This window comes from Perognathus longimembris, chromosome 17 (assembly GCF_023159225.1).
Source record: "Perognathus longimembris pacificus isolate PPM17 chromosome 17, ASM2315922v1, whole genome shotgun sequence".
Taxonomy (NCBI): domain Eukaryota; kingdom Metazoa; phylum Chordata; class Mammalia; order Rodentia; family Heteromyidae; genus Perognathus; species Perognathus longimembris.
The window spans coordinates 39,246,270-39,510,574 of NC_063177.1; the positions used below are offsets into that span (position 1 = coordinate 39,246,270).

Here is a 264,305-nt window from a genome sequence, read left to right on the forward strand (position 1 = left end):
TCTGACAAATAGGAAGTGTGAGGTGGTCTGGAGATGACCACCATTCAAATTCCCCCAAAGATCACTTGAGCAGGCAGGTAAGAGACACTGCTATCTGCCAACAAAGCCAGTGGATCACCCTTTAGGCAGCTGACAACCCAGCTAGTTCTCTTTTTCAAGGTCACAGTAATGGCTGGACCCTTGAGCCTCTTAAAGCCACTCTCCTCCCTGGACATGTGATAGACTGAAAGAAGAACAGGACTCAGTAGTGTTCCTCCAGAGGAAGCCTTTATTGTAACATAAAATACACAATTCTGTGACTGCCCCAAATTGTACACAATATTTTTTTTTGGTGGCTATCTACTCATCTGCCTTGACACTAAAATATGTATCTGAAATAATTTCACAAAGTTTGAAAAAGGAAAATTATAAAAACTACACTTCCATTGTAAGTGCTATCCAGTTTGGTGTCTCCTGCACACCCTCCTCCACCCCTCTCCCCCCAAAAGCCCTGCACATACCACCTGGAGCTGTGTGTGGCTAGGAGCTGAGGGGCAGGTGGGCCAGAGGCGAGGGGAGGGGGGAAGGGTGGGGTAGAGATGGGGCTGGCTCCTTCTTGTGGTTGGAGGAGCAGGGCCGAGGGAGAAAAGAGAAAACAGAAAGCAGATCAGAGAGCTAGCACACCTTCCAGTCCCATACCTCCATCTCTAGGCACAGGCTTAGGAGAAAACTGAGGGCAGCTCAGGCAACGGTGTGGATTCTTCCTCCCTAACCCCGCGGCAGCGGCAGCCTGTGACAGCCAGGCAGTTCCGCCCCTCCTGGGGGCCTTGGATCCGTGTCCATCAGCAATCAAAGTGTGTCCAGCCGCAGGCTCGGCTAGCGTAGCCTGGGACGAAGGTGCTGGCAAAGCATCTCTGGGTGTCAGGAGGGAAAGGGCTCTTTAAGCCTGGGCTCCCCCCTGTCTTTCGTTTCCCCTTTTCCCCAACGTGCCCACTGGCACAGTGGGAATTTGGATCAACGCTTCAGGGGAGGGGAGGGGCTGGCCTCCCCCATCCATGCCGGTACGGTATCCATGGAGGGGGTCGGTGTGTTCCTGAGGCAGACAGTCTACTGCCGAGCATAGAAAAATAAATCAGTGTATGAAACCAAGCCAAGGCAAACAGCAGCTTTTAAAAAGTCATCTTCCCATAAATAATTTACTACAGAGGAGTATTTTTCCTTTAACAGCAAAACACTGATAAATTCAGAAGTTACTTTTTTCTGTAAAAAAAACTATCTGTTTATTTACTCACATGTATAAAAATAAGTTTTAGGGCCATCCTATCCTGGGTGCGGTCCTGCCCTAGCTCTGGAGAAGGGGCTGGGAGGGGCCTCATGGGCCGTAACCATAAGCTCTTTGCTTCTCCTCTGCCCACCTGCCTGCTCAGCCCCCCCCATCCCCCGGCCTTCTTCTGCTGAAATGCTGCACAGGAAATGGTGGAAAGAAATCATGTCAAGGCTTTTTTGTTTCTCTGGCTTACCCAACTTCCCAGAAAACCTGGTGACTGCATTTCTCCATTTACCCACTCCCAACACCCAGCACTGGCGGGCGCCCGGCCTGCTGAACCAGCCCGCTCCACGTGCCAGCCGCAGCCCTGCCTCCTCCTCCTCACAGAACGTGACAAGGAAGGGAAACAAGGTGACCTGGGTACACGCAGCCTGGGACCCAATGCAGGAAGAGAGAAATTCCATGTGAAACTCAGGTGCAAAGGGGAAAACAAAAAGGACTCGATTTAGGAACTACCAGTCAATATTTTTTCGAAAGCCATTGGCTAAATATAATAAGCCTTTGGAAAGCCCCGGATCGGGCCTCTGGGGCACGGAGGAAGGCTGGGCAGCACAGAAGGGCAGCTGCTGGGCAACATGGCCACACTCAGCACCCTGGCCAAAACACAGAGGGCATCATACTGTGCTTCTGTGATCCTCTGTCCTTCCCTCAACTTTGCCAACTGTGTCTGCACAGGTGTACACACATAACTGATTGTCGAGAAAGAGAGGAGAGAGAGAGAGAGAGAGACGGGGAGGGGAGAAGAGGGAAGGAAAGGAGAAAAGGCTAGGATGGGTTAAGTGATGTAGAAAAAACTACCACCCATCCATCTAAAAACCCGTGGCTTCCCTTGTCCCAAAGATCTTTATTGTTTCTTTTCCTGTCCCTCTGTGTGTGCGTGTGCGCATGCACACACACACATACACACACGAAAGCTGAGGAGAGGAGACATGGGAGGACTGGCTCTGTCGAAAGGCAGTCATCCACATTTCAGAAGACAAGCAGAGACAATGACAGGTTGTACGGACTGCCTGGCAAAGTGACAAAAACTCCCCAGAGGTGCCTTTTCCTCTTTTTGTTCGTCTTTTACTTGCATTGCCACATGTCAAAGTTCAGCCACTCTTAAGACACATGGCCAAGTTCCAGGGTTCATGGAACTAACTGCCTTTGGCACAAGGCACAAACAAGCACAGCCTCTGTGTGAGGCCCTGGGGCTGTATCCAGACCCTGGGCAGCCAGGGGCGGGGACATCACCATGCACAAGCTCACACGCACACTCACACTCACTCTCTTCACTGGTGCCACCATGCACAGAAACACTAAAGTCACGACTAGTATTAACACTTCACATTATGAATATTGTTTCCAAAGAGAAGCGATTCATGGAATTAAAACATCCACAAGAGTAATTCCTCGGGTGAGGATGAAGAAGCTGAGGGTGGCGAGGCCGGGCGGGTCACGACTGTGCGTGAGGGATCCACTGACTGTCCATGGGCCGGCCTAGGAGCTCCTCCACACGCCGCGCCACGTCCATGGTGTCTTCCAGGTCGAAGTCCCCATCGGTGTCAAGAACCGAGTCAGGACTTGGGAGGGAAAAGCAAGAGATGGAGGGGAAGGGCCAAGGGTGACAGACCACCTCTAGCCCGACAGCCTACCAGGAAAGTGGTCAGGGCTGCCTGTCCCCTCGGTCCAGGCCCTTAAGGAAGGAGAAGCCTTTGCTGGCTCGCTCTACGGAGAGGCACAGATGCCAACATTCACATAGTTGCCCCAACCCTGACTGACCAGACCTATCCGCCCACCCGGTCCTTACACATGGCAAAAGAAATCTCCACTTACAGGGTAGCGGATGCCATTTTTCTGAGCCCACTCAAAACTACCAGTTTTTCTGGGTGAATCTCCCTCCCACAGGCCACAGCCCAGGTCTCCCTGAGTGGTCTCAGACCCCAGGACCTTTGATTCCTTTTGCCTACCAGCCCCTCACTTGGAGGACCAGTGGAGGCCAGGCTCCCAGTGGCCCCACACCCCCCATGGGCCCCCACAAGAACACGACTTACTTCTGTGGGTACATGTTGTAATGAGTCTGGGGGCACACTGCGGGGGAGGGCGCCTGGTCCATGTATGTGGGGCCGGCCCCGGCATCTGCAGACGCGTTTACAAACCTGCAGAAGGGGGCAGAAGGAGGCCAGGGGCGCTGACGTGGGGCGTCGTGACGTCATTTGCAGGGTGTGTAGAAGGACAAGGTGCCCCACGGAGCCCTGGGGATCTGGCTGTAGACACGGGGTCCTGGGTGCTGACTAACTATGGCTAAGTCTGGGGCTCCAGAAGGGCTGAGCAGGCTCCCAGGGGCTCAGCAGGGGAGGGTGGCCATGTTGGATGCTGGGAACAGAGAAGAGGGGGAGAAGGAGGCCCACAGTGGGCAGCACTTACTCGGGAACCACTTGCTTGATCTGCGGCTTCACGTATCCGTCAACTGCTTTAGCTGCCAAGGCGAGAACCGTGGTGAGAAGCAACATTCTCACATGGAATAAGATGCAATCTCTCTTAAGAATCACAAACTTTTCTCTGGAGAAGACACAGCCATCTAATTTTATCTTAGGACATGACATAAACACTTCAAATTTCCATCGGTTTGGTGATCTTGTAGAGAAGCTGAAAATCTAAGTTATCTTGCAGACTAGCCAGGATGATTAAAAAAAAAAATCCTTCAACTCACAGAAAATATATTGTTCTGTAACAACCTAAGTTAACTGTTAACTGAATGCAGTCATAAAAAGAAAATATCGAACTGGGTGCTGGTGGCTCCCACCTATATAATCCTAGCTACTCAGGAGGCTAATATCTAAGGATTGCAGTTGGAAGCCAACCTGGGTAGGAAAGTCTGTGAGCCTTATCTCCAATAAACTATTCAGAAAAAGCCAGAAGTGGTGCCATGGCTCAAGTGGTAGAGAGCTAGCCTTGAGCACAAATAGTCTCAGGGACAGCACCCAGACTGTGAGTTCAAGCCCCCGGACCAGCAAAAAAGAAAAAGAAAGAATACATCTTTTGGGGCTGGGGATATGGCCTAGTGGCAAGAGTGCCTGCCTCATATACATGAGGCCCTGGGTTCGATTCCCCAGCACCACATATACAGAAAACGGCCAGAAGTGGCGCTGTGGCTCAAGTGGCAGAGTGCTAGCCTTGAGCAAAAAAGAAGCCAGGGACAGTGCTCAGGCCCTGAGTCCAAGGCCCAGGACTGGCAAAAAAAAAAAAAAAAAAAAAGAATACATCTTTTTATTCTGTCTTGAAATGTAGTCCAAGCTGGCCTCAACTTGCAATCCTCCTGCCTTAGCCTCTTCAATGCTAGCATTGTAAGAGTCATCACCAGGCCCACCAGGGGAAAACCAATAACAACAACAACAAAACTCATACCTTGAGTCAAAGAAGAAATAGAGATTTTGCTCTCCAGATCCCGGGGCAGTATTAGGACTGGCAGAGGTTGTTAGAGGCCAAATTTTCAGTTACAGAAGTATTAGAGGAATCACTCCCCTCCTTACTGCAGGTGTTCTAGCAGAAAGGGTGTACCACTGGTCAGGGACCAGACAATAACTCCCAGCATTAGGGAGCAATGGATGTGACTTAAGGATCCTTGATCAAGTAATTCTACATCCTTCAACAGAAAGCATGCCTGTTGCTTCTGCATGTGGAAGGTAATTTGCTGACCACCGGTCTCAGTAAGGGTCAGTGCAGATGTTGGCTGAATGAAAAGCCTGTGGACTCTGTCCCTAACTCTCTGTACAAACCCCATGGAGAGAAAATGGTGGCCTGCATATGACCTGGCCAGCTTCAGTCACCTGTTCTAGAGGCTGCTTACGGAGATCCAGTTAGGTGGGTGGTAAGAACTGGAGAGTCTGCTCAGAATGAATGGAGTCTCGTCTCCTAGGCATGGAAATGTGGAAACAATACAACCTGAACTACGTTGGTACAGGGACTCACACTGTCAATAGAGCAGAGTTGTTAGCTAAACAGTCTAGGAAAGTGAAAGGTTATCCTAGCCTACATCGTCTCTGGAGAGTTGTTAGCTCAACAGCCCAAAGCTTCTTACCCTAGCCTACAGCTCTGCTAGCAGCTACCTTTCACAACAGCTCATGACCGCTTTATGCTCAACAGAGAATTTTATAGGTTGGCAAAAAGACAAAAACAACAAAACCAAAGAAAGGCTGTGGCTCACACCTGTAATCCCAGCTACTCAGGAGCTTGAGATCTTAGGATCAAGGTTTGAAGCCAGCCCAAGCAGGAACATTTGTGAGAATTTTATCTCCAATTAACCACCCAAAAGTCAGAAATAGAGCTGTGGCTCAAGAGGGAGAGTACTAGCCTTGAGCACAAAAGCTCAGGGGCAGTATCTAGGCCCTGAGTTCAAGCCTTGGGACTGAACACGTGCGTGCATGCATGCATCCCCCCTCACTGAGTGTGCACACGCACACACACACATACACACACACACACACACACACACAGAGAAAGGCTGCCAGAAATTAAAGCTTAAAAGTCCAGATTAGCTGTATTAAAAGACGTTGCAAAGCTGGGTGTGGTGGCCCAGGCTAGTAATCCCAGCTACTCAGAAGGCAGAAGTAGGAGGCTCACAGGGTGTGGCTCAAGTGGCAGAGCACGCTCCCAGCAAGTACAAAGCTGAATTCAATCTCCAGTACAAATGAAAAAACTTGTACAGAATGGGTTTCCTTAGAAATGACCAGTCTTTGCACTTCAGATATAACACAGAGAAAATATTTGTTCTATATGATAAAGGATTAATATATTGTCTATATTAAAAGAGCTTCAAAAGGAAGACAAACAGGGCTGGGGATATAGCCTAGTGGCAAGAGTGCCTGCCTCGGATACACGAGGCCCTAGGTTCGATTCCCCAGCACCACATATACAGAAAACGTTCAGAAGCGGCGCTGTGGCTCAAGTGTCAGAGTGCTAGCCTTGAGCGGGAAGAAGCCAGGGACAGTGCTCAGGCCCTGAGTCCAAGGCCCAGGACTGGCCCCCCCCCCAAAAAAAAGGAAGACAAACAAGAAAGATGAACATGCACCTCACAGAAAAAATACAAGTGGCCAATGATATGCTGTTAAAAAAATAGAGGTTCTGGCTGGGCATTGTTGGCACCTAGCTAGTCAGGAGGCTGAGATCTGAGGATCACGGTTCAAAGACAGGCGGGGCAGGCAAGTTCTAGAAAAAAAGCTGGACATAGAGATGTGGTTCATGTGACAGATGCCAGGCTTGAGTGTAAAAGCCAACCAAGAGTATTAAGCCCTAAGTTCAAGCCCTAGTACTGGCATAAATTAATATGAAAAAATATGTACACATATGTTCTGGAGTATACGGAAACCACATTCTAGTTTGGCTATTTTTCTAGCAGTGTCATCTTGGGTAAATTATTTTACCTCTCTGTTCTCAGTTCCCTTATCTGTAAAATGAGGATAATACTTGTTTTCTCTTTCACACAGCTGTGCTGAGGAGGAAACGAGATACTATAGGAAAAGTTCCTGACACATAGCAAACATTTAACAAGGATCAGCTTCTATACTTTATTATTCCACTTATTACCATCAGACAAAAAAAGTTTGAGGTTATCTGGAATCAAAGAAATGTTAAGTAAGGCCCTGAAGAAGCCATTATTTTAGCAATCAGACCAACAGGCATGAAATGATGTCTGGAGCATGGCTGGTAGGAGGATGGAGAAGCAGATGTCTGACAGACATCTGCGGGAGTGAAAATGCATTCTGCTTACTGAAGGGCAGTTCTGGAAGCTTAAAAAATATCACCCTTTGACATCAATCCTGCTTTAGGAATTTATCTTTAGTTAATAGCTGACCAAGATACATGTACAAGATTACCTTAACCATAACCAAAAAAAGAAAATCATAGGCATTAACCAACACGACTACAACATGGAATCATTATATAACGGAATCCTGTGAAATCATTAACATGTTGTTAGAAGACTGCATTATTGACTTGTAACTCTGATTAGGATTTATTTATTTATTTATTTATTTTTTTTTTTTTGGCCAGTCCTGGGCCTTGGACTCAGGGCCTGAGCACTGTCCCTGGCTTCTTCCCGCTCAAGGCTAGCACTCTGCCACTTGAGCCACAGCGCCACTTCTGGCCGTTTTCTGTATATGTGGTGCTGGGGAATCGAACCTAGGGCCTCGTGTATATGAGGCAGGCACTCTTGCCACTAGGCCATATCCCCAGCCCTGATTAGGATTTATTTTTAAGTGGGAGAAAAAAAATTAGGATACAAGATTCCATATGGGTTGACCCAAACCTTAGATCCTGGCCTCATGGCTAAAGTGCCTGGGCTCCAGTCTCCTGGCCTCCACAGCCCAGGTACCCAGGCTTCAGCCTCCTGGCTTCTATGGCTGAGGTGTCAGCCTCCTGGCCCCCGGGAGCCTTGTCAGAGGCGCTGCACTCATGCCCCACCAGAACTGCACCTGTCTCTAAGCCTTGCATGTGTTCTCTCCAGCTTCCACACTTTGTTCCAGCTATTCAAATGTCACTTCCTCAGAAACCTCCCTGGACCACTAAGAGAATGACACCCCTCCACTCATCCCCCATCCCTGTCACGTCTTCATCCCTACAGAATGTGGCTTACAAAGTTGTTGGAAGATTTATCATAAAGCTGCCTATAGTCATGAGCCTCTACTCTCCCTCCCTCCCATGAACTCCCCCCCACCCCCCCGCCATGCTGGTTCTGGGGACTGAACTCAGGCCTTGGGCCCTGTCTCTGAGCTTTTGTTGCTCAAGGTAACACTCTACCACTTGAGTTAAAGCTCCACTTTTGGCTTTTTGCTGGTTAACTAGAGATAAGAGTCTCGTGGACGTTCCTTCCTGAGCTGGCTTCAAACCATGATCCCCAGATCTCAGGCTCTTGAGTGGCTAGGATTACAGGCATGAGCCACTGGCACCCAGCTGCTCTCTCTCTTATGCCTTTATGTTTCTTCTGAAATTTTTACAGTACGTGTGGAACACTTTTAGACTCAGAAAACAATTCTTTTGTTGTTGCTTGTAAGTCTCTTGGCAGTACTGTGACCTGAACTGAGGGCCTGTGCTTGCCAGGCAGGCAGCTCTACCACACAAGCCATGCCCCTCAACCCCATCTCTGTTCTGAAAAATAAAATTAGAAGAACGTTGCTTAATCTAAGCTGTGTTAAAAGCAATTTGTTCACTGTGACTTGGTATTTGGGATTAGTGACTGATGTTTTTCCTGTGTGCTTTGAATATGGCATGGGGCTCACATCTGCCCTAGACACTGCTCCAAGAGCAGTGACTGAATGATTGTGTGGGTTTTCCTAACACACACACACACACACACACCCCAAATCATGACCAAATGAAATCAGAATGCGAACATTGTTACCCGTGGCAGGCTCGCATGGAACTGGTGTGTAGTACTTGGAGTACACTTCATCTTTTGGCCGATCAGGAAACACATATATAAGGTAATCCAAGTCCCCCAGGCGGTCGGCCAGTGACCGGATGGAGAAGTCTCTGGTTGTAAAAGGCATCAGATTCCAAAACATCCTCTCCTCTAGATCAGTAAACAGAATAATCACATTCTAATCATGATTTCTGAACATGGGGACCTCGACACCCAAATAATACTACAATTTTAAGCTCTCCATTGAAATTGTTCCAACACAAATCTCTCTTTTAAAATAACTACAGGCTGCAGGTAATGTTCTTTTAAAAACCCATCGGTAGATAAGCCCTAGAAATACAACAATCTCAGGTCAGTATAAGTTCAAGCAGCATTCTGTCCTTCGCTAGAAGAAACAGTTCTCATTGACTCCAATCCCCAATTCTCTGCACAGAGGTATTTAAGAGAGTTAGAACACATGCTCATGGCCAGAGAAAGCAATAATTAAAAACTATTAAGATCACTAAGACATGAAAAACAAACGAGCAAGCTACTCCATCTCATTGTGGAAGCCGGGGGAAAGAACCCACATTCTTGTGTGGTCAGAGGCTATACCTTATGTTAACTAGGAAAAGGGAGTGGTTAACAGAGTGTATTATTCTCAGGATGCCAAATCACCGAAGTAATTCTGTACTAAAATAAGCTTCAGGTTGGGCAATAATGAGGAAAACATTTCAAAAGGGAAGTGGCTGAGAGTTTGCAGACTGCAGTATTACATGGTTATACTTTTGCATTTCCCAAAATTAGTAATTGTGTTTCCCATAATAAGAGTGTTCACAGGCAGCCATTTGCGAGCAGCTGTGTCATGGTGATAGCAGCTTGTATTTCCTGTAATTAGTACTAGCCTCAACAAAAAATAAGTACTCAATAAATTGTTAAAAGTCATTTTATAACAAAGGCAGCTAACTTTGGAAAGAAAAAACAAGCCATGTCTTAGAGAAGGAGGAAACACTCACGAGAATCAAACTTCCAAGCAATGGTGATGCCACCTATTTCTGAGTCGCTGAATCTCAGCAGGAAGGTTCCATCTGGCTTGTTAATGAGGAGGTCATGGGCCTGTTGCTTGTTCACAAAACCCAAGATAGCCCTAGAAGCAGAGGGTGAGGTTAATGCCAGAAGGACGAACCTTTACATTCTATGATTGACTTTAAAAAATGATTCTAGCCAGTGTGTCGGGTAGTTCCAGCTACTCAGGAGGCTGAGGTAGGAGGGTCATGTGAGCCCAAGAGTTTGAGACCAGCCTGGGCAACAGAGACCCCCAACTCAAAAAAAAAAGAGAGAAAGGAAAAGAAAAAAAAAAAGATGATTCTCACCCATCATTCCAATGAGGCTTGAGATGTTTTTTTAACACTTCCATCACACCATCAAACCACTGCCAGAAAGTGTAATTCCGTCCTGGCAAATTCTCCTGGTTGGAGATACACAACAATGAACACAAGAAAGCAAGAGGGACAGTTGGACTGGTGCCTACAGTTACCTTAACTGGAAAAAACGAAATGGAAAACAGGCTCCTCTGTCAGAAGCAAATGAGTATCCCCTACTACCCTACCAAATGGTCCTACAACAGACATAGCCCAGGGAAAAGAAGGGAGCAAGGGGAAAGGCCAACCCCTGGAGGACCTCAGGCTGGCCAGTCCTGGCTGTTCTCAATGTGTGGCCTGAGAACAGCAGCATGAGTATCACCTGGGAGATTCTGAGAAATGCACGTTTTCCTGGCTCATCTCAGACATGCTGAATCATAGCCTGCATCTTAACAAGATGCTCCAGGGGTTGGGAGATTTGAGTGGGATTAAATCATGCTGTAAGGCCATAGAGATGGCGACATCACACAGATGCTCCCATGTTGTCTGCCAAATGCAGTCACCTGGTTCTACTGGAAGGCAGGGGATTTGCTGCAACAGCAAAGCCAAACCCTGAGGTCTCCTGCTTTCCCCATTACAGCCCTTCTACTAACAGCAAGGCTGCCAATAAGCTTGTTAACACAAACCATAGAGAAGCCTTGAAACACAAAGGACAGGGGTAGAAGAAACCAAGATGTGAGTGACATCTGAAGTTCATCCCCTTCTTTGGGTAGAGGGTCTCAGGGTATCCCAGCCTGGGCTTACACATCTATGAATGTTAGACAGAAAGTGGAGGGGACCAACGCCTTGGAATTCTCATCAATCTAAAGCTTTATTTCTCATGAGTTACGTTCACATTTGCTTTCCTTTCCTTTGAAATTCATAAACTTTGCACGAAGCTTGGCTTCCTTAAAATATGAAAAGATAGGATTTTCTACACAAGACCTGGGTAACTTTCAAGTTGTCTATTCAGATTGCCCTTGCCACTCCCCCCCCCTCCCCCGCCACCTCTCTGCTGGTCCTGGGGCTTGAACTCAGGACCTGGGCACTGTCCCTGAGCTTTTTTGCTCAAGGCTAGTGCTCTACCACTAGAACCACAGCTCTAATTCCAACTTTTCTGGTGATTAATTGAAGAGAAGAGTCTCACTTCTGGGCTGGCTTTGAACCATGATCCTCAGATCTCAGCTTCCTGTGTAGCTAGGATTACAGCTGTGAGCTACCAGTTCCCAGCTCAGAAGCTTCTCTTACTTTTAGTATATTTAATTAGCTATATGAAGAACAGGGGCCCAGGGCAGGGGGACTCCAGAGAGTGAATGTTTGGGAAGGATTGACCTATTAGCAGCTGGCGGCGGCTGGCTCACCCTGTTGAACTGGGACCAGGACACGGACATGCTGCTGTAGTCATCCAGGTGGGCGCTGCTGCTGTTGAACAGTTTCTGTGCCAGGAACACGAGGTTCTCCTTGGTCAGGCCCCGGTTGCTCTGCACTTCGGCCTTGAATTTCATGTTGAGCGCCTCGCACAGTTGCGGCCACAGCACTTTGTCGGGTACAGCAAATGGCACCCTGCCCTGAGAGGGCGGGAAGCCAGAATTAGATGAGAAAACAGCTGCATGATTGATTTCCTTAAGCCACAGAAGAAAAACAACGGTGGCTGGAAGTAGTTAGAAACATCGGTGGTGCCAAGCCGGAGGATATTCAGACTTCTTGGGGTTCAGCCTTTCTGAGAGATGCCTTCTTCCCACACCTCTGGAAGGGAGCCTGGGGGGAGGTGTGCCGCATTGTCAATGACCCGCCCGCCCTGCCATCCAGCTCTAGGTTCTAACACCATCAAGACAAAACCTCCCTCACCCCGGTCCAGTTCTTAAGCTATAAACTCAGGAACATGTAGAAATTGAAAAGACTCATTTTCTAGGTACAGAGAAAATGTGCATGAATGGGTACGTAAATAGCTGCCCTTGGCACCTTCGGCCAAGAACTCTAGCACCAAGTGAAGTAACTTGGCATGCAAGAGTGGAAATTTCAACTTGGCAACTTTATTGAGAAATAGTTTAGAATATGAACTGTAGGCCAAACACCAACAGTTCACACCTGTAATCCTAGCTGTTCAGGAGTCTGAGATCTGAGGCTCTTCATTCAAAGCCAGCTCAGGCAGAAAACTATGAGACTCTTCTCTCCAGTTAACTGTCAAAAAGCCAGAAATGGAGCTGTGGCTCAAGTAGCAATGTGTCAGCCTGGGACTAAGAAAGCTGAGGGACAGTGCCTAGACCTTGGGCACCTGTAATCCTAGCTACTCAGGAAGCTGAGATCTGAGGATTGTGGTTCAAAGCCAGTCTGGGCAGAAAAGTCCCCATGAGACTCATCTCCCATTAACCACCCAAAAACCCGAAGTGGCACTGTGGCTCAAGTAGTAGAGGCTAAGCTAACCTTGAGCACAAAAAGGCTCGGGGACACCACTGACGCCCTAAGTGCAAGCCCCACAACTGACCAAAAAAATTTTTTTAATCCATAATTTTCTTTTATGGCTGCCAAATCTTTTACAGTAGGGAAGAACAATAATATATTTTGCCAGAGTCCCAGAATTGGGTATCTCTATAACCATCTCTGATCTTTAACTATGAAAATACAATATTGCCAGGAATTTACATTAGTTATACCCAGGTTCAATTTCCCACAGGAATGTATTTATTTGAAAATAACAAACAACATATCCTAGCCATGAATGTAACTGGACATGTGAAAAATGCTTAGTATTTAAACAAAATCCTGTAGTAATTACACATTGCAGGACAAGTCAAGGTTAAATAGGGATCTGTGGGCAATATAGGGATGGAGATCAGAGAGGCGTGTGGCAATCTGACCCAGGAGGCTTATCAGGATAAGATGCAGGGAGAGTTCTGTATTTAAGGTCAAAACTCAGGGCCTGAAGCTCAAGCATGGTAGAGTCCCATAGGAATCTTGACTTTGTAATAAAATATTTCCTCTAAGCAGGACAGTGGGACTATATTGATGATCCCTTATTGCTATGGCCTGATTTCTATTGGAAACATGCAACCCACTGAGCTGTGCCTTTGGGAAAGTTTTGAAAATACTCACTGAGCTGTATCCTAGTGGTATTCAGGTAGTGTTTGAGGGCACTGAGCCTATAAAATTTACATCAATTCCTTTAGGCAAAGCACCTCAGTGCTCATGAGAGACCTGGGATCAGTCACAGAATCTGAAACTTGGAAAGGACATTGGATGTCATCTTCATTATACTGGGAGCAAGATGCTACAGGCCGATTTCTCAGCTACAGTAACCTCTAGAAGGAGACTCAGGAGTCTCACTCAGGGTACCACAAAGGCACCGCAAAGGGGAGTAATACATGGAGGAGATTTATGACAACAGTACCGAGATCTTGAGACCCACAGGCCCAAAGAATCCACTTACGGGCTCTGCAAAAGCATTGTCCCAGAGGACAGTAGCAGTGGCATTGTTGTCCTGGCTTCCATGAACAATCACCACCACCGGGAGTGACAGGGTCTGAAAGACATACAAGAAGAACTGAGTACCCAGAGTCAACTTCTCCCGAGTAATCCTAACACTCATCTGAACAGTCATCGGAACAATCTCATCCAAATAATCATAACACTTAGGATCAAGTTTTAGTAATGGCACCCTCAAACGTAGAATGGGAACAGCTCTAAGAATAACTAGACATTTCACTCTGGCATAATCTTAGGTATTTTATTATCACTTTATTTTATTTTATGGTGCTACTGCACTTGCAAGGCAGGCGCTCCACTACTTAAGCCAAAACTCCAACCCAATATTATTACCTTATTTTATTTGTACTTTTATGCTGGTCTTGAAGCTTGAATTCAGAAGCTAGGTGTTGCTTTTGTACTCAAGGTTAGTGCTCTACCACTTGAGCCACAGCTCCATTTCTGGCTTTTTGGTGGTTCATGGAGATAAAAGTCTCATGGATGTTCCTGCCTGGGCTGGCCTCAAACCCGGATCCTCAGATCTCAGGCTCTTGAGTAACTAGGAATACAGGCATTCAAACCACCAGCACCTGGCCTAATATTGTTACTTTTGAAGGACAGTCTTGCTAACTCAGGCTGGCCTCAAACTCTCATTCCTCATGCTTCAGCCTCCTGAACGCTGGAATTACAGGTGTGCATCACCATATCTGACTAAAGAAGCCTTAGATTTTTTTTTTTTTTTTTTTTTTTTGCCAGTCCTGGGCCTTGGACTCAGGGCCTGAGCACTGTCCCTGGCTTCTTTTCGCTCAAGGCTAGCACTCTGCCATTTGAGCCACAGCGCCACTTCTGGCCATTTTTCTATATATGTGGTGCTGGGGAATCGAACCCAGGGCTTCATGTATAGGAGGCAAGCGCTCTTACCACTAGGCCATATTCCCAGCCCCAGCCTTAGATATTTTACAGGCAATGTTGCTTAGTTATTCCTTGAGGACAGAGTAAGTTTCTCAAAGTTACAAAAGGTAAAAAGAAAAGAGAAACTAAGGACATAGAAATAATAGCAAGGGCCGGGCACTAGTGGCTCACACTACTCAGGAGGCTGAGATCTGAGGATCGCAGTTCAAAGCCAGCCTGAGCAGGTAAGTCTGTGAGACTCTTATCTCCAATTAACCACTAGAAAACTGGAAGCAGGGGCTGGAGATATGGCCTAGCGGCAAGAGTACTTGCCTTGTATACATGAGGCCCTGGGTTCGATTCCCAAGCACCACATATACAGAAAAAACGGCTAGAAGTGGCGCTGTGGCTCAAGTGGCAGAGTGCTAGCCTTGAGCAAACAGTGCTCAGGCCCTGAGTTCAAGGCCCAGGACTGGCCAAAAAGCAAAACAAAACAAAAAAACTGGAAGCAGTGCTGTGGCTCAAGTGGTAGAGCACCAGACTTGAGCTGAAGCACTCAGGGACAGTGCCCAGGTGAAGTTCAAGTCCCACAACTGACAAAAAATAAATAAATAAAAGAAATAATAGCAAGGAAGAAATGTTTAAAACATGAATACAATCTTTTCTCAAGGTTACGGTGAGTAACGTTTCCCATGGGGGCTGGGAATATGGCCTAGTGGTAAAGTGCTTGCCTTGTATACATGAAGCCTTGGGTTCGATTCCTCAGCACCACATATGTAGAAAAAGCTGGAAGCGGCACTGTGATTCAAGTGGTAGAGTGAGCAAAAAAGTGCTAGCCTTGAGCAAAAAGAAGCCAGGGACAATGCTCAGGCCCTGAGTTGAAGCCCCAGGACTGGCAAAAAAACAAAACAAAATGTTTCCCATGAATCAATTTTTTTCCCTATCTCTCCAGCTATTTGTTTATGTCTTTAAAAAATCTAGGGGGGCTGGGCTGGGGATATAGCCTAGTGGCAAGAGTGCCTGCCTCGGATACACGAGGCCCTAGGTTCGATTCCCCAGCACCACATATACAGAAAAAATGGCCAGAAGCGGCGCTGTGGCTCAAGAGGCAGAGTGCTAGCCTTGAGCGGGAAGAAGCCAGGGACAGTGCTCAGGCCCTGAGTCCAAGGCCCAGGACTGGCCAAAAAAACAAAAACAAAACAAAAAAAATCTAGGGGGGCTGGGAATATGGCCTAGTGGCAAGAGTGCTTGCCTCGTATACATGGAGCCCTGGGTTCGATTCCTCAGCACCACATATTTAGAAAATGGCCAGAAGTGGTGCTGTGGCTCAAGTGGCAGAGTGCTAGCCTTGAGCAAAAAAAAGAAGCCAGGAACAGCACGCAGGCCCCGAGCTTAAGGCCCAGGACTGGCAAATAAATAAAATTAAAATTAAAAATTTTAAAAAAGTTAAAAAAAAAGAAAATCTAGGGGATAATAGCTCTCAGGACAAGGTATCCCCACTTTCTGTCTATCAAAAAAAATTCTTTTAAAAGATGGTACGTGATCACAATACATCTTTTGTGACATCAACAGGAGACACACAAATACCAACACATACACTTAGACACAAAATTGCACACAAATACTGGTTGTGGGAGGGCTTTATTTACCTTGACTTGAAAAACCAGCTCATTTCCACCAACACTGAACTGTGATTCAAACAGGATTGTGAACTTCTCTTCTGTCACTGACTCTGCCCCGCGGCGGTCAGACCTCTTAATTCGTTTCAGGGACTGCAGAGGAGGGGGAGCATGAGAAGATGAAGCCCTCCAACACAGAGGGAGAACTCATACTTCCTCCTCTCCCATCCTCACCATGTTTCTGAAGTGGGCACTGAGGGTGCCGGTGGCCTGGTGGTATTCCATGACGCAGCAGTTGTTCAAAATCTCCCCACTGTAATCACTGCAAGCCAGAGAGAGACCAAACCCATGCAGGTCACAGTACACAGGGGCACAAAACATATCTGGGGTGAGGGGAAATAAAGAAGGCTGCTAAAGTAAGGTTGAAGTACGGTTAACCAAGTATAAATGAAGCACCAAGTCATTTTCTTGAGCACATCCCTAAGAAATGAAACTGGATTATCTTCATTATTGAAGCCCTTATGCTTATTCACAGGTGCAGAAGAAGCCAGCAGAAAGAACGGGAACTGAGAGAGGAGGCAGAATGACTCCTACATCACTGGGGAGAAGGACAGCCCCTCGGAGAGATAAGCTGCGCACTCACTTGCGCGTGTTCTCGTTCTTGAGCAGGGACTTGGCCTGCTGCTCGCTGATGATGGTGGCCTTCACCTGGGGCGGGTTCATGTGCACGTTCAGCTTCCCGCCCACCAGCAGGCGCACGGTGGCTGCGAACTTGGTCTGGGTTTTCAGGACCTGAGGGGGTTGCTTCTCGATGATGAATGTGCTGCAGGGGACACAAGCAGCAGGTGACCAGGGGTGGCTCAGGGGAAAGGGGGGGGCACGGGGAGAGGAGGGGCTCCCCACTGGCCTCGGCAGAGACACATGCAGCTGTGTCTGTTCCAGGGGAGCCCCCCTCCCCACGATGATCAGGCCAGAGGGTGGGAGGGTAGACCAAGTGCCAGGGCATCTCCCACACAGTCTCCAACAGACTGTGGGTGAGGGCATCCCCAAGCAGCCAGAGCTACTAGGGACACTCAGGGTGGGGAGTGGGGAGAGGGCGGGACTGAGGGAGGTCCCTGTCTGGACAGCACCTGGGCCCCACACGTCCACCCCACGCATGGACCCTGCTCCCCCCCGCCCCCAGGGCTGGCGGAGAGGCAGCAGTCACCTGGTCACCAGGGCTGAGATGATGTCTGTGATGGTGGCGTTGACCTCAGCCAGCATCTCCTCCACGGGCCCGGGGATGGGCAGCTGTTGGCAGAGGTGCTCGGCCCTGCGGATCTGCTGCCGGTTCTGCCAGATGATCTCAGCCAACTTCTCACACCTGCAGCACACCCAAGGCTCACAGGGGCTCAGCAATGGCTTCGTCTCCAAGACAGGCCAGGGGGGCAGGCAGACCCCAACACCGCTCCCCCCCTGAAGCTAGGCCCAGCCAGGAGGGCGCGCTCACGCCCCCCTCTCCCGTCAGCTGCTGGGAAGCAGAGCTCTGCCTTCTAGAAAGAGAGAGCTGCACAGGAGCGGCGGCCCCGGGTTTTCACTGCACCCCACGCCCTCCCCCACTCCCCAAGAGGGGCCTCATTCTTTAGGGGGAGGCGGCGCTGGACAGGCAACCAAAGTCTTTCAGGACCCACGATGCCTGTGTGGTGCGCTGTCATGGACGGTGGAGCCTGCTGCTCAGGAGGCAGAAGCGGCAGCTGGCACCCCTGCCCCCTGCCCCCCGATTCCTCCCCCAGCCTTACCAGGACTGCAGCACATCCAGGCTGCCCTCGGGGGGACCCCCATTCCCGGCCAGCTGCTGCCGCCGCTTCCACTGGATCAGCTCGTCGTCCAGGATGACCGTCTGCTGCTTCCTCAGCAGCTGCAGGGTCTTCTGGTGCTTCTCGGCCAGCTCCTGCGGGAGGGACAGCGGCCCTGCTGTTCTCCCGTGCACAGCCCTGCAGCCTCGCCCCCAGCCAGGCCCAGGAGGCTGCTTGCTCTCGGGGACGGCTCTGCCTCACAAGCACCCCCCACCCTGAAAAGACAGGCAGGCCTCCTGCTCGCTCGGGGCCTGCCCCCACCCCCTCTCTGGTCCCCGAGGACTCAGGTCACGGGGCTGCCTCCCGGGAGGCCAGGGCCCCAGGACCCACTCACCACGCGGTACTGCTGCAGGGTCTGCGCCTCGCGCTGCAGCCAGGCCTCCAGGGACACCTGCTTCTGCTGCAGCGCTGTCTCCCGGCTCAGGCGCTCCTGGGGGTTCAGTTGGGCCAGCTGGGCAAACTGAGCTACAGGGGGGACAGGACACCCAACACCATCATCTCCCCATGCCAGGCAGGGGGCCCCGAGGATGTCACCCCCAGGGGCAGGCCACCCACCCGTGGCAAGATGAAGGGGGTGCTGAGCCGGCAGCCTCGGGGCCCTGCCGCCGTCCCTGCTGCCCTGTGGGCAGTGGGCGCACACCTGCCCCACACAGACACAGCCTGGCCTCCTCACGGGGCCTCAGGCTTGAAGCCACATGGCCAAGGTACAAGGGTGCCTGCAAGCCCCTTTCTTTCCTGGGCCTCGGTGTCCCCCATGTATGAAGCTGGGGGATCCTGGCACCCCCTCAGTGGGCTGATGGGGAGAGGAGTGAAGTGATGACACAGGAGATGCTCGGGGATCTGCCTGGCCTGGGCACGGTCCCTGAGGTTCCTTCCCCACTGGTCAGCGGGTGGCAGGACAGGAGTGAAAGGGGGACAGAGACCAGGAGCCCCCCAGCCCTACCCTCCCAGGGAGTGTCCCCCAGGAGGCCCCTGCTCCACTGGCTTCGCTCCATGCCCTGGACTCGGCATCCCTCCTCAGGACCACAGTCCTGCTGGGGGCTGGATGCTGCCTTACACCACCAGCTCGGCTAAGCAGCCAGCGGGAGGGAGAGGAGACAGATGGAAGATGGAGACAGAGCCCCAGGGTCCCAGGGCCCCTGGGTGCACAACACAGCAAGCTTTCCCTTAGGCTGGGCAGAAAGAGGAAGCTTCCCTCCTCATCAGCGCTTAGGTGGAAAGAGGAAGGCAAGAACACCTAATCCTGCTTAGAAATCCAGTAATGCAGAGTCGAAGCCACCTGTCCACCCTCCTGCTTGAACCCCACCCCCAACCAGTGTCCACCCCACCCCCCAACCCGTGTCCTGAGTGCTGGGGCCATTGCTCCTCCCCACAGCCCTCCAGCACTGGCAGCCTCGTTCAGAGAATCAGGACCACGTGTGCCCGGACATGTCCTGCTGGATTCCCTGGCTGGTCTCTGGGTACCATGTCACACTGACCCAGTCCCTGCCCCAGGCATGGATGAAAGCAATGCTAGACAGCCAAGAAAAGCCCAGAACTGGGGCTCAGGAATGGCTGGAGTCTTATTCAGACTCAGAACATAGCAGAGAATGCTGACGGTTCCCTCTGCAGTCCTGCCCTTGTCCCCTCCTCAGGGAAGGAGTGGTGATCCCAACACCTGAGCCCAGCCTCCCATACAAATGGCCCTGGTAGGTCCCTGCTGGCCACGTGCAGGCAATCTGGGAAGGAGGCCAGGGCAGCTCGTGGTTACCACTGGTGGAGCTTGCCCTGCTCTTGTACAAACAGATCCATAGTCTGTGTTTTGTTTGCTTTGGTTTGCAGTGCTGGGGATGGACCCATGATTCTTGTGCATGACAGCCAAGTGCTCTGGCACTGGGCCACATCCCCAGCCCTGGTCTCTGTGTGTAATTGTGAGCTGGAGAGAGACAACCTGACAGCACATGCAACCAACCCCAACCAGAATCCAAAGCCAAACCCACACAGGCAGCAGAAAACCACATCCAAGATCATAAACCTTGTCCTAGTCAATGCTGAAACCTCCTGTTCCCAGTGAGGGAAGAAGCTGTCCTTTTCAGATGGAAGATGCTGGAACCATTTATCTACACTGAGTCAACATTTGCCTTGTGTCAGTCACTGTGCTCAGCCTCGGGGTACAGAGGTAAAAAATGACACAGTTCCCTCTCAAAGATTTCTCATCTGGGAAGGCCAGAGGTCAATAAATACTGTTGAGACAGCTCTGTGATGGAGCTCCCACAGGCTCCTGGACGACAGGTCCTATGCACATTCACCGCTGTGGGGAGGCTCCTCAGAGAATCTGAGCCTGGCACGTGAGCAGGGAGAGGACACTGAAAACCCAAACTGCCAGCCTTCTCCGGGGTCAAGAGGGGGCGCTGGTGGGGCTCAAGAGCCTCAGGATAGGTCCTGAAATTCTGTGTCCCATGAAGCAAGCAGTTGTATAAGAGGCTTGAGAACGTTGTCTACAATGACTGGCTGAGTGTACACATGAGTGTGCATGAGTGTACACAGTCAGAGATGATATCTCCAACAACTACACAGAACATTAAACAACAGTCACAGCAGACACAGCTTCTTGGCCTCTATAACACCCCTTTAAAAGTTTTAAAAGGAAAAACAAAAACAAAAAGATTGTTTTGCAGTGCTGGGAATCTAATCCAGGGCCTTTGGCATGCTAGCAAGTGTTTTGTTGTTGTTTGTTTTTTGTGCTGTTCCTGAGGCTTGAACTCAGGGCTTGGGCACTGTCCCAGAGCTCAAGACTAGTGCTCTACCACTTGAGCCCCAGCTACACTTCTAGCCTGTTTTGGAGCAGTTAATTAGAGATAAGGGTCTGATGGACTGGCTTTCAACCTTGATTCTCTGGTCTCAAACTCCCGAGTAGCTGAGATTATAGGCATGAGCCACTGGCACCAGGCTACATGTGATCTTTTATTTTTTTTTAATTTTTATTTCTACTAGCTAGGGCTTGAACTCAGGGCCTCATTCACAGGTGGTGCTCTACCACCTGAGCCATAAATGCCTCTATTGTTGACTTTTTCATGTTTAATTGAAAATACGAGTCTCTTGGATTTGTCTGCCTAGGGTGGGTGCAAACCTTGATCCTCAGATCTCAGCTGCTTTGTTTTTTTTGGCCAGTCCTGGGCCTTGGACTCAGGGCCTGAGCACTGTCCCTGGCTTCCTTTTGCTCAAGGCTAGCACTCTGCCAATTGAGCCACAGCAACACTTCTGGCCGTTTTTTTCTGTATATGTGGTGCTGGGGAATCGAACCCAGGGCCTCATATATATGAGGCAAGCTCTCTTGCCACTAGGCCATATCCCCAGCCCATCTCAGCTGCTTTGTGAGTAGCTAGGATTACAGGTGTGAGCCACTGTCAATGAACTAAATGTGTGATTTTTAGGGGGTTTGGGCTGGTCCTGGGCCTTGAACTCAGGGCCTGAGCTCTGTCCCTAAGCCTCTCTATGTTCAAGGCTAAAGCTCTACCACTTGAGCCACAGTACCACTTCAAGCTTTTTCTGTTTATGTGGTGCTGAGGAATCGAAACCAGGGCTTCAAGCATGCTAGGCAAGCACTCTACCACTAAGCCACATTCCCAGTCCCTAATGTGATTTTGCATTTTGTACTTAACAGTACCGTAAGGCTACATTTATAAAATGCTTACTGTATACAAATACTATGCCTTGTGCTGTTTAAGTTGTGAGCTTCTTCTCCCCAAAAGGAACTGTCTTCCCCAGCTAGCCCCTGTCCCAGCGCTGTCTTCAATGCCAATGATGGGAGCAGCCTCCTGGTCCTCCCTCCCACCCTCAGGACGCACAGGGCTCCCTCAACCCGCTGCCCGGCCTTACCCTGGATCCTCAGGCTCTCCTGGTACTGGATGATGAAGTACTCCTGGGTCTGCTGCAGCTTCTTCAGCTCGTTCTCTGTGTCCTGCGTGACCAGTCGCAGCTCCTCAAAGGTCTGGTTGATCTGAAGGTGCTTCTGGGACATGGCATCAGCCAGACTTCCAGCCGGAGAGTTGCCCTGGGGGAGGGGGGAGAAAGTCAGGGCAGCGGCTTGGGAGGGGCCTTTGGATGTAATGCCCAGAAAAAGGCAGTTCCAGTCCTATTTCAGGCTAAGATCCCAAAAGCTAAGTTTGGGGTCATTAAACACCACCTGTGAGAACCAGGGTGGGAAAGGGGAAGAGAAGCAGGAGACGCTACAGAACACAGCCCCTACGCAGTGGGAACTTCTGCTTCCAAACCAGAGTATTCCCAATGGGGTTCAGTTTCCTCAATGTGCCCCAGGTGTCTCCTGGTCCTCCTACCAATGTAGAAGAGCCACAGCCCACATCTGTTCACTGACCAAGAGCCATTCACTGTGCTCATGGTAGGGACACATAGGAAGCACACCATCTGTGTCCCTACTCCAGACCTTCTTGCAGTGGAAGAAGCCAGACTTCTCATGCGCACCCAGAGGCTGCAGGCATATACAAGGCCCACTTGGCTCCAGCCATTTATGTGACCTGGCTCAGAGAACATGAAGAACCCTCCCCTGCGCCATCATACCTGAATGGCATAATTTAAAACCAAATCTCTAAAGAAATACCTATAGGTACACCCGGAGTCATCTTGACAAGGTTGATCTAGAGCGATGAAGGGTAAGGAAGGGTCCTCTCCCCACAACTGGGGACACTCACGTTGTTGGCTTCTCGGACCAGCCTCTGTTCGTTGTACAGAATGTGCCGGATGCAGCGGACCAGCTCCATGGGGCAACGGACGTATGTGCTCTGAAAGAATGCAAGAGCAGAGCTCACTTCTTTCCACTCCAGGCCATGAGCACAGTCTTGCCTCGGGACAGGGAGTGCCCATGGAGCTGAGATGATAGACTCAGGGGCAGCACGCAGCTCCAACTCCAACAGGAACAGCAAAGTGTGATGTAGAAAAATCCAATTAAAGTACAGTTAGTTCTTGCACTTTAATGTGCCTCCAGTCTGCAACAGTGTTCTTAGAAATGAGGTAAATAAGTTTTTTAAAGGCTGCTCCAGATGAGAAACAGGAAATCAAACATTTTTGACTGGGCAATCAACATGACTGTCACCAAGAGAGGAGGACGGGTGCCATATATGCTTGACATGACACCCTGAAGGGACACAGTGTCACTTAGGTAGAATTCCACCTGGGATGGGCAATGTAAGAGATAGCACAATCCAAACCCCAAATGAGGAGCACTGTACCATTGAAAGGTAGGGGGTAGACTAAGAATGGTGGTATGTGCTTGGAGTGCCAGCTACTTGGGAGGCTAAGGCAGGAGTGCTTGAGCCCAGAAACGTGAGGCCAGCTTAGGCAACATAGAAACATTTCATCTTATAAAGAATACAAAGAAAAAGAAAGCTCAAAAGAGAAAGGAAAAGAGGATACAGAGAAGAAGAAGAAGAAGAAGAAGAAGAAGAAGAAGAAGAAGGAGAAGGAGAAGGAGAAGGAGAAGGAGAAGGAGAAGGAGAAGGAGAAGGAGAAGGAGAAGGAGAAGGAGAAGGAGAAGGAGAAGGAGAAGGAGAAGGAGAAGGAGAAGGAGAAGGGAGGGAGGGAGGGAGGGAGGGAGGGAAGGAGGGAGGGAGGGATGGAGGAAGGAAAGAAGGAAGGGAAGGAGGGAGGGAGGACGGACTTAAAGGGTAAGTGCATGATTTTTAAATGTCAATGTCAAAGACAAATCAAGGTTGCAAATGGATTCTGATTAAAGCAGATTGCAAAGATTCAATAACTAGATGCAATATGCAAATGTAGGAGTTATCTGTACCTTCTTTTTTCTTTTTGTTTCACAGTCTTGCTATGTAGTTCAGGTTGGCCTCAGATTTGTGATCTTCTTGCCTCAGCTTCCCACATGCGGGAATCACAGGCATGTACTACCACACCTGCTTGATATTCTTGGTAGTATTCTTTTTTTTTTTTTTTGCCAGTCCTGGGGCTTGAACTCAGGGCCTGAGCACTGTCCCTGGCTTCCTTTTGCTCAAGGCTAGCACTCTGCCACTTGAGCCACAGCGCCACTTCCGGCTTTTCTCTATATATGTGGTGCTGAGGAATCGAACCCAGGGCTTCATGTATACGAGGCGAGCACTTTACCACTAGGCCATATTCCTAGCCATTGGTATCATTCTTGCAACTTTCTTTAACTTTGAAAAAAGAGCTTTGAAAAAAACAAAAGCTGATACTGCAAAACCAAAACAACTGGAACCTGGCATGTGCATATAACTCAATACACAACATGTAACTCCACGATGCTGGGTTAAAGGAGAGAATGAAAGTCTCCACAGGAGTACTTTGTGAAGGAAGAAGCCTCCCAAGGAAGGAGGATGAAGTGTGGCCCAGCCTTCGCACCCACCTTCAGCTGCGTGGCATAGTGTCCCAGCTTGATCTTCAGCAAAAACCCATCTTCCCCCACCTGGTGCTCCGCCTTCTTCTGCAGCTCCTGCACCAGGCCCTCCAGGAGCTGGGTGGCCTTAATGTTCTCCTGTGGATTATCAAGATCTATTGAGTCCCTAGGGGAAAAAAATTACATAATCTGTACACATACATGCACATGAACCTGTACAAATGCAGCCTGTATCTCTTTCTCTCTTGGTGCTGGTGTTCAAACCCAAGCCACAGGCATGCTAGGCAAACAACACTTCAACTGAGCCGCATTCCCAGTCCAAAACTGTGTGTGTGTGTGTGTGCGTGTGTGTGTGTGTGTATGTGTGTGTTCCAGTACTGAGGCTTGAACCCAGAGCCCTGGGCACTGTCTCTTAGCTAGTGTTCTTTTGTGTTTATTTTTTTTTTTTTAGAAATAAGACCAGAACTTGAACTCAGTACCTGCTGACTTTGCTCACTGGCACGCTACCAACTGAGCCATGCCTCTAACCCCCCTTGGCTGGTCCTCTACCACCTGAGCCACAGTGCCAATGGTTCACTGAAGATAAAAGTCTCATTGAGGGGCTGGGAATATGGCCTAGGGGCAAGAGTGCTTGCCTCGTATACATGAAGCCCAATGTTTGATTTCTCAGCACCACATATATACAAAAAGGCCAGAAGTAGCGCCGTGGCTCAAGGGGCAGAATGCTAGCCTTGAGCAAAAAGAAACCAGGGACAGTGCTCAGGCCCTGAGTCCAAGCCCCAGCACTGGCAAAAAACAAAAAGTCTCATTGACTTTCCTTCCCATGGTCCGCTTCAAACTGAGATCTGAAGATCTGAGTAGTTAGTAAAATAGGCATGAGCCACTAGTACCCAGAAAGAGTGATTTTTTGTTTTCTTCCTGAGACATGGTCTGCCTATGTTGCCCAGGCTGGTCTCAAACTCAAAGATGCTCTTGCATCTTCCTCCTGAGTGTTAAGCAGAGCAAAGCACATGATTTCTCCTCATGCTCATTGCAAACATTTTGAGAGAGCTCAACACAGATTCACAAAATGTCTACATGATTCATAATCTCTTAATTTCCCTAGTTGGACTGTATAATATATTTTCATATCTTCCTTTTCTGATTTGTTTTGTTTTACGCTATGCACTCCCCTTTCTCTTTCCTGCTCCTGCTGGCTTGGAGCTAATGCTTCTAGAAGTGAAGGGAAAAGAACGTGCTTTGTGGACGCTCAAGGAAATAAGCTGATAATTTCCCATTTATAGTTATTTCTCAAGGGTGTGAAGGGGGCATAAGGTCAAGACTGTTCTACATGTCCTTTCCAGCCTCAAGCATGCTTTTGTTGCCAATCTCACAAGAAGTACTTTATAAGTAGAGACAGGTGAAGCAATAGTGACCTCTAAGCACTGAAAATGAGACATCAAGGCAGAAAGTGCCTGGTATGAGTATTGACACAGGTGAGGTGCTTATATCATTAGCTGCCAATCTGGGACTGGAGGCAATGTTAACTTTTCCAGTGAACAAGTGAAACCAGTCTAAGGACCTTATTAATTTAAAGACATTCAGCTGGTGACAGGATTCCCTATCTCCCTATCTTTCTTTCATCCTACAACTTAGGTAATACATTGCTACTGGGCAGCACTGAATTCCTTAGCACGCTGAAGAAACTAAACAGCTGTCAGACTGAAATAACATCCAATTACTGCCGACTGGGTCTGGAGCCAAACAAGAGATGTACTAGCTAAAAGGTTGTCATCTCCAAATCTCTGAAGTTAACAACTAATTTCAACCAGAGGCACCAACAGGTGCACTAACATACTGAGACTATATGTCATATGCATATCTGTGCTTGGATCACGTAGGGAAGAATGCCAAAATTTTAATATGCACATTCTGTATATTAAATAAAACAATACATATTAGACAAAAGCCTGTCTGTTCCTCGTCTGGGGAACTCATTCCTAAGAAGGCCCAGTCTCTAAGCAGAAGTCTCACTGAAGTCTGGTTCTTAACTTGGAAACCTAATTCCTGTCTAAGAAAGAGACTACATAAACAGCTTCAACAAGAAAATTCAAGATTTCTCATTAAGAAAAAAAAAACACTGCCTAAAGTGTAGATCTTCTGAATATCAACGTAAGTCTGTTTTAACATTCACTCAAATAAGAAATCGACATGGGAAAGTATATGCTAAATGAAGTCTGTTTGTTTTAGAGACAGGATCATTCTATGTTGCCCAGGATAATCTCAAATTTCTGGATCCAAGAGATCTTCCTGCCTCAGCCTCCTGATTAGCAAGGATTATAAGCATGTACCAGTGTGCCCAACTAAATAAGTATTTGTAGTTGTTCTTGTAGGGTATTTTTGTTTATTTGATGCTGAGGGATCAAAACCAGGTCCTTGCGTATGTTAAGCAAATGCTCAACTACTCTCCTTAAATGAAAATTTCAATCAACAGAAGCTTCCTACTAATATTTTCCTAATCCTCCAAACCAGTAAACTAAAAAAAAGAAAGAAAGAAAAGGGAACAGAAAAAAAGCACTAAAAAAGGTGTACTTGACATTCTCAACTTCCTTCCTTCCTTCCTTCCTTCCTTCCTTCCTTCCTTCCTTCCTTCCTTCCTTCCTTCCTTTCCTTTCCTTTCCTTTCCTTTCCTTCCCTCCCTCCCTCCCTTCCTTTCGTTTGTCAGTCATGGGGCTTGAACTCTGGGCCTAGGCGCTGTCCCTGAACTCTTCAGCTCAAGGCTAGCACGCTACCATTTGAGCCACAGTGCTACTTCCAGTTTTCTAGTGGTCAATTGGAGATAAGAGTCTCATAGACTTTAATGCCCAGGCTGGCTTTGAACTGCAATCCTCAGATCTCAAACTCCTGAATAGCGAGGATTATAGGTGTGAGCCACTGGTGCATGGCCAGAGCTTTCACTTTTGTCAACAACAAAAACGTTGTCTCTGCAATGCTTGCCTGGCATCTTGCAGGCATCCAAAACATAGCTGTGTGTTCCTGTTTAATACTTTAAACCAGCATTTACTATTAACAAAATCTGCTTTTAAAAATCCCAAGAGTTAAGGAGATGGCCCGTGGGATTAGCAGAGATGGGGCACAATGATGGAAGGGGTAGCACCCACCAAGATACATTGTTCTCATAAACTGATTATGTTGAATTGATTCTCCTTTCTCTAACGACTTAAATATAATAATACAAAGGAAAAGAAATCCCAAGAGTTAGCCTATCCCCTCTCAACGTATGACAGAGTTAAATACCTCTTCCTGGATCATACAAAACACACAGCTTTTCAAGTCTTCATCACGACATCTTTCTAATCAAGTTCATTATTCTTGTGCTTCACATAATAGGATATAAAAGCTGTGTTCACCTACCAAGCCTGGCTTTCAATCCACTGGGATAAATAATGCCGCACCTCGATGGGAAAGTGCTGGCCATACAAGGCCTGCATCTGATGCAGGGCATCTCCTTGCAGCTGCTGGGCTTGTATCCACATGGCCATCGTTCACAACCTGGTGGGTAAATAAACAACCATGGTTTGAATGTCTTTTCTTTTTATTGTATTTAAACTATCCCCCCCCCACCAAAAAAAAAAACCCATTGAAGTAAACATTCACAGTTTAAAAGTAAACGATAAGCTGGGCACTGGTGGCTCACATCTGTAATCCTAGCTATACAGGAGGCTGAGGTCTGAGGATCAAGGTTCCAAGCCAGCCTGGGCATGAAAGTCCATGAGACTCTTATCTCTAATTAACCACCAAAAAGCTGGAAGTGGCGCTCAAGTGGCAGAGCACTAGCCTTAAGTGAGAAAGCCAAGCAAGAATATGAAGTCCTGAGTTCAAGTCTCAGTACTGGCACATATGCGCGCACACACACACATAGTATATAAATGTTAGTCCTTTGGATAGACTGAAGATTAATAGTCTTGAGTTGAGCTTTAGCTTTAAAATGTTTTCAAAATATAGACAACTCAGTGGGGGTATGGGAAAGTACTCAATTGGGTCTGTGACTACAACTGAATGGAGGTCCAATAAGCAAAAGTTTGGGGAAAGAACTAAGCTCGTTGCAAAACTAGTTACTCTTTTGTAACCACCACTTCAACAGTCTACTAAATAATCCACGGAGAAAATTTTTTTTCTTTTTTGTTTGTTTTGTTTTTTTGGCCAGTCCTGGGGCTTGGACTCAGGGCCTGAGCACTGTCCCTGGCTTCTTCCCGCTCAAGGCTAGCACTCTACCACTTGAGCCACAGCGCCACCTCTGGCCTTTTCTATATATGTGGTGCTGAGGAATCGAACCCAGGGCTTCATGTATATGAGGCAAGCACTCTTGCCACTAGGCCATGTTCCCAGCCCCAATGGAGAAAATTTTTAAAGAATCATTCTCAAATTGATATTTTGATCAGAAGAATTGCAAGAGACATACTTCCAGTTGTTTGGGAAACAAAAACAAAACAACACAGTAAAAGAAAAGCGAAAATATCTGTAGCATGGACTAAACCCTGTGAATTACCATGTTACCTAAGTAGCAACACTTCCTCACAGAGAGCACAGACCTGTTAGGTAAAATAACCAAGGTTAAACCTCCAGAGGTTTTGTTAAATGTTTTGCTGAATTATAGCCTACAAAATTCTTTCAGACACAAACACAATACATTACAACTAATTTTTTAAAAACATTAACCATTGTACTCTAATAGTGAGTAAGTAGTTTTATTATTTTTTTAATATGCTCTTGATTTCAGAAAAATGGTTGTATTAAACCACCAAGATGCTTCCTCAGACTTACTGGAGACATTTTAACATGCCCAGCAGAGCCTCTGGGATTATCCAGACTGGAGTTAAGCAGTAGCAATATTACTTTATACAACAAAGGACATCAAACCCAAATCTTGCTCTATTTTCCATGAAAGTAGGGTTTTGGATAAGGTAGGGCTATCCTGAGTCCTATCCACAATGACGTAGCTACTGATCTGCACCATTCTCCTAAGAATGACATTACAGTTCCAGTCCAGTGGGTTGGACCTGGATTTTGTTCACTAGAGACCACACATACGCGTGTATGAGGAAATAAAAAAAATCCCTCCTCTGCTTAGTTGTGGCCATCTGATCATGTAACACTGAGCTATTTATGGGAGCAGTCAGTTAGCCAACAATGAGGTGTAGGGTGAATGCCAGTTACCTCTTTTAGACTTGTGTGATACTATAGAGCACTTGAACAGTGTCCGATTTTATTTAGGGCTTTTAGGCTTTAGGGCTGGGGTCACTGGGAGATCATGTGAAACATCAGGTTCAGTGCCTGTGAGTTCACCAGAAGAAACACTAGGACTAGAAAGCTCTCTCCAGAAGCAGGTCCACTTGATAATCATACACCCAGAAGACAGTCACACAAGAAACTGTCATTAATATAAGTCCAATTTCAAGACTCTGAAGAATATACACCAAATCATGCTTTATGAACAATGGAAGAAAGAAGGAAAGAAGGAGGAAAGGAGGGAAGGAAGGAAGGAGGAAAGGAGGGAGGGAAGAAAGGAGGGAGGGAAGGAAGGAGGGAGGGAGGGAGGGAGGGAGGGAGGGAGGGAGGGAAGGAAGGAAGGAAGGAAGGAAGGAAGGAAGGAAGGAAGGAAGGAAGGAAGGAAGGAAGGAAGGAAGGGCGGGCAGAGCTGAGGTAACAATAATCTTCCTTCATAAAGCATAAGGGAGCAGCAGGACCTCACCACAGCGCCCTTAATGAGCAAACATGTAAATGATACCAGAAGACATGAAGATCTCTTGTGTTTGAATTCATCAGCTGAACTGACCCAAAGCATGAAAAAAGGAAAGCAGTAGAAAAACGCAAGAGCTGATTCAACGCAAATAAAGTAGTTTGTTGGTTATTCTCTATCCTTTTCTCCTCACTGATGGCTTTCTGACATGAATCTACTTACTGACTTCACTGGAGTAAAGTCACCATGTGGACAGTGACTTTCTTCTGTTCTCTTGGGCAGAGAACAGTGCTGGACATACAAGAACTGTCTTTTAGTATAAATGTACTGCACATACTGCAGGTGATCTATCAGCTTTTTTTTTTTTGAAACACTGTTTTACTATGTAGCCCAGCAGGGCCTTGAACTCACCATCCCCTGCCTCAGTCGTCCAAGGGCTGGGGTTGCAATGTGAACCACCACTGCGCCTGATGTTCTTTTCCAAAAATTTCAAGATGTGATGGAATACAACACCAGTTTGAAATGCGAAGGCATGAAAATGATGGAGATCTCAATATAGCTGCTCAGTTACATTTTATAATTTGGATGAGTCTAGGTTGACAACGGTCTATTTGTTCCTTAGTAAGATATGCCACAATCTGTCATTTGTCCTTTTAGTTTTTTGCAATTGCACTTAAGTGGGCACATTTTTGTTGTTGATCATGGGGCTTGAACTTAGGGCCTGGGCACTGTCCCTTGAACTTTTTTTTTGTTCAAGATTAGCACTCTACCATGTTGACCCACCAACATCACTGGTAGTTTTCTGGTGGTTAACTGGAGATGCAAGTCTCATATTTTTTCCTGCCCAGGCTAGCTTCCAACGGCGATACTCAAATCTCAGTCTCCTCAGTAGCTAGGACTACAGGTGTGAGCCACTAGCACCCCCAAACAGGGCACATCTTATTCACTCCCGTGTCGCCAGTACCCAGTAGAAAATGGTCCCTAAATATTTGCTGAGCCAGTGGCTCACGCCTGTAATCCTAGATACTCAGGAGGCTCAGATCTGAGGATTGTGGTTCAAAGCCAGGCCAGGTAGGAAAATCAGTGAGATTCTTATCTCCAATTAACCACCAGAAAACCACAAATGGCACTGTGGCTCAAGTGGTAGGGTGTTAACCATGAGCTGAAGAACTCAGAGACAGTGCCCAGGCCCAGAGTTCAAGTGCCATGACCAACAGAAAAAAAAATATGTTAAGTGAATAAACACATAAATAAATATCTCCCATGTCCTGTTGGACAACGATATTACAAGAGTCTATTTCTGTTTTAAGAAAGAAATATCATAGTGATATGCCATGCATGTAAGGATACTAAACAAATTTAATACTTTTTTTGGTGCCATTACTAGAGATTAAACTCAGAGCGCAGGTGTTGTCCTCAAGCTTATTTAGTCGAAGCTGGTGCTCTACCACTTGAGCCACAGTTCCACTTTAAGCTTCTTGGTGGTTAATTGGGGCTAAGAATCTTATGGACTTTCTTGCCTGGGATGACTTTAAGCCAAGATCTTCAGGTTTCAGTTTCCTGATTATCTAGGATTACAGGCATGAATCACCAGCACTCATCTCTTTTATTATATTTTAAAAAATAAGGTCTCACTGTGTAGCTCAGTCTTTTCTAAAACTCATCATCATCCTGCCTCAGCTCCAGAAACCACTGAGATTACAGGCATGCCCCACCACTCCTGGCCTTTCACACCATTTAAGTTTTGTATTAGTAGTTAGCTTATACCCAAGAGTAGAATGCTGAGCCCTCACCAGTGGTCAGAATGTTTTTCTGATCCTAATTATAAAACGTGTCATAGTAGTTATTATCTAAAATTGTGTGCTATCTGCAGGATAATGGCTGATAAACATAAAGTGGCAAGAACTATCTTATTTTGATAAATGCAATATACCTTTCATACATAAAAATGTTTTGGTAAGAGCTAGAAAGTTGACTTTGCTTATGACTAGTCAAGCATGTGTAACAAATAGCTAATAAAAAGATTCTGACGAGGGGCTGGGGATATGGCCTAGTGGCAAGAGTGCCTGCCTCGGATACACGAGGCCCTAGGTTCGATTCCCCAGCACCACATATACAGAAAACCGCCAGAAGCGGTGCTGTGGCTCAAGCGGCAGAGTGCTAGCCTTGAGCGAGAAGAAGCCACGGACAGTGCTCAGGCCCTGAGTCCAAGGCCCAGGACTGGCAAAAAAAAAACAAACAAACAAACAAAAAGATTCTGACGAGTATGACAAGAAATGTACCCAATACCTTATGTATATAACTGCAACCCCTCTGTAGATCACCTTGACAATAAAATTAAATTTAAGAAAAGATTCTGAGTGTTCCTAACACAAAGAAGAGATTTGATGTTTAAAGTGATGGATATACCAATCACTCTGATCTGATCATGACATGTTGCACCGGTGTATGGAAATATCAGTTTCCCATATATACGTTCACCTTTGTAAATTAAATTTTACGATTTTAATGTGCAATAAAGGTACACTAAATGATACAGAATCACCTATTGGTTTGTTTTCTTTTGTGCCTGTCCCAGGGCTTGACCTTAGGCCTTGGGAGCTTGATGTCCTTGAGCTTTCTTTGCTGCAGGTTAGCATTCTATCACTGGAGCCACAGCTCCACTTCTATCTTTTTTGGCAATTAATGGGAGATAAGAGTCTCAAGGACTTTTCCAGCCCCGACTGGATTCCAATCTTGATTCTCAGATCTCAGCCTTCTGAGCAGCTAGGGATTTCAGCTGTTAGCCACTAGTACCCAGTGCATTTTACTTTTAAACTGAGATTTATATACCCATGGAATCTGAAATGACTTACTGAGATAATCATGAAATCATTTAAAATACTCACTTTAGAAAAAGAAAAAAAAAGCTCCCCCACTCTCCAGTTTATATGAATAAAACCTAGAATGTTTTTCTTCATACACGTCAGAATCTTCACCATCATTAATTAGGCTATGTCCATACAGGTATAAGCTGACCTCTGTCTCTTGTCCTACTACTTATCCATCCATCAAATGCTTCTCTCTCTCTCTCTCTCTCTCTCTCTCAACCTCCACTGTCCCACATACAGGCTCTCCTCTGCTTATTTACAGGCAGTTCCGTCTTCACTGCATGACGTGCTGACAAGGGAAGTGGTTTGTATCTTTGGTAAGTCATCTCGGGCTTCTCGAAAGACTGGGGAATGTATTCACTATTGTATCTTTAGACCAGAGATCAGAACCAATTGAGCTCTGCATCGTCAGGCTCCTGAGTATTCATAAACATTCCACAGGAAGCCCAAGCAGTCCTGGACACAGAGGGCTGGTGAGCGCCCAGGCACCCACCCTGACCTCATAGTTCTGAATATATCCAAGGGCAAGGAGACACCTGCTAATATAAAAGTCCCAATGTCTAACCAGTCGCAATGTGACAGGCTTACTGAAAACCATACAGGTGAATGCCTATTACAGTAAAAGATAGAAGAGGGTAGGACTTAGAGATAATCTTGTCTCAATCACACTTTTTTTGGGTCAGTCATTTCTCTTTATCTCTTTTACAAGTAAAATATAAACATTCACAAAGAATTACTCTGTCTCCTCCCTGAAGATTCCCAGAATTCCTGGGACCGGTCTCACTGACATTGTTGTGGGGTGCCCTGATGGTCAACTGCTCCCAATGAACACAGGGCAACTAACTACATAGGTGGACTCCATCTTAGCATAGGGGTCGGGGCTGAGATGTACAGGGAGAGGTTTTGTTTGCTGAACTCATACACATCATTCAAAGCATTTAGAATGTCTATTTCCCATCCCTTCATCCTTATCCACCACAACTCATTGCCATCTCTACACAGGGGTTCATGCTCAATGCACCTAAACACAGGCCTGCAAAGGTCTGACCTCTTAGGCGTCTCCATTTTTTTTCTTTTTTACTTGTAGTGGCAATAGTACTCTACAAGTCACTTGAGAGGTGTCAGCAAGAAGGAGTGGATTCTACAAACACTTAAAGCAGGGTGCCTGGGGGTGCTCATTGTGATCCTTTTACTTAATGTGTTCTAAAGAGGCTTCCTGGCTGGTCATTGGTGGCACACGCCTGCAATCCTAGCTACTCAGGAGGCTAAGATCTGAGGATCTTGGTTCAAAGCCAGCCCAGGCAGGGAAATCCATGAGACTCTTAATCTCCAATTAACCATCAAAAAGTAGAAGTGGGGGCTGGGAATATGGCCTAGTGGCAAAAGTGTTTGCCTCCTACACATGAAGCTCTCGGTTTGATTCCCCAGCACCACATATATGGAAAACAGCCAGAAGGGGCGCTGTGGCTCAAGTGGCAGAGTGCTAGCCTTGAGCAAAAAGAAGCCAGGGACAATGCTCAGGCCCTGAGTCCAAGGCCCAGGACTGGCCAAGAAAAAAAAAAAAATTAGAAGTGGAGCTGTGGCTCAAGTGGTGGAATGTTAGCTAGCCCTGAGCAGAAAAGGCTCAGGGACAGCATATATCCAGGCCCTGAGTTCCAGCCCCAAGACTGGCACCCACCCCCCCCAACAAAAAAGGCTTTCTTCCCCCAACACCTCCAATTTTCACTAAGCAAAATGAACTTTCTTTCCCAGATCAATCCTTTGATGAACAGCTCTTACCATCCTTGCCATCCTTGTCTTTAACCAATACCTTCAGGATGAATTTGAGCTCCTTTTTCATAGGTTATTTTTAATTTCTGAATTCATTTTTCTGAATTTAATTTCTGAATTAATTTATTGGCACAAGGACTTCTACAGACAAGAACCATGGGGAGGTAAAGAAAGGCACTGGGAGTTCTGTTCTCTGTCCTCCGAACAAGAGAAGTGAGAGTTGTAAAGGGTGAAGGGAGTGTACCAAGAACAAGGCTTTGCCACACATGTGCAAAACCCCAAAAGAAAGAGACCTCATGTGTTCAGGCCCTGGCAACAGCACATGTATGCGCGTGCGTGCGCACACACACACTAGCCAGAAGCTGGTAGTTCATGCTAGTAATCCTAGCTACTCAGGGGGCTGAGATCTGAGGATCATGGTCATGGTTCAAAGCCAGTGGGGGCAGGAAAGTCTGTGAGGCTCTTATGTCAAAGTAGCCAGCAGAAAGCTGGAAGTGGAGGTTATGGCTCAAGGGGTAGAGTGCCAACGTTTTTGCAAAATAAACAAGTGAGAGCATGAGGCCTTGAGTTTAAGCACAAGTGTGTGTGTGTGTGTGTGTGTGTGTAAGAGAGAGAACGCCCATTCAGGTGTGTTGTAGCAGCAGAGATCATGCTGCCAGAGAGCCAGGCCTTTACTCACTTTGCCCAAGGATGAGATCACATCTGCATCCTGCTACTCACAGTATCATGGACACACAGTGAGAGCTGAACCATTCATTTATTATACTCCTCTATGAATCATTAGCAACAAACATAAAAATAAGGTTGAGGGTTGAAGGCGTGGTTCAGTGGTACAGCACCTGTTTAACAAGTATGAAGCCCTGACTTCAAACACCAGTGTAACAAAAAACAAGTTAAGTCTTGGACTAGGGATGTAGCTCAGGAACAGAGAGTTTGTCTAGCATGTGCAAGGCCCTGAGTTCAATCCCTAGCACCATAAAGCAAAACAACAACCAAAAAGAGAAATGAAGTCCTGATATATGCTAAAAATATGGACAGACCTTGAAAACATTATAAAAAGTGGAGGAAAGCTGGGCACTGAAAGCTCATGCCTGTAATCCTAGATGCTGAGGAAGCTGAGATCTGAGGATTGAGGTTTGAAGCCTGCCAGGCAGGAAAAGTCCATGAGACTCTTATATCTAATAAACTACCAAAAAAGCCAGACGTGGAGCTATAACTCAAGTGGTAGAGCACTAACCTTGAGAAAAAGCAGCTCAGGGACAGCGCCCAGGCCCTGAGTTCAAACCCCAGCACGCACACACACACACACACACACACACAAAGACAGACACAAAAGGCCATATGTTTTGTGTTTCCATGTCATGAAATGTCTACAAGGCAAATGCAGAGAGACAGAAAATGGATTTGGTAGAGGAGGAAATGGGGAGTGACTGCTAACAGGTCAGAGTTTGGGGAGAATGATAAAAATGTTAATTAAGTTAATTAAATAGTGGTGATGGTTGTACAACTCTGAAAACATACTACAAACCACTCGGTTGTATGTGTATCAAAATGGTATATGATTTGGGAGGGTCACAGTTCCAGGTCAGCCTGGGTAAAAAGTTCTCAAGATACTCTCTCAACAGAAAAGGCTTGGCATGTTGGCACATATTTGTCATCCCAGTTACAGTGGGGTATATAAAATGGAGACTAGCTTGGGCAAAAAAGTAAGATCCTACCTCGAAAATAACCAGGGAAAATAGGTTGAAGCCATAGAGTTCCTACCTAGCAAGCACAAAGCCCTGAAGTCAAATCCCTGTGCCAAACATACAAACAAACATAAAAGCAAAAACAAGGTACGTGATATGCAATTCTAACCCAGTGAAGTTACTCCTGAAAGGAAAGGTGAGCAGTTGTCCCCAGTCCTATATACTAAGGCCCAGGTGGGGCTGACCTCACCCCAGAGCCTGCATCTGAACCCCCTGCACCACACCGCCTGGGTCCTGAGGATTTGTGGTGACCTGTCATATTATTTTCTGTACTTCTTCCATATTTCTGTTGCATTGTGTAATTTGAAGAACAACAATAAGAAATTTGAATAAGCGCGTTAATATTGCAAGGCTTTGATTCTGGCAAAGCTAGGGCTGGTTTGCAGATGAAATAGATGAACAAATGTTGCTTCTGGTCTGCAAAGCCCAAGGCAAGGAGCCAGCACCCAGCGCGGTTGCACATACTAGCACCCACGGATGACTGAAGGACTTGGAACAGAGCGCTGGGAGCCGGGTCCCTGGACATGCTGACTGTGTCACAGTAAGCTCCTATGTGGTGGTTGCCTTGAAGGCCAGAAGAATATTAAATTTCAATAATAAAGGATTATGACTTTACACATTCTAAACTTGGCCTGACATCAAAACTGAAGGTTAGAGTAAAATGACCACATCTAAAAGTAGGTCAACACCAGGAGCCATTTGTGCCTTAAAAAGAAGAAGAAGAAAGAAAAAGATCTAAACACTGCCTTATAAACAATCAGGAAGCCCATCTGCTTTAAAAAAAAAATAAAGAATCATATTATTAAACAGATGGGAAAGGAACAGAAAGAATAAAGTATTTGGCACACACACACAACAACAACAACAACAAACAAGGAAATTTGCCCAAGCAACTTAAAGATGAAAGCATTCTGTGAAGACAATCATAAATCTTCTCGTCACAGCCGAGTCATTGCACACTGCTTTGGGAAGGAGCGAAAGAGGAGGCAAGGGGGCCCAATGAGAGGGGAGAAAGAGAGCTTCTTGCTAAATATAAAAATCAGGCTTTCACCAGTGGGCTCTCACAATTCAATTCCCACCTAAAGATAAGGCCTTGGGGGAAAAAATGTACAATCTCAAAAACAGAGTGGAGCCACACAGGAATACATTATCGCTGCGAGGACCAAGCAGTGACTGACAGTTGTTGGGAACAGGATGTTCATATACTGGCAAAACTACCTCACACGTTCCTTAATGATTCACAAAAGGGAAAAGTGGATAAATGTGGGGAACAATATCCTAACCAAGTGATCAGACATTCCCAATCAAGACAAACGGACACCAGGTGACATGTGGAAAAGAATACAAAAACCAAATTATAAGCCAAGTGCCAGTGACTCAGGCTTAAAATCTTAGCTACACAGGAGACTGTGAGTTCAAGCCTCAGAACTGACACACACACACACACACACACACACACACCAAAAAAACAAATTATCGAGAAATATGAAGAAACAATTAACAATCAACTAAATACCAGAATCATCCAAATTATGGAACTCACATGAATGCCCAAAACAAACACAAAAAGCAGAAGTACTGTTGTAGTAAACAAGAGACTACAAAGCCTATAATCCTAGCTACTCATGAGAATGAGAAAAAAGTCCATTAGACTCCATCTCCAAAATCACTAAAAAAAAAAAAAGCTTGACGGGAGGCATGGCTCAAGTGGCAGTGGAAGTTGCACAAGGAAGTTGAGCAAGCAAGCTCAAGTTCGAGGCCTTAAGTCCAAGCCGCAGCGCAGAGAATGAATGAGCAAGAAAGAGACCACAGAGGCACAATAACTAGGGAAAGCATAAGTGGAGAACATTTAAATATGTCCTGTATCAGTGTTAATTTCTTGAGGGTGGTGAAGGCATTGAGATTGACTGGAGAGAGCTCTTGTGTCTGCATGGTTCCTTTAAAGGAGAAGGGAAGAACATGGTGGTGGTGGGGAGAGAGGCAAGGCAAATAAAACGGCTCACAGTTGGTCAATCAAGGCAAAATCTGAGTGCTGCTTGTTTTACTCTTTCAGCTTCCTATGACAGTAATTTTTTTTAAATCAAAATGAAGGGAAAAATTCCAACAAGAATTAAAAAAATAAATAAAAGCGGTGAGGCGGACTTGACTCTCATCTTGAAATGTTCCCTAGCAGCACATAAAATCTGGACCTGGACTAGGAATGTGGTTTAGTAGTAAGAGTGCTTGCCTACCATGCATCAAGCCCTGGGTTCAATTCCTCAGTATCACATAAACAGAAAATGCTCCAAGTGGCGCCGTGGCTGAGGTGGTAGAGCACTAGCCTTGTGCAAAAGAAGCTCAGAGACAGTGCCCAGGCCCTGAGTTCAAGCCCCAGGACTGGCAATAGACAAACAAACAAATAAATAAATCCAGACCTGTCAGCAGTGGGGTTGCAGCTGGGTGATGCCAGCATCCCTACACATACATTATAGTCCCTGCTTCCTATCCAACCAGCCACTTGAACAATCCATCAGTGAAGAAGTTGCAACAAGACCATTTTCCAGATGACTGAAAACATTTGCTGTAGCCCACAAATAATGACTATGTGCGTTATGGAAAAATAAACACATTCCCAATGTTTTCCTCATTAAAGTCCACAGCCTCCTTCTTACCACTGACAATTACAGCATTAAGTTTCCACTTAGCAAAGTTTGCTTTGAGCAATGTCTCACACCAGGTCAACTCCCAGGAACACTCACTAGTTAAATAGTATAACTACTTAAATTGTATCACTAATGACTTGAATAGCATAATATACAACTGAGAGATACTGGAAGCAATTTAAATATCCAAAACAGGGGAATGGTGAAATCATAATTGATTAGTATAAAGAAGTAATGTGTATGCACCTAAATGAAATATAGAAGCTGTGCTAAAATATAAAGGGCATGTAGACACATCTTTGTTTCCCTCCCTCCTTCCCCCACTCTCTCCTCTCTTTCTTTCTTCTTTCCCTCCCTCCCTTCTTCCCCCTTCCCTCTACCACCCTCCCTCCCTTCCATACTTCCTTTCTTTCCTTTTTTCCTTCCTTTCTTTTCCTTCCTTCCTATTTCCTGACCTTGAGCTCAATGTCTTGCACTTTTGCTCAGCTTGCTTGTGGCTGTCCCTCACTTAGGGCAAGTCTCCAACCCTAGACACATCTTCTTACAGTATCATTAGGAGCATGTTAAATAAAGAAATGTGTACAATATGCATATTAAAGAAAGGTATTAGAGAAATGTCTTCTTTTCTACTTAGGTGAGGGAGTTTGGGTATGCTTTTTTGGGTAAAGTTCTTTGATTTTCAATTTATTTGATTTCATTCAAAATGCAAAACATGAGAGCTGGAGATGTAGCTTAGGGATACAGTGTGTGTTCAACATGGGAAGGAGAAGTCGAGGTATTTTTTTTTTACATAACCATTAAATTTAAAAATGTATAATTTGCGGGGACCAATGGTTCTTGCCTATAATCCTAGCTACTGAGGAGGCTGAGATCTGAGGATTGTGTTTCAAAGCCTTGGCTGAAAAGTCCCTGTGAGATTCTTATCTCCAATTAACCACTCAAAAACCAGAAATGGGGGCTGGGGATATAGCCTAGTGGCAAGAGTGCTTGCCTCTTATACATGGAGCCCTGGGTTCAATTCCCCAGCACTACACATACAGAAAACGGTAAGAAGTAGCGCTGTGGCTCAAGTGGCAGAGTGCTAGCCTTGAGCAAAAGAAGCCAAGGACAGTGCTCAGGCCCTGAGTCCAAGCCCCAGGACTGGCAAAAAAAAACAAAAAAAACAAAAGAAACCCAGAAATGGCACTGTGGCTCAAAGTGGTAGAGTATTAGTCTTGATCAAAAGAAGCTCGGAGACTGAGAATGTGGCTTAGTGGTAGAGTGCTTGCCTAGCATGCAAAAAGTCCTGGGTTCATTTCCTCAGCACTACATAAGCAGAAAAAACTGGAAGTGGCACTATGGCTCAAGAGGTAGAGTGCTAGCCTTGAGCAAAAAGAAGCTCAGGGACAGTGCTCAGGCCCTGAGTGCAAGCCTCACAACTGGAAAAAAAAAAAAAAAAAAAAAGCTCAGGGACAGCACCCAGACCCTGGGTTCAAGCCTCACAACCAACAAAAAAATGTATAATTTGAAATATAAAATTAATTTTCATGGGGCTGGGAATATGGCCTACTGGCAAGTGTACTTGCCTTGTATACATGAAGCCCTAGGTTCAATTCCTCAGCACCACATATATAGAAAAGGCCAGAAGTGGCGCTGTGGCTCAAGTGGCAGAGTGCTACCCTTGAGCAAAAAAAGCCAGAGGCAGTGCTCAGGCCCTGAGTTCAAGGCCCAGGACTGGCAAAAAAAAATTAAATAGATAAATAATTAATTTTCACGACGATAGGTACTACTGAACCAGATTTAAAGGGGCATGCAAAAACATAGGAAGCAGTATTTCCCAGTTTATGAAACTGTCTTACAAACTACGTAGCCTTTAGAGCAGGACATGAAACAGTAAAAATATGCTATTATTTAAAAGAAATGATTTTCTAACACTTTCAAATACACCAATTAAACGTACTTTCTTGAAGTGACTGAAGACTCTTCATAGCTATGGTTAATTTGTAATTCTAACATCTATTTGTGGATCTCTTCTCATCTCTGGTGTAACTAAACTAACTATAAAAACAACAAAATACAAAGAAAACCACTTATAACAGTACAATAATTCCTTTAAAAGATAGATGGATGGATGGGTGGGTGGGTAGACAGATAGATAGACAGACAGATACAGACAGACAGATAGACAGACAGCTTCCTGCACCTGGAATGCCACCCCTGGATATGACAAGCCTGCATGAAGGCCCTGGAAAGTTCAAGCTCAACAATTCAAGGCCTCCAGAAAGCTGTTGGGACAAGAGGAAATCACAGAAACCCTAAGCTAGTTCCTAACCTAGCTCTTACTCAAAGGCCAAAGAACTGGCAGGAATTGTGCCAGCTTTACTTACTTATTTGGACAATCGAGGCAGAGGCTCCTTAGATTGTTCAGTCACAGGGAGGTTGGGCTAAGGAAGCCCTCGGATGACTTTCCTGCCATCTCATATGCTCAGCACTGCAAACCACTGCCCGGCAACCTCTGCCATTGACAGTAACTCCAGGAAAGAGACCAATAATAGAATGGAAAAGCACATTTAGCCACTGAGCCCAAACCAAATGCAGAATATGGCATTTCGCCCTCTTTTCTAACAGCCATGTTCTGTGCACTTACTCTGAATTATCTAACTTCATTTTTGCCTAAAGACAGTATGTAAGTAACTTGTAAGAATATAAAACCTTGCACCTAACAAGATTAAAAATTAGCCTAAATATATTTTGGTTAAAATAGCAAAATACTACAATATCTTCCTTGAAAAAGAAATGCTTCATGGGCTAATTCCTTTGCTTACTAGGAGGTATTCCACTTACGCAGCATGAATAAACCTTTCTTTCTTCTTCTATTTATTTATTTATTTATTTATTTATTTCCTTACTTGCAGTAGTGGGGTTTGAACTCAGTTCCTTTTGTTCAGGTGGTGCTCTGCCATCTGAGTCATGCTTTCTGTCCTGTGCTTTTTTTTTTTTTTTTTTTTTTGCCAGTCCTGGAGCTTGAACTCCGCCTGAGCACTGTCCCTGAGCTTCTTTTTTGCTCACAGCTAGCACTCTACCATTTGAGCCACAGCACCACTTCTGGCTTTTTCTGTGTATGTGGTGCTGAGGACTCGAACCCAGGGCTTCATGCATGGTAGTCAAGCACACTACCACTACGCCCACATTCCCAGCCCCATCCTGTCCTGCTTTTTTTTGCTGGATATTTTGGAGATGGGATTTGATAAACTTTTTGCCTTAGCTGGCTTCTAATTATGATTTTCTGGATCTCAGCCCCCTGAGTACGTAGTATTACATATGAGCCACCGGCTCCTAGCTCTGATTGAATACAGCATTCGGTACACAATCCCAGCACTATCAAGTAGTTCAGTAAAACAAGTCCTGTAGAAAAAGTAGACCCAACGAGTAGAGTAGAACACTTGCCTAGCATGCCTGAGGCATGCTATCTCCCTACCCACCCCACCCCCCAAAAAGAGAAAAACTAAAACAACAACAACTCATTCTAATTCTGGGACAAAATAACATTTGAATAAGAGCTTGTGTCTTAGAAATCTACAAGTTTATCCTGTCAGGGAAAACAAAAAGTTTATTTAGGTATATGAAACAATACAGTTATCAGGACATTTAGTGTTCCCATGAATTAAAAATTGTACCAACCAGGTGTCCTCATATACTGCACCATTAACACTAGGTCTTGACAATCAAAAGCAGCCACGTTTGCCAAAACTGACTATTCTGAAAAACATGTTTGCTCTTTCTACACTTGTACTAGGATATCTGAACACAACTTAGGTCCGTGAACCCGAGTGCCCGCTCCTTACTGCCCAGCACTCAAGCTCCCATGTCTTAACTAAACAGCTCGTGGCCCCGGCAGCAGCGGCCGAACCCTCTGTGCATGTGCGCGTTTACAGGCTGCACTGCTACAGGAAGAACCAAAGAGCAGCGATTTCCTTCCGAAAGGTCAGCTGCCTCCAACAGCCCAAACAGAAAGCAGTAAATTCTTGCCAACTTCCTCTCCTGCCTCTGCAGCTAGTACGCAACAGCATTTGGTTTCCAGTAAAGCTCCAAAGAAAAACAAAGCCAATGTGAGACTCAGAGCCCATGCTATCTAAGTATATATCACTAGCCTAAGTTAGAGGCGGCCACGATCACGTGAGCTACACAGTTGAAACGGCAGAAGAAGTGTGACAGATCGCCAGGCTAGCCTGAGCTTACATATGAGGGAAAAGAACAGGCCTCCCTAGATTCTCACGCAAATGTTCCACAAGCCTCCATCTAGAAGATAGTATCTTGATGATAATAAGTGCAACATATTAGGGCTCTAGTTGACTGGCATTTTAAAATACATTTTCAGCCATTCTTCTTCTCAAACGAAAAACAGCTGTCTCATATTTTAAGTCCTTCACGAGCCTCAGTGCTGACAACCAATGAATATATAGTATCCTAGGTCAAGGCATGGAGAAAAGACATATAAAACAAATAACCAAATGGGAAAAGGCCTTGGAAAGAAAACAAGATTTAAAATTCTTCTTTGGGTAGCAAACATGGAATAATATTGAAGACTCTACATCAGCCCCTGCCCCCTCCCAAAGGAACAACACTATATTCTTTCATGGACTTGCTAAAATCAAGAGAACGTTAAATGACAAGAAAGACTACAATTTTCCTAGAGGCGGCCACATTAGGTCCTTCTGAGTATCAAAGTGAAGGAAGGGAAAATGAAGGTTTAAAATTTTCTCAACCGGATCCATTCCTGCCTTAACTGTCTACATACAACTTGTACGAGGCTGTGATAGGTCCCTGCGCTGGGCCACCGCGGGCCATGGGGCTCAGTGTGGTTTCTATCACGTCACTGGCAGGTTGTGGTGGCAACAGAGACACCAGGCCTTTTGAGAGACAAGCCCTTGTTCTAAGCAGTCTGGGCTTTGATGGTGGAAAACGCTTCACTCCTGTCTGAAAACACTCTGAGTTTGACATGAAGAGAATTTAGGGTTCAAGGAAAAACTTCTGAGTGTATTGCTGAGGCCAAATCAAGCTGCGCATTAGAAACTGTTTCATGGTTGGACACAAATTAAATGACTTAAGTTTCCAAGTGTTTCCTGTGCTTAACTGCCAAACCTTACACAGTACCAAAGGGATTAGCAACAGAGATGAGAAGAAAGCTTTAGTACTGTGGGCAGAGGAACAGGAGTGAGAGTTCAGAAGGAAGGAGTTATTGTCATAGGTCATACATGGTTGTGTGCACTTTATAGATGTCCTTGCTGAGGCCTCTCAAGGCAATGCTAGTATCTTCCCTATGCTACAATGGGCCTCAAGTCCTGCAGCAGGGAAGTAAAGGGACTGGTGACTCACGGGGGGAGATCTACTTGCATCAGGCACATAGCTGTGTGTGTGTGTGCATGCGCGCGTGCGCGCATCCGCACACCAGACCTTGGGCTTGAACTCAGGGCCTAGGAATTGTCTCTCAGGTTTTTTGCTCAAAGCTAATGCTCTACTACTTGAGTCACAGCTCCACTTCTGGCTTTTTTTGGTGGTTAATTGGAGATTGAGTCTCACAGATTTTCCTGCCCAGGTTGACTTCAAACTCTGATCCTCAGATCTCAGCCTCCTGAGTAGCTAGGATTACAAGGATTATAAGCCGCTGGTGCCCAGTTTACAGCTTTACTTAGAAACCCTCACCTAGCCAAATGCCTTTTCCCTGACAGTGTACCTACAGCTGAAGACTATGACAAAAGCTACTAAGTGAAACATCACCAAGTACAACTCTCAAATACAAAAGCTTACCTTACAATCCAAAACAAAATATTTCACATGATATGCCCTCCCCAAAGTGTTGCAAGAACCAGGATGACAAGTCTTCCAACACAACCAATGGGAGCCATGGAGGGTTTGGTGATTTGCCTTCACTCTTCTACATCCATTAGAAGTTGGCTAAGGGGCTGGGAATGTGGCTTAGCGGTAGAGTGCTTGCCTAGGTTCAATTCCTCAGCACCACATAAACAGAAAAGGCCAGAAGTGGTGCTGTGGCTCAAGAGGTAGAGTGCTAGCCTTGAACAAAAAGAAGCCAGGGACAGTGCTCAGGTCCTGAGTCCAAGAGCCAAGACTGGCAAAAAAAAGAAGTTGGCTAAAAGTTTGAGATTATAAAGGGGGGGAGGGAGGAGGAGGAGGAGGAGAGAGGAGGAGGAGGAGGAGGAGGAGGAGGAGGAGGAGGAGGAGGAGGAGGAGGAGGAGGGAGAGAGGAGGAGGAGGAGGAGGAGGGGGAGGAAGGGGAGGAGGGGGAGGAGGGGGAGGAGGGGGAGGAGGAGGAGGAGGAGGAGGAGGAGGAGGAGGAGGAGGAGGAGGAGGAGGAGGAGGAGGAGGAGGAGGAGGAGGAGGAGGAGGAGGATCAGAACTGTCCCAGGGGTGGGTGATTTTTCCAATAAGGCCAAAAACCTAGAATCCTGGCCACGTGTGGTCAGAATGAGCAATGTGCTATTTCCTGTAAGCAGCAGGTAGGTGATACTTGTCACATTCCTTGTTGGGTTTTCAGTAGTTACATTATTATCTGTCTCCAATATTGATCATTCCTAAACTGTGGTTTTCTAATGGCAGAAAAACTCTCTCAGAAAGGGACAATATCATTCACATGATATGTGAAATATTCCAGGAGACAGTTATGATGGGATGGTGACAGTAATCCAGGCTCAATTTATCTAAGGCTGAAGCACACAGGAAGCGAAAGGGATGAACACCTTATCTGCAGGAGGTATGAACAATAAATCCCTGTGGACATTCACGAACATCAATATGAAAGTTGCAGAAGTGTCCATGTACTATAGTCAGTGTACACTAACTACCAATTGAGTGCTGGGCGACTCTGTGGGTTCTCCAAGCCAGGTGACAGAGATGCACACCCGGAAGACAGCTTCTGGAGGTTATAGCGTGTGTAGTGTGTGTGTCAAGGAGAAATCGGGATGAGGATACCAAAGCAATCATTTGATGCTCAACTAACAGACTGTATGCCATCCCACAGTGAGAACCACACTGCCTTCACTTTGATTTCACATTTGGTATATGGTAGGTATTCACTAATTGTTTGTTAAAGACAATTTTGATGGACTTGCATGTGACAAAAAAAAAAAAGAACCTAAATAGGGGGAACTAGATGGTAGGTCAATTATTTCCTTCCTTATGTTATTTTGAACACCATGGCGGTCATTAACTTGAATCTTTTTTACAGGAATAATGAGAGTGAATCACATTTGATCACAACTAATGGAGGTTTTGACTCATCATGGAGGTTAATCAAGGTAAGTCTATTCGCACATTGTACCATCCATAAACATCATGACAAGTTTGTGAAGTAGCGCTAGCACCTCGTTGCAGCAATTCCAAAGAGAAGAATTACATGAAATATGACGATGCAGATACAAGCTGAACTTCCAAAGAAAGCCTCGTCTCCAGGCAGACAAAACTGTTTCCTTTAATTATGTCTTCAGAAAGAAATGGAGTATAAATGGAAAGCACATCATTTATCAACAACCCGCTCCCTCGGTTACCATGTGTGCCACTAAATGCCACCCTGAAGGATTTATTATTGTGCCAAAACAAGATGATGAGGCTCTACCTCCAGAGTAGAACGTTAGAAGGATGACTCAGGACTGATACATACAAAAACTTGGTTTATTTTCTTTTCTATCTCCCAAGAGTTCTTCAACTGCAGGACAGAATGCCAACTCAAGATGGTATGTCGATAAATACAGCCACCTTTAGTTTCAGACTCTGTTTCATTCAAGATGTATTTTCAAATGTGGCAAAGTAAATTTAGAATGAAAATACCATCTTGACTTTCCATGGATGTCCCCCTATCCCTGCCAAAAATGACAAGCTGCTTACTCAAAAGCTGTCACTAATTAGCAGCTGCTTCTCTAAAGAAAACCAGAGTGAGTGCCAACAAAAGCATATTGAACTGCAAGAGGGTCCTGTGACAAGGGATAGGGAAATGCGAGGATCTATTTGTGATCAGTGAACTATGTAAGTACAGGCAATCTAAATTTGGGGAAAGTCAGGGCAGGGCAATACTGGCTATAGATGCCAACTCCTGTTTAAACAGGAAGAACTAGAAGATTCTCTCAGCATAGCATCCTGACAGGTATGGAAATGCCATGATACAGACATTACTGACTTCTACCTTTCTTTTTTTCTGTTGGCCAAGGGGCTTGAACTTGGGGCCTGGGCTCTGTTCTTGAACTCTTTTGCTCAAGACTAGCAGGGCTCTACCACTTTGAGCCACAGCACCACTTCTGGTTTTCTGGTGACTAATTGGAGTTAAGAGTCTTGAGTAGCCAGGATTACAGGTGAGAGCCACCTGTGCCTGTTTCTATTTTCTTTTCTTTTTTTCACCTACCCTCTGTCCCCTCAATTTCTATACCTCCCTTTACACTTCCAAAGACATAAAAACAAACATATAGAACAAAACAAAAACAGCAAAAAAAAAAAAAGAAATAAAAGAAAACCTCTTGTTTCCATTTCCTGGCATTCATTTTGGTAAATATTATTTTGTATGATCAGATGCACACAGGCATGCTGTCTTTCTGTTACTCTCCCAAGTGAATTCTACCTTTCCATGAGGAGTCAATGTGAGATTTTTTTTGTTTAGTTTTTGTTTTGTTTCATGCTGATCCTACAGCTTGAACTCAGGGCTTGGCCACTGTCCCTGAGCTTTTGTACTCAAGGCTAGAGCTCTGCTTGAGCCACAGCTCCACTTCTGGCTCTTTGGTAATTAAGTGGCGATAGGAATCTCATGGATTTTCCTATCTGGGCTGGCTTTGAACCACAAGAGGAGCCAATCTTGGTGTTGGATGGTTTTTCATTGTTAAAGCCTCTGACTCTGGGACTGAGGACATGACTCAAGTGATAAGAGTACTGGCTAGAGTACTGGTCTAACAAGTGCTCTAGATCCAATCCCCAGTATCATTGTGGAAGCTTATGCCTATAATCTCAGAAGCTTGGGAGGTAAAAATCGAGAGGATCATGGTTCAAGGCCAACTTGAGCAAAGTTAGTGAGAACTCCATCTCAACGAGGAAGGTAAGTGTTGGTGGCTCATGTCTGCCTTTCCAGCTACGTGGGAGGTGTAAATAAGAGTCTCAGTCCACACTGGCCTGGGCAAGAATGCAAGACTCAATGTAAAAAAATAGTCTAAAGCAAAAAGGACTGGAGACATGGTTCAAATGGTAGACTGCCTGTCTTGTAAGCATGAGGCTCTGACACATTAACATCTGCATTTTAACACTGGATTTTATAGTTACGGTACTCAGTAAACACTATGTTAAAAAATGAACTGTGCTGGGGCTGGGGATATAGCCTAGTGGCAAGAATGCCTGCCTCGGATACACGAGGCCCTAGGTTCGATTCCCCAGCACCACATATACAGAAAACGGCCAGAAGCGGCGCTGTGGCTCAAGTGGCAGAGTGCTAGCCTTGAGCGGGAAGAAGCCAGGGACAGTGCTCAGGCCCTGAGTCCAAGGCCCAGGACTGGCCAAAAAAAAAAAAAAAAAATGAACTGTGCAACTTGTAGGCAGGGAATCTTAATAATAACAAAAAAAATTTTTTTCAGAACTTGGATTAAAAAAAACTGGGAGGTGGGAGAGTTGCGAATATGGCCTAGTGGCAAGAGTGCCCTAGGTTCAATTCCTTAGCACCACATACACAGAAAAGGCCAGGAGCGGTGTTGTGGCTCAAGTTGGCAGAGTGCTAGCCTTGAGCAAAAAGAAGTCAGGGACAGTGCTCAGGCCCTGAGTTCAAGCACCAGGACTGGCAAAAAAAAAAAAAAGAAAAATTGTATTCTTATAGCTTTGACTCCAACTCTGACTGTTCTAAATCTAATTGCTGACCTTCTGTTTTACAGGTTGAAAAGCAAATGCAGTGAAGAAAAGTGTCATTTCACCTGCTGGATGTAAATGAGCAGGAGAATGAGAAAAGAATCACTAGCTCTATGTCTAATGTTCTGTTTAAGATCCCAGGATCCTGACTGCTACAGATTGCTTTTCAAGTCACTTTTCAAGGCTCTTCTTCTCTCTTCTAGTTTCTGCCAATCAGTTAAGCACATTTCTCTTCTTCAACAAGCTAGTTTCTGTCCTTCAAGAAAAATCTGTGAGCCAGACATCCGGTGGCTCATGCCTGTAATCCTAGCTACTGAAGAGGCTGCAATCTGAGGATGGCGGTTCAAATCCAGCCTGGGCAGGAAAGGCCATGAGATCCTTATCTCCAATGAAACACCAGGAAACCAGAAGTGGTGCTGTGGCTCAAGTGGTAGAGTGCTGCTAGCCTTGAGCTGAAGAGCACAGGGACAATGTCCGGGCCCAGAGTTCAAGTCCCACAACTGACACAAAGAAAAGAAAAATATGTGCAGTTACTTCTGCCTTAATTTTAGTGCTCTTAGTTCTGTTTTTCTCTGCCCTTCCAGGTGAACTGCTAGAAAGCTGTGATCATTTAACTTCTTATTTATTTGGTTGGTTGTAGATTTTGAACTCAGGGCCTGGGCACTGTCCCTGAGCCTCTTTGTGCTCCAGGCTAATGCTCTACCACTTTGAGCCACAGCATCACTTCCAGTTTTTTGAGTAGCAAATTGAAGATAAGAGTCTTGTACAAGGTCTTTTCTGCCCAGGCTGGCTCCAAACCATGACCCTCAGATCTCAGCCTCCTGAGTAAGATTACAGGCATGAGCCACTGGTGCCTGGCTCATTTAACTTCTATTTGGATTCAGGGATCAGGTTGTCTCTGTACCAATTACTCAGAAAAGAGAGAATGAAAAATAAAGCAAAAAAAGAAAGGAAAGAGAGGAAGAGGTTAGACAAGGGAGGGTAGGTAAAAGGAAAAGGAAAGGAGGAAGGGGGAAAGAAAGGGAAGAAGGAAAGGTAGTATAACAGGAATTGAGAAAAGAGAAAAAGGAGTATACGTATATAATTTTTTTTTCCAGTCCTGGGGCTTGAACTCAGAGCCCAGGCTCTGTTCCTGAGCCTCTCTGTGCTCAAGGCTAGTGCTCTTCTACGTGAGCCACAGCACCACTTCCAGCTTTTTCTGTTTATGTGGTACTGAGGAATCGAACCCAGAGTTACATGCATGCTAAGCAAGCACTCTACCACGAAGCCACATTCCCAGCCCCATATATAATTTCTTAAGAGAGCTGCAATCAAAATCTCTTTTGTAGCTGAGGTCCCCCATGTAGAAAATGTCTAAATATCTGTATAAACAATTACAGTGGTGTACTGGTAATTTCTCAGTTCTTAATCAGGCTATAAAGGAGGAGAACAATTTGGTTTAGGAAGCATGAAGAAAGACTAATCTCCATTATTACTATCAGCACAGGCTTGCCGGCAAGACTCGGAGTGGATAAGCCTGCAGACATACTGATGAGGAATCACATTTTCAGAGCTTTAATACCCCCCTAGTGGTATGCAGCACATTGTTGAATATTTTCTGTGTGTGTACCACTGGTGAGGAATAGCAATAGATAGGAACAAAGCAAAAACAAAGTAAACCAGAGGGGGGAAAATTGTCACGTCTCCAAGAAAAGGGTCATGTTAAAAAGGAAGGAAGGGGGGCTGGGGATATAGCCTAGTGACAAGAGTGTCTGCCTCGGATACACGAGGCCCTAGGTTCGATTCCCCAGCACCACATATACAGAAAACGGCCAGAAGCGGCGCTGTGGCTCAAGTGGCGGAGTGCTAGCCTTGAGCGGGAAGAAGTCAGGGACAGTGCTCAGTCCAAGGCCCAGGACCAAAAAAAAAAAGGAAGGAAGGCTGGGGATATGGCCTAGTGGCAAAAGTGCTTGCCTCATATACATAAGGCCCTGGGTTCAATTCCCCAGCACCACATACAGAAGTGACACTGTGGCTCAAGTGGCAGAGTGCTAGCCTTGAGCAAAAAGAAGCCAGGGACAGTGCTCAGGCCCTGAGTCCAAGCCCCAGGACTGGCCAAAAAAAAAAAGGAAGGAAGGGAGGGAGGGAGGGAGGGAGGAAGGGAGGGAGGGAGGAAGGGAGGGAAGGAGGGAGGAAGGGAGGGAAGGAGGGAGGGAGGGAGGGAGGGAGGGAGGGAGGAAGGAGCCAGACATAAAGGGGCATAAAGTATTCAGACACCACTTGCAACAGATATTTAGAGTAGCCAAAGTCATGGAGATGGAAAGTAGAATGCAGGTTGCCAGGGGATGAGGAAGAGGCAAATGAATCATGACTGTTTAATTCTGTTGTGGATGGTGGGCACAACACTGAACTATATCATTAACAATGGTTAAAATGGGGCACTTGCCCAGCATGCTCAAGGCCCTGATTCAATCCCCAGCACTGGGATGATGATGATGATGATGATGATGATGATGATGATGATGATGATGGTGGTGGTGGTGGTGGTGGTGGTGGTACATTTCATTGTATGTAACTTCACAATTTCAAAAATGAAGGGTCATTTCCCCCCCCTAGTATTTCTTCCATCTTTAACTGAAATCCCAAGGAAACAAAGAGCTATTGGCTTTCCATCTCTTCTCTTGTCCCCACAGTGACAGAAGAAATATATGGGACCAAGGAATGTTTGTTATCAGAGACAAATAGTTGCCTGCCACGAACAAGCGGGATCACATCAAGCCTCACACAGAGACAGTGTTTGCTGAGCACTTACTACATGCCAGGCTCTGTTCCGGGTATGGAGACTACAGCAATAACATGGCTGCAAGGAACTTAGATTGTAACATCTAATATTAAATATTTTGAGATTTACATAAACGCTTTGATTATAACTTCATTAAGTTCCTCTTTTTTATTTCTTCTCTTTATTTCTGCTGGCGGAAAGAGAATACTGTCTGACTTTCCACGTAAACATCCACCGTCTGTGCATTCAAACCAATATCTGAAGAGGAGTTTTAGAAGTACTTTGACAATGTCAGATTATTAATAGAGGGATTACTGGCTTTTGTGAAGCCTTGGCTATATGAAAGCCATTCTTGACAAAAATCAGGACATCTGTCCATTCCAGGTGAAAGCTGATCATCTTTAGGGAGCTAAAGCCCCATAAAACAAGGGTCAACCAAAGATCCCACAGGGTGGATTAGCCCAGCTTCTTTCCACGATGTTTTTAGACTCAGGGTAACTTTCCATAATCAAATCCAATCCTCTGCCTTTCAAAGATCATCTGCAGTTCAATGCACAAGGCACTAAGAAACAGAGCACAGAGTTAAAATTAAAATTCAAAATGGGATTGGAGCTCCTACCCCTAAATGAACAGCCATACTAGGTGACAGGCAGCTTGAGCAAATGTTTAATTTCTTCCATTTTCCCCCCCATAGAATAAAATATAGGTCAGATGCTACCAACATAACAAATACCATAGTGAAAGGCTAGGTGTAATGAAAATGTTCTGAAATACTAAAAATGACCACCCGGTTTCTCAATTCGATAACACTTTTATGGAGTCAGTAGCCCATCCTGGGGTTTTTGTTCAAGGCTAGCACTCTACCACTCCACTTCTGGCTCTCTGGTAGTTTATTGGAGGTAAGAGTCTCATGGACTTTCTTATCTGGCCTGGATTCCACTTGTGATCTTCAGCTCACAATCCCCTGAGTAGCTAGGATTACACACACACACCTGAGCCACCAGCACCAAGCTGCAAAACAACTTTTATATAAAGTTTCATCTTTAGGGAAATGTTTTAAATATTCTAAAATAAGTCATCACATTTGGAAGAGAAAGAATATTAGAAACTGTCCCTTTTTTTTTTTGGTCTATTGTGGGGCTTGAGCTCAGGGCCTGGATGCTGTCCCTAAGCTTCTGTGTGCTCAAGGCTAAGCGTTCTACCACTGGAACCACAGTGTCACTTCTGGCTTTTGAGGGTTAATTGGAGATAAGAGTCTCATAGGGGGCTGGGAATGTGGCCTAGTGGTAGAGTGCTTGCCTCATACACATGAAACCTTGGGTTCAATTCCCAGTACCACATATATAGAAAATGGCCAGAAGTGGCGCTGTGGCTCAAGTGGTAGAGTGCTAGCCTTGGGCAAACAGAAGCCAGGGACAGTGCTCAGGCCCGGAGTTCAAGCCCCAGGACTGGTTTAAAAAAAAAAGAGTATCACAGGGACTTTTCTGCTAGGGCTGGATTTTAACTTTGATCTTCAAACCTCAGGCTCTTGAGTAGCTAGGATTATAGGTATGAGCCACCAGCACCCAGCTCTATCCTTCATTTTTATGAACACATAACTTACACTATCTATCTTGTATCTAAATTAAATCTTATATAAACTGCATCAGGATGTTTAAAATGTTACAATGAGCCTGCTTTGCCCATTTTACTAAAATAAATAGAGCCTCTAAGGCTGACATTTATTTTATTAACATTTTAAAGGCCAACTAATCTGGTTTACATGTGAGACAAACAATACTGGAAGCAACACAGAAATCCTATTTCTTCAAAGGTTCCTTCACTCCTCTCCCTAAGACTAAAGCAACACCAGGTGGGAGAATCTCTTTTTTTTTTTTTTTTTTTTTTGGCCAGTCCTGGGCCTTGGACTCAGGGCCTGAGCACTGTCCCTGGCTTCTTCCCGTTCAAGGCTAGCACTCTGCCACTTGAGCCACAGCGCCGCTTCTGGCCGTTTTCTGTATATGTGGTGCTGGGGAATCGAACCTAGGGCCTCGTGTATCCGAGGCAGGCACTCTTGCCACTAGGCTATATCCCCAGCCCAAAGGAGAATCTCTTTTGAAAGGAAAAAATTTCATCTGCAACAACATCTCAAATTTCAAGCACCAACTTTATATATTACATAAGCATGAAGTAGCAGCTAAGATCAAAAAGATGAATTTGATTCTTTTTGTTTCCGAGCAAACTTGGCTTAAAAAAAAAACTAATCATAACAACCCAAAGAAAAACAATGTCAATATACATACATAATCTGAAAGAAAACAAAAGTAACAAAAAAAGTGATCACACACACGCACAAGGAGTGACAGGAGTATGTTCTTTTTTGTTTCTTTTACTTTTTGTAAGGGACTGAACCCAGTACCTTGCCTATGGTAGGCACATGATCTACCACTGAGCTATGTCTCCAGCTTATAAATGACCTGACTGCTAGTTATACCAGTATGAGCAAGGTCATGTAGGTAACAAGAGACTAGAGTTCAAACTGGTACACCAAGTCCAATATTCAGGCCCCACACCTTTCTGTAATTAAAACATCAGAAAATCCCTTTCCTCTTCCTTCACTCTGTCCTCAGTCTCCATACAAATGGAACCATACACTAAAATGCATTTGCACAGATATTGTTTGGATCACACATGGTTTGGAACAGCATCTTCCTACAGAAACACTATAAAGAGATGAAAAATTCCTAGGGGAGTCCTTGGTGAGCCCTGTTCACTCTACAATCTGACAAAACCTAATTACCCATTACAGTATTTATGAAGGAAAACATATCAGAACTTCTAGCCAGGGATACCAGAAATAACACATGAATCCCTCTCCCAGTTGTTCCCCAGGACCAATCCCCCTCCACCTGAAGATCAAGTTCTTCTGGGAAATGAGGGGGACCCCTGGTAGCTGGGTGCAATGGGGCAGTGGGTTCTAAACCAGAGCAGGCACCTGTGCATGACTGCTTTGGGACGGGGGTCTGAGGGGTGTCCTTCAGGTAAGAGTAGCTTCTGTTTATCTTTAGAGAACAGTGGCCTCAGGTCCCACAAAACAAAGAGACTCTACAGGTATTTTCCATCTATAAGGTAGATGTCATAAGGCAGGAGACAGACTGTGTGCCACTTCATGGTAGTCCCTTCCTATCTTCAGAAGATACATTCCAACACTGCCTGTGGATGTCTGAATCTCAGTGCTTTAACTCTGGAATGTATTACTCTGTTTTGTCCTGTATACATATGCCTATAATTAAGGTTAATTAACAAATTTGGTACAGCACATGATAACCAACAATAATTAACTAGAAAAATTAAAACAATACACAACTGTAAATGTTACATGAATATAGTATCCCACTCACTCTCTCTTAGTTGCTTATGGTACTGTACTCACCCTTCTTGGGATGAAATAAGAGAGGCAGATGTCTATGGGATGAGAGATGTGTGGTAAATGATGTAAGCAATATGATATAGTATTAAGTTGCTACTTAAAAATAGCTTTAAAAAAAGAAAAAGGAAAAGGAAAGAAAAAAAAAGAGCTAGCCAGGCACCAGTGGTTCACACCTGTAATCCTACCTTCTTAGGAGGCTGAGATCTGAGGATCACAGTTCAATCTCAGTCTGGACAGGAAAGTCTCTGAGACTCTTATCTCCACGGAACTACCAAAAAGCCAGAAGTAGAGCTGTGGCTCAAGTGAGAGTTCTAGCCTTGAAGGAGTGGGGAGGAAGAGCAAGGGAAGCTCAAGGACAGCTCCCAGGCCCAGCCCCAGCACTGGCACAAGGGGAAAAAAAAACAAAAACAAAAAACGGATAGCTAAAAAGAACTAGGCACTGGTGGCTCAGCCCTGTCATCCTAGCTACTCAGGAGGCTGAGATCTGAGGATCACAGTTCAAAACCAGCTTGAGCAGGAAGTCTGTGAGACTCTTATATACAATGAACCTCCAGGAAACTGGAAGTGGTGCTATGGCTCAAAGTGGTACAGTGTTAGCCTTGAGCTTTATAAAAGCTCAGGAACAGCACTCAGGCCCTGAGTGCTGGCACATAAAAAAATGGGGGGGGGGGGGGAGGGGGAGCCCTACTCAGCTTAAGTCTTCCCTCCCCAAAAATGTTATTTACAAAAGTGAAAAACTGGAAGCCATCTGAATAGCAATTGTTATATATTGATCATAATCTATCAATGGTGGGGCTATACAATGGAATACATCTCTTTTTTGGGGGGAGGGGCAGTCCTGGGGCTTGGGACTCAGGGCCTGAGCACTGTCCCTGGCTTCTTTTTGCTCAAGGCTAGCACTCTACCACTTGAGCCACAGTGCCACTTCTAACCTTTTCTATATATGTGGTGCTGAGGAATCGAACCCAAAGCTTCATGTATGCGAAGCAAGCACTCTGCCACTAGGCCATATTCCCAGCCCAGAATACAGATCTTTCAGTGCTAGAGATCAAACTCAAGGCTAATAGTTCTATCCTTAGGCCCAGGAATACTGATCTTTAAAATGTTGAAGGATATTGATATTTATTGATTTCCCAGATAACAAGACTAAATTTGAGGTTTGTTTTGAATTAATTTTTGGGGTGTGTGTGTGTGTGTGTGTGTGTGTGTGTGTGTGTGTGTGTACTTGCAAACTAGTACTGGGGACTTGAAGTCAGGCTGGCTGCTGTCCCTTAGCTTTTTTGCTCAGGATTGGCACTCTATCACTTGAGCCACATCTCCAGTTCCGGCTTTTTAGTGGTTAATTGAAGTAGCATTCCTAGTAATCTATTCTGCCTGGGATGGCTTTGAACTGTGATCCTCAGATCTCAGCTTCCTCAGTAACTAAGATTATAGCTACTGAGGCATGAGCCACTGTGCCTGGCAAATTTGGATTTATTATCACTTCTCCAAATCTCTCAGCTCTGTTACCTTTGTTAGTGGACAGCTAGCTGTTGCTGTTAGGGGCATTAACCTGAGTCCTTATAGTATATGAAAAAAATGTTTTTGTAAAGAAAAAAAATGTTTGTAGCAGTCCACACCCATAATCCTAGCTACTCAAAGAATCTGAGATTTGGGGATTATCACATGTTCAGGTGGTGGAGCAGGGAAGAAGTGACACACAAAAGTCAACAGAAGGGCTTATTTACATAGACGTACAGCTGCAGTTTTATCTTTAATACATAAAAATATTTATTTGTCCTTGTATATTTTAATTAACTACTTAAGGAGTTAGGTTTAAAAGGCACCTTGTGGAACTAATGGGATTTCTTTATGTTTTAGGTCTAAACTAGATTAAAATAAAATTCTAGTATTGAAAATTTCATTACAATAAATTATAAGGCATAACACAAGTTATGGTAGGCTTTTAATTATATTTTATACGCACTAAATTGATCTTCTGTGCTTAAAAGGTTGAAATTGTGTTTGCTTCCACCGTGATAAGACCTACTAAGGCTGTGCTCCAAAATTCTTCTACAACACCAACTTGTAATTTAGTCTCAAACCTTCTCTTTAAACTCCCTAAGATGTTCAAATGCTTTTCAACACTAATGCTAGTTACAAAAGAATGATTTAACTTAGATTTAATTAAAGCGGAAAACAATCTCTAGTGTTAGCAATGACACAGACCCAAGAGAAAGTATTTTGCAAGAGGGAGATTCCCAAGTGAGCCCCAAAATAAACACCTAGAGAAATCATTCGTCTGACTAATGGAATTACAAGAAAAAGCAGCCAGTAAGCTTGGCAGCTTTGATAGTGACAAACATGAAAGCTGTATAAAAACAAATATTAAAAAAAAAAAAGTATCCTAAGAATACAATGTTGAGGGTTGCAAAGAGGATACTCTTAGGAGAGAAACCCAAAGGCGCAATAACTAAGTCCCTCTTCCTATTTATATAAAATAATATACATACTGAGACGAACTCCAAGCTCTGGAAACAAGAGGTTTCTTTTTTTAGTTTTGGATGATTCTGTCTACTTTACCTTACGTATGGTGTATTCAAGTGTGTATCTTTTGGAGGTGGGAGGGCACAGAACTGAGAGAAAAGGGATGAAGAAGTGCAGCCGTGGAGCTCACTGGACATTGATGAAAGTGAACTATACAACTTGTGGGTGGATACGGGAGGGAGGGGCTGGGAGAGAGGGAGGGAATGGGTAACACCGTGTGAAAGGAAAAGTACTCATTACCTGACTCATGCAATTGTAATCCCTTGGTACATCACCTCTATAATAACAATATAGTAAATTAATTTTTTTACAGGAAATAAACTTTATTTATCTCTTCTTCCCAGATTACATTGCCAACAGTTACGGATTTGCATACAATATTTATTGACTATTTACAAGTAAATTAATTTTTAAAAAACAAAAATAAACTAGACCATTTTCATCAAGACTTAAAAAAACATAAATACTACATATATCTTCAATATGAAATGAATGGTAACACAGTAGAATATACACAGGTAAAATGATGTCTTTATTACATTTATTAAACAGTATGATTTATCAGTTCTATATAAAATATAGAGCATTCCAACAGGAATAGGAAATAACTCAGCGCTAAAGCTGTTGATTTGAACTCTGAAAATACTAAGTACACTTAGGATGTTTTAATGTAATTCTTTTTTTTTTTTTTTTTTTTTGGTTCTGAAGCTTGAACTCAGGGCCCTGGAGCTGCTCAAAGCTAATACTCTACCACTTGAGCCACAGCGCCACTTCCGGCTTTTTCTATATATGTGGTGCTGAGGAATCGAACCCAGGGCTTCATGTATATGAGGCAAGCACTTTACCACTAGGCCATATTCCCAGCCCAGCCTCAAACTTTTTGATCCTCAGATCTTAGCCTTTTGAGTAACTAGGATGACAGGCATGAGCTACCTGGGCCCAGCATACAGCTTTACTTCTTAGAAACCCTCATCTAGCACTAAAGGCAGAGGTGGCTCTATTAGTTGAGCTACAGCTTCACTTTTGGCTTTTCTTGTTTGCTTGCTTTTTTTTTTTCATTTCTTGATTTCAAGTATAATTGCACATCATTTTGCAAGATTATTGGTCATTTTCTTCTTTTGTTCATGTTCCTATTGTTGGAAACTTACTATTTCTGTAAATTATATTCATGTTAAAATGTAACTTCTTAAAATAACTTGTTAAAAATGAGGAAATATTTTTTCTTTGTCATTTACCTTTGGTGTCTGGCATTTTAGGCATATCTTTTCTTTTTTTCCCCTGGTTTGGTTATGGGGCTTGATCTCAGGACCTGAGCACTGTCCCTAGCTTCTTTTTGCTCAAGGCTAGCACTCTACCACTTGAGCCACAGCCTCACTTCCAATTTTTTCTTATTTATGTGTAACTGAGGAATCAAACCCAGGGCTTCATGCATGGTAGGCAAGCACTCTACCACTAAGGCCTATTCTCAGCACTCATGATTTGTTTTCACAAAAGCTACTTGTCCTGTTCAAATTTACCAACATAACTGGAACACAGAGCTAAGTGGTATCCAAACCAAAACCTCTTCATATTTGGGAAGAGAAATTCAAAACCACAAATTCTGAGGATGTCTTTTTTTTTTTTTTTTTTTTTTTTTTTTGCCAGTCCTAAGGCTTGGACTCAGGGCCTGAGCACTGTCCCTGGCTTCTTTTTACTCAAGGCTGGCTCTCTACCTCTTGAGCCACGGCGCCACTTTCAGCTTTTTCTGTATATGTGGTGCTGAGGAATTAAACCCAGGGCTTGATGCAAGCTAGGCAAGCACTCTACTGCTAAGCCACATTCCCAGCCCCGAATGTCATATTGTTAGGACAAAATTTAAGTGCATGCTTAGAGTAGTAGGCTCTTACTTCAGCATCAATGCCTTGAGAATTATGTGCTTTGCTCTGGTATTGCAAAATCAAGGGCTCGTGTGCATCACCAACTCAGCAATGTAAATTTAGTCATGTCATTCAGGAAGCCAATGTTTTCTATTTTGTTTTGATATTGTCAACAGTTAAGGGAGGAGGTCAATCTCTAAGCCCATTACAATCAAATTACTAGTTTTACTTGTTATTTAAATTCACTTTGAGATAAAGTCATCTTGAAGACAGAAGTACATTCAGAGTTTACAAGTTATAACTGAAACAATAACTAAACAATTTAAAAGGAGGGACTATTTGTGTTATATCCCACTATGTTGTTATATCCCTTTGGGATAAGATGCCCTGTGACCAGTTATCACCACAATTCCTCTTTGCTTTCTACTAGAAACAAAGTCCTAAAACACTAATTCACAGAAGGAACTGTTTCATTTAGTAAAGAGCTATATATTGCTACAGGAAAAAATAACAGTGGTTCACACTTGTAATCCTAGCTACTCAGGAGGCTGAGATCTGAGGATCAAGGTTCCAAGCCAGCCCAGACAGGAAAGTAAGTGAGACTCTTATTTCCAATTAACCAGCAAAAGGCTGAAAGTGGAGCTCAAGTGGTAGAGCACTAGCCGAGAGCAAAAAAGCTGACAGATTTGCCTAGGCTATTGGTTCAAGTCCCAGGACAGGCACACACCAACAAAAACTAAAAGACCACAAGGGCCTGGGAAGGGGTCAATAACAGATCCCTCCTGGCATATTCAAGACCTTGGGTTTAACACCCAGTAGCCCCCAACCCCCCCCCCTGCAAAAAAAAAGACTAAAAAAAAGTTGGGTGCTGGTGGCTCATGCCTATATACTAGCAACTCAGGAGGTTGAGATCTGAGAATCATAGCTTAAAGCAAGCATGGATGACAAACCCATGAGACTCTTAGGTTCAATTAACCAGAAAAAAAAATCCAGAAGTAGAAGCATGGCTTAAGTGGTAGAGCTGCCTGAGTGAAAAAGCGAAGCGAGAGCTCGAGGCTATAAGTTCAAGCCCCAGTACTGGCATAAAAATGCAAAAGACTTCAGAAACAATCAACAAAAGCAAGAAATAAAATTAGCATTACATTTTGGCTATCTAAAACTACAGATACCTAGTAAAATGGCACCTTATAAGGCCAATTATATCTAATGATCAGTACTTTAACACATTCAGTGCCTAAGTTTCTTTTTTACATGCTACCAGGACATTTGTGACCATAGCTTATTTCAAACACTTGACCCAGGAAGGACTTTAAAAATCTTACTCTTTTTCAAACTGCTATCCGCTACAGGCTCTGCATTTTAAACAGTGTAAGTAGTTTTTCACAAACTTTCTATTTTACCCTCACCTAAGGGGCTGGAAAACCCCACTGAGGGCTTCAAAATCTCATTAGACATAGGAAAAAACAAAAAACTGCTTTAGCTATAGGATCTCACTGACACAAACATAGGGAAATTCTGAGCTATAGATACCTCACATAAAGCTTTTTCCACTGACATTGTAACTTCTGTCAACATTCAGAGAAAATTCAACCCTGGTCAAAGGTGACAGTTAGACAATCCTGGAAGAGAACATCCTCTGTTTGTTTGAACAAGTGTTTATGTATGCTCTGTGTACAAGGAATTAATGTTTTTCTTGACCATGACTTCATCTCTCCAATGCCAATCACTACCCTTTAGTGTTGTGAATTTTGTCTTTAAGACTTAACTTCAAAATCGGCCCCTAGAGCAAAATGCTGAGAAAAGAATTATACATGCTAATAAATACCCTCTGAAACTAATTTCTAATAGTGTGGTGTGTGTGTGTGTGGTCATGGGGCATAAACTCAGGGCCTGGGCACTATCCCTAAGTTTTTTGCTCATGATTGGCTGTTGCTCTACCATGTCAGTCACAGCTCTACTTCCAGCTTTTTAGTAGCTGATTGGAGATAAGACTCTCACAGACTTTTCTGCACGGGCTGGCTTCAAACCATGAGCCTCAGATCTCAGCCTCCTGAGTAGCTAGGATTACAGGCGTAGCCACCATGTCCATCTAATAGCCTTTGCCTAGCTCTAGGCACAAAGTAATTCATTTGGCGGCCTTAAAATGTTGCCTAGATAAGCAAAATTCTGAAAATCAGAAATCCTAATAGCTCTTATAAAAGCTTCAGTCAAACAAGAATAGGGTCCTAAGTCTCTTCAAAATAAAGTCGTAAATACAATGCACTGGATACTTGAGTTCTCCACTGAGATGGGCCTGTCACATGAACTGAATCCATCATGAGCCCCAGTGGTCTTTCTGTTTGTATGTGGAGGTAAAGGAGACAGCCTTCAGCTCTTCTGTGGAATAGAAAAAACAGAAGCCTTAAGGAAAGCAACACAGCTCATTACAAGGCTACAGCTGCCCACGAGCTCTCCCAGGGCAGTGGTTAAGGGTACAGCCTCGCTCTGGGAAACGGCCCCACCAGGCTGTGAAGCCAGCCCTGCCATGGCCAGCAGCGTGACCTTGGACAAGTTACTTCACTTCTCTGTGGCCATTTCTTAATTTTTAACCAGGAATAATACCCACTCCTTGGAGGACCATAAAACAGGGCAAGAGGTGGGAACAGTGTCTGTTTGGCACACTGAAAGGAAACAGTATTAGGTATTGTTTTTATTATCTTTAGGCTAGCAGGCTTTGGGACATTTTCCCAAACTCTGGGTTTGGGCATAATTTGAGATAGTTTCTAATTAATTTTCCATTCACATCTTGAAAGATGCCAAAATAATTATATGTGTGTGTGTATATATATGTAATTATATATATTATACATTATATATAATGTATATACATTATATATATATATATAATTGGATTGTCTATCCAGATAAACCAGGCCCTAGGGCACCATGTTATAGCCTAAAATGATAATTATTTTTTGTGTTGGTACTAGAACTTGAACTTAGGGCCTAGGTGCTGTCCTTCAACATTTTCACTCAAGACTAGCGCTATGTCACTTGAGCCCCAGCGCCACATCTGGCTTTTTTATTGGTAAATGGGGATACAAGTCTCATAATCTTTTCTGCCTGGGTTGGCTTCAAACCACAATCGTCAGATCTCAGGCTCCTGTGTGGGTAGGATCAGCACCTGGCTTATAATCCCCACCCCCTTTTTTTTTGCCCTGGGACTTGAACTTAGGGCCCGGGCCTTTGTGTTCAAGGCTAGCATTCTGCTACTTGAGCCACAGCACCACTTTTTGGCTTTTTTTTTTGCCAGTCCTGGGGCTTGGACTCAGGTCTGAGCACTGTCCCTAGCTTCTTTTGGTTCAAAGTTAGCATTCTAGCACTTGAGCCACAGCGCCACTTCTGGCCATTTTCTATATATGTGGTGCTGGGGAATTGAACCCAGGGGCAAGCACTCCTGCCACTAGGCCACATTCCCAGGCCCACTTTTTGACATTTTTGAGTCGTTTATTAGAGATAAGAGTCTCATGGGGACTTTTCTGCCTGGGATGGTTTTGAACTGTGATCCTCAGATCTCAGCCTCCTGAGTATCTAGGATTATATGTGTAAGGCATCGATGCTCAGCTTAAGAATCATTTTTAATATAATCCTGGACATAACTGTTACTGGTAACTTTGGCTTGGTTTCCTGTATGCAAAGAAATCCCCTGCCAGGGAAAAACAGTATTAGAAAACCCTGGGGTTTGTCCTGTTATCACTGCAGTGTAAAATCAAATTCACAATTACTAGCCTGATGGGCATTGAAAATATTAGTCACCAAATTAATCCCAACAAACAATAATTGATTGGCTCATGGATGTATTTTCCCTTGTCTTCCCCAACCTTTACTCTAAACTCGTCAGAAAGGGAAGTTTTCACATTTTCTGAGAAATTCATTACTGCTCTCAAACCATGCTCTCTATCTTAGTATGATTTTTAAAATGAGTCAGTACAAGCACCTCAAAAAAAAGTAGTAGTTCATAGACTAGACAGCTATATTTCTTCATAATAGGCATGTGCAAAAATCTGAACAAGAGCTATTCAAGAGTGCCAGAAAAGGTAATGGAAGGGGGAAAGTGGAGAGTGAGGGTTGCGGTAGATTTCACAATCTAGGTTCCAAAAGCAGATAGAAAAAGACCTCTGTTCTTTATGACTCCATCCATATATTCTTCATCTTTAGGGCACAGTGCATGAAGAAATGGGCATCAAAGAAGAAGCCAGGCACTGGTGGCTGGCTCATACCTAGAATCCTAGCTACTCAGGAGGCTGAGATCTGAGGACTGCAGTTCAAAGACAGCCCAGGCAGGGAAATCCATAAGATTGTTATCTCCAATAAATGAGCAAAAAGCCAGAAGTAGAGCTTTGGTTCAAGTGACAAGAGTACCAGCCTTGAGTATAAAAGCTAAGAGAGTGGGCTGGGAATATGGCCTAGTGGCAAGAGTGCTCGCCTCGTATACATGAAGCCCTGAGTTCGATTCCTCAGCATCACATATATAGAAAACAGCCAGAAGTGGCGCTGTGGCTCAAGTGACAGAGTGCTAGCCTTGAGCAAAAAGAAGCCAGGGACAGTGCTCAGGCCCTGAGTCCAAGGCCCAGGACTGACCAAAAAAAAAAAAAAAGGGAGAGCACCCAGATCCTGAATTCAAGCCCTAATTGGGGGAGGGGAGGGCTCAAAGAAGAATATACCCTGTGTGAGACAAACTTAGTATCTTGCTTGAGTATTGAAGTAAAGAGAATGGATGGTCAAGATATTCCAAGTATTCTCTTCATTTACAAATTACACTGTGGGCAACTGTGCCCAATACTAATACACTATTGTTTTTAGGACAGTTATCTAAAAGAAAACTCAGAAGAGGCAAACTGTCTTGAAACTGCAAAATTATCTATCTGTCCATTCAGTTTGGAATCTCTTTATTAATTAAAGAGAATGAAGTTAGTTAAAGAGCAAGAAAAACACCACTTGCTTTAATCATAGAAACATACTATATACCTACTTCTCCCCCAAGGCTCCATGAAACTCTTCATTCTCCCAGTTTAGACTCAAAGTGACCTACCATTTAAAAATCACCCAGGAGGGTCAGAGAAGAGCTTTAAAGCTAGGGTGATTCCTCCTGAGTTCTACGACCTTCCCTAATTTTCTCCTTGTTCTTATTTAACTCCTCAGTGACACTATGGCTTTTAGATTCTGCATCTTTGGAGGCCCTGACAGATCCTATTTAAGGCGCCGACATTCAAAGCTCTGTGGAACCTGTTTCAAACCCTTAACTTAGCACCACTGCCATACCTGGAAGGAAAGACAGCAGCAGTGGCCCCATTTTTCTGTTGATTGTGCCTTCACTCCTGCTATTGTTTTAAGATTCCTTCCAAGACTGCTAAACTTTGGAGAGAAATAGGAAAAGATAAGAGAATGTATTGCCTCCCCAACTGGGTATTGGGGTTTTGCTTAGTGAAGTTATTTTGAAGCAGTACAATGGGCCAAAGAAAGGCAAAGCAAATGGCATCTGATGTTTATGGAAGTTTCAAATAAAAATGTGGCACTACCAGAAGGCTAACATGTGGACCTAATTTTGAAAATATAAACAGGAAGCACCCCTACCCCAATATTACCATTTTAAAATAAAAGGAAACCAAACCTCAAAGATACTTTCCAAGGAAGTCCTGGGTGTGACCAAAACGAACAGAAAGGTAATAAAATGTTATCTAAAACCCTGAAACTACCCAAAGTTAGGGTCTCACTGGAAAATCTGACATCTGCAAATTACTCCTTTTATTCAGTGAAAACAGGGTAGATTTCAGTATGCAAAAATTTCAAGCTGCTTAGGCTTTTTTTTTGTTGTTGTTGTTGTTGCTTTTGTTTGGTGGCAAAGGATCATCCTTAATAAAACATCCAATGTCAATACTTTGCTCAAATAAGGTTACTGTGATTCAGAGTAGTATAACTAAAGAAAAAACTGCTGTGACGCTTATGATTTAGGTGTACCCCCCAAAATCCTGTCTGATCAATAGAAACGAGATTGTTAAATTTGACTTTCTTATTCCTAGAAATTAAGCACAAAACTGTTGAGTTTACAATACTAGAGGGGTAAAAATACTTCTGGTTTCAGAATAGTTCTATTAATAAAACTCAGATTTTTAAGAAAATCCTTTGAACACTATGCATATTTGGAGACACTTTTGTGTTTTTTTTTTTTTCACTGTTGTTGGAGGGTTTTTTGGGTGGTGGTACTAGAGCTGGGATCCAGGGCCATGTACACGCTAAGCTAGCATTCTCCCTCTGACCTCTACCCCTAACCCTTTTTATTCTTAGACAAGGTCTCACGACGTAGCCTAGTGCAGATCTGAATTTGTGATCTTCCAGCCTGAACCTCCCACTTCAGCTTCCCAAGTAGTTGGAATGACACTCAACTTTAGAGCTAAATTTTAAACATCATTTTGGTGAAGCTCCCCTAAAACTGGGCGCTGGTGGCTCAGCCCTGTCATCCTAGCTACTCAGGAGGCTGAGATCTGAGGAACACAGTTTGAAGCCAGCTGGGCAGGAAGATCTGTGAGACTCTTTATCTGCAATGAAATCACGGAAAAAAGCTGGACGTGGGGCTGTGGTTCAAGTGGTAGAGTGCTAGCCTTAAGCAAAAGGAGCTCAGGGACAGCGCCCCAGACCCAGAGTTCAAGCCCCAGGACCAGCAAAAAAAGAAGTTCCCCCAAAGGTATTTGATACTTTATTGTATAATCAAAGGATTTTTTTTCTTTCTAAAGAACTCAATAGGTTAGAATTGTGTCAGGTAATTTTTTTTTCGAAGAATAAATTTCAAACGAAATGCCAACCAAACAATTTAAAAAAAACAGATTAAAAAAAAAAAGCTCTTATGCTTTCTTTTGTAGGGCCTATGATGGCAGTCTCCATTCTATCAGAAGAGGGAAAATGCATAACTGAGAGAACATCCATGAGTCTGTGGACATTGTACGAGATGCACACTCCTTGTAGGGTACTGGAACCATGAGGCGACCTGGGCTCTCACTTCCAACCAGCAGCTAACCTTGAACACATTATTGGCCTTTTACAGTAAGACCTCCTGTAGCACTGCCTGCCTAATAACAAGCCAAAGGAACCAAGACAAGTATATTCAGAAGCACCAGCCTAACATACATTACAAACAACCTAATTACTAAAAACATAATTTGAAGGGGGAAAAAATGAACTGAAATGAGCAGCCGAAAGGCAACGAGTGACACCTTGATGTGGCTTCTGCCTAAGTAAATAAAACAAAAACAAAATCGAGAAAATGGAGGTGAAATGAGAAGTGGAAGCCCAATAGGAAGTGTTGGCCAAAATATTTATGTTGTAACACTCCCAACAATGAGAGCACTTTTTTCCCCTATGGTCATACATATCACAAACTCTACACTTAAGAAACATATCCACATAAAATGGCTTAACACATCCACCTTTAAAAAATAGGTAAATTGAAAAGTGCTAGAATAGTGAGAAGGCAGGTAATATATTTAGTTGACTATAGAGCAAAGATTTTCATGGGTTTTAACTCCAAGTTATGCAATAACCAAACTACTTGGTGATAGAAATCAACTTTTTTTCTTTTGTTCTCTGATGGTTTGCTCTTAAAAGCGAAAACTCTTGATTCCTTCCCTGGTGCTTGAAATTTTCATCTTCCAGAGTCTACAGAAAACAGGTCATCTACCTACCAGATGACATCCACCAAGAGACCCATGGGGTTATCTTGAGCCAGTTAAGCATGAAAAATCATAAAATGCTATATGACAAACTTTTCTTACCATCAGTTGCCTCTTCTCTTTTAACATAAGCAGTTCTAACAACTGTGCTCCTCCACAACATTCAAACTGGTACGAAAACAAAATGTCCACAGTCTTAAAACAAAGTCAATTAATCTATCTCCCCCCACAGATTCACCTTTAAAATGATCAGAACCAATCCAATCTTTCTAGTTCTACAAAAAGAAAAACAAGAGAAACACAAAAGGCAAGCACACATTCTCTTCAAAGAACTATAGGAAAGGAATATGAAACAATGGAACACAAAAAGAACAATGGCAGAATGTGGAAGGAAAGAGGCAAAGATCTATTCTTTTAATGATATCAATCAATTGTCTTGAATGATAACTAAATTATTTGAGATAATACAACAAAAAGCAGCTGAAAGCTGATTACAGGCCAGGCAGCTATCCACCTACTTTGGAAAGGTAAGATTTGGACACATGATAAATGGCACTTGAAGACTGAAAATAGGAGACACTAGCCAGTGACATGCTAGTGCTTTTAGGGGCACTCCTCCTCCCCCCCCCCCCAGGGACATTCCAGAGATCACAAGTAGTATTGAATTTAGGCAAAGACCTATAGATTTTATTTCCCAGTGCTCTGGATAAAGCCCTATGCGACCCCTTGGATGGAAGTTTCAGTCTCTGAACTACTAAACAAAACAGCCCTGTGACCTGAAGCAGCAGGCCACTTGTTCCACACATCTGGACCTCAGTTTCCTCATTTGTACAATAAAAGAATGTCGCATGGGGGGGGGAGGAAGAGAAGATATCTATTTCTCTTTGCTCTTAAATTTGTGTGTGTGTGTGTGTGTGTGTGTGCTCGTGTGTTTTCATTAATCCTATCTCCCTAATGGCTGGCTCCTTTTTTTTTTTTTTTAATTGATTTCCTTACTGTTAAAGTGATGTATAGAGGGGTTTACAGTTTCATCGATAAGGCAGTGAGTACATTTCTCATCCCACTGTTACCTCCTCCCTCATTTTTCTCCCACCGTCCCCCTCCCCCTCCCCGGTTTGTTTTTTGGTTTGTTTTTCTCCTTTGCCTCTTCCATCACGGCTGGGCTACAAGTGTCTGCATACAACAAGTTCTTTCCTCTCCGATCACCCTGACCATCTTGCCAGATTCCTTGAGGCTCGGGCCAGTTGTTGTGATAAGAGGGCACCTCTTCCGACTCCCCCTATCTACCGCCGACACCAGGGGCTCTGTGTGTGTGTGTGTGTGTGTGTGTGTGTGTGTGTGTGTGTGTGTGTGTGTGTGTGTGTGTGTTTTACTCTTGATCCCTGGGCTACAGAAAATAAAAAGAACAACCCGCATCCCACGGCCACACGTACTGGCTCGGGCCTGGCGGGTCCCGAGGTGCGATCCCGCGGCCCAGAGCCTTATCAAAATGTTCGTATTTGTTGTCTTGGATTCCTTATAAGGCGCTATTTCTGGAAGCTTTGTTAATACCACCGGACTCCCCATCGAGCACCCCCCCCCCACCCCCACCCCCGGGCTCCAGTGTCTTCCCGAGAATCGCAGGCGCCTCTCCGGGAGGGAATTAATACAGGATAAAAGGAGGGAAAGCAAACAACAGCGGGGACGCGTGGGAATTGCATCCGGAAGGTGCGAAGCGGACGACGGCAGCCCCGTGGCTCCGGGGGGTCCCTCACCCACCCACCGGGCCACGAGCGCACGCGGGGCTCACACCGACACCCTCCTCCGCCCCGCCGCCGCGTCCGCACCACCCCGCTTTTGCACCCCATTGTCGCCCCCCCCCACACACACACACAACCGGGTCGGCTCTGCAGACGCCCGGGCTCCAGCGGCCTCCGCCCGCCCCCCGCGCGCCCCTCACCCAGCGCGCAGCCACCCCACGGCCGGGGAGCGATGGCGGCGGCGCGGCCCTGCCTGGGAGTCTCCGCGGCCGGAGCGCGGGGCCCCACCCGGGCCGGGCTCCCCGGCCTCGTTCCCTCGGTCTCCCCCCCCAGGGGCCCCGCGGGGCTCCCCGCTCAGCTCCTACCTCGTCGGCCCCTGGGGCGCCAGCGGCTGCTCCGGCCGGCTCGCTCGCCTGCTCGCTCCCTCCCTCGGCCGGACCGCCGCGCGCGTCGTCGCCCGGGCTCGGTCCTCGCGCGCCCGCCTCGCCTGCCCGCCCGCCTGCCTGCCCGCCTGGGGTGACGGCTCCGGCCGCCGACTCTCCCTCCGCCCGTCGGGGCCCGCGGGGGCGCGCGCGCCGCTCGCGCACGGAGGCCCGGGGACGCGCGCCGCCCGCAGCCCCGAGCGCGCCCGGCTTCCTGGTTCCGCCCGGCGCGCGCCCGCCCGAGCCCTGGGGTCTCCCGAGCCCCTTCCGCGGCTGCCCTGCGGGAACCCGGAACCCCTGGGGCGCGCCCTGCCGGGTGGGGGCGCGCTCGGCCCGGCCTGCGCCGCGTGCTCCCGTCCGCTCCCCGCAGCTCCGGCTGCCCAGCCGGGCCCGCAGAGAGCCAGCACAGGCAGCTTTGTTTGGGTCGGATCCGACCCCTCGCTAGCGGGGCTCGGGCGGGCCCGGTGGTCGTGGCGATGGCCCCTGCCCCCCGCGACCCGCCCACCTCCCTCCCGGCCGGCCGTGGCCCCTCGTGGCCGGTCCTTCCCCTCGCAGGCCGAGGTCAGAAGTCCACTGTAGCCCTGATCAATAATTATCCTGGGCTTGCTCCCTGGAGGGTAGCTGGGCACCAAGCCTGATGGGCACAGCTGGAGATTGCACCCGCCAGGGCCCCACTGGAAGCTGGCAGTGCCCGGGGGTGAATGGAGGAGGAACGGGGGAGACGGTTTCCCAGGGAGGGGAAATCGTGCTAGCTGGCACCAGGCTGGGCTGCCTGAGTGACGGTCGTATCCGGATGAGAAAAGCTTCAGGCTAGCCCCTTTGGGATCTCAGTGCCCAGGGGGCCTCCTGAGATCGCTTCCCCTGCGGTGGGGAGGGGCTGCGGTGTGAGAGAAGGCTGCCTGAACCACCCACTCTCCATCTCCCGAGCTGGGCAGTGGTTTCCCTGGCAACCTTCCAAGGGCCAGCAGGAAGCAAGGCATATCAGAGCTCCAGAAAACCAGCTGCCGGAGCAAAAGAGAAGGACCCCAATCCCAGCCCCACAGGGTCACACAAAATAACACCCTACAGTCTTCTATAGGTTGTTCAGCTGACAAAAAAAAATTCATAGCCTGAGATGACCAAGGGTTGCTGGCTCTACCATAATCCTCCTTTGGCACCTCTTCTCAGAAGCTGACCTTCACCTCTAGAATAATATCAGCCACAAGGGTCTTTGGCTCTATAGCTATTCACAAAACCTTTCTTCCTACACAGGCTACTACTCCTGACCCCAGCACTGGGCCCACACCTGACACAATGCTTTGCAGAGGAGCAGGAAGCTTAGAGGATGGAGCAGAAGCCTGGCTGGAAGCCACAGCCCTGCGCTTTCAGGCAAACCTCTCTGATAATCAGTGATCATGGTGTGTTGACACTTGGTCCCACATTTCTCCTTCTTGTAAGAATTCATACATACACACACACACACACACACACACACACACACACACACACCACTGACACCTCTGCATGGAATGTCCTCCTGGCCTCTCACTGCTTGCCTATTTGTGATATTGCCTCTAAGTAGCATGAATGTATACTCTGCCTATTCCCACCCCACATCATTTATCATTTGTCTTAATTACAATACCTCTTGTGTTCAAGAACATTTTTTTATTAACATGTGTCTACCTCCCACCCAGGGCAGATTGCAGATTCATTCATCTTAAAATTCCCCCACCCATACCCAGCCCTGGGTAGACCCCAATAAATTTGCTATGCTGAGGGAATGGAAAAGAAACATAAGGATTATGTTGGCATTAAGAGGGTAGGGTCTAGGAGCCAGGCCTAATGGCTCATGCTTGTAACCCTTGCTACTCAGAAGGCTGAGATGGGAGGGTCAAGGTTTGAAGCCAGCCTGGGCAGAAAAGACTGTAAGACTCTTATCTCCAGTTCACCACCAAATAGCTGGAAGTGGAACTATGGCTCAAATGGTAGAGCTTCCTTGAGCAAAAGAGCTAAGGAATAGTGCCCAGGCCCTGAGTTCAAGCCCCAAGACCAGCACCAAAAACAAAAACAAAAAAAAGTGTAGGATCTAAAACCAGACTACCAATTCTGTGAGCATCTGACTTTGATCTCCACATTGAAGTAGCAACAGCTAGCTCATACCATAATGAGAATCAAGTGGGTTAATATGCGTTGAGACACTTCAAACACTGTGAAGCACTCTATGTAGTTAAGTGTTATTGTTGTTGTTTTTAGTAACAGCTAAGGTTTCTACCTGTCTTTTTAAGACTGACAGGTATATTACTCAACCCAATTACCATGGCCACCTCCAAAATGATGCCAGTTTAAATCCCCAAGCAGGTGGAACACTTTATTCCTGAAAATCACAACCCATCTCTGACCGATCCATAGGCATCCAGCTAGTCCTGTGTGTACAGACATGAAGGGCAGAGTGTTCTGTGGCTACCTCAGCAAAACAGAAAGTTGTCATCCTGGGACAGGAAGAAAGGTCCAACACCCACCTCTTTCTGCTTGACAGTTCAAATAAGAGGCTCTTCAGGCCCTAGAGCCACAATCTTCTAAGATGTGGAGATACCAGACAGAAAGAGCGCTGGAAAGAAATTGGACAGGAAGCTCGTATCCAGAAAGATCCCGGGAGATGCAGAGATGACCACTGGGGGGGACACCTCTCAACCCCCCCCAGGCCTAACTAGGAGAGAAAGAGGCTTGAGGAAGAGCCTGGAAACCTAGTTCCTGGGCCTTGGCCATATGCCATCCCTTACTCCTAGTCAGGACTGACTGCAGCCTCCTCCCCTCATGCTCATGACCAACCATGTGGCTGCCACACGAACAACTCCTTCATTTCACATCCTCCCTCCTCCTGCCCAGCCACAGGACGCTCATGAGGCTATTCTCTGGAAACATAATTGAAACCACAGCCAGGATCCCCTCTAGCCAAAGACCCACACTCACGTGGCTTCCCTCTGTAGACCTCCCTGGATCCCAGGAATTGGACTGGCCTCCGGGGAACCACCTGTCACACATTAGGCAAGGAAGGGTGCTTGTGGGAACTTCCCTTCTTCTGTATGGGGATAAGTCTGTACAGGCTTCCCTGGAGCCATGGGGAGGAGACAAGATACACAACACACAAGCCAACAGAGACTCTAGGTCTCCCAGACACAGGATGGAGGTCCATGAAAGCCAGTGTTTGAGAGGGAGTTCTGTGAGTTGTTGAAGTATAGGTGATTTTTAAAAATGCTGGGCTGAAAATGTAGCTTAATGGTAGAGTGCTTGCCTAGCATGCATGAAGCCTTGGGTTCGATGCCTCAGTATCACATAAACAGAATAAGCTGGAAGTGGCACTGTGGCTCAAGTGGTAGAGAGCTAGCCTTGAGCATAAGAAGCTTGGGGACAGTGCTCAGGCCCTGAGTTCAAGCTCCAGGACTGGCAGGAAAAAAAAAAAAGCAAGCTGAGATTTACAGGTAGAGCTGGTTCTAAATGTCAGCTTACCAATTTACAGCTTTGTAACCTTGGCTGGTCAAAGGAATTAACATCTCTGAGAGCCTCAGTTTCCCTTCGCATGTTAGGAACTAGCAGAATCTTTCTGGGGGCATACACAGGATTCTAGTAACTGCTGTTCACAGGGTATGGGGGACAGAAAAAGAGAGAGTCTAACTTTTCACTGTCTTTCTTCTCCAATCTTTAGTATTTTGTACAATGCACATGTACCACCTATGAAAGCTTAGTAAAATGGCCATTTACAAAAGGAAATAGAGAATGCTTTTGAAGCCAACTAGACATTATACCTGGCTTGAGGAAGAATACAACAATGGAAGAACATTTTCCTCTTTCTTGCTCTCAACCGTGACCTGGGGAGTGTGCTGGGCCTGGAGGGAGCAGGCATTGTGTTGAGAGGAGGGGATAAGAAGGGACAGAAATGGAGCAAAGGATGTGCAGATCCTTTCAAGATTCCCCTGCTCTCTTGTCTGGTTCCTGGGTGCCTCACCTATCTGGGCTTCCTTCCAGCCACAGTTACGGGGTGGCTCTCTGGAAAGCTCAAGTCCTCCCCTCTCCTTCCTGGGGCAAGGTCACCTCGTCCTCTATACCCAGGGTCCTGCGGGGATGTTGCCTTGGTTATCCAAGGAGGGTGCGGCTGATACAGAGGGGAGAGCAGAGTGCCACCCCATCCAACCTTGCTGGCTTGCAGCACAGGTGAAGAACTCAAAAGTCAGCCCAGTACCAGGCAAAGATGGCACTCCTGCTGCTGCTGTTGCCATGAATGGAAAGCAGGTCAGTGGGACTGGAGCAGACAGGGACCAGGGGGAGGGTGGGCAGAACCTTCCAGGGCTGGCGGGTTGGAGAGAATGAACAGGAGGTCTTCCCTGAACTCTCAGAGCAACAAGACATGCTGTGTTTTGTTTTGTTTTGTTTTGTTGGCCAGTCCTGGGGCTGGGACTCAGGGCCTGAACACTGTCCCTGGCTTCTTTTTGCTCAAGGCTAGCACTCTGCCACAGAGCCACTTCCAGGTTTTTCTATGTATGTGATGCTGAGGAATTGAACCCAGGGCTTCATGCATGCTAGGCAAGCACTCTACCACTGAGCCACATTGCCAGCCCATTCTATACTCTTTTAACAAATACCTACAAAGCCTCTGTTATATGAAAACAGCCTATAGGCGGCTAATGTGAGCCTTAAGAGCCCATGATACACAAGGGAATGATGAATAGAGGAGACAATAGAAAGTCCCTAGCCCTCTGCTAGTATTACTATGTGCTGGGCATAGACTGAGTCTGAAAAGCCATCCTGCCAGGTGGGTTCTACTGTTGTCTTACGAATGAAAGAGGCAGATTCTGCCATGTTCAACTCAGAGAGGCCATCTCAGTTGCCCCAGGCCACACAGCAGAACCAGGATTTGCATTAGGGTCTTTAGGACCCCAAAGGCTTTGTGTTTTCCTCTAGGCCACAGTACCCTGTGGAAGATGAGGCCGCCTAGGTGGGCAAGGCAGCCATGGTGCTCCAGGTGAGTGGAGTGGAGGGCTGAGAGACGACCTAAGGGGAAACTGGATGTGTTGAGCCCTCTACGCAGAGCCAGTCATAGCAGTAAATGAAGCCCAGGCCAGTAGAGAGAGGAGGAGCCTGGGTACCAGCTCAGCCCTCATTTTGACTTTGTATTCTTCATTTGCTCCCGGAGCTGGGAAGCCCTGCGTTGAGGTTTTGAGCAGGGGAGCCACCAGGGACAATGTGGGTGGGTTGGAGACTTAAGAAACCAAGGAACAATGAGAAACAGACAGCAGGAAAGAAAACCCCTGGAGTCATCACAAAGGAGAGTGGATGGCTGGGAAGGCAACCGAGGCAGCCTGCTCCCACACACCCCAGAGGGCTTGAAGTTAGGGACTGGGCTGGCCAAGGTACAAAAGAGTTCTTGTTGGGCTGGCAGGAGGTGAAACTAGCTCAGCGGGAAGAGGGGCCTGATAGTTATCAGGGATGAGGTGGAGAAGCCAGGCAGATCCGTGCTGCTCAGGACAGGGGCCAAGCCCACTCAGCTTTCTCCCACGAGCTTCCTTGGCCAACCCTGCACTGAGCAAAACACATCAAGAGTGGGCTTCTCTCTGCTTACCTGGCCAGGTAGAAGGTGACGACCCAACACAGCCCTTGCCTGCGGGTCTCTATGTCCAGAGAGAACCTAGCTTGTCAGCCTCTCCCCCAGGCAGGTGGGCACACAGCTGGGCAAAAGGTTATTTTTCCCCACCCCACCCTACCCCCCCACTCCCTGTCTAGTCCAACACCCCTTCCTCCCCTCCCTCTATTCCCAGAAACAGGCAACAGTCACCATGCCTCAGGCAGGATGGCCTTGTGTTCTTTGGGTGACTTCACTGTAAACTGGCTTCTCTGAACGGTGGTGGTGGAGGGCAGCAGACAGAGGTGAGATCAGGATTCACTCCCACCCTGAAGCTCCTTCTCCTCCCCTCCCCCCTTGTATCCATACAGAATTACACACACACACACACACACACACACACACACACACACACACACCTTCACACACCTTGCCCTTCCCAGCTCCTGCTCTGTCTTCATGGACAAGAACAGAGTAGCATTTCTACAGGAGTTGGACACTGACTTCAGAGGCGGGGTGAGCACTGAGCATAGGGTTGTGGCCCTGCATTAGGAGGTTCAGGTGGAGCTGGAAGCAAGCAGTCCAAGCAGAGGCAAGGTGGGTGAAGCAGGATGTTTAAAAGCCCCAGGGTGTCAGCCACAGGGCACAGTGACATTTCCTGGGACACCTCCAGTTTTCTTGGGAACTCCCTCACTTCTGGCTCCAAGGCAACAGGAACTCCCCTTGAAGAAGGGAGTTGGGGCAGAAGAAACAAAGGTGACTCTGTACCACCTTGTACCACCTCCCTCCAGCAGGGACAGCCAGGGCGAGGTGACCTCTACCTGGCCTTCTGCTAGCCTGGTCTCTAAGGTCAGGGCAGAAAGTCTTGGGAATATTCTTCCATAACCTTGAACCCACCTTCATGTGACACATAGATTACACTGCCTCATGCAACTGAGGGAGCACTGTAACTGCTCACAGAAGCCCTGAAATTTGGCTTCTGGTGCTAGCTGTATACTCACAGGCTGCATAGCTTTTTGGGACAGGCCTTTTTCCTGAACGTGTGTGTGTGTGTGTGTGTGTGTGTGTGTGTGTGTGTGCAGGGCCTCATGTTCTCAGCCTTTTAACTAAAGGCTGATGCTCTATCACTGCAGCTACACCTCCACTTCAGCTTTTGCTCTTTCTTTTTTCTGGTTTATTAGAGAGAGAGTCTCTTGGACTTTCCTGCCTAGGCTGGTTTTTTGTTTTATTTGTTTTGTTTTTGCCAGTCCTGGGCCTTGGACTCAGGGCCTGAGCACTGTCCCTGGCTTCTTTTTGCTCAAGGCTAGCACTCTGCCACTTGAGTCACAGCGCCACTTCTGGCCATTTTCTGTATATGTGGTGCTGGGGAATCGAACCCAGGTCTTCATGTATATGAGGCAAGCGCTCTTGCCACTAGGCCATATCCCCAGTCCCGCCTAGGCTGGTTTTGAACTGCAATCCTTGGATCGCAACCTCCTGGGTAGCTAGGATTACCCACCAGCACCCAGCTTTTCTTTCTTTCTTTTTCCCTCTGGATTAATTGAGCAGGATGATTCTTGCCCTGCCTGCCTTCCAAGTTGTTTCTAGAATCAGTTGAGTCCCCATCACGCTAGTGATTTGATTCAAAACATACGTATTGTGTTCAGACCGCAGACTAGGCTGTAGGTTATTACTATTCCTGATAAAATACAACCAGTCTTCTTTGGGAAATGTATTCCTGTACTGATTTTTTTGAAAATACTTTCCCACTCCCCATCTAATGCTGCAAACTTGAATTGGGGGTTAAGGACAAGGTGGTCAAGCTCTAACCTCAGCTCAGTCCAGACCCAAGGAAGCTTTTACTTTTCCCAAAACCCATCCTTGAGTCCTCAAGTTTCTCTAGAGCCTAGTACCCTAAAATCACCAGTATGCTTTTTGTTTTGTGGTGGGATATAGCAGAGATCAAACCAGAGTACTGGAAGTAAAAAGGAAACCCCAAATTTGACATTTCCAGGCAGCAGGGTTATCTGGAATCATGATCATAATCACCTCTGCCCCCAACCCAATTTTGAATTTTGACACCCTTCCCTTCTCCATTCCCTCATGGGGGGAGGGAGGTTGCCCATCCTGGGAAAGCTACAAAGCTCCTCCCCTGCCCACTCCATCTCAGAGAGAGCACAGAGGCACAAAGAAAGGCAGAGAAACCCAGGTAGAATGAGAGTGCCAGGCTTAGAGAGACTCAAAGCAAGAAAAGGAAATAGCAGTGAGAGACAAAAGCTTTCAGAGCCTTGCAAAGACCCATGGGAGAGCCAGGCACAGTGGCTCACAACCTGTCATCCTAGCTACTCCAGAGGATGAGATCTGAGGATTGTGGTTCAAAGCCAGCCCAGGTAGGAAAATCCATGAAACTCTTATCTCCAATTGACCACCAGAAAATGGGAAATGGTGCTGTGGCTCAAGTGGTAGAGTGCCAGCCTAGAGCTGAAGAGCTCAGGGACAGCACCCAGACCCAGAGTTCAAGCCCCACAACTGACCAAAAAAGAAAAGAAAAAAAAAAGACCCCAATTGGAAGAGAAACAGAAGCCTACTGGGGAGTTGCTTCTGAGCAAGATGGGGCGGGAGACCCTTCTACTCCTTTTTAAGCCAGCTCTTCCAGTTCTGTACCCTGGCACCTCACACCCTCTATTCACCTACACACCCCCTAGGCAAGCCAAGCCCAACCTAGCCAGATGGGTGGGTGGGGCCGCCAGCTGGAGCAGCAGGCCTCTGCAGGCCCTGCAAGAGTGTAGAGGGGCAGTTGTCTGAAAGCAGGCAAGTAGGGCCCCTACTTATAGATGGGTACCCCCCCACACACACCATTGTCTTCCAGGGTCCCAGATGAAATGCATGACCGGGGTGGTCCTTTGTGTCCAGACTTGGCTCAGAGAAAGCAGAAATCCAAGAAATCCGTTTCCATGAACTGTTTTCCTTCAACTTTCTCCTGTTGGTAGTGAAACACCAGTGGGCACAAGTGCCAAGAGGGCTCCCCACAACTATGTGCCAGGAGGTTTTGCTCTGCTAATGACAGGCTGTACAGTGGGCATGTCATTTCCCCTGTCTGACCTTTGCTTTTCCCATTTGTTAAACCATCTTCATAGCTAGGCATTAGTGACTCATCCCTAATTACTCAGGAGGCTGAGATCTGAGGATCATAGTTCAAAGCCAGCCCTTGCAAGAAAGTCTACAAGAGACTCATCTCCAATTAATCACCAACAAGCCTGAAGTGGAGCTGTGGCTCATGTGGTATGGTGCTAGCCTTGAACAAAAAAGCTCAGGGACAGTGCCTAGGCCCTGAGTTCAAGCCCCAAGACTGTTGAGTGCACAAGCGCTTGTGTGTGTGCACATGCACGTGCACACACACACGGTCACTTCTAACTCTAATACATGGTTCTCACTCCAGATGACGCCTAGCTGGTGTGTGTCTGTCCCTCTCCCACTGAACACAGTGGGTGGGGGAATAAGAGAGAGCAGAAGACTCCAGCTTCCTCCTCCCAAGCCACTCCAACCTCAACATCTGGAGAGCAAGGTTTCCCCAAATTGTCCATGGTACCTCTTACAGTTTTCAATTCCTTTCCTCATGATCTTGCCAACTAAATCACTGTGACTACACACAGAAGGTGGGGAGAACCCAACTTCTGCAGAAAAACATTTTTTCCCTCCTCTGAAGTAAAAAGAATGAAACTAAGGGAGGTAGCAAAGGGCAGGACCAGGAGTAAAGAATGAGGAATGGAGAGAAAAGGGTAGATCCAAGAAGGAATTGGGGAGGGAGAAGACAAAGAAAATGACTCCCACAGGACACTGAGTCTTGGCCAGGCCGGACTGTGAGTGGGAAGCCAGGCTGGCCCCTCCGTTGGTACTGCCAATTCCAGCTGCCAGGCAGAGAGGAGGCCCAGAGGAGCGGGAAGTTGGGCAAAGGGGATGGCAGGCTTCCAGGCTGACCTTATCCAACCCTGGAGCCTTGCAAGGGAAATTTTAAGGATGGGGACTATGACCAGACAGGGTTCTAGAGAGGTTTTCTTGCTGTCAGGAGACCTATGGGCAAATGTGAGGTTACAGGGATCAAGATGGCCCCTCTACAGACCTTTCTTAAGGTAGGACCAGCTTCAGATGAGACTGGGTGGGTGAAAGGAAGGGCTGGATAGCTTGTAGATCATAGATAGTCTATGGAAGAGGACATATGCCAGCTATATGGCTCTGAAGCAAGCCAGTATCCTTCATGGACCAGTGGACTGATATTTCTTTTCTTTTGTTTGGGGTGGGGGTGGGGGTTGGTACTGGGACTTGAGCTTGGGGCCTCACAATATTCTTGTTTAGCTTTTACACTCAAGGCTGGTGCTCTGCCACTTGAGACACACCACCACTTCTGGCTTTCTGCTGGTTAACTGGAGATAAGAGTCTCATGGACGGACGGACGGGCGTCCTTGCCGGAGCCGGCTTCACACTGTGATCCTCAGAGCTAAGCCTCCTAAGTAGCTAGGGTTATAGTTGTGAACCGCTAGAAACCAGCTTGGACTGACATTTCTTACCTGAAAAGGTCAGAATGGGGGTTTTGGTAGTGGTGAAGGGTTGGAACATGTGACTGCCCAAGGTGTTTCCTGGTGCTCCTTCAATGGGAAAGTTCAGCTGGTAACAATTATGGAAAAAGAGAGGGAGGAAGGCAGGTGGTGGGGAGCTTGGCTTTGGTGGAATCCCCATGCCTTTCCCTATCTAAAATCTTGACTCTGAGGTCACCGCTGTGATCCCCACACTACACACACACACACACACACACACACACATACACACACACACACAGAGCATACTTTTAAAACTTAGAGACTCAAAAGCTGACACCCCCCCAGATCTAGGAGGTGTTCGCAACTAACCCACCTTCTTCTCTTGCTATTTATACTGATGACAAAAACAGAGGCTCTAGCCGGGCACCCATGGTTCATGTTCATACTCCTAATTATTCAGGAGGCTGAGACCTGGGCATCACAGTGGGGAGTCAACCCTGGGCAGGAAAGTCTATGAAACTCTTATCTCCAATTAACCAACAAAGGGCTGGGAATGTGGCTGAGTGGTAGAGTGCTTGCCTGGCATGAATGAAGTCCTGGCTTCGATTCCTCAGTACCACATAAACAGAAAAAGCCAGAAGTGGTGCTGTGGCCCGAGGTGGAGTGCCAGCCTTCAGCAAAAAGAAGCTCAAGGACAGTACCCAGGCCCTGAGTTCAAGTCCCAGGACTGGGAAAACAAACAAACAACCACCAAAAAATACAGATGTGGAGCTGTGGCTCAAGTGGTAGAGTGCCAGTCTTGAGAAAGAAAGAAGAAAGAAAGAAAGAAAGAAAGAAAGAAAGAAAGAAAGAAAGAAAGAAAGAAAGAAAGAAAGAAAGAAAAGAAAGAGAAGAAAGAAAGAAAGAAAGAAAGAAAGAAGGAAAAGTTCAGGAACAGCACCCAGGCCCTGAGTTCAAGCCCCAGGACTGGCACACACACATACACACAAAAAGGCCCAGCTGTGGGATTTCCAAGGCCTGGGATTTCCCAGTCCCCTCTGGCTGCTCGGGTGCCCCTGGTCACGCCGGCAGTCCCGGGACGCTCCCGAGGAGCCACCGGGGGAGATAAGGGGGACCCCACGATGGATCGGGGCACCACCCGGCCTGGCCCGCCTGACCAGCCCTCGCCGCCCGCCGGGGGAGCCAGCGGCTGGGGGCGGAGGCAGAGCGGGCGCGCCGGGGGCGGGGAGCTGGCGGGAGCTCGCGCGCTGTGTTTGGTCTGTCGGAGGCAGCTGACCTTTGAGGAGGAAATCGCTGCTCTCGGCTCCTTCCTGTAGTAACAGCCTCCGCCGCTGCCGCCGGAGCCGGGGCCGGGCCGGGAGCGCGAGCCGCGGGCGCACAGCCGGCCCGCCGCCGACGGCCGGGCCCCGCCAGGTGGGTGGCCCGGGGCGCGTGGCGCATGGCGGGTGGCGCGCGGGGAGAAGGGGGACATCGACCCCGACACCGCCCCGCACCCAGGTCCCCGGACCCCGACGGCCAGCCGGGTGCGGGGGAGGGGGGGGTGCGCTTGGGGGCCCGCAGCGGGCACGAGGGGCCGGGGACGGGGATGAGTGGGGAGTGGCCAAGGACAGGCACCCGTCCTAGCACCCAGTGGAAAGGGGGCACTGTCAGGCCGGGCCCGGCACGAGGGAAACCGCCTACCGAGGGGAGCATCTCTCTCCCCCACCCTCTCCCCTTGACAGCCCGTCCACGTGCCTGAGGGGACCAGGCCGTCCTCCTTCTCTCTCGGCGTAACTTTGGGTTAGAAAATACCCGCCTACTAAAACTTCCCATTCGGAGTCCCGGGTGTGGGGTGAAGGGGGTGCAGATTCTTGCAGCCCTCTCTGGAGTGGGCTTGTGGGCCTCTGGCATCAAGATTTCCTTTCAGTTTCTAGCACCCCTCCCCGCCCCAGCCCCACTTCTGGGGAAGCCCCAAAGGGGCAAAGGGAGAGGAAGAGGGGGAGGGCACCTGCCTCTCCAAACTGCTCCTCCAAACCTTGGCAGGTTGCTTGTTGGAGGGAAAAAGTGGCCTGCCTGCCCCTCCTCACCATCTTTCTTCCCGCACAAGAAAGTGTGTGTAGGGAAGATCCTGACCTATAACCATGGCCCGTGGGTTGGGCAAGGCAGGGTGGGCACCAGCCTCCAAAGAGAAGAGGCCTCATGGACCCTGTGCTCACCCTAGGTAAGCAGCCATGGCGGGCTGGATTCAGGCCCAGCAGCTGCAAGGAGATGCCCTTCGTCAGATGCAAGTGCTGTACGGACAGCACTTCCCCATCGAGGTGCGGCATTACCTGGCACAGTGGATTGAAAGCCAGCCATGGTAAGTGTCCCTTTTCCTAAGCCTTCTACTGTGGCTGGTTCCCCACCATCAAGATGTCCTCTTTGTGGTTTGAAGTGAGTCGGATCCTGACTGTCTTCTGTCCCTGGAGAGGAGAACAAGGAAGTGGGCCACTCCGAAGGGAGACAGGACTTTCCTACACTTCCATGCTTTATGGAAGCTGCCAGGGACAAGTCTTGTGGGCCCCTAGAGTGCCTTGTGTCACCCCGTTTGGCATTTCCCTGCCCGAGGAGCTGCCCCGGGACATTCTTTTCTCTCCTCTGCCCTATCTATCCTAAGGGATGCCATTGACCTGGACAATCCCCAGGACCGAGGCCAGGCCACCCAGCTCCTGGAGGGCCTGGTGCAGGAGCTGCAGAAGAAGGCGGAGCACCAGGTGGGGGAAGATGGGTTTTTGCGGAAGATCAAGCTGGGGCACTATGCCACGCAGCTGCAGGTGGGTGTGAACGAAGGCGGGGCCATCTGCAAGGTATCTGCCTTTTCTTCTAGCATCAGCACCCTTGGGATTTTTGCTGGCCTGGCCACTGACTCACCATATGACCATAGTATTCTGATAACTTTTCTTCAATTTCCCCCACCTCCTCCTTCTAAGTCAGACCTGTCAGATTCCGTTAACCTATTACAAAAGTAAATGGTAGGAGTGTGTGTGTGAGGTGTGTGTGTGGGGGGGGTTCTGTCCCCAACAGCAGCAGATAGATGGGTTAACTGGAAAAAGGGAGGGAGGTAGAAAGAGTCAAGATTGCTTTGGTAGCAGGAGAGACTGATAGGTTCAAGAAATGAGAGAAGGAAGCAACCAGATACCCCTACCTTCTTGGAGCCCTTTTAGAGGCAAGGGAGCTGCTGAAGAAAGTCAGAGTTGCCCTAAAGGCAAGAGCTAGATAAAATACTTTAAATTAGGGGATTAGAACTAAGATGTTGCCTTCTCCTTTATATAGGAGGGGGAGTTTTATGGCAACAGGAAAGGGGTGTGGGTGGTAATCATGGTCAAGAATTCATTGGAATTCCCTTGTATTTCTTAGAGAACTCCTCTTAAATCCAAGCGGCAAAATGCCAGGGAAATAAAAAGGCCATCCTAGAAGAGAGAGGAAACAGGAGAGACCTGAGGGGAAGCAAAATAGAAAACCAGAGGGAAGAGCCAGGTGGAAAGTACCTCAGATATTGGCATCAAATGTACTGAGTCTTGAGTCATCACTTTCCTACTTGTTACCTTCTCTGGGCATCCATTTTCTTGCCTGTGAAATGAAGGGAGTAGCCCAACACTTGTGGCTCATGCCTGTAATCTTAGCTACTCAGGAGGCTGAGAAACCAGCTTAAAGCCAGCCTTCCCAGGAAAGTCCATGAGACTGTTATCTCCAATCACTGCCCCCCCCCCCCAAAAAAAAGTCAGAAATGGAGCTGTGGCTCCAGTGGTAGAGTGCCAGCCTTGAGTAAAAAAGCTAAGAGACAGTGCCCAGGTCCCAAGTTCAAGCCTCTATTAAAAATAAAATGGGAAGAGTCATTTCTGCTTCCGTTGTAGGGTCTCCAATGCTATGAGTTAAAGCTGACAGTAAGTTTGGAAGTGTTTTGTAGCCTGTGGGTTTTCAGTCACTTCAAAGCAAGGAAGAAGATTTGAGAAACATACAGCAGAGGGCTGGGGATATGGCCTAGTGGCAAGAGTGCTTGCCTCCTATACATGAGGCCCTGGGTTCAATTCCCTAGCACCACATATATAGAAAATGGCCAGAAGTGGCGCTGTGGCTCAAGCGGCAGAGTGCTAGCCTTGATCAAAAAGAAGCCAGGGACAGTGCTCAGACCCTGAGTCCAAGCCCCAGGACTGGCCAAAAAAAAAAAAAAAAGAAACATACAGCAGAGAAGCAACAGAGCTGTTTGAGGCTTCCAAGGGGAAGCTGAGCAGAGGTTAAAGGAGAGGAGGGGGTGGCCCTGGCATGGGGACCAACATGGCTAGAACACAGAGTGGCCACCAGTGGCAGGCAGCTCTTGCATTCTTTTCAGAACACATACGTCCGCTGCCCTATGGAGCTGGTCCGCTGCATCCGGCACATTCTATACAACGAACAGAGGCTGGTCCGAGAAGCCAACAATGTGAGTGTCCCTGGTGTGCAGAGGGGCAGGGAAATCCTGCCATGTGCCTTGCTTTCTGGACACCACTGTGGTTATGTAACAATGGCACGAGGAGAGTACCAAGGAAGGGGCCTGGGCCATGTGAGCAACAGTATTGCATGCTGGTGTAATGTGACTCCTGGGTTCAGTCCCTAGCTTTCTTAGCTGTGTGACTTGGGGTTACTTAACGTCTCTGAGACTTCATTTCTTTTTTTCTTTCCCTTTCTTCCTCCTCTGCTGGGGCTGGTTTTCAACCAAGTTCCTTAGATCTCAGCTTCTTGAGTAGCAAGGATTACAGGCATGAGCCTCTGGAACACAGAGAAGGATGAGTTTTGTAGCTTCTATGTGGGGGACAGGAATCATGGCCTCCCATCCCCAAACCTGCAAGTCGTGGTCTAGCTGGGAAGCGGGAAGTCAGAGTAGATAAAGCTGGAGGGGACACAGAAGGTCTTCCAGCACCACCCCCATGTCTTTGGCTTCCTGCCATCACACAGCTACCTAGAAATGTGGCCTAATTGAGAAATGTGAGTCTGTGGCATGGCATTAAGAAGATTTGGTATCAGAATATTCCAAACTGATGGAACAGGAAAGACCCAGGTCCTGCAACAGGCTGTGTGTTCAAAGAGCAGAGACAGTGGGGGAGCTGGGGTGAAGGCCAGCAGAAGGCCTTGCTAAGCCAGCTGGGTGAAGGAGTTTAGATATTATTCCAAGAGCAGTTATTTGGAAAGTTCCCAAATACCTGGTTCTTCTCAGCTAGAAATGGAAGCAATGTTGAAATCTAAAGAAGCCTCCTTTATGCTTCATTTTGGGATCCCCAGAGGGTCCTCTCCCCAGTTCCTTAAGCTACAGGATGCTGGTGTCTCACGCCTATAATCCTAGCTACTCAGGAGGCTGAGATCTAAGGATCACAATTCAAAGCCAGCCAGACCAGGAAAGTCTGTGAGACTCTTATCTCCAATTAATCACCAAGAAACCCGAAAGTGGCTCAAAGTGGCAGAGCACTAGCCTTGAGCAAAAGAGCTCAGGGATAGCACCCAGGCCTTGAGTTCAAGCCTCAGGACTGACCAAAACAAGAAAAAGAAAGTCAAACCAAACCCAAGCCCCTACCCCCTTGCCCAGTAGAAATTCTTGCTATATCCGCCAGATTACCTGTTTCTCTTCTCTCTTTCTCTCCTTTGGGTTCTACTTCTAGAAAATGCCAGTCCTCTGACACAAAGAAGCCTTCTTTCCCACCCCAGAGTTGGAGTTTGGGGTCTGTAGGACTGGTGTCCCCCAAGGCCTGCTCCCCTCCCCTCTGCCCAGCACATTGCTCCTGTCACTTCCCCTCCTATCCCCAGTGCAGCTCACCGGCAGGTATCCTGGTGGACGCCATGTCCCAGAAGCACCTTCAGATCAACCAGACGTTTGAGGAGCTGCGACTGGTCACGCAGGACACAGAGAACGAGCTGAAGAAGCTGCAGCAGACCCAGGAGTACTTCATCATCCAGTACCAGGAGAGCCTGAGGATCCAAGGTGAGGCCAGGCAGCCAGGCGAGGGAGCCCTGTGCGTCCTGACCAGGGGGAGGGGGAGCAAGGAATATTCTTTTTTTTTTTTTTTTTTTTGGCCAGTCCTGGGCCTTGGACTCAGGGCCTGAGCACTGTCCCTGGCTTCTTCCCGCTCAAGGCTAGCACTCTGCCACTTGAGCCACAGCGCCTTCTGGCCGTTTTCTGTATATGTGGTGCTGGGGAATTGAACCTAGGGCCTCGTGTATCCGAGGCAGGCACTCTTGCCACTAGGCTATATCCCCAGCCCCGCAAGGAATATTCTATGACTCCTTAACAAGATCAACCAGGACAAGGTCAGTGCCCATCTCCTCAAAGCCAGGTAGGTGTCAGGGCCCTCAGTGTTGTTTTGTTTGTTACATTTCTTGTGGTGGTTTGAACTCGGGAGGGCCTCAAACTTCCTAGGCAGGTGTTCTACCACTTGAGCCAAACCTCCAGCTCACTTTCGTTGTAGCTATTTTTCAGGTAGAGTCTTGTGTTTTTGCCCCAGTCTCCGACTGGGATCCTCCTGATCTCTGCCTTCCAAGGAACTGGGATTAACAGAAATAAGCCACCTTGCCTGGCCCTGCCGCTGGCTATGGACTAAGCTCTACTAAACTCTTTGCATGTATAATTCAACTCAGTTCTACTAGCAAGCCTGTGGCCTAGATAGCTTGTTGTTCCTATTTGTCTGATGGCACCGGGGAGGTTTGGAGGAGCTCATGACTTGGCCTAGGTTGCCTACAAATCATAGAACCAGATCCCAAGTAGAGATTTGTCACGAAACCTCTGTATCTTACCAACCCATATTCTCTCCCAGGTAGCCATTGAAATCTGACAATGAAAGGAGATGGGCAAAGTGTTCCCTAGCCAGAGGGAAGGCTTGGAGTAGTAGACCCAGGTGAACCCAGACTGGGAGGCATGGAAGTCTAGGGGGCTTCTCCTTCAGGCTCCTAAGATAGCAATATGATGTATGCTTCCTGAATAGCTGGGGTGACAGGCACAGACAGCTTGCCTAGCTGTTTAATTGGTTGACATGAAGTATCTTGAAGTTTTTGCCCACATTCTGCCTCTTGAGTAGCTCGGATTACTGAAGTGAGCCAGTATGCAAGTATGCACAGCTTCTCATTTTTCTTGTGATTAATTCTTCCACCCGTATGTTGTTTATACATGTGTTGTTTAATTTCCACTTATTATTTCCTACATGCTGTACCGTCACCAATTTCAATGCTGTCTTCTTATTGAACTCCATTATGATTGGAGAAGTTGCTCTATGTGGTTTCAGCCCTTACAGTGTGTATGTGTGTGTGCACGCACATGCGTGTTCACGTGCGTGTGCCATTATTAGGACTTGACTGTAGGATTTCACATTCTTGCTTAGCTTTTTCACCTAAGGTTAGCACTCTACTATTTGAGCTATACCTCTACTTCAGGCTTTTTGCTGGTTAGTTGGAGATAAGAGTCTCTTGAAATTGTCTGCCCAGATAGGCTTTAAACCCTGATCCTCAGATCTCAGTCTCCTGAGTAACTAGAAATACAGACTTCAGCCTCTAGCGCCCAGCTTGAGACTATGACTAGCTCAGGATCTGCTTGCTTTGGTAATACATCTTATAATTGAAAAGAATATATGTTCTGTGGTTGTTTCATTCATAAATGTCAATAATAAGGTTAATACTGTTAATGGGAAATGTAAAATTCCAAGAAAAATTTAGTGAGTAGAATGAGCTGCCTTTCATTCAGTCATATGCTGTATGGCATCTTGGTCAGCAGTGGACCATATATATGACATTATATATCTTGTGGCCTAGGTGTGTAACAGGTTGTACTAGCTAGGTATATAAGTATACACCCAGCAATGGATGTACATACACACTCTCTAGTGTTTGCACAACGACAAAAATCACCTCATAACACACATCTCAGAATTATCCCCATCCTTCAGCAATGTGTGATTGTATTCTCAAATCTCTTTAGTATTAGGCTTAATAAAAGACAGCTGTGTCTTATTGTTAAAATGTTGTACTATCTTGTAGCCTGGAAAATTCCACTATATATTTGCTAGATATTAAGATGATTTTCTGGGCATGGTGGCAGCTGTAATCCCAATTCTCTAGAGGCCAAGGCAGAAGGATTAAGAGTTCAAGGCTAGTATGGATTATGTAGTGGGATCCTGCCTCAAAAATGCACACACACAAAAAGGTAAATGATGTCTTCAGAATTCTTGGGGAAAAAAATATTTTTGCTGTGTGGAACCTTTCAGGGATTCCCTGGACTATACTTTGAGAACCACAGATCTTGGCCTTTACTTAGTTTTTTTCCTAATTGTTTTGTCAGTTACTGAAAAGGGAAAACAATTCCTAGTATAATTACGGAACTGCCTACTTTCTTCTTTACATGGTTTGAACTGATATTAAATATAGACACATTTGTGCTTATGACCTTCTCATAGATTCATATAGTATTCTGAGATGTTTTTCTTAATATCTGGTAAATTTACTTCATTAGAAATTGGAGAACTATTCCAAGCTGGGTAGGTGGGCACCTGTTATCGTAACTACAGAACAAAGTAAAATACGTAGGGTGATGACTGTGGGGCACTGGAAGCATTACTCAGGAGAATGAGATCTGAGGATCCCAGTTCAAAGCCAGCCTGGGCAGAAAAGTCCATGAGACTCTTATCTCCAATAAACTAGTAAACTACTCAGAAAAAGTCGGAAATGGTGCTGTGGCTCTCAAGTGGTAGAGTGCTAGCCTTGAGCACAGATCGTCCCAGGGACAGAGCCCAAACCCTGAGATCAAGCCCTGGAACTGGCAAAAATAAATAAATAATCAGTACAAAAACAAAAGGGCTAGAAGTATGATTCGGTGGTAAAGCTTCTACCTAGCATGAGGCACACAATTCAAATTCCACTACAGACAACAACAAAGATATGTACATATCCTTGACTTTAGCTACAGCTCCACTTCTAGCTTTTTGGTGATTAATTGGACATAAGAGTCTCAGAGAAGCTGGTTACTGGTGGTTCACACCTCTAATCCTAGCTACTCAGGAGTCTGATATCTCAGGATCTGGGTTCAAAGCCAGCCAGGGGAGGAAAATCCATGAGACTGTTATCTTCAACTAACCACCAGAAAACCAGAAGTGGAGCTGTGACTCAAAGTGGTAGAACAATAGCCTTGAGTCTTGAGTGCAAAGAAGCTAAGGGACAGCACCCAGGCTCTCTGAGTTCAAGCCCCATGACTGGCACTGGCACACACACACACACACACACACACACACACACACAGTCTCAGAAACAATACTGCCCAGGCTGCCTTCGATCTCCTGCCATTTTATAGCATTTAAAATTTTATGTTATTTCCATTTTCAGTTTTTGTTCCTCTGCATGTATTTACTATTTTTTTCTAGAATTCCATTTTGATTTAATTTTTTTTTGGCAGTTCTATACTTTGAACTCAAGGTCTCATGCTTAAAGGAAGATGCCCTACCTACCATTGAGCCACACCCCCAGGTCTGAGTTTAGCGATTTAAGTTCTCTTTTTACTCTAATTAGTGCTTTTCTCTACCCCAAGGAAGCATAATGACTGACAGGAGGTAGATGTTGAGTCAGTGTTGACAGGAGGGTTCTAGAAGCTTCTGTCTGAAAATGATGGCCTCTTCCTGCACTGGGAACAGGAGATTTAAGCACTCTCACAGCATTTATGATCCTGTTTTTATTTATTTATTTTTTTGGCCAGTCCTGGGGCTTGGACTCAGGGCCTGAGCACTGTCCCTGGCTTCTTTTTGCTCAAGGCTAGCACTCTGCCACTTGAGCCACAGCGCCACTTCTGGCCATTTTCTGTATATGTGGTGCTGGGGAATCGAACCCAGGGCCTCATGTATATGAGGCAGGCACTCTTGCCACTAGGCCATATCCCCAGCCCCAGCATTTATGATCCTGGACCTCGGTTTCTATAGCCTGTGTGGGTTTGGCTTTGGATTCTGGTTGGGGTTGGTTGCATGTGCTGTCAGGTTGTCTCTATCAAGCTCACAATTACACACAGAGACCAGGGCTGGGGATGTGGCCCAGTGCTAGAGCACTTGGCTGTCATGCACAAGAATCATGGGTCCATCCCCAGCACTGCAAACCAAAGCAAACAAAACACAGACTATGGATCTGTTTGTACAAGGGCAGGGCAAGCTCCACCAGTGGTAACCACGAGCTGCCCTGGCCTCCTTCCCAGATTGCCTGCACGTGGCCAGCAGGGACCTACCAGGGCCATTTGTATGGTAGGCTGGGCTCAGGTGTTGGGATCACCACTCCTTCCCTGAGGAGGGGACAAGGGCAGGACTGCAGAGGGAACCGTCAGCATTCTCTGCTATGTTCTGAGTCTGAATAAGACTCCAGCCATTCCTGAGCCCCAGTTCTGGGCTTTTCTTGGCTGTCTAGCATTGCTTTCATCCATGCCTGGGGCAGGGACTGGGTCAGTGTGACATGGTACCCAGAGACCAGCCAGGGAATCCAGCAGGACATGTCCGGGCACACGTGGTCCTGATTCTCTGAACGAGGCTGCCAGTGCTGGAGGGCTGTGGGGAGGAGCAATGGCCCCAGCACTCAGGACACGGGTTGGGGGGTGGGGTGGACACTGGTTGGGGGTGGGGTTCAAGCAGGAGGGTGGACAGGTGGCTTCAACTCTGCATTACTGGATTTCTAAGCAGGGTTAGGTGTTCTTGCCTTCCTCTTTCCACCTAAGCGCTGATGAGGAGGGAAGCTTCCTCTTTCTGCCCAGCCTAAGGGAAAGCTTGCTGTGTTGTGCACCCAGGGGCCCTGGGACCCTGGGGCCCTGTCTCCATCTTCCATCTGTCTCCTCTCCCTCCCGCTGGCTGCTTAGCCGAGCTGGTGGTGTAAGGCAGCATCCAGCCCCCAGCAGGACTGTGGTCCTGAGGAGGGATGCCGAGTCCAGGGCATGGAGCGAAGCCAGTGGAGCAGGGGCCTCCTGGGGGACACTCCCTGGGAGGGTAGGGCTGGGGGGCTCCTGGTCTCTGTCCCCCTTTCACTCCTGTCCTGCCACCCGCTGACCAGTGGGGAAGGAACCTCAGGGACCGTGCCCAGGCCAGGCAGATCCCCGAGCATCTCCTGTGTCATCACTTCACTCCTCTCCCCATCAGCCCACTGAGGGGGTGCCAGGATCCCCCAGCTTCATACATGGGGGACACCGAGGCCCAGGAAAGAAAGGGGCTTGCAGGCACCCTTGTACCTTGGCCATGTGGCTTCAAGCCTGAGGCCCCGTGAGGAGGCCAGGCTGTGTCTGTGTGGGGCAGGTGTGCGCCCACTGCCCATAGGGCAGCAGGGACGGCGGCAGGGCCCCGAGGCTGCCGGCTCAGCACCCCCTTCATCTTGCCACGGGTGGGTGGCCTGCCCCTGGGGGTGACATCCTCGGGGCCCCCTGCCTGGCATGGGGAGATGATGGTGTTGGGTGTCCTGTCCCCCCTGTAGCTCAGTTTGCCCAGCTGGCCCAACTGAACCCCCAGGAGCGTCTGAGCCGGGAGACAGCGCTGCAGCAGAAGCAGGTGTCCCTGGAGGCCTGGCTGCAGCGCGAGGCGCAGACCCTGCAGCAGTACCGCGTGGTGAGTGGGTCCTGGGGCCCTGGCCTCCCGGGAGGCAGCCCCGTGACCTGAGTCCTCGGGGACCAGAGAAGGGGTGGGGGCAGGCCCCGAGCGAGCAGGAGGCCTGCCTGTCTTTTCAGGGTGGGGGGTGCTTGTGAGGCAGAGCCGTCCCCGAGAGCAAGCAGCCTCCTGGGCCTGGCTGGGGGCGAGGCTGCAGGGCTGTGCACGGGAGAACAGCAGGGCCGCTGTCCCTCCCGCAGGAGCTGGCCGAGAAGCACCAGAAGACCCTGCAGCTGCTGAGGAAGCAGCAGACGGTCATCCTGGACGACGAGCTGATCCAGTGGAAGCGGCGGCAGCAGCTGGCCGGGAATGGGGGTCCCCCCGAGGGCAGCCTGGATGTGCTGCAGTCCTGGTAAGGCTGGGGGAGGAATCGGGGGGCAGGGGGCAGGGGTGCCAGCTGCCGCTTCTGCCTCCTGAGCAGCAGGCTCCACCGTCCATGACAGCGCACCACACAGGCATCGTGGGTCCTGAAAGACTTTGGTTGCCTGTCCAGCACCGCCTCCCCCTAAAGAATGAGGCCCCTCTTGGGGAGTGGGGGAGGGCGTGGGGTGCAGTGAAAACCCGGGGCCGCCGCTCCTGTGCAGCTCTCTCTTTCTAGAAGGCAGAGCTCTGCTTCCCAGCAGCTGACGGGAGAGGGGGGCGTGAGCGCGCCCTCCTGGCTGGGCCTGGCTTCAGGGGGGGAGCGGTGTTGGGGTCTGCCTGCCCCTGGCCTGTCTTGGAGACGAAGCCATTGCCGAGCCCCTGTGGGCCTTGGGTGTGCTGCAGGTGTGAGAAGTTGGCTGAGATCATCTGGCAGAACCGGCAGCAGATCCGCAGGGCCGAGCACCTCTGCCAACAGCTGCCCATCCCCGGGCCCGTGGAGGAGATGCTGGCCGAGGTCAATGCCACCATCACAGACATCATCTCAGCCCTGGTGACCAGGTGACTGCTGCCTCTCCGCCAGCCTGGGGGGCGGGGGGGAGCAGGGTCCATGCATGGGGTGGACGTGTGGGGCCCAGGTGCTGTCCAGACAGGGACCTCCCTCAGTCCCACCCTCTCCCCACTCCCCACCCTGAGTGTCCCTAGTAGCTCTGGCTGCTTGGGGCTGCCCTCACCCACAGTCTGTTGGAGACTGTGTGGGAGATGCCCTGGAACTTGGTCTACCCTCCCACCCTCTGGCCTGATCATCGTGGGGAGGGGGGCTCCCCTGGAACAGACACAGCTGCATGTGTCTCTGCCGAGGCCAGTGGGGAGCCCCTCCTCTCCCCGTGCCCCCCCCCCCTTTCCCCTGAGCCACCCCTGGTCACCTGCTGCTTGTGTCCCCTGCAGCACATTCATCATCGAGAAGCAACCCCCTCAGGTCCTGAAAACCCAGACCAAGTTCGCAGCCACCGTGCGCCTGCTGGTGGGCGGGAAGCTGAACGTGCACATGAACCCGCCCCAGGTGAAGGCCACCATCATCAGCGAGCAGCAGGCCAAGTCCCTGCTCAAGAACGAGAACACGCGCAAGTGAGTGTGCTCACCCTACTTGCCTCTCCTGGTCTGGGATTGGGTACCGCTCTCTCCCTCCATTCTTGCTGGTCCCTCCACCTGGATGGTACCTCCAAGTCCCTCTGCCTAGTCCTCCTGCCCAGAAACCTTCCCCATTCCTGCCCATCCCCGGCACATAGTAGGCCAGCCAGTGTGGTGTCGTCAGGTGGTCGTCCGGTGGGGACAGGCTTTACCCATCTCCTCAGTCTACCTGCTTACTAGCCATGCAGGCCGCAGGCTGTGAGAAGTGATTACTGGAACAGCCGTGTGAGCAGAGACCTGAATCGGGGGGTCACACAGGGGGTCACATTCCAGGTGGTGGAAAACTAGTCATTGGTCTCAGGCGGCTGCTAGTGACAGGGGTTGTAGTGGGCAGAGAGCATGTGCTGTGTTCTGAAGGAAGAGTGTGGAGAAGGCATAGGGGGCCTGCAAGCGCAGCGTCAGAGCAGGCCGCCCACAGAGTGTGCGGCTGATCAAGGAGTGCCTGAGCTAGTGTGTACCCGAATACAAACTGTTTCCTGTGTGCCTTCCTTGGGGTGTGGGGCTAGCAGGAGGAAGGAGATGAAGGTGGTCCCCACTGTCCTGCAGCTCTCTGGGTAGCTAGGGAGTCTGAGTATAATAAATAGTTGGGTGTTTTGTTGTTGTTGTTCTTTTTTTTTTTTGGTGCCTGTATTGGGGCTTGAACCCAGGGCCTTGCACCTGTTACTTTTTTTTTTTTTTTTTTTTTGGCCAGTCCTGGGCCTTGGACTCAGGGCCTGAGCACTGTCCCTGGCTTCTTCCCGCTCAAGGCTAGCACTCTGCCACTTGAGCCACAGCGCCGCTTCTGGCCGTTTTCTGTATATGTGGTGCTGGGGAATCGAACCTAGGGCCTCGTGTATCCGAGGCAGGCACTCTTGCCACTAGGCTATATCCCCAGCCCACCTGTTACTTTTTTGACACCACCACTTCCAGATTTTTGCAGGTTAGTTAGAGATAAGAGAGTCTCTTAGATTTCTCAGCTAGGGCTAGCTTTGAACCAAGATCTTCAGATCTTAGCCTCCTGAGTTGCTGGCACCTCACTGAACAATATACTGAAAACAAACAAAAAAGACAGTCCCCAAAGTGATAGACTGTAGTGGGTATAGGAGGGTTGAGGCGGGAGCTAGCAACATCAGATAGGTGATTGAGGATGGCTTTTTTTTTTTTTTCTTTTTCGCCAATTCTGGGGCTTGTACTTGAACTTAGGGCCTGACACTGTCCCTGAGCTTCTTTTTGCTCAAGGCTAGCACTCTACCACTTGAGTCACAGCGCCACTTCTGGCTTTTTCTGTTGATGTGGTGCAAGGAACTGAACCCAGGGCTTCATGCATGCTTGGCAAGCACTCTACCACTAAGCCACATCCCCAGCCCTGAGGATGGCTATTCTAAGGAGACATTTGAGTATGAGATAAATCAAGGAGATAGTTGAGTATTTGCGGTAGCGCAAAGAGCATGTGCTGAAGTCCTAACATAGAAATCTAGTGTAGCATGTTGAGCATACAATCAAGACCATTGTTGCTTTTGAGTTCTGAGTTCTGGAAAGGGAACCAAATGAGACCAGAGAGCAAAGCAGCCTTGATCTGGAATACTTGTACATTTGTTTTTGGGTTTTTTGTTGTTGTTTTTTTGCACTAGGGCTTGAATTCTGGGCTTTATGTTCTCATTACGCTTGCTTTCTCATGGCTGGCATTTTGCCACTTGAGTCATACCCCCAGTCTAGCATTTTACTAGTCAAATGGAGGAAGACTTTTCTGCCTAGACTGACTTCAAATTGTAATCCTCCAGGTCTTAGCCCCCTGAGTAGCTAGGATCATAGGCATGGTCCACTGGGACATGGCTTAGGCCATTTTAAGTGCAGTGGACACTACCAGAGGCGCTTAAATCCCCGACTTGAACCTCAATGCCTAAGGAGTACCTAACCTACAGAGCTAGAGGGCTGGAGGTATGGCCCAGGTGGTAGAGTGCCAGCCAATGAGTAAAAGCAGGCATCGGACAGTGAGCTGAAGTCCTGGCCTTAGAAGGAAGAAAAAAAAAAAAAAAGGAAGGAGGGAGGGAGGGAGGGAGGAAGGAAGGGAGGGAAGGAGGGAAGGACTTATAGCTAGAGACCCAGACTTCATCCTCAGAGTCCTAGCCTTGGCACCTCCAGTTGATGGGAAAGCTAAAAACCCAGAGAGACCAAAGGATACTGGTAGGGACTGAGGGGCCTGGGCTGTCACAAGGCTGATCAGAGTGAGGGCCCCAGCCCAGGGACAGGACAGAACCAAGCTCCTCGCCTGGCTCCCCTGTGGAGCTGAACCTCCCCTCTCTTTTACAGTGAGTGTAGTGGCGAGATTTTGAACAACTGCTGCGTCATGGAATACCACCAGGCCACGGGTACCCTCAGCGCCCACTTCAGAAACATGGTGAGCCCAGGGCCCAGCCTCAGCTCACTGGGAAGGCCTGCCCAGAGCTGCGTCCTGGTCACTAGCTTCCATCTCCCTGTCCCCCTCCGGCCTCCTGCCCTATAGTCTCTCAAGAGAATCAAGCGTGCTGACCGGCGAGGGGCGGAGTCTGTGACAGAGGAGAAATTCACCGTCCTGTTTGAATCTCAGTTCAGTGTTGGCAGCAATGAGCTTGTGTTCCAGGTGAAGGTGAGGCCGCCAAGCCCTCCGTCCCCCAGGGTCAGCCAGTCTGAGACCCTCTGGCAGGTTTGGGAAAGCCGGCATGCTCTGATTCCACTATGCTGCCGGGAAACCTATTTTTAAGTCCACACCGCTTAGACACGTGGGCTGAGAAGAACTAGCATGTTCTTTGGCTGTGCTTGTACATTGGGTTCTTGGGCAGAGCTTGTGATTGGAATGGCAAGAGAACAGAATGAGGGTAAACTGCGGTTCACGCCTCACCAACCATCATTCCTTGGAATTCCATAGACGCTGTCCCTACCTGTGGTTGTGATTGTTCATGGCAGCCAAGACCACAACGCTACTGCCACGGTGCTGTGGGACAACGCCTTTGCAGAGCCCGTGAGTCCCCAGGGAATCTCCACCTCGTCTCCCCAGCCCCAGGCCTTAGGACATTCCCAAGGGTCCCAATTCCCTAGGGCCCTGCTGAATAGCCTTCTCAGACCCCAGGATTGGAGCAGGGCTGAGAGATGAGCTGCAAAGGGCAGCTGAGGATGACTCCCCCTGCCCCCAGGTCTGGCTAAGTTCCAGAGTTCTCAGCTGGGCTCTTTGAGGTGTAGGAGCCTGGTCCTTGGGGCTCTGGGCTTTTGTTCTATGCTCAGCTTTGTGGCTGATGTCGTTGAAGTCCTTGATCCCTGTGCAAGTGTCCTGGTCTAGGTCTTTATCCCTGTTGGTCCACACTTCCTCTTCCTATGTCCTCCTTTGTATCCTGTCTCTAGGTCTCTGAGTATCTCCCATGTCTTCCTGGGTGGGTGTGACATGGGTATAAACATTTCTCCCTCCACCTGTCGTCTCTTCCCCTATCTTCCCGCCCTCTCAGGGCAGGGTGCCATTTGCTGTACCCGACAAAGTGCTGTGGCCGCAACTGTGCGAGGCGCTCAACATGAAATTCAAGGCCGAAGTGCAGAGCAACCGGGGCCTGACCAAGGAGAACCTCGTGTTCCTGGCACAGAAACTGTTCAACAGCAGCAGCGCCCACCTGGACGACTACAGCAGCATGTCTGTATCCTGGTCCCAGTTCAACAGGGTGAGCCAGCAGCTGCCAGCTGCCTGCCGGTGTATCCCCAGAGTTCCATCAGGCGATCCTGACCTTGCAGACAAACCATGTCCACAGCTAGTATCCCAGCCTCCACCCCCAATCACGCTCTCCCAGAGTCAGGAGAGATGGGGGCTCAGACTCCAAAGACAAGAGCCAGTGGCCTGTAATTCTGGAAGGAGGCTGAGATTCAAAGCCAGCCTGGGGAAGAAAGTCCGTGAAACTCTTATCTTCAATTAACCATCAAAGAGCTAGAAGTGGAGGCATGGCTTAAGTAGCAGAGCACCAGGCTTCAGCAGAAAAGCTAAAGGATGAGCCCACGCCTTGAGTTCAAGCAATAGTATTGGCACATAAGAAGGAAGAAAGGCAGAAAGGAAGGAGGGAGGGAGGCAGGGAGGGAGGGAGGCAGGGAGGGAGGGAGGGAGGGAGGAAGGGAAGGAAGGAAGGAAGGAAAGAAAGAAGGGAAGAAGGAAGGGGAAGGAAAGGAGAGACAGAGAAAGAAAAAATATAAGGTTAGGATCATAAGGAATTGGTGTGAGCCATAGCAAAATGATGGAAGAAACCCAGAACTTCGGTCTAATCCTAGTCTAGGAACTCATTTGAAAGTCCCTTCAGTTTCCCCATCTGTCACTGAGGAGATGGTGCACCAATGGCTCTAAAAGGCCTATCCAGCCTGGGCAACTCTTTACAGCTCCCACCCAAGAGACTGTGGTACATTCCTGTGTTAGAACCATGGGGAGAGTTCACTCTGGCTCCCTAGAACACCAGTAGGGGCTGTGTCTATGTATGGATGGCTGGGGGCCGGCTAGAGGAACAGGGAGCTGGCCTGGTAAGGGCCAAAGGGCACCAACCTGTGGGCCTCTGTGACTCCTGATGCTGGGTTTCCTGGGGCTCTCAGGAGAACCTGCCTGGCTGGAACTACACCTTCTGGCAGTGGTTCGACGGGGTGATGGAGGTGTTAAAGAAGCATCACAAACCCCACTGGAATGATGGGTAAGGACTGGGGCACAGGCTCGGGAGGACAGGTATGTGTGTGGAGGGGGATGCCAGAGACAGTACCCTCTAGCCTAGCAGTGACACCAAATGCTCTGTGCACCCAGCGCCATCCTAGGTTTTGTGAATAAGCAACAGGCTCATGACTTGCTCATCAACAAGCCAGATGGGACCTTCCTGTTACGTTTCAGTGACTCAGAAATCGGGGGTATCACCATTGCCTGGAAGTTTGACTCACGTGAGTGCATGTTTTGCCCGTGGCTCACCCCAGGGGCCCTGTTTGCTGTTCCTACACTCCCACTACCCACCAGGTAGAAGGTGGGGGAAGGCAAGAGTGGAGCTTGGAGTGTGGGAAGAATGTTGCTTGAATACGCAGCCCCTTCCTGTCATTTCCCATGTCAGAGAATTTAAAATCACCAGACCCTCCCCTAAGACTGTAGAAATACTGGGCAAGTCCCTTGCAAGTTTCATGTTGTCTGCCCTCAGCCACGACAAGCCTGTTGGGGTGTCTACTCATCCTGTTGGCTGCGCAGAATATTCTAGGATCCACTCCTATGATCAGAAGAGCATGCAGGCTGGGCTTCCAGGGTCAACTAGAAAAAGCCCCGTTTTGCAGCAAGCCTTCCCTACACCTGTGATCTGGGTGGGGTCCCCCTCTCCCCCTGCCGTGGCTGGGCTTGTGGGAATGAGTTGTGCCTTCCATAGCGGACCGCAATCTGTGGAACCTGAAGCCATTCACCACGAGGGATTTCTCCATCCGCTCCCTGGCGGATCGGCTGGGGGACCTGAACTATCTCATCTATGTGTTTCCTGACCGCCCCAAGGATGAGGTCTTCTCTAAGTACTACACTCCTGTGCTCGGTGGGTCCTGGGCCTGGTTTCTTGTGAGTTCTAATGCCTGTGGTGGAGATGATGATGTCGGGGGCTCACACCTGAGCAGCGGGAAAGTGAAATCCACCCCAGCCTTCTCCTCTGCTCAGCCAAAAGCTGGGTTGTCACTCCTGGACCCTAGAGGAAGAGGGGGCAAAGTTGGGGGAGGAGCCTAGCTAATTCCCACCCACAGGCAATGCTCCACCCCCTCCTCGGCTTTGTCACTGAAGGCTAGTAGTGTTCTACCACTTGAGCCACACCTCTTCCACTTCCTGCTCTTTGCTACTAAACTGGAAATTAAGAGTCTCATAGGTTTTTGTGTGTTTTTTTTTCTGCTTGGTCTGGCTTCAAATCTCAGCCTCTTGAATTGGTAGAATTTAAGGTATGAATTAAGGTGCCTGGCTCTGCTCCTTCTTTTGTTTGTTTGTCGTTTCTTGTGCTGGTCCTGGGGCTGAGACTCAAGGCCTGGGCCCTGTCCCTCAAGGCTAGTGCTCTACCACTTGAGTCTCATAGATTTTCCTGCCTAGCCTGGCTTTGAACTATGATCCTCAGATCTCAGCCTCCTGAGTAGCTAGGATTACAGGTGTGAGCCCCCAGCACCTCTCTTCTGCTCCATCTTCATCAAGGGTTTTCACTGTTCCTCCTACTGCAGTGCAAAATGTCTTCTCCACCTGTCACAGTCCTCTAGGGACAGTGACATTGTTGCTTCTCATTCTTGTGCCGTTTCCTTGGCAGCGACGGGGGAAGGGAGAGAGGAAGTAAAGGAGAAGGGAGAGGGCTGAAGCCATCCTTGAGAGTTTGGGGGAAAGTTTATGCAGTTGTCAGGGTCATCTGTCCAGAGGCATGCAATGGTACTTTCTCTTCTACTTGCTTCTCACCATGGTTCTCTCCTTGGCAGCTAAAGCAGTTGACGGATACGTGAAGCCGCAGATCAAGCAAGTGGTTCCCGAGTAAGTGCTGCCCACTGCGGGCCTCCTTCTCCCCCTCTTCTCTGTCCCCAGCATCCAACATGGCCACCCTCCCCTGCTGAGCCCCTGGGAGCCTGCTCAGCCCTTCTGGAGCCCCAGACTTAGCCATAGTTAGTCAGCACCCAGGACCCCGTGTCTACAGCCAGATCCCCAGGGCTCCGTGGGGCACCTTGTCCTTCTACACACCCTGCAAATGACGTCACGACGCCCCAAGTCAGCGCCCCTGGCCTCCTTCTGCCCCCTTCTGCAGGTTTGTGAACGCGTCTGCAGATGCCGGGGCCGGCCCCACATACATGGACCAGGCGCCCTCCCCCGCAGTGTGCCCCCAGACTCATTACAACATGTACCCACAGAAGTAAGTCGTGTTCTTGTGGGGGCCCATGGGGGGTGGGGGGCCACTGGGAGCCTGGCCTCCACTGGTCCCCCAAGTGCGGGGCTGGTGGGCAAAAGGAATCAAAGGTCCTGGGGTCTGAGACCGCTCAGGGAGGCCCGGGTTGCGGTCCGGCTTAGGTACAGGTAGGGCAAGGTCAGTGGGAAAAAGCCGGGAGCACTTCGTTACTGGATATACTAGGGTTTCGTCCTCCCTCTGGTGCTGTGTGACCTTGAGAACATTACTGAGCTTCTCTGATTCTCTAGTATCTTTAGCCAAAAATTGGGGATGGTAGGCAGGAACACCCACCTCATAGAATTGGGACGAGGATTGAGATGGTGATCATAAAGCTTTGTTTTTTAACAGGTGAGGCTGTTGGAAGGACTTGGTATAGAGTAGCTATTAATAAGATTTTGGTTTGGGTTGGGTTGTTTTTTATGCCAGTACTAGAACATGAACTCAGGTCCTTCTGCTGCCTCTTGGCTTTTTAGCTCAAGGTTAGTACTTGAGCCACACCTCCCAGAGTAGCTAGTGATGGGTGATTGTAATGTAGAAGCAGCGTGAAGAATTACTTCTCTTCTGAGCTGTGAGTGGCCTGGACTAGACACTTTGGGGTCTGGGAGACAGCAGGGTATAGTGGGACCACAACAATGTGGGAGTCACAAAGGCCCAGATTCTAATCCTGACCGCAGGTGACTCAGAGCGAGTTTCCTGACAGGACTGGGCCTACGTTCCCTCCACTGTAAAAATCGATGTCTGCCTTCGGATGGCTAAAAGCTGTTCATTATGAATGCTCGGGGAACATGTGGTGCTGACATACAATCGAATAGCCCCGCACATGGGCGTTAGAGAATCCACGTGCGGGAAGCCAGAGGAGCAGCGATGAACTCTCGAGATTATCTTGTGAGACAGCTCAAGACGCAGATGGAAGTGGAGTGTCTCCCAGGGAGCCAGTGACTGTCGCTACCCAGCTGCGGGGGGGGGGGGGGGGCAGGGAGGGGCGAGCCAGGAGCTCTCCTGGCTCTGATTAGCCACTGGGCTGGGTGAGGGGGGCGGGCCAGAAGTCAATCTCACATCCTCTCTTTGTCAGCCCTGACCCTGTCCTGGACCAGGATGGAGAATTCGACCTGGATGAGACCATGGATGTGGCCCGGCATGTGGAAGAACTCCTACGGCGGCCCATGGACACTCTTGACCCCCACCCTTCCCCACCTGCCGGCCTCTTCACCCCTGCTAGAAGCTCCCTGTCCTGAATGCTTCTCTTAGGCGACTATTTTCAACACGAAGAGTCCTTATCAGTTATGCTTGTAGTATTGCCCTGCATACTTAGGCCTTTGCAGGCAGTACATTTTGTGTGTGTGTGCACGCTTGCTTGTGCACAAGGGGTGTCTGCCTCGCCTTTGCTCTCCTAGGTATGTGGTTGCAGCAGTGATGGCATTGTTTTGTTCTGATCAAGGTCTCCAACAACAGGGTCTCCCCTGGGTCTAAATGGCATTAGACACAGGGCTTCTGCCATTGTAAGCAAACCTGGTCCTCCCAAACCTACCCTTTATCTGCTCAGTGGCTATTTAAGTGAGATTATTCCAGAAAGAAGAGAGGGGGGAGGGAAAGGTTACTCCTGAGCTGGAAGCTCCTGTGTATGCATATATGTGTATGCATTGGGTGTGCATCTGTCCTCACACACATGTGGTGGTCTCGTGCTTTTCCTCTGCAGAAAGGACTCCCCTCCCCCTAGTGTGTCTAGGCTGTAACCATTCAAGTTGGGTTCATTTGAGTCAAGGCTGTCTGAGCTGCTCTGGTACAGAGTTGCTTGGTCTCATGTCCTTGAACCAGAGCATGGGCTTCAAATCTGAAATTCCCTTCCCATAGTCTCTCTCTCTCTCTCTCTCTCTCTCTCTCTCTCTCTCTCTCTCTCTCTCTCTCTCTCTCTCTTTCTCTCTTTCTCTCTTTCTCTCTCCCTCCCCAGTCCTGATGCTTGAACTCAGCACCTGGGCGCTGTCCCTGAGCTTTTGTGCTCATGGCTAGTGCTTTACTGCTTGAACCACAGCTCTACTTCTGGCTTTTTGGTGGTAAATTGGAGATGAGTCTCATGGACTTTCCTGCCTATGCTAGACTCATACCATGATTCTCACATCTTAAGCTTCTAGGTAGCTAGGGTTGTAGGTGTGAGCCACTTGTGCCCTGCTCATAGCCCACTCTCATAACCCTCTTCCTCTATGCCAGTTCTGGGCCTTGTGCTCATTCAGCTTGCTTGCTCATTCAAGCAGGTGTTCTACCGCTTGAACCATGCCTCCAATCTATCAATTCCTGCCAGTTGTCCTCCTTTCTTCCTCCTCCTCCTTCCCCTTTTCCTTGACATAACCTTCACTATATAGTCCTAGCTGGCCTCAAACTCACCGTCCTCCTACCTCAGCCTTCCAAGTGCTAGGATTACAGATGTGAGCCACCTAGCCTCAGCTGCAGCCTTCTGTCCTGTCTCTGTTTGCAACTTTGCTTTGCCAGAAAGGAGGGAAAGACTGGCCTGGGACACGGTGGATGAACAGGGGTCTGAGACTTGCAGGATGGATAATCTCCCTGCAGAGAGGTGGGGGTGGGGTGGGGTGGGGTGGGACCTGCCTCCAAACCAGCCTACCTGCTGCAGGCCGTGGAGTGGAAGCTGATCTCAGTCTCTCCTGCTGGGTGGTGGAACCTGGGGGAGGCGTCACACAGTTGCATAATAGGCTGTGGTCAGGGAAGGCCTCACTCTGACCTCACCGGCCCCTCCCTCTGAGCTATGTGATAGGGATAGGGGCAGCCCGTGGCAGAAAGTTGAGAGTCCCAGGTTTTAAAACTTCACAAGGGACCTGGGGATAAGAAGAGGGATTCTTTTGTACTTTGTATATATAGGCCACACATTTGAGTAAACTGGTTTTGAATAAAGTATTTTTTTTTTCATAAATTGCCTTCTGGTTTGCAGAGTGGATGGCCATCTTCCTGGGTGGCCAATCACGGAGGCTCTGTTTGTTTGGGTCCTGTGGGCCAGCTGTCTGTTTTAACAAGGAGCAAGGAGTTTTCCTTCTCTATGGTATGAGGGTGCTCACCACCTCTGGAATGCAGCCCATCGGTGCTTCTTAAAAGGCTAAAGAATGAGGCGTGGGGGCACATAGCCAGGAAAGCAAGGTCTTGTGGGAATGGTTGGGGAGGGACCCAGAGCCGGGCAGAGCTGTGGCCTAGGCCTCTACTGATTAGCTACTCGCAATCTTGTAGCCTGAAGCTGAGGGCCAGAGCCAAAGCAATAGCTGGCCCTCCTGGAGCCTCAGGGCAGCAGAGAACCTGGACAACAGTCTGTTTCCCTGGTCTTTTCCCAGACACCAGCAGGTGGCACCCTCCAACTGCGGCTTTGGCTTGACTGGGAGAGACTGACCAGGACAGAGAGGATCGGCTTTCCCTACGTGGACCCCTCAGGCCGGGCTGCAGCTACTCCCAGCCTGGAGATGGGACCTTGCGAGTCAGGAACCCAAGCTTGCTTAGGTTTTAGGGGGCAGTGTGGGGAGCAAGGAACCACAGGAAGGCAGGTTTTTGCCAGCACTCAAAGAACCAAAGACTGGCCCAGAGCAGCTGTGTGGGTGGGCAGGGTGAAAGTGGGCTGTTGCTGCTGCTCCTCCGCCACCCCTAATCTCACTTCCATCTCTCTGAGGCAGGGGAAGGGAAGCGCTGGTGTCGCTCATGCTGGCAGTCACCATGGCACAGGCCTGGGAGTGGAGGTGGGCGGGGAGAAGCTGAGATGGCTCTGCTGTCAGTGGCCTTTCTCTGAATTATCACCACTCACCACCTAGGGGCCTCTCAGCAACCAGCCAGTGACGTGTCTGCAAATTGCCCCCCACTCCCCTGGCCCCAGTGAACTGAAAAGAAAGTGATAATGACCCAAACTGTGGAAGGGAGGCCTGAGGGACAGGATCTACAGGCGAGCTCCCCCCCACCCCCTTAGTAGCTTATCTCCCCCAGACAGGATACAGCAGCACTGGAGGGAGGAAGCCACTTGGGACACCTTCCTGCCACGGACCCATGGTCCCCTTAGGCCCTCCATCTGGAGGCTGATGCCCGTGTCACCTCAGGCATGTGGCCTCAGCTCTGGAGTCTTCTACATTCCTCCGTGCTCCTAGCTGGTCTGTGTAAAAGGCCTTCTCAGAATGTAAGCAGAGCAAAGGGCACCTCCCCCCTCCCCCCAGCTACCACACTCTCAGACAGTTCCTATATAACTTTTATTTCTGGAAGTTAAAGTAGATACAGCAATGTACAAAAAAAAACACACAATAATATAAATTTTTTTACACTAGGAAGTATACATTGGAATTTGAGTGCAGTGGACAGGACGGCAGTTTACAAACCACTATAATGGGGGGGGGGGGTGGCACGCAATCTGCAGTAAACCCTGGGTTGGGCTGGGCTGGGGACAGGCGGTGAGCAGTGGGAGAGAAAGCACGCAGGTCCTGAGGACTCTGTCTTCAAAGAAGGAATTGGAACAAGTTTCCACTCCTTACAACCTTCCTACACTCAGTAAGCCAAGATATGCATGCTACCTAACTAAAGCCATGAGATTTACAAAACCTGTTCCACAGAAGCCCAACAAGACCTTTGCCCTAGGTGCCCTAGGGTTCAAATCCAATGGCAAGCCTGAGTCTCACCTATTCTTTCAGTTTATAAGTTCAGCTTATTTGTGTACTAAAAGTGTTGTGGAGAAGCGAGTTCTCCATACTACAAATGGACAGGGGGTGGCCAAGGCAAGTCCTGTTTGTCCTGGACAGAAGACTGTCACCCCAATGACCTTCAAACTCACTTATTTGCATCGAACAAACGGAGCTCCAAAGATACTTTAATCAACAGAGGCCTTTGGGCGAGAGGCGGCCCACCGGTTCACTCAGCGTTTCCTCTGAGCGCACTGCCGAGGGCTCAGGCAGTTGACTGGCCAAGGCAGCAGGTGGACATGAAGGCCACAGCAGGTGCCTCACAAGGGAAGGAAGACTGGGGAGGGGGCTGGGGAGCAGTCACCTGCCTCAGGGGACCCTGGGAGTATGTCCCTCACACAAGGGAAGCCCTTGGGTTCATCGGTCAGCTTTTGCCCCATGTTAACACATGAAGAAGAGTGACAGGTGCCTTTGGACATCACCAAGAACCTGGGATAAGAATTACGTTCCCTGAGCTCAACTAGATGCTTTGCTGGGACCCCAGCGCATGCGTTATATTCAACCTGGAACCCTCTCCCTCTCCTTCCACAAGGTCCTGAGGCCAGCATTTCTAAAGCAAACAGGACAGGGGGCCTTTGTGGACATGGGGAAGGAGACATTTTACTAGAAGGGTTAGGTAGGAAAGGAAGCCAGAATGACTATAGGCCTGATAAGGCACCTGCAGGAGCAAGCTCGCTCTGAAATGGGTCCAAGTCTAGGGAAAGGGAGCAAAGATTTGCAGTACCCTCTGCTCAGCCTTACCCACCAGTGAACAACACATCCCAGTGCAGTTAGTTTATAAAGAGTCTGGCATGTTTGGTTCCTCCTTAAACCATCTTATTTCAAAACTGAAAGCCAAGCCACAGTTTGAGATATCTTTTCTCTTCCTTCCCTCCCCCACCCCAGTCCTGAGGCTTGAACTCAAGGCCTGGGTGCTGTCCCTGAGCTTTTTTGTTCAAGGCTAGTTCTCTGCCACTTAAGCCACAGCTCTACTTCTGGCTTTTTGGTGTTTAGTTGGAGACAAGAGTCTCACAGACTTTCCTGCCACTGGTGTCTGGCTAGCCAGATAACTTTTTGTTTTTGTTTTGCCAGTCCTGGGGCTTGAACTTGGGGCCTGGGCACTGTTGCTCAAGGCTAGCGCTCTTGAGCCACCCCAGATGACTTTTAAGGGTTTGATCTGAAGCCCATTTCAAGGTTTATATAAATTATCAGCCTGAAGACAGCTGAATGCTTAAAGCACCAAAGAGGCTGTGTTAACTGAGTTTTCTTAAATACAGAAAGGGTATGCTGCTACAGTGTGTTTTTTGCCCTTTAATAATTATTATTACTATTAAATTTAAAAGGAAACAGAGAGCTTTTGATAGTCTTCTATTTGGACATTAGCAGGGTTAAAAGTGCAATGCCAGGGGTTCCCCCAGGTAGCCCGGCGCGGTAGCTTGCACAAATGGGCAGAAGGATGCCGCTGGCACCAGGAGGCACTTGTCTAACAATGAACAGCAAGCACTGAGAAAGAAGGGCAGGGGAGCACAAGAACGCAAGACACTTCCTTTCCCTCCCTTGCCCCCGCCACGTCCCTCACTTTCTTCTTGCATAAAAGCACATCACCCACATTCACTCATTTCTCTATTTTTAAAAGTGCCCAGATTGCTCAAAGATAGCAGAAGTAGGAGAGTTTAAAAAAAAAAAAAAAAAGAAAATCTGGAGCCACAAAGTTAAGAGTTTCAGATGATCTGGGGTTCGGCTGCTTAAGGGACGGTGGAACTCGGGGAAGGTGTCTCGGTCACATGTCTGCTGCTTCCGTTCTCAGCTCCTCACATGGGGGAGGTAGCACACTCCGAGGTCAACTCCATGTCAAAGGTGAGCGACTCTGCAGGGACAGACAGAGAATGCTACTTCAGCCACCTGACCCTGCAGCTGCCAGGGCACAGCCCCCCTCTGGATCAGGGGACCTTCGGGCCAAGGCGAGGTCTGAAAAGCCAGACTGCCCTCCCTCTCTACAGGGCCTTGCCCTGTACAAGGCACAGGGAGTCCCCCACCTCATTTATCCCCAGTTCATCGTGTTTCAATAACATCTAAGGCTGCCCTGTGTAACCTGGCCCCATGTGGCTACCGAATGCCTGAGACTAGTTCAAATCAAATGTGATATTCAAAGCCCACCATCATTCCAAGGACTTAGCATGAGAAAGAAAACCATTTTAAAATAGTACATTGATTTTTCTCTTCATACTGGAATGATGACATGTTGGACATTAATTAGCTTTGCTCAGGGACAGTGCCCAGACCCAGAGTTCAAGCCTAAATTCTGGCATGTGCATGTGCATACACACGTACACACACACACACACATACACACACACACACACATACACACACACACACACACACACACACACACACACCACAAACTGACTTTAATACTGGGTACCAGTGGCTCGTGCTTACAATCCTAGCTATTCAGGAGGCTAAGAGCTGAGGACTGCAGTTTGAAGCCAGCCCAAGTAGGAAAGGCCACAAGACACTTATCTCTAACCCCCCAAAAATCAAAACTAGAGCTGTGGCTCAAGTGGTAGAGTGTTAGCCTTAAGTAAAAAAACGCCAAAACACAACTCAGGGACAGTGGCCAGGCCTTGAGCTCAAGCCCCAGGATCAGCACAAATTTAATTGTCACTTTACCTGCTTCTTTTTTCTGCTGGAAAAGTTACACTCCCACACAGCAGTGCCTTCCATTTCTACAGTCTCCTCCTACTAACACGGCTCTATCTACAAGAGCATCACTCAAAGGGGACTAAGTTCTCTCTTGGGGACAAGAGAATCGGAGGACCAAATACTCACCAAATTGCCCTCCTGCGGAGGGCTCAGCACCTTCACCATTATTTCCAAACTGCATCAATGAATCTAAAGTGCGAGGGGACATCGGCAGGTCAATGGTATTGCTGCAGGTCGTTCTGTAGGAAATGGGGAGCAGCCGGAGGGGAAAGGGCCAGGTTGACAAGACACAATGGAGGGGGGTAAAAAAAAAAAAAAAAAAAAAAAAAAAGAACAAAACACACACACACAAACCATCAAACTCTGGTCTCCAACAGAAAAATAAAAGCTCAAGCTTTTTAAACACACAAGGTCACGCTGAGTACTAAACACAGCCCAGGAGCATCCAACCCCTGCAACAGGGCAACTCTCACCCCGTGTCCCCCCTGTTCCTGGGGCTTGGGGGTGGGGTGGGGACATTAGAAATGAATCAAAACTGGGAAGGGAAAGTACTTACGGTGTCACACAGATGAATTTGGTCTTCAGGTATGGGGCAGCACCTGGGAAGCAGAAAACAGGGCTTATTGGTTGAGTCTGCATGCAGCATAGGAAGGAACCAAGTCACCAGAACTCCCCGGAAACTCATTCCATCCTCATATAGATTGTCTGGAAGCCTTCATCTGCCTTTTGGAGTTGCCCTCCCTCAGCACAGGCTACCTGACACCCTCAACACTTGCAGTTTGAACTTCGATTCTCTCCTGAAACATTCCTGAGCTTTGAAGACTTTGAGCACACTGTAGCTCCCCCCGAGCCGGGGCCAATCTCGTAGTTCCTTCTTCCCTAGATGATGGAAATGTCTAGCTGGTGTCACGTGACCTGAGCCTTGTATCACTTCTCTGCATGCAGGGACCGAGCTGGGCCAGCCATGGTGAGCCGCCCACATTCCAAGTGGACTAAGAGACATGAAGGGAAGAGACATGAAGATGACCAGTGCTAAAGGTTCCAAAGCTACTGAGAGCATGGCTAACTTCCCAGTGGGATACATACATCAAACAAAAAGCTTTTATGTCCAGGAGAGATATCTCTGTCATACACCTATACCAACTAGACAACAGATATCCAGGCCCAGACACATTTTCAACAGCTCAGACACTGGGTAAAGCACACTCTCATGTGCAAAAGAAGAGGGGCAGAGAAGGAGGTGCTGCCATCAGAGGATCCCTTGCCACACTTACATGAGAGCTGGAGAATTCAGCTACTAAACAAATCACCTGGGAGGCATGGACAGCGTGAGCAGGCCAGGAGAGGTAAGGACATCACTGAGGGCTTAAAGAGAAACTATAAACTGGACGTCAGTGGCTTATGTCTGTAATCCTAGCTAAGATTTGTGGTTCAAAGCCAGCCCAGGCAGGGAAGTCTGTAAGAATCTTAGCACCAATTAATCACCAAAAAGCTGGAAGCAGAGGTGTGGCTCAAGTGGTAAAGCGAAGCACCAGCCTTAAATGAAAAAGTTAAGGGGGAAGTGTTGTGGCCCTGAGCTCAAGCCCTAATATTTGCATCTAAAAGAGTGAGAGGGCAAAGGCGGGGAGTGGGGGGGTGGGGGGGGTGGAGGAGCTGTAGGACCAGGATGTCTGACGTGGCAATAAATAGTCATCTGAGTTTACTTTTAGCTAAGAAACAGATTACTTCTGTACAGAATCCAAAGGAACTACTGAGGCAAGGTCCTGAGGTTTCTAAGTCCAACTTGTTTGGCCAAGACTTGAGAAGAGCTAACACTGTACACAGAGAAAGATTTAATTCTCTAGTGATCAAGGCAACAGAGAAAAATAGCCTTGGCCTAAGGTGGACATGGGAAAGCCAAGAAGAACTAAGACTGATCAAAGAAGAAACAGAAAATTCATGAGTGGCCCCATACAAGGTAATGGATGTGCTTTATTGAATTTGTAAATGGCTCAGAATCCCTCCTTCAACCCATCCAAAGATACTATGTAGGATTCTGGTAGAGAAGGAGGGAAAAGGCTCACTCTCTGCAGGATTTTCATGCTATAATACTCTATGAAGATAGGAAATGCTCCCAGGATTACTTGCCTGAAGAATATCATTTGAACCCTCAGACCTTCACACTGCCTGGTCACACTTACCCCAAGCCCGCAGTGCACACTCCTCACATGCCTCTCTACCACACCACCAAGCAGAAAAATCACTCAGGAGTTTGTGCTTTTCTTGTCTTTCCTTTCATGTTCTCTCTCATCTCTCTCAAATCATTCAGTACTCTCTCAGAACCATAGGCTGGTTCTAAAAGCTGAGTCTAGAAGAGAAGCGCTGGGTTTATAAGAACAGTGATATGGGTAGCTCTTTCCTTGATGAGCACCTTGCCCCTGAACAATGTCTCTGAGTAGTAGGCGAGGACCTGCCCACCCCACCCCCGCGTCCCCTGCCCATGAGAGGCATGGAGATGGAAGATGCACCCTTAGGCTGGGAGCCTGGATCTTGAGAGCAAAGTTAGTTGGAAGGACCAACACTTGCTTGCACCTCAACGTCCCCAACAGAAGGAACAAAGGGTGGTATGAAGAGGCTGATAAACAGATCTCCCAACTGAAGCACAAGGTGGAAAGAGAGATAAGGGCAGACAGGAAGTGAGGGCTAATCTCTTCCACTACGTGAACAGAGCTTAACACTGAAACAAAGGGAAAAGGAAAGGCAGTTGTCAACAAGCTCAAATAGCCTCCCTCAACCTCCCTCTACCTAGGAAGATAATTCCTATGAGAGTAGGAAGAAAGCTATGGCATTGTGTTGGGGTGCTCCTTGAGCAGAAGCAGTTTTTTGGGGTTGGTGTGTGTGTGTGTGTGTGTGTGTGTGTGTGTGTGTTTATGCCAGTCCTAGGGCTTGAACTCAGGGCTTGGACACTATCCCTGAGTTTTTGTGCTAAAGGCTAGTGCTCTACCACTTGAGCATCCTTGAAAATGTCCTAGGCTCTGTGTGTGTGTGTGTGTGTGTGTGTGTGTGTGTGTGTGTTTTACTATTTGAACCTTCTCATGACTCTCACCTCTAAAAGCACTCACTACAAAGTTCTTCCCCATAAGGAAGAATAAAGATACTCCCAGGGCTTGATGGTAGAGTGCTTGCCTAGCATGCATGAAACTCTGGGTTCTATTCCTCAGCACCACATACACAGAAAAAGCCCAAAGTGGCACTGTGGCCCAAGTGGTAGAGCACTAGCCTCGAGCAAAAGGAAGCTGGGGACAGTGCCCAGGCCCTGAGTCCAAGCCCCAGGACTGGTGAAGAAAAAAAAAAAAAGCTCCTCTGAGCTCTTCAGACCTTTCTGTCTATCTTCCAAAGAACCTGCAGCTTCCAATTTTCCCCCAAGAACAAAGGGCCAGGAACGTGGAAAATCAACAACTACCTGGGTCTGCTTCCGGATGCTCCTGGCTTTCTGGCCGACAATACTTTCCAAACGCCTCCTCCTTAGGAATGTCAGGGTAGAGATAGACCAGCGGAGATACCAGGATGTTGGTAGCGTCCATGATCTTATAGCCCATGATGATTTCAGCAAATGACATGTTGTTTAGCTGCTGCTTTGTGTATGGCTCCACCGACTGGATCTGGGTCTTGCCTGTCGTAAGATATGGGAAGGACTAAGAGTAGAACCTATAGCTGGGTAGTCTCCAAGAAACTGCCTGATTTGTCTTTCCTGGGAGAGGGGAGGCATATTCCAGCCTCGTGCCTGAGACCCAGCAGCATGACACTGTGGAAAGGTCCAGACTAGATTTTTATAAAGGCTCTCTAGCTGGGTCACTTGCAGCACACATGCATAAGATATCCATGGGGTAGGTATGAAAGGAGATGAGCCAGGCACTGGTAGCTCACGCCTGTAATCCTGCCTACTCAGGAGGATGAGATCTGAGGATCCAGATTCAAAGCCAGCCCAGGCAAGAAAGCCTGTGAGATTCTTATCTCAAATTAACTACCAAAAAGCCAGAAGCAGAGCTGTGGCTCAAGTGGTTGAGCTCAAACCTTGAGCAAAAAAGCTCAGGGACAGAACCCAGGCCCAGAGTTCAAGCCTTAGCATGGGCAAAACAAACAAACCAAAAAGGAAATAAAGAAAAAAAACTTAAATCGTAAATGATAGACAAATAACCACTGGGACAGGCTAAACAAACTGCCAGAGAAATCCCTCAGCTGGAAGGATTTAGAGAAAAGTCAATTGTTTACAAGTCTGAGGCTAGGGAGGCCTAGGCCCGCTCTGCCCTCTAGGGGGCAGTAGCTCCTAGTAGTAGCAGCGAGGAGGCAGTGATAGAAATGGCCACCAGGTGGAGTGAGCAGAAGTTATCTTACCACTGATGTCCTTTTCCACCCAAGTGAAGGTGACGCCTCCTTCCTTGCTGCTCTCACTGAACCTCAACAGGAAGGTGCCAGGAGGCTTGGTGCTCAGGATGGCCCGCTCCCGCTCCTTGCTGATGAAGCCCATGATGTACCTGGCACCAAAGAGGATCAACATTATTTGGGCTCACAGGATGTTCCCTCTGCCACAGTGACTTTGTCACACCTACCCTTCATTCCAAAGGGCCAAGATGTACTTTTTCACAAGATCAATGATATTGTCCAGCCAGACCCAGAAGGAGAAGCCCTTGCCAGCCATGTTTTCCTGGAGAAAAGATGAATGAGAAAGCCCAGTCCATCATCATCCTCCCAGCCTTTTTCTTCCTGGAACGCCATGTACTGTGACCGCCCCTGGGCTCATCAGCCCTCAGAAAGGTCCCGCTGGCTGCTGGATGGAGGGACCAAGGCCTCCAGGCCGCATCCTCTCCACAAGCACCTTGCAGGGGGGGTGCTCTATTCCCACTCTCAGACGTGACCAACCACAAGGACACAACAGTATCACTTACTTTGCAAAACTTAGCCCATGTGATCTGACACCCTGAATAGTTCACACCAGGTCCTGAAGGGGAAACAAAGAAAAAAAAATTCTTTTTAGTTTAAAATCAAATTTTATTTCCCCCAACAGAATGTCCACAATGGGAATGCTCAACTGTCCCACAACAGACTGTGAAACCATTGGCTTTAATGTTATCTGCAGGTTGCCACCACTGTGTGTGTAAACATGTGCACACATACACACACACACACACCAGCACTGAGACCCCCATCTTCTGAGCTGTTGTTTAGTTCAGCATCAAGTCCTGTGTTCTTTCTAGCTATGAGTAGTACTCAGGGGACCAGCACACATTAACTAACAAGCTAACAGGTGGGTTTAGGATATATTTGGTAGCAGCCTGGTACAATGCTCCTTTTAGTCCATGTAGCCAAAAAAAAAAAATCTACTTACTTTTTTGGTTTTTTCGCTTAATAATTTTTACATAAGGCCAGGTGCTGGTAGCTCACACCTGTGATCCTGTTACTTAGGAGGCTGAGATCTGGAGGATTGTGGTTTTGAAGCCTGCCCAGGCAGAAAAGTCCAAGAGATGCTTATCTCCAATTAATCAGCAAAATGCCAGACTGGAGGTAGGGCTCAAGTGGTAGATCACCAACTATGAGCAAAAAAGCTGAGCCAGAGGTCCTGAGTTCAAGCCTTGATACAAGCAAAATTAAAATATCTATGTAAGCCAGGCAAAGTGGCACATGCATGTAATCACAGCACTTGAGAGGTGAAGGCAGGAGGATCTCAAGTTCAAAGCTAGCCTGGGCCATGGGGCAACTTTGTTTCAAAGGCTAGGGATGTAGCTGAACAGTAGAACACTTGCCTAATATGTGCTTAGCCCTGGGCTCCAACCCCATATTGAAGAAATAGGCAGTAACAGGGAATGCCAAACCTCTCAGTTCCATCTTCTAAGGTTGGAAGGTGAGGGAGACAGCAACCAAGAAAAAAGAAGTCTCCCTCTAAGCTCACAGAAATGATTATCTACAGCCGGGTGTCTGTGGCTCACACCTGTAATCCTAGCTACTCAGGAGGCTGAGATCTGAGGAATGCAATTCAAAACCAGCCTGGGCAGGAAAGTCTATAAGACTCTTAAGCTACCAGAAGAGCCAGAAGTGGTGCTATGGCTCAAATGGTGGAGTGCTAGCCTTGAACAACAGAAGCTCAGGGACAGCACAGGCCCTGAATTCAAGCCCCAGGAGTGGCACAACAACAACAACAACAAAGATTTCTAGATTAGGAGCAAACTTGCCCTGTACCCTGACTCTCCAACCTCTCCAACTTGGCATGGTCACAGAGCCTCACTCCAGGCAGATGCTAGGGAATGGCCTGGACAAAGACTCCTTAGAATCCTTGTCTGAGAAGAGCAGGGAGAACAAGGGGTGAAATGCAGACCTAGGAGTTTCTCTGCCAGCGTAGTCAACTGCTCAATGCTCAGGCCCCGCTTTGTAGTGGAAGAGAACTGCCAGCTCAGCACCTCGGCCACTTGATCCCAGGTTCCGATTGGTGGCTTGGTGAAGAAGTTCACGTTCTGTGAGAACACATTAAGAACACATCGGCTCATTTAGATGAGGGATGGTGCTCACAGCCCCCACCAGATCTGACCAGGAAAGAGGTTGGGACACTAACCTTGGGGTTGTTGGTCAGCATGTTATACCACAGGATTGACGCCCAGGCATTTGGCATCTGACAGATGTTGGAGATCACCACAACTGGCAAGGAATGGGTCTGTGGAGAATGTTGAAAATGAGCCAGGGGGGCAGCACACTCTCACAGCCCCCCAAATCTATTCATCCGCACCTCACAGGGTTTGCAGTGGATGTGACTGCCCAGCTGCTGGGGAGACCAGACAGGTGGCCTTGAGTCAACCCAACACCCAGAAAAACAGGGACCTCTGAACTCAGGCTACTGACTGACAATGTGCAGCTTGTAAAATCTGCCTGTGAGTTGTGACCAACAGCCCCTTGTTCTCTATTCCTAAATCCTGAAGTGTAATCTCCAAAGATGAAGATTCTTGTTTTTGAAGGTTTAAAGATCAAGAAGGTTGGCAACAGAATGCAAATGCCATCATTTTCTACACACTGAAAGCTAAGATTCATCTGCTCATACTATTGTGTTGGCCTAATCAATTTGTGTGTGTATGCGCACACACACACGCACATGTGCTGCCACTGGGGCTTGAACTCATAGCTTCAAGCTCTTGGTCAGCTTTTTCACTCAAAGCTAGTGCTCTACCACGAGTCATAGCTCTACTTCAGGCTTTTTTTCTGGTTAACTGGAGATAGTCTCCCGGATTTGTTTGTCTGGGTTAACTTCAAACCTTGATCTTCAGATCTCAGGAAAAGTCCTACTGAGTGATTTCATCCTGAGTCCCTGTGCACAGGGCCACCCTGGTCTCTCTATCAACTCACTTCGAGGTCGATCTTGAGGCCTTGGTGGTAAACCTCCGTCTCGAAGGTGATCAGGTGCAGCTCCTCAGTCACAATCAGGGAGGCCTAGAGTGAGATAAGCAGGCCTCACACACAGCCTCATTACACCGAGTCGGCAAGCCACCAGGTGGCCACAGAGAGCCAGCCAAGCGGCAAGTCAAAGCATTCGCTCCCTTCAACATGAGGACTGCCAGGCCTTCATTCAGTTTTTATTATATTACGCAGACACAAGGGCTTATTTTTAAGACGTGTTAAGGCTGCGTCATCCTCCCCACCCAGTTGGTGGAAAAGCAGTTTTACACAGGCTGTCCTTGAGCTTTGATCCTCCCAATCTCTGCCTCCCAAGTAGCTGTTATGATCCACCAACTGGTGTGGAGGACGACTGAGGAGGAGGAGACTTTCCTGTTTCTCGTGAAGGAAGAGCTCACTCGCCAGACGCTCAGGGAAGTGCTCTGAGCCAGAGAACTCCATAGCACACATGACTTCTGATCATGTCCCATTGGCCAAAGGGACTTTTCTGAATGATGACAGCTGAAATAACAGGTCTCTAATTCTGGGCAGTAAGAGATCGCTTCCTCCCTCGCACAGAAAACCCTCCCAGTTGGCTTGTTGACTTTTACCCCAACAAAACTTACGTCACAATTGGCACGGCCTCCATTCCCACATCTTTGCTCCCTCAGGGTCTGTAAGAAAGGGGGGGTGGTGGTGAAATGCCATGTGTCTCTGCGGCTGTGTCCCATCCTCCCTCTCTGACAGATACACAGGGATGGGGGTGGGGGTGTCCTTACGGGGCTTCTCCCACCTACCAAGTGCTTGAACTCCGCAGAGAGGCTGCCGTTGTTCGATTCTTCCATGTTCATCACTTTTGTGTTAGTACCCAGAATATTAAATTTCCGGGATCTGAATCGCAGAAACAAAATCAACCGCATGGGTGACTGAGTGGCCAGAGGATAAAGTTACATGAACCAGAACAAAAGGAAGCCTCAAGGCTGAACTTACCCTCTGAGAGCCGCAACCTCCCCAGAGTCTCTGTTAAAAACATAGATCAAAGTTAATAAAACATGACCTTGCACCAGGCAGTGCTCCTGTGTGATTGTGATTCTCTTAACTATTCAGATACATCTTATTTGATGATGATGATGATGTGTGTGTGCGTGTGTGAGCACACATGCATGCTGGTTTCTGGGGCTTGAATTTAGGACATTGTTACTCGTGTTTTGTTTTGTTTTCCATTCACATCTGGTGCTCTACCATTTGAGCCATACCTCTACTTCCTCATTATATTTTAGATGCGCACCGTCAAACCCAGTACATGCTTCCCTAAGTCACAAAAGTCCCAGCTCATGACATTCATCAGAACAAAGCATGCCCACAGAGCGGGTCTAGGGGGAGAGGGCATCGCAGTACTGTCTCAATTGCCAAAAGGAGGGAATTCTATCCCAGCCTGCTCTTCCATTCGTCACTTCACCTAAACAGGGGTAAAAAAGCCTTAACCACTGCCAGCAACCTGGAGGGAACCTGGGCATGTGGTGATCCTCATGGTGGCAGAACTCCGAGGACACCCATGAGTCACTGATCTCAGCTCCAGGAACTTGCCCCAACTCTGCATTTCCAGTTATACTGGGTTGCAAATGTCCTCATTATTGAAGCCATGCGGGGTTTTCCCAAAGGTTTGCTCTTAGCTGCGATGCACACAACTCCTGGGTGCTGGCTGGAAATCCTGTCCCTGTGTGACCCACTCTATGAACTCTACGTGTTGCGATGTGTTATCTTCCAAGTGGTCACATTTCTCAGTTTCCATCTTTTATTACTTTGAAAGTTCTTCTCTAATTTTGAATATTCTCTAGACTTTTAGAAAATATAGCTACTATTAGTGTGTCCCAATCATTTTACAGAAGAAAACTGACCAATCAGAAATCATTTGTAAGACACGTTCTATACACCACATCTCAAACATAAGTTCTCCCCCCAGGCCTGTATGTGTGTACACACATACATGTATATGGTTTTTCATGGGCTTATACTCTGGACCTGGGCACTGTCCCTGAGCTTTTTTGCTCAAAGCTAGCGCTTGCTCTACCACTTTGAACCATGGCTCCACTTCTGGGTTTTGGGTGATTAACTGGAGATAAGAGTCACACAGACTTTCCTGCCCAGGTTGGCTTCGAACTGTGATCCTCAGATCTCAGCCTCCTGAGTAGCTAGGATTACAGGTATGAACCACCTGTAATAGGCCTGGCCTATATTTTTTGTATTGGTTTTGATATATAACTGACAACCAAGAGACTATATTATTTAAATTGTACAATTTGAAGAACCTGATGAATGGATATATTCTATACATACCTGTGAAACCAATACAACCAAGGAGCACATCCATTACTCGAAGTTTCCCTGTGATCATTTGTACCCTAACCATACTCTACCCCAACTCGGCCCCAGATGACTCCTGAACTGTTTTCTGTCACTGTAGATTTATTTGCATTTTTAAGGAATATATATATATATATATGCCATATATATATATATTCCATATATGCCATATATATATATATATATGGCATAAAATGATAGGGGAGGAATGGCTTGGTTTCTCTCAGTTTTATTCACGTGTCACTACTGTCAAAATTCATTGTTTTTTGAGTAATATGCTATGTGTGGAGTATGAAAAGATGTGATGTCCACCATTCACCTGAGAGGTCATTTGTGTGTATACACTTTCATTCCTCTTGGGATAATACCTAAGATAAATGACAGAGTCATAGGCCAGGTGAAGGCTTAGCAGTCTAGGAATCTGCCAGGCTTTCTTCTATTAGCCATTCACCACTATAGTGTATATATGCTCTGAAGATAGCCTGGTTAACACACAAATATACCTGGATTTTATTCTGGTGGACCACAGAAAGCCAAATTTAACCTCCCAACCCAATCTCCAATACCAAAGTATCCTCAGACCACTGAGATGTATTAGCTCACTAGTGTGAGAGACCATTTGAAACTTATCTTTATCCCATGTACCAATTTCAGGTCTATTTCTAGAAGTCATTTGGGGAGGAAAAAAAAAAAGAGCCAGGCTTAGGAATACTTACTTATCAATGCACACTTTAATTTTAAGCTGATAATTCAACTCAGGGAATTTGACCAGCAACCTAGTTTAAAAAAAAAAAAATCCAGTTTTAAAAAAGAGTCAAGAAGCTTTTCCCATAAGCTCTAGTTAAAAAACAAAAACAACGTAAAATTCACTGGACACTAGTGGTTCATGCCTGTAATTCTAGCTACTCAGGAGGCTGAGATCTGAGGATCGTGGTTTGAAGCCAGCCTGTGCAGGAAAGTAAGTCTGTGAAGCTCTTATCTCCAAGTAACTACCAAAAAAAAATGGAAATGGTGCTGTGGCTCAAAGTGGCAGAGTGCTAGCATTGAGCACAAAAACAAAACAACTACAACAACAACAACAAAATGCTCAAAGACAGTGTCCAGGCCCAGAGTTCAAGCCCTAGAACCAGCCAAAGAAGTAAAATTCAGCTGGAAGCATGGCTCAAGTAGTAAAAAGCCTGCTTCATTTTTTTTTTTTTAGCCTGCTTCATTTCTAAGAGCTGAATAAACCATAATCCCAAATACCTCCTAAATACCTCCTCCATCCAGCCCAAGTAAGCTCCTTCAGACAAAAAAAAAAAAAATTAAACAAAAAAAAGCCTACAAATGGAGCTATATGAAATTCACAAAAACAAAGCAAAAACTACCAAATAAAATATATAGCAATAACACACTCTGCAGCTGCTATTCTTTCTATTAAACGTGAAACTCAGCACCATACTAAGTTTCCAAGGAGGGAAATTTTACCCCACAAGGGGAAACCCTCTATACCTAGCCCATGGGCTAGCTAGGGCCTCATGGCTAGCCCATCACTAAACCTACTCTTCCCTTTAGATCCTCAAGGAAGAATTAGAACCAAAAGTGCACAGCATTATTTTGTCCCCTTTGGAAGCAAAGGAGAAACTATGGTTTACTGGTTTAGTCTGTCATCACAGGAATGTACCCCCAGCTTTTGTGTGGGTATGTGCCAGTACTAGGGCTTGAACTTGGGGCCTGGGCAGTGTCCTTTAGCTCTTTTATTCAAGGCTGGCATTCTACCACTTGAGCCACAACTTCACTTCTGGCTTTTTGGTGGTTTATTGGAGATAAAAGTCTCATGGACTTTGTTGACCAGACTGGCTTCAAACTGTGATCCTCAGATCTCAGCCTCCCGAATAGCTAGGGTTATAGGTTTGAGCCACCCAGCCCCTGTAATCAAAGAAAAACGAAAGACCTGACTGTACCCAGCTTTGTTTTTGACATGAGACTCAACAAGCCAGCTGATACCAAGAAGAACCCTGGAACCAGACATGGTAGAACATGCCTAGAGTTTCAGCTATACAAGAGAACTGAGAGATAGAAGGATCATTTGAGTTATGCGTTCAAGACCAGCCTGAACAACATAGCAAGACTCAGCCTAAAAGATAACACATACATGACAACAACAAAAGAACAACCTTGGTCACCGACTCTTCTCTGGATTTAAGAATGTTCCTAAAGAAAAGCTCCCTCCAAATGCAAGCACAGTGGCCCACCTGACTTTAGTGGTGAACTGGACCCCGGTTTTGATGACTAAGGGCCGGTCGGGATGCATGGGCATGCAGGGCTGCCGTTCAACTACAAAGGCACTGGAAGGGAGAAGAAGAACAGTGTCACATTGCTGCCATGGTGACTAGTCTTTGTCTTGTTCCCTTGAAGTCCACCAGTCTTTCGATTTAGGGCATGATTTTATTTATTTTTTTATTTCACCTTTTGGATGCGGAAAAGAAGATGAGAATTCTGAGTCACCTTTTCATTAAGTTTCGAAATAGCTCCACAATCCTCTCCTCCAGCATTGGCCGGTGCTGCACAATGGGGTCCCCTTTATAAGAGACCTTTTGCTGCAACTCCTCTAGCTTCTTAATTTGTTGGCGGGTCTGAAGTTGAGATTCAGCTAATGACGTTATCCTGCCAAGAAAAATCAGAAAGGTATCAGTTACTTGAGTGTACACAGGTGAAGTAGAGAAGAGGAAAGTATCAATACCACTAAGAAGTCCCCAGCCTGGGCACGGTGGCATATGCTTATAATCACAGCATTCAGGAGGCTGAGACAGGAAGATCACAAGTTCTAGACCAGCCTGGGCTACATGGTAAAACCCTGACTCAAAACAAAACAACAAAAACAAAAAAAAGGAAAAAAGAAGGAGAGAGAAGAAAGGAAAGAAGGAAGAAAGGAAGGGAGGGAGGGAGGGAGGGAGGGAGGGAAGGAGGGAAGGAAGGAGGGACCTTCTAAAGCTGGTGCTGGTGTCTCATACCTGTAACCCTAGCTACTCAGGAGGCTGAGATCTGAGGATCACAGTTTGAAGCCAGCCAGGCAGGAAGTCCATGGGACTCTTATTTCCAATAAACTACTCAAAAAGGCTGGAAGTGGCGCTTTGGCTCAAGTAGTAGAGTGCTTACCTTGAGCAAAAGAAGCTCAAAGCCAGCACAGGTGGCTCACACCTATAATCCTAGCTACTCTGGAGGCTGAGATCTGAGAACAGCAGTTAGAAGTCAGTGCAGGCAGAAAAGTCCCCATGAGATTCTTATCTCCAGTGAACTACTCACAAAAGAAAACCCAGAACTGGTGCTGTGGCTCAAGTGGCAGAGGGCTAGCCTTAAGTACAAAGAGGCTCAGGGAAAGTGATTAGGCTCTGAATTCAAGCCCCATAACTGACCAAAAAAAAAAAAAAAAAAAAGAAGCTTAGAGACAGTGTCTAGGCCCAAAGTTCACACCCCAGGACTGGCAAAAAAAAAAGTCAGGAGGCATGAATGGAGTTGTCACTGCCTGGAAAAGCCCTCAAGCACATATGGAGATGAAAGAGGCAATTTGTTTCCATTTTCCTCACCCTATCTTATCCATGTACCACATGTGATACTGGGAAACTCCAGGCTGGATGGCCTAAGCCCATGCTCATTACCTATGTAAGCCTCGCCCCTCCTCTTTACCGTGGTGGGCCTCAGTGTCTGTCCACCAGAAGAGAATGGGGTGAACCACATGATGGCTATGAACCCTTTTGATGTCAGCCTCACAGATTTGTCTGCCTAGTCTGGCTCTGAATTTCAATCCTTTGGTTTGAGTCTCCTGAGAAGCTAGGATTACAGGCATAAGTCACCAGCACCTGGCTAAATTAAAATATATTTAAAATACACTAACATAAGTACAGATGCACACACGCACGTGCACGCACACACACACACACACACATTTTGTGCCTGTACTGGGGCTTAAACACAAGGCCTGGGCATTATCCTTGAGCTTTTTGTGCTCAAGGTTAGTACTCTACGACATGAGCCACAGCTCTACCTCCAGCTTTTTTGATGATTAATTGAAGATAAGAATCTCACAGACATTCTTGCCCAGGCTGGCTTCAAACCATGATCCTCAGATCTCAGCCTCTTGAGTAGCTAGAATGACGGAAGGGAACCACTGGCACCTGGCCAAAGGTTGGTTTATTTGGGGGAGTAGGGGGTGGGAGAAGGGGGATGGGTCCAAGACCAGGACTCAAATTCAGTATCTGACAATTTTTACTTATTGGCTAGTAAGCTACGCCTCCAACCTAGTATATATATATATATATATATATATATTTTTTTTTTTTTTTTTGGCCAGTCCCGGGCCTTGGACTCAGGGCCTGAACACTGTCCCTGGCTTCTTCCCGCTCAAGGCTAGCACTCTGCCACTTGAGCCACAGTGCCGCTTCTGGCCGTTTTCTGTATATGTGGTGCTGGGGAATCGAACCTAGGGCCTCGTGTATCCAAGGCAGGCACTCTTGCCACTAGGCCATATCCCCAGCCCCAAACCTAGTATATTTTTATTTAAAAGTTGTCCAAATAAAGTAAAAACACTAACTTTTAGACTAAGTTTGAATATGTAAACACTCCCACTTTAAAGATATAGTACCAATTGGAACCAGGTTCAAGCTGGATATATAGCTGCATGGTAGAGCAAGCACTTTGCCTGGCATGCTGACGCCCAACCACCACCAAAATTTTTTAAAAACAGAGAAAGCAATGGTACCAGATTGATGACTACGACCATGATGACTGTCACAGCTCTCCAGAAGAAAAAGAAAGGTGTTCCTTCTGTGTCTTACCAGTTTTCAAGACGATCCAGGCAGATGTTGGGAGGGCCTCCAATGCATGCGATCTGCTGCCGCCGCTTCCAGTCAGCCAGCTCTTCATCAGTGAGAGTTTTCTGCACGTACTCCATGGCTGACAAAAGCCCTGCCAGCTCACTCACAATGCTCTGGTTGGAAACCAAAACAAAGTCAGAAAACATTTCCCCACGCAGTCTCTAACCACATTCCTTAGTCAGTTCCAGAGAAGGAACTTATTAGAAACCAGTCAAGTTGTGTCACGAGAGGTGCCTGATAGCAGGGGAAGCTGTCCAAGGCGCTTACTCTCCGCATCTGGTCCAGGGCCGTGAGCATCTGTTCCAGCTGCTGCATCTTCTGTCTCGTCACGGACTGGTTGTTTCCATTCAGGTCCTGCATGTCTGTGGAGGGAGGAAAGGCTCTTTGACCAGAGGGAATCCTCTCAGCCTTCTAAAGGCTTCAGGGGCCCACTGTAGTGAAGCATGCCTGTAACCCCAGTTATTTGAGAGGTTGAGGCAGGAGGATGGCAAGTTCAAGGCCTGCCTGGGTTACATAGTAAAGAAACCCATCTCAGAATTTTAAAAAGACAAGTTTCATTAACCATGAAGTTTCAGAAGCCCCTAAACTCCTGCCAACAAAGACTAAACACAGAGTTGAAAAGTCTTTAAAGTCAATAACACAAACTCACTTTCTATGGGAGATTTTAATGTATCTAATATTCACTTGCCTCCTTGACTCTTGAGGGTTTTATAGTTGAAATCAAAGTCATCCTGGAGATTCTCTACCACTTTCATTTTCTGTTCTAGATCCTGTTTAAAGCAAACCAACCAAAAACAGAAGTGAAAAGAGGTTTCCTTGGGGAGAGGGAAAGAGTTTATGAGAATGAAACGGTGCACTCAGGACTTGGGGCTGAGCTCGACTTTACCTGTACACGCTTCCGGACATCCTGCAGGTGCTGCTCCAGCATCTGCTGCTTCTCTGTCACCACAGCAGCCGTAGGGTGGTTAGGTTGGCCCCCTTGCTGTGAAAGACAAGATTAACACATACATGAATGGCAAGAGAGACCCTTGTACGGTATCCATCCCACCTTGCTTGGCTGGTGATGTCACTGCATTGGGAGGGGAGGAGAAACAGTGGTGCAGCAGGTGGTGTGTGATGCATGCAAACCCTCACATTGGCCAGGCGCTGGTGGCTCATGCCTGTAATTCTAGCTACTCAGGAGGCCGAGATCTGAGGACTGCAGTTCAAAGCCAGCCTGGGCAGAAAGTCCATGAAACTCTTATCTCCAATAAGCTACTCAGAAAATGGAAGTGGCAGTGTGGCTCAAGTGGTAGAATGCTAGCCTTGAGCCAAAGAAGCTCAGGGACAGCACCCAGGCCCTGAGTTCAAGGCCCATGACAGGTAATAAAAAAAGAAAAGAGAAGAAAACCCTCACATTGTTAAACCTGTGCCACTGGATTTTGACACACAGGTCCTAGAAACCCATTCTCTGTATTGAAGTAGGAATCCACATGTTAAGACATAGCTCCTGCCATCAAATAGCTCGTAGTAAGTATGTCAAAAAAAAATTTCCGAGCTGGGCACCAATGGCTCATGCCTGTAATCCTATTCAGGAGGCTAGAATATGAAAATCACAGTTCAAAGCCAGAGCTGCCAGCAAAGTCTGTAAGACTCCTCTCTCCAATTAACCAGCAAAAAGCTGGAAGTGGTTGCGGTGTTAGAATGTTAGACTTGAGTGAAAATGCTAGGGGACAGTGCCCAGACCCTGAGTTCAAGCCCCAGTTCTGGCACAAAAGAAAAAGTCAGAATCAGGACTGGAGTCATGGCTCAATGGTGCCTGCCCAGCAAGCATGAGGCTCTGGATTCAAACCTCAATACCACAAAAATAAACAAACCAACCAATAAATTCAGACAGGCGGGGAGTGTAACTCAGTGGTATAGTGTGTCCCTGATATCACAAAAAAGAAACAAATGCAGAACAACTGATGATAGCTGATACTAGTACCTATTTAACATGGTGTAAAATGTATTATCATGAAACAAAACAAAACAAAAATTCTTGCCCCAGGGATGAAATTCTATATCCACAGATACTCTCCCAGGGTAGGAGGAATAGTTAGCAGTTTGCAAAGACCAAGTAACCCATGTAACTAATCAAACAACTTGTGACAGAGGAGCCAAGTACAAGCTATAGAGAACAAGACAGCGTAGAGGGCTCCAGGACAAAGGGAGCAACTGATGGGGCAGAACTGAAAGCTAGGAAAGTTGTTATCAACTCAGTTGTCCAAGCTGGAAACCTCAGGCATCTGATTGCTCCCTTGATTTCACACTGAGTCACCAACCTTCCCAACCTCTACCTTGTAATCTCTCCAAAGATCTCCTGTCCTGGGCTCTCAGTTTAGGCCCCACCAAACCAATTTCTCAACTTCTCATCTATCTCTCTCATGTCCAGTCTATTCTATCTGCCACTACCAGAAGACTCCAAAATAGGTCTGAACTTGCCAGTGTTAGAAGAAACCATTCTTCTCATTACCCATGTTTATCCAACCATAGAATACGCACGTCTTAGAAATCTAGGAGTACCAGTCCCCCATCTTTACTTTCTCTCCCTGTGGTAGAAGTGACTCATTTCTTTGGCAAGAATGTGAAAAAGACTATGCAAAGACATCTGAAAAGAGCCCAGCCCTGAAGCTAGTGCTCTCCTTTCTTCTCTGTGGTCTTTCAGAGCATGTCTGGGACAGGAGCAATTCTAGAAACTTCCATCTTTGTACTGGCTGCAAAGAAGGAGCTGAGTACAACTCCATATGAAAGCACCATGGGTATGCCTGCAGAGGCAACCTCAACTCCTACCTCAGAAGACAGGCTCAAAAAGTACTGGTGCTGGGGCTGGGAATATGGCCTCGTGGCAAGAGTGCATGCCTCGTACACATGAAGCCCTGGGTTTGATTCCTCAGCACCACATATATATACACAAAAAGGCCAGAATTGGTGCTGTGGCTCAAGTGGCAGAGTGTTAGCCTTGAGCAAAAAAAAAAAAAAAAGCCAGGGACAGTGCTCAGGCCCTGGCGGAAGCCCCAGGACTGGCAAAAAAAAAAAAAAAAAAAAAAGGACCTATGCTTACAGCTCAAGCCATGCTTCCAGTCTAGTTCTACCAACCATACAGATGCTACCATCATCAGTTCTGGGCGCCCATCTCTATTTCTCAACTGGTACTGCACTTAAAAGGCGAAAATGAAGTGACTAACTTATCACCTACAGAAGCCTGACTCTAATATCTTTGTAAAGACTTCACTAGGGGAGTTGGGTGCTGGTGGCTCACACTTGTAATCCCAGCCACTCAGGAGACTGAACTCTAAGGGCTGAAGTTTTTTGTTTTTTTTTTGGCCAGTCCTGGGGCTTGGACTCAGGGCCTGAGCACTGTCCCTGGCTTCTTTTTGCTCAAGGCTAGCACTCTGCCACTTGAGCCACAGCGCCACTTCTGGCCGTTTTCTGTATATGTGGTGCTGGGGAATCGAACCCAGGGCCTCATGTATACGAGGCAAGCTCTCTCGCCACTAGGCCATATCCCCAGCCCAGGGCTGAGGTTTGAAGTCAGGCAGGCCAGAAAAGTCCCTGAGATTCATATCTCCATTTAACTAGCAAAAAGCCAGAAGTGGAGCTGTGGCTGAAGAGGTAGAATGCTAGATAAAGCTCAGGAATAGTGCTCAGGTCCTGAGTTCAAGCCCCAGAAATAGCACATACACACCTAAAAAGTAGTTTAAAAATGCTATATTTTAAGATATATATTTTATACCAAAATTTAAAAACAAGAAGAATCAGGCACTGGTGGCTCACACCTGTAGTCCTAGCTACCAAGATTTGAGGACTGTGGTTTGTAGCCAGCCCAGGCAGGAAAGGTCATGAAATTCCTATCTTACCAATAAGCTACTCAGAAAAAGCTGGAAGTGGTGCTGTGGCTCAAGTGGTGGAGTGCTAGCCTTGAGCACAAAGAGGCTAGGGACAGAGCCCAGGCCCTGAGTTAAAGCCCCACAACTACTTGCAAAACTGTCTGGTGTAAATGAACTGAACAACTAATGGGGGGGGGGGAGAAGGGGGAGGGGGGAGAAGGGGGAGGGGGAGGGGGGAATGAGGGAGGAGGTAACAAATAGTACAAGAAATGTATCCAATGCCTAACATATGAAACTGTAACCTCTCTGTACACCAGTTTGACAATAAATTTTTTTTTTAAAATAGGGCTGGGAATATGGCCTAGTGGCAAGAGCGCTTGGCCTCCTACACATGAAGCTCTCAGTTCGATTCCCCAGCACCACATATATGGAAAACGGCCAGAAGGGGCGCTGTGGCTCAGGTGGCAGAGTGCTAGCCTTGAGCTGGAAGAAGCCAGGGACAGTGCTCAGGCCCTGAGTCCAAGGCCCATGACTGGTCAAAAAAATAAATAAATAAATAAATAATAAAGCCCCACAACTGACAAGAAAAAATAATAATCAATTCCTATATTATATTATTGTACTACACAGTTGTTTGGCTTGCTTTTCTCCCAGTCTAGTACTTTGTTCTCAGGTCTCACCTGGGCTGCAGTTGCTGCTGTCTGGAGAAGGCGAGACTCTTCCCATAGACACCTGGCAACGATCCGGGCAATCTCCATTGGCTTTTCAAGGTACCTGCTCTGTAAGTTGGAGAGAAAATCAGTAAAAAGCTGCAGCAGACTGAGAAATGGAAGAAACATCACCAACTTAACACTAATTTCTGTGGAGCCTAGATAAAGCCTTACATACACTACACAAAACTACAGAGGCCTCAAAGCCTGGCTGAAACCAGGGGAGGAGGAAGAGGGAAGAAAAGAGAGGGGATTACAAGGAAGAGAAGAAGTACAGTTGGCTGAGGGTTGGGACAATGGATTATCCTAGTCTTACAGGGAGGAAGGTGGCTGACTTTGTTCAGGAGTATTCAATTTATGGTCAAATCTTTAGCATTTAAAACTCAGAGCTATCTTCCTGTGAGGAGTAGGTGTTAATGACATGCTAACACAAGATAATTAGCATTACAGCAGTCACTTTATTACTTTTTTAACTATGACATGAGAACTGAATTCTGATAACCATGCTCAAGGGCAAGTACCCATTATTTAGTCAAATGAGGAAATAAGTACTTCCAGGAAAGAAAGCTAACATTCTGCTCTGCAGGGCCAGGGGCTCCCACTCTGCTCTTCATCCCACCTGGAGAAACTGCTTGATTCTCCGCAGGTTGTGCTGGTAGAGAACATTGGACTCTTGAAGGAAGCGGCTATACTGCTGGTCTATCTCACCCAGGAGATTATGGAACACCAATGTGGCATGTGACTCTTTGCTGGCTGCATATGCCCTGTGAAAAGAAAATGCTTCTGAAACCTACATTCACATTCACACACACTACACACACACACACACACCCCACTATCAAGCTAGGCGCTAGTGGCTCACACTTATAATCCTAACAAATCAAGATGCTGATGTCTGAGGATCACAGTTTGAAGCCAGCCTGGGAAAGACATTTTTTTTTCCTTTTTTAAATTATTTTCATTAGCCCTGGCTGGTCTCGAACTCATGATCTTCCTGCCTCACTGATTGTTGGTGTACACCACCCCAGTGGCCACTGGCCACTGCTCAGCAACAATAAATGACATTGTCATAATCATTAACTAGAATTCCAGATATTAGTGGCCATTCTCATAGTCTATGTATACAAAATAGTTGAACAAAATAAGACTGACACTGTTTTGACTGACATTCTCTGCCAACTCTGTGGCCAGATTATTAGTACAAATAAATGCACATTAAGCAATCCTAGCCTGGGAGGCTATCTCCATCATCTCTGAATCACCTCCTTGGCTCTTCACCAAATCAGGGTGAAATCAAATCAGGAAAAACTAGGTCATATTAACATAGGCTTGAACTAAGCCTAAATTAATAGGTGGATCTGAATACATTCAAATGAAAGAAATAGTTTCCCCTACTTCCTCTATGAAAGGAATCTTTCTCTCACCTGCATCTCTTTCCCTTAATTAAAGGGGAACTATACATACAGACCAAAAAATTCTGAGATGGATTCGGCCGGTAAAAAGTATTTCCACCATATCTTTCGAGTGTCAGAATCCCCCAAGCATCAGAAGAGCTTCCCAAGTGAACCTTCAAAACATCTACCACCAAGGTTAGCCCTCAATCTTTTATCCCTTGATCTCTTTTTCCCATCTCTTATACTTCTTTTATGACATGGGTAGAAAAGCATGAAACCAGAACAGATTTTCTCTCTCTCTCTCTGTGTGTGTGTGTGTGTGTGTGTGTGTGTGTGTGTGTGTGTGTGTGTGTGTGTGTGTGTGTGTGTGTGTGTGCGCGCCTATACAGGGCTTGAACTCAGGGTCTGGCATGAGCCACCAGTACCTAGCTGATCGTGTCTCTTGATTCAAACCAAAGTTTAACATTATAGGGAATTTCCCGAGAAGGATTTACCAGTCTTGACTCTCAATCCAAGGTGCTAGAAACTGCCGCAGCTCCATGGGGAAGCTGTCACTGTACAGCTGATGAAGTTGCTCCAGGTACCGTGTATCGAGCTGCTGCAGCTGATTCCATTGGGCCATCCTGCTGGAATCAGGGAACCGAACTGTAAAACAACGTGTTGGTATGATTACAAGTCTAATAAGAGGCAAACAATCTGGAAACAGATGATCTACCCAACACAGATCCTTGAGAAGGATCCTGCATGTTCCCCGTTTCCCCCCCCCCACACCCCCGTTTTGAACAATATATACACATTGACAATCCCTGCCTCTGAAACATCATAGCTTTTTTGAAACTGGGGAGGCAAATAGGCATGATGCCCAGTTCTAGAAAACTAGAAAAATTCCTTAAGTTCCAGATTTTCATTTCCTCTATTGCTTAGTTAGCAGGGAGCCCTGAATTCAACTCCTAGTACTGAAAAAAAAAAAAGTCATAACTTCCACCACTCAGAACAACTGAAACGATATTTCTAATGGCCCCACTGAGCATACAGCACACAACAGAGGCTCAACAAATGTCAGTTCCTTTCTTTTCATTCCACGTGTGTGTGTGTGTGTGTGTGAACATAGAGCAATCACCCAGACAGGTACACCACCAATTAAGCCATGCCCCCAGCCCTTGTTTTTGTTTTCTGGAGTCAGGTATGGATATATAGTTACAACTGGACCCAAATCTACAATCTTCCTACCTTGACTTCTCAAGTGCTAGGAATACGGGTATGCATCATAATGTCTGACTTTTCAGGTGAACTGTAAACTATACTGAGACCAAAAATAGCTCCAGGTATACGAGTTGTCCCCAGGTTCATGTATATTCCAGGAAAATGGTCAACTATGAGAAACGGGTCTAGTCACTTTCAGTCCTCTTTCTGCATAGTCTGAGCCATGGAAATGCCTACATAAATCATCTTAAGATCTAAATATATCTACCAGTAAGAGCCAAAGACTAAGAAGTAGTAGGTGTATATGAAATGCTAGCTGAAATAAAACCAGAAACCAACAGCCAGTAGGTCTCTCCAGCAATAGTCACAGTATGGTAAAGTTAAAAATCTAGCTCATAAGACGGGCACCAGTGGTCTTGTCTGTAATCCTATCTATGCAGGAGGCTGAGATCAGAGGATCATGGTTCGAAGCCAGCCCAGGCAAACAAAGCCAAGAGACTCTTACTTTAAACCAATCAACAAAAAGCTAGAAGTAGTGGTATGGCTCAGATGGTAGAGTGCCATCCAGGAGCAAATCAGAGTGTGAAGCTCTGAGTTCAAGCCCTAGTACCAACACACACACCCCACACACAAAGAGGCTATTTAGTTGTATGTCTTGGATACAAATACAGACCATTCTACTCCCTGAAGGTCCAAGTTATAATCATAAAATGGCATTCTAGTACACCTGCTCAGTTGTAGGTGAACATTAAAATAGGACATGCACAATTCTCTTCAGATTTTGTGTGTGTGTGCCAGTCCTGGGGTTAGAACTCAGGGCCTGGATGCTGTCCCTGAGCCTTTTTTGTTCAAGGCTAGCATTCTACTACTTGAGCCACAGCTGCACTTCCAGTTTTTGGTGGTTAATTCTCTGAGACTCACAGCCTTTCCTTTCCCAGACTGACTTAAAACCACAATCCTCAGATCTCAGACTCCTGGAGTAGCTAGGATTAAGGGTGTGAGCCACTGCATATGGCAATATTTCTATTTTTAAACTAACATTACATTTTTTTAAATTAAGTCATCAAACCCTGATTTATTTCTAGTCCCTAACTTTGAGGAGGTTTGTTCTGTTGTTGCTATTTGAATATTTTAATTGGGAATGATGGATTGTTAGTAACATAAAAATTGCGCTTAGCTGGATGCTGGTGGCTCATACCTGTAATCCTAGCTACTCAGGAAGTTGAGATTTGAGGATCACAGTTAAAAGCCAGCCTGAGCAAGAAAGTCCATGACATTCTTATCTCTGATAAATTACCAAAAAAGCTGGAAATGGAGCTGTGGCCTTGAGCAAAAGCAGCTCAGGGACAGAGCACAGGTCCTGAATTGAAGTCTGAGGACAGAGGAAACAAAAAAGTATGCCATTTCTTAAGCTAGAGGCCAGCTCGTAGCTTTCCCCATAATTAAGGCACCAAGAATGACTGACCTTACATTTTATCTCTTAGTCTAACCATCATAATACTGTGACACAATCTTATATCAAGGTAAAATTATTCTCAATTAAAACCAAAGAAAGGGTGGTATTTCCAAGGAAGTCGTGGGCTTTTGGGTTACACAGACTAGAATGGCTGTGTCAAATAGTGTAGTGAGGGCGTTGTAGGCTGCTTAGTTACAAGTCATATTTAATTAACAACAGCCACAAAGCAATCAAACCAAACACCCTTCACAAGAATAGAATATGCTTAAGCGATGACAAGCTGTTTTACTGGAAAAAGTCTTAGAGAACCCAGTTATTTCACAACTTAAATTCTGTTTTGTTGTTTTGTTTTTCTTCTCAGAGCTGAGGACCAAACTCAGGGCCTTGCACTTGCCAGGCAAGTGCTCTTCCACTGAGCTAATCCACAACTCCAATAAAATTCTGGTTTTTGTGGGGGTTTGTTTCTTCAAATTATGAGTTAATGGAGGTGCCGTGGATACAGCTCAGTTGGTAGAGTGCTTGCTTAGCAACCACAACACCTGGGTTCAATCCCTAGCACTGCAAAAATAAAGAACAACAAAACTCCAACAAACTTCATGTAAAGAACACCTGATATTATTATTACTATCGTCATCATCACCATTGTTATTTTGGTGGTAGTATTAGGGCTTGAACTTGGGTTCACATTTGCTAGGCAAGCATTCTATCATTTGAGCCATGCCTCTAGTCTCTAAAGTATTTCTTATCTACCCAATAATTCTAACCTTGTGGTTAATAACCACTTCAATGAATCCCAGAACACCAGGGTGATTTGCATAACAATTTGAGTACCAAGTGCCAACCTGAGCGCCTAGGAGAAACCGGAAGCCCCTCCATACAGTGGCAGAAGGTACTTATTCCTCAAAATATTTACTAGACTTACCCTGGAATATCATTCACTCTAATGCATAAGGGGAAATAAAATGTGGTACTATTTTCTATAACTGGAGAGAAAAGGAAAAGGAAAAAGAAAAAGGAAAGTGACAGAGCACGTCACCAAGACCTTTCTTGGACCTTCCAAGACCTTTCAAACCAGGGATTTCACAGCCCCTTGGTGGGTAACCAATGCAGTCATAAGGCAAATAGCCATTGTCTGGTAAGGATCACTAAAAATGTGTGTTCAAGGTCACAGCTCTCATTTGTATATGTCATCTATCATCTAAAGAAACCAAGGGATATGCTGGGAAACACAGGGGCCACTTTCAAAAAGAATACATGACTTCACAGAACTTCTGATCTCACATGTATGCACCAGTGGATTTGCAACAGGATGGGGGGGAGGTGAAAAGAGGACACAAGCAGGTGTGCACAGCCATCCACAACAGAAAGTGATCTAAAAGTAATTCCGAAAGTGACACTGAGATCCTTTAGAAAGTGATCTAAAGAGCATTGCTGTTCCACCCTGCCGTGTACCACCAGCCTCTTTGGGATGCTATCCACACTTCATCTCAGAAAGGCCTGTATTTTAAATAGAGTGTACCGCTCCTCTTCGCTTTCAGAAAAGGCTCAAGAGACTAACGCAAAAGCATCAAGTGACAAATAACGTGCATTCATTTCTATAGAAACGAATCCCTTTTTGGGGGGTCATGGGGCTTGAACTTGGGGCCTGAGCACTGTCTCTGAGCTCTTTTGCTCAAGGTTATTAGCACTCTATTACTTTGAGCCACAGAGCCACTTTTTGTTTTCTGGTGATTAATTGGAGACAAGAGTGGGGAGGCGGTGGGGGAGCGGAGGGAGGAACAGGACTGGGAGACTGGGAAGGTGGGAGAAAAATGAGGGAGGGGGTAAAATGTATGACAAGAGAAATGTACTCACTGAACCTTACGTATGTAACTGTAACCCCTCTGTACATCCCCTTGACAATAAATAAATTTAAAAAAAAAGACTTTCCTGCCCATGTTGGCTTTGAATCACAATCCTCAGATCTCAGCCTCCTGAGTATCTAGGATTACACATATGAGCCACCAACACCTAGCGAATCTAGTCCTTAAAAAAGATATTTGTGAGCCTAGTACCGGCTCATGACTATATATAATCCTAGCCACTCAGGAGGCTGAGATCTGGGGATCACAGTTCAAAGCCAGCCCTGGCAGAAAAGTCTATGAGACACTTATTTCCAAGTACTACCAAAAAGCCAGAAGTGGAGGCGTGGCTCAAGTAGCAGAGTCCTAGCCTTGAGCAAAAACCAAAAATGCTCAGGAACAACACCCAGGCCCTGAGTTCAAGCCCCAGGACCAGCAGAGGAAAAAAAAAAAAGTATGGGCAGGAAAGAAACTACACTTACAGGATCACTAATTAATTGAGTTAAAGCATACACCGCTCTTAGGACACAGCCAGCACTCAATGTTTGTGTTGTTAACGTGACTGATCTCTTAGCTGGCCTTACTTCTCACTCTTAGCTGCCATCTGCTAAGCTCCTGGCAGCCATTCTGTTGGTCTTTCAGCTCCTCAAAGTCACCAAGCTCCTTCCTGCTGCAGGCCCTCAAGCAGGCCTTCCTTCTAACAGCACCACCTGTCTCCACCATGGGAATCACAAGCACTCTGCAGTCCCGGGAAATCCAGGAGGACTGAAGAGCCGGGCTCTAGCATGCCTCATCCTCTCCCCTCCACCAGCACAGCGCCTCTGACTTACCTCAGCCCGAGCACTGGCTATGCGAGTGAAGAAAACCCCAGTGATGCTTGCGCCTCCTGATGTTCATGTTTTCCCAGCCAAGGCCCCAGCTATCAGAGAGTAAAGAAAAGCCATCCTGCTGTGCCTACCTAAGTTCCTGCCCACAGAATCAGTAAGTATAATAAGATGCTTACCCTACATTTAAGGTTGACTTAAACTTTTTTTCCTTTAGGTGCCATCCTGGGGCTTGAACTCAAGGCCTGGGCAACTATTCCTGAGGATTGTCTCCCACTGCCCCCCCTCTTTCCTTTCAAGGCTAGTGCTCTACCACTTGAGCCACAGCTCCACTTCTGGCCTTTGGCTGGCTAATTAAAGATAGGAGTCTCATGGACTTTCCTGCCTGGGCTGGCTTCACACTGCAATCTTCAGATCTCAGAATCCTGAACAGCTAAGATTACAAGTATGAGCAGCCGGCACGTGGTAATTTACATTTTTCTCCCCAACTTAATGATGATGGAATGTAGTTTTAGATTTGACTTCCATGGAAAAGTGAGGCATAATTTTAAAGAAAAAGAGTCTGCTAATAAAACTATTTTAATAGTAAACCTCCTCTTTTCACTACATACTTTCTAAATGATTCATCCAATCTTGCTCTTTCAAATGTTATCTATGGCTGAGCATGGTGGCTAACGCCTGTAATCCTAGCTGTACAGGAAGCAGAGATCATGAGGACAGAGGTCTAGACCAGGCACAAAAAAAGCTATACCAGGGGCTGGGAATATGGCCTAGTGGCAAGAGTGCTTGCCTCATATATAATGAAGCCCTGGGTTTGATTCCTCAGCACCACATATATAGAAAACGGCCAGAAGTGGCGCTGTGGCTCAAGTGGTACAGTGCTTTTTGCCTTGAGCAAAAAGAAGCCAGGAACAGTGCTCAGGCCCTGAGACCAAGGCCAGGACTAGAAGGAGAAAAAAAAAAAAAAAGCTATACCGGAGGTGTGGCCCAAATGGTACAGAGCAAGTCATGAGTGAAAAAGCCAAGCAAGGGGCTGGGGATATGGCCTAGTGGCAAGAGTGCCTGCCTCATATACATGAGGCCCTGGGTTTGATTCCCCAGCACCACATATACAGAAAATGGCCAGAAGTGGCGCTGTGGCTCAAGTGGCAGAGTGCTAGCCTTGAACAAAAAGAAGCCAGGGACAGTGCTCAGGCCCTGAGTCCAAGGCCCAGGACGGGCAAAAAAAATAAAAGAAAAGAAAAAGCCAAGCAAGGACATCAGGCCCCAAATTCAAGTCCCATAATAGCACCCAAAAAAAAAAAAAAATCTTCTTCCAGCCAGCTCTCTCCACTATTCCCTGTTTTAACAAATGACAACTCTATTCTCCCATAAGTTCAACCTGTCTTTCCTCCTCCTCCTGTTTCCTCCCTACCCTGAGCTCCAGTCCATTAACAAGTCCTGCTGACTCTGCCTTTGAACTGTGCCTAGAAAAGGGGGGGGGGGGAGTTCTAGCCAATCCTCTGCTACCTTAAGCAACATCTCTTCCTAGACAGCTGCTGCCTTGATGTCTTCATCCTTGCCTGTCCACAGTCCATTCCCTGCAATGCAGATCCTTTCTAAGTGTAAGCCAGAGCCCTATTCCTCTGCTTAACACCTCTCAGATAAGAATCCAGACTCTTAGGATGTATAACCCATCCTGCCCCCAGATGCCTCTAACCTCCTCCCCTGCAGCTCTCTCTCCCTTCTTCTTCTTCTTCTTCTTTTTTTTTTTTTTTTTTTTTTTGGCCAGTCCTGGGCCTTGGACTCAGGGCCTGAGCACTGTCCCTGGCTTCCTTTTGCTCAAGGCTAGCACTCTGCCACTTGAGCTACAGCGCCCCTTCTGGCCATTTTCTATATATGTGGTGCTGGGGAATCGAACCCAGGGCTTCATGTATAGGAAGCAAGCACTCTTGCCACTAGGCCATATTCCCAGCCCTCTCTCCCTTCTTATTCCTATCTCCTTCTAGCCCCTGCAACATACACTGTCCATTTCTGTCCCAGGCCTTTTGCACTTGCTCTTAGTTCCACCTAACTAGGCAAATGGCCACTTCCTCACAAATGTCCCCCTACATCAATCTATTTAGAATAGCACATCTCAGCATGCTAGGTTTTTCTTTATAAGTACTCATCATCCTCCAGTGTGTAATAAAGTGCCCAGATATGTAATACAATATTTTCCTTCAGTATTTTCAGGGGATCAGTTCCTGAAACGTGCCCCCTCCAGTGGTCACCAAAATCTGAGGATGCTCAAATCAAGTCCTTTCTATAAAATGGCATAATAGTTGCATATAATCATCTCTCCCTAACTACTCAGGAGGCTGAGATCTAAGGATCAAGGTTCAAAGCCAGTCTGAGTAACAAATCCATGAGACTCTCATATCCAATTAACTAGAAAAAAAATATGGATTTTAGACATGGCTCAAGTGGTAGAGCACCAGGCACTAACATGAGCAAAACAGACAAGCAAGAGCTTAAGTACAGTGCAAAAACAAAAACAAATCTCAGATTTTGAGGAAAGCTGTCCAGAAGATCCATTATCAGACCAAGGGGAATCCCAGAAAACAAAAGGGAAAAAAATGACTAGGACAGAATTACCAAAGAAATAAGAATTTCCCTTTCTGATCATAAGGGTGCCATCTTATACCTAGTCCAATAAATGAAAATAAATCTGCACTGGGGTACATGCTATGATACTTCAGAACAGTGGAAACAAAAACATTTGGACAAGCTTTCCCAGAAAAGTAGCACGTCTCTTACAGAGGCTCAGAAATCAAACCAGCACTAGACTGGCAAGAACACAAACACTGAAGGATTCCAAGCCAAGAATGCCTTTCAGATTTTGAGCAAATGACTCAGTCAGTGCCTACTCAAATGATCACTGAAGTATAAAAAGAGAACAAAGATATTTTAGCTACCTAACAATTCAAAACATTTACTTCCCATGCATCTTTTCTCAATGGTGTGTTTCTAGATTATGTGCTTCAGCAAACAAGGCAGCAGAGCCAGGAAGAGAAAAACAGCAGGTGGAGCCCAGCTTGATCCGGAGTTTGGCAGGCCTGGAGTAGGGAGTATGGAGGACAGGAGGGGTAGGAAGGATGAAGGTCATCAAGAAAATTATAAGTAGTAGATTACTAATGTTCCATTATTTAATTTTGACTTCTAAGCTCTTAAGAGACCTGGTAGAACATTTGGGGAAAGTCAGCAATAGGTATAAGTAAAGTAAACAATTGTGGTTTTTTTTACAAATAAAAAAATTGCAGGCCACTGGTAGTTCACTCCTGTAATCCAAGCTACTCAGGAGGCTGAGATCTGAGGATCACGATTTGAAGCCTGCCTGGGCAGGAAACTCTGTGAGACTCTTATCTCTAATTAACCACCAGAAAACCAGAAGTGAAGCTGTGGCTCAAAGTGGTAGAGTGCTAGAGCAAAAGAGCTTAGGGTCAGTGCCCAGGCCCTGAATTCAAGCCCCATGACCAACATCCACCCCAAAAAAATTTAATTCCAGGAAACACATATATTTTCATTTGAAAAGGGACACAGAATCTCACACTATAATGCTACTTATATGTAAAGCAGAGTTCAGGGATTGGTAGTTCAAGGCTATTCCTTGAAGAAACCTTTTGAGGCATTATCTTTTTTTTTTTTTTGCCAGTCCTGGGCCTTGGACTCAGGGTCTGAGCACTGTCCCTGGCTGGAACGCTCAAGGCTAGCACTCTGCCACTTGAGCCACAGCGCCACTTCTGGCCGTTTTCTGTATATGTGGTGCTGGGGAATCGAACCTAGGGCCTCCTGTATCCGAGGCAGGCACTCTTGCCGCTAGGCTATATCCCTAGCCCTTGAGGCATTATCTTTACTACCTAAAGTTAGGCTTAGTGCTATGCACTGTGATCTCAGCTACAAGAGAAGTTTAAAAATAACTAAAGCAAAAAGGATTGAAAGGTGTGGCTCAAGCGATAGAGTTTCTGCCTAGCAAGTATAAGACCCTGAGTCAAACCCTACTACTGCCAACAAAAGGAACCTACTCATAGTATAAAACTTGGTTTATACTTGAACAGTATTTACTTAATCAAAATTAAATGCACCCTACTCACAGACTACAAGTTATAACAGATTAAGAGAAAAGGATGGCACAGTGGTTGTAAGAAGTAAATCTTCACCAATCATAATATAAAAATGTAATAATGTCAGGTACCAGTGGCTCCTGTAATCCTAACTGCTCAGGAGACTGAGATCTGAGGATTGAAGTTTGAAGACAGCCCAGCCCAGTCCATGAGACTCTTACCTTCAATTAATTACAAAAAAAGCCAGGGGCTGGGAATATGGCCTAGTGGTAAAGTGCTCGCCTCGTATACATGAAGCCCTGGGTTTGATTCCTCAGCCCCACATATATAGAAAAAGCCAGAAATGGCGCTATGGTTCAAGTGGTAGAGTGCTAGCTTTGAGCTCAGGGATAACAACCAAAGCTCAGAGTTCAAACCCCAGGACTGGCAATAAATAAATAAATAAATAAATAAATAAAACATATAAATTGGTTTATAGTATAAACATATTACATAGAAATAGGAAACTAAATACCAGGAAAAAGTTACATGAGCCTAGCATGGTGGCTCACACCTGTCTTCCTAGCTGCTGGGGAGGCTGAGACAGCTTGGACAACTTTGTGAGAACCTATCCCAGATAAAACAAGTTGAGTGTGGTACATATGCTCCTAATCTAGTTGTCAGAAGGCTGAGATACAGGGCTTTCAAAGTCAAAGCCTGCCTGGATCACATAGTGAGCTCTAGACCAGACTGGACTTCACAATGTGATCTTGTAAACAAATGAATGAATGAATGAATGGCTGAGTCTATAATCAGTGGTAGCATGCTTACCTAGCATATTCAAGGTGTTGGGTTCAATCTTCAGTTCGGAAAAAATTAACAGAGGAAACAAAAAAAATGAAATGGGAAGGACAGGAGATTGTTCTTTTCAATATAAGCATTTCAATATTTGAGTTTTAAGTTGTTTATATTACTTAGATAAAAATTAAAATTGTTTTCAAATCAGTTGTCAGTAGCTCATGCTTATAATCCTAGCTAGTCAGAAGGCTCAGCTATAGAGGATACAAGTTCAAAGCCAAAACAGAAAATTCTGTGAGATTCCATCTTCCAAATAATCAAAAAAGCTGGGCTGGAGGTATGGCTCAAGTGTAAAGCACCAGCCAAGCAAGCATGAACAGAGTTCAAATCCTAGTACCAGAAAAAAATATATATGTATATATTTATATGATATTATATAATATACATCATGTAAAATGTTTAATATCAAAATAAACTTGAAAATAATTAGCATAATTTATTTTATCTTCATTCAAGAAGAATTTCCTTCATCTTTAACTCATTCACCCATTTACCTATTCATCCAAAAGAGACCCAAGCAAGGACTAGGTAGAGATGGTGAGCAGCACAGGTAGTCTCTGTCCATGTGCAGAACAACCAAACCAACAGTAAACTAGGAAGATAATGACTATTCCTGAGAAGAACAGTAAAGATTCCTTGTGATAAACTAGAGATAAGTCACGTGGGCAAACTGGGTAGTCTCCAAGGTTGGAAGAAATGTTTGTTCTGAGTCCTAAGTGAAACACTACTTTCTTCTGTTAAAATCTCTCCCATGGAAGTTTCTAGAGCCCCAAACAGTAGGAATTTAAGTGTTTCAGAGGGAGACTTCTATGCTGAGGTTTCTCTTAGGAGACTCTCAAGTCTTGGTCCTCACCAAGGCCAAGGCCTTATCTTCTGTTTAGAGTGCTTGTGAACCAAACTCCCGGATGATGAGGCATCATTAAATGCCACACTCATACCCTCGCTGTCACAGAATGGTTTCTATTCCTTCTTTTGATGAATACCGGTTTGCTGTTTTTTTTCTCTCTGAAGATTTCCACATTTTCCTTGATAGCTCAGATCTTTTGTACAAGGGTAGTTTCAGGGTACCCAGTCTAACATAGAGGGGAAAGAGAAGTCAGGAAGGGTGAAATAAATGGATATGAGAAAACGGTAGCAGTGGAAGCCACCAGGCCTGAACACAAATAGACATGTGGGAGACGGAGGAAGTAAAGACTGGGAGAGAGGCTCAGGCCAGAAGAGAGAAAGTTGAAGACTTTCAGTGTTGGACAAAATAAACAAGAGGAATCTACAAAGTGCCTGAGAGAAAAAGTCAGGAAAGCCAGAGAGCTAAGAGCCTGGGGGCTTGAGAAATACACTTGACCAACAAAGTAGTTAGCATCTTCAGAGTCAAAGGCCAAGATCAAGGCTCAGATAACCTCTGAAGAATGTGGAAAAAAGATAAGAGAGCCTCAGAAAGAGGGGCCCGAGGCACTTCAACCTTTGAGGTCAGAGAAGGGAGGATGACAGGAAGGCTACTAAGAGTCAGTGAGACAGAAGGAAAACCAGGGCTAGGAATGTGGCTTAGTGGTAGTGTGCTTGCCTAGCATGCATGAAGCCCTGGGTTCAATTCCTCAGTACCACATAAACAGAAAAGGCTATTAGTGGTGCTGTGGATCAAGCAAAAGAAGCTCAGGGACAGTGCCCAGGCCCTGAGTTCAAGCCCCAGGAATTTCAAAGAAGTGAAAGAAGGAAGAAAGGAAAGAAGGAAGGAAGGAAGGACTGATTATAGAGGGCCCATTAGGAATAGCTTTAGAAATAGTAATTCTCCTCCCTCAAAAGATTATTTCTTGGTGGTTGGGTTATGGATGTGGCTCAATGGTAAAGTCCAAACCTAGCATATGTTGAGAGCCTGGGTTTGATTTCCAGCACTGGAAATTTTTTTTTCCTCTATTCCAATACACCTATGCTCAAAAATTCTTAGATCTGGGCTGGGGATATGGCCTAGTGGCTGAAGTGCCAGACTTTGAAGTCAGGCCCCACTTTACCACGTGAACCCCATTTTACCACGTGAACCCCATTTTAGAATCGAACCCTGAGCCAATCAGATTTGTACCTGTGTCCTAATCTTGCTTGCTTGAACAGCTGATTGTTGTAACCTTGTTCTTTACCTTTATAAGCCCTGTGTAATCACAGCTCGGGCCTTCCTCCTAACCTCCGCTGTGTCGGTGGGTAGGACGAGGCACGAGTTGCAGCTCGCTTAAATAAAGCCTTGCCTTGCTTTTGCATTTCGGAAATGTCTGAGTCTTGGTGGTCTTCTTGGTGGTGGTCTTGCGACTTGGCACAACAGTGGCAAGAGCACTTGCCTCGTATACATGAAGCCCTCGGTTCGATTCCCCATCACCACATATACAGAAAATGGCCAGAAGTGGCGCTGCGGCCCAAGTGGCAGAGTGCTAGCCTTGAGCAAAAAAGAAGCCAGGGACAGTGCTCAGGCCCTGAGTCCAAGGCCCAGGACTGGCAAAAAAAAAAAAAAAAAAAAAAAAAAAAAAAGCTTAGATCTGAAAGAGAACCAAAATACTTCACCCAGGATTTACATGTATCCGAGGCAGGCACTCTTGCCACTAAGCTATATCCCCAGCCCCCAGGATTTACATGTAAGGGCAGAAAGATTGTTCTACACAGCCAGATGCTGGTGCTCATGCCTATAATCCTAGCTACTTAGGAAGCTGAGATCTGAGGAAGCCAGGCTGGAAAGAAAAGCCCAGGATACTTCTCATCTCCAGTTAACCACCAAAAAAGCCACAAGTGGAGCTGCCATTCAAGTGGTAGAGCACTACCCTTGAGCAAAAAGGCTCAGGGACAGTGCCCAGGCCCTGAGTTCATGCAAAAAGGTTCAGGGACGGTGCCCAGGCCCTGCATTCATGCCCCAGAACTGGTGCCTGTGCATGTGGACAGGTACACATGTATGTGAGTTCACACACACACACACACACACACACACACGTCTATATTCAGGACTGTGGCCCGATGGCCAGCTTTATAAATACAAGAAAGTTTAAAGGTGAAAATTATGCAATTACTTGATAGGGTATTTCACTTCCTTGTCCCCAGTACACAAACCACAAGCACCCCTGTGTTTGTTTCTACATGCAATTGAATTTCAAGAGAAAATTTTGTGTGGTTTAAAAGTTTTAAAGGGGAAGGCTAAGGGATGTCGCTCAGTAGTAGAGCACTTGCCTAGTGTGCATGAAGTCCTAGCACCACAAAAGAAGAAAATAGTTTTATGGAGAAATAATTAAATATAGGGCTGGGAGTGTAGTTTAGTCACACAGTGCTTGCCTAGCATATATGACTGGAACTGAAGAAAAAAGTGGGGTGTCTGTGTATCTGTGTGTGTGTGTGTGTGTGTGTGTGTGTGTGTGTGTGTAAAACACAGAAAGGGCCATGCCTGTTATCCTGGCTACTCAGGAAGCTGAAATCTGAGGATCACAGTTCAAAGCCAGCCCAAGCAAAAATCCATTGTCTCCAACCAACTACTAAAAAGCTGGTAGTAAAGCTGTGGCTCAAGTGGCAGAGTGCTAGCCTTGAGCAAAAAGAAGCCAGGGATAGTGCTCAGGCCCTGAATCCAAGGCCCAGGACTGGCAAAAATAAATAAATAAAGAGTTCCTGAACAATAAGCAAACAAGTAATCTTAGACACAGTGGCCCACATATATAATTCTAGCACTTGGGAGGCTGAGGCAGGAGGATCAGGAGTTCCAGGTGGGCCTGGGCTATTCAATGAGACCCTACCTCAAAAATAAAAGAAAGATGGGGCTGGGAATATGGCCTAGTGGCAAGAGTGCTTGCCTCGTATACATGAGGCCCTGGGTTCGATTCCTCAGCACCACATATACAGAAAATGGCCAGAAGTGGCGCTGTGGCTCAAGTGGCAGAGTGCTAGCCTTGAGCAAAAAAGAAGCCAGGGACAGTGCTCAGGCCCTGAGTTCATGGCCTAGGACTGGCCAAAAATAAATAAATAAATAAATAAAAGATGGCTCATGCCCATAATGCTGGTTAAGGAGTAGCACTCAGGCCCTGGGTTCAAGACTCAGTACCAGCATAAAATAAATGAGTCAATAATTACAAAAGGAAAATAAGCAAAACAAAACAAAACAAAAAACACAAATTAAACCTGAGTTGAAGATATGAACAGACACTTCCCTAAAGAGAATCTAGATAATAAAGAAGCCCAAGAAAAGATGCTGAAATCTTTTCAGCATCAAATGCCACTTGGAAACTGCAAATTAAAACAACAATCAATTTTATTCATAATTGCCAAAGCTTGTAAACAACCAATATTTCCTTCAGGTGGACAGAAATACACCCTGTGGCAAAGTCATACAATGGAGTATATTTTTGAAAGATCTTAGCAATGGAAAGAAATGAGCTACCAAACCACAGAGACATGGAGGAACTTGAAATTCATATTGCTAAGAGGAAGAAGATCCAAAAAGGGCTACTGTATGATTACAATTATATCACAGTGTAATGCGGAAACTGAGTCACAGCCATCCCTTGCCAGGGCAGGTGGGGGGGGGGAGGGTGTGGCGGGACGGGGCTGTTGGTTTCACAGACATCCTGGAGCCTAGCCAGGAGATGGGGGGCTGTCCTCCAGCTCCGAGGCCTAGGAGACAAGCCATCTTTTGAATTGCAGGTCCCTGGCTCAAGGGGTAGAGCCAGGAGGGCTGGCTTAGGGAAATATGAAGATATAGAGTAGTTTAGCCCCAGGGGGATCTGTACTCCCTATGCTGTATTTATGTGTAATGCTTTGCTGAAGCTTGGTCCCCACCCAACATGTGACCTTGGTCTTTAAAAGCTTGGTGCACGCTCTGTTCCGGGCTACAGGTTTTTGTAATTGGCCAGCCTGCAGACCAACAGCATCCCAATAAAGACTCCAAAATTCAAACTTCCAAGATGTGGCTCCTCTATTTTCTCATGACTGGTTTTGTATCTGATTTAAGGTATATTTTACTGCCCAACAACAGGGATATTTGGGGCAGTAAAGGGATTTTTGTATTTCATATGATACTGAAGAGGATACAACACCATTATATTTGTTATGGCTCCATCTGTAATCCCAGCAATACAGGAGGCTGAAGCTGACCAACCTGGCCTGCTTCATAAGATCCTGCCTCTGGCTGGGAATGTGGTTTAGTGGTAGAGTGCTTTCCTTGCATGCAGGAAGCCCTAGGTTGATTCTGCAGTACCACATAAACAGAAAAAGCCACAAGTGGCGCTGGGGCTCAAATGGTAGAATGCTAGCCTTGAGAAAAAAGCCCCAGACCCTGAGTTCAAGCCCCAGGACTGACAAAAACAAACAAAAAGATCCTGTCTGAAAAAAGAAACACAAAAATAAATAAATAAAACAAAAAATTAATAGAGCTTTATGAAAAAGTTGTTGTTTTTTTGTTTTGTTTTGCTATTCCTGGGGCTCAAACTCTGGGCCAGGGCACTGTCCCACAGCTCCACTTCTGGCTTTTTCTGTGAATAATTAGAGATAACGAATTTCACAGACTTTCCTGCCTGGGCTGACTTTGAACTGCCATCCTCAGATCTCAGCCTCCTGAGTAGCTAGGATTACAACTGTGAGCCACCAGTGCCTATCTTAAAGAAGTTTTTAAAGGGACAAATCAAAATGGAAGCTAAGGGGGCTGGGAATATGGCCTAGTGGCAAGAGTGCTTGCCTCATATACAAGAAGACCTGGGTTTGATTCCTCAGCACCACATATGTAGAAAACGGCCAGAAGTGATGCTGTGGCTCAAGTGGCAGAGTGCTAGCCTTGAGCAAAAGGAAGCCAAGGACAGTGCTCAGGCCCTGAGTTCAAGCTCCAGGACTGGCAAAAAAAAAAAAAGGAAGCTAAGCAAGCTCCTCAAATAGACAAGCTTCTCTAGGAAATCTTATCAAAATGAATGCCATACTTAGAAAAATAAATGACCATAATTGTGTAGAATATAATAAGTACTCTTAAGAGAAGAGCTGATTTTATCCATTAGCTCCCACACAGAAGGGTAAGGAAACATAAAATGTTTTCTAATGATGTTATAAATGAGAATTGCTCATGACTTAAGAGAAAAGAACACACACTTAGAAAGGAAGTAATGAATAAATTGGAAAGGAACACTATTCCAGTTTCTGGTAAGGATAATTTGTGATCTAAATGTTAAAATTCACACCCATACACCCTGTGGCCCAAAGCAAGAATTCACATAGGACTTTCCAGCCACAGAGCTCTCAGAGGTGGTCAAGATAATGTAACAACCCTATCACTTGCAGATACTTTTCTTCCATTCCAAACAGATAAGAACCAAAGGTTGAGTGACCTTACTCGCAAACAAAGGTAGAGCCAGGAAAATCGTGAGTGTTCAAACCCCTAGGCTAGACAAATTACGTTTTAAGTCTTACCCCTGCTATAATATCTCTGACAATGTCTTTTGGAACTTGTTACACAATTATAAGAAAAAAGAGAGCCTCAGTAATGCTAAGTGTAAACAAGTGAAAGTTGAGTTGTTGAGTTTGAAATAAACATTTCTTAGTAGGGTGCCAATGACTCACACTTGTAATCCTAGCTACTCAGGAGACTGAGATCTGAAGATTGAGGTTCAAAGCCAAACTGGGCAGGAAAGTCTGTGAGACTCTTATCTCCAATTAACCACTAGAAAACCAGAAGTGGCACTGTGGCTCAACTGGTACAGTGCCTTGAGCTCAGGGACAGTGCCAGGCCCAGAGTTTAAGCTCCAGGACTGGCAAAAAAAAAAAAAAAAAGGAAGAAGGAGAAGGAAGTAAGGGGAGGAGGAAGAGGAAGAAGAAGAAGGAGGGGGAGGAAGAGGAGGAGGAAGAGGAAGAAGAAAGAAAGAAAAAGGAGAAGGAAGAGGAAGAAGAATCAACAAAATTTTAAAAAAAAATCTCCAAAGCATTTTATCTCTAAAATAACAGTGATTTCCAAACCTTATGGGCATAACTTCATAATCTAAAGATTTTATTAGTCCTTGTTAAACAGGTCCTTGCAAAGCTTATGAAACTAATGACCAGCAGGCATCAAAATGTTGAGCATTCCTGCTAAAATGACCCTTAATGTATGTACTAAATCAGTGTCTCTGGGACAGGCCCTAAGAATCCCAATCTCTGTCTCTGTCTCTCTGTCTCTGTCTCTCTGTCTCTCTGTCTCTCTGTCTCTGTCTCTCTCTCTCTCTCCACAGACACACACACATTAGGAATTCTTATGTTAAAACTTTTAGATTAGTGGGCATAGATGGCTCACTCCTGTAATCCTCACTACTCAAGAGGCTGAGATCTGAGGATAGCAGTTCAAAGTCAGCTTGGCAGGAAAGTCCTTGAGACTCTTATTTCCAATTAACCACCAGAAAACCAGAAGTAGCGCTGTGGCTCTAAGTGCTATAGCCCTAGACTTGAGCAAAAAAAGTTCAGAGATAGCACCCAGGCAGGCCCTGAGTTCAAGCCCCACAATCAAAAACCAAAAAAAAATCTTTTAGATTAATAGTTCACAAAATTTTTGCTCTCAGGAGCGAAAATCTATATATATCCTCAAATCTGTATATTGTTTTGTTTTGTTCCCATCCTGGGGCTTGAACTAAGACCACCCAGGGTGCTGTCCCTGAGCTTTTTGGCGCAAAGATAGCTCTACCACTTGAGCCACAACTCCACTTTCAGCCTTTTGCTGGTTAATTGAAGATAAGAGTCTCACATACTATTCTGCCTGGGCTGGCTGCAAGTCTTGGTCCTCAGACCTCCTGATTAGCTAGGATTACAGGCATGGGCCACTGATGCAGCCTATGCCAATGAACTTTTCATTATACTACCTTGCTCTATGCATATAGTGTTCCCAATGTAGGGTTTTGTAAAACAGCTATTTTAGAAAACAGCTATTCAGGATATTGATATCTGAGGACTTCAATTCCAAGTCAGCCTGGGCAAAGAAGTCCTCAAGACTCTACTTCCAATTAACCAGCAGAAAGCTGGACTAGGAGTGTGGCTCAAGTGGTAGAGGGCCAGCCCCAGAAACTATGTGAAGATAGGAATTCAAGCCAGAATAATGACATACAAAAAGAGAAACACTGTTTCGGAAATGCACAGACTTTCCAAATGCTAACATTTTTCATTATATTCCCCACCCGCCCCCAAATAAGTCCAATTTGTTAATATTGAAAATTTACATTCATAAATACTGGGAAGCTGTAAAATTCAATGCATACAGGTTTTCTCAAATTTTAATTTTTCCTCTTAAGCACAGTTTTATCACTGGCAACAAATATTATCAACTATTCAACAGCCAGCCAGCTTCTCTTCTTTCATTTTGAAATGTCTCCCACTCTCCCAGTTGGTCAATCATTCTTTCAAGTAAAAGTAGTGTTTCATGAAAGAAGCTGCTAGTTTGAGATCACAACTCAATTCCCGACCGTCATACTTCAGTGTGTAAGGGCATCTGAGTTGCCAAGAAGGCAGTTCACACCTGTGATCCCACCTACTCAGTAGGCAGAGGTAGGGCAGATCTAAGTGCAAGGCCAATAGGGGAAGAGGAAAGGAGAGAGAGAAGGAGACCTCATCTCACCAAAAAGCCAGACCTGGTGTTTCATAGCTGCAATCGTAGCTACTCAGGAGGCATAGACAAGAGGATCATGGTCCAGAGCTAGCCCGGACAAAAACACAATCTAAAAATAGAGACCCAATCTTAAAGTACATTGTTTACAACGATAAAAATAGAACAATGAAACTTGTTGAAATCCTTTTGGGAAGAGAAGGGGAGAAAGAGTGATAGAGGGGGTGAGATCAGTCAGAATATATTACCAACATTTGTGGAATTCTAACAACGAAATCCCCCTTCACCTATAACAAATGCAAGCTAAATAATAATAGATGCTAGGCTCTGGTGGCTCATGCCTGTAATCCTAGATAGGATCTCAGGAGACTGAGATCTGAGGATATTGGTTTGAAGTCAGCCCAGGCGGAAAAGTCTGTGAGACTCATCTCCAATTAACTACCAAAAACCCAGAAATGGAGCTGTGGTTCAAGTGGTAGAGCACTAGTCTTGAGCAAAAAACTTCAAGGGCAGTGCCCAAGGCCTGAGTTCAAGCCCCAGAACTGGCAAAAAAAATAACCACACAATAGGACCTGGTGTAACTCACTAGTAGAGTATTTGCCTAGCATGTGTAAGCCCTGGCTGGGTTCAATTGGGGGGGTGGGAGGAACAGACTGAAGGCATGGTTCAAGTAGCTGAGTGCTGGCCTAGCAACTGTAAAGAACTGAGTACAGCTGGATGCTGGTAGCTCATGTCTATACTACTACACCAGAGGCTGAGATCTGAGGATCTGGGTTTGAAACCAGCCTAGGCAGACAAACCAGTGTTTCTGATCTCCAATTAGCCACCAAAACAACAACAACAACAGCAACAACAGCAACAACAAAAACAGAAGTAGAGCTGTGGTTTGAGCAAAAAAGCTAAGGAACAGTGAGTGACCAGGCCCAGAGTTCAAGATCCAGAACAGACACAAAACTTGTTTTTACCGGGGCTGGGGATATGGCCTAGTGGCAAGAGAGCTTGCCTCGTATAAATGAGGCCCTGGGTTCAATTCCCCAGCACCACATATACAGAAAACGGCCAGAAGTGGCGCTGTGGCTCAAGTGGCAGAGTGCTAGCCTTAAGCAAAAGGAAGCCAGGGACAGTGCTCAGGCCCTGAGTCCAAGGCTCAGGACTGGCAAAAAAAAAACCCCAACAACTTGTTTTTACTAGCATTGGCCTCAGAATACTTCATTTATTCCACATGCCCCCATGCCGGAGACAATTATCATCCTAATTATACCTTGAATAATGTTTCAAGTTTTCTTTCCCTAAACATATTGATATAAAGGCCCACATGCAAAACTGAATTGTCAGGGAAAGTCAGCCTAAGGTTATTTATTGTGTCTAAACCACAAGTAAAAAAAAAAAAATTCAAAGGCTGGCTATTTTAATGCGAACTCAATGCAATATTGCACTTGGTTTGGTTTACAGGAGAGGTAATTACACAGCTAGCATTTGGATTTTGAGGTTTTAAGAATTACTTGGGAGAGAGTGGGGTGGACAAAGGAAAAAGTCTAATGCTTTTCAATTCTGTGCCTCCAAAGCAGGGCTTGCTGAAAGCAAAACAAAATTAATATTAGTAAAGATGAGAAAATCGTCCATGTTAGGAAGTTTTCCCCTAAGCAGGTGTACAAGTTCATAGCTTCAAGTGCTGGGACTGTCACAACAAGAACGAAAGGCCAGGAGGCCACAAACTAATAAAATCAATCAACAGAGCGGGAAACAGGCAGCTGACACACACCCCAGCATGTAGGGCTTTCCTAAATCAGGCTCATCTCCGCAAATCCAAATTAGTTTTCAGAAATGGCGTCTACAAAAACTACCCAAACATTCCCCCTAATAATTTGCACTCCTCCTCCGCCACAGGGGAGCCATGTTTACCAGAAGTTTTACTTTCTCTTTCAAGTTCAGCCAGCTTCCTTCTGCCCAGTACAATGCCAAAATGCAACTGGGTTGAATAAATCCTTCCCTTCTCCAAAAGTGGAGAGAGAGCTGGACATGAAAGAATTTGTCTCATGAAGAAAAACAAATGGTTCTTCACTTCAAGGCTGTTTAGAATACTGGTTAGTTTGCAAAGAGTTATGGGGACAGGGCTTAATAAAACTCAGCCTCTAAGAAACTCATACTTGTATATTTATACATATAGACGCTCTTATGCATACTGATGCCTGTAACATGCCTGTGCATGTGCACGCACACACGCATGCACACACACACACACACACACACATACACACACCCTGTGAAGGGAGATATGATTCAGCTGACCAGCAAATCAGCTCCCAGCTTGACACTAATCATTCACATTAACCAAACTGAATGCTGACCCAGTCAGGTGCTTCTCAGGAGGCTGAGATAGGAAGATCACTTACATCAAGAAATTGGTAGACTTGTTTGGACAACATGGTGAGATGTCCCATTTTCTTGACTGGACTCAAAGTTCCTCCTGTTGTCTTCTTCCTGAGAAATACTTAACTCTAATCACTCCCCTACCCTTCAATCTTTGGAGGGGGTTGTTTGTTTTGTTTTTGGTGCTGGGGATCAAACCCAGGGCTTCAGGAATGCTAAGCAAGTGTTCTACCACAAAGCCACACCCCCAGTCCAAAACGACTTTCATTCACTTTCCTAACCTTTTTTTAATTTGGTGGGGTGGGAGCAGGGAGGGTTTAACTCAGAACCTCAGACTTGATAGGATTTATCACTTGAGCCCTCAAAACTTTCAATATTATCTGTACCTTTTCTCTTTCCCCAGTACGAAGGATTGAAACTAGTCCCTGAGCATCCTCTCTCACTGAACTACATTCCTCTCCCCTTTGAGAAATTTTGGAGACAGTCTTAACTAACTTGTCCAGCCAGACTGGCCTTAAATTTGTGATCTTCCTGACTCAGCCTCCTGAGTAGCTGGGCTTAGTGGTGTGCATCGCCATGGGGATGTGTGTACACACACACACACACACACACACACACACACACACACACAGTGCCGGTACCATGGCTTGAACTTGGGACCTTGTTTACATTCTCCTTCAGCTTTTTTCCCCCCCACTCATGGCTGCTGCTGCTCTACCACCTGAGCCACACCCCCAGTCCTCTGTATTTTAGGGGGGCTATGAAAAACTCCACAGTACTCAACTTTTACTGTGTTGTTACTTAAAATAGATAGGATGCCATCATTGATTTTGTCAGATGAAAGAAAATTACCACAAGAGCCTCTGTGTAGCCAGGGATTTACAGTTTGCCATGTGTTTATCTTTTCTCCTCCACCACAGTATAAATTCCCATCCCTGTTCATTGAGTTTGTTCCCAGTAGAGTTACAATCTCCCAATTACTCTTTCTTTCTTGTGGGTCGTGAATGAGTATCATGAATCATAACTTGCCCGACTTTGTTGTTAGAAAGGTACTATGGTTTTAATAACAGTCATTATCAGCATTTGAATGTTCACTATCTGCCGGGCTCTATGCAAAGTACTTTATGGTACAGTCTATGCATTGTCTTGCTTCATCCACACTATTACACTGGTAGCCATGGTTTGGGGATACAGAAATACCCAGAAATTAAAGCAACCAGGGTCCAGGAGATGGTGATCTAAAGCCCAAAAAGTCTGGCCTCATAGCAATTCTTTAGCTTTTCTAGCAACTGTGCAACATGAAACTATCAAGCACAATCAGAGCCCAAGGGTTTCCACACTACCATACTAGTGACCTTAGAAAAGCTCAAAATCTAAGTCATCGGCTGATGCAATTAAAAGGTCAAAGGCCAAGTCGATTGTTCACTGGTTGGTAGTCACTCATAACAGGAGATGGACTAGCAAGAAGGAAAGCTAGAAAGTCTAAACATTATTTTCTTCGGAGAGACAGATTTGTCAGTCTTGTTAGGCTGTTAAAAGGAACCTGGGAAAATACATACTAGACTATTAATAGGAAAATAAGTTTGAGTATTTAAAAAATAGCATGGATTGTCTTTACAAAAAGATAACTTATTTTAATGACCTTTAAACTTAATTAAAAGGCTAGGACGTGATTCTGTGGCCTCCTATCCTCTCAGTTTAGTTCTCCTAAATTAAGAACTTCCACTTATAGCTTCTGAATACACTAGGCTGTTTTAAGCCTCTTCACATTAATGTTCCTTCAGCCTTGAATATAACTATTTACTCTTCAACCTTGTCAGAATTACTATTCATCCAACAAAACCCTGTATTTTAGCCATTCTGTAATAAAGCCTTGCTCTTATCCTTGGGGGGAAAGGGGAAACTGAACTCTGTTCTTAGACATTTAGTATAAGAACTTAGATATAAAGAGCTCTTATTATGAACCAGCATAAAGCTAAGGATTTCATTTGTATTATCTTACTGAATTCTGTGTGTATGTATTTGTTTTTTACCATAATGTCTCCCCACATAGTCCAGGCTGACCTCAAACTCCCAGTCTTCAATGCCCCAACCTCCTGAGTCATTATAGGTAAATGTACCGCTAGGTTTTTTTTTACAGATAAGAAAACTGAAGCTCAGATTACATACCTAGCCCTAGACGCTAATTCTTTTAACAATTTTAAACATTTCAAACAATTTGCCACTAAATACTATCTGTTCATCCTAACTCCAGTGTACCATAGTAAGCCAAGGTTCCTAGTAACAGTGTGTAAGGATGATATTCTTTTCCCATCCTAAAGCCAAACAGCCCATGCAGAGGCTGCTCCAGAATACTAGTTCCTCAGGATCTGTGGTTATGCCTCAAGTACTCTTTAGGTGTTATTTTTAAAAAATGATCCAAAAGTTATGGTAAAAAAGTTAACATGTGAACATAAAATGTGAGTGCTGATGATGTAAACTCTGTAGTAGAGCATTTGCCTAGCATTCCATGAGGTGCTGGGTTTAGTCCTACAAAAAAAAAAAAAGAAAAGAAGCTAGGTACTGATGGCTTATGCCTGTAATGATAGCTACTCAGTAGGCTGAGATTTGAGGATACTACTTCCAAGCCAGCCCAACAGACAAATCTAAGAGACTCTTTATCTCCAATTAACAAACAAAGAGCCAGCAGTGGAGGTATGGTTCAAATGAGAGAGGCACTAGCGGTGAGCTGAAAAAAACAAATAAAAGCATAGTACTTAGCCAGACACGTGTGGCTTACGCCTGTAATCCTAGCTATTTGGGAGGCTGCTATCTGGGAATCTTGGTTCAAAGTCAGCCTAGACAAGAAAATCCATGAGACTTTCATCTCCAATTAGCCACCAAAAAGCAAGACACTGAGATGTGGCTCAAAGACGCAGAACACAAAAGCTCACTAACAGTGCCCAAGCCCCTGAGTTAAAGCCCCGGGACCAGCAAAAAAAAAAAAAAAAAAAAAGAGCATATGCCCTGAGTTCAAGCCCCAGTACTGATACAACAAAATAAAAAAGATAGGAAGAAAGAAGGGAAGGAGAGAAGGAGGGAAGGGTGATTATTCATAGACAATCAAAAATCTTCAAAATCCACTTCTGCACAAAATACCAAATAAAGACATGCTGTCCCAGTTTATAAGGTCAAGTGGCAACTCCCCTAGGGCAAAGGGCATATGCACTGAATGACATTGAATAAATTACCCAGGTACTACCAGGCATGTGCCTGATACAAACATTTGCAAACACTTTTCCTCCAACAGAGTGTGTGTGTGTGTACAATCCTGGAAATGGAATCCAGAGTAAGGCATAATAGGCAAAGGTTCTATCACTGGGCTACATCTCCAGCCCCTCAGGCCTTGATAAGTAGGCATTCCTCCTCTTAGCCCACTAATCTACCAAGATTTTTTCACTATGTTATATCTCCACATCTCCTCATTCCACATCCCTGACACCATCAAATTCAAATTCTACCCTATTATTTAGGACCCAATTCAAAGCCCTCCTTTGGCAAGAAGACTACCTAAACAATTCCAAGCCTCATAACCTCTTCTTCCTCTAAACACCAATAGTGTTCAGCATCTCACTGTCTGATAGAACTTTCTACAGTAATGGAAATGTTCTAGATCTGTACCATTCTTATGTTCCTTTATACATAATACCACCTTGTTGAGTAGGGAAATGTGTGCATCTTGCTGATCATATCAACCTGCTGCATAAATAGTCTTTAAATTATTTATCAAGTTGCTCTATTTACATAGACTACAAATTCAAAGACCAAAATACATCTGATTCTTCAGAGCAACTTTCAAAAATTGGAAGGGATATTTGTTGATTTGCACACCAGCTCTCAGAAAACATCAGTTAAAAAGCTCCTGTGTTCAGGCATCTGAAATGACCTGACATTCACTATCTCTGTCCCATCTCATAGTTGAATGTCCAGACATATTACAGGCAGGAAGGAAAAAACAACTTCTAGACACTGAAATGACCACTAATCAAGCCACAGGTGCCTTAACGATATATAGGTCACAGCTGCCCTTTTATCTAAAACTCACTTAAATACCTTAGTAAATCAAGACCCAATATGTAAGCATCAAAAAGATATGGAAGGCACAAGTTTCATCATTAAGGCACTATGCCACTATTCCTTGGGCAAAATGGTTGTCCCTTTAGCCTCAGTTTCCTTATCTACAAAATAGATTATGTGAAAAATAGATTGGGTTAATGTTATAAGAACTACCTACTTCACAAACCCTTTGTGGGTCAAGTCATACTGTGGGTTATTTCTAAATGGTTATTCTTCCCACATGAACTGCTTATAAAAATAAAAAATTCATGAATTTGCTAATGGTTCTTTGTTGTGGGTATACTAACAAATAGACTTAAGATCAACATTCCATTTTTCTTAAATAATTCCAGATTTCCTTCCCCATCTCAGTATCCAAATGACTGTGCAAAAACTCTGATAGTGCTCCAGTCTGACATATGCAATAAGGAAATAAATGGATTGACTCAGGGAATACAGCTAATATGAAATAAAACAGAAAGCATGGTTCAAGGGCCAGAGCAACTGCCTAGCAATGCAAACCCCAGTACCACCAAAACATTTTTTTCAAGAAAATTCAAAGAGAAAATTGTCCGAATCAGATAACACAGCCCAACTCCACACATGAAAGATGGGGAGGATTTATTGCTTCGATTTATTCAAACCCATGCTTTACCGGCAGTCAGTTCAAAATTTAGAACCCACACACAGAATACATCCTGGAGATATCAAAACCAGCAGGTACCCACCGCACACATTTTTACTAAGAAAAAAAATGACTAACCACTAGTTGTGTCAAAACACATATACCGGTTGATAGGAGAGCGATGTGTACTAAACATGAAAAAAGCGACTTGGGTGACGGTTGTTGCTAACTTAAGAACACACACACACCCGCACTGCCAACAGGTAAAGTTTGCCTACAGAGCTCAGCCAAGGCCAGCCGGTCTTTGTTTCCCTCTCTTCTGCATTTACCCAAGATCTTGGCTCTGAGACAGAAAACTCCCACTCTTGATTGGTTCACTCTGCCCTATGCAATTAAGCAACACCACAATCCAGTAAACGCAATGGCTTAATTCTTTTATCATCCAGTCGACTTTACTAGGTATTTATAAAAGGACAATGTCAAAGAAAAGAAAGAGATTTGTCACACTCCAGAGCTGGTTTGACCGGGGGATTTATCGTATCGTTTATAATTTTTTTTTTTTTTTACAAGGTGGAGAGAGGCTCGGCTTAACCAGAAAAAGGTGGAAGAGAATTTAGAAAAGGTCCAAGGCTGTCAATTTCCCCTTCGGGAAACTTGATTCTTAGGCAAGCACCGCGCCCGCCACCAGCCAGCCAGGGAGGCTGTAAGGGGGACGGACACTTATTGCCAGGGCTGGGGGGGACACAGCTGGCACAGCTGGCACTGCTCAAGGGGCGGAAGCAGGGCCTGGGCGCGGAGGGTGGCTCGGTCCGAAGCCCCTGGGCCCGTCGCCCGGGCGGGGAGGAGGGAGGAGGCTCTTTCCAACCACCACCCCCTTGGCGATCGCCGGCGTGACTGACAATCGACCGCCGCCCCCCCCCCGCCCCAAGACCCAAACGTCCCCAGAGGGCAGGAAGTCAGGCGGCTGTCCCCTCACTCCCGCCACCCCCGGCCTCGCATGCCCGCCCCCACCCCGACCGAGGTCGTACCCCACGAGTTCTCCCTCCGATCGCGTCGCCCCTTTCTCTCAAGATCGAAACTTGAAGCGTCCCTTTCCCTTCCGAGGCCCGCTCCTGTCATCACCGGGAACGGTCCCTTTACGAGGGGGCCCTGGGTGTCCTCCCCGCCCCCGTAAAGTGTCCATCCACAACTCCCTCCCTCAGACGCCCGGCCACCGACGCGCCTCCCGGCGGAGTCGTCCGGGTGGGGGGAAAGCGGCCCCACCCTTCGCCCCCTTCACCTGTTTCTCCAGCTGAGGCCGGACCCGCGGGGCTGCGCTGGCGCCGGGTGCGGGCCGCGGGGCTCTCTCGGGCAGCCGGGCCTTTTCCGAAACGGACGCGGAAAGAGGCAGCGCCGTGCCAGGGGTGCTCGTCAAGGATCCGGCCGGGGCTCGTTGCCTCCGCGGCGACGTCGGAACCCCAGGCTCCCCCCCCTCCCAGTCTGCTCCGCTGCAGCTCCGGAAACCGCTGAATTACAGCCCCACTAGCCAATCTCCACCCAGACCCTGCTTGGTCAAGACACGACCTCATACATAATTCATGAGGCTGCCAGCGTGCTTGGCCACCCAGAGGCCCCGGGACGTCTGATGTACATACAAAGCCCCACCCACTGACCAATGAGAAGAGGGTCTGGAAGGAGGGGCGGAGTCTAAAGAAGACTAGGGACGCCCCTGGTTCTGGCTGTTCCGTGAGCATGGTGCTCCTCCCACCGCGGTAGAAAGGAAAGAGCGGAGGCCTAGGCTGCAGAAGCCCGGGGGGAGGGAGAGAAGATGCCCGGAACACCCTGCTGAAAACTCAGCTGAGTTCCTGGCAGTGCGTGACGTCAAGACACTTTAAATGCCCAGATACAGCTCCTTCCAGCCCGCTCTCCCTTTTCCCGGCCCTTGGCACCACGTGGGCCCCTGGTTGCGGGCCTCTTACCACGCGGGGAATCAACCATCTAGGCAGTCCCCAGGTGTTAACCAGATCTCAAAGGCCCAACTCCTGAGTTGGGTTTGGGGGAGACAACCAAAAGAACACGGGGCGACTCCTGCCTCCTTTGAAGTTCAGTTTCCGCGTGAGTCCGGACATACACACCCGGAAACATGACGTGCAAATAGAGTAATTACTAGATTGCGTGGGGAGAAGAAAGATAATGGATGAAACCCGGTCCTCCATGCCGTGGCATCAAGCATCAAACCTAACCGTCAGCCCACTGGCCACTACCCCCAAATGCAGACAATGCAGACGCATATGCACGGTGTTTGATATTTCTAGGTATCTGAATCGAAGTGCTTAAAATTAAACCTTTTCTTTTCCGCCTTGTCTGTTTGGTATGAGTTTCACTGAATTGAAGCCAGTGGGAGTTCATAGGAAATGGCGACCTTTTGCCTTACATAATAGAGGATGAGCTTTGGAGTGATTTGTATGTAGGTGCTGATTCTATCAGAGTTTTTAAAAACATAATCAGTGGCTGGTGTTGTGTCTGTTGTGTTGAACACAGAGAAGAATAAAGATAAAATCTAAAAAGGTTCATTATCTCACCACCAAGGTAACACTTAATGGTAATTTTTTCAGTGAAACTAATACATGTTCAAACAGTGCAGGTTGGGATTTTAAAATAAAAATATCTACCTCCTTCCTCCATCACTCCTTTTCCCTAAAGACAGCTGTTCTTATTAATTCCTGGTGAGAAAATCAATGACTGTTAACCTTTGGTGGGTCACAGATTCTTTTGAGACTTTGATAGAGACTATGAATTCTAACGCCAAGAACTACACAGCTCAAGCTTTTATTCAAAACTCCACGTCGTCTCTCCTAATGCCTGAAGCCTGTCCAAAACTTCTAGATTCAGAACTCTTGTACCAAAAGTGAAGTTTTAGACCCCAGGCACAAAGTCCAAGATTTTCATGTTAGGTCTGGCCACATACTCTATATGCCAATAAACACACATTGTAACAGCACTAATGGCTCACACCCATAATCCTAGCGTTTTAGGAGGCTGAGGATTTCAGTTCAAAGCTAGCCTGGGCAGGAAAGTCCATGAGACTATTATTTCCAACTAACCCACAAAAATGCCAGAAGTGAAGGTATGGTTCAACTGGTAGAGCCATCAGCCTTGAGCAGAAAAGCTAAGCCAGAGAGTACCAGGTTCTGAGTTTGAGCCCCAGTACTGGTACATACACACACACACACACACACACACACACACACCACACACATGGTGAAGGATAAAGGAGATTTATTACATAGCAGCCAGGAGAAGTTAGCATTTCAGTACATACATCTTCAGCCATATTCAGAGGTACAGACACTAGGCTCAGGTTAAGAAGGAAGGCTGGGGTCTGGGAATGTAGCTCAGTAGTAGGTTGCTTGCTTAGCATGCATAAAGCCCTGGGTTCAATTCCTCAGTACCAAATACACAGAAAAAGCCAGAAGTGGCACTGCGACTCAAGTGGTAGAGCTAGCCTTGAGCTGAAGAGCTCAGGGACAGCGCCCAGGCCCAGAGTTCAAGCACCACAACTGACCAAAAAGAGGAGAAGGAGGAGGAGGTGACAGATTGCATTTTTCACCAGATGCTAAGATACTTATCAGTGAATCCTGTTCTTTCTGGAGCTCAGAGTGGTTGTAAAATGACTGACTGGAGCAGGGAATGGCTCAGGTTATGAGCCCAGATGCAAAGCAGGAGGGAAGACTGGGTGTCCAGCTTTTAATTATTTCACAGGCCCAGCAAAAGCAACTTTTTTTTTAAGTCCAAGACTGGGACTCCATCTCAGTCCCTGCTGCTTTCACTCCTTCATTGGTTAACACTATGCCCATTGAGCCATGTCTCCAAACCCCAAGGTAGCTTTTAAGTTGCCTCTTACAGTAGCACCTCGTATCCATCTGTAATGCTAGTTGTATTAATAGAACCTAGGACACTTTACCACTGAATTATATCCTTACCCACTACTCCTTCTCCAAGTGAGAAATGAGGCTCGCTCTATAAGGAAAGCAATAGAGAATTGCTGGCAGTGGGCTTGAGTTTCCTGATTCCTGGGAGAACCAGACCAAGATGGAAACTGTTATATGTATCTATAGAGTCTGTGTATGTGTTTATCTCTATTTATCTTTGCTGCAGAACAGATATACCTCATGTGGCCTGACCTCTTTTAGCTGAGATATCCCATGCAATTGACTGGTTCACTAATAATGCATTAAATATGTGTCCAATGACTTACTGCTGGATATTGTTGTCTTGCTTTTGTGTTTGGGTCTTTTTTTTTTTTTGGTGCCAGTCCTAGAGCTTGAATTCATAAAAGCCTGCACTTTTGTGCTCAAGGCTAGTGTTCTACCACTTGAGCCACAGGTCCACTTGTAGCTTTTTTGATGGTTAGCAATTAGAGTCTCATGAAATTTACTGCCCAAGCTGGCTTCGAACCATGATCCTCAGATCTCAACCACCTGAGTCGCTACGAGTACACATGTGAGCCACCAGCTCCTGCCTTCTCAGATTGTCTTGCTTTTTGAGACAAAGTAGCCCTAGTTGAACTCTAGCTCACTGGCCTTACAATTCTCCTGAATGCTGGGATTACAGGCTTGAGCCACCTGCCTGCCTGGCTCACTGCTTCTCTTCTTTCTTACACAATCATGTGCAGCACATAAGAGAGAACATATTGATCTACTGATAGAAAACTAAGGTCAAGCAAGGTGTCTGTGGCTCATGTTTGTTATCAGGATTCAGGTTCAAGGCCAACATAAGCAGAAAACTCCATCAGACTCCATCTCAAGAGAAAGAAGCTGAGTGTGATGTCATATGCCTGTCTTCCCAGCTACAATGAGAAGCATAAAATGGGTGCATCAGATTGAGGTGCATGCCTAGGCAAAGAGTGAGACTCTATTCTCCAAATAACCAACAAATGGACAGAGTTGGGTGTGCGGCTCAGTGATGAAGCACCTGCTTAGCAAGCATGAGGCCCTACATTAAAACACAGGACCACTGAAAAAAGAAAACTCAGGTAAAGCTAGGAGCTGAGTGAGTTAGTGTGTGTTTATAATCCAGTCACTGACCAGGTGCTAGTGGCTCACACCTGTGATCTTAGCTACTCAAGAGGCTATGATCCAAGGACTGAGATTTGAAACCAGCCAGGGCAGGAAAGTCTGTCACACTCTTATCTCCATTTACCCACAAAAAAAAGCCAGAAATGGAGCTGTGGCTCAAGTGGTAGAGTACCAGCTTTGAGAGGAAAAAGCCAAGTGAAAAAGGCAGCCTAGGCAGGAAAGTCCTTAACACTCTTATCTCCAATTAACCACCAGAAAACCGGTGTTGTGGCTCAAAATAGTAGAATACTAGCCTTGAGCAAAAGAGCTCAGGGATGGGCTGGGAATGTGTCCCAGTGGTAGAGTGCTTGCCTAGCTTGCATGAAGCCCTGGGTTCGATTCTTAGCACCATATATACAGAAAAGGCTGGAAGTGGCACTGTGGCTCAAGTGGTAGAGTGCTAGCCTTGAGCAAAAAGAAGCCAGGGATGGGCTGGGGATATAGCCTAGTGGCAAGAGTGCCTGCCTCGGATACACGAGGCCCTAGGTTCGATTCCCCAGCACCACATATACAGAAAACGGCCAGAAGCGGCGCTGTGGCTCAAGTGGCGGAGTGCTAGCCTTGAGCGGGAAGAAGCCAGGGACAGTGCTCAGGCCCTGAGTCCAAGGCCCAGGACTGGCCAAAAAAAAAAAAAAGAAGCCAGGGATGCATGTAATCCTAACTATTCAAGAGGCTGAGATACAAGGATTGTGATTCAAAACCAGCCAGTGCCCAGGTCCGAGTTCATGCCACAGGACTGACAAAAAAAAAAAAAAGACCACCCAACACAATACCAGGCAGATAGTAAGAGTTCAATCAATGTATGTTATCCTTTCCCATTTAATTTGACTTGCACAAACTTACAAATTCTGACCTGAAGTCTGACTTCCCAGCCTCATCCTATACCCTCAGCTCCCACATTGAATCTATCACTATCCTCCAAACACATCAGAACCTTCTGTAACTGTGTACCTTTGTGGATATCCTTCCCTTCACCTAGATTGTTTGCCCTTTCCACAGTCGCTGCTGGAAAACTCCCATTCATTCCTCAAAGCCCTGTTCCTATATTACCTTCTCTTGGTTTTCCAGGATTCTTCGTGGCAAAGGTAATCTCCTTTTCTGGTTGACTCATTCAGCAGCTTATTTATTTATCTAGAATAATATTCATTATCTTGAACTGTAATGTGTCCATTTATTAGCCTACTTCCGGATACATAAAATTAATATTAATAATTAACACTTAAGCAATAACCATGTCCCAGAAAGTATACTATTCATTTTACATGAACTATTTCAAGTTGATCTCACCAGAAGCAATGGAGTGAGTATTATAATTCTCATTTTATGACCTAGGAAATAAAGCCTTAAGAAGTAAAAGACTGGCCAAGCAGGGTAGCACATGTCTATAATTTCAGCATTTGGGAGGCTGAGGCAGGAGGATCACAAGTGAGTTCAAGGATAGCCAGGGCTATCTACCAAGTATGAAGTGAGTCTTTAAAAAAATAAAATAAAAGCAGGGCTGGGAATGTGACTTAATGGTAGAGTGCTTGCCTAGCATGCATAAAGCCCTGGGTCGATTCTTTAGTACTACATAAACAGAAAAGGTCCGATGTGGTGCTGTGGCTCAAGTGGTAGAGTGCTAGCCTTGAGCAAAAGAAGCTCAGGGACAGTGCCCAGGCTCTGAGTTCAAGCCCCAGGACTGGCAAAAAAATAAGTAAAAAATTTTAGAAAAGGAAATGAGAGACAAGTCTAGAACTGGTCCCACAGCTAGAAATGAGGAATGAACTGAAAATAAGAATCAGGCTATCAGGTGCTGGTAATTCACACCTGTAATCCCAACTACTCAGGAGACTGAGATCTGAGAGTTGAGTTTCAAAGCCAGCCTGGGCAGGAACATCTGTGAGACTTATCTCCAGTTAACCATCAGAAAACTGGAAGTGGTGCTGTGGCTTAAAGTAGTAGAGTACTAACCTTGAGCAAAACAGCTCAGGGACAGTGCCCAGGCCCTGAGTTCAAGCCCCAAGACCAATGAAGGAAGGAAGGAAGGAAGGAAGGAAGGAAGGAAGGAAGGAAGGAAGGAAGGAAGGAAGGAAGGAAGGATCAGGCAGGCAGGCACAGGCAGGACTGCCCAACTCCCTCCCCCTTGCGAACCTCTCTGAGAGGAGCAGGTCTATTCACTGTGAATCCCTTGGCTCTTCTGTCAACAAAAACATCACTCAAACATCATCACATCATCATAGGAACATGATTAAGATTTCCTTCAGCCAGAAAAACAGCCCTCCCACCTCAATATTTTAAGTCTAAGGTTTTTTCCTACATTGCTTAACCCACCATTCCTATCTTGTCATTCAGTTCCTGTAGTGGCTTCCCAAGGGCCTTAGGATAAAAGAGTTCTTTATCTCACCCCAGCCAGGGCCCTGCCCACCACCATCTTCCCTGCTACAACTTAATTCCAGCCAGTCCAGTTCCCAGCTCCGGGCCTTTGCATATGCTGTTCCTCTCTGATCTCTGGCTTTGGTGTAGCTAGTTCCTTCTCACCCTTCCTGTTTTACTTTGTCTAACCACCACCATCTAAAGTTGCTCTCACTCTGTTAATCATTTTCCCTATATCCTGTTTCCTGCGAACTCATTATAATTCTGATTTTATTTATTTATGTGGTTACAGTCTTTTATCTACCTTTTCCTCATCCTGTTATTTCCAGAAAGATAGAGCTTGTCTGTCCCCGGAGACCCTTTGTCTCACCAGGTAGAGCATATACTATGTGCTCGGTAAACAGTAAATCATTAGATGAGCTTTGGGTCCCTTTCTCAGAGCTCTTTCAATTCTCTCCTCCCTCCTAGCATGTTCCTCTTGTTCCTTCCCTCTGTATCTGAAGATACTTCTTCTCATTTGTCTTCCTCTCCCTCCCCCAACTTTGGCAATACTGGGGCTTGAACTCAGTGCCTCATACTTACAGGGCAAGCACTGTACCATTTGAACCACACTACAATCCTTCTCACCTGTAATTTTTTTTTTTGCCATTCCTGGGGCTTGAACTTAGGACCTGAGTACTATCCCTGAGATTCTTTTGCTCAAGGCTAACGCTCTACCTCTTGAGCCACAATGCCCACTTTTAGCCTTTTCTGTTTATGTGGTACTGAGGTATCGAACCCAGGGCTTCATACACGCTAGGCAAGTACTCTACTGCTAAGCCACATTCCTAGTCCATCTCCTGTCTTTTTTATTTTTCTTTCTGTTTCGAGGCTTGAACTCAGCCTTGTGTACTCAGTTTGCTTGCTCACTGCTGGCACTCTACCACTTAAGCCATACCCCCAACCCTGCTTTTTGCTGGTTAATTGGAGATAGAACCTCATAGACAGGGCTGGGAATATGGCCTAGTGGCAAGAGTGCTTACCTCCCATACATGAAGCCCTGGGTTCAATTCCCCAGCACCACATATACAGAAAACGGCCAGAAGTGGCGCTGTGGCTCAAGTGGCAGAGTGCTAGCCTTGAGCAAAAAGAAGCCAGGGACAGTGCTCAGGCCCTGAGTCCAAGGCCCAGGACTGGCAAAAAAAAAAAAAAAAAAAAAAAACCTCACAGACTTTTCTGTTTGGCCAGCTTTTTTATTATTATTATTAATTTATTTATTTTTGTATCCATACTGGGGCTTGAACTCAGAGCCTTAAGCACTTGCTTAGCTTTTCCACTCAAGGCTGGCACTCTACTACTTGAGCTATACTGCTACTTCTGGCTTTTTGCTAGTTAATTGTAGATGAGAGTCTGCTAGGGCTGGATTTGAACCTTGATCCTCAGATCTCAGCCTCCTGAGTAGTTAGGGTTATAGACATGAGCCACTGGCTCCAGGTTCTCTCCTGTCTTAACCCTGTTACTTCCTCAGTAGCCCTCTCCCATTATTGCCCCCATGTCCTCGCGCACTTGCTTTATCCAGGAGACTTCTGACCTCTCCTGCCAATAGGACAGGGCTCTGGCAGGCCATAAGGAACCTCCTCATCATCAAGGTTAATGTCCTCCATTACCTCTTTCTTTCTCTTTTCTGAGGCAGGTTGTCACCATATAGCTCAAGCTATCCCAACACTCTCAAGGGTTCTGCTTCAGTTTCCTGAGTGCTGACCAAGCCCCACTGTCCCTGGGCTTTGCTGAAGAACCTCTGATTCTGCCAGTCATTTCCTTCTTTCTTCTGGGATACCCTTTTCTCTCTCGGTCTTGAGGGTTCAGAAGGAGTTGCATTAACTTGACAGTTGAATCCGGGTACTGGTGGCTCACACCTGCAATCCTAACTACTCAGCAGACTGAGATCTGAGGATTGTGGTTCGAAGCCAGGCCAGACAGGAAAGGCCACGAGCCTCTTATCTCCAATTAACCACCCCCAAACCAGAAGTGGAGCTGTGGCTCAGAGTAATAGAGCACTAGCCTTGAGCACAAAAGCTCAGGGACAGCGTCTAAGCCCTGAGTTCAAACCCCATGACTGACAAAAAACAACAACAGCAAAAACTTGACAGTTGATGGAAGCTAAAGTAAGACAGACACCTTGAGTTTGGATCCTGACTCTGATACAAAATAAACTACACACTGGGCTGGGAACGTGGCTTAGTGGTAGAGTGTTTGCCTAGCATGTATGAAGCCCTGGATTCGATTCCTCAGCACCACATAAACAGAAAAAGCTGGAAGTGGCGCTGTGGCTCAAGTGGCAGAGTGCTAGCCTTGAGCAAAAAGAAGCCAGGGACAGTGCTCAGGCCCTGAGTTCAAGCCCCAGGACTAGCAAAAAAAAAAAAAAAAAAAAGAAGAAGAAGAAGAAGAAGGAAAGGAAGGGAGGAGAGAGAGAAAGACAGAAAGAAAGGAAAAAAGGGAAGGAATGAAGGAAAAAGGAAGGAAGGAAAATCAGAGGGAAATAAAAGAGGGAGAAGAGAGGAGAGGAGAGGAGAGGAGAGGAGAGGAGAGGAGAGGAGAGAAGAGGAGAGGAGAGAGGAGAGAGGAGAGAGGAGAGAGGAGAGAGATTGCTCTCAAATTCCAAAGAAGAGTTATATAACCACACCTTAGGAAAAGCAGTTCCAAGAAGTTTGTGAAACATCCCACTGCTGAAGTTCTGCCCTTCACATGTCATGACTTGCCTGGAAATACTTGGTTCTATCTGTCAGCTCCTAATTCTAATCCTGACAGCAAATTTCATTGGTTCAACAGGACCTTAACAAAGTAGCCGTGTTCAGGGGCTGCATCCTGGTCACCCAGTAGAGACAGCTGTGATGGAAGGGGCAGGGCTTTGCAGAGCTGAGGGACAAATCAGTTACCTGAGCTAATGTATATGGAAGCAGATGGAACCAGCAATGACCTTTTATTCTTTTTTTTTTCTTTTTTTTGTGCCAGTACTGGGGCTTGAACTCAGTGTCTGGGCGCTGTCCCTGAGTTACTTTTGCTCTACCACTTGAGCCACAGTACCACTTCCGGCTTTTTCTGTTTATGTGGTACTAAGGAATCGAACGAAGGATTTCATGTATGCTAGACAAGCACTCTATCACTAAGCCACATTCCCATCCCTGGTGTCCACCTTTTTGCTGGTGAATTGGAGTTAAGAGCCTCAAAGACTTCCCTGCCCAGGCTGGCTTCAAGTCATGATCCTCAGATCTCAGCCTCCTAGGTAGCTAAATCAGTAGATGTCAGCCACTGGTACCCTTTTGATCATCCTATGGTATATTCTACTCATCTCTCCTTCTTCCCACCATTCTCTAAAGAAGGATACTATTGCCTTCTTCTTTTCCTCTTCCATCTTCACCTTCCTCCTCCTCCTCCCTCCTTCTCTTCCTCCTCATCCTTTTCCTCTTCCTCTTTTTTCTTCTTCTTCCAGGAAGAGCTCTACCATTAAACCATACCCCTAGCTCCTACCCAGATTCTAAATTCAAACCTTTTCTCTACCTAAATCCTCCCTTGGAAAATTCATTTAATTCTACCACTCCAACAAACACCTTTCTTCTGATAACTTTCCCCCCTCTCCCACCCCAAGTCACCGGGATTACAGCCCTGTGCCCCCATGCCCAGCTAGCATCTGCTGTTTTTAATAGCTAGATCCTTCTTGGTATTCTGCCTAGCTCACTAAGCCTTTCCCAGGATTTTCTCCTCCCAACTCACCAATCATACACCAGAATGTGACCCCTTTGGCCACATCTAAGATATGATCCTATCCTCCTGGCCATAGATAATTAAATCCAGGGCGGATACTAGTGTTAACTAGGTCTAATCAGATTCTCTCTGTGCCAGGAATCTGGAATTTGAAACTGACAGCCTCAGAGCTTGCAAGCCCTGGGAGCAGAATTCCACTTGTGTCAGCACTTCAGAGAGAGCTGTCCATCAACTCCTCCTACAAAAGTCCCCAGAGATCCCCCAATTTCTACCTTTCTTAGTCAGTACTCCATGATTCCTTGGGATCCAAAGAGTATCTTGGCAGCCATTCCACAGGAACTTTTTTGTTCTCTTTAAGCTGGCCAATGTCCTTTCTTTTACCGAGTTCAGTGCCACATAGCAGTGTTTCAGTCAATGATGGATGACATGTACTGTAGTGGTCCCCTGAGGTTATTACCTCCTAATGATGTTGGAGCCTCTTGCGGTGTGTAAATTACACTCTGGAACATCACTCTGCTGTGTGTGCAGTGTTGAAATCCACTAAGGACTTGCAGCAGTGCGTGACTGTACTTCTAACTGAATAGCCGTGACCAATGCAATGATATCTGAGTTGTTGTTTTTTTAAGGATCTAGTGGCATGAAAATCAGGTTCAATGCTGCCTCTGCCCTCCACAACATCTACTGAAAGCCTGTCCACGTTTACAGTAGCAACTTAAAAGTCCTTTTCCTCCTCTCGGTTTTCCCATAATTCCCAAGCAGAGCTGATTTCCCTCATTACTGTCTCCTTCCCATCCCCCAACATTGACATGGAGTCTTGTTTTTCCTCTTACAAGCAGCTCTTTGAGCTATTTTGAACATCTGCCTCTCCCCCTAATTGCAAGCTCTTTCAAATCAAGATTTTGTTGTCTTTTTCATCTCTGGCTCCTAACAGAGTTACAAACAGATCATTTGGTTGTTTTGTCTGCCTGTCTTCCTTTCCCTTTTCTCTTAATGTAAGCCAACATAACTTTCCTCTGGCAAATAATGCTTCTTCTCTCTCTCTTTCTTTTTGAAAAAATATTCTGAGACCATCTCTTTATGTAACCCATGTTAGTCTCAAACTCCAGATACTCCTTCCTCTGCCTCCCAAGTGCTGGGATTATATTGGTACATCACTATGCCCCATCCTTTTAATTTTATTTAATACTCATTTGATTATTTAAGTGCTTGGGATTGATCCAAGGGAGCACATATAAAGCATGTGCTATACTGCTATTCAGTACCTCTAGGATTTCTTTTACTCTTTTTTTTTTTTTTTTTTTTTGCCAGTCCTAGAGCTTGAGCTCAGGGCCTGGGCACTGTCCCTGAGCTTCTTTTTGCTCAAGACTAGTACTCTACCACTTGAGCTACAGTTCCACTTCTAGCTTTTTGTGTTTATGTGGTACTGAGGAATTGAACCCAGGGCTTCATGCATGCCAGGCAAGCATTCTACCACTAAGCCACATTCCCAGTCCCCCTCTTTTACTTTTTTTTTTTCTTTTTTGCCAGTCCTGGGGTTTGAACTCAGGGACGGAGCACTGTCCTTGGCTTATTTTTGCTCAAGGCTGCCACAGTGCCACTTCTGGATTTTCTATATATGTGGTGCTGAGGAATCAAACCTAGGGCTTCATATATGAGAAGCAAGCACTCTATCACTAGGCCATATTCCCAGCCTCCTCTTTTACTCTTTTTTTTTTTTTTTTTTTTTTTGGCCAGTCCTGGGCCTTGGACTCAGGGCCTGAGCACTGTCCCTGGCTTCTTCCAGCTCAAGGCTAGCACTCTGCCACTTGAGCCACAGCGCCGCTTCTGGCCGTTTTCTGTATATGTGGTGCTGGGGAATCGAACCTAGGGCCTCGTGTATCCGAGGCAGGCACTCTTGCCACTAGGCTATATCCCCAGCCCTCCTCTTTTACTCTTAATGACAAATTTCTGGTGGATTCTAGAAGTGTTTGCATGATGTCTATTTGGCCAGAGTCACAGTAGGTTGTGTAACCTGTAGGGACCAATGGAAATCTTTGCTAAGACACTAGCTGAAAGGATCTGGAAATAAATTCTCTTCACTTGGGTTGCTCAGCTGTTAGGCTATAAGCCTGAAGCAGTTGAGGGTCCTCTTTGCTGCTATGTGGGAAGAACTTGATTATCAACACAAATCAATATCTTGTAACAAACACAGGGGAAGAGCAAAGATATAAGAGAGATGGATTCTAGTGGAATTTTATGTTGTGTTATGTCAGCCACCCTGGACCTATTTCTGGAGACTTTTTCAATTATGTAAATTCCCTCTGGGTTTGTTGTCAGCTTTGGTGTTTTGTTTTTGATAGTTTGAGGTGAGTTTATGCTACTTGCAAAAGAAAGGATCCTGTAATTCACTTATTGGACAGCGTTTATTGATTTTTTTTTAAAGGAGTTCTATGGGAGGTCTGAGAAAGGGATGACTAGGATGGAACTGAGAAAGAAGTTGTTTGAAGGGGAATGGCTGAGTAGGGGCTTATGCCTGTAATCCTAACTACTCAGGGGGCTGAGATCTGAGGATTACAGTTTTGAAGCCAGCTAGATAGACAAACTTAAGAGACACTGATCTCTAATTAACCAGCTGCTAGGAGACCCTGATTGCTAATTAACCAGCAAAAAAGTCAGAGTTGATAGAGTACTAGCCTTGAGTAGAAAAAGTAAGCAAGGGCATGAGGTCCTGAGTTCAAAACCTACTACTGGTACAAAGAGAGAGTGAGGAAAGAAGTGGTGAAGGAAACTGGGAGTGTAGTTCAGCAGCAGTGTGCTTACCTAGCAAGTGTAAAGTCCAGGGCTCGATTTTTAGCATCTCAAAAAGTAAAAAAAACAAAAACAAAAACAAGAGAGAGCCAGGAGCTGGTGGCTCCCATCTGTAATCCTAGCTACTCAGGAGGATGAGATCTGAAAATACTGGTTTGAAGCCAGCCTGGGAAGAAAAGTCCATGAGACTCTTATCTCCAATTAAGCAGCAAAAAGCTGGAAGTACAGCTGTGGCTCAAGTGATAGAGGGCTGCTGACCTTGAGGGGGAAAAGCCAAGGGACAGTGCCCAGATCCTGAGTTCAAGCCCCAGTACTGGTACAAAGGGAAAGAAAAAAAAAAAAAGGAGGGGTGGAAATGAGGATGCCACACTAGAGTGGGGGTGGAGGAGGTGTCAGCCTGTGTAAAGGCTCATACATCTGGAAATTTCCATCTCATCCTGCCCCGCAGACTAGATTCTCTAGGAACATGTCAAGGAACAAAAATGGGCCAGGACCAGATTCTTAAGAAATCCTGTGGGGCTGGGAATATGGCCTAGTGGCAAGAGTGCTTGCCTCGTATCCATGAAGCCCTGGGTTCGATTCCCTAGCACCACATATATAGAAAATGGCCAGAAGTGGCGCTGTGGCCCAGGTGGCAGAGTGCTAGCCTAGAGCAAAAAGAAGCCAGGGACAGTGCTCAGGTTCTGAGTCCAAGGCCCAGGACTGGCCAAAAAAAAAAAAGAAAAAGAAAAAGAAATCCTGTGAGCCCTGCCAATAATTTTAGCCCTTTGGGTCAAGAAAGATATTTCACCTGTAAAATATACTTCAAAAATATTTTCAAATGATCCTCAAATTGCAATAGGAACTCAGAGGCTGAACCATTGTAAGTCAGGGACTTAACATGGTAAATGGATTAGAAAGAGGGTCCAAAATCAGTTCAAATGTGGCAGGGGAGAGGGATGAGGGACTCACTGAACCAACTGACTGCAGCTGTGTTCTGACCCCATAGAAAGTTACTTCCTAAGAATAAGACCTTGGAAGGTGACATACATGCACCTGATAACTCAGGACCACCAACAAGAAAGAAGAAATGGAGACCTGATATTTCAATTTGAAGCTGTAGCGGAACTTCCCTTGCTCCCAATAGAGTGTGTGTGTGTTGTGTATAATTTTTTTGGGGGGGTGTCAGTGATGGGGCTTGAACTCAGGGCCTGGGTGCTGCCCAGAGCTCTCTCGTTCAAGTGCTCTACCACTTTGAGCAACAGTGCCACTTCCAATTTTCTGGGGCATTACTTGGTGATGAGAGTCTCAAGGACTTTCCTGCTTGGGCTGGCTTTGAATTGTGATCCTAAGATCTCAGCCTCTGGAGTAGCTAGGATTATAGGTGTGAGCCACTGGCACCTGGCTCCCAAGATTCTTTTATTTATTTATTTTATTTTTTTTGCCAGTCCTGGGCCTTGAACTCAGGGCCCGAGCACTGTCCCTGGCTTCTTTTTGCTCAAGACTAGCACTCTGCCACTTGAGCCACAGCGCCACTCTGGCCTTTTCTATATATGTGGTGCTGAGGAATCGAACCCAGGGCTTCATGTATACAAGGCAAGCACTCTTGCCACTAGACCATATTCCCAGCCTTGTTATTTTTGCCATTCCTGGGCTTTGAACAAACTTAAGGCCTGGGCACTATCCCTGAGCTTCTTTTGCTCAAGGGTAGCACCCTACTACTTGAGCCACAGTACCATTTCTGGCTTTTTCTGTTTATGTGGTACTGAGGAATGGAACTCAGAGCTAGGCAAGCACTCTACCTCTAAGCCACATTCCCAGCTCCTCCCAAGATTCCTTGACAGACCATATATCTACTTTTTGTCTGAATATATACCTTGAAAATAATGCTAATGCAAGTTCACAGAAGATGAAGCGTTGGTGTGGGATCTTTGGAATTCCCATCAAATTCTATTAGATGGCCAGGACTATTTCTCCAATGTCAATAACCTCCCTTCTCAGACCCTAGGGGGAAAAAAAGTCTAGCTTCTGGCCACTGGATGATAAAAGAGGAATGTTATCAGGTGCAGAGGTATCCAGGGAAACGACTGCAGAAAATTCAGATGGCTCTTCACAAAGGGGTGGTCGGAACTGAATTGGGCTGGGTGCTGGTGACTCATTTCTGAAGTCCTAGCTAACTCAGAAGGTTGAGATCTAAGGATCATGGTTCAAAGCCAGCCTGGACAGAAAAGTCTGTAATACTCTTAACTCCAAGACTCTTAACCACCAAAAGCAGAGCTGTGGCTCAAGTGGTAGAACACCAGCCTTGAATGAAAAGGCTGAAGGGCAGTTCTCAGGCCCTGAGTTCAAGCTCCAGTACCAGCACTGCCCACAAAAATATTGGGTGAGGAGACAGTAAAGCAATTTGTTGCTATGGGGCAGGTGTTAGGTGGGTTATGGCAGAAAAAGGAAGGGCTTGTGGGTGAGAGATTAAAGATGATGGCTTGCTAACCAAGGGATAGCATAAGCCTACCTGGGGTTCAGGCCTGGCATCATCCCCTCCTCACAACGCACACATTGAAGTCTCAGAGGAAACAGCAGTCATGGGATATCTCATCTGGAAAGTGAAAACTTAATCTGGCTCCTGGGCTCTGACTTTTCAGTATCAACACCCATGTCTCGGGTGGGAAGCAACCCTTTGTGGGGAACCTAGAATGCTGGACAGTTCTGGAATCTGTGGGAGGTGAGGAAGAGAAAACGGGAACACATTCATGGCTCGTGAGGACAGTCTGTCTGAGGCAGCAGCAGGAGGATGGGGTGCAGTCTCAGAAATGGCATTATTTTCATTAGGGATACTCTTTGGCAGGTGAGTTTTAAGGCTGGCAAAATCCACAGGATGATTCCATTTCTAGCAGATTGGTCCTGGGGAAAGAGGATCAAATTTGTGGATACAGCTGGCATATAGATGCATCCATGTGCTTTCTGACATCCAGCCCTCAGAGGTGGGGCCTCCAATTCCTCCCTTCCAAGGCTGCTTCCTCCAAGCCTATAATTGAGTTGGTGGGTGTGTGGGGTACCTGGAGGAAGCTTAGGGTAACTGATGTATATTCTAGATGCACCCTAAACGATGGTAAAGGGGACCCAGACAGTAAGGGATTATAGATTGTAACTCCTTTAAACATGATGGAGCCAGGCCTTTGCCTGGCTGTCATTTACCAGCTGTGTGACCTTAGGTAAATCAATTTCCTCTTCTTTCAAATAGGGATGAGGATGAAACTGGATTGGACTTGTTTTGGGGTTTTTGTTTTTGTGGTTTTTTTTTTTTTTTTTTGCCAGTCCTGGGGCTTGAACTCAGGGCCTGAGCACTGTCCCTGGCCTCTTTTTGCTCAAAGCTAGCACTCTGCCACTTGAGCCACAGTGCCACTTTTGGACTTTTCTATATATGTGGTGCTGAGGAATCAAACCCAGGGCTTCATGTATGTGAGGCAAGCACTCTACCACTAGACCATATTCCCAGCCCTTGGATTGGACTTCTTAACAGATTAAATAAGCACTTACATGCCAAAGGGCTTAGAACCTTTTTTAGAAAAAAAAAGGACCAATTCATTCAAATTCTCTCCTTCCACTCCTAGCCAGGCCAGGTGAAGTTAAGTTTAAACTACCAGTCCTCTCTCTTCCTCCCTCTCTCCAGTAATCTCCCTAAGTTAATTGCTTTGGAGAACATGACCCCATACACATCCTTTTAGAAAAGCAGGTTTTATTGGTCGGGCTGCTCACCAGGACACAGCAACATGAGAGGCTCCCCAGAGCCCATAGAGAACTACATCTGCCCACAGCTCAGGCACCTTCTGCTCATCAGCACCAAGGAACCTCGTCCCACAATCCCCACCTCCTTCAGCTGACAAGTCTCCAACCATTTAGAGGACAGAAGGGAGCCAAGAAAAGAAAAAGGAAAACAAAACAAAACAAAAAACAAAACAAAAAAAACCCAGCAAGCTTTGTGTTGTATAAAAGGTTTGTGTCCCCAGGCTCTTCCCCTCCCACCCACCCCCAAAACAATTAGCTATAATTCTGAAAGAAAAAGTAAAGCAGAGCAGGGAAGACAAGGAGTCCTGCAGAAAGTGGAAGCTCCCAGCAATCCTTTGGGGCTGTGACTTGGGAGGGGAAGGAAGAGGGTTGTTCTTGCTCTGGCAAGCCTTTAATGAGGAAAAGCAGGGAGGATGGGCTACAGTGTCCTGAGAATAACCTGGTCAGTAGAGAACAGGAATCAAGTCTCAGATTGCCCCCCAACGTTCCAGTAAAGGCACTCCCAAGGACAAGGAACCCAGTAGGGTCTGGACAAGTCCTACAACTAACTCTATGTTAGATCAAGATCTGCAATAGCTTTTGCGGGAACAGTTGTACAGGCTGCTCTACCCCACCCTGTTCAGACCTCCCCTCCAGCTGTCAGCTCACACACAGCCAGTCCATTAGCAACCCTTGCTCTTTCCCCCTGCCTTTAACTCCCAGCTCTGCTGCAGCCTGCTGCTGCCCCCTTCTGGGACCCTAATTTCTTAATTGCTATCTGATACCAATTGAGGGTTCTCCTTACGAGTCATTTCTTTCTCTTTGTATCACCCCTCTTCCATGCTGCCATCCCATCTTCCTACTCCTGAAAATGGTCCTGCTGTCCTGGGACTCCCTCAGATGGGATTGTAGCCAGTATTTCCTCAAGCTACTAACACGGCCACTTCTCTCTTCATCCGTGTTCCACCTTTTCCTATTTTCCCATTCTTCCCAAAGCCATAGCCAGGTGCTCCTGTGTGCAGACAAGTGTGCAGATTATCTAGGTGTGTAAAAGTGCCCCTCCCCTACACCTGTTCCCACCCTCTTCCTTCCCCAGGCACTGCAGTTAACCCACCCTCACCCAAGGTCATTCTGCTTCTCTCCCCAGCTCTCAAGTTCCCACAAAGACGCTCAAGTTTTCTAGTAGGAGTCTGTGGGCAAAAGGGGTCTTTAAGATTCACTCTTCTTGCAGTAATTTTGGCTTCAGAGACTCCTGGGGTGAGGATGAGAAGAGCTCAATGAGCAGGAATGACATAGCTGGGTGACGGGGTGTGGTGAGGTGGTGGGGCTGAGTGGTAGGCAGCTTCCACCCACCCCCACCCCCATGGGGCCCCACCATGGAATTAAGCAGTCCCCCTCCAAGGATCACTAATATGGAAAAGCATATCCTATCCAGGCTGGGTCCAAACTGAGGTTGTCCACGGTGGGGGTGGGGGTGGGGCCTGCCTCCCCGCCCGCTAGCCGTGATTAGCAGGCGCGCTCCTCCAAAAGGGATGGGAGGGATTGATTTTTTTTTCTTTCCAGAAAATTCTCAACCGGAAAGGGGCTGAGGAAAAGGCGCAAAAGAGCAAGTTTGGAAAGGGCAAAGTAGGTGGGGAGAGGGTGGGGACGGAGAGCGGTGGCAGGGCCGGGCGTAGGCGCGAGCCCACACCCCAGCCAGGGCAAGGAGGCCCGCGCACGCGCGCCCGGCGCACGCATGCGCAGCGCGGGCGGGGCTCAGTCGCTGTCGCTCTTGTCCACCAGCACGGCGTCCGACTCCTCGGTGATCTCCAGCAGCGTGTGCACGTCGGGGCTGCTCCCGCGCAGCAGGTCGGCGGCCTCCCCACGCGGGGCGCCCTCCTCGTCGTCATCGGGGCCCACCTCCACCATTTCGGTGGCCTTGAGCACCTCCACCTCGCCCTCGCGGATCTTCTTGACGTGGAAGGTGAAGGGCGGCACCTTGTAGACGGCCGTCTTGGAGCGCGCGTAGACCACGTGGTCGGGCGTGAAGGACTTGCGCAGCTTGTCGCGTGACGTCTTGAGCTTCTCGCGGCGCTCGGCGGGGACCAGGCGCGTGCCCAGCTTGTTCATGCGCTTCTCCAGCGTGTGCCGCGTCTTCTCCAGGTTCTCCTTGGTCTTCAGGCGCGTCTTCTCCAGGTTCTCGCGGGTGCGCACCTTGGTCTTCTCCATCTTCTCCTTGGAGAAGGCCTTCTTGAAGTCGTCCACGCGCCGCAGGCCGCTGCGCTTGATGCGCTCCGCGCGCGATTCCTCGATCACCTCTTCCACCTCCACCGCCTCGTCGGAGGAGAGTTCGAGCACCGCGGCGTCGTCCTCGGGGCGCTCGCCCTCGCCCAGCTCGTCGCCTTCCTTCTCCGGCAGCGCCTCGGACTCTTTGAGAGACTTGCCGACGCTCAGTTTGGCGGGCAGCTTCACGTCGTCCTGAGGGAAAGAGCAGCGCAGGATGAGAGCGGGCCGGAGCGAGGGGGCTGGGCAGACCCCAGGTGGTTGATCGTGGGGAGAGGAAGGGGGGGGGCCTGTGTGGTACCCCGGGGAGTCAGCCCGTGGTTGAATTTGTCATCACCTGCTACGGAGCCCCGCATACATTGTGGGCACCCCATACTTGGGACTTAAAATGCCTATGCAGGCAGCACCGGGGCGGGGGGGGGGGGGGGGTGGCCGACGTTACAATTGCGCGGCTTAACTTGAGAAGTGGCAGAGCGCCCTCTGGTGTCCGTAGTTTCAGAACGCCCTATAGCCTGGCCAAAAAGCAAGCGCTTATAGCTGGGACTGTCTGTCCAAAGTTTGGGAGGCAGGAGATGAGCTCACAAACCATAGGGTAGCTTGAAGGTAAGTAAAGGCACTGCATTTTCCAGCCACCAGAGCCATTTCAGAAATAGGGAAGGTGACTAACACACACACACACATACACACACTTCCAGGACATTCTCATACTGTTGGGCTCCACCAGTATTCATCATCCCTTCCCAAGGCAGAAACTGATGAAGGAAAGAAAAATAATCTGCCTGGAAGCCAAAGATCTGTTTTCTTGTTTGTCTGTTTCCCTAGTCTGGCCATTTTTTCCCAGTACTGACATCACTGCCCTCGAAGTGACAGAATACACTTCTACTTTTTTTTTTTTTTCTTCTCTTCTACTGGTGCTTTGTTCTTCAGGTCTGAGCTCAAAGGGCCAGAAGTAGGGCGAGACTCCCATCCTGATTTACTCATGGCCTTCAGACAGAGCACCACTGTTGTTTTCTATACTGAAGAAAATTTCGGAGATCTTGAAATGTTGCTCCTGAAGAACAGTTCACCATCTCAGGCTCCCTCCCCACCCATACACAGTATCACCACTATCAAAAAGTAGGGGATGCTGAGCACAGAAAGGAGCCTGATCCAGAACAGAACATAAACAGGAGCTTCTATCTAGCCTAGACTCTTCAGCTACTTCACACCAGCAGATGAGACAGTAGTGGTTTTTCTAAAAGATTTTCTGAAGACAGTTTCCCAGGATTAGAAGAAAAATCTCATCTCCTGAGAAAATGAGGCAACACAAATTGGCCTCTCTCTTACACAAGCACGCACATACATACACACATGCCTATACATAGGCTACTTGGAAACTCTTTGGATTCCACGGGAAACCACCTGCTACAAAATTCTTTCCCTACCCTCCCTCCCCACATACCTCTTTCCTTTTCCCTCACATCAACATCCCCCCAGAATTTCCTGGTTTACACTGAAAACTAGGAACACCTCCTCCCAACTTCCTTCCCTCCCTGTCAATAACATTAGCAGGGACAAAGAGGGAAAGCTAGCTCCACCTCTTCTTCCAACTGGGCAACAGCTCTGTTGGGCATCAAGCCACCTCTAGCTCTCTATTACCCTACTACTACACCTCCCAGCAAGCAAGGTGACCTGGGCACAGAGCATGCTGGGACTTGTAGTCTCTACCTGCCATGGGTGACTTAGTGCTATCCTGGGCATCCTGGGGCATAGTTCTGCCTCTTATTCACCAAGGCAATGAAAGGAAGGGTTTTTGTTGTTTTATTCTGAATATAGGAAGATTCCAGCCTCTCTCAGCACTGATTTCAGTGTATCTTTTGGGTCTGTGTGCATATGCACCTAGAACTCAGGGCCTTGTGCTCTCCCCCTTGGCTTTTTCACTCAAGACTGGAGCTCTCGCATTTGAGTCACAGCTCCACTTCAAAGTGGTTAAATGGAAGTAAGAGTCTTTTCTTCGGTTTGTCTTCAAACCTCAGTCCTCAGATCTCAGCCTCCTGAGTAGCTATGATTACAGAAGCATAAACCACCACCATCTGGCTCTTTCAGGTCTTTTGTAGTCATCTCCCTGCCTGCCACTGCAGGCAGAATTTACCCCCGTTTGTGGTGTGTGTGTGTGTGTGTCCCCTACTGAGAAGTGAAGTAAAGACCCTCCTTTCCTTAAGCTCAGATACTGTGGATGGTTTGGGGGGGCAGGATTGAAGAGTGACTGCAGGGAATAATCAGGAAACAGTCCCAGCTCCTAGAGAGCAAATTCACACTGCCTCTCTGGCACCCTCCCACCCCCACCCCCACCCAACTCCTAAAGGCTTAGCTGGTTGGTTTTCCTGGCCTCTGGCTTTCTAGATAAAGGCCTTTGCCAGCTAAGCAGGGAAAGCAGAATGAAAAGAGAACTGCATGCTTCTCATGGCCAGTTCTGACTTCCTGGCACCAAGCAAAGCTCTCAAAGTACAGTATGAGGAGCGGAGCAGTCTCAGTGTGAGGAGGTTTAGTCTTGGATTTGGGGTCATCTATTCACACCAGAAAGATAGTTAGGGAGATGTAACCCCATTTATCATGGGCTTCTACCAAAGGAGCTATCATTTTGGTGGAAGTTGGGGACCGGGGAAGAAACAACTTGACCTGAATGCCTGGACAGTGTCCTGTAGGAAGGCTCCAGAGAGAGAGTGTGTCCTTGGCTTTTCCCCTCCATTAATGGATTTCTCCCCTTTCCTCTTTCCAAGTCAGGTTTCCCCCATGACTCACAGGCTTGGAGTGCTGTCTTGGGCCCACCCAGTCTGCCTGTTGCTACAACAGCCAAGAATACACAAAAAGCACTTCCCCCAACCCTGGATACACAAGGCCAGGCACCTTTGTCCCACCCCTGCTTCCCTGGCAGAGTTCCTAGGCCAATGGAGGGGCCTTAGGGGGTGCAAGGAGAAGGCTCTGCTTGTTCCGTTTTCCCGTTTGTATTAAACAAAAATCACCACTCCCAGCAGGCTTGTTTTTCAGAGTTACTTTTAATGACCAGGTCTGAACAAAAGCATGCAGTTTCCCCTGTCCCCTGCCAACCACACACAGCTCCTCAAACCCAGAAGGCAAGAGTCCAGGATGGAATTACCAGAACGCCAGCGTGGCTCCCACCTCTTCCACTCCATCTCCAGAATCTGCTATAGAAAGTTAAGATCTGGCTTAAAAAGATCTTTATAAGATTATGATTTGAGCACCTACTACATACCTGGTCCATGGCCAGGCATTTCACATTTGTTAGGGAGAAGGGACAAATGCCAAATGGCTCTAAGTAGAAGCCTCTCCTGATTTACTGCTAATCAGTTCTGTCTCCAGGCACTGCTGGGGAAGACACTGGAGAGGTAAGTCAGAGACCCAGGAATAAGGCTCAGGTGGTTAGAATGCTGCCTTAACAAGAGCAAGGCCCTGAGTTCAAGTTCTAGGATAGAGACAGAGACCTGAACCACTACTTAGGGAGCAAGAAGGACCTGAAGAACTGAGGACCTGCCACTTTAGATGACCAAGATAAGGATACAAGCCAGGCACTGGTGGCTCATGCCTGTCATCCTAGCTACTGGGGAGGCCAAGCTCTGAATATCAAGGTTTGAAGCCAGTCCAGGCAGATGAAACCAAAAGACTCTTTTTTTTGGCCAGTCCTGGGGCTTGGACTCAGGGCCTGAGCACTGTCCCTGGCTTCTTTTTGCTCAAGGTTAGCACTCTGCCACTTGAGCCACAGCGCCACTTCTGTATATGTGGTGCTGGGGAATTGAACCCAGGGCCTCATGTATACGAGGCAAGCACTCTTGCTACTAGGCCATATCCCCAGCCCCAAAAGACTCTTATATCTCTAAGTAGCTTGCAAAAAGCTGGATGTGGAGCTCAAGGGTTAGAGCACTAGCCTTGACAAAAGAACTAAGGGACAGTATCCAGGTCTTGAGTTTAAGGCCCAGTACCAGCACAAAAAAAGAAAAGAAAAAAATATCCAAAAGTGCTCCTTACTGAGATGCTTATGAAAAAAAAAGTTGAGAAATTCTTCTATAGGGGAGAGGGAAAATCAAAGCCAGAGCCAGCTAAAATATTTCCCCTCTTTCTGGCCTCTCAAGAGCTGGCAGCCCCTGAGAGCCCCGCCCAAGGCAGAATCTGGCAAACATAAGGGATTTCTTTTTGAAATGTTTTCTTAAAAATTTGGAAAAAGTAAGTATAAATGTTTTCCTCAGCTACAAGGAGCGGGTGGAGAGGGCACAGAACAGTCCCTAGGCCTGGGCCTCAAGAGGCCCTCCTCCAAAGAGGCTTAGAGCCAAACTGGCCTGTCCCTGAGGAGACAGTTGCAGGAGGAAAGGAAGAGAAAATCCAAAGCCACACCCAGTTTCATGTAGCTTCATGCAGGGCAGCCTTTGGGTGCAGTTTTTGGGTGCTGGGAGCTCTACTAGTAAAACAGCTACCAGCTGGGATGTAGCTCCATAGTAGAGAGCGTATCAAGCACCTATGAGGCTCTGGGTTTGATCCCCAGCACTACAAAACGCCACCAAAACAACTCATGGCTCTTCCTGTAATCCTAGCTACTCAGGAGGCTGAGATCTGAGAGTGGAGGTTCATGGGAGGCTCTTATCTAAGAGCCTCTTACCTCCAGTTAACCAGCAAAATGCCAGAAGTAGAGATGGGGCTCAAGCCAGCCTTGACTGGGGGAAAAACAAGCCACAGGGAGAGCATGAGGCCCTGAGTTCAAACCCCTGTGTTGGCACAAAAATAAAAAAAAAGGAAACCAAGAACGAAAGTCCCTGCCCTTTCCCTCCCACCCACCCCCACTGCACACATCATATTCACCCCATCTCTCCAATGTCTGTCACCCACTCCCAGGGGCAGTGGCTTGGACAGCTGCCCATCCTGGCACCACCAACAGTTAGCCAATGCTGATGGAGGTCTGGAGCAACACCCCAGGCCCACTGGCCTCAAAGGACCAATAGATCCTAGATGCCCCCACCGGCTGTCGGCTCCTCAGTGGTGGGCTGGGGCCCAGGCTCTGGGTAATAAGGCAGTGTCCTAGGTGTCTGCTCAAAGTCTGGGAGCTCAGGCTTCAGGTCAAAAGGCTCAGTCTCAGGCAGAAGGTCAAAAGGCACGATCTTGGGTGTGACCCGGGCAGAGGGTGCATTCAGCTTCTTCTCCGGCTAAGATGAGGAAAAGGGGTTTAAATGGGGCTTGGGATGGGTGTGGATGGGGTTGAAAGAGGTCTCTGTAGCATGCTGGTGAGTAGGGAAGAGAACACACAGTGTATTAGGGGGGGAAAACCACCCACATTTAAAATGCTTCATCAAGAGGGCCCTGGGGCTGGAAGGGCTAGGACAAACCCAAGCCCATGAATTAATAAACAGCTTTAATGGAACCTCCTCTCTCCCTCTAGAGTCTTCCCTGGTCCCATTCACCGGCGCCCACCTTCTACCCTTACTGAGCTGTGGGTATGGGATGACTTCGCCTACTAGGGCTGGAGAGATAACAAGAAGCTGCTGGGTTTTCTAAGGGAGCAGTGTAGCCCCTAACTGGTAAAAGAGAAGGCACACATTTCTTCATCTCTTTGTTCCCGAAGATGGGGTGGGCACTGGGTGCTGTTCTGGATAAAAAGAGGAACAACCACACACAGGTGGCTCATACTTGGAATCCTAGCTATTCAGGAGGCTGAGATCAAAGAATCATGGTTGGAAGCCAGTAGACAAACCTGAGAAACTTATCTCAAAACAACCATCAAAAAGCTGGAAGTGGAGGTGTGAAGTATGGCTTAAGTGCTACAGCACCAGCCTTGAGTGAAAAAGCCAAGAGACAGTGCTTAGGTCCTTGAGTTCAAGCCCTAGTACCAACACACACACACACACACACACACACACACACACACACACACGAGGGAGGGACACACAGGGCAGGGGAATCATAGGTTTTTTTTAGCCATGTCCCCACCTCATGTCCTCCTTGCTCACTAGGGCTTGTACTATATCAGTCATTAAAATACACAGAACTGGGTGCTGGTGACTCATGCCTGTAATCATAGCTATTCAAGAGGCTGAGATCTGAGGATTGTAGTTCAAAGCCACCCTGGATAGGAAAGTGAGACACTTACTTCCAAATAACCAGAAAAAAAAGTCAGAATTAGAACTGTGGCTCAAGTGGTAGAGCACTAGCCTTGAGCAGAGAAGCTCAAGGAAAGAGCTCAGGCCTGGAGTTTGAACTCCAGGACACACACACACACACACACACACACACACACGCTGCACAGAGCAATCAGAACCTAAAACTAGGCTATTTTTTTTCTTAACCACTGGTGGATCTATGTCCTGGGGCCCCCCCAGAAGCAGCTTCCCATTGTCCCTCCTCAGGGGCCTATAAAAAGACGGCTTCTGATTGAGGAGAGGGGCAGTTGAGGACACCAGCAGAATTAAACAATAGCAGTATTCAGTAAGACCTGTATAGTCACAAAACCCCAAAGTAGCAAAGTAGCAGGTCCTAACCTGTCAGCGGGAGTGTCTGTTGAAGAGGCAGATAAAAGAGAAAACCAAAATGGCTCTCTCCTTCATAGATACAGAGTCCAGGCCAGAGGATGCCAGTGGCCAGCCACCTTCCCACACAGTCACTGGGATAGGAGACCACACAACTCTTCCACTTCACCACTTGTGAGGTTAATAGCTACCAATGTTGGCCATTTGTAGCCAACAAAGTGTGCATGTGCACATACCACACAGTCACACAGATACAGCACCCCCAGTGCCAGGACTTCAGTCTCTCAGAGAACAAGGAGCCCCCAGGTTAAAGACAACCCTCACCCTGATTTCTGCTGCTTAGCCTGGAACGAGATGAGAATGGGAGCACTAACTGAAGCAGAAGGAAGAGTATATCTGGGTTCTGGCCCCAGTTTTGACCCCCAATATTCTATAACAATAAGCAAGGGGCTGGGGATATGGCCTAGTGGCAAGAGTGCTTGCCTCGTATACATGAGGCCCTGGGTTCGATTCCCCAGCACCACATATACAGAAAACGGCCAGAAGGGGCACTGTGGCTCAAGTGGCAGAGTGCTAGCCTTGAACAAAAGGAAGCCAGGGACAGTGCTCAGGCCCTGAGTCCAAGGCCCAGGACTGGCCAAAAAAAAAAAGCAAATAACATCTTCTTTCTAGTTCCCAACTTCCTAAGCCACCCAAGGAAAAAGATAAAAGCTAATTTCCATTAAGGATCCTTTCAGCTCAAAAGGTCTATAATGACAAGATGATGAAGTTTCTTTCACAATGGACCAGTTGCAGATGGCTCATGCCTGTAATCCTAGTTATTCAAGAGGCTCGGATCTTAGGATCACGGTTCAAAGCAAGCCCCAGCAAACAAATCCAAAGGACTTTTATCTCCAGTTAACCAGCAAAAAGTCAGAAGTGGAGGTGTGGCTCAAGTGATAAAGAGTGTTATCCTTGATCAAAAAAGCCAAGCAGAAACAGCATGTGGCCTTGAGTTCAATCCTCACTCCTAGCACATAAAAAGAAGAAAAGAAGGAAGTAGAGAAAGAAGGGCAGGGGGAGGAAGGGAGATGATAGAGACAAAGACAATAAAAAAAATTCATGATGGGCACCGGTGGCTCACAGGCGCACCTGTAATCCTAGCTACTCAGGATACTGAGATCTGGGGATCTTGGCTCAAAGCCAGCCCAAGGAAGGAAAGTAAATGAGACTCTTATCTCCAAGTAACCACCAGAAAACCAGAAGTGGCGCTGTGGCTCAAAGTGGTAGAGGGCTAGCCTTAAGCAAAAAGAGCTCAGGGACAGAGCCCACGCATGGAGTTCAAGCCCCATGATGGACCAAAAAATAAAATTCACAGTGATATGGTTCCCAAAGAAGTTGTTGCTTAGCAATGATATTCCATCCTTTCTTGTTATCAATTGCCCCTATGCTAATGCCTCACATTTTTGACTTGGACCTTTACAATCTTTTTTTGAAGGTCAGTAGGAACATATAGATACTAAAATTTTAGTCTTGGGGAATACTCCTTTTTTTGGACTTAATGACCAAGAAAAATGACCCAAACTCAGGGTCATGGTATGCACAAGGGTATGATAGGCACATTCTCCAGTCACTAGGATTAACAGCTGAAAGGGATCTGAACACTAATCTGAGAGGCTTGGGTTTCTTTTGGAACAGGGTAGCTTTGATTCCCATGGAACATAGGAAGGGAGGAGCTAAAGGCTAGGTTAGGATTTGGGGAAATCAGCAAACTCTCATTCCAGCCCAGCTGTCCTTTCCTTTGGCGCCCATGAGCCACCTAATACCTTAAAGACTTCTCAAACCTATCCCGGAGCACCTGGTACAGGTCCGATGGCTCTTTAAGTGTGGGCCACCAGCTTTATCTCATCAAAACTATTCCAGGGGCTGGGAATGTGGCCTAGTGATAGAGTGCTTGCCTTGCATGCATGAAGCCCTGGGTTCAATTCCTCAGTAACACATAAACAGAAAAAGCTGGAAGTGGTGCTGTGGATCAAGTGGTAGAGTGCTAGTAGCCTTGAGCAAAAAGAAGCCAGGGACAGTGCTCATACCCTGAATCCATGACCCAGGACTGGCAAAAAAAAAAAAGAAAAGAAAAACGATTCTAGAAGTTGGGTGCCAGTGGCTCACACCTGTAATCCTAAGTGACTCAGGAGGCTGAGATCTTAGGAGCACAGTTTAGGAAACTGTGAGACTCTTGCCTCCAATTAACCACCATAAAAAAGCTAGACGTAGAGCTGTGGCTCAAATATTAGGGTGCAAAATGGAGCAAAAAACACTCAGGGATAGCACACAGGCTCTGAGTTCAAGCCCCAGGACCAGTACGCACACAAAATAAACCCTTCCAAAAGCCAGTCATGAGGCTGGGGATATGGCCTAGCGGCAAGAGTGCTTGCCTTGTACACATGTTGGTTCAGTTCCCCAGCACCACAGAAAACGGCCAGAAGTGGCGCTGTGGCTCAAGTGGCAGAGTGCTAGCCTTGAGCAAAAAGCAGCCAGGGACAGTGCTCAGGCCGAGTCCAAGGCCCAGGACTGACAAATCAATAAATAAAATAAAAAACAACAACAAAAGCCAGTCGTCATTGGCTCATGGAGAACATCTAGTCCCTGAGCTCAATCACACACACACACACACACACACGCACAAATTCCAGATGTAGGCATAGTGGCTCAAGCCTGTAATTCTAGTTGCTTGGGATGTGGAAATCCAGGATTGAAGTTTGAGGCCATTTTGGACAAAAAAAGAAGTTTGAGAGACTCCATCTCAACCAAGGGCTATGCACTGTGGTATGCAGCTGTTGTCCCAGCTACCAGGGAATTACAGTGGCTGGGCACAGAGTTATGTACCAATTATCCCCAGAAATATAGGGAAGCACAAATAGAAGGATCACAGCGCAGGCATAAAGTGAGACCCTACCTTGAAAATAACTGATGCCGGGGCTGGGGATATAGCCTAGTGGCAAGAGTGCCTGCCTCGGATACACGAGGCCCTAGGTTCAATTCCCCAGCACCACATATACAGAAAACGGCCAGAAGCGGCGCTGTGGCTCAAGTGGCAGAGTGCTAGCCTTGAGCGGGAAGAAGCCAAGGACAGTGCTCAGGCCCTGAGTCCAAGGCCCAGGACTGGCCAAAAAAAAAAAAAAGAAAATAACTGATGCCCCCCAAAAAGGGGTGGAGTCACACCTCACATGATAAAACAGCTGTCTAGAAGCAAGAGGCTCTGAGTACAATTCAGACACCATATACAAACAAATCCAGAAAATTTTTATTTCCATTCCATCTCCCATTGTGGAACTGTGTGTGTGTGTATGTGCACACATGTGCACACGTACAGGGACTTGGACTCAGGAGGCCTCGTGCTTTCCCTTAGCCTTTTTGCTCAAGGCTGGCACTCTACCATTTGAGCCATAACTCACTTGTAAATTTTTGTTGGTTAATTGAAGATAAAGAGTCTCACTGACTTTTCTGCTCAGGTTCCCTTCAAACTGGATTCCTCATATCTCAGCTAAGATTACAGGGGTGAGCCACTGGCACCCATCTCTTTCTGGATTCTAAAATAACTCTGAAAAGCATCTAAATCACTGCCTGAGAGGCTTGGTTCTGTAGCCCTCATAGCTCCACCCAATTGCACAGTGTATTAAGAGTTTGTTGTTTTTCCAGGACCAGGACTTGAACTCACTGTCTTTTGCTTTTGCACAATGACTGGTGCCCCACCACCTGAGGCATGCCTCCAGCCCCTGAAAGGTATTTTAGAGCAAAACCTGGCCTGACTCAGTAGCCCTCGGTCCACACACCCCAATTACTCGTACAAATCTCTCCTCGTCATTCACTCCCCGTTGCCTAGCTAAGCATTAGCAGATAGGATTGAGTGCCAAACTGCTAGCTTTCATTTGTGGACAGATAAGCACGCCCCAACCTAGAAATTATATCAGACCAGAAGTCCTGATGCTACAAGTGGGGCTTCCTCTCCTCTACCTCACCCGCACATCATCCCCTCCCATCGCAGTGGGAAATACAGCATCTCTTCTCTACTTTTCCAGAAACCACTTTTCCAAATCAATCTCAGTAACTCCTCTCTCTCTCTCTCCCTTCCTCCTCCCCACCATCTCTCTTTTCTGGTTACCAAAGCATCCTGCTTCCTCAGCCTAACTTTCTCATAAATGCTGCCCCCAGCCTTCCCTATTAGGCCTGCCAAGGCACACAGCTATTTTTACCTCATTCTTTCTCAGGCCTCAGACCTCTACAGACCTGAGGAGAAGCATCTGTTTTCCTCCAGAAGTGGAGGCCCTACTCCCTCTCCCCCATCTCAGACAGCTCAGGGAAGTTTGTCAACCCTGAACCCCATCTTCTTTGTTGTTATTGTTTCCTTACCTCTGGACTCCCCTCAGGATGGGGACATGTAATTTCTTTCAAGCCCCAATGGCTTGAAAGATCAACTTAATCTGTCCCCACTCCCACCCCTTTCTCCTTTTTAAAGTGCTGGAAATCAAAAGTTAAGCTCATGCCCATACTAGGCAAGTGTTCTACTACTTGAGCCAATTCTCTGCCCCCACTGGCCCTGGCTTGGTACGCATACAGTCAAAGCCATGCTGTTATGGACACTCTCCCCACCCCACAACACACACCCACACCCACGCACGCACTCTCTTATAAACCCTGATCCCTGTGCTGGAAAGGGTGGGACAAAGGGATATCATCAGCCTTGAAAGAGAAGTCTTGTCTCCATCATAACTGTCAGAATTTCTGTCTTTAGCAAAGGAATGTTTTTGCTTCCAGGCTGAAATTTTTCCCAAGTTCTACAATCTGGGACATTTAAAGTGAGATCACCCATGGTCTTTGTGGTAACCCTTTACCACCCTAGGCCCTGGAGAAAAGACAGAGCTGACTTCTGGCTTGCCCTTCTTCCCACAAGGCCAGGCAGATTAAAAAAAAAACTCACTCCCCCCCCCCCACACCACACACACAAACACACACAGACATCCTACTACATGCAAACAGGGCAAAAGGAAAAAGCTCTGGGTAAATGTGTACTATTACGGAAGGCAAATGGGCTGGGATGTTAGCTGAAATGAAGCACAATTGCAAGGTAAGCCCTAGATTTAGTCCCAAGTACCACTCTGTGTGTGTGTGTGTGTGTGCAAAGAGTTCTTTGTTTTGATTTTAAAGACAGGGCCTTGCTATGGCTATATAACCCAGGTTGGACTTGAATTTGTGATCCTCCTCACTTCTACCTCCCAAGTGCTGGAATTACAGGCTTGAATCATGACACTTCCACCAAGAAGGAAAGCTTTGTAAAGGCCAGGAGACTTGGGGCTGGAAATACGGCCTAGTGGTAGAGTGCTTGCCTTGCATACATGAAGCCCTGGGTTCGATTCCTCAGCACCACATATATAGAAAAAGCCAGAAGTGGCGCTGTGGCTCAGTGGTAGAGTGCTAGCCTTGAGCAAAAAGAAGCCAGGGACAGTGCTCAGGCCTGAGTTCAAGCCCCAGGACTGGCAAAAAACAAACAAAAAGGCCAGGAGACTTGTGGGGGAAAGGCCTGGGCAGTAAGTGTAGGGAGAAGCGGGATGAATGTCATTTCTGCCCCTGACCCACCGCCATCTCCTCACAGAGGTGCCAGCTCATCACCTCTGTGTCTCTGTTCTTCCCAAACACTGTCCCAATCTGTTTATCTCTCAGTTCCCTGTGGAGAGACCTCACCTCACCCCAGTTGGTCACTAAGAGCCAGCCTGACCAGGCCCCAGAGTGGTGGGCAAAACCACAGCTCCCTTCAGGTAGGAGGCATGGGGCTTGACTTTCCTTTTTCTTCCATTCAGAGATTATTAGAGTGCAAACTAACCCCTAAAACCCTCAAGAGCCTGACCCCCTTGGGATAGGAACATCAACCAGGCCCAACCAGGCCTAGGACGATGGGAGAGGTAGGGCTGGGCACATTCCCGGCCAGCGCTCAGCTCCTACACACTCCTAATGGGATTAAAAAGGGGGAGTGGAGAGGAGCAGCAATACTGAGATTCCCGAATTTATTTGGGGTCAAGATAAGAAAAATTACATTTGTATCCATTGGAGAAGAGCAGGGAGTTCACTGCCTTGCAAAGGAAGCAACTCCGCTGCCTGGCACCTGAGGAGGAGGGTAGGGGAGCCTCGAGTTATCAGCCTCCTCCCTCCCACGCTGCCTCTCTAGGCCATCTCCCAGCCCCCGCAGGTATGCGGGTGACTCACCTCGCCCAGACCCCGGGACTCCCCAGAGGCTGTTCAGCCCGCCCCTCGCCTGCCGCGCCCCACACGCCTAATGCCCACGCCCACCCTTCCGTCCCACCCGCTTCCAGCAGGCCAAGGGCGCGGGTGGGGTGCGCCGTGGGTGCACATTGTCCCCAAGGCCTTGGAAGTGCCTGGAAGCCGGGGTGGGGGCCAAGGGGGGACAGATCTCGGGAAGGGGACGGGCGTGGGGAGCCGAGGCTGATGCGGGGGCGCGGGGATCGGGAGAGGTAGGTGGGCGGGCGGTCGCGTCCCTCGCCTGGCGCAGCCCCCACGAGTGCGTGCCTGAGCCCTGAATCACCCGCTATATTGGGCCCGAAGCGCCGGAGGCCCCAAGTCCGGGCCTTGCCTCCAGTGTCCACTTACAGCGAACCCCAACGGTCGCCAGGGACCCTCAGATATTCCCTTGAAACAACTGCACCCGAATAGGAAAGCATTTGACAGAACTAAGTTGGGGGACAATCGGCTAAAGGCAGCGTTCCGGAGTCCAACCCCCTTCACCCCCCCCCCAAAAAAAAAGTTCCGCTTTTGAGTTTGAGGCCAGAGGGAGGGGCCTGGGCGGGGAAGCGCGGAGCGCAGAGCGCGCCCCCGCTGCGCTCCCCCAAGAGCCCGCCGCACCCCGCACACCCCAACCGAGTCGAACTCTCCAAAAAGAGGGTGGTGGACCCAGCGGGAGAGGCACGCAACAGGGTAGGGCTTTCCCGACCGCAACCAAGCTCCGGGCGCCGGGGGGGGGGTGGAGGGGGGGGGGAGGCAGGGCTGGGCAGCGGGGCGCAAGGGAGATCGGGGATGGGTGTCGGTGTGGGGTGGGGGTGGCTGGGCGCGGTTCGCCCCGCAGGCTCACCTGGTAGATCATGACTTTAAAGTTGCGGCGCCGCAGCAGCTCGGCCTCGTTGACCTCCAGCTTCTTGATCTGGCCGGCCTGGCGCTCCAGGCTGCCGCGCACCGTCTTCACGTTGACGCTGACCTTGCGCACCTTCTCCAGCAGCTTGCTCACCGTGTTGCTGGTGGTGGCGTGCGCCTTGCCCAGCTTGCTCAGCTCGCCCTGGATGCTCTGCACCGCGCCCTCCATCTCCGCCTGCCGCTCCTCCAGCTGGGTTTGGGTCAGCTGGATCTGGTCGACGGCGCCGATGATCTTATCCAGGAGACTCAGTACCAGCACACCGTTCACCTGATCCGATTTGATCAGCTCTTCGGAACCGGCCCCCGACGGCTCTTCGGTAGTCGGAGCCCCCACCGGGGAGGGCTCCGGACTCTCGGCGGCATCGGGGAACCCGGAAAACGGTCGCTCGACGATTTGGAGTGTGACGTCCTCCATGGCTACCCGGAGCCGTGCGGGGAACCGGCTGGCTGGGTGGAGCGGGGGGATCGGGAGAAGAAGGAGCGAGAATGGGAGAAGAGCGAGCGAGCGAGCGAGCGAGAGCCCGGAGAGCGCAGGAAACTCGAGCCACGTCCGTGCGCACCGGGACGCCGGCCAGAACTGTGGGGCGGGGGATTCGCGCACAGCCCAGCTCCCAGGCCAAACCCGGAGGCTCGTTGCTCATTGGCTGGCTGCATCCCAGAAAGGGAGGGGTCGGGGCAGTGGCGGGGGTGGGGGGGGGGCGGTGGAGACCGACGGCGAGGAGGAGAGCTAACGGAGCGGGGGAGAGGGAAACCCAAGAGCCGAGCGCCCCACCCTGCCTAGGATGGTTGGAATAGTTGGAACGGGAGGCAGGGGGGGCCCTGTTAGTGGAGGCGGGACTGGGGCGGAGGAATGTGAGCTGGAGAAAAGGAGTCAAGTCCTCAGAGTGTGCTCTACTTTTCCTCTTCCTTTTTTCCTTCCCCCCACCCCCCCACTCATATGCCAACCCGCTTCAGCCTTGTAAGATCTACAGCTGAGAGTCAGGTGGACCACGAGAGCCTGAGTTACACGTCGCCTTTGCCGCTGCCTGGAGGGCTTCCTTCCGTGCAGTCTTTTTCAAAGGGGCCCCTGACTCCCTTTCCTCCCGCCCCACCCCCTCGCTCAAAGCTAGCAACCAGTGTCCTATGGAGTTTGAAGAGTGTTTTGTAGGAAGGGAGAGAGAGGAGTGAAATTAAGTCACAGAACTTGTGAGGGTGCTGCAAAGCTCTTCTCTTTGGAATTGGCCTCAGAAGGACGATTGGGTGGCTCATGCCCGCAATCCTAGCTACTCAGGAGGCTGAGATCTGAGGATAGTGCTTTGAAGCCAGCCCAGGCAGGAAAGTCCGGGAGAAAGCCGAAGTAGTGCTGTGGCTCAAGTGGTAGAGCACTAGTCTTGAGCACCAAGAAGTTCAGGGACAGTGCCCAGGCCCTGCTTTCAAGCCCCAGGACCAGGGGGAAAAAAAAAAAAGTAAGACTTTTGATTCACCTCTCACCTAAAAAAACTGCCTTCTTCTGGGTTCCTCTAGCTGACAATAAACTCTCTGTGGATCCCAGAGAGGAGCAGTAAGCAATCAGGGCAATCATAGAGTCTTTCTCTTTCTCTCTGTGTCTTTCCTGGGGCTTGAACTCGGCCTGGGCCCTGTCCTTGAGCTTTTGCTCAAGGCTAATGCCCTACCACTTGAGCCACAGCTCCACTTCTGGCTTTGGGGGAGTAGTTTATTGCAGATAAGAGTATCTTGGACTTTCCTGCCTGGGCTGGCTTTGAACAGTCATCCTCAGATCTCAGCATCCTGAGTAGCTAGAGCCACCAGCGCCCAGCAGTCTCTCATATCTTCATTTGACAGACAAGAAAAGGAAAGGCAGGTATGAGGCCATATTGGTTTGGCACTTAAACCGAGAAAGGGATCGTTCAGATCCCGACACCCAAGTCTGTGTACTCCTGTTCCTTTTTGTTTGTCATTTGTGGTGCTTGTCTTTGTTGTTTTTTGTATGTTTTGTTCTTTGCCAGTCCTGGGCCTTGGATTCAGGGCCTGAGCACTGTCCCTGGCTTCTTTTTGCTCAAGGCTAGCACTCTACCACTTGAGCCACAGCGCCACTTCTGGACTTTTCTATATATGTGGTGCTGGGGAATCAAACCCAGGGCTTCATGAATACGAGGCAAGCACTCTTACCACTAGGCCACATTCCCAGCCCTCAGTTGTGGTGCTTGAACTCTGGGCCTGGGCGCTGTCCCTGAGTTCTTCAGCTCAAGGCTAGAGCTCTAGCTCTACCACCTAAGCCACAGCACTGTACCTCCCTTCCCCCTTTCTCTTTGGACTGGGGCTTGAACTCAGGGCCTTGAGCTTTTGCTTTTTTCACTTAAGGCTGGTACTCTACTACTTGAGCCATACGTCTACTTCTGGCTTTTTCTGCTTAATTGAATTTAAGAGTCTCATAGACTTTTTTGCTCAGTCTGGTTTTGAACTGCAATCCTTATAACTCATAACTCTTACGTAGCTAGGATTACAGGTGACACTGCCACCAGCACCTGGCTCTTTTGCTCTCTCTACCTTTGCATTCTGAACCTTTTATTAGGGCAGGGAGATGGGTGAGCATGACGACTTAGTCTACTGGCTGGAAGATTAATTGAAGCATAGTTTTATTTGTGGCAGGTACAAAGGAGCAAGCATTTCTCAAAGGCCTAAGGAGGTTCTTTAGGACAGAGCTCTGGAGGCAGAGGCTGCCCTGCTCCCACATCTGGTTCTCAGCACATCAGTGTCTCTGGAGCCACTCCAGCTCCCTTTCCCACAGAAAGACTGCAAACCTTTTCCCTGCTTGAGAAACCAGGCTTGGGTTTCCCCAGCAGGATGGATGATGGGCTCGGCAAAAGGTCACTTCTAGCCTGGCATCTACTATCATTATGAGGCGTGAAAACCTGTTCTATGGGGGACCCAAGTATCATCAGGCTAGTCAGAGATGCCACCAGTCCAAAAATCCTCATAAAGTTCCATTAAAAAAAATTGATTAGAAAGCCAAACACCAGTGGCTACTCAGTGGCTATTCCTAGCTACTCAGGAGGCTAAGATCCAAGAACTAAGGTTTGAAACCAACGCCAGGCAAGAAAGTCTGTGAATCTCTTATCTCCAGTTAACCAGCAAAATGCTAAAGAAAGGAACTGTGGCTCAAGTGGTAGAGTACTAACCTTGAGCAAAAGAAGCTCAGGGACAGTGCCCAGGCACTGTTCAAGCCCCAGGACTGGCACAAGAATATAAATTAAAAAATGATATTTTATTTGCCGGTCCTGGGGCTTGAACTCAGGGCCTGGATGCTATCCTTGAGCTTCTTTTACTCAAAGCTAGCACTCTGCGCAGTTGAGCCACAGCGCCACTTTCCAGTTTGGGTTTTTTTGTTTGACCGGTTGTAGGGCTTGAACTCAGGGCTTGGGTGCTGTCCCTGAGCCTCTTTGTGCTCAAGGCTAGAGTTCTACCACTTGAGCCATGGTTTCATTTCCTGGTTTTGTGTGGTTAATTGGAGATAAGAGTCTCTTGGGGACTTTTCTGTCAGAGCTGTTTTTAAACTGCTATCCTCAGATCTCAGCCTCCTGAGTAGCTAGGATTACAGGTATGAGCCACTAGCCTCTAGCTCACTTCCAGTTTTTTCTTAGAAATTTATTGGAGATACAAATCTCATGGTCTTTCCGGCCTGGGCTGACTTTGAACCTTGATCCTTAGAGCTCAGCAGTCTGAGTAGCTAGGATTATAGGTGTGAGCCACCAGCATCCAGAAAAATATTTTAAAAAATTGACATGTAAGATATAATACATAAATAGTACACAAATAAATACAGTGAAAACAAGTTTCATTTATCTTTCTGCATAAATAGCTAGGTTCCCTCTCTCCCCAGAAGCCATGGTCACTATTTCCTAGTGGTATCTTCTATAGAAAATTTCTTTCTTTTTTTTTTTTTTTTGTTTGTTTTGTTTTTGCCAGTCCTGGGCCTTGGACTCAGGGCTTGAGCACTGTCCCTGGCTTCTTTTTGCTCAAGGCTAGCACTCTGCCACTTGAGCCATAGCGCCACTTCTGGCCATTTTCTGTATATGTGGTATTAGGGAATCGAACCCAGGGCCTCATGTATATGAGGCAAGCAGTCTTGCCACTAGGCCATATTCCCAGCCCCCTTCTATAGAAAATTTCTGTACGTTTGATTATATACTTAAAATCATATATATGAGCATTTTTTTCATTTTTTAGTATTAGTAACTAACACATCTTTGAGGTTAATTCATGTCATCTGCCTGGTTTCCCAATGTACAAATACACTAAGCTTATTTATAATTAGTTCTCTATCAGTGAACATTTACAGATTACAGTTTTAACTTTCCTGGGGGGGTACTACAGAGAAGCTTTTGTGCTTGGTTTGTTTTTCTGGTTACATGCTTGCTAAAAGAATTTTTAAATCCACACTATCCTAGATTTGCCACCAGGAAAATATTTCTGTTCCACTTCTGCAAAAAGGAATGTCAGTATTTGTGGATGTGTCAAGTTATGCCCTAGGGATAGTCCAGAGAATACAGTTCTGACTCATTTGATGTCTTCTTTTTTGTTTTTGTTTTTGCCAGTCTTGGGCCTTGAACTCAGGGCCTGAGCACTGTCCCTGGCATCTTTTTGCTCAAGGCTAGCACTCTGCCACTTGAGCCACAGCACCACTTCTGGCCTTTTCTATGTATGTGGTGCTGAGGAATCGAACCCAGGGCTTCATGGATACGAGGCAAGCACTCTTGCCACTAGGCCACATTCCCAGCCCTTGATGCCTTCTTAATAGAGAATTTTTGTGAAAGGGCCCTGCCCTTGCATAGCTGTGGTGGAGAAATGTCCACATGAACTAGCTTCTCTCACAGCGCCTCTTCTTCTTAAATGCCAGCTAATTCCAACAGGGGGCGTGCTAGTCTTCCTGCACTGGGTTTACAGTACCAACAGAAACACCAGGACTATGCCACTCCATTTCAGTGAAAATCAGCAGTTTCTCTCTTTGTAATTGCATTCAGCATGCCATTGCTTGCATTCAGGATTGTTGCTTTACATTTTCCATTGCTCATTCTCCTTAATGAAAGGCATACTGTTCCATTATGTCCTTTGAACTGCTGAGAAAGAGACCAGAAAAGGGATTAAAAATCAGATTAAAAGCAAACAATTCCTTTGGCCCCAGGTAGAGACCACCAGTTCACAAACACGTCAGAAGGGAGAATCTTAGTACTCTAACACATTCAGTATTCTATCCATTTTGTGTGTGTGTGTGTGTGCACGCGCGCGTGCCAGTCCTGGGGCTTAAACTCAGGGCCTGGGTCCTGTCCCTTACTTTTTCACTCATGGGTAGTGTTTTGCCACTTTAGCCACAGCTCCACTCCCAGATTTTTGGTAGTTAACTGGAGATAAGAGTCTCATAGACTTTCCTGCTTGGGCTTACCTTCAAACTGTGATCTTCAGGCCTCACACTTCAGAGTAACTCGGATGATAAGCATGACCATTGGTACTCCGCTTACATCCCTCCTTGTTTCAATAAGGGACATCTATTTTCCAGGAATCAGCTACTGCACTAGGGACTTTCATGATGATAAATAAAGTCTAGTCTTTCTGGTGGAGATGCTCACAGTGTAGCAAAGGAGATCGGAGCATAAGTTATCTGTGATGAAATTAGTGTAGCAGCTTAGAGAAGGTAGCCACGATGTCTAGGGGAGTGGGAGAGGGCTCATGGATAGGGGGATCTCTAGATGTAAAGGGAGGGACCAACATGAGGTGAGAAAGTGCACTGTGAAGAAATCAAGCACTGTTCATCTCCTTTTATCACGGTTCTGTTCTTCTTATCAGTTTACGTAAGGGAAAAGCAGCCAAAGGGATGATATGTTCTACTCAGCTCTAGATCTGTGTTTTGTTAATAATAAACGGTTGGCATGGATGATGTGTCATCATGTTAGAGAAACTAAACTAGCTCTCAGCAGCTGGCTCACAGCTGTCACAAACAGCAGGGATTGGTTTTGTTCTTGCCAGCTTTCTATAAAGGCACTATTTTTTTTGTCTCTATGAAACACCAAACTTCCCATACTATTTGTGTATTTCTCCTCTTCAACACAGGTGCGGTGGGGCTGGAGATATGGCCTAGTGACAAGAGTGCTTGCCTCATATACATGAAGGCCCTGGGTTCAATTCCCCAGCACTACATATACAGAAAACGGCCAGAAGTGGCGCTGTGGCTCAAGTGGCAGAGTGCTAGAAAAAAAAAAAAAAGAAGCCAGGGACAGTGCTCAGGCCCTGAGTATAAGCCCCAGGACTGACAAAACAAAAACAAAAACAAAAAACAGGTGAGGTAACTCAAGCCTGTGATCTCAGCTGCTGAGAGAGAATAGGTAGGGGAGTCTCATGATCTGAGAAGGAATAGGTAGGAGGCTCATGATCTGAAGCCACAGGAGTCTGTATCTGAAAAATAACTAAAGCAAAGAATGCGGAGGATGTGACTCAAGTGGTAGAGCACTTTCCTAGAGGAGAGGCTGTGAGTTCAGCTGAAAAAAAAATTAAATAAGGGGCCAACTACGAAGGCCCATGACTACAATACTAGCTATTTGAGAGGCAGAGATAGGATAATCATGGTTCAAGGATACTCCAGGCAAAAGTTAGGAGACTTTATCCCAGAAACAAGCTGGGGGCTTATTTCTCTAATCTCTGATACTCAGGAGGATTAAGATTTTAGGACAGCTCAGACAAAAAGTTAGCATGATTCCATTTTGCCAAACAAGCTGGGAAGGAGGGTACACACCTGTATAATCAGGAAGCCATAAGTAGGATAACAGTGGAAGGCCAGCTGGGGCAAAAGCATGAGACCCTATCTGAAAAACAAACTAAAAGAGCTGGAGACTGTGACTAAAGTGGTAGAGTGCTTACAAGAACAAAACCCTAGCTCTGGTGGCTCATACCTATATTTCTAGCTACTCAGGAAACTGAAAAGATGATGAAGTGCTGGGGGGTATGACTCAGTGGTATCACACCAGCCTGTCAAGTTAAAGGCTTTGAGTTCAAACTCAGTACCATCAAAATTTTTAAAAATTCTTCCTGAACCATTTGATTTTTTTTTTTGCCAGTCCTGGGGCTTGAACTCAGAGCCTGAGCACTGTCCCAGGCTTCTTTTTGCTCAAGGCTAGCACTCTACCACTTGAGCCACAGCACCACTTCCGGCTTTTTCTATGTATGTGGTACTGAGGAATTGAACCCAGGGGCTTCATCCATGCAAGGCAAGCACTCTACCACTAAGCCATATTCCCAGCCTGAACCTGAACCATTTGAGTAATGATAACCTAATATATCTTACCATCTCCAAATACTTTAGTGTGTGTGGTTGAGTGTGTGTGTCTGTGTGTCTGTGTGTGTATGTATGCGTAGGTGCACATGTACCAGTACCAGTTTAAACTCAGGGCCTTTTGAACTTGCTTAGCTTTTTCTGCTCAAGGCTGGCCCTCTACTACTTAAGCCACATCACCTCCAGATTTTTGGTGGTTAATTGGGAGAAGAGTCTCACAGACTTTCCTGCCCAGGCTGGCTTCAAACTGTGATCCTCAGATCTCAGCCTCCTGAGTCCCTTTTGATTATGAAGTAGCCAGTTAACCTAATTATAAACACTACAGAGCTTTAATTATTCCAATAGTTGAGTTACCCTTTTACGTTGAACCCATGGTAAAGCCTTTCTCTGTCTTTAATTGATCCAGAAATAGAGTCTGTGTTGATTGCCCTTCCACACCAATCAGAGGCCCCTGGGAGTTACAGAAATTTGTGTCTTGGGGGAGAGATGAGTCACTCCGCAGATGTACAGCTGGATTCTCATACCCAGAGCACAATGGAAATGTGGAAATTGGAGTGGAGCACCAGGAATCTATATCTCAACAAGAGTTCACACTCTTCCTGTTCTATTACATTGTGAAATGGAAAGATCGTTTCCTGGGGAAAGGATCAGATGCTCCCAGTGAAATATACACAGCTGCTAACCCTGTACTGTGCTTGCAGAGACCGCTTTGTTGAAAGATTTGGAAGATCAGATTCTGATCAGAAACTTGAAAGGAAGGGGATCCTCTCTTTAAGTTAAAAATAATTTTAAAAATTATTTTTTTGGGCTGGGAATATGGCCTAGTGGTAAGGTGCTCACCTCATATACATGAAGCCCTGGGTTCGATTCCTCAGCACCACATATATAGAAAAAACAGGGGCTGGGAATATGGCCTAGGAGGCAACTTGCCTCCTACACATGAAGCTCTCGGTTCGATTCCCCAGCACCACATATATGGAAAACGGCCAGAAGGGGCGCTGTGGCTCAGGTGGCAGAGTGCTAGCCTTGAGCGGGAAGAAGCCAGGGACAGTGCTCAGGCCCTGAGTCCAAGGCCCAGGACTGGCCAAAAAAAAAAGATTTAAAAAAAAATTTTTTTTTTCTAGCCAAGTGTTGGTGGTTTACACCTGTAAATTCTAGCTGCTCAGGAAATCAAGATCTGAGGATCCTAGTTCAAAGCTAGTCTGGGCAGACAAATCAGAAATCCCCAGCCCCATGAAAGTTTTTTTTTTTTAATCTCCAATTAACCACCAAAAACTCAGAAGTGGTGCTGTGGCTCAAGTGGTAGAGAGCTAGCCTCAAGCAAAGTAACTCAAGGACAGCACCCAGGCTCTGAGTTCAGGACCACCTCCTCCTACCTGCAAAAGGTGGGTTAGGGGTGTAGCACCTGCTTTGCATGTATAAGGCCCTGGATTCTATCTTTAGCACTGTAAAAGTATTTTTAATAGAACTTGAACTTAGGGCTAGAAAAAAAAATTGTGTGTGTGCCAATACCGAGGCTTGAACTCAAGGCCTCGTACTCTTGCTTGGCTTGGCTTGCTTGGCTCAAGGCTAGCACTCTACTGCTTAAACCACAGCTCCATTTCTGGCTTTTTGGTGGTTATTTGGAGATCTTAGTCACAGACGTTCCTGCCCAGCTTGGCTTTGACCCATGAATCTCAGATCTCAGCCTCCTGAGTAGCTAGGATTACAAGCATGAGCTACCAGCACCTCATCTCACCTCATCCCTCCCCCCACAACTCCTGGGGCTTGAACTCAGAGCCTAGGCTTCTTTTGCTCAAAGTTAGGTCTCTACCACTTGAGCCATAGTGCTACTTTTGGCTTTATGTGGGACTGAGGTAATTGAACCCAGAGCTTCAGGCATGCTAGGCAAGCACTCTACCACTAATCCACATCCCCAGCCCCTCACCTCCTTTTAATAGAGGGATTTATGCTGTGTTTTACTGGTATGTCAATAGTTCTCATTTCAAGTTCACTTACTTGTTTATCACAGAAGGATTAAGTCTAATCTCTACAGGAAAACTTTTGCAATCAGAGTAACTATGTACAGCAGGCAAATAATAAAGTTGAATTTCTTTTTAAAATTGTTCACTAGGGCTAGCAATGTAGGTCAATGGTTGAGCACGTGTTTAGCATGCACAAAACTCTGAGTTAGAGTCCCAGGACTTCAAAAAATAAAAATGAATTGTTTACTGTTCGATAGGTGTGTGTGTGAGAGAGAGGAGGGGGGGCAGAGAGAGAGCGAGAGAGTAAGAGAGTGAAAGTGAGAGAGTTCTAGGGCTTGAACTCAGGGACTGGGCAGTAACTCTGAGCTTTTTTGCTCTAGGCTAGCATTCTACCTCTGGAGCCACACCCCCACTTCTGATTTTTTGGTGATTAATTGGAGATTAACCAGGACTTTCTTTTCCTTTCCTTTCCTTTTTTTTTTTTTTCTATTTTGACTGCACTGGTTTTTTTTGCCGGTCCTGGGCCTTGGACTCAGGGCCTGAGCACTGTTCCTGGCTTCTTCTTGCTCAAGGCTAGCACTCTGCCACTTGAGCCACAGCGCCACTTTTGGCCATTTTCTATATATGTGGTGCTGGGGAATTGAACCCAGAGCTTCATGTATAAGAGGCAAGCACTCTTGCCACTAGGCCATATTCCCAGCCACTGCACTGGGTTTTGAACTCAGGACCTCATACTGACACATTACTAGAACCTCACTCCCAGTCAATTATGATTCTATTTAATGAAGACCTCAGAGTGGGACTATCTGTGGAGACAGAAGTAGTTTAATTATTCACAGGTATTCTAGGAGGGGAGAAATGGGGAGGGACAATTGATGGGTGTGAGCAGACAATGCTGAGTCCTATTACCTGATCCCCAGGCTCCTGGAGGACAGTAAAAATTAAAGGAATCCCTTCCCCGCCTTTTTTGAATGTTCTGGAAAACAGTTCACATAAAGAACCTGTGTTCCCCAAATAAATCAGAATGTTCCCTTGGAGACAGGACACACATCCTTGTTTCCTTAGGGCAGAGATAGATCTTTGAAGATTCCATTGTTTCCTTCACAGATGATGAGCTGATCTGCTTGAATCTCCTGATCTCTCAGAACAAAGTGCCGGTGAGCCAAACCTTCCTGAAGCTTCTTCAGCCTTTCTTCTAGGGTCTTGAACTTTGGCCCAGGCTCTCAGCTTGAGCCAGTGCCGAGCTCCTCCTGAAGATAGGCTGGCCTCAGAGGCAAACATTCTCTTATTCTTCTCTCTCTAGTCATGGTAGCTTTCATTTCATTTCCCACATCTAGTTCTTTCTAGCTTTGTTTACCCCTCTTGATAAAAGAAAAATTTTCCTTGCCTAGCCCATGAGGCACTTGCAGGCCATAGGGTCACGGTCTTCTCCCCTTCCCCCCCCTACCCCACCTCTCTCTCTGGTGCCAATCCTGGGGGTTGAACTCAGGGCCTGGCCCTTGTCTCTCTGTCTCTCTCTCTATATATATATTTTCATTCAAGGCCTAGTTCTCTACCACTTGAGTCACAGATCCACTTCTGTTTTTTTTTTTTTTTTTTTTGGGGGGGGGTGTTAATTGAAGATAAGAATCTCAGGGACTTTCCTACCTGGGCTGCCTTTGAACCATGATACTCAGATCTCAGCCTACCGAGTAGCTAGGATTATAAGGCATGAGCCACTAATGCCTAACTGAAGTGGTCTCTTTTATTATTTCACTCCAAGTTCCTCAAAATAACACTCTGCTTTTACTTTCAAAGCTTCTGTTCATAACACATTTTTTGTGTGTAAAAAGCAAAAACTTCCTAATTGATTTTGAGGTTTCCTTTGAAGCTAAAGATTTTGTGTTTTTTGTTTTTTCCTTTTTTTTGTCCTAGTCCTGAGGGTCTAGGTGCTATCCCTGAGGCTCTTTGTGCTCAGGACTAGCAGTCTATATCACTTGAGCCACAATGCCACTTCTGGCTTTTTCTGAGTACTTTATTGGAGATAAAAGTCTCCTAGCCTTTTCTGCCCAGGACTGGCTTCCAACTGTGATCCTTAGATCTCAGCCTCCTACTAGCACCTGGCTGATTTTTTTCTTTAGCTCCACTATTGGTTATATGGACAAGGAGATATGAATAAGCATAAGGCATGTGACATTTTATGCAACCTTCATAACTTGTGATAGATACATGAGGTAGGGAAAGTTTTAGCTTGTGGGACTTAATGCAATGCACAGCTAGGGATGTGGCTCAAGTAGAACATCTGCCTAGTAAGTGTGAAGCCCTCAGTTCAAACCCAAGTACCACACCCAAAAAAAAGTTGTGCAAAAAGCTTTCCAAAGACATGAAATTTAAGAGAGGGCACCAGTGGATTGTAACCCTAGCTACTCAGGAGGCTGAGATCTGAGGATCACAGTTTGAAGCCAGCCTAGGTAGAAAAAATCCATGATACTCTTTTTTCTTTTGCGGTTGTGGGGCTTGAATTCAGGGCCTGGGCACTGTCCCTGAGCTCTTTTGCTCAAGGCTTGCACTGATCTCTTTGAGCCACAGTTCCACTTCTGGTTCTTCTGGTGGTTAGCTGGGGATAAGAGTCTCACAGACTTTCCTGCTCAGGCTGGCTTTGAACCATGATCCTCAGATCTCAGCCTCTTGAGTAGCCAGAATTACAGGTGTGTGCCACTAGTACCTGGCATAGACACTGCTTTTAAGCCCCAGTACTAGTGAACACACACACACATACACACGAAGGATTGGTGGCTGGAGGTGAAAGGAAAAAGGAGCTCTGAGAGAATATACTTTCAAGGAAGCCAAGAAAAGAGTTCCAAGGGAAAGGCTATGAAAAAAATTGTGGTTAGCAAACATCTGACTGAGGGTAAGTCTTTTTTTGAAGTCTCTGAGGAAGGAAGTGACAATAATTGTGTAATACTTTCCTAATACTTGGCAGGTTTTCAAATATGGGTCCCTATTTGCCTTGCCAGGAAAGCTGAGAGAGACAGGAAGCAGGGAAAATAGTAGGAGTCTGTTCAGATGTAGCTTCTCAAGAAAACTGCATGAAGTCAACTTGTCTTCACCTAACAAGAGAAAAATTCCAATAAAATGACCACATTTGTCCTTCCTTATTTCATGTAGACTAGTAAATCAAGGTCGACAACATTTTTACCAGGCAAAGAATTATAAGTACCATGTTTTTGGGGTTTTTTTAATTTTATTTTTAACTTTTTTATTTATTTATTTTTGGCCAGTCCTGGGGCTTGGACTCAGGGCCTGAGCGCTGTCCCTGGCTTCTTTTTGCTCAAGTTGAGCACTCTGCCACTTGAGCTACAGCGCCACTTCTGGCCATTTTCTATATATGTGGTGCTGGGGAATCGAACCCAGGGCCTCATGTATACAAGGCAAGCACTCTTGCCACTAGGCCATATCCCCAACCCTTTTTTTTTTTTTTTAAATTAGAAATATTTCCCTCATAACACTTGAATCTCAAAAGGATTCTACCACCCACCAACTGAATAACCAGTTTTCCAAGTTTTTACCGATATATGATTCTGGTTATTACAAACCCAAGAGTTCTACTCTTTTCAAACAGAAAAGGGGTTCATTATTAATATTTGAGAAGGCGGTTTAAAAAATAATCGGCATCATTTGGCATTTAAAACTCATTCTCTTTTAACAAGTTTGAGGAACTGCCAACCCCTAGGTGGTCAAATGGACCCACAGGCAACTGCCAAAGAAGGTGACAAACACGACTTACAAAACCAGCCAGTGGTGGCTCACTCCTGTGCGGCTAGAAGCTTACTCAGGAGGCTGAGGTCTTAGCATCGAGGCTGGAAGACGGCCTGGGCAGGAAAGTCTGTGCCACTCCTCTTTTCAATTTAACTGCCCCCAAAGCCAGAAGCGGGGCCGTGGATCAAGTGGTGGAGCGCCAGCCTTGAGAGGGAAAAGCTAAAAGAGAGTAAAAAGACCCAGGCCCCGAGTTCTAGCCCCAGGACTGGGCACACGCACACATACACACATTAAATGACTTTTCCAACTTATGGTCTTAACAGGCTTTTTTCCTCCTGAGAGAAAATGTAAACCCGGTGGCTGGGAGGAACAAATAATGCACTTTTTAAAAAAGGTTTCCATCTTGAAGTGGACTATTTCATAAGGATCTCTGTGAACCTATTCCCCCCCCCCCACTTTTTGAAAACAGAGCAGGTGCGCAGTCCTGGCCGAAAGAGAAGGATTAGAGAGACAAAAGATTCTGAAACCTCGCGGGGACCCCAAACTTGAAGCCCCTGGCACCCCCGGCCCCGCCCCACAAGCCTCCCCGGCTGGAAGTCACGGGATTGCGGTCAAGATGGCGTCACCACCGTGAGACTCGCCCGAGCCCCGGCGACTCCGCACTGCGGCAGCCACAGAGAGACAACATCTGATTGGTCAACGTCGATGAGATCATCCTGTGGGCGGGGCTCTGCGCTGCCGGCGCGGGGGCGGGGCCTTGCTGACGCACGCACGTCGAGGCGCTTCTGCCGGGAGCCGAGGAGGAGGAGGAGGAGGTAGAGGAGGAGGCGGCGGCGATCGCGGCTGCTGTGGCGGCGGCGGCGGCGGAGCCTGAGGTGGGAGGTGAGCGTGGGTTATAGGTGTAATGCGTCCGGGAACGGCCTTTGAGGGACGCAAGAACCCTTCCTAATATTCCTCTCGCCTGTCAAGGGGGTCTTGGGTCGCTGGGAGAGAGTGGGGGTTCACACAACCCCCCTCTTTGAGTACCCCAGTCTGTAGCTGAGGAGCTGGAGATTCACTATCCCGTGGAGGACCTGAGTCCCCTCCTCCCCCACAGCGTGCTAGAGGGAGGTGAGAGGATCGAAGGTTATGGGGTAAGGCATTCAGGTTGCGGGTGGGGGTTCTTCCAATTTGGTATTATCCCCCCCTTTTTTTTTAAACCTGCCCAAGAGGTAGGGTTGGGGTGTCCAGAGGATTCCTGCTTTTCTCTGGGCAGATTGGAGGGCTGGAGGACTGGATTCTTGCAGGTGGTGGGGTTCTTAGAAGCGGGGCGCGCGGGATGTGAGTGTGTGTGTGTGTGTGTGTGTGTGTGTGTGCAATATTTGGACACCTATTTTTTGCAGAATCGCTATTATTTCATTGTACGACCACATCCTCCCTCCCCTTCACCCCCCCTCCCCAAGAAAATCTCTTTGGCTAAATTCATTTTCTGTTTGATTTCGTTGAGGCCAGAGTAGACATGATCTAAGAAGACCTGTAATCCTTGGAGACTGTCATTATCGGCATCCCCTGAACTATAAGGATCAGGCATTCATTTGATGTTTTGAGGTCGTGGAATGCATCCTTGTGGAGGGCTGGTAGAGGCTGGTTTGGATGATTCAGATACCTACCTCATCTCTTGAGAAGCCCTTGTTTTAGATAAGTGTGTTGTTTTGTAGCCCTTGAATATCACATGCACAATGTCGTTCAGACTTCTCAAAATGTCTCCCTGTCTTCCAGACGAGTAAATCTTCCTTTGATGTCAGCCTCACCCTATGTCATGTGTCGTAGGGAACGTGGATGACTTTATGGCATTAAAAGATGGTGTATATTTTGGCTGAGGTTAGATACTGTACAGTCTGTGCCTTAGCTTAGCTGACGGAGGATAAAGAATTCTCAGTTTCAGGACCACTGATAGCGCCAGGATGCTGTCTTTCATATCTGGCAACTAATAAAATAGATGGAAAAAATGTAACATAGATGGAAAATACAACCTTTATTGGCTCATGCATGAGATTTGGCAGGTGGAAGAAGGCACTTATCTTGGGGATGAGAAACAGCTCTTGGGGTAGAAAGCCTGTACTCTGTGGCTTATTAAAACTGCTTTGTCATTACTAATGTGTTTCTGTCTGATTCGATTTCAAAGTGAGCTTAATATGCTGACTGCCTCTTTTTCATTTTTTATTATATTTTTAATGCCACTATTGGGGCTTGAACTCAGGGCTAAAATTGGAGATAAGAGTCTCTTGGGGCTGGAATATGGCCTAGTGGCAAGAGCGCTTGCCTCATATATATGAAGCCCTGGGTTCGATTCCTCAGCACCACATATATAGAAAAGGCCAGAAGTGGCTCTGTGGCTCAAGTGGTAGAGTGCTAGCCTTGAGCAAAAAGAAGTCATGGACAGTACCTGAGTTCAAGCCCAGGACTGGCAAAAAAAAAAAAAAGAGTCTCTCACAGACTTTTCTTTCTGGGCTGACTTTGAACTGCCATTCTCAGATGTCAGCCTCCTGAGTAGGTAGGATTACAGGTGTGACCCACCAGTGCCTGGCTCATGTTTGAATTCTTTAGAGGGAAATAGTGTTTTCTGAGGAGTTTGGAAGGTTAAGCCCTTTATAAAATAAAGGTAATATTAACAGTTTGGTTGTTGAAAATGGGCATTGTCAGCAGACAAGTCACAATACAGACATCTTTTATAAGAGAGTAATCAAGGTCTCCTCTGTTTTTGCTCAAAGAAAATAACAAAAAATAAAGCCAAAAACAAAAAAGAACCAACACTGTAAGCAGTTCCTCATAATATTGTGTCCAAAGTAAAAGAGCTGTTTGAGATTCCCAATACCAGTCTTTAATCTGGGTGTATTCTTAGGTATTGAGTTGCCCAAAATATAGTTACCAGTCCTGACTCAGTTGACTGCAAAGGAAATTATATATATAATATACATTTTATATAAATATATATTAATATATTTTTTAAATTTTTGGCCAGTTCTGAGGCTTGAACTCTGGTCTTGGGTGCTGTCCCTGAGCTTTTGAACTCAAGGCCAGTGCTCTACCACTTAAGCCACAACTCCACTTCTGGCTTTTAAAAAAAAATTAGTGGAGATAAAGAGTCTCACAAATATTCCTGCCGAGGTTGGCTTTGAACCATGATCCTCAGATCTCGGATTCCTGTGTAGCTAGAATTCCTGACATGAGCACATGAGCTGTGATTTTTTTTTTTAAATGACACTCTACAGGATTCAGTAGCGGCTTTTGCAATTTCTCACTTCCCCCCCCTTTTTTTTTTCATCAAAACAGCTGTTCAAGACAACTGTTGTCAACAGGAAGTACAAGAAGATCCTTACTGTGGGGTATTGTTTGCTCTTGTCTTCTAGGTAATTCCCAAAGTCACAGCATTTTCTTCTCTTTTACTTCAGGTTGCAGTAGAATTCAGAGACTCTGTTGACAACTTTCTGCCACGATGGGGGAGCTCTTCCGCAGTGAGGAGATGACTCTGGCCCAGTTATTTCTACAGTCAGAAGCTGCTTATTGTTGCGTCAGTGAATTAGGAGAACTCGGAAAAGTTCAGTTTCGTGATGTAAGTGTTGCGGGTCTGCTTCTCTATTACCATTGAACTGTTTTTCTTATTATGTCCAATGACTTTATTGTGAGTGTTTTGTTTTTGTTTGCAAAAATAAAAGAATAACATTACAGAACTGTCTTATAGAATGCAGACTTCATGTCATCTTTCTAGAAGTAAAAGAGTTTTGTGTTAGTCCTTCCCTGCCTTTGCTAGCGCTTCCTTTGAAAACTATCCTAAGCTCTCTCAAGATACTTGCTTGGAATGCTGGGAGAGGAAGGATAGCAAACTGACTTTTCACTTTTCACTATAAACAAAATCTCAGGCTTGCAGGTTTAGATTTATTGTGCCTAAGAAAGCAGGTATTCACAACCTATTTTATTTTGAGTACTTAGTGAAGATATCAAAAGAAAAGGAGTCGTCTAAAAGTAAAAAGTATGAAGCAAATACAAAGTACTGAGTTCAAACCCCAGCACTTCCAAGGGCGAAAAGTGTGTACTATGAGGTTTATAATTTGATCAAGAGGTCATAATACACACTTGCCAAAAGGCAGCGGTCCTTGACTTAGATCCTCCTGTTATAGTCTCAGAGTTCCATGTACCTTTCATTCATCATGGTTATGATTTTTACATTTCACAGTGGAGTACTTGGTTAAAGTTTTTCTCTTCCTCTATTACTTATGCACCATGAAGATAGGCACATTTTCTGTTTCTTCTTTTTTTTTGGGGGGGTGGTATGTTTTTGGTGAGTTATAGGGCTTGTTCTCATGGCCTGGGTGCTGTCCCTGAGTTCTATTGCTCAATGCTAGCGCTCTACTGCTTTGAACCATTGCTCCACTTCAGTTTTTCTGGTGGTTAATTGGAGATAAATGAGTTCTCACAGATTTTCTTGCCTAGGTTGGCTTTCAGTTGCGATCCTCAGATCTCAGCCTCCAGAGTAGCTAGGATTACAGGCGTGAGCTACCAGCACCTGGCTCAACAAATGCTTCTTTAGTTCAGCATTGTTTCTGAGGGGTCTGGGAACATGGCTTAGTGGTAGAATGCTTTCCTAGCATGCATGAAGCCCTGGGTTCGGTTCCTCAGGAGCACATAAAAAGAAAAAGCTGGAACTGGCTCTGTGGCTCAAGTGGTAAAGTGCTAGCTTTGAGCAAAAAGAAGCCAGGGACAGTACTCAGTCCTTGTATGCTGGGGATAGAACCCAAGGCCTTTCACCAATAGCTTATACCTATAATTCTAGCTACTCAGGAGGCTGAGATCCAGAGGATCTTGATTTGAGGCCAGTCAGCTAAAAAAATAGTCCTCAAGACTCTATTTTCAAAATAACCAGGAAAAAGCTGGGCTGGAATTACGACACAAATTGTAAAGCACTAGATGAACTAGTAAACCCAAGGAAGCTTGAGGTCTTGAGTTGAAACTCTAGTCGCATAGCAGGAAGATGAATCTGTCTGACCTGTGTCACTGGAATAAGCAAAGAGTGAGAAATACATGGTGGTATTAAAACCGGACAGGACGGGCTGGGAATATGGCCTAGTGGCAAGAGTGCTTGCCTCGTATACATGAGACCCTGGGTTCGATTCCTCAGCACCACATATACAGAAAATGGCCAGGAGTGGCGCTGTGGCTCAAGTGGCAGAGTGCTAGCCTTGAGCAAAAAGAAGCGAGGGACAGTGCTCAGGCCCTGAGTTCATGGCCTAGGACTGGCCAAAAAAAAAAAAACAAACGGACAGGAATAGCCAAGCCTAAATGTATCATATTAGAAGGTACATGATATAATTTATTCTCTTATTAGTAGAGATAAATTTGATCACCCAATTAAGGTATTGTTCACTGGATGTCTTCACTAAAGGCATTTTATCCTGTGATTAGTACGTAATGATACTTTTGAGAGTTGTATCAATGTCCTGTTCCCCCAAGCCTTTTTACCTAATAGTTTTTGTATCCTTTGCTTTTGTATCTCAATGATTACAGTGGTGCTTACAAAAAAATGATTTCCTAATTATATTATTCCTCAGCAATTACTAGTAACAGTTCTTTTTTAAAAAGGAAAGATGAACTTAGAGCTGATCTAGTTAGGAATCACTAATCACACTGAAATGTGCAAGGTTTGTTTTTCAGCTCTGGTGATGGAACCCAGGACCTATTATAGCCTGTTAGACAAGCACTCTGTTGCTGAGCTTATATACCATCACCCCACCACCACTACCACCATCATCATTAATATTCTCTTCCTCCTTTTCTTTCTTCTCTTTTTCATTTTCCTCTTCTACTTTCTTTTTCTATTCCTTCTTTTGTTTTTAGTACTGGAGATTGAATTTAGGGCCTTGAACTTGCTAGACAGATGCTATAACAATTGATCCACACCTCTGGTTTTCCCCTTCCCCCTCCCCCCCCCCCCCCTTTTGGTATGTGCTGGTCCTGGGACTTGAATTCAAGGCCTGAGTGCTGTCCCTGAGATTCTTTTTCTCAGGGCTAGAGTGCTTGAGCCACAGTGCTTCCAGCTTTTTCTGAGTAGTTTATTAGTGTTAAGAGTCTCACAGAGGGCTGGGAATGTGGCTTAGTGGTAGAGTGCTTGCCTAGCATACATGAAGCCCTGGGTTTGGTTCCTCAGTACCACATACGCAGAAAAAGCCAGAAGTGGTGCTGTGGCTCACACAGTAGAGTACTACCCTTAAATAAAAGAAGCTCAGGGACAGTGCCCAAGCCCTGAGTTCAAACCCCAGGGCTGGCCAAAAAAAAAAAAAAAAAAGGTCTTACAGACTTTCCTGCCTAGGATAGCTTTGAATCACGATCCTCAGATTTCAACCTCCTGAATAGCTAGGATTACACATGTACACCAGCTCTCTCTTGCTCAGAGCAACTTTTTTTTTTTAATTTCAAGTGGCCTTTTTATTTATTTATTTATTTTAAAATGTATTTATTAATTGAACACAAATTTTTTTGACAAGGTGTTGTGCAAAAAGGGTACAGTTACATAGTAGGGGAGTGTGTACATTTCTTGTGATATCTTACGCCCTGTTTTTCTTTCCCTTCTCTAGGTCAGGTAGGCATATATACAATATACAATGTATCAAGAATATATACAGTAGCCACATGGCCAAGCCCAAGAAAATTCGCCTAGGGCTTTAAATGTAATGTCGATATTAGACAATATGTTGAAAGTAGTCTTATCTGAACGTACATACATAGCTTTTGAGCTATTGTATTCCACTGAGAGGTCAATTTTTGACCTATTATATGTTGAGTAGTTGTTTGGTTTTAGTTACATACTGTTGGGTCGCTGCCCCAATCCTGTGGGAAATACCATTTGACAAGCAGTTTTTGGTTTCACAGACCTGGTCTCTACTGTCTCTCCGTCTCCCTTTCTTAACAGTCATATATCAGGGAGATCATGCCCCTTTGTTTTCTGTGTTCTAGGCTTGTCTCGCTCAACATTATTTGTTCAAGTTCTGACCATTTCCCTGCGAATAACAATATTTCACCATTCCTAATCGCTATGTAGTATTCCATATTTTTTGGATCCATTCATCTGTGGAGGGGCATCTGGGTTGTTTCCATATTTTGGCTATTGTGAATTGTGCCGCGATAAACATGGAAGTACAAATGTCTTTTTGCTATCTTGGGACTTGCTGTTTAGGATAGATGCCTAGGAGTGGTATGGCTGGGTCATAGGGTAGGTCTATATTGAGCTTTTTGAGAAACCTCCATACTGTTCTCCAAAGTGGTGGTACTAATTTGCACTCCCACCAACAATAGAGAAGGGTTCCTCTTTCCCCGCACCCCCTCCAGCATTTGTTGTTGCCTGAGTTCAAAGTATAGGCCATTCTAACTGGGGTGAGGTGGTATCTCAGGGTTGTTTTTATTTACATTTCCTTTACTACCAGGGATGTTGAACATTTCCTCATATGTTTCTTTGCCATTTTTATTTCTTCTCTTGTGAAGTCTCTCTTTAGCTCCTTTGCCCATTTCCTAATTGGTTTATTGGGCTTGGAGGAGCTTAGTTTTTTGAGTTCTCAGAGCAACTTTTTGATTTATGTGTTCTTATTTTATGATTTGTGATTACATATGTAAAATATTAAATTTTCATGTTCAATGTGGGTCTGCTTCTAAGTTTTTTTCTGCCTCATTGGCTTATTTATCTTTGTTCTTATAGCATAGTAATTGTCAATTCTAAGATTTGATGTTTTATAGTGTAAATATTCTACTTGATCAGAATTGTCCTGCCTATTCTAATTCCTCTATGTTCTTCTGTGTTCATTTTATTTTTATTTTATTTTATTTTTTGTTGATTGTAGGGCTTGAACTCAGGGCCTGGGTGCTGTCCCTGAGCTTTTTTGTTCAAGGCTAGTGCTCTACTATCTTTTTTTTTGGCCAGGCCTGAGGCCTGAACTCAGGGCCTGAGCACTGTCCCTGGCTTCTTTTTTGCTCAAGGCTAGCACTCTACCACTTGAGGCACAGCACCACTTCTAGCTTTTTCTGTATATGTGGTGCTGAGGAATTGAACCCAGGGCTTTGTGCGTGTTAGGCAAGCACTCTACCACTAGGCCATATTCTCAGCCCAGTGTTCTACCATTTTGAGCCACAGTGCCACTTGTGGTTTGCTGGTGGTTAGTTGGATATGAGTCTAATGGAGCCAGGTGCTGGTGGCTCATGCCTGTAATCCTAGATACTCAGGTGACAGAGATCTGAGGAACACAGTTCAAAGTCAGCCTGAGTAGGAAAGTCTGTGAGACTCTCAGCTCCAGTAAACTACTCAGAAAAGGTTGGAAGTGGCACTGTGGCTCAAACTGGTAGAGTGCTAGCCTTGTGTGAAAAAACTCAGGGACTGCTCAGGCCCTGAGTTCAAGCCCCACAACTGACAAAAAAAAAAAAAAAGTCTCACAGACTTTACTGCGCCTTCAAACTGTGCTCCTCAGAGCTTGGCCTCCTGAGTAGGTAGGGTTACAGATGGGAGCCACCAGTGCCTGGCTACATGTTCATTTTAGAATTTAGAATTGGCTTGTTAAATTCCATGACATTTTCTTCTTATTTCTTCTATAAGACTTTTTTTTTCTTTGTGCTGGACCTGGAACTTGAACTCAGGGCCTGGGCCTCTTTGTCCCTGAGCCTCTTTGTACTCAAGGCTAATGCTCTACCACTTGAGCCACAGCACGACTTCTGGTTTTTGAGTGGTTAATTGAAGAAAAGAGTTTCATGGGGACTTTTCTGCCCCGGCTGGCTTCAAACTGCGATCTCAGATCTCACCCTCTGAGTAGTTAGGATTACAGGCATGAGCCACCAGCACTCGGCTTCTTAATTTTTTTTAAGGTATATTGAAATACATATAGTTAATGTACCATCAAATTTACCCATATGTAATGTACACTTCAGTGGTTCTTGATGTATTTCCAGATGCAACCATTACCACAGGTTTAGAACTTTCTGAAATTCTGTACTTATTGTCAGTCTCCCCATTTCCTCCATTACCATAGTATACCCTCCCCCCCCCCCCCCCCCCCCGGAAATCGGAGTAATCAACCTGTTTAAGTGACTTTACCCATTCTGGATAGATTGTATAAATTGAATTATACAATATATGCTTTTTATGGTTGGCTTCTTTTACTTAACATTTAGGTTCATCTATGTTGTGATGTGTATCATTGCTTTTTGCATGATTTATTTATTGCCAGTCCTGGTTCTTGGATTCAGGGCCTAGGCGCTGTCCCTCAAGGCTAGCACTCTACCTCCTGAGCCACAGCACCACTTCCGGCTTTTTCTGTTTATGTGGTGCTGAGGAGTTGAACCCAGGGGTATGTGTGTACTAGGCAAACACTCTACCGCTTAAGCCACATTCCCAGCCCCCTTTTTTTGCATGTTTTAAAGCATGAAAATATGCAACACATTGAAGTATCTGATTTCAGTTTAGAAGTAGTTGTCTATCTTCTCTGCAAAAGATACCATTTGAGTTCTAAGGAGACAGTTATGAGTAAGAGGTTTTGAAATGTCTTTAAACTTTTTTTTTCTTTTCTTTTCCTTTTTTAACTCAGAGCCTGGGTGCTGTCCCTTAGCTTTTCACTCAAAGCTTGCACTCTAATACTTAAACCACAGCTTTGCTTGTGGCTTTTTGCTGATTGGAGATAAGAGTTTCTCACATTTGTTTGCCTGGGCTGGCTTCAAACTATACTCCTCAGATCTCAGCCTCCTAAGTAACTAGCATTATAGGCAGGAACCATCAATACCTAATTCCTTAATTATATACCTTTGTGGAGTACAGTGATTTTATGTGTGTCTGTGTGTGTGTAATTAACATGCATATCTCTATTACCATTTTTTGTAGTAAGATATTTGATATTTGCTTATCTCAAAACTCTACCTCCTGTCCGATTTTCTACCCTTTGACCAGTAGCTCCTTCCTGCCCTTCCTAACCTCTCCTATCTATCTGAAACTTTATAACCTTTGACCAACAACTTCTGTATCCACTCACCTCCCCCTTCTTTCCTCTGGTAACCATCATTCTACTCTACTTGTATGAATTCGTCTTTTATAGATTCTACATGTGAGGTCATGAGGTATTTTTCTTCTGTGTATGGCTTACCTTAATATAATGTCCCACACTTTCTTCATCTGTTGATGAATACTTAGCTTTGATGAATAATGCGGTAAACACAGAAGTGATTTCTCTTCCCTGTAGTTCCACTTACCTTTGCATAGATTTTACTTTCTTTGGATAGGATACCCAAAAGTGAGACAGTAGGAATGCTGGGTCATATCCTGGTGGAGGTTGGGGTAGTGGTTGTTGTGTTTTTCTCCTTATTTTTGGTGGCATTTGGATAAAACCCAGGGCTTGTATATGCAAGGCAAAGTATACCATCACTGATCTACATACTCAGTGTTATTTTTTAATTACATTTTTATTATTTTTAAGTAGTTGTTCAAAGGGGTATTTTTTTGAACCACCATGTTTTTCATGATTGTATTAATATACATTCCTACTAACAGTATACAACAGCTCCTCTCCCTCCATATTTTCACCAATATTTACCTCTCTCTTTTTTCCCCCCTAGCACTGGGGCTCAAGCTCACTCAGCTTTTTGCTCATGGCTGGTGCTTTACAACTTGAGCCATGCCTCCAGCTCAATTTTTTGCTCATTAATTGGAGATGGGATTTCAAACTTTTTCTGCCTATATTAGCTTCGAACTTCAGTCCCCTAGATCTTAGCCTTAGTAGCTAGGATTACATTATAGCCCATTGGCTTGGCTTTTTCACTCAAGGCTGGAGTTCTACCACTTGAATCATGCCTTTACTTCTGGCTTTGTGGGGCTTTAACTCTGGGCCTGTGTGCTGTCCCTGAGCTCTTCAGCTCAAGGCTAGTGCTGTACCACTTGAGCCACCATGCCACTTCCGGTTTTCTGATTAATTGGAGAAAAGTCTCACAGAATTTCTTGCCCAGGCTGTCTTTGAACTACAATCCTCAGATCTCAGCCTCCTGAGTAGCTAGGATTACAGGTGTGAGCCACTGGCTCACTTAATTTTTTTTTTTTTTTGGTACTGGACCTGGAATTTGAACTCAGAGCCTGGATGCTGTTCCTCAGCTTTTGTACTCTAGGCTAGCACTCTACCACTTGAGCTACACTTCTCCTTCCAGCTTTTTGGTGATTAATTGGAGATAAGAGTTTTCCTGGTGGGGCTGGGAAGGTGATAGAGTGCTTGCCTAGCATGCATGAAGCCCTGGGTTCCATTCTCCAGTATCACATAAACAGAAAAGGCCAGAAGTGGTACTGTGGCTCAAGTGGTAGGATGCTAGACTTGAGCAAAAGAAGCTCAGAGATAGTGCCCAGGCCCTGAGTTCAAGCCTCAGGACTGGCCAAAAAAAAAGAGTTTTCATGAACCTTCCTGCCCAGACTGGCTTCAAATCTTGGTCTTCAGATCTCAGCCTCCTGAGTAGCTAGGGTTACAGGTGTGAGCCACTGGCACCTGGTTTATACTTATTTTGTAATAGCATCACAACAAAATGTAATTATTAGTTTGTATCTATCTGTTCCATGGAGCTAAAGAGATTCTTTTAATTACTACTGTTTTTGTCTTAGATTCCGTCTGTCTAATATTAATACTATTAAGTCCTTAAGCTGGGTGTGGTGGTAGCACTTATAGTCCCAGTTACTCAGGAGACAGACCGGAGGATCACTTGAGCCCAGGAGTTTAGGTCAATCTGGACAACATAATGAGACCATGTCACAAAATGAATGAATGAATGAATTGCTTGAAGAATGAACAGTTAAATACAGAGATATCTTTGAATTTCATACAGGGATATATTTGTGTACACAGGGATATATTTGTATAACACACATAAATAAATTTATATATTGGGCCAAGAATGTGGCTTAGTTCTAGAGTGCTTTCCTAGCATGCATGAAGCCCTGGGTTCTATTCCTCAGTACCACATAAACAGAGAAAGACAGAAGCAGTGCTATGCCTCAAATGGTAGAGCACTAGCCGTGAGCACAGAGAGGGCCAAAATATATATATGTTATTATATTCTAATATAACCTATATGTAGTATATAATGTATATACATATTTCATTGTGCTCATATATGTGTACATATATCATATAGAACTAATATGACAATGTGTGATAAGTTCATAAAATAATATAAATACAAAAATGTGACATATCTGAATATATATGTATGTGTGTATAATATATGTATGTATATATGATCAAGCTCATTAATTGTTTTGTTCAAAGTTTCAAAGTCAGAACAAAGCTTTGCCTTTGCAGATTCTTTGCATTTACCCTAAGCCTCCTATAGTATCTGGTACATATGCAATATTCCAAGCCCATCATATATTTTTCTTTACCTATTAGATTGCCTGTTAATATGTAGGAACTTTTTATTCTTGCATGTGTATCTCAGAATATTACATTGCTTTGAAAATTACATATGGTGCATAATGCATAAACTAGCCTGTCACCAAAGAGTGAAGACACTAGGGGAAAAAATAAGGTAAGGATGCCTTCTGTCTTCTGTACTTGGGAAGAAAAAGAAGGAAAGGGGCTGGGAATGTGGCTGAGTGGTATAGTGCTTGCCTAGCATGCAATGCAGCCCTGGGTTCGATTCCTCAGCACCACATAAACAGAAAAGGCCAGAAGTGGTGCTGTGGCTCAAGTAAGAGAGTGGTAGCCTTGAGCAAAGAGAAGCCCAGGGGCAGTGCCCAGGCCCTGAGTTCATGCCCCAGGACTGGAGAGAGAGAAAGAGAGAGACAGAGAGAGAGAGAGAGAGAGAGAGAGAGAGAGAGAGAGAGAGAGAGAGAGAGAGAGAGAGAGAGAGAGAGAGAGAAAGAGAGAGAACTAGAGTCCTAATTTTAGGTGCTGGGAAAGGAGCTCATTGCTTTGCCTGACCTGAGTCCATTCCAGCAATGTGTTGCAGCTGCGAAGGAAGGTTTTGGCTTTGCTTGTGTGACTGGTCACAAAACAGTTTATATAGATCATGATCATTAGACGATTTTGATTAACAATATACACGGACACAAATTAGGTTTTCACTTTGAAAGATGTTGCTTATTATAGGAAATGGATGCATTTATTTGAAGTTTTTAAATGGGTTTTTATTTTTTAGTTAAATCCAGACGTGAATGTTTTCCAACGGAAATTTGTGAATGAAGTTAGAAGATGTGAAGAAATGGATCGAAAACTTCGTATGTGCATTTTGGCTTTGTATGATGTCCCTATAATTTATGTAGATTAGAGACATTAGTACTTTTAAAAAAGGAAGAAAAATATTACAGGAGAAATAAAAGGAAAATCTGTTGGGACATTAAGATGAACAATGTATACAAATAGATTTTTGTGGGGTTTAGGCTAGAAACCTTGTTCAAACAACAGAGAAGGTGGCCTGTATAGTTATATTTTTCATGAAACTTAATAGCAAAACTGTAGGATAGGGCTGGGAATATGGCCTAGTGGTAAAGTGCTTGCATCGTATACATGAAGCCCTGGTTTCGATTCCTCAGCAGACCACATATATAGAAAAAGCTGTAAGCGGTGCTATGGCTCAAGCGGAAGAGTACTAGCCTTGAGCAAAAAGAAGCCAGGGATAGTGCTCAGGCCCTGAGCTCAAGACCTAGGACAGGCAAAAACAACAACAACAAACTTATCTGAGAGCTTGGTAGAGTGCTTGCCTACCATGCAGCAATATCCTGAATCCCTAGCACCACAAAACAAAAAACCAAATCCCCAAAACCAAACCAAAAACCTGATTGTTTTCAAACATAATAATCCCTTTTATTTGTTTATTTGTTTTTTGTGGGTCCCAGGGCTTGGACTCAGGGCCTGAGCACTGTCCCTGGTCTTTTTTGCTCAAGGCTAGCACTTTACCACTTGAGCCATAGCATCCACTTCCAGCGTTTTCTGTGTATGTGGTCCTGAGGAATGGAACCCAGGGATTCATGCATGCTAGGCGAGCACTCTACCACTAAGCCACATTCCCAGCCAATAATCCCTTTGGATCAAGAGTTGTTTTATTAATGTGTGAAGTGTCATATGCCCATTTATATTACACTTTTTTAAAACTGTGTTTGGCCATAATAATATTTACAAACTGAACTGTCATACATTTTTTTTTTTGGCCAGTCCTGGGACCTGGGCTCAGGGCCTGAGCACTGTCCCTGGCTTCTTTTTGCTCAAGGCCACTTGAGCCACAGCACCTCTTCTGGCCATTTTCTGTATATGTGGTGCTGGGGAATTGAACCCAGGGCCTCATGTATACGAGGCAAGCACTCTTGCCACTAGGCCATATCCCCAGCCCCTGAACTGTCATGCTTGGGGAACATATTTTGGGGAGCAGTTATATTGAGTGGAAAGTTGAAGGAAAGAAGGAAGATATGGGCTCTGGATTCACTATCCTCTTCAAGATAGCTTTCCAGAGTATGGGGTATAAGAAAGGATATGGTAAAATATGAAATGTCTTTCTTAGGCTGAAATACTTTAGAGCCAAGTTTTAAATGTTGCTATTTTTCCTTTAATAATTATAGTTCCAGGCTTGTGTAGTTAGATATGAATGTTTTGACTCTTATCATTTTAGGATTTGTTGAAAAAGAGATAAGGAAAGCTAACATCCCCATTATGGACACTGGTGAAAACCCAGAGGTGCCCTTCCCCCGGGACATGATTGACTTAGAGGTAAATAATTTTGAGAAAACCAAATATATATATATTTTTTTTAATTAGATACGGAAATTACTTTCTGAGTAAGTAATGAGTAGAGTAATTCTTGCCAACCTTAAGAACATGGTGAATTGATTGTAAGTTTCTTATAGGTGGAACTGAAGTGAATTCCCTTTTTTATGGTGTCAGACAGTATCTCAAACAGTATCATATACTACTAAATAATGCTACTGGTTTATTGAACCCTTATTGGATTAATGTCAACTTAACTAGTTGTCTATTAATTACAGAGTAAATGAATAGCCTCTGGGCTTGTTGATAATGTTGTCCTCTTGAAATGGGCACCAGAAGGGCTGGGAATGTGGATTAGTAGTAGAGTGCTTGCCTCGAATGCTGGAAATGGCGCTGTGGCTCAAGTGCTAGCCTTGAGCAAAAGAGGCTCAGGGACAGGGCCCAGGCTTTGAGTTCAAGCCTCAGGACTGGCAAACAAAAAAAGGAGGAGAAGAAGGAGGGAGGGAGGAAGGAAGGAAGAAAGGGAGGAAGGGAAAAGGGCACCAGAGGCTTATGCCAGTAAACTTAGCTACTCAAGAGCCTCAGGATCAGGGTTTGAAGCCAGCCTGGGCAAGAAAGTCCATGAGACTCTTATCTCCAATTAACTACCAAGAAGCCAGAAGTGGGGCTGGCTCAAATGGTAGAGCACTAGCCTTGAGAAGAAAAAAAAATGCTCAGGGATAGCACCCAGTCCCTGAGTTCTGCAACCTCTAGAACTTGCACAAAACAAAGAAATTTACAGGGTATACAATAAAATCTATGGACAGTGATTATGTTAAGCAGAAAAATTGCATAAATAAAATTGGTCCAGCAAAATCTAAAGCATTTTCTGGGTTGGTATAATGTATCTTTCACAGGGTCAATTCATTAAATTCAGAGTAAGTATATTGAGCTTAGCTTGATTTAACTTTTTCCCCCCTCTAGGCCAATTTTGAGAAGATTGAAAATGAATTGAAGGAAATCAATACAAACCAGGAAGCTCTGAAGAGAAACTTCCTGGAACTGACTGAATTAAAATTTATACTTCGAAAAACTCAGCAGTTTTTTGATGAGGTCAGACTATTGTTTCTTTTAGTTCTTGAGCAGCTGATAATATACTTGCATACATGGGGCCATGATTTGATTCCAATAATTATTTTAATTTGCTAGTTTGGAAGCAATACCATTTTTACACCTTTTATTTAAAGAAATGTCAGATTATGTTCCATTTTCATGCAGTACATAGCCAGCCATGGTTCTATATATTTTCACATTTTCTGCAAATTTTCATCTTAAGGTGGGGAAAGAAAGGAACCCTCAAGTCATTGCATATATGTAGTTGAAACTTTGACATTAGACACAGTTTAATATTATAAGGTAAGTATATTCTTAAGGTTAAGGTTTAAGAAACTAACATCTGGCTATATACAAAATATTTAATATACAAATATTTAACCAACCAACCTTTTTTTATAGTTGTATTTTATCTTTGTGTTCACTTTTGAAGCTTTGGGCACATTTTTCAATACCGTAGAAAACACATTTTACTGATCTTTTTTCAAGAGTTTCTCAATATGTTGTATGGAACTATTGGCAAGTGTATTTGGATTTTCCCCAAAACACAACTTCATCATTCTATAGGGGAAAATGTTAATAAGTTCCTGGGTTAAATAGGTAACTAAATTGACAAATGGCAGTTTGTTCAGGTGACCCCTTTGAAAGGATTTAAGAATCAGGCTTACAAAAGCCTACTTTTTTCTTCCAGTTAAACTTGGAAGGAAGTAATAGTTTTCAATCTGAAAGCAATTTTTCTGATGGCCTAAAATACTGGTAACTCTGACTAATGTCTTAGTCATGATTAGTAGCATTAGACACTTCAGAGATTGTTCTAGTTACTACTATAGTCTATAGCCTATTTTCTTTGCATAACAAAAGCTTTTAAATATAGAGGGCCTATTCTGGTGACCATTTGATTTCTGCCTTTTAGCTCTACTTTTAATTTCTGCCTCTTAAAAAGAGACCACATTGTGGCTGGGAATATAGCCTAGTGGCAAGAGTGCTTGCCTCGTTTGTATACATGAAGCCCTAGATTCGATTCTTCAGCACCACATATATAGAAAACAGGCCAGAAGTGGCGCTGTGGCTCAAGTGGCAGAGTGCTAGCCTTGAGCAAAAAGAAGCCAAGGACAGTGCTCAGGCCCTGAGTTCAAGCCCCAAGACTGGCAAAAAAAAAAAAAAAAAGAGAGAGAGAGAGAGACCACATCTGCGTTATTTTCTAAGATGGTACAGTTCTCCAGTCAGCAGCAACAAAACCCCCCTTGTCAGAAATAGAAATTATCAGTCCTGCCCTAGATTTGCTGAGTCAGAAACCCTGGGGTCAGGCCCAGTCATCATTTTAACAGGTGATAGTTTGAAAACCACTAGTCTAGAAGAAATCTGCTGAGACTGTGATACATTCCTCAGCCATTACTGATGTGACTCAAGAAGCCACACCAATTGAATAGGTCTGTGGAGGGGAGGGCAGAAGACAAGCTCATATGAACCCTTTAGGTCCTCCCAAGAATCAGACTGGTTATATATCAGTGGAAGTTTGGTGTGAAAATTCAGCTTGCTCACTGACTGAGTTGAGAATTTGAGACCGGTGGTAATATCTTTCACTAGTTCCCAAAGTCACATAAGAGGGTGTGGACAGTGTGATTAACTCTTTCCAAGTGTTTTAGGTCTTTTGTAACAGACACATTTGTTTATTAGAATAAGCTACAGGCATTTACCATAATATCTAGCTCCCCCTCCTCCTTTTTTTGTGTGTCAGTCCTGGGGCACTGTCTTTGAGCTCTTCTGCCCAAGACTAGCCCTCTACCACTTGAGCCACAGCTCCACTTCCAACTTTTTTGGTGCTTAATTGGAGATAAGAGTGTCATGGACTTATCACTCTGGGCTTGCTTTGAACCACAATCCTCAGATCTTAACCTCCTGAGTAGCTAGGATTACAGGTGTAAGCTACCATTGCCAGGCTAGTTTTTCCCCTTTGTTGTTCCCGTTAGTTTACTGCTGAAATGTTGCTGTGGTCTTTCATCTCCTGTGATCCCAGAATTTGGGAGACTGAATTAGGAAGATCTTGAGTTCAAGGTCAGCTAGGACTAAACAGAAAGACTGTCTTGAAAAGGGAAGGAAGGAAGGAAGGAAGGAAGGAAGGAAGGAAGGAAGGAAGGAGTACTTCATGATCTCCTATGTTTAAGGAGTAAGTTCCTTATTATTTTTAAGAGAAATTCTGAATAATGACCAACAAATGGGCTCCCTTAAGGGAAAGAGTTAAGTAATTAGTTTTCTAAGCCAGATAGAGTAACACATGTGTGTAATCCCAGCTTCTTGGGAGGTGGAAATCAGGAGGTGTGTGGTTAGAGGCCAGCCTGAGTAAAAAGTTAGCTAGATCCCCATCTCAAATGCTAGGTTCTGTGGTTCACATCTATGATCTTAACTACAAGGAAAGCATAAGTAGGAGGCCACAGTCGAAGGCCACCCCAGGCAAAAAGTGCAAGTCTTGAGCTGAGTGCTATTGGTCATGCCTATAATCCTAGCTACTCAGGAGATTGAGATCGAATAATTTAGGTTTGAAGCTAGCAAAGGCAGAAAAATTTGGGAGACTCTTATTTTCTATTTACTAGGAAAAAGGCCTGACTTGAGGCATGGTTCAAGTGGTAGAGCACTAGCCATGAGCAAAAGAAAGCTGAGAGTTCAAGGCACTGAGTATAAGCTCCAGTACAGGCAACAATTAGCTAGCTAGCTAGCTATATTTAGATAGACAGGGAAACCAAACAAAAAGGGTAAAAATGAAAGGAACCTTTTGGAAAGATGATTCATAATTTTTAAATCATAAACTAGGGATTTCATTTTTTGTGATTACTAAGTCTAATCATTAAGTGACAAGGATAGACTCCAAATCTTTATGATCTTGCCCTATCCCCTCCTTCCCTGTCTCTGGAGGTACTTTGCCAATGAGGCCTTGGCTGTGAGCACTGCTCCCGATGCATTCCCGTCAGTGTCCCTTTCATCCCTAGCAGCCTCACAGCAGTTCTAACAGGTGACAAGAACCACCAAACCACTGCTTTTTCTCTCCAAGTGCACTGCCAGTGCCTTGCCCATTCTTGCCACAGTTGCAAAGCCTGAGCAAGGTTGCTTTCTGGAGGTCTTGCCCTGCTGCTGCTGCCATCTCAGGCATTGCAGTGACGCTCAGACACCTCACCTTGGATTTGTATGTGCAAGTGTGTGTTTCAGTAATACACCAGGAGCCAGGTGGTACACATCTGTAATCCTAGCCCTCTGGAGACAAGATGATCTTGAGTTTGAGACCAGCCTTAGGCTACAGAGCTAGTTCAAGATAAGCCTAAACTACATGGTTTGAACCTTGTCTCAGAATAACAATGATGATGATGATGATGATGATGATGATGATGATGAAACAAAAAAAAAAATGAGCATACCTGGGACCCTCCAATATCAGAAACTTAGTTTCTCATCAGATTTTTTTTCAATGCCTGGAATTTTAATGTTTGCAAATGACCTAAAACACTATCAATAGTAAATCTCTCATCTTTTTAAAAATAATTTGGTGAATGTAATCAATAATCTACAGTAATGACATAGCAGAAAATGGCTAAATATTCTTTCCATATTTAGGCATAAGGGTTACAATTGTCAAGGTGTGTAAAAAGTAAATATGCTAAATTTCTATGATTTAAGATGAATAAAAATTCAACTTAGCCATTTCTTATCCAGAGCATTTAAAATGACTTGTTAATGATTATCCTTTTCTCAGTCTTCTTGCTTATGAAGAACTGTAAGAGCTGGAGAGGTTTCTCTGCATCTTTTACCATAAGCACCATAACATATGAGAACGTAAAGAAGACTGGAAAAGTAATGGTTAATGGCATGCAGATCCCTGCCTTCCTTTCCTTCTCAGTTTTTCATCCATCTGCTTTCTTTATTTTTCTTTCCCATCTGCCATCTTCTTTGGGGCTTGGGTAAATACAAGTGGTGAAATGTAACTTCTTACTGCAGGTGGGAGGTTAAAGTGTTTGCTCTTAGTAACTGGTATAGCTTGGCTGGACGTGCTGTATACACATAGAGGCTGTAGAAACAGAACTGAAGTTCTGCTCTCCTACTTCCTTTTTGCTAGGCATGGCTTTCAATATTCTGGATGGGGGAAGGGGTAACCAGAGAGTAAAGCAAGTGACTTAGAGAAACATTAGCATTTTTTTTATTGTTACTAGAGCACCTAGAGTGTCTATGATTTAAGTTTCACATGTTCAACAGTGTGATTTTAGTAATTGCTTCAAAGGCCCTCAGTTGTTCTGGTCATCCTGGTTTCTCATCAAGCACAAATTTTATTTTTAAAATTTGACCTTTCTTTGCTAAGACTTAGTATCCTTATATATGAAGTAGTGAGATTAGTAACTAGAATATTGAACTTCCTGCTTAGTTCTATTTTTCTGATTGTCTGAGAGTGCCAGATAAAGAAGCCTTTGATAGTTCAGAAGTATTGGAGTATTCTAGTTGTTATGTGCTATCTGTTGTTTGTTGGTTTCCTCTCCAGAGCACATACGTTTGCATTTGATGATGAGGATTTACTTGAAGGAGGTTGTGTGAACCACATAGTCCAGTAGGAGATAGTTTTGTCTAGGGCTATCCTAAGAATAAGTTTAAATGCCATCTGAATACTCAAAACAAGTTATTTCCAGTCAGCTGGTTTGAAGTTGAAAAAGAGAACCCTTTATGCTCCTATGTAACTGGTGTCCCCACTATCTCATCTTAAACACTTGCTATCTCATTGCAGTGTTTATTTGCGCTACTGATATGCCTGTCTTTTGCTTTGCTTCAGACTTCACAAAATAATTGCTTTTAGTTTTTTGGCCTTTAGACTTACCTGGTTTAGACCTAGTTTTCCCTTTCTTTGCTACATCAGTGGTCCTATAACTTTTATCAAAGAAGGTAAGCATGTGGCATGTTTTCCTAGTACTGTTGACAGGAGGAGGATCAAACTGAAATTTTCAGATGGAGAAAAATTCTAACATTTATTTTGCTTTTGAATAGGAAGATTGTTCTGGCTTCTTTGTCCTTGGTCAAATAAGTTGTGTGTGAATATATTAAAGTCGGGCAAGTCAGGCAATGGAAAGTTGAAATGGATTGGACTATTTTTTAGGGTAGCCTTTTTAGGCAGTAAAGGGGGGCAGGGCCATTTGGATAGTCAAGAAGATAATAGACCTCTATGTGGGAGGATCCTTTCATTTCATTGTATAAACTGTCACGGTGGAAATCATTTTAAATTCAGCCAATTAAGCTAGCCCATTGTCTCTAGATTGCTTGTTATTTACTGTTTTTTCTTTACTCAATTCTTAAGCAGTATTCTTAAGAATTCTTCTCCTATAAAGCCTCTGTGAACTTTTTCGGTATTCCTAGAGACCTGATCAGAAAATAAGACATCAGATAATGTTTTCACTTTCTCTCCCCTTCATGGGTGCAGCAGAGACCCAGGCTTCTTATCCTTTTAAAGAAAAACTTTTTTTTTTTTTTGTAGGTCCTGGGCTTGAACTCAGGGTTTAGATACTGTCCCTGAGCTTTTTTGCTCAAAGCTAGTGATCTACTACTGGAGCCACAGCTCCACTTCTGACTTTTTTTTTAGTAGGTAATTGGTGGTAAGGGTCTCATGGACTTTCCTGCCTGGGCTAACTTTGAACCACTATCCTCAAATCTCAGCCTCCTGTACTAGGTTTATAGGTGCGAGCCATTGGTGCCCAGCAAAGAAACACTTTTCTAATACAATGTTTTGGGGGTATTTTGTATATGTTCTGAATTTCTTTCTTTTTTTGTTGGTTGTGGGGCTTGAACTCAGGGCCTGGGTGCTGTCCCAGAGCTCTTTCTCAAAGTTAGGACTTTTAACACTTTGAGCCACAGCTCCAATTCTGGTTTTCTGGGGGTTAATAGTCTCACAAACTTTCCTGCCTGGGCTGGCTTTGAACTGCAATCCTTAAATCTCAGCCTCATGAGTAGCTATGATTACAGGCATGAGCCATCAGTACCCAGATTCCTTTTTTCTTCTTCTATTTTTTTTTTTTTTTGTGCTGGTCCTGGGCTTGAACTCAGGTCCTGGGTGTTATTCTTGAAGCTTCTTTTGCTCAAGACTAGTGCTCTGCCACTTGAACTACAGCTCCACTTCTACCTTTTTGGTAGTTTACTGGAGATGAATCTTATAGACTTTTCTGCTCAGGCTGGCTTCAAATGACTATCTTAAGATCTCAGACTCCTGAGAAGCTAGGCTTAGAGGTATGATCTACTGGTATCCAGCCTGAATTTCTTTTTTAAAAAAAAAACGTTATTTTTACCATTTTTATTGTTATTTTAAAGATGATGTACAGAGGGGTTACAGTTACATAAGTCAGGTAAAGGGTACTTTTTTTCTTTTTTTGGACAGTGTGTTCCATTTCTTTTTGTTTGGCTTTGTTTTTGTTGCTAGTCCTGGGGCCTGAGCACTGTTCCCTGGCTTCTTTTTGCTCAAGGCTAGCACTCTGCCACTTGAGCCACAGCACCACTTCTGGCTTTTTCTGTATATGCAGTGCTGAGGAATTGAACCCAGGGCTTCATGTGTACGAGGCGAGTACTTTACCACTAGGCCATATTCCCAGCCCCCCAGCCTGAATTTCTTAAAGGCCTGGAGAACCTACAAATTCAGAGATGTTCCTTCTTCCTCCAGATCACAGTATGTTCAGGATAGCATAGCGCTTTGTTCTTTACATGGAGAATATGTGGCTTCTGCATTCTCACACAAAGGAAGTTCTAGTTGGAAGCTGCCTAGACATTAGCGTATCAGCAGAGCTGCTGCCTACTCACATGTGAAGGTATTCCCTGGTTCATTCAGGGAAACATTGAGGAGAAAAATGGCTTCCACCAAGTAACAGATTTATACATGTCACCATCACTTAATGTTTTCCTTCTATTCCTTATTTCTAAAATTATTTCTCCAGATGCTTTACTGGGGAAATTATGCTTTCTTTACCTTTATTTCTGTTGTTTTATTCCCCTGTTCTTTCTATGGGTATGTCCTTTTGGTGGTTTGTTTGGTATTTTATTCTTGCTTTTTTGTTTTTGTTTTTTCACTTTTTTTTTCCTGAACCTGTCTCCTGGTTCCTCGTTCCCTGCATGCCACTAACTATTTTCATTAGATATTAATTGATTTGTGAATTCAGGCTGAATTGCATCATCAGCAGATGGCGGATCCAGACCTGTTGGAAGAGTCCTCATCCCTCTTGGAGCCGAGTGAGATGGGAAGAGGCACACCCTTAAGACTTGGGTAAGTACCACTTCAGCCTTTCCATACTCAATAGGAACAGATTCTTCTTTGCTGTTCAGAGAAGCAGTAAGGCTGGGCATTGGCCTGCTCCTGGATACACTCTCTTGTGAGCCTATTAAGAGCTATTTCTCTGTCTCTAGATTTACTTCCTGAGTTGTCTGTCAACTGTCAGCTGGGTCAAATGAGGTCAGGACAAGACTGACAGGCTTTGACCTGATAGTGTCATGTGTAGTGTATAATCTTTGTCTTTCTCTCACTTTTTTTTTTGTCAGGTTAAGTGAGATGTAAGCCAACTCAGAGAGACAGATGGCATGTGTTTTCTCTGATATGTGGAAGCTAGATCTCAGATAGCTTGGGACTTGATAAATTATACAAGACTCTATGCACTCATGCACAGTGAGACAAGAGAGGATACTCGGGGGAGGAACACAAAGCACAATGCCTACATGCCTCTGATCATATAAAATAATATTTATTGAAATGAACTTCAGGAAATGGAAATTGAGGTTTTTTTCTGTTGTTTTTGCTTTCTTTTTGTCTTGTTCATTCATTCATCCATCTTTAGGAGAATAAGGGGGGCACAGAAATGGAGGGACAAAGGGTGAACAAATGTAGCAGTGGTACTCACTAGACACTATGTTGAAAATGAACTATACAACTTGTGGGTGGGAACAGGAGACAAAAACTGGGAGAGATCAAGGGAAGGGGTGACATCCAAAAAGAAATGTACTCTTTACCTGACTTCTTTAATTATAACCCTCTCTATGTCACCTTTATAATAACAATAAAACTTCTTAGATTCAGTTCAGTGGACAAGTACTTGCCTGGCAAGCTGAGTTCAGCCTTCAGCTCTGCAAAACAACACACACACACACACACACACACACACACTCTACCCATGTTGTCAGCTGGAGTTCTGATCTGGCAAGCTGAGTTCAGCCTTCAGCTCTGCAAAACAACACACACACACGCGCGCACACACACACACACACACACACACACTCTACCCATGTTGTCAGCTGGAGTTCTGATCTAGCAAGCTGAGTTCAGCCTTCAGCGCTGCAAAACAACACACACACACACACACACACACACACACACACACACCCTCTACCCATGTTGTTCTGATCTAGCAAGCTGAGTTCAGCCTTCAGCTCTGCAAAACACACACACACACACACACACACACACACACACACACACACACACACACCTCTACCCATGTTGTCAGCTGGAGTTCTGATCTGGCTCTTTTCCTACAGCTTCGTGGCTGGTGTGATTAACCGGGAGCGCATCCCTACTTTTGAACGCATGCTTTGGCGCGTGTGCCGAGGGAATGTGTTCCTGCGACAGGCTGAAATCGAGAACCCCTTGGAGGATCCTGTGACTGTAAGACAAGGAGACTGTGTCCTGTGGACTAGGTCTTAGAAAGGAAGTCCAGAGCAGTAGCACAGCATGGCATCACCCGAATCCTCCTCTTGACAGAGGAGCCTTCTGTTTCTCCCTGCTTTGATCTGAGAACTTAAGGACTGCTGCTCTCCTTTAACTTAACTCCTTTCATGTATACCTCGATGTATACATAAAATATGCCTATTTTTAAGCCTTATCTATCTATGGAGGTATTATCTTCATTGGAAATTTTATTTCCAATTATTTTATTTTCTTTTTTTTTTCAAGCAGAAAACAGTTTACTGGGGGGTGCAGGGGAGCAAACTACAGGCCCACACCAGAAGGTGTGGGGAGACAGAAGGGAAGAAAAAAGAGAAAAAGGGCTCCAATTACTTGAAACATCGAGCTTTATGTATTTCCTGTTACTAATCTAGGGTTTAGAGAAAAATTGCCTTTTATGAAAACTAATTTACATCTGGTTCAAATGTACTAATGTTCATGTGAGAAAAGAGGAGAAATTTCCTAATGGAGAGATTTAATGTTTATAAGCTGATAAAACTTGATTATGTACTTGTTTACTGGGAGAATCAGAAACTTCATTTAAGAATAAATATCCCAGGGTTGGGAATGTGGCTTAGCGGTACAATGCTTGCCTGGCATTCACAAAGCCCTAGGTTTGATTCCTCAGCACCATATAAACAGAAAAGGCCAGAAGTGGCACTGTGGGTCAAGAGGTAGGGTGCTAGTCTTGAGTAAAAAGAAGTCATGAACAGTGTTCAGGCCCTGAGTCCAAGTCCCAGCACTGGCAAAAAAAAAAAAGAAAGAAAGAATAAATATTGCCAGGTGCTGGTGGTTTATTACCAGTGAACCACTCAAAAAAAAAAAAAAAAAAGTGGAGCTATGGCTTAAAGTGGTAGATTGCTAGCCTGGAGCAAAAAGAGCTTGGGGACAGTGCGCACTCAGGCCCTGAGTTCAAGCCCCTTGACCAACAAATAAATAAATGAATAAATGTAGTACAAATGGATGTGAGAAATTAAGGCATCCAGAGACAATCCTGGGTAACGCCCATGTGCCTTATTTTTTCTGGTCTTTCCTTCCAATCCTTACATATCTTCGATCTGTAAGCTTTATATTTGGGACTGATTACCTTTCTGCCCCTAAAAAGTCTAAATTGGCATGATGTGTAAAATTCTATACCAACATTCTTTATAGGGATTTAGTTCTATGTGCTTCCTCACCTTTCTTTATCTGGGACTTTCTAAGGTTCCAAACAGACAAAAGTGGTTTCCTTTCTTCTATACTTCTGTCATTTAGACAACATGAGATTCAAAGTTGATTGGAAAATAAGCCAAAGTGTGCCAAGAAGAACATTATTGTAGCCTGTCTTCTCCTGGTTGTATCCAAAAACAGAGAAAGATTTTTGTAAAGTTGAGGTTATCATGCAGATATTCTTATAATGAAGCTTAAGAAATGGCACCCATGGGGCTGGGGATATAGCCTAGTGGCAAGAGTGCCTGCCTCGGATACACGAGGCCCTAGGTTCGATTCCCCAGCACCACATATACAGAAAACCGCCAGAAGCGGCGCTGTGGCTCAAGTGGCAGAGTGCTAGCCTTGAGCGGGAAGAAGCCAGGGACAGTGCTCAGGCCCTGAGTCCAAGGCCCAGGACTGGCCAAAAAAAAAAAAAAAAAAAAAAGAAATGGCACCCATGATGTATGCCTGTAATTCAAGCTACTCGGAGGCTGAGATCTGAGCTTCATAATTCAAAGCCAGCCCAAGAAGGAAAGTTTGTGAGACACTTATCTCTGATTAACCACACACACACACACACACACACGCTGGAAGTGGAGCTGTGGCTCAACTGGTAGACGCTGCCTTTGAGCACAAAAGCTCAGGGACAGCACCCAGATACTAAGGTCAAACCCAGAACTGGCACCAAAAAAATAAAAGGAAATGAAGTGTTGATAGTGGCTAAAAAGTTCAAGAGGCCATATCCTTTAAGAATTCCTGTTGTTCCTAGTCACTCAGAAAGTTAGATGTTGAAGATTTTCATCCAGTTCTAGAAGTCTGAATTCCTGTGTTTGTTTCTGGGCTTAGGGCGACTACGTGCACAAGTCTGTGTTTATCATTTTCTTCCAAGGCGATCAGCTGAAAAACAGAGTCAAGAAAATCTGTGAAGGGTAAGAAGCACCTGCCTTTACCCAAGTGGGCACAGCCTGTTGCTTAACTAATGAGGTTTAGGATTCAGAATAGTGAAGTGCATATCCTTTCAAGCCAACTTTGACTTGGTGAATATATCATTTATTTTGTGTGTATGTGTGCCAGTACTAGGGTTTGACTTCTGAGCTTCTCTGTTAGTGTCTTCTTTTTCAGTCAGGACTGACACTCTACCACTTGAACCATGTTTCTTTTTATGTATTGGGTTATTTTTGGTGCTGATATTGGGGCTTTAACTCAGACCCTTGGTGCTATCCCTTAGCTTTTTTGCTCAAGGCTAGCATTCTGCCACTAGAGCCATAGCTCCACTTCTCAGATTTTTGGTGGTTAATTGGAAATAAGAGTCTCATGGATTTTCCTGCCCTGGCTGGTTTTGAACCATGATCCTCAGATCTCAGCCTCTTAGTAGCTAGGATTACAGGTGTGAGCCACCACTAGCCAACTTCCATTTATTGCGTTTTGTAAGTTAATTGAGTATAGTAATCTCTTGCACTTGTCTGGGCTGGCTTTGAACTTTAACTCTCAGAATTCAGCCTCCTAAGTAGCCGGGATTATAGATGTTCCTACCACTGCTGAGCTTTTGCTCATATTTCTTGCTTATGGCTGGTGCTGTACCATTTGAGCTCCAGTCTAGCTTTTATTGCAGTGGTTAGCTAGAGATGGAATCGCATGGATATTTCTGCCCAGCAGGTGCCTGACCAAATATGTTGTTGACTAATGTTAGGTCTATTTCAAACCATTAGAAATAAAAATACATTGGGTATTGTATATATGTCTGCCTGACCTAGGGAAGGGAAAGAAAAACAGGGTGTAAGATATCACAAGAAATGCACACACTGCCCTACTATATAACTGTCCCCTTTTTGCACAGTACCTTATCAAAAAATTTCTGTTTAATTAATAAATAAATTTAAAAAAAAGAAATAAAAATAATCCCAGGTGTTTTGTTTGTTTGTTTTAGTGTCATCAAAACCAGTTTCTTTATTCTGGGACAGTGGATTTACATATGTAAATCCATAGACAACATGTCCTTAAATATTCTGAAACTCTGCCTTATCAACAGTTTTTTACATTGATTTTTTTTTCCTAAAAATCTGCAATAAATTTTCTTACTGTTTTTTTAATATCTCAAGAGAATTACATAGCTGTGAGAATTTCAAAGTAATTCAAATGTTATTATTACTTTGCCAGCCATAATTAGTGTTGGTTAATGCATTAGCCTTACTTAATCCTGTTTGAGCTGTTACTAAGAATTCTTTTTTGAGGTTGCTTGAATTGAGTATGTTAAAGAAAAAAACAACAAACAACCACTTCACTGTTTCTAAGGCCATACCCATACCTTTTAGGTTCCGAGCCTCACTCTATCCCTGTCCTGAGACACCACAAGAAAGGAAAGAGATGGCTTCTGGAGTCAATACCAGGATTGATGATCTCCAAATGGTACACCAAGGGCCAGAGGGGATTTTGTTTTAGTGAACTACTACAATAGAGGTCTTTTGTTTGTTTGGTTTTGTTGCCAGTCCTGGGGCTTGAACTCAGGGCCTGAGCACTGTCCCTGGCTTCTTTTTGCTCAAGTCTAGCACTCTGCTACTTGAGCCACAGCGCCACTTCTGGCTTTTTCTATATATATGTGGTGCTGAGGAACCCAACCCAGGGCTTCATGTATACGAGGTGAGTACTTTACCACTAGGTCATATTCCCAGCCCAATAGAGGTCTTTTATCTTTACTTAAATCACTGAGTTTGTTAGGCACCTGCAGTAGTTGAAGATACATTAAGAAATTGAGAGAGGAGGGAGGAGGGAAGAAGAGGAAAGAGAAAAGGAAGGGATTGGGAGGGGAGAGATGTCCATGTATAAGTCAACCTGGGAGCTGAGCAAGTCTCAAAGAATGACTTTAAAATAGCATTAGTTGGGCTGGGAATGTGGCCTAGTGGTAGAGTGCTTGCCTAGCATGTATGAAGCTCTAGGTTCAATTCCTCAGCACCACATATATAGAAAAAGCCAGAAGTGCTGTGGCTCAAGTGGCAGAGTGCTAGCCTTGAGCAAAAAGAAGCCAGGGACAGTGCTCAGGCCCTGAGTCCCAAGCCCCAGGACTGTTTAAAAAAAAATAGTTATGTTTCTTTGTCATTTCTATCCTGAGATCTTGTTCCTTTCTCTTTCCAAAGGTTTTGAATCAAACAGAAGATCACCGCCAGAGGGTTCTGCAGGCAGCTGCTAAGAATATTCGAGTCTGGTTCATCAAGGTGCGGAAGATGAAAGCTATCTACCACACCCTGAACCTGTGCAACATAGATGTGACCCAGAAGTGTCTGATTGCAGAAGTCTGGTGCCCTGTTACTGACCTTGACTCCATCCAGTTTGCACTCAGAAGGGGCACGGTGAGTCCCCCAAGCTAACCAGTGAGGCTTACACCACAAAGAGAAGTTCTGATTAATGTCATTTTATGACATCTTAGCTTTTAGAGTTATTTTTATTTTATTTTTTCTGATTGGTCACGAGGCTTGAACTAGGATGTGGGCTCTATCCTTGAGCTCTTTTGCTCACGGCTTGCACTCTACCACTTTGAGCCACAGAGCCACTGCTTGTTTTCTGGTGGTTAATTGGAGATGAAAATCTCATGGCTTTGAACCATGATCCTCAGATCTCAGCCTCCTGAGTCACCAGTACCATTTACTTTTAGACTTTTTAATACTATGCTTCTTGTATCCTATGATTTGTATATATACATAATAGCCTAGAGTACCATCCAGGTGAAATGATTTGGTCATATGCTCATGATTCTTCACATGGCTCATGACTGAACATCAGTTTCCTATTTGACTAATCCTGTAGCTAATTAGAGCAATTGCTCTAGGGGCCTGGAGGGATTCCAAGAAATACAAATGTGCCTCAAGTATCTTACAGTTTATTAGAATAGGTTGACACTCTTAATAAGAATGGAATGTATGTGAAGAGAGGGTGTATCTTTTCTAATGAAACAGAATGGATAAGACATTTGTCAGCAATGATGAAAAACAATATGGACAAAAGCAGGAAGAATGGCATAGTAGTATGTGGTGGAAAGAACAAGAATCACAATGGTTTGGCGAAAAGTAGAAACTAAAACTGCATTATGTTATGTGAATGATTTTGGGGGAGAGATTGGTCATGGGGCTTGAACTCTGGGCCTAGACACTGTTCCTGAGCTCTATTTTGCTCATGGTAAGTGTTCTACCACTTTGAGCCACAGCACCACTTCTGGTTTTCTGGTGGTTAATTGGAGACAAGTCTCATGGACTTTCCTGCCCAGACTGGCTTTGAATCATGATACTTAGCTCTCAGCCTCCTGAGTAGCTAGGATTACAGATGTGAGCCGCAAGTACCCAGCTTGGTGTGTGTGTGTGGGTGTGGGTGTGGGTGTGTGTGTGTCTTGAACTCAGGATTCACACTTGCTAATCCAGCACTTGAACCATACTTCCAGCCAGCAAAGACAGCAAAAGAATGGTTAGTGATCAGGAAAGAGCTCTTAAAGAATAAAGAGCAAGGGCTGGGGATGTGGCTTAGTGGTAGAGTGCTTGCCTCGCATGCATGAAACCCTGAGTTCAATTCCTCAGCACCACATAAACAGAAAAAGCCAGAAATGGTGCTATGGTTCAAGTGGTAGAGTGCTAGCCTTGAGCAAAAAGAAGCCAGGGACAGTGCTCAGGCCCTGAGTTCAAGCTCCAGGACTGGCAAAATAAATAAATAAATAAAAAGAATAAAGAGCAAGAAGAGGAAACGTTCCAGTGTCAGGCCTGTGTTTGGGAGAGAAGACAGTCAATTTGAATGAGCTCAGCCAGACTTCAGGGATCAAGGTGTGAAGAGCAAGTAGTGAGGGGCTGGGAATATGGCCTAGTGGCAAGAGTGCTTGTCTTGTATACATGAAGCCCTGGGTTCGATTCCCCAGCACCACATATATAGAAAACGGCCAGAAGAGGTGCTGTGGCTCAAGTGGCAGAGTACTAGCCTTGAGCAAAAAAAGAAGCCAGGGACAGTGCTCAGGCCCTGAGTCCAAGCCCCAGGACTGGCAAAAAAAAAAAAAAAAAAAAAAAAAAGAGCAAGTAGTGATAAACTGAGCATAAGTGTTGCTTTCTCCATGAGAGGAGAGTGCTATGCCTGTGGAAGAAGTAGCTCCATATTTTTGAGTTTCATTTTTGGTTCCACATTTTGCTGGGACCGGAGGCATACACTAGTGTTCCTAGCCTAAAGTTAAAAATTTTGTTTGTTTGCCAGTCCTAGGACTTGAACTCAGGGCCTGTGCACTGTCCCTGCTTCTTTTTGCTCAAGGCTAGCACTCTACCACTTGAGCCACAGTGCCACTTCTGGCCGTTTTCTATATATGTGGTGCTAAGGAATCTAACCCAGGGCTTCATGTATACAAGGCAAGCACTCTGCCACTAGGCCATATTCCCAGCCATACATTTTTGTGTACAGTTTGAATTTTGGTGTATTTATGCACCTGAGTAGCCACTGCCATAAGGAGGAGGACAACCTAATCTCGATGTGTGTGCTGATGTTTTCCAGGAACACAGTGGTTCCACTGTACCCTCCATTCTGAACAGGATGCAGACAAATCAGACTCCCCCAACCTATAACAAAACCAACAAGTTCACATATGGCTTTCAGAACATAGTAGATGCTTATGGAATTGGGACTTACCGAGAAATAAATCCAGGTAAAAACACTGAATCTTTTTCCTCCTGAAGTTTTCATTTGATTCTTTTAAGATGTTACTCCTACATCCGTTGATCAACTGGCTTAAAGGTAAAGATGATGTCATGTCCTCAGTTTACATATAATTCCTGTGGAACTAGTGTCAATTTAACATGAGTTGTGAGTTTATCTACTGCTTTAAGAACTCACTGGACCGAATTCACTGGGCCCTGAAGCCTCAGAAACACTTAAAATTCTCTCTCCTAGCTGGGCACTAGTGGTTCATGATTGTAATCCTAGCTACTCCAGAGGCTGAGATCTGAGGATTGTGATTCAAAACCAGCTGGGGCAGGAAAGTCCATGAGACTCTGATCTCCAATTAACCACCAGAAAACCGGAAGTGGTGCTGAGGCTCAACATGGTAGAGCACTAGCTTTGAGTAAAAAAGCTCACAACCGACCCCTCCCCCCAAAAACAATTCTTTCTCCTGTATTCTTTTTTTTTTTTTGGCCAGTCCTGGGCCTTGGACTCAGGGCCTGAGCACTGTCCCTGGCTTCTTCCCGCTCAAGGCTAGCACTCTGCCACTTGAGCCACAGCACCGCTTCTGGCCATTTTCTGTATATGTGGTGCTGGGGAATCGAACCTAGGGCCTCGTGTATCCGAGGCAGGCACTCTTGCCACTAGGCTATATCCCCAGCCCTCTCCTGTATTCTTTTATGTGTATGTGTGCCAGTACTGTGACTTGAACTAATGCTCTAATTTAGCTTCTTGCTCAAGGCTGGTGCTCTAACAACTTGAGGCACACCCCCACTTTGGTTGTCAATTGGAGATGAGTTTCCCAGATTTGTTTACCTGGGCTAGCTTTGAACCTTGATCCTCAAATCTCAGCCTTCTGTGTAGCTAGGATTACATACATGAGCCACCAGCACCCAACTTCCTATAGTCTTTCTCAGCCATAAAATACCTGACCTTCTGTAGAAAATCATTTGTAGTAGTTGTTTTAAGGAATTTAAATTTTGGCCGGACCTGGGGCTTGAACTCTGGGCCTGAGTGTTGGCCCTGAGCTTCTTTTGCTTAAAGCTAGCACTCTACCACTTGAACCATAGTGCCACTTCTGGCTTTTTCTGAGTAGTTTATTGGAGATAAGAGTCTCACAGATTTTTATGCCCAGGCTGGCTTTGAACCTTAATCCTCAGATCTCAGCCTTCTGAGTAGCTAGGATTATAGGCGTGAGTCACTGGTGCCAGGCTTAAAGAACATATTTATTCCAAGATATCTTATATTTTAGAATGACTTCCTCTGGCTTCCTTGTTCCAAGGTTATGTAAAGAAAACACAGTTACTTTTAACCATTTTTAGCACACCAGGTCTCCTCTTTGGAAAAATGAATCATTAAGTCAAGAATAATCATCCATCTTTAGCTTTATTTAGGAGCCTTTTTAAGGACCTGCTTTGGCCCCAGTTCTAGGCTTTCCCCATTACCTGGTAGCTTTATTAATTCACACATGGTTGTTGCACAAGTGAAGACAGGCTGTCCCAGAAGCTGTGTCAAAAGGATTGGGAGAAAGGAACCAGAGAGTAAAGCATGTTACCAGGGCTCTCACTTCATTTCCTGAGCTCTTAATTTAAACTGTTAGGGTGCGTAGGTCCTGCCATGAAAGATTTTTCCTGAGAGTCCATCTGTCTGGAAGCTGAGGAATAAGCTACCCACATTGATCTTAGGTACAGAGAAGAATGTAGTATTTGGGAAACTGTTGTGCTTTTATGTACTCTGTTTTTCTTTCTTGGTTTCTTTTTAGCTCCATACACCATCATCACTTTCCCCTTTCTCTTTGCTGTGATGTTTGGAGACTTTGGCCATGGCATTTTGATGACCCTTTTTGCTGTGTGGATGGTGTTAAGGGAGAGCCGGATCCTCTCCCAAAAGAATGAAAATGAGGTAATGTTTGCATTATATCTATATTAGACCAAAAAGTTGTTTTTTAAGTGTTCATTATGAAATTAATGATCTAGAAGTCCATGAATTTATCAGAAGGAAATAGAGAAGTTCATTTGAATACTGGAAGAGGCCATGTGGTAAATTCCTCTTAGCATTTTAGTTTGGACTTTAGTTCAAGCTTTCTGAATCAGATTGGGTAAAATAGTACAAAAGACTAATACAATTCTAAATAACATGGTCCCAGTATCAGCTGAAATGGCACATTCTCCATCACTTCTTTCTTCTGCTTCCCAGATGTTTAGTACTGTGTTCAGCGGTCGATATATCATTCTGTTGATGGGCATATTTTCCATCTACACTGGCCTCATCTACAATGACTGTTTTTCCAAATCTCTTAATATCTTTGGGTCATCTTGGAGTGTGCGGCCGATGTTCACTATATATAATTGGACGTAAGTTGCAAAACTAAATGTCAAAACTAATTCTTTTTATATCCAGCTCTTATTTGTAAGAAAAGCAATAAACTACCCCCTTAGGAAATCCTTGGCAGTGTCTCCGTTTCAGAAGAATGAATGGGCTGGGAATGTGGCTTCGTGGTAGAGTGCTTGCCTAGCATGCATGAAGCCCTGGCTTTGATTCCTCAGCACCACATACACAGAAAAAGCCAAAAGTGGCTCAAAAAGAGCACTGTGGCTCAAATGGTAGAGTCCTAGCCTTGAGCAAGAAAAGCTCAGGGACAGTGCCCAGGCCTCAAGTTCAAGCCCTAGGACTTGCAAAAAAGAATGTTATGTCACTTCTTCGTGATTCTTTAATCTGAAGTTCTTTGTGATTTGCTTAGCAAGTATCAAGGAATTAGGACTGTAACTGTATTTACTTATCTGTTTGTATTCTAAGTATAGATTCTCCAAATTCACCATCTTTTTTTTTTTTTTGCCAGTCCTGGAGCTTGAACTCAGGGTCTGAGCACTGTCCCTGGCTTCTTTTTTGCTCAAGGATAACACTCTTACCACTTGAGCCACAGTGCCACTTCTGGCTTTTTCTATATATGTGGTGCTGAGGAATCGAACCCAGGGCTTCATGTTTATGAGGCAAGCACTCTACCACTAGGCCATATTCCCAACCCCAAATTCCCCATTTAATTGTATATATTTGTTTAATTTTTCCTTGTGTCTGAATCCTTCTCATCTTTGGCTATTAGTCTCTTCCTCTTTTATTGAAGAGATAAGATAGCTATTTGCAGTTTTTAGGGGGATCAGTTTTTCCACTCCATAGTTTCCCTTTCTTGATCAGAAATAAGTATGACTTTTCATGGTAGGGAGGACACACTTCGGGGGAATCCTGTTCTCCAGCTGAACCCCACTGTCCATGGAGTTTTTGGTGGACCGTACCCATTTGGCATTGATCCGGTAAGATTACTTCTTTTTCTGTGTGCTATCACCAACGTTTTTAATATAGCCCCAAAAAAGAGAGAATTATAGTAAAGATACTTATTTGGTTTCTAGTTGACATATTTTTTGAAGACTTGGATGTATTTGTTCAGAGTTTATCCAGACTATAGAAACCTAAGTACCTTTGAGAGTCATATATATGTGTGCATATATATTTTTTTACCACATTGTTTATTTATGAGATGGCGAGTAATATTGACTGTGGGAAAAATGGATTTCAAGACTTCCAGTTCCTCATGTATTTCTACTTAATTTTTCTAATTTTTTTAGTTGAGCTGGGTGGGCATCGATGGCTCAGACCTGTAATCCTAGCTACTTAAGGAGGCCGAGATCTGAAGATCATGGCTCAAAGCCAGCCCAGACAGAAAAGTCTGAGAGTCTCTTATCTCCAATGAAGTACTTAAAATAAAAGGTTTTGCAGACTTTTTTGCCTGGGATATCTTTGAACCATGATTCTCACATCTCAGATCTCAACCTCCTGAGTAGTTAGGATTATAGGTGTGAGCCACCAGCACCTAATTTATGTAAAGTATCTTATTTGTCTTCTTTTAAGATTTCCCCTTCATTACTGATATCAAAGGATGTGTTATAATAGATATTAATCAAGTATTCGTTTTTCAAGAAAAATATTTTTTAATACATGAGTAATATTTTCCTATTCAAGAATACTTTGGTACCTTGTTTTCTTGGGTTACGTATAGATTTGGAACATTGCAACCAACAAACTGACCTTCCTCAACTCCTTTAAGATGAAGATGTCTGTTATTCTTGGTATTGTCCATATGATGTTTGGAGTCAGCTTGAGCCTTTTCAACCATATGTGAGTTTCTCTGTTCTCATCATTATAAAACATCTTTGGGAAGGGATTAGTAATGCAGAACCTGATTCTGTATTGCAGAAGTAATTTATAAAAATCTCATGGTCTTGGGCTGAGAATGTGGCTTAGTGGTAGAGTGCTTGCCAAGCATGCATGAAACCCTGGGTTCAATTCCTCAGTACCACATAAACAGAAAAAGCCAGAAGTGGTACAGTGGCTCTAGTGGTAGAGTGAGTTCAAGCCCCAGGATTGTCCCCCCCCCAAAAAAAGATTCTTGGTCTTAAGAGAGTACCAGTGGCTCATGCCTATTATCCTAGCTACTTAGGCAGCTAAAATCTGAGGATCCAGGTTCCAAGCCAGCCTGGGGAGAAAAGACCATGAGACTCTCTTGTTGTTGGTCATGGGGCTTGACCTCGGGCCTTGGGAACTGTCTCTGAGCAATTTTTCTCAAGGAGATAAAAGCCTCGTGGACTTTCCTACTTGGGCTGGCTTTGAACTGTGACCCTAGAGCTCAGCCTCCTGAGTAGCTAGGATTACAGGCATGAGCCACTGGTACCCAGACTCTTATCTCCAATTAACCACCAAAAAGCCAAAAGCAGAGCTGTGGCTCAAATGGTAGAGCAGTAGCCTTGAGCACAAAAACTCGGGGATAGAGCCCAGGCCCTGAGTTCAAGCCCCAGGGCCTGCACTAAAGTATGAAAATGTCCTTTAACAATTTGCAGTTATAATAAAAAATCTTTGAAAACAACCTTCAGCAACTTTTATCAAACTGAGTTCTTTTGTTGTTTTTGTTGTCGTAGATTGAATTTAGGACTTTACAGTAGACAGAATTGTGTGAGAAATCTTGCGAGCATTCTATTCCTCAATGGTGGGGTGGCCCTGAGTCTGTTTATTCTTACTTTTTTATTTTCTTTTCCCTTTTAGTTATTTCAAGAAGCCCCTGAACATCTACTTTGGATTTATCCCTGAAATAATCTTCATGTCCTCTTTGTTTGGATATTTGGTCATCCTTATTTTTTACAAGTGGACAGCCTATGATGCTCATTCATCTGAGAATGCACCGAGCCTTCTGATCCATTTCATAAACATGTTCCTCTTTTCCTACCCGGAATCAGGTTTTCCAATGCTGTATTCTGGACAGGTGTGTCAGCTTAGAGGAGGGCTGTCATAGTGAAGACTCCTTAATATCCAGATCTCAGTTGGGACCATCCTCCTTTGGCTTTGGAGGGCTCACTATAATTTCTGTGTTCAGAACGGATACAATTTAGGGCTGGGAATGTGAATTACCAGTAGAATGCTTGCCTAGCATGTATGAAACCCTGGGTTCAATTCCTCAATCCCACATAAACAGAAAAAGCTGGAAGTGGTGCTATGGCTTAAGTGGTAGAGTGCTAGCCTTGAGCAAAAGAAGCTCAGGAACAGACCCAGGCCCTGAGTTCAAGCCCAGGACTGGCAAAAAAAAAAAAAAAAAATGCAATTTAGAATTTACCATCTTATGGGACAATTCTGTGACTTGTAGCATCTGGTCATTGTTGGGAAACCAGATAGTGTTATTCATAGAAGGATAAGAAAACATTGGGGAACATTGTGCTGCATATTGATTGGTGGACTTCTATGTGGTGATGTGCCTTGTTCTTACTTTGCAGAAAGGAATTCAGTGTTTCCTGGTAGTGGTGGCCCTACTGTGTGTGCCCTGGATGCTGCTGTGTAAGCCACTGATCCTTCGCCATCAGTATCTGAGGAGGAAGCATTTGGTGAGTATATTCTGACACTGGAATTAATAGGCATTTTTTTTAAGTCAAAGCACTTCCCCAAAGGATATAATTAATTTTCAAACATCTGTATATTCCTAAATTGCATTTACTTGGTATCCTAACATGAGCACTGGGCCTGTGGAAATCAGAGAAATCTATATTTGTTGCTCAAACATCTGGATTCAGCCTTTGAGCGGCTGGGGTGGAGAGAATAAGTCATGTGTCTGCTACCTTTTGCAGTCATGATTTACTCATACTGCGCTCAGCAGAATCCAGGCCTGTTACATGCAGCATCTGCCAAGGCAAGGCTGCCAGAGCTGCAGACGATGAAACAACTTCTGTGGTTTGCCTGGGTGACCACAGGACTGATGCTGAGACATTTTCTTTTAAAATGAGACCATGGTACTTTCACTGACCAACACATCCGGGAAAAAGGTTTGGTGTAGAGCACACTGATTTTTTTTTTCCTTTTAAGAAACAGCATACATACAAGTATTTACTAATGTATGTGTGCATATGAGTTCTACACACATATACACTAAGTTGGCCAATTTTAAGTATTGTGTAATTTCTGGCTATCCAGTAATGCTTATTTACTGCACTGCCTGGGGAAGCTCCAAAGACCTTGTTGCATGATTCTCATGTGGCTGTAAGATTATTCCTGCTGTTGGAAAGCAGCTGAGTTACAAGACCCTCCTTCTCCCTTTTCTGACCATCTTCATCCTTCCACGTACCCTCCATTCGTCTCCCCCCTTCCCTCCCTCTTTTGTTTTCTTCTCCCTTCTTTTCTTCCATTCACTATCAGGAAGGGCAACCTGTGGAGGCCCCAGTCAGCCCAACCCCGAGCCAACAGGGACTAGAGGCAGCAGCGGCTGCAACAGTGAGTGCATTAAATCCATCACACCAAACATTTTGTTTAAAGAGGTGGCAAACAGTGCAGCAGAATTCTTTTTAGTGCTATTGAGAGCATGGCACATGTGTGCCCTCAGGAAGTGTGTCCTTGTAACTCATTGAAACACTGACAGAAGAGCTTTCCACCTCTTAAGAGTAGATTCTGCTATCGTCTTTACATTGGTCTAAAATTTCTATTCAGATAGTTAAGTGTAGCCCTAGACATGAGAGCCCAGTGCATGTTGTACCCTCTCTGAGTCCCATCATCTTACGGTAAGGTGGCAGAGCTTGGATTCATCTACTTTTATGTCCACATTCTGTGACCGAGTACTGGAGATTCGTCAGCATGGAAGCTAGAACATCTCTGATTCTTGAGTTAATTTCCCTGTACTTAGGAATTCTGCTTCCGAGAGATACTTGGACATAGGTCCTTTTTAGCAGTGACTTACCCTTCTTAGATTCTTAGAGTGAGAGTGTATACTTGTTTGCTTTATTGTGAGAGACTCTGAAGCCCTTGCGTCCTCAGCCATTTCATTGAGACCTCTGCTCTCCCATGTGTCTTGTGTGTACTATACATCTGGTGTAATAACCAAGTTCACCTGCTGTCTTCATCTTCCCTCCTTCTGATACCAACTTGTGACTTAGTAACAACACTTTCAACTTGAACACGTTTCAATATTTGCTCTCAAAGACATCTTTTCACCACAATCTTGTAATGTACGTCATCCTAACACAATCTAGATTTGTAAAATCTCACTGGTAGTGATTACTTATGTACTTGCATGTTCTGGTAGCACATAAACTCCTTTAAGGAAAATGAAAAGTTTACATGGACGGCCACTTCTTTTATTACGGGCTCCTGATCATTTTAAACTTGGAAAACTGCTTAGCCATCCTGCTAGAACTGGTGTAAAAGGGATGATTTTTTTCTTTTTTGTGGGGGAGGGGTCAGCAGGAATTTCAGTCTTGCTGCTTCAAACTGTTTTCCATCAGGGACTTACTTTCTCCTTCCCTGAGAATAAAAAATGAAGTACACACTACCTGTGGTTGATGTTCTTTCCACACTGGACTTTGTGCTAGTCTCAGCATCAAAAGTTGCTTCTGAGATGATCTTGCTGCTTTGAAGTCTAGCACCTCTTCTGTGACAGACTCTGAGTTTAATAATATGCGATCTGCAAACTTGCACATTCATTGAGCTTGTCCCCTTGGGACAAGAAGATGTTGTTCTTGCTACACTTGAAGTCCTTTTGTGGACTTCTTTTGAAGAAGAAATTCTTGTTACACCTGAAGTTCTTCTTTTTGGGAGTGGTCAGGTGTCCTTTGTGCCTAACCTGCAAGTACCCAAGCTATAGTAGTTCCCAAATCTGGAAAACTGAATTTGTTCCTTAAGAGTATTATATGTGGAAGAAACACAAGTGGCTTATAATTCTTATGATTCTGACCCAGAAAATTCCCTACTGACGTTAAAAAATGCAATAGGTACACTTGGCAAGAGGGTGCTTATAGTACTACCCACAAAGAAACCTTAGTCCCTGCTATATTTCGCCTCTGAGGCATTGTTAACAATAAGGAGCTTTGTATCTGTCTGTCATCTGTGTGTGTGTGTATGTGTGTATAGGAGAGACTTTTGAAATTGTGTTTTAGACTATAACACTATTATTAGTATTGGGGTTTGAACTAGACTCACCCCTTGATTGTCTTAGTTTTTTTTTTTTTAAACTTTAGTTTATCTTAGAGGTTGTTTCATAGTGATACTCACTTGCACAGTAGCCTGTAGCATATTCTCTTGGATATGCCAAAATTATGGGACCATTCTTGTCATTGATGGATGTGTCCTTGATGGATGTGTTGGTTGCTCCTAGTTCTTTGGTATTAGGAACAGTAATACAGAGTTAATCCTTGTCCGTACATACCTTGTTGAAGCTTTTGGCGGTACCATGACTGAATCTCCAGGATGGGTTTTACATTTTGATATGGCCTTCACAGTGATTATCCAGTTTATACTTGTAAAGATAGTAGTTTTTAAATAAAGATTTCCTGTGCCCCATCCAAGACCTAAAATATTTCTAGGTATAGTGCTTGAGAATCTATAAAGAGTTCCAAGGTGATTCTCATGGAGCTGGTTCTCTGGCCAGCATGTAAAGACCACTGCTACAGATGCTGGGGTCTGAGCTAGTTAGTGAACTGTGGTAAACAGGGCACCCCAAAAGTGGAGCTGGAGACGAGAACTACAGGACACTGGACAAACACACTTGCACACTTTTGGTGCTGCTATCCAGATAGCCTTCTAGATCTTTCCTAGACAGAAGCCATCCAGAGTGTGAAGGGCAGCTTCTAAACTGCTATTTATTTACTTATTTGTTTATTGTTCTCGTCTTGGGGCTTGAACTCAGGACCTAGGCACTGTTCCTAAGCTTTTTTGCCCAAGGCTAGTGCCTCTACCACTTGAGACACAGCTCCAGCTCCAGCTTTTTGGTGGTTAATTGGAGATTAGAGTCTTACCGACTTTCCTGCCTGGGCTAGTTTTAAATTGCAATACTCAGACTTCAGTCTCCTAAATAGCTAGCACTACAGGCATGTGCTACTGGCTCCTGGCTCCAAACACCTTTTTACTCTGCTACCATTTTAATCCATTTCTTCCTGGATTCTCTACCCAGGGGACTTTTACCTCAATAAACCCCAAGATTTTTGCTTATTTAATTTTGTTTGTTTGGAGAATGTTTTTGAGAGTTTGAGGTTAGGGCCTCAGGATTGCTTGGTTTGCTTTGTTAACTGGCACTCTACCACTTGGGCCACTCCTCCTGCCCTACTTTTGGTTGGTTATTTTTGGAGATAGAGTCTCATAGACTTTTCTACCCAGGATGCACTCAAACTATGATCCCCTGGATCTTAACCTTCTGAGTACCTAAGATTATAAGTGTGAGCTGCCAGTGCTGAACTAAACCCAAGTTTTTACAAATCAAGTTGACTTGTCAGCATCTGCCCAGACACCTATAGAGGAGCCACTTGAACTTCATATGTTCTCGAGCGACAAATGATTGTACATAAAGATGTGGGGGAGTTGTGTTCCCTGACTTAGGGAGTCCTTTGCCCTAGTAAGAAACCTGGTGCATATTTGAGAGAGGTTGCTGGAATTCTTGAACTCCTGTTGAAACTTAACCAGATACACTCACCCTGTCATTTGACTGCCTTCTTAGAAAGTCTAATCTTTAGTTGCAGTAAAACATGGCCCCTAGCAAGCTTTATGGATGAGCCGCACTTGTTAGGAGAGTCTGTTCATGTTCAGCTTTCAAGGCAGGCGAGGCTGGTGCATCTTGGTGAAGCCAGATGAAGTGATAAAGGCAGGTTACACCTGGGGGGGGGGGGGGTCGAGGTCGGGATGGCAACAGTTGTTTGTGTTTGCCACAACTGTTCAATTAGTGGATTTTGCTTTTGTTGTTAGGATGTATGCCTTTCTGAGGTTTGTATGTACTAACCATCACCCTTCCCTACCTCACAGAATGTCACTTTAAAGCCCAGGCAAATTCTACTCTTTCTGTTCATCTGTGTAGGGAACTCTCAACTTTGGTGGGATCAGGGTGGGCAACGGACCAACAGAGGAGGATGCTGAGATAATTCAGCATGACCAGCTCTCCACCCATTCAGAGGACGCGGAAGAGGTAAGAGCCAGCGGCGTGGGCATCTTCTCCTTCCACCTCGGTCGGGTCAGCCTAGTCTTGTTTTCCTAAGAGGTTCACTTCAGTCTTCTCCTGAAAATAAAATACTAATAGTTGGTCACTTTCTGAGCTGCTTAGGGCACCACAGCTGACCTCACTCTAAGCCCCAGGTGTTGCCTAGGGAGCCTGAAGCAGCTCTGCTCTGCTCTGCTCTTCTTGATTTTCCTGTTGCCCGAAGTCCTCTGCATGTACCCTCAATTACTAACTGCTCTCCTTGGCCTAGGTAGCACCCAGCATCCCAGCTTCTGTTACCAGAAGCAGAGTGCTTAGATAACTTCTTCATCCCTTGATCCTTCTGAGAATTATTCTACTTACACTGCTTACCAGCTGTGATACTTTTTAAGGCCTGATGTGTTCTAATTGCAGATATTTTGTTGGCGCTCTTTTTATTTTGCTTTTTGCTGTTGTAGCTACTTGCTTTCTTTTTACAGGGAGAGTGGAAACAAGTCAGGTCAGGCTAGTCTTTCTTTAAGTCACTTCCTCCATCTCCAGTTACTGAATCCACTCTCCTTGCCCAGCTACTCATAGCACAAAGCCTCCAAACTTAACTATTAAATTTCATCTACTCATCCTATTCTTTTTAAAGCAAACAGGATAGAAATGAGATGGAGGTCCTAGCTTGGGCTGTTTAGTCTATCTGCCCACTTTGTCTCTGTGATTTTTTTTTTAATGCCAAGTGTTAGGATACCTTTAAAAAATAATGTGACTTAATGCTCTAAGTCCTTATGTGTGCTAAGGAGGCCTGCTTCTGATAGGTTAGCCCCATTTAATATTACCAGTCCTTCCTGAGGTATGTGCTGATAACTTGTGACCTTGTTTGTGGCGTGGCTTCCCCACTAAGTGTCAATTTGTGTTTTCAAGCCTACGGAGGATGAAGTGGTAAGACCCAAGCCTTCATGTTTATCTGGGGCTTCTCTTTTCCCATCCTTGTGATCACTCTGCTGTCCCTGCCACACCCTGGGGCCACACACATGTGACCCTGTGCATCCTGCATCTCACTGGCCATCTCTAACCAGTTTGTGAGCCTGTGTTCTGACAAAGCTCATCTCCATTAACTGCATCTCATGCTGGTCATCTCTGTCTTTGTGTCATTGACTTTGCTGGTCTAATATGTCTGAGAGTGGCTTTGAAGGAGCTGCAAGTAATGTCTGCACTGGCACTCTTGAAATGACTCCTCTCAGCGTTAAGTCCCGTGGGCTTCCACCTTCCTGTCCTGTGGTAGCTGTCTCTGCCCTGCTCCTCTGAGTGCTTAACAAGCAAAGCTTACCTTTCCTCCCTGTCTGAGATGCAGCCAACCTCTTCCTGCTGCCCTCATCAGCTTGCTGATGCTTCCGCTTGAGACCGCATACCCTTTGCTTAGGGTCAGTGCTACCTCCATGTGACCTTAGGTGAGAAGTAGAGAGCTGTCAAAAGGAGGCTTTGCCTCTCAGATGCATCCTGGGGGGGGGGGGGGGGGGGGGGGAATAAAGAGTTCATGCAATAGGCACATATGGAGAATAACAGAATGGAAAGAAATTTGACTGAGAATGGAAAGAAATTTGACTGAATTATGTCAGCCATGTCTAAAATACAAGGCCTTCTAGCTGAGCAGTAATTAATTTAGCCACACACGTTTTGAATCGAGTTTTTAAAGGGCCTTGCTGCACTGTTTGCATCTTTTCCCAAAACTTCTTTCTAAAATACCTAGACTTATGAACTCTCCCTTTCCCTTTCCTGGCTCACCTGGTCCTAAGGGGCAGAGGGATGGAATGGGAAAACCTTTGCTGTTCTGTGTAAAAAAGCAGGCAGTGCTTGTTCTTCCTGAAGTCTGGAGAGGCTCCTTTTCCTGGCATCCAGCACGTCCTTTGTTCCTGGACCACTTGTCTGTGCAGTCGCTGGCTGACCTGCCTTGCATGGCTGGGGGTTGGGCAGGCAGTGTTCCATGTTGGTGAGGAGTGCAGCCCCCTTCCCAGTACCACCACCTCCAGCAATACTGCTGTGAAAGTATCTTTTTCATTGAGCACACAATTGCACACTATCACAGTGGTGCAGCCAACCATCTAGTATCAGTGTCCTCGTTTGTAGCCATGTCCCTGGGGGGTTGGACATCTACAGAAGATGGGCTAACTTCAGCCATCCCAACGCTGGCCACCCAGCTTGCTCAGGGATTTGGTGCCCTTTGGCTTTCTTAGTAGTCATAACTGGTACTGGGGTCTGAACTTAGCCTGGAGCTCATTCAGCTAGCTTGCTGGGCTGGTACTCTACCCCTGGAGCCATACATCGAGCCCAGCTTTTTGCTGGTTATTTTGGAAATTGAGTCTTGAGGACTTTTCTGGCCTGGCTTTGAACTATGAGCCTCCTGAGTAGCTAGGATTATACATATGAGCCCTCAGCACTCAGAAAACTTTTTATTTTTATCAGGAAAATTTAGATAACTGATTGTTACTTAATGATTTCAAACAAAACAGATTCTTTTTGAAAAAAAAAAAAAAGTCCAGCCTACTAGAAAGTTCCCACTTTGCCTGGCTCTGAAAAGCGTTTCACAGAGGGCATTGTTCCCTCTCTCTGGGAGGCACTCAGCCAGCGCAAGCCAGAGCTAGGTCACTGGTATCTGAGAAATGTGTAACCGCTCAGCAAGAGTCAGTGTTCCCACCCCTACCACCCTCTTCTCACCACGTACATTCACCAGCCCATCTACACACTCACCCACCCATCTTTGCATTCCTTCACCTCCATGTGTCAGGCACTCACTAGGAGGGAGGGAGAAAGAAAGGGAATAGACCTACCAGTGTCCATAGTGTTCCAAAAATGAACCTTTGGGTCGCTTGGCCCATTCTGTGCTGAGCAAGGGTTCAGCTTGGCTGGAACAGGCAGGAGTTGGGGGACTGGTGAGAGGTGAGAATAGATGGGCAGAGACCAGCTATAATAGATTTGGGGTCATTTGGGGGAACAAGAAGCCCTTAGACTCGTGGAGCTGGGGCTGACACTGAACCGGGCACATGTGCATTGCTGGCAGTGGGCTTGTAGGGTACCCTGAGGGAAGAGCAGTCTGGAGGTGTGGACCCCTGTAGTCAGAAGGGATTCAGGAGGGCTGGGAATATGGCCTGGTGGCAAGAGTGCTTTCCTCATATACATGAAGCCCTGGGTTCAATTCCCCAGCCCAACATATATACAAAAAGGCCAGAAGTAGCGCTGTGGTTCAAATGGCAGAGTACTGCCTTGAGCAAAAAGAAGCCAGGGACAGTGCTCAGGCCCTGAGTCCAAGCCCCAGGACTGGCAAAAAAAAAAAAAAAAAAAGATTGAGGAAAGAACTGGGCAATCAAAGGGAAGTACAGGGCTAGAAGCGCGGCTTAGAGGTAGAGTGCTTGCCTTGCATGCGTGAAGCCCTGGGTTTGATTCCTCAGTACCACATACACAGAAAAGACCAGAAGTGGTGCTGTGGCTCAAGTGGTATAGTGCTAGCCTTGAGCAAAAGAAGCTCAGGGACAGTGCCCAGGCTCTGAGCTCAAGCCCCAGGACTGGCATGCATGCATAAATAAATACATAAACAAAGTGAAGTATAGCATTTATAGGAGGAATTGGAAGAGAAGGGTCAATATGAGACACTACAACAGTAAACGCTAATGACCTGGGGCTTTGATAAATGTTATGGATAGAAGTGAGATTGATTCCCATAGGATATGTGGAGCAGAAGTCAGTTTGGAGTTGCTGAGCTTTATTTGGTGCTGTTGGCATCCATGGTATGCCAAGAGATGCAGCACAGTAGTGGAGGACAGGCAGTACAGAGGTAGAGCTGTCCATTTGGGAGTCACTTCTGGAATGACTATTGCAGCTGGAACTCTAGGCAGCCTTGAGGCTTAGAGAAGAGCTGTGGTGGAGACAGGGAATGTCCAGGGAAATGGGAGGAAGATGAAAGGGAAGCACGCGTCTAGATGGTGACAGGCATCAGAGGAGAATGGGGACAGATACAGAGTATTAAAGTTAAGCACTGGGCAGTGAGGTAGCCACCTTGTAGGAAGAGCCATTTTGGGGCACAGAGAGGGCTGAAGTCAGGGTGAAGAATGAGTGGGTGAGATAGAGAGTGCAGACGTGGGAGTTGCATGTCAGAGCTTCCTACATTGTGCTGGGCCAGATTTCTCACATAATTCTCACCTTGCCTGAGAAAACATGCCCTGACTGCGAAGTAGGAAGGTGTGAATGAAGAAGGGGTACTTCCTAAGAGGAAAGCCCCACCTCCCCCCCCCCTTTATTTTGGCCAGTCCTGGGACTTGAACTCTGGGCCTGAGCACTCTCCCTGAGAGTCTTTTGCTCAAGGCTAGCACTCTACCACTTGAGCCACAGCACCAGTTCCAGCTTTTTTTGTGTATGTGATACTAAGGAATCGAACCCAGGGCTTCATGCATGCTAAGCAAGCACTCTACCACTAAGCCACATTCCTTTGTGGGGAAGTAGGGGCAGTACTGGTGTTTGAACTCAGGACCTCTTGCTTGCTCAGCTGGCACTCTATTTGTTGAGCCATGCTTCCAGCCCTACTTTTTGCTGGTTGTCTTGGAGATATAGTTATAAAAAAGATAGAGATATCTTTTCTGCCTGTTCTGGCCTTGAGCCGCCATCCTCCAGATGTTAGCCTCCTGAGTAGGATTACAGCTGTGAGCCACTACCACCCAGCTTCTTTTCCTTTTTAATTTTTTTAAAATTATTGTTGCTCTGGTTGTCAGTTCCAGTGCTTGAACTCTGGACCTGCACGCTATCTTTGAGCATTTTTGCTCAAGGCTAGCACTCTACCACTTGAGCCACAGCTCCACTTCTAGTTTTTGTTGGTAATTAATTGAGAATGAGAGTCTCATTGACATTCACTGCCTGGACTGGCTTCAAGCCCTGACCTCAGAGCTCAGGCTTCTGAGTAACTAGGATTATAGGCGTGGACCACTGGCATTCAGCTTTATTTTTGGAGGGGGGGGGTGGTCCTAGGGCTTGAACTCAGGGCCTGGGCACTGTCCCTGAGCTTTTCTCTCAAGGCTAGCACTCTATCACTTCAAGCCATGGCACCACTTCGGTTTCCTGGTAGTTAAATTGGAGATAAATGTCTCATCAACTTTTCTGCCCAGGCTGGCTTTGAACTGCAATCCTTAGCTCTCAGCATCCTGAATAGGATTACAGGCAAGGACCACCAGCCCCTGGCTCTTTTTCTTTTTTAATAGGAGAAATTTGAGTGGAATAACAATACTGAAAGTGGTCCTTGTTGTTACTGAGCCTGGGAATAAAGATCTGGGCTCCTGGAGCGCTGGACTTCGCTCCCCATCCGTCCAGGCAGCAGCGGTAGGAAAGAGCTCGTCTCAGCATTGGGGGGATTGAGGTAACTGGGGGTAACGGGTTTCTCTAGCTTTCAGGGTAAGAAGCTTAAAGAGAGGAAAAGTTCAGAAACTCCTGGGATGTACACAGAGGTGAGGAGAAGCGAGGCATGTCCCTAGCGATGTTGCTGGAGCTAGCCCCTCTTCCCTTGGCCTTATCCTTACAACTGCACAGGGTAGACCCGGATGACAAATAGCCCCTGGGCTAAGGGCCAGGCAGCTGGCCAAGCCTTAGGAGCTTGTAGGCCCCTGGCCATGCTGGGCTGGCCTCTGAGGAACAGCTCCAGAAGTGACCACCTCCTGGTCTTTGGCAGGCTGTTGATTATACTACCTGGTGCTTCCAGAACATTCCATATTTAGAAAGCTGCATAACCCTGATTGTACTTGAAACAGTCCTAAAAACAAACTCCTAGGTGACCAAGTCTTAGGGCTTGAAGTCAGGGCCTGGGCGTTGCCCCTGAGGTTTCATGCTCAAAGCTAGTGCTCTACCAGTTTGAGCCATAACTCTCCACTTCTAGTTTTTAGGTGGTTCATTGGAGATAAGAATCTCATGGACTTCTCCTGCCTGGCCTGGCTTCAAGCCTCGATCCTCAGATCTCAGCCTCCTGAGTAGCTAGTATTATAGGTGTGAGCCACAAGCACCCATCCACTTTTAACACAGAATCTCACTGTATGGCCCAGATCCTGCCTTAGCTTCTCAAGTGCTGGGATCACTGGCATGCAGCACCATGCCTGGCCACCCTCTTCTTCTAGAAATAATACTACATACTGAAAGGAAAACGTAAGGATCCTGAGATGGTAGTGGGGATGACACATGATAAGTTAACCATTTATCTGTGGGAGACTCTTAAGATTTGTATCAAAATTTCCCTGGGAAATCTTCAGAAGTCACAAAAGGAAAAAGAAATTGTCTTGACCCCACAGAGCTGTGGAAAGAATAAGAGTCTGGGGAGACTTAGACTTCTTCAGGCATTTTCCAGCCTGTCTGTGCCTGCTCTTGCCACTGCCACGTTCCCTGGATTTCATTTCCCAGCCAGCATCACTGTGAGGTAGGAAGCAGCTGGGTGGGGTCCACTGGCAGTCCCCACCGAGCACCCTTGCTTGGCCCAGTGTGTACCGGGCTCTGGAGTTCAGCGCCCAGCAGGAAGAGCAAACAAGAGTTGGGAAGGGGCTGGGAATATGGCCTAGTGGCAAGAGTGCTTGCCTCATATACATGAAGCCCTGGGTTTTATTCCCCAGCACCACATATAAAACGGCCAGAAGTGGTGCTGTGGCTCAAGTGGCAGAGTGCTAGCCTTGAGCAAAAAGAAGCCAGGGACAGTGCTCAGGCCCTGAGTCCAAGCCCAAGACTGGCAAAAAAAAAGAATTGGGAAGGATCTCGTTAAGATATGATACACTGTGGTTTGTTGGGAGGCTGGGAGTCCCAGAGTTGGGGCTAAGCCAGGCAGGATTTCTGGAGCTGTCACCTCTGCAATCACCTAAGGTCAACACTGGATGCTTCCAGGCCCTCCCAAGGTAAGATGCCAGCATGCAAAGTGTGGTCCTCTGCCCTGGCCTCATAGATTCTCTCTGATTTCCTCCCACAACAGTTTGACTTTGGGGACACTATGGTCCACCAGGCCATCCACACCATCGAGTACTGCCTGGGTTGCATCTCCAACACCGCATCTTACCTGCGGCTCTGGGCCCTCAGCCTCGCGCATGCACGTAAGTATATTTTGCTTCAATCATGAGCTGCAAGTTAGGGCTGGGAATAAGGCATAGTGGCAAGAGTGCTTGCCTCTCCTATACATGAAGCCCTAGGTTCGATTCCCCAGTACAACATATATAGAAAATGGCCAGAAGTGGCACTGTGGCCCAAGTGGCAGAGCACTAGCCTTGAGCAAAAAGAAGGCAGGGACAGTGCTCAGGCCCTAAGTCCAAGTCCCCCGCCCCCCCCGCCCCCCCCCCAAAAAAAGCTGCAGGTTTCCGCTCCTCTGGCAATTCCCTCAGTTGAGTGAGGTCTTACCCAGCATGGAAATCACATAAGGGTTCTGGAATTGTCCCAGCTCCTGAGTCCAGGAGTAAGAATACAGAGCAGAACCAGCACTTAGGCCAGGTCAGCCATCCTTGGTGATCCCACCAAAACTGAAGGAATTCAGGATGCAGCAAACCCTCCAGGTGAGGGATAGCAGAGCAGAATAATGGTCTATAGCTTCCTCTTGCCAAATTGAACTAGGCTTTGTGTCCCCCGCCTCCCCCCAACAGAGTTGTCTGAGGTGCTTTGGACCATGGTGATCCACATTGGCCTGAGCGTGAAGAGCTTGGCGGGAAGTTTGGCCCTGTTCTTCATCTTCGCCACCTTTGCCACCCTGACTGTGGCCATCCTGCTGATCATGGAGGGGCTTTCGGCCTTCCTCCATGCGCTGCGGTTACACTGGTGAGGCAGCCGGGGTAGGGTGTGCAGGGGGAGGGCGGGGTCCTTGGCCGAAGGGAGTGGACCTGTGGGAAGGGCCGGCCCTTCACTCGCTCTTCTCAGTACCCGAGCGCCTGCCTTGGCATTGAGCCTTGGGAAAAGGCCACAGAGAATCTCAGCTCGCCCTTTTCTGGGTCCCAGGGAGAGTCCCTGTGAGTGTTGTTGGGCTCACACTAGGTGCCATTAACCTTCTTCAGTGCCTACACATGGATGAGGTTAGTGTTTTGGATGCGAAGTGTTTTGTTTTGTTCTGACATACACCTCCTGTTCTCAGAGCAGTCCAAGCAGTAAGGGAGTAGACAGTCCAGGAATGAGCTAGAGCACATGGCCACCCAGCTCCGTCCGTTACCAGTGCTCTTTGGTCTGGTTAGGACCCTGGCAGCTCTACTGTGGGGAAGGAGTTCCTAGTCCCCTCGTGTAGAGTGTACCTCGGAAGAGCAGGCTGAGGGGGGCTTTGTGGGTCTTCTTCACTGTGTGACTGTTAGTGGCTCTACAGGAGAGGAAGCTCAGTAATGGGAGCGCCCAGGTCTTGTCTAGGCTGTGGCTGTGATCTCAAATCAGCTATAGGACACTCCGTTACGTTTGAATTTCAGGCAAACAACATTTCTACTATGAGTATTTCCCAGATGTGCACAGAACATACTGATACTAAAAAAGCAAGCGATATGTATTTTATCTGGCAAACTGTCCCACTTGGAGTTTCCATTTTCTCCTTTATGTTATGCTTCTCTCTCTGTTTTGGGGGCTCAGAACCAGACTCTAGAAGCTCTGGAATATGTTTCCATAGGAATACCCCTCTCCTCTAACACTATTTCACAAGTGAAGGGGTTGTTAACTCATTGACCCTAATCAGAAACCCCAGGTGAGGTGGCCTGTGGCAGTAGTGATTTCAAGGCCTAAAGAGTGCAGTGACCATCTCTTGTTAGTCCTCCATCTCACCCTGTGAAGTCTCTTCCCCCTCCCCATCCCAGTTTTCTCGTGGTGGCTGTGCTAAATGATGATGGAGAAAGGACAAGGGTGCAGCTTGGAGGGGGCCTCTCTTCCCTCAGAAGCTGCTCTCAGAGCTTCTGCTGTGCTTCCAAAGATGTTGCCTTCCCTGGCTTCCTCCTCTCCTGACCTCCTCCTCTGTTGCGATTGTTTACTGTGGAGCCTGCATGGCTGGGTGTGTGTGTTTCATACTGCTGGCCCTGCACCCTGTTCTCAGCTTATCAGCGGGCTCTCCCCAGCACACTTCCCCAGCAGCCGCTCCGGGTGAGGGGGTGGAGGAGTAACCCGCCCGTGATGACTCACTTTTTCTAGCCCTCTTGGCCTCCTTACTTTCCTGTTCATGTCTGTCTCCTGAGCCCTAGACCCAGAACAGGGACCACTCTACCTTGATTCCAGCAGATAATCGAGGGCCGTTTGGTCCACACTAGGCGGAATGAATACTGCTCAGGGCTGGAACAGAGCTGTCAGACACATGGTTGAGGCAGGCACCATGTATCCTTGGGAAAAGTGTGTCCTTGGGCCTCATCTCTGGAGTGAGCTGAGACACTTTTAGATGCCATTTTTTTTGTTTTCCAGTCCTGGGGTTTGAACTCAGGGCCTGAGCACTGTCCCTGGCTTCTTTTTGCTCAAGGCTAGCACTCTACCACTTGAGCCACAGCACCACTTCTGGCTTTTTCTATATATGTGGTGCTGAGGAATCGAACCCAGGGCTTCATGTATGTGAGGCAAGCACTCTACCACTAGGCCATGTTCCGAGCCCCATAGGTGTCATTTTTTTTTTTTTTTTTTTGGCCAGTCCTGGGCCTTGGACTCAGGGCCTGAGCACTGTCCCTGGCTTCTTCCTGCTCAAGGCTAGCACTCTGCCACCTGAGCCACAGCGCCACTTCTGGCCGTTTTCCATATATGTGGTGCTGGGGAATTGAACTGAGAGCTTCATGTGTAGGAGGAAAGCACTCTTGCCACTAGGCCATATTCCCAGCCCCAGGTGTCATGTTTTATTACCAGACGAGTTACTTCTTCAGACTCACCTGTGGCTTTCAAGGGAAGGTGTCTCCCCTGTCTTTCTAAAGGAGTATTGAGTGACAAGAGTAGGTTTCTGAGTAAGGCTGACCTAGGTTCAAATCCCAGTCCTGCCACATGAGGCAGGTGACCATAAACAGACAGAACAATGCCTCTCTGAATCTGCCTTTGTCTCCTGTGGAGAGAGAACAGTGACCTTGTAACAAGGTTATTGTGAGTAAATAGGTAATGGTGCCCACACCAAGTATCCATCACCTCTTACTCAAGTGTGCTGGAAATTGGGATTCCCAGGAGAGAGGATCTGGTTAGGGTATACCAGAAAGAAGCTGCTTAGAAAGAAGAGACCTCAGAGGAAGCCCAGGATCCATCCGAATGTCCCTCAGTTTTCAAGGATCAGGCCTGCTGTACATGTTGCACTTTTATTCTTTTGCCTATCTTATAGTGGAAGTATTGGACAAAAGCAGAAAAATAGTGGAAACCTTGCAGCTTTCAGAATTGTGTCTTTGGGGCTGGGGATATGGCCTAGTGGCAAGAGAGCTTGCCTTGTATACATGAGGCCCTGGGTTCGATTCCCCAGCACCACATATACAGAAAACGGCCAGAAGTGGCGCTGTGGCTCAAGTGGCAGAGTGCTAGCCTTGAGCAAAAGGAAGCCAGGGACAGTGTTCAGGCCCTGAGTCCAAGGCCCAGGACTGGCCAAAAAAAAAAAACAAAAAACAGAATTGTGTCTTTGGAGGGTTGGTGACCTGTGGCACAATTGGGGAGTCTCTGCTACTAAAAGTGAATGGAATTGGTAGTGATTTTGCTCCCTCTTCTGGCCAAACGCAGATGTGTGCTAAGGGTACTTTCCCATTGTCTAGGGCTGCAGAACCAGGCTCAGAGCTGTGCCCTCTGATGAAGGGTGGGGGCAGATAGTCCTGTGCAAAGTGACGCAGGGGCATCGCTGCTGGTGGTACTGTCGGCCAACATAACACTCTTCCTACTTAGTACATCAGATCCAGAGAAGCAAAATTACCTTCCCTCAGTCACCCCACCAGAAAGTGGAGAGGCCCTAGATCTCCTTCCTCCCTTACCCAGTCAAAGAAATGTTTCCTGTTATGTGACAGGGATGAGCTCTTTCGGGTTCCCCATTAGTCCCCCTTGGTCACTGGATGTCCTTTGCCGAGTGGTGGCTCTGGTAGGGGTGATGGAAAACCCCATCTAGCTTCATGAGGCTCTCCTCACAAGTTAGAAACTAGAGGTGTGTCTTAGTAATTGGGGAGCACAGGTCCTGGAGGGTCCCTACGCAGAGCCAGGCAGAGGCCTGAACAAGGAGAGCTCTCTCTCCCAGGGGACTCCATGTCCCCCTTCCTAGGAAGCATGCATTTCCCTCCCTCAGGGGAATGGAGTACAGCTGATGGAAATGATGGAAACAGCTTTCCAGATCTGAGCTAGGAGCCGACCCAAGAGAAAGGGGAACTCAAGCTGACCCCTGATAGATCCAAGTTGTTGAGCTGGGGATAGAGCTCAGTGGTAGAGTAGCTGAGCAGCATGTGCGAAGCCCTGGGTTCCGTCCTCAGCATGGCAGAAAACAAAGATAACTGGGGAGGGGGGCAACCCATAAATCTCCAACCTTCTGCAGTAGCTGGTGGGGAGGACTGTGGGATTGAATCAGAGGGAGCCCATTGCCCATCCCAGGTATATGTGTCCTCCTCTCTTCCAGGGAGGAGCCAAGCAAAGAGGTAGCAAAAGGGGTGACCCCACAGCCATCTGAAAGCCGAGCTTCCGCTCCCCCTGCCCCACTGGGGAATGAGAATTGTGTGTGATTCGCTGACTAGGGCGCCTCACTAAACTGGGGCAGCACTCTTCCCCCTGCCCCCCTCCCCAGGCTGCCATCTGCGCTAGGCTCCGATCTGGGACTGGGGTCCCCCACCTGCTCTCTGCAGTGCGGAGTGAAAGGGGGCATAGAAGTTCCTTTTTCAGTTGTTCACATATGAACTCTCAGATGGAAGGGAGTGAGGAGCAGGACTCTACCCCACTCCCCACCGTCCTCCTCCAGAAGTGGCCTTGGTAGTTGGGGCGGGCAGGAGGACTGAGATGTGGGGTGTGGGGTGAATTCAGACACTGCTTTGGAACTGCTCTTGCAGCAATCCTGCAAGAGCCTCGTTAACCTTCCTAGCTCCATTGAACACCCCCTTGGGTCCTGCTTTTCCTGGGGGCGGGGCCCCAGCCAAAGCCCAGGGTAACTGATAGAGCTGTCAGGACTTAAAACCATTGCCCTGCACCCACAAGTTACCTGTCCCCCAGAACCCAGTGCAGCCCCGGTCCCTGCTTGTTCTTACAAGGAATATGGTGGCTATCGTGAGAGTCACAGCGTGCCAAGTGGAAACTATGCCTCAGAGCAGCTCTCCTTGGCTTGCGTCTCCTCTGAGTTATGCCTGCTTCTGCCCATATTTGGTGGCTCTTCAGCTGCTGGGCAACCCTCCAGGGGTGCGTGCTGGAGGAAGTCCTGCTCCGAGCTTCTTCCTGCCCCTCTGAGTTTGAGAAGCCCCAGAGGAGACCTGCAGGGATGTATGCCCAACAGCCTGGGAAGGGAGTTAAGGCCCTGTTTTTCCTTCTAGTCCCCAGAGAAGAATTCTTTCTCACATGTTTTTGTAGTTGGAGAATATTTTTTTTGCCATTGCTTTGAGAAGGCTTCCCCTCCTAACTTCCCCTCTTTCCTGGGAATTTCCTCTCCTAAGCTGAACGACTTCAGCGTTCACTTGGAGCTCCCTTTAAGAACAGTTGTGTTTTCCCAGAGTCCTTGGAGGGGCTTCCTTTAGAGGTAGGCTGTGTGAACCCCTGCTAGGAGGACTATTGCGGGAACTGTTCTCTAGTAACTTCTGTGCTCAGCTACCTAATGCTTTTTGCACATGCATCTACAAGGACTTTTGCATAAGTACGCCCTCTGCCTAGCAGGGCAGAGAGGACAAGCTCATCCTCTTATTCTCTGGTGAACTTTTACTGAGGGCTGCTCAGGCTTTAAAAGCTGACTGAGGGCTGGGAATATGGCCTTGTGGCAAGCATGCATGCCTCGTATACATGAGGCCCTGGGTTCGATTCCTCAGCACCACATATATAGAAAACAGCCAGAAGTGGAGCTGTAGCTCAAGTGGCAGAGTGCTAGCCTTGAGCCAAAAGAAGCCAGGGACAGTGCTCAGGCCCTGAGTCCAAGGCCCAGGACTGGCAAAAAATAAAATAAAATAAAAGCTGACTGAGACTTGAGCCAAGGAGTTCAGGCCAGCCTGGGAAACATAGCATGAGCTTGTCTTTAAAAGAAAAAAAACAATCTATGGAATGACCACTTTGCTCTTAACTTCTTTCCAGGGTCGAGTTCCAGAATAAATTCTACAGTGGGACCGGTTTCAAGTTCCTGCCCTTCTCCTTCGAGCACATTCGGGAAGGGAAGTTTGATGAGTGAGCCCCGGGGGGCAGCCTAGGCCCCGCTGCCCTCTCTCCACCGTGACTAGCTGTGTTCCCTTTTGCCTGTTGTGATCCCTGGGCACCAGGGCCTCGTGTCACCCTCACCATCCCTGCCCCAGCTGTGAGTCATTTAGCTAGAGCTGGCCCTCCCCGGGCCTCTCGCCACCCCCAGATCTGTGTGTCATGTACAGATTCTCGAAAGAGAAGCTGGTTCTCGCCGTCATGCCTGCTGGCTGTCAGCCTTGTTCTCCCAGCTTCCAGCCACAGCCCTTCACCTTCCGGTGGCCAGCCAGTCTTTGGGTCCACTCGGGCGTGCAGAGCCCTCTCGGTGGCTGGATGAAGGAAGTAACCATGTGTTCCTACTGAGCCGCCCCTGCTCCTGCAGTCAGTTACTGTGAGCCAGTGGAGGGGAGTCCCCCAAGGTCTCTGCTAGAAGACGATGCTCTTTATCGGGTCCCAATCAGGTTAGCAAGGGGGCTCCAGGAAGATGGTTGTTTTTGTGCTGTTTCCCCAGACACACCCCACTCCCGCGCTTGTTAATCAGGAATTGAGCTGGCCCTGTTGGGACCAGCATGAGTTGGCCTCTCCCCGTGATCCCCAAGGATCCTAGGATTCTCCACACCAACTTCCTAAGCCTCCCTCCACGCCCTCCTCCTCCTCCTCTCTCCCACCTCTCCCTGTGCAGCACAGCGTAGCCCAGCTGGGAGCACAGGGGATGAGGTCCTGGCCAGCTTGCCAGCACACAGCTTCCCTTCCTGGGCTGCTGCCAGAGGGCGTCACTGCCCTGCCCAGTGGGGCAGAGGTTCAGATCGACTGCTCCAGTGGAGCCCCTGAGACCTTCCCCATCTCCGATCAGGAATTTTGAGAGCAGGGTTGGGGCCATGGAGGCTGGTTCTGCGGGCAGGGCTGCCTTCGTCTGCCCACCAGTCCCCCCCATTGAGTCCCACTCTCCGAAGTGGTGTTCGGGGCAAGGAAGACCAGCGTCCCATACAGTTTGGTTACTGAAGGTGTCTAGCAGGACTGCCAGTGCCTGTGCGGTGAGACCTGCTGCCCAGCCCTGCCGGGGCACCCCCCCCCCAGCACCCCCACACCCCACTCTGTGGCTGTGAATCTTAATCATGTGCTGCCGCAGCAGCACCAGCTGCTCCAGCTAAATCATCTGCACTTCCTTCCCCGAGAGGACTCCACCAGGCCTGCCATCTCCTCCCACCCAGCTGTTCCTGAGTGAGCTACTGAGCTGCCCAGTCCTCTGCCAAGCGGAGCGAGGCACCGGCCCAGCCTCACCAAGCCCTTGCTCATTGGGGCCTAACCCAGACCTTGTACAGAGCCCTCTCCCCTCTGGTGCCTGGTGTATGTGGTACCCTTTGCTCTGTTGACAGTGTGCTTTGCAGTGGAGTTCTTTGTCAGGGACTTGCCCAAACCTTCTGTTGAGACCTTCCCGCGCTCAATAAAGTGTGCTTAACTCCCTCCTGAGAGGCCTTCGCCCGTCTCTGCCCACAGCCCTGAGGCCACCCGTGCCCCACCCCTCTACCTCTGCTGAGGCTTTGCTTGCTGATCAGAGGCCGCAGCCGCCATGGCCCTGGCTGGGCAGTGAGTCTGTGAAATTCTCGCCTTATCTCAAGTTTCCCAGGCGCCTTCCTGCTCCCCGGAGCCAAAGCAGCTTAGCACACACTTCACCTCTTTCCCTCCCCCCCCTCCCCCCGCACAGCCCAGCAGCCCCCAGAGGGGTCTGGGCATCTGCCCTTCCTCCTTTCCCTCTTCCCCAGGCGTACTCTCCACGGGCTGGGTGCCCTGAAGTCCTTGGCCCCGGTGTAAGTAGAGGCTCAGCATGGCTTCCTGAAGGCAACTGGGGAAGGAGCTGCTGCAGTAGACAGGCCAGAGATGAAAGCTCCACACCTGCCTCCCAGCCACCCTGGGAGGCACACTTTCTTTCTGGGTGTCTGGGTAGGGGCGGGGACTCCAGAGCGGAGGCTGCCCAGCAATGTGAGCAGCAGGCTCGCAGCTGCCAACCTTCAAGACATGGCGACGGCCCTGTTTGTCCCTTGTTCCTTCTCACCAGCCGAAGCCCCTCTTCCTGGCAGTTGTATCTGCCGCTGAAGCAGGCCCTGGGGTGCACGCCCACAACACCTGGCTCCCCGTATAAAAGGACTACAGGAAATCCTAGTCGGGCTTTTTTAGCCTACTGAAAGAGGGGCTGGGGTGCTAACTCAAATAGATAGGCCAGGCACTAGTGGCTCATGCCTGGAGGCTAAGATCTGAGGATCACAGTTCAGAGCATTTCCAGGCAGGAAACTTCATGAGACTGTTACCTCCAATTAACCATCAGAAAATGGGAAGTGGGGGGCTGGGAATGTGGCCTAGTGGTAGCGTACTTATCTCGCATACATGGGTTCGATTCCTCAGCACTACATAAACAGAAAAGGCTAGAAGTGGCATGGTGCTGTGGCTCAAGTGGTAGAGTGCTAGCCTTGAGCAAAAAGAAGCGGGGGACAGTGCTCAGCCCCTGAGTGCAAGCCCCAGGACTGGCAAAAATAAATAAATATAATAGAAAACGGGAAGTGGCACTGATTCTCAAAGTGGCATAGTGTTATCCTTGAGCACAAAAGCTCAGGGACAGCACTCAGGCCCTGAGTTCAAGACCCATGACCAACAAAAGAAAAAAAAAGTGGCAGGGGGGTGGGGAAGGAGAGACAGAATTGAGAATCCAGGAATAAACTCTTAACATTCGTGGTCAATAGATTTTTTAACAAAAGGATCAAGGTAATTCAGTAATGAAAGAATGATCTTCAACAAGTGATACAAACAAAATTAGATATCCAGCCAGGTGCTGGTAGCTCACATCTGTAATCCTAGCTACTCAGGAGGCTGAGATCTGAAGATCAAGATTAGAAGCCAGCCCAGGCAGAAAAGGCCCCACGAGACTCCTATCTCCTATTAGCCACTCAAAAACTGGAAGGGGGCGTGGAACTGGAAGTGGAGTTGGGGCTCAAAGTGGTAGGACACTAGCTTTGGGCAAAAAAGCTCAGGGACAGTGCCCAGGCCCTGAGTTCAAGCCCTACAACTGCAAAAAAAAAAAAAGAAAAAAAGATACCTACAGATAAAAGGACAAATTTGGAGTGCTACCCACACCATTATTCAAAAACAGACTCAGCTGCCAGGCATGGCAATGCACAGCAGTAGTCCCGGCACTCAGCATGCTGAGCCAAGGTGCTTGAGAGTTTGACCCCAACCTGAACTACATAGAGCCTAGCCTGGTTCCATGAAGCTGGTGCCAGTGGCTCACGTCCATAATCTCGTCTACTCAGGAGGCTGAGATCTGAGACTGGAGGTTTGAAGGCAGTCTGGGTAAGCAAAAGTCATTGAGACTCATCTCCAGTCAACCAGTACAAAGCCAGAAGCCAGGGGCTGGGGATATAGCCTAGCGGCAAGAGTGCCTGCCTCGGATACACGAGGCCCTAGGTTCGATTCCCCAGCACCACATATACAGAAAACGGCCAGAAGCGGCGCTGTGGCTCAAGTGGCAGAGTGCTAGCCTTGAGCGGGAAGAAGCCAGGGACAGTGCTCAGGCCCTGAGTCCAAGGCCCAGGACTGGCAAAAAAAAAAAAAAAACAGAAGCCAGAAGTAGAATCGTAGCTCAAGGGCCAGAGCGCTAGTCTTTAGCAAAAAAAAAAAAAAAAATCTCGGGTAGTGCTCAGGAGCTGAGTTCAAGGCCCAGGACTGGCACTAAAAGAAAACAAAAGGACTACCCCAAAGTGGATCAAAGATACAAATGAAAGAATTGAACTGTAACCTAAGGGGAACTTGCAGGAGCACATCAGGTGATCTTGAGTTTGGCAATGAATGATTTTAGATACCGCATACAAAGCACAAATAATGAGACAAAAATGTAGATAAGTTAGACTGGAAAAATCAAAGACTTCTGAGCATCAAAGATCAGAACCAGCAGGGCGCTTGTGGCTCGCATCTATAATCCTAGCTACTCAGGAAGCTGATAACTAAGGATCACAGTTTGGATCCAGCCTGGGCAGGAAAGTCCATGAGACTTAATAGCTCTTAACCAGCAAAATGCTGTACTGGAGATGTGTCTCAAGAGGAAGAGTGCGGGGCTGGGAATATGGCCTAGTGGTAGAGTGCTTGCCTCTCATACATTGAAGCCCAGGGTTCAATTCCTCAGCACCACATATACAGAAAAAGCCAGCAGTGGCACCATGGCTTAAGTGGTAGAGTGCTAGCCTTGAACAAAAAGAAGTCAGGGACAGTGCTCAGGCCCTGAGTTCAAGCCCCAGGACTGGGAAAAAAAAAAATCCAGGTGCAAGGAATTATCTGTAACCCTAGCTACTCAGGAAGTGGATATAGGATCACAGATCAAGGCCAGCCTGGGCAAAAAACAAGAACCTGTCCCAAGCTGAGTGTAGTGACAAGCGTCTGTGATCCCAGCTGTGCTGGAAGAATAGGTAAGAGAATGGCAGTTCAAGGCCAATCCAAGCGAAAAGCTGGTAAGATCCATGTCAGTCAGTAAACTGGCATGTGCTGGTCATCTCATCTATGTGGGAGGCATAAACAGAATTTCAGTTCTGACCAGTCCAGGCAAAAATGTGAGGCTCTATCCAAACAACAACAACAAAAAAAGAGATGAGGTGAAACAACAGAATTGTGTAATCATGGCCAGACTGAGCTACACAGTGAGGCCCTATCTCAAGACAAACAAAAAAGTCACATAAGTAAATCTTATTCTCAATGAAAGAAGCCAGAGAAAGAAAGTTTTTAATTATTCACTTAATGAGAACCTCCATTCTTTTTATTTATTTATTTTTTTTTTGGCCAGTCCTGGGGCTTGGACTCAGGGCCTGAGCACTGTCCCTGGCTTCTTTTTGCTCAAGGCTAGCACTCTACCACTTGAGCCACAGCGCCACTTCTGGCCGTTTTCTATATATGTGGTGCTGAAGAATCGAACCCAGGGCTCCATGTATACAAGGCAAGTGCTCTTGCCATTAGGCCACATTCCCAGCCCACTTGATGAGAAATTTCCAGAAGAGAACAAGTAAATCTGTGGGAAAGAAAGCAGGTTGGCAGTGGTCACTAGAGGCTAGATGTAGTGGGGGCTCAGGGGACAAGGGGACAGGGGTACGGTGGGGAGTGACTGTTGGTAAGAGTCTCTTTGGGGGTTGATGAAGATGCACTCGTAGGGCTGGGGATATAGCCTAGTGGCAAGAGTGCCTGCCTCGGATACACAAGGCCCTAGGTTCGATTCCCCAGCACCACATATACAGAAAACGGCCAGAAGCGGCGCTGTGGCTCAAGTGGCAGAGTGCTAGCCTTGAGTGGGAAGAAGCCAGGGACAGTGCTCAGGCCCTGAGTCCAAGGCCCAGGACTGGCCAAAAAAAAAAAAAAAAAAGATGCACTCGTAGCCTCTAGTGATGGCTGCAGGATTCTGTGATTATACTAAAAAACCATTGAATTGTACACTGAGCTGGAGAACTTTTTGGTATATAAATTCAAAGTGGGAGGAGGAGAGGCCTCCCTGGGGGGAATTCCCCCCCACACCCTGTCTCATTTAGGGGGAAAAGCAAGGCCCATAGGTCCTTGCCTCAGAATTTAATGATTCTGTGTTGCTTCCAGCTAGTTAAAGATGTGCTCACCACACATACTGAGTATGAGCGGTGCATGTTTGTAATCCTAGCTACTCAGGAGGCTGAAACCTGAGGGTCACAGTTCAAAGCCAGCCTGGACGGGAAAGTCCATGAGACTTATCTCCAGTTAACCAGCAAAAAGTGGAAGCTGGGCACCGGTGGCTCACGTCTATAATTCTCGCTATTCAGGAGGCTGAGATCTGAGGATCTCGCATCTCAAAGACATCCTGGGCAGAAAAGTCCATGAGACTCTTATCTCCAATTAACCACCAGAAAGCTGGAAGTGGAGCTGTGGTTCAAGTGGTAGAGCACTAGCCTTGAGCTCTCAGGGACAGTGCCCAGGACCTGAGTTCAAGCCCCAGGACTAGCAGGGAAAAAAAAAAGTGGAAATGTGGCTTAAGTTTAAGTGGTAGAGCATCAGCCTTGAGCTAAATGAGAGTGTAAGTGTAAAGCTTTGAGTTCAACACTCAGTACTGGCACAATGAAAATTACAAACAAACATCGGGGCTGTGAATGTGGATTAGTGATAGAGAGCTTGCCTAGCATGCATGAAGCCCTGGGTTAGATTCCTCAGCACCACATATACAGAAAAAGCCGGAAGTGGCGCTGTGGCTCAAGTGGTAGAGTGCTAGCCTTAGAGCAAAAGAAGCTCAGGGACAGTGCTCAGGCCCTGAGTTCAGGCCCCAGGACAGGAAGGAAGGAAGGAAGGAAGGAAGGAAGGAAGGAAGGAAGGAAGGAAGGAAGGAAGGAAGGAAGGGAGAGAAGAAAAAAAGAAAGATAGGATGATTGGAAACTGAACTGAAGCAAAGTCTAGACCACTGGGGTGGGTGGGAGACAGGATGGCACCAGTACCATCCTGTTAAGAAACTTACCCTCTTCTCTAACCCTTTCATGCAGAATCCCTGAATTCCAGACATCTGAGAGAGCCAGAAATACCTTTTTTTTTTTTTTTTTTGTCAGTGGTGGAGATTAAACTCTGGGCCTGGGCACAGTTGCTGAGCTCTTCAGCTGGAGGCTAGTTCTCTATCACTTGAGCCCCAGTGCCACTTCCAGTTTTCTGGTGGTTAAATGAATATCAGAGTTTCATAGACTTTCCTGCCTGGGCTGGCTTTGAGCTGCTATCCTAAGATCTCAGTCTTCTTAATAGCTAGGATTACAGGCATGAGCTACCAGTGCTGGGTTAGGAATATCTTTATCCCAGTCTTAGAACTAGCACAGGAGACAGTGGCAGCAGGCCTGCTTGGCTTGGGGTGGGGATCCCAATCACCACCTTTACTGGGTGGAACTGGGCTTCCTTCTCCCCAGGAGCTCCAAGCAGAAGACTGTAGTATGAAGCTTTCTGTCAGCCTGGCCCCTTCAGTTCAGGCATGACCCATCTGCTACCCAGTGCCCCGCCTTCCCTAGGCATGTTCTGCTCTGCCCCCTGGTGGCCACACAGGGAAAGACTCGCTCCTCAGGCCTAATGGACTGGGTGGGTAGTCAGAGAAGAGACTGGTGCAATCCTGGGGCTTTTCTGAGTAAAGAAACAGACTGTGCAGGGCCAAAAGACAGTGAGGTAAAGAGCCGGCTGAGACCAGCCGACTTGTTCCACACATCAAGTGGAAAGAGTAATAAAATGTGGCACATGTCCAAATTACCAAACACAAAGGATCTGTTATAAAATTAAGTCTTGGGCTGGGAATATGGCCTAGTGGCAAGAGTGCTTGCCTCGTATACATGAAGCTCTGGGTTCAATTCCCCAGCACCACATATACAGAAAATGGCCAGAAGCGGCGCTGTGGCTCAAGTGGCAGAGTGCTAGCCTTGAGCAAAAAAGAAGCCAGGGACAGTGCTCAGGCCCAGAGTCCAAGCCCCAGGACTGGCCAAAAAATAAAAATAAAAAATAAAGTCTTCTATGCTCAGCATCCAAGATACCCACTAGGGAGCAACTCTGTTTACAGTCTTTCCCCCCCCCAGGCCTGGGGCTTGAACTTGCAGTGTAGGTGCTATCCCTGAGCTTTTTTTGCTCAAAACTAGTACCTATTACTTATGTCACAGCTCCACTTCTGGCTCTTTTTTTGGGGGGTGGGGGTTAGTTAATTGGAGATAAGAGTTTCAAGGAGGAAGTGGCGCTTTGACTTACAGTTGTAGAGCCCTAGCCTTGAGTGGAAAAAGCTCTGGAACAACACCCCAGCCCTGAGTTCAAGCCCCACAACTGACCCAAAAAAAAGTTTGGGGTTGGGAATATGGCCTAGTGGCAAGAGTGCTTGCCTCATATACATGAAGCCCTGGGTTCGATTCCTCAGCACCACATATGTAGGAAACAGCCAGAAGTGGCGCTGTGGCTCAAGTGGCAGAGTGCTAGCTTTAAGCAAAAAGAAGCCAGGGACAGTGCTCAGGCCCTGAGTCCAAGCCCCAGGACTAGCAAAAGCAAGAGAGAGACAGAGACAGAGAGACAGAGAGGGGGGTAGAGAGGGAGAATATGATATCCTAGCATATGAGCTTTGGCAAACTTGAATTCTCCAAAGTAGGCCAAGAAGGGGCTGGGGATATAGCCTAGTGGCAAGAGTGCCTGCCTCAGATACACGAGGCCCTAGGTTCGATTCCCCAGCACCACATATACAGAAAACGGCCAGAAGCGGCGCTGTGGCTCAAGTGGCGGAGTGCTAGCCTTGAGCGGGAAGAAGCCAGGGACAGTGCTCAGGCCCGGAGTCCAAGGCCCAGGACTGGCCAAAAAACAAACAAACAAAAAAAAAAAAAGTAGGCCAAGAAGTTAGAATCCTTCTCTTACATGAGAAATCATAGAAACTGGAAGCTTTTTCTCTTTAAGTAAGATGTGAAACCTAGAACTAATTGTTCAGAAGAACAGTAACCTTCCCCTTTCCAGTTTGTGTAAGAACTGCCCATAAAAAATTACCTGCAGGGGGCTGGGGATATAGCCTAGTGGCAAGAGTGCCTGCCTCGGATACACGAGGCCCTAGGTTCGATTCCCCAGCACCACATATACAGAAAACGGCCAGAAGCGGCGCTGTGGCTCAAGTGGCAGAGTGCTAGCCTTGAGCGGGAAGAAGCCAGGGACAGTGCTCAGGCCCTGAGTCCAAGGCCCACGATTGGCCAAAAAAAAAAAAAAAAAAAAAAAAATTACCTGCAGGGCTGGGAATGTGGCCTAGTGGTAGAGTGCTTACCTAGCATTCATGAAGCCCTGGGTTCGATTCCTCAGTACCACATACCCAGAAAAAGCTGGAAGTGGCACTGGGGCTCAAATGGTAAAGTGCTAGTCTTGAGCAAAAGAAGTTCATTCAGGGACTGTGCCCAGGCCCTGAGTTTAAGCCTCAGGACTGGCAAAAAAAAAAAAAAAAATCAATTAAAAAAATTACTTGCAGGGCTGGGGATATGGCCTAGTGGCAAGAGTGCTTGCCTTGTATACATGAGGCCCTGGGTTCGATTCCCCAGCACCACATATACAGAAAACGGCCAGAAGTGGCGCTGTGGCTCAAGTGGCAGAGTGCTAGCCTTGAGCAAAAAGAAGCCAGGGGCAGTGCTCAGGCCCTGAGTCCAAGGCCC

The 264,305-nt window shown here is 46.3% G+C and overlaps 5 protein-coding genes and 2 long non-coding RNA genes across 21 annotated transcripts; 4 read left to right on the forward strand and 3 right to left on the reverse strand.

Moving 5' to 3' along the window:
* Nucleotides 1-248: 248 nt before the first annotated feature.
* Stat5b (signal transducer and activator of transcription 5B) lies at nucleotides 249-69,362 on the reverse strand. Of its 6 annotated transcripts, XM_048364999.1 has the most exons (20): nucleotides 69,343-69,362; nucleotides 69,225-69,272; nucleotides 27,646-27,783; nucleotides 24,262-24,418; nucleotides 22,583-22,672; nucleotides 21,753-21,927; nucleotides 18,229-18,359; nucleotides 17,838-17,989; nucleotides 17,267-17,422; nucleotides 16,703-16,882; nucleotides 16,294-16,381; nucleotides 16,090-16,212; nucleotides 13,515-13,607; nucleotides 11,449-11,655; nucleotides 10,061-10,155; nucleotides 9,704-9,834; nucleotides 8,688-8,858; nucleotides 3,713-3,764; nucleotides 3,340-3,444; nucleotides 249-2,868 (listed from the first exon to the last, which is right to left on the reverse strand). In XM_048364999.1, exons 3-20 carry the CDS (start codon nucleotides 27,771-27,773, stop codon nucleotides 2,742-2,744), a joined length of 2,361 nt encoding a protein of 786 aa, XP_048220956.1. In that variant the 5' UTR covers nucleotides 27,774-27,783; nucleotides 69,225-69,272; nucleotides 69,343-69,362; the 3' UTR covers nucleotides 249-2,741. The 6 variants fall into 6 exon arrangements, with proteins under 6 accessions (XP_048220956.1, XP_048220959.1, XP_048220955.1 ...); XM_048365002.1 differs by lacking the exon at nucleotides 69,343-69,362 and having other exon boundaries at nucleotides 24,262-24,390; nucleotides 27,687-27,783; nucleotides 69,225-69,331; XM_048364998.1 differs by lacking the exons at nucleotides 69,225-69,272; nucleotides 69,343-69,362 and adding an exon at nucleotides 68,554-68,852 and having other exon boundaries at nucleotides 27,687-27,783.
* On the forward strand, nucleotides 43,124-43,376 carry LOC125365133. Its single transcript, XR_007213652.1, has 2 exons — nucleotides 43,124-43,156; nucleotides 43,188-43,376. It is a non-coding gene; the product is annotated as an uncharacterized LOC125365133 (long non-coding RNA).
* Nucleotides 69,363-80,667: 11,305 nt separating the features above from the next.
* LOC125366352 (signal transducer and activator of transcription 5A) lies at nucleotides 80,668-101,349 on the forward strand. Its single transcript, XM_048366964.1, has 19 exons — nucleotides 80,668-80,804; nucleotides 81,592-81,729; nucleotides 82,027-82,183; nucleotides 83,740-83,829; nucleotides 85,185-85,359; nucleotides 90,846-90,976; nucleotides 91,216-91,367; nucleotides 91,781-91,936; nucleotides 92,324-92,503; nucleotides 94,856-94,943; nucleotides 95,049-95,171; nucleotides 95,451-95,543; nucleotides 96,022-96,228; nucleotides 97,136-97,230; nucleotides 97,338-97,468; nucleotides 97,936-98,091; nucleotides 98,999-99,050; nucleotides 99,319-99,423; nucleotides 100,529-101,349. The coding sequence occupies exons 2-19, from the start codon at nucleotides 81,602-81,604 to the stop codon at nucleotides 100,689-100,691; spliced, it is 2,382 nt and encodes a 793-aa protein (XP_048222921.1). The 5' UTR covers nucleotides 80,668-80,804; nucleotides 81,592-81,601; the 3' UTR covers nucleotides 100,692-101,349.
* Nucleotides 101,350-105,817: 4,468 nt separating this feature from the next.
* On the reverse strand, nucleotides 105,818-154,820 carry Stat3 (signal transducer and activator of transcription 3). Of its 6 annotated transcripts, none has more exons than XM_048366970.1 (24): nucleotides 154,578-154,820; nucleotides 127,903-128,053; nucleotides 126,634-126,778; nucleotides 125,985-126,083; nucleotides 122,343-122,438; nucleotides 122,145-122,226; nucleotides 121,724-121,818; nucleotides 121,418-121,569; nucleotides 119,091-119,249; nucleotides 118,838-118,930; nucleotides 117,320-117,379; nucleotides 115,230-115,259; nucleotides 115,037-115,130; nucleotides 114,866-114,913; nucleotides 114,213-114,296; nucleotides 113,431-113,529; nucleotides 113,197-113,332; nucleotides 111,773-111,825; nucleotides 111,437-111,531; nucleotides 111,222-111,361; nucleotides 110,290-110,499; nucleotides 107,404-107,446; nucleotides 106,974-107,036; nucleotides 105,818-106,008 (listed from the first exon to the last, which is right to left on the reverse strand). In XM_048366970.1, the coding sequence occupies exons 2-23, from the start codon at nucleotides 128,028-128,030 to the stop codon at nucleotides 107,012-107,014; spliced, it is 2,166 nt and encodes a 721-aa protein (XP_048222927.1). In that variant the 5' UTR covers nucleotides 128,031-128,053; nucleotides 154,578-154,820; the 3' UTR covers nucleotides 105,818-106,008; nucleotides 106,974-107,011. The 6 variants fall into 6 exon arrangements, with proteins under 6 accessions (XP_048222927.1, XP_048222925.1, XP_048222926.1 ...); XM_048366968.1 differs by having other exon boundaries at nucleotides 106,974-107,086; XM_048366969.1 differs by having other exon boundaries at nucleotides 110,287-110,499.
* LOC125366355 lies at nucleotides 122,778-141,420 on the forward strand. Its single transcript, XR_007213827.1, has 3 exons — nucleotides 122,778-122,818; nucleotides 129,956-129,968; nucleotides 141,274-141,420. It is a non-coding gene; the product is annotated as an uncharacterized LOC125366355 (long non-coding RNA).
* A 16,152-nt stretch (nucleotides 154,821-170,972) lies between the features above and the next one.
* Cavin1 (caveolae associated protein 1) lies at nucleotides 170,973-187,555 on the reverse strand. Of its 2 annotated transcripts, none has more exons than XM_048365878.1 (2): nucleotides 186,904-187,551; nucleotides 170,973-173,475 (listed from the first exon to the last, which is right to left on the reverse strand). In XM_048365878.1, the coding sequence occupies exons 1-2, from the start codon at nucleotides 187,375-187,377 to the stop codon at nucleotides 172,774-172,776; spliced, it is 1,176 nt and encodes a 391-aa protein (XP_048221835.1). In that variant the 5' UTR covers nucleotides 187,378-187,551; the 3' UTR covers nucleotides 170,973-172,773. The 2 variants fall into 2 exon arrangements, with proteins under 2 accessions (XP_048221835.1, XP_048221836.1); XM_048365879.1 differs by lacking the exon at nucleotides 170,973-173,475 and adding an exon at nucleotides 178,134-178,469 and having other exon boundaries at nucleotides 186,904-187,555.
* Nucleotides 187,556-200,802: 13,247 nt separating this feature from the next.
* Nucleotides 200,803-256,605, forward strand: Atp6v0a1 (ATPase H+ transporting V0 subunit a1). 4 transcript variants are annotated; one of them, XM_048367326.1, is made up of 22 exons: nucleotides 200,803-200,846; nucleotides 203,396-203,556; nucleotides 213,138-213,216; nucleotides 214,602-214,699; nucleotides 215,660-215,788; nucleotides 222,955-223,058; nucleotides 224,321-224,447; nucleotides 226,545-226,627; nucleotides 228,011-228,104; nucleotides 228,830-229,042; nucleotides 231,207-231,357; nucleotides 233,134-233,273; nucleotides 233,568-233,725; nucleotides 234,589-234,679; nucleotides 235,423-235,541; nucleotides 236,463-236,679; nucleotides 237,185-237,292; nucleotides 238,098-238,172; nucleotides 241,735-241,842; nucleotides 248,819-248,936; nucleotides 249,477-249,648; nucleotides 255,037-256,605. In XM_048367326.1, exons 2-22 carry the CDS (start codon nucleotides 203,440-203,442, stop codon nucleotides 255,128-255,130), a joined length of 2,595 nt encoding a protein of 864 aa, XP_048223283.1. In that variant the 5' UTR covers nucleotides 200,803-200,846; nucleotides 203,396-203,439; the 3' UTR covers nucleotides 255,131-256,605. The 4 variants fall into 4 exon arrangements, with proteins under 4 accessions (XP_048223283.1, XP_048223280.1, XP_048223281.1 ...); XM_048367323.1 differs by lacking the exon at nucleotides 238,098-238,172; XM_048367324.1 differs by lacking the exon at nucleotides 238,098-238,172 and having other exon boundaries at nucleotides 222,976-223,058.
* The last annotated feature ends 7,700 nt before the right edge of the window (nucleotides 256,606-264,305 follow it).

What these genes read in the sequence shown, in the direction of transcription:
- Stat5b (XM_048364998.1), bottom strand. Translation starts at nt 68,686, where the DNA reads ATGGGGAGTCCGGTGGTATTAACAAAGCTTCCAGAAATAGCGCCTTAT. An exon ending in GCCAGCACTTTCCCATCGAG is followed by an intron (nt 24,419 to 27,686) that starts GTGCGGCATTAT and finishes TTTTTCCCCTAG; the next exon opens with GGACTCAATAGATCTTGATA. An exon ending in TCCATGCGAGCCTGCCACGG is followed by an intron (nt 3,765 to 8,687) that starts GTAACAATGTTC and finishes TCGCCTTGGCAG; the next exon opens with CTAAAGCAGTTGACGGATAC.
- LOC125366352 (XM_048366964.1), top strand. Translation starts at nt 81,602, where the DNA reads ATGGCGGGCTGGATTCAGGCCCAGCAGCTGCAAGGAGATGCCCTTCGT. An exon ending in AAGAACGAGAACACGCGCAA is followed by an intron (nt 92,504 to 94,855) that starts GTGAGTGTGCTC and finishes TCTCTTTTACAG; the next exon opens with TGAGTGTAGTGGCGAGATTT. An exon ending in CCTGGTCCCAGTTCAACAGG is followed by an intron (nt 96,229 to 97,135) that starts GTGAGCCAGCAG and finishes TGGGGCTCTCAG; the next exon opens with GAGAACCTGCCTGGCTGGAA.
- Atp6v0a1 (XM_048367326.1), top strand. Translation starts at nt 203,440, where the DNA reads ATGGGGGAGCTCTTCCGCAGTGAGGAGATGACTCTGGCCCAGTTATTT. An exon ending in GGGACATGATTGACTTAGAG is followed by an intron (nt 214,700 to 215,659) that starts GTAAATAATTTT and finishes TCCCCCCTCTAG; the next exon opens with GCCAATTTTGAGAAGATTGA. An exon ending in GTCAAGAAAATCTGTGAAGG is followed by an intron (nt 226,628 to 228,010) that starts GTAAGAAGCACC and finishes CATACCTTTTAG; the next exon opens with GTTCCGAGCCTCACTCTATC.
- Cavin1 (XM_048365878.1), bottom strand. Translation starts at nt 187,377, where the DNA reads ATGGAGGACGTCACACTCCAAATCGTCGAGCGACCGTTTTCCGGGTTC. An exon ending in TTAAAGTCATGATCTACCAG is followed by an intron (nt 173,476 to 186,903) that starts GTGAGCCTGCGG and finishes TCTTTCCCTCAG; the next exon opens with GACGACGTGAAGCTGCCCGC.
- Stat3 (XM_048366967.1), bottom strand. Translation starts at nt 128,030, where the DNA reads ATGGCCCAATGGAATCAGCTGCAGCAGCTCGATACACGGTACCTGGAG. An exon ending in CTGGATCGTCTTGAAAACTG is followed by an intron (nt 119,250 to 121,417) that starts GTAAGACACAGA and finishes TTTTCTTGGCAG; the next exon opens with GATAACGTCATTAGCTGAAT. An exon ending in CTGCGGAGTTCAAGCACTTG is followed by an intron (nt 114,914 to 115,036) that starts GTAGGTGGGAGA and finishes CCTTTCTTACAG; the next exon opens with ACCCTGAGGGAGCAAAGATG.